The 288,358-nt window shown below is 39.8% G+C and overlaps 4 protein-coding genes across 5 annotated transcripts; 2 read left to right on the forward strand and 2 right to left on the reverse strand.

The window, feature by feature from the left end:
• Positions 1-5,840: 5,840 nt before the first annotated feature.
• Positions 5,841-145,682, reverse strand: ARSB (arylsulfatase B). The gene is made up of 8 exons (XM_090276409.1): positions 145,188-145,682; positions 126,698-126,884; positions 121,737-121,927; positions 113,284-113,491; positions 71,306-71,549; positions 56,960-57,030; positions 7,132-7,254; positions 5,841-6,345 (listed from the first exon to the last, which is right to left on the reverse strand). Exons 1-8 carry the CDS (start codon positions 145,497-145,499, stop codon positions 6,080-6,082), a joined length of 1,602 nt encoding a protein of 533 aa, XP_090132535.1. The 5' UTR covers positions 145,500-145,682; the 3' UTR covers positions 5,841-6,079.
• A 10,065-nt stretch (positions 145,683-155,747) lies between these two features.
• On the reverse strand, positions 155,748-214,365 carry DMGDH (dimethylglycine dehydrogenase). Its single transcript, XM_090276410.1, has 16 exons — positions 214,147-214,365; positions 213,187-213,361; positions 206,879-206,977; positions 205,257-205,421; positions 202,358-202,562; positions 197,254-197,502; positions 195,282-195,480; positions 191,186-191,355; positions 190,641-190,794; positions 188,836-189,001; positions 188,225-188,355; positions 186,723-186,940; positions 185,208-185,365; positions 182,892-182,951; positions 165,006-165,140; positions 155,748-158,880 (listed from the first exon to the last, which is right to left on the reverse strand). The coding sequence occupies exons 1-16, from the start codon at positions 214,359-214,361 to the stop codon at positions 158,665-158,667; spliced, it is 2,715 nt and encodes a 904-aa protein (XP_090132536.1). The 5' UTR covers positions 214,362-214,365; the 3' UTR covers positions 155,748-158,664.
• Positions 214,246-227,841, forward strand: BHMT2 (betaine--homocysteine S-methyltransferase 2). Of its 2 annotated transcripts, none has more exons than XM_090276413.1 (8): positions 214,246-214,424; positions 219,300-219,432; positions 220,304-220,395; positions 221,351-221,542; positions 223,194-223,341; positions 223,569-223,751; positions 224,013-224,037; positions 227,592-227,841. In XM_090276413.1, the coding sequence occupies exons 1-8, from the start codon at positions 214,389-214,391 to the stop codon at positions 227,671-227,673; spliced, it is 891 nt and encodes a 296-aa protein (XP_090132539.1). In that variant the 5' UTR covers positions 214,246-214,388; the 3' UTR covers positions 227,674-227,841. The 2 variants fall into 2 exon arrangements, with proteins under 2 accessions (XP_090132539.1, XP_090132538.1); XM_090276412.1 differs by having other exon boundaries at positions 214,261-214,424; positions 224,013-224,241.
• Positions 227,842-241,329: 13,488 nt separating this feature from the next.
• On the forward strand, positions 241,330-258,147 carry BHMT (betaine--homocysteine S-methyltransferase). Its single transcript, XM_090276414.1, has 8 exons — positions 241,330-241,572; positions 245,452-245,584; positions 249,689-249,807; positions 250,760-250,951; positions 251,360-251,507; positions 254,409-254,591; positions 255,611-255,839; positions 257,451-258,147. The coding sequence occupies exons 1-8, from the start codon at positions 241,540-241,542 to the stop codon at positions 257,632-257,634; spliced, it is 1,221 nt and encodes a 406-aa protein (XP_090132540.1). The 5' UTR covers positions 241,330-241,539; the 3' UTR covers positions 257,635-258,147.
• The last annotated feature ends 30,211 nt before the right edge of the window (positions 258,148-288,358 follow it).

Here is a 288,358-nt window from a genome sequence, read left to right on the forward strand (position 1 = left end):
GTTCTTTTCAAGGAGAGACTCTGACAAAGCAATATTCCTTATTTAAAAAAAAAAAAAAAGTCCACATATACAGGCTAACCTCTGCATTACCTTCTTTCATCCCAATCCCCAGAGACATATCATTACAAACAGAACTTTAAGAAGTATCCTAGGTAGCTGAAGTGTTTGTTGCTCTTCATCTCAGAGCCTTAAACACAGAAGGTAAGTGAGGTTCTGTTGACTTTGTTTAAATGAGACTAGTCAGGGTATATAGTAGGAACCACCACCTCCTCCAGAATTTAGCAAGATAGTAACTATTGTAATTAAAGATGGAAGACTTGTTGACACCAGAGGTGACATTAAATTTTGAAGCCAGCATCATTGGAAGCTGCAGCGCCCTTAAGAGCCCACCTGCAAATCTCACCCTTCCTCCTTCAGGTCAGCCTCACGCTGGCGCACTTGCCTGTGTGCTCACTGGGATGCCGCGCAGGTGGCCGCCGGCCTCCACGACAGGCGATTTTCCTATGAGGTTCATACAAAAAAAAACATTAATAAAGATCCTTTTCAGCTTGAGCAATTCCAACTACTTTCAATTGCTTTTTAAGAAATTTCTAAGCTTCCGATTAGTTCCTTATCCTATTTTCCTACCTAAACCTTTAGGTGGCATTTCTTCTTGGTTAAACTGCTGCGCTTGTCCCCTCACTGGCTTCCCTTGTCCCCTCACTGGCTTCCCTGTCCTCTCACTGGCTTCCCTGTCCCCTACTCATCCCAGGCCCTCTGCCAGGTTGATGTTCACTCAAGGGAGGCTCCACGAGTCCTAAGCTGTAAGAACAGGACTTCCTACAAATTATCCTCTGCCTTTAGAGGTGCAAGACAAAGGGAAGAGAAGGAAGCCCAGTGCTGGAGGTTGCAGGAGAGCGCAGTAGGGAGAGGGGCTTTTTAAGAGCAATCTGGGCTCCACTTCCAGCTCTCCAGGCTACACGACTTCATGCGACCTAATTTCTGAAATGTGAGAACCACTTACCTAACAATGAAATATGACTGTGACGTGTTTAGTACAGCGGGTCCTCAGTGAAGGTTCCTTGGTTTGCCCCTGTAATTAGTATTAGTAAGATACGGCACACCTGATAGGCTAATTCACAGTCTCCAAAGAGGTCGTGGTGAATTTGGGCCAGATGAGGCCCATGTGGGCACCAGGGGGAATGTGCTGGCCGATGAGGCAAAAGACTAGGAGCAATTTCTAGACACTGGTGACACTGAGTCTCCTGGGAGGGCAGCTTAATGATGTAGGGGACCACAGATGACTATCCTGGAATTTAAGGATCAGGGACCTTCGTAATCCAAGAAAGCTCCATGTTGCCTCTTTTCCTCCTCTTGGTGTTTATTTCTTCAAAACATTTCTTCTCTGTATGTTACATTGCCACCAATTTGTTTGTTGACATTCCTGGCTTCTTCCTTTGGTTGGATCCTCTGCAATTTTTCCACCATATTGCACAGGATGTGTACATTGGTTTCCTCTTGTGTTTATACATTGAACACATTTCGAATGTGTCCCTGGCCTCAAGGACGGCAGGCACGTGAGCAAAACAAACTGTTCAAGGAGAAGTGCAGCTGTGGTTCTTCTGGGAGGAAATGGCCCATGGAGGGGACAGAAGCATGTCACCAAGTCACCCGTCACCACAAGGCTCCACCCAGCGCCTACCAAGCCGGAGTGCCAGCCCTGAGGCAGTTTCCTTGTCTCCACACCAGTGTCGCCAAGACACAGCCCTGCACTGGTGATAACAAATCACTTAGTGAAAAAAGTGTATTCCTTTTTCAGTTTTTCCTTTCCTTCCAGGTCAGGAATAGTTCTTAGCTCGAATTTAAAAGCAATTTGGATTCATTGTGTGTATTTTTTATGATTACCAATGACACTCGTTTCCCCTTCACCATGGTGATAAAACAGCATCACCTAAAATTACTTATTCTGGTAAAGAATGTAAATATAAGGAAAAGTGGTCGTGGAAGGGCCTGTGTGAGCCCTGGAGGTCTGCGTGGGGCCCTGAGGAGCTGTGGGATTGCTGGAGCCTCTTCCTGGCCCTGGCTGCCTAGGGAGCTCGACCAGATTTTTTGGGGGAAGAAGGAGCTGTGGACTAACGTGACAGAACACATGCAGGTCCCTCTGAGAGGGGCCCTTCTCCTCGGCCTGGAGTCCTCCTAGATGTGGGGCCCACGTATTTCCAAACCCTGTATGTATTCATTAAATCCAGTCACTTGTGTTCAAGCATGGGCTTAAGAACCAAGAGAGCGCAGCTGCCTTACTGGGAAGCCCCAAGTAATAGTTTCATACCACACAGCTGCTTCTCTCACAGAGTCAGAGTACCGTCTAAGCAAAGGTTTTAAGAATAGTTTTTACAGAAAGAACTCACTAGTCTCATGGGGGTAAAAAATAAAAAGTAAATATTAAGGTAAATAAATCCCTTGGCAGATCTTTCGGCTGGATTTCCTCTGACTCACGAGCCCCTCCCACCTCCGCTCTGGTAGGAGCCTCCTGGGAGCAGGGCCTGTCCTATGCACCCCACCCCCCTTGCTGCCATCGTTGCCCCATCCTTGCCTCTCCTGCACAATGTGAACTGAAATGATTGACCCTGGCTACGAAACGGTGGCAGAGAGGGCCAGTCCCAGCTTTGATTTATTTAATATAAACAAAAGCACAGGAAGTCCTGTTTACCAGAGGAGGGTAGGAGTGTGTGTGTATCTACTCTGCCCTGGTCTGCAAGACTCAGGTGTGGACAGAGGCAGGTGCCTACCCTCGTTGCTTGCAGGCTGGCTCGTAGGCGCCCAGGCCCTGTCTCTGGAGGCCCCTGAAGAGGGAGGGCAGGAGGAGAGTGCAAGGGTGAGAGAATGTGTGGGCGAGAGGGTATGAGAAATCGTGGAGTAAAAATCCAGGGGACACCTATACTTCATTAACGAGATTAAAATGAAGATTTCCATAAGAGGTGACAATTTATTTATCTACCCTCTTGAGTCTAGGTTGAGGACTCAGCTGGGCAGAGGGGGATTTAAAACCAGTCTGGGAAGTGGGCCACATTATTCTTCTCACAAAGGGGTTTAAAAAGGTCTCTGGTGGCTATCTCTGGGTGGGTAGCTTATGAATTGTTTCATTTTCTTTTATAGTTTTCTGTATTTTTAAAAATTGTTACAGAGATACTATTATCTCTATTGTTAGAAGAATGACAAGGGCTATTAAACCAAATACCATAACCTCAATGATTGATTGATTACTGGGGTGAATTAGTTTGAGGAAGAAATCGCCTCTTCTGATGGGCACGAAGCTCTGAAGCCAGGCCCAGGGCAGCCTGGGTCACCTGTCTCCTCCTCTGCTTTGTGCCATCTGGTGGCTGGCTCCTACCGCAAGGGAGCAGGGGTGAAAGAGAGGTGGTGGGCACTGGCCACACTCAGCTGCTCGCAGCGATGGGTGAGGGTGGTCACTGGGTGAGCAGGCTGGTCTCTCAGAAGCCTGAAAATGAACAAGTCTACACAAGTGATGGCTATTCTCTTAGACAAAAATAGATTTTTAAAGTTTAAGAAATGACTGGGAAAGATAATAAAATGGGCCAATACGTTTTTAAAATTACGATAGAACTACATAACTTAAAATTTATCATTTTAATCATTTTAAGTGTACAATTCAGAGGCATTAAGTACATTCATGATACTGTGTAACCATCACTTCATCTCGTCCCAGAAATGCTTCATCACCCAAATGGAAACCCCTCGCTCACAGCTGACACATTCTAAAAGATTAATTTAATTTTTTTTGTTCCCCATATGTGGAACAATCGTGAAGTAACAAAGAAAAAACAAACAAATCTGTTCTTTAAAGGTAAAGAAATTCAGAAAGAAATAACATGATTACTCCTAATGACAACATATGAATCTGTTCACATGCTGCTACAGAGAAAATCTAATGAGACACATTCTATTATGGGTAAAATAAAATCTCAGATAAAAGTGTTACAGAAAATTAGTCTTTAAAATTCCGTTTAAATCCATTGAGTGCCAAAAAGCCACACTGTACCCAGCAATCAAGGAGCTAGAATGAGGGACAGCTGCTGGGAGAACCACAGGGACAGCAGAGGTACCACCTAGAAGTGGCCTCCAATCTGACAGTATTTAAAGGATTAGAAGGTTCCAGAAGGAACATCTGGGCTCAGTTAGTTCACAAATCTGCCACAGGCTTGGGCGTGAGAGGTAATAGCATTTGGCCAGCTGTTTGCCAACCCAGGAGGGGGATATAGGTTGGTAATGTGTCCTTTGTTCTAGCACCATTCCCTTCCAGTCATCATATCTTAAAACAATCCAAGTTAGTAGTGACCAGAAAATACAGATACTGAATTGAAGGATGGTTATACCATATTATTTGGTGGTTTGAGTTTCTAGTATCCTATGAAGAATAGATAGAACTGAGGATTATTGGCAAAAGAAGAGTAACTTTGGTAGGCATACTCCATCCTGCCCCCAGGGGCACTGTGACGTCACTGTGGTGTGTCCTGCACCTGCCCAGACAGGAAGGCTGTGCTCCTACTCCAGGAGGGCAGCGTGAGAAGAGAAAAGCAATGGTTGGGAGATATTTATATTATCCCTGTATTCAGCTCATGGTATGAGACTTTCTCATTTGCTCATTTGTCCATTCATTCATTTATTTTTTTAAAAGTATACTGAGTGCCTTCTACGTACCAGGCACTGAACCAGGCATTGGTGGTAAGCAGTGAGTAAAACAGTGGAGCTAAGGTAAAGAAGAGTATGGTTTTTGCATACATTTCTGTGAGTCTGATACTCTCTGGAGCTAATGTAGACCAACCCACGTTAGCAGGACATTAGCGGGACTGAGAAAGGGCTGGCAGGTCACACTGTGCATCCTCATTCCCCTACCTCAGAACCTCAAGAAAAGTACTAACACTGAGAGAATAAGAGGAACGAGGATGTGCCTTCCTGGCTTTACCAAGGCCCGGTATCCCAGATGTTGGCCATTTCCTTTCAAATTGCCCACTTCCATCATCTCAGAACAATAGTATCCCTTCCTGGGGATTTTCCTCACTGCTGGAGAATAGGCAACTCTTACTATGTTAGGAGACAAAGCCACAATCATGATAATAAACTCCATGTAACTAGAATATCCTCACCAGACAGATGGCACAGACCCAAGCCTCGCCCACCCAAGTCTCTTCGTGTCTGCCATGAGCACACTCACAGAGCCAGCCGGCCACCTTCTCCGGTCAGGGCTCTCTCTTGGATGACAGGGACCAGAGGAAGGCACGGTTCAGTGTTCCAAACACCAGTGGTACTCAGAGTGGAGAAGCAGAGCAGCTTCGTAGGCACAGAACACCCCAGTCAAAAGAAAAACAAAAACAAAAACAGGGGAGCTGCGGGTAGCAGGACGTCTAGACAAAATGAGCAATGGCTGGGGGAAAACCTGGGGACAAAAACACAGTTATTTACTGTAAAAACCAGAACCAAGGAGTAGGCATATTGCCATACTGACCATACAGTGAAATGGGCCTCACGCTCTGTGACGGGATGAGTGATGAGGCGGGTGAGCGCGGGGTGACCGAGGAGGGTTATCCGCATGGAATGCCTGAACATGATCTCGCAGACAGGGAAACCCCTGACCAACAGAACCATTAACAATTGTCTGCTCCCTTCATTTGTTACAAGAAATGTGAGTCACTCCAATAAAAGCCGGCTATTGGCAGAGGGAAATCTAACATCTGACTTGTGAGGCGAAAGGAGCCAGCTGCTCAGCCTCCAGGACTCTGTAACTTCCTACTTCAAGTCAAGTTCTCAGCTGTCCCACAGCTCTGGAAAAAGGGGAGGAATCACCTTCTCCTCTAGACACCCCCCCACTCCCCAGCCAATGGCAGGGGTCTTCCAGATTTTATCAGCTTCTTAAATGCATGAGGGGGTTGAAATGAGACATGTTATTGTGCTTTAGAAGCAAGGGAAGTGCCAGTGAACCCAGGTTGGGAGAACAAATGAGATGAGAGTCCCATGAATAAAGGTCAGAAGTCCAACTTGCCACAGAGAGGTTTCCCAGCCCCCGCCCGAAGCTGCTCCACATCTACAGCCAAGGGCCCCAGGCCCCAGTGTCCTTGGGGTCACAGCGGGGGTCCTGATCCGGGAAGTACACGGGCACTGAGTTTTTGTGGTAGAACTGGAGCCGGGAAAGGAGATGCTGGACGACATGGGGATATTCTCTTGACAGGTCATGTCTTTCTTCTGGGTCCTGGTCAATATTGAAGAGCCAGATGGTCTTGGTTGGTGGGTCCGATGAGGGTATCTCGGAAACATTGTACTGAGATGGTGGAGGGAACCAGTGATCACAGCCTGGCAAAGAGACACATAACAATTTATCGGGGAGAGATGTGGTAGGCAAGTTCTAATTCTGAGGAGTGAGTCCAGCGGACAAAGCTGAGCTGGGCTGTGGGCAGGGACCCATGAAAAAGATGGGGCCCTTGATGCTATGTCTAGATCTGTCTGAGACTCTGACTTCTGGTGCTCTGATGAGACATGCCTCACTGCTTCCCAGCCAGCAGTGTCCAGGAATGTGAATGCCTGTATGCCTGAGTGGTGGGGGCTGGATTTTTACTTACGACATGACTTGGGGGTGCTACTGGCATTGGTGCTCATGGGCGAGGGGTGCTAAAATGTCTTGTAACACGTGGCGCAGTCCCAAGCAATGAAGAATTGTCTTGCCACAATTGCCAAGACTGTCCTCATTACCAACACCGCTTAACTGCATCACAGCCCTGACCATCGCGCCACGTCTGAAAAGTATTTAGCAGATGTCACTTGTAGAGAATGTGCTCAGAGGAAGCAGCCCCTTCCCTCAGCTACACCCCTGGCTGAGGATGTAGACAGCTTTCAGAGGTTCCCTTTGCAGTGCTTGGGAGCCACACATACCTGAAATCCGTATTTTCCATGAAGCCTAAAAGTGGCCTTCCTTCCTTTCACTCCTCCCACAGCTAATTCTTAATTTTTCAGAGAAGGGGTCAGGATTAGTAGATCACACTACTCCTCTCTCTTCCTTATTCAGCTGTTTCATTCAGCAGTCCCAGAGTTATCTTTTGCAAAAGGCAGGTGTCACATTTTGGGAAGTGATGAGCATTCTACCTGGGTAGCCTGTGAGGAGTTTCCAGTTTTTGTGTCTGATTGCAGCATGGATAGATGTGTTGAAGGTTGAATATTCTGGAAGAAAAGAGTCATCCTTGGCTGGAGCCGTGTTGTTCCCAGGACCTGGGAAGAAAGAGTTTGGGAGAATCAGACCACTGTTCTTGGAATGTGACATTATAAATCAGCATTTTATTTACTTCTTGCAGAACAGTAGCTTTTATTCAACACTGGAGTGCAAATGTGTATCCTGCCACAGAAATGAATCTTCTATTAAGTATAAACAGAGCCGTAGTTATATTAAATGTCAGTCATAAACCACCACAAATATAAAAGAAATCCCGAAGAGATTAGAATACTAATTCATCCTTAAAATCCGTATGTTCTGCCAAAGCACAGCTGACCATACACAGAACAGCGCTGTGTTATGGCATGGTGGGTTGTTTTGTGCGCTTTGCTTTTGCTGTTAAATGACTGAATAAATACATTTTGTGTGTATACGTACACCTATATAGATAATATAATGCACTATAAAATGCACATTTTAATGGCGTCTATCTCAAATTATGAGAGGTCAAGCATGCCATGATAAAGAGTACATATATTCATTTTTCTAACCACAGGTATGAAATCTAAAAGTAATTGAGCAGTGCTCAGTTAACCATGCAGACAGGATAATTATGGGTATAAAAATAAATGTGGTATACAAATTATTGGCTCGTACTGTGGGTTACATTCATTTATCATCTTCAGGTCTTATAGTGATTGATCAATCGGGTTTTCTGAGGAGAGCAATTATACCTGTCCCTATTCCCCTTTTGAGTTTGGAACCAATTGAAAGGTAGAGGACAGACAGATGAAGATAAAAATATCACTTTTGTTACCAACAAACTTGATTGGAGAGAACACATTTTCAGATCTGTGACAGAGAGGTCTTGCTTAAAACTGACCTTGACTTCGAAAGACTAAGCCACCCATCACTGAACTTGCTGGACATGCACCAGGCTCCCTCAAAATGCACAGGTTATATGCTTTCATATATCCTGGGGACATGCTAGCTCCAAAATTCAAAAGACAAAAGGGTCTGAACTGAGCAAGCTTACTTCCTTCTTCTGGATAGCTCCCTCCTCGCCTGCTTGTGGGGAAGAGGAGTAAGGTTCAGAGAGACCTGAGTTCTACTCTAGTTGAACACACTGGAGGGCAAGGTATGGAAGTATCCCACCTCACTCCTACCTGTCTACATTTAAAAGGCTCAGCTTAGGGCCCAACTCTATGATACTTAGTCTGTTTTAAGTCCACATTTATCTGTTAACTTTTCAAACGTGGTCATAGCAATCACCTTGGGTGCACTTCCAAAGTCGGCCAGACTACCACCCAATGACTACCAGCCATAGCTTGTGATGTGTTTGAAAGTGCACACTTCCCCATAGTGGTGGGCCCATCCGTTCACCATCCCGTCCTAGAGGACTTTGAGAGCACTGTCCTCCCTGCATGAGCTCAGGGTTTAATGCAGGAAGCACTGCCAGTGGTGGAAAAGGCAGGGTCCCATTCTTTTGTCAAGTCTTGAGGAAATGACCCTGAAGACACACTGGAGACTGAGCCAATGGCTGTTGGGGGTTTCAGACCTTCAGTCTTAAAAATCACAAACCAACAAGTCATTAGCACCAAGAAGGAAATCTTTTTTACTTCTTGCTTCTCTGTTTGCTTATGGCTGTTCTGGCTCCAGTACAAAGGGTGCTTCTATTGAGCAAGGCGCCTGAGGATGTCTATCACAGGAAGTGCTTCTTAAGGTACAGACTGGGCTGGGACTGTGAGCCCTCATCTCACGTCTGTATGAAGGCAAGTCTGATACCAAACAATGTTAAATAAAACAAGTCTACTTTGTAAACATAAACAACAACAACAAAAAAAGCAAATTTAGCTATCTCACTACACTTATATACATTTTTTTCTTAAAACACACAGGAACATAAAATACCCAAACAATAAATAAGACTAAATGATGAAAAATGCTGTTATTCCAATAACATTTTTAGAAATTAAACAAAGGGAAAATTATAAGGAACACTAGAACTAACACCCTGTGAGCTGTCACCCAGAATGAACAGCTGTTAACATTTTGCCTTGTTTTTTTTTTTTTTAATTAAAGAAACAGGACAATGAAGATAAAGTGACAGGCTCCTTTGTCCCCCCCTCAATCCCAGTCCCTTCATCCACTCCCCAGAGGCTACTGCTTCATGATTTCGTGTATAGTGTCTCCATCAGCAACTTAAAAATACATTAACATATGGGGGGGGGGGCAAAAAACCCTGGAATTTATTGATAAAATACTTTGTATTTATTCTTACATACTTAAACTTCAGTCACCTTCAAAGTACTCTCTATTTGATGTAACATACCTATCAAGCAGTTTTTTTTTCCACTGCTCAAAACAGGTTTTGAACTCATTGATTTGGATATCTTTCAGTGCTTCTGCCATTTTTTGTTTCACCTCTTCCACACTGGTAAAATGTTTTCCTTCGAGGACTTTTTTTCATCCATGGAAACAAAATAAAATGTCACTTGGGGTGAGATCTGGTGAATAGGGAAGGTGGGGTATAGTGTCATGCCATTTTTGGTCAAAAACTGCTGAACACTCAGTGCAGTGTGGGCAGGTGCACTCATAAATCACCCATCATGAAATGGTCAAATGTGTTAAAAGTCTTCAAAAAAAGTTCACTGAAGCCCATCGCAGCCTCTCACAACACCACCAGCTGGTACCCTGATACTGATGGGTTCCTAGAACACTAACCTAACAGGGGAAGCCTGCACTGCATGGGGCACGCCCTTCAGAAGCTAATTGTTGTGTTTTTTTGGTTCCCCCTTTTATATACCAGGTCTGTCCAGAAGGTATCCAAGCCATGAAATATGAAAAATAGAGACATTTATTGAAGAAGATACAAGATACAAGAAACATTGTATATAGGACAATGAAGCGTCAGTCCCCTTCAAAGTAGGCACCTTGGTACTTCACACAATTCTCCCAATTGCCATCAGCTACCCTGTCATATTTTCTTAAATCTCATCAATGGATGTGAAATATCTTCCCTTTCAAAGGTGATTTTAGTTTTGAAAAGGTCAGAAGTCGCAGGGCACCAAATCTGCACTGTAGAGAGGTTGAGTTACTTGGGTGATTTTCTGTTTCACTAACAAACTCTGCATGAGACATGATGCATGAGTGAGGTGCATTGTCATGATGAAGCTGCCAATCACCAGTTGCCCATAGTTGCGGCCTTCTGAATCATCCAAACAGTTTCCATAGAGGAATGTTCAAGCTTAACGCAAAATTTGATGGAGATTTGTTGTTCTACTAGCTCAATCATTTTGAATGTGATGGCCACACAGTACGCATGCTCCCTCAACAGTGTCTACCACCCCACTGACTAGTACAGTGAAGTTGTCATTGTTCACACATGTGCATTCCAGTCCACTCTCCTTGGCTGATAGGTTACATTGATGTCATGCAAACTCTTCTTATGATATTAACAATGGTTTCACTTTTTCCAGACAGGCCTTATATGTGTTAAGGAATAATATATAGTACTCTTTTACACTTTCAAAATGCATGTGTATGTTATGCTTTACATATTCTGCATTTGTTTTTCATCCACAATAGTATTTTTAGAGCTCTATAATTCTAAGTGTATATGTATGTAACTATTCAATGTCACCATATAAAAAACATTTTTTATCCAGTTGATGGGCTCTTAGGTTGCTTTACTTTTACTTTTTCCCATTATGAGCTATCCTGCAATAAACATGTTGCCCACAGCTCCTGTGCACACCTTCCAGAGTTCCTCTGGGTATGTATCTGGCTATAGGACTGCCCAGTTGCAAGGTACACACATTTCCAACTTTACAACATGTACTGATCAGCCCCCCTACCAGTAATGTCCATATTTCTCCACATCCTCTACCTGATACTTTCAGGATTAAATTTTTCTGTCTAGCTAAAAATTTTAGGGAGAATCTACAGCTTTTCTAAAAAAATCATTTGATCAGCAATAATATCTTTCTTTTTCTATGTCAATCCAAAGGCTGCTTTAAAAACATTTTTAAATAACGCTCAGAGAAACCAGCACAAATCACACTCGATGAAGAGTGGATGCTCCCTTGTAAACACCAGCCCACTCGAGAAGGAGAACATTACTAGGACTTCAGAAACTGCATCGGCAGCCTCCAGTTACTCCCCTGCTCTCCCCAAGGTAACTGCTGCCCTAACTTCAATTGGTGTTTCCATTATTACATCAACAGTGTACGAGACGGATTATGGAGATGAGAGATAAGAGGCAGAGATTTTTTAGAATGTTAACAAACCTTTAGAATTTCTCTGATAGAGTTGGACTAGATCCACACATAATAAATATTTATTGATTAACAACTGTGTAATAAGAAAGCTTTGCGTTCTGAAATTCTATGGCATGAAGTAATATGCAAAGAGACATCTAAGAGAAGTTTTGAATTAAAATCTAAGATAGTTATAAATAATAAAATTTCAAAATGTCAAGTGTGGTGATTGGGAATATAGGGTTGCTGTTGGCAGAACAGAGATGTTGGGGCAGGAAACAGTGGTGATAAAATGATTCTGAAGTTAGGCATACTGACTTTAAAGAATTAATATGAGTTCAAGATAGAAATATCTATTACAGATTGGTGCTAAAACACTGGACCTGTATGGGAGACGGATGCACAGTCTGATTCAAGCAACATCTACAATGCAGTGATCACTGAACCTTGGAAATGGATTAGTTGTCTGGAAAGTGAATCAAGAAGAAATCAGTAGCCCAGAGACAGAGCACCAAATGCCAAGAGAAAAACAAAAACAAAAACACAAAACTGTTAGCAAACGAGGCAGAAAGGAAGAAAACAATATGAGGAAGAAAAGTAGTTGAACAGGAAATCACAGAAGTCAAGAGAGCAGAGAGCTTCAGACCATGTATCACAAGTAGCAGATATTCTGTCCATCAGCTTGATGAAAGAAAAAAAAGGGGATGGATTTGTTGACCTTTGGAAAAACGTAGGGAGTTCAGATAGAAACATAAACAAATCTTTCTCTTTTCCTTCTGAGCTGGAAGCCACCTTTAAGATAATAAAGCTTTCTGGCCAGACATTACTACTCAGTTAAAAGATGGCTTAGTAATGAGTATTGGTTTTGGATGTGAAAAAGGAGATCAGCAGAAAATTTTAGGGCAAATGAAAAAAACCAGGATCTTACATAACATTTAGTAAATTTATAGAGCTCTTCATCTAAACAACCTCTGGGAATCGGAAGGCGTTCCAATGTTCATAATGAGGTGGGTCAACGCTTTCAGTGGAGAGCTGTGTTTCCCAGAGCCAGAGGGGTCCTGGATGCACTGTGGGAGCTGTCTCTAGGCAGGATGGTGAGGTAGTGGGTGGGAGTCCAGGTTCCCCATCTCCACATCAATCAGCATAGTTCATCCTTAAGGAAAAACCTGTAGTATTTGCTAAATATATTGTACTTCTCTACATTATTGTTTGAAGAAAGAGTCTGTGACTAAAATATAACTTGAAAGGTACTAATTAGTGAGAGGTGATGGATGGATTCACCAAATGGGGAAGGAACTGAGACATGCCTGAGGACACATCTGATCTCCTGGTGTTCAATGCGTCTCTCAGCTGTACAATGCATCCTCCGGACTCTTTGGAAACTACTGTCTAATATAGTCTAGGACTGTGTTTTATAAAACATCAATTTTTCTGACTATGTACTTTATATGTTTTTTTTATATAAATTGGAAAACACACAAAAAGGTATGAACAGGAAAATTAAAATTATCTGTAAATTTATTAGCTGCTGTTTACATTTTGGTGTATAATCTTTGAGACTTAACTACACAAAGCTTAAATAAAATGGACATGTTAGCTGACTTACAAATAAGAAGAGGTAGCTTCATAGAGAAAATTGGGCTAGAGAAAACTGGGCAGAGTGGTGAGGAATCCCAAGCACTAGTGCAGGGGGAACAGATGGTCTGGGTTTCTTCCTCTCTGGAGTCTCGCTCAAGTAGAATGAGTTCGGCATGGCTGCAGAATGGGGCTTAGAAAATGGCAATGCTGTGGCTGTGAAGGAAGGTGCTGCTAGGGATGGTAATGAGGACACGGCTGTGGGATTGAAGCGAAGGCCCGCCTCCCCCTCTACCAGAAGGCCATGGTGCACAGCAGTACAGAGCACGCACTTTTGGAGTCACTTTGCTTGGGTTCGAATCTCAGCTCTCTCACTCACTGGCTCACTGGTTGTGTGACCTTATGCATTAGCTGCCCTCCCTAGGCCTGGGTCTCCTCAACTGTAAAATGAGGGTAATATCACCTCTTTGACAGGATTGTTGTGTGACCTAAATGTGATGATACAATAAAAATGTAATAGCACTATGCCTGGCATGTATTAAGTGTGCGATAAATGTTATTATTACCAGTTGTGTAAACTTGTGCAACTTTTCTATGCCTCAACTTACTATCTATAAAATTAGTATAACAATAGCAAGTGAGATAAGGCACACAGAGTACTTAGCATAGGATCTGGTATATCATAAGACTATGGTCAATATTAAAGAAAACAGCTAATACTTATAAGCATTTAACTATCTGCTTACAAACAAAACACTGTGTTAAATCTTCTAAGTATGTTAAGTCATTTAACCCTTGGAATAGCTCTATGAAATAGATAATAATGTCTGCCAACAACTGTCACTAACTGTTAGCTATTATCAGTATGACATAGTTTTTCTCTTTTACTCAAAACCTTACAAAAAGGAGAAAAGTAGGCAGAACAATTATTATATCAGCAAAAACCAAAACCAACCAACCAAACAAACAAACAAAAATCACTTCTTTGGCCTGGGTTTGGAGATGACCTACACTTGCTCCCCATTTGTGTTCCAGTATTTGAACAGGACCAGGGGAAAAAGCATCAATGGTGGAAGTTTCAATTTGCCACTTTTAGGGTTTAATCCCTTTTCTGTTCTGTTGAGTGGCCTGCCATTCATTTCCACTAAGTGAGCTCTCTTTGTTTTTGATCAGTTTTATAATTTACAAAGATTAGTTTAAAATTTTATTCTACCTCTGATAACCCATCTCATTCCTCCTGCTAGTAGAAGGCCATCTTTACACTTCAATGGCACATGCCTATTTACTTATAGCAAAACTTACTCACTTGGGCTAAGTGAAGAAAACCCCACAGCTTTTCCGGATATTTGGTTGTCAAGGTATTTCCTAAAATGGAATCCTGTCACACACATATATATTTTCTTTGTTTGTTATTTGTGTTTTAAGAGAGAGGGGGAAGGAGAGAGAAAGAGAGGGACAGAAACACTGATGTGAGAGAGAAACATCGATTGGTTTCCTTCTGTAGCACCTCGACCAGGACTGAACCTGCAACCCGGGCAAGTGCCCTGACTGGGAAATGAACCAGTGACCTTTCGCTTTGTGGGATGATGCCCAACCCACTGAGCCACACCGGTCAGGGCTATGTGTGTTTTTTTAATGGATAGATAAGCTTTAGGTTTAATTAGCACAACTCCCTTCAACTTCTGTGGTTAAGATAAAAGTTCTTGAAAGTAGCTTGTTTGTTAGCTTATTATGTGAGTCAATATGCTTCAGTTTATTTACACTGAACATCCTGGTGGAGCATTTCTTCATGGCTCAATCCAAGAAAAGAACTCCAAATTCAAAGAGAAGTTCAAGTCACCGGAAAAATAAAAAAAATTTTTAAGTCCTCACCCGAGGACATGTTTTTATTGATTTTAGAGAGAGAGGAAGGAAGAGAGAGAGAAACATCGATGTGAAAGAGAAACATCGATTGGCTGACTCATGTCTGTGCACTGATGGGGAATTGAGTCCATAACTTAGGAATGTGCCCTGACCAGGAACTGAACCTAAAACCCTTTGGTGTACACGACTATGCTCCAACCAACTGAGCCACCTGGCCAGGGCAAATCACTGGGATCTTTATTGTGCCAGCTAGTCTGAGCCCCACTGCCCACAGCCTGCACATCTCCCAGATCATATAGCACATTCACGCTACATCTGGCCAGATGCACCTGGGCTCATGTGGATCAAATCTCTAGCCTGCTCGTGGTTTCACATGTCCCCAGCCTGTGGACTTGGGCCACGGCTGTGTCTCACCTTGCTGTGTGGTAAGGACTTGCATATCCAGATGCAAATGTGTTCATTGCTGTCTTAATTCTTGTTTTTGAAAGTCATTCTGAATCTAAAAATAGAAGTTTTCTCTAAAAATAGTTCCCGAAAAACACTGGCTAGAACTCCCACACTCTGAGCTGATGCTTCACTGACCCTCTTTGCTTAATTTTCAAAGATGAAAAAAGCCCCCAAGAGCCATATGTAGGGCCCTCTGGCCTGGGAAGCTGGGGTTCACAGAACTGTTAGGAGCTAGCAGCAGCATCCCCACACTGGGACTCCAGTTCAGGAAAAAATCTCAGAGAAACTAGAGTGCATTTTAGTAGGTTGTAGAATGATCTCTTCATATCATCTTATTAAGTTAGTTAACCACTCTGAACTCCTGCTTCCTTGTACGTAAAGTGGGGGTAAAAATGATGCCTACCTCACAGGGTAACTGTGAGGGCAAAATGGGACCATATGGGTGGTGAGTGTGTTGTGCACTCTAAGTATAAAATACCTGGTTACAGGTCTCTTGATTCCCACAGCCATAGGTTTGGGCACACAGACAAAACTGACTGACCAACTGAAAGAAATCTTGATTGGTAGCCATCAAAATCAAGGTGTGAAGAACAGCCCAGCTCTGTAATGACTGTGAGTCTGAATCAGCTGCCAAGGGAAGACATATTACTAGAAAACTATGGGTAAGACGGGATGAGGAAACATGGAGGTATTAGAGGGTACAAAGTATCAGTCACATGAAATGGATACGTCCCAGATATCTACTGTACAGCCTGATGCCCACAGTTAACAACATTGTATCATCAATACTGTACCGTGTACTTAAAAATTGGTTGTTTTTATCACATATACATACACAAAATAATAAATAAAGCAGGCAGAAATAAAGGTTTGGAGGAGATGGATATATTTATGGCATAGATTGTCATGATAGTCTCATGGATGTATATTTATCTAAAAAATAATTAAGTTGTATACATTAAATATGTAAAGCTCTTTGTATATCAATCATATGTTAATAAAGTCATTTAAAAACAAATGAATAAGAAACAATGTGAAACAATGTAGCAGTAACACCTACATTCTCTATGCTAAACCATAGGTCTGGCCAAAATCGTGAAAACTGAGTGAAATAGAACAGGGATTCCCAATTACGGTTGTACATTGGGATCACCTGACCCCCACGGTTACCTTTGTACTTGACTCTGTCTTCCCGAGCCCAGCCCAGCTCAGCCCTGGGCTCTTCTGGCCCCATGAGGGCTGCTTGGCCTTTGGTCACCTTCAATGACCTGAAATCACCATCTTTAACAGCAGCATCTATTATGTTTGTGATGGTCTTGCCATAGTTCCTCCTTGCAAACAGACTTTATGTAGCTGCCCATATAAAACAGCTAAGTGCAGAGCACTCCAATGTCCACCTTGGTTCATTGTCAGCAGTCCCCAGAGGACTTCTCAGGCTTCATGCATGTCAGGGTGACAGACAGTGGCCAGCGCGCTCTGCTGGAGGCACCCATGCAGGCACAGGTGTGAAGCGTAAGGGGGCCTGTGGGCCTGGGGACACGTCAGCACGGAGGGACGGTGGAGCTGGCTTGTGGCTCTGGGTCACAGGGGCCCATATGCCTTCCGCCCACCCGTCAGGGCCGCTCCCAACCCTCAGGCCCTGCACAGCTCTGCTAGTATGAACTCTGTGGAAGGCGAAGGTAGGGAGGCCTGACACCATTAAAAATTCCCCCTAAATTCACCCTGCCCCTTATTTCTGGACTTGAACTGGATTGCTGCAAAGTTTCTGTTACAGCCCCACTACTTATTTAGAATCCTGTCTCCTCTTGGTGAAATCCTTACAACCCGAAACAGGAGTATCGAGCAAAATATGCCAGACATAAAGCTAATCAGAAAAAGGTGAGGAGGAATATTACAGATGGTATTTACTACCTACAAGGGAAAAATAAAAATGCTCATAATTTTTATACATACAGTCCACATGACATATTTCAAATGAACCTAAGTTTATGATTTTCAGTTTACAAAGTCAGTTTCTCTGACACCTACTCATTCAGTTCATATTTGATACTTTAAAAGTCCTAGTGAAAAAAGTGCTTTGATGTGGTTTGCTCAACCTAGATGGAGTTCAAATGTTAATCATTACTGAATTGTGCATAATAAGTATTCAGAGAATGTGCCTGTTTTACAGGGAATTTCAACAGTTGGGTAATGTCTGACATTAACCAAGGATTCAGTGAATCCTCAACTCATGACTCTCCCGGTAAATTAATCCATTTATATCTGAAATGGGCTGTTGAAGATCTTCTCATACTTTGGTTCAAATTAAATCCTGAATAAATATTCTATTTTATATTTCTCATTTATTTCCCTATTAACCAAATATTTATTTTGTTGACCATGCTAGGTGCTATATATAATCTTCAAAATGAATAAACCAGAGTCCAGCCAGCAACAGTAAAATAATTTGTGAAAACATCATAAATTCTAAAATAGTAGAAAATACTTTGTTGACGAGTGAACAAAATGCACAAAGTGCCTGGGAGGATCCAGGAAGGCAGCGCCCACTGATCTGGGTCCTAAAGGACAGGATCCATGTGGCAGGCAAAGTGTGACAGAAATGATCCAGGGAGTGTCTCCTTGAATATTTTTCCTCCCTATGGAAACTTCCTCCTTTTCGTAGTTTATGGACTCTCTCTGGCTCCACCACATTGCGACGGCCCCCATGAGCCACCCTGCCTTCTTTCAGCTCTGCGCCTGAGGGAGGGGCAGGGGCAGGGACAGGAGGCAGAGAAATCCTGTCTCCCTGACACCCATAAGACAGACAGCTTCCGCAGGAGCTCCCCTCCGATGCACCACAGGCACTGGCATGTCCTGGACCTCCCAGCTGGGAGCCTCGTTTCCACATTTTCCTATTGTGGTTCCAGCAGTAGAATCATACAGACTGAGATGAGGAGAGGGCAGAGGCTGGAACCCTGGAGAGAACCACCATTTGAAAGGCAAAGCAGAGCGGAAGGAGCCTCCCAACAATCGAAGGAGGAGGAGTTAGACTAGAAGAATGCTTCAGAAGCCATGGGAAATATTCTATGGAGAAATGGTTACTGTCAAAGAGAGGGCAAGTGCAAGAGAGCAGGGAAGGAGAGCCCTGGATATGGCTAATAGGATGTCAGTGAAGACTGGAGACAGCAACTCACTGGGCTTATTACATATAATGCCCATAATAAACAGGAACGAGGGGTCCAATGAGCTTGCAATAACAAAGACAGATAGAAGAGTGTGTGTTTTCTCTAATCATCCTCCAATTAAAGTGAAAACAGATGATCACTTCCAGTTCTGACATCATTGTCTATGTGCCAACCACCATTTCCATTCTGGTCCTGCCCCACACAGGCTAATCTAATGCAGAACTATGGCTCTCCTCTGGATTCACATTTTTAGTTTGTCTCTCTCTAAATACAAGTTTTTCAAGTAATTGGTAGAGACCGTCAGCAAATCGCTATAAATGGACACTTATGTATACAAAAAAGGGAAACTAACCAAAAATATTCATCTTCAGCCTGTGATTAAGATGATGGGCATGAACCAGGCTGAGTCGTCTGCTCTCTGGCAAGGGATGAAAGAAGAAAGTGTCCCCCACACCGCAACATGGCATTTAGCAAAATCCCAACTTACCCAAAGCCCCACGGTCCAAAATGCCTTGCTGAAGGCCACACTCCTCCTGCGTTGTACAGCTCATATTCCAGTGTGCAGGCAAGACGTGACTAGGTTCTGAGCACATTTTTGGATAAGGATGAAATAATGCTAATTTAATACCTAATTCGGAAAGGGGGCCCTGCCTATGGAACCCGCCCAGGATGGCTGTCAGGGGGGCCTGGCCTCTCCCGGCAGCTTGGTGGTCCTGTCCTTCCAGATCCCTGGAGCTCATACTGGGGCAGCAGGGGCCACAATTTCAGTGCAGTAAGCTAAAGCTGGCTGGTGCCCTTCCAAGGACAGCACTCCACAGCACTGTCATGCCATGACCCAAACACCAGCACGCTGCACAAACCCTATAATCACCGAAACGAGGGCCACTAGCTGCTGCTTGCCAAAGGTAAAAAAGCAAAAATTTGAGACAACTCTTTCTAGCCTACCCCAGTTCTTGGCAGCAGCCCAGCCCAGCTGAAACTGAGGATGTTTTCTATTTTGAGCCTCTCAGGGTCTCATATAACCTAGGATTCAGAACACAATCTCCCTTGCCAAGGAAAACTGAAAACACATCTGAGATAAAGCAAAGGTGGTGTCTTTAAAGAGGTGCCACCAATTCTCCAGATCGGCTTGAAAAGTTCGGTTGCAGAGTACGTACCTGCCTTAAATGTTCGTGAATTTATAGAGCCTGACTTGAATCTGGCGGCTTGATATGAAGTCCAACGGCTAGCCAGCCTGAGACTCCTTAAGCCTCAGTCAGTCCTCCCCATAAGAATCCTGTGTAAACTGTCACATCTGTAACCCCCAAAGTGCCTGCTGAGGAACGCTGGCCATTAGGCACCTGAGACACATTTGTGACATGACTCTCAGAAGGGGCGGCATCTGAATCTGGGCTGCCAACCCATTCTGGAGAGACACTCTCTCTCTACCAGTCACGTGGCCATCGTTCTGAAGCCCTGAGTAGGTGCGAAGAACTCAATCAATTCTATGATGACTACCTACTTCTTCTCTTTTCTGACAGAACTGTTAGCTCTTGCATTAGGGGATGATGTGTACAGATAAACCCCACTTTTGAGACCTGCATATCGAAAACCAATTAAGATGGGGTGGGGTCACAAATGTTGATCTGACTCAGTGTTGAGAATCTTTGGACAGATTAGGAAACAGAATGTAGAGCCTCCTGTCATGGCAGGGGCTCATGTTACTGGGGATCAGCGCTCTGCAGAGGTTTAGGCAGTCAGACCCCCTCAGAGCCAGGGTAAATTCTGAAAATACAGTTATATGCTCTGATGCTCTCTCCTGGCTCTAGTACAGTTTGTCATATGAAAAAATCTTGATAACATGGAAAATTAAAAAGACGGACCCCCTCCCCAGCCCCAGGGCAATACCCCTACCCCCTGCAACTTCTTTTTTGGGAAAGGAGCATTGTAAATAGGAAAATGGGAGTACTTGTAACTGAACATGCCACGACAGACCCAGAGTTGGCCCCAGATGAGAAGCAGCACAGTAGGACGTGCTCTCCAGAGGGCTAGAGAGTCACTGGCCATTTTGACTCCCCATCCACTGTTTTGCCCGAAGGTCTCTCTTTGGGGCTGGAATTCCCAGCAAAAGCATCCCCACCCACCCCTACAGAGACTAAGGCTCTGCATTTTAGAAGGAAGCATACATTAAAACAGAAATAGGAATGTTTTGAATATCTGCTTTGAAGGAACTGTGCAAGGTATCACAGGAATTATAAAAAAATCGTTAATTAATTAACTAATTAATTAATTATTTTGTAGATGTGCCAGGTTTTAGATGTGGGAAAAGTATCTCTACTCACAAAGTTTAGAATGAATTGCATGGGTAAATGTCAAAAATTTTAAAAAAAGGCAACACATGACAGATGCCAAAGGGGCGGTAAGACACAATTTAAATAATTTAAGCATTTCTTGAGCACTTAGATTTGCAAGCCATTGTGCAAAGAACCTTGGGGAGTACGCGTTACGGAACTCCAGAGACAGAAAGGTTATTGCTGGTTGGTGCTCTAAAGGCAGGCTTTCGGAGGCGAGGCTTGGGGCTGAGGGCTGGTGCTGAAGGATCTGTAGGATTCAGAGAGGTGATGAATGGGTGGGAAGATGATGACCCAGGCAGATGGGAAGAGTGTGAGATAGGAATTCATCAAGTCTGCTTTGACTCTGGAGGATAGTTGGCTACCCAGGCCGGCTAGAGGAGGACAGTATAAGGACAGTTTGGAACGGATTAGTTGAATCAGTTCCCCCCAACTAGAGAAGTTAGAACTTTTTTCAGTAGGTAATTGGAAACCAGTAACATTTTTTTGAGCACATTTCAGAAAGATTCATCTGCATGCCCACTTTGATGTAATTATTAAGCTTCCCAGATGACTTGATCCTGCAAAAATGTTGCAGCCACGAGTAACTGTCACCAGGAGAGGAAATTCCACATTGCAAATGTGTAAATTAGCATTCTGCATCAGAACAGGAAGAAACCATAGCCTTGTTGGGTGAGTACAGAGGCAGCCCGGGCCTGGGAGGTAGAAGGAAAGTCCAGATGACCAATGGAGCAGGAGAAAAAGGGCCATGGGGTCTGAAGTGACATCACTGAAAGAAGAGGAAACGCTGAGGGGAGATGTTGCTCCCCGAGGGGATGATGAATTGGGTTCAGACACATTGTGTGACATGAGTGATCGAACATGTGGGCTGAGACATGATGACGGATCTACCACAGATGCCTTCCTGCTTCACTCTCCTCAGTGCACAGGAACAGAGCCTACACTCTGCAAGATGGCCCACGGGGCCGGCACCATCTGCTCTGGGACCACAGTCCCACCACGCTTTGTGGCCTCCCTTGTAGTCAGGGACAAGCTGATGGAATGTAAATGCAGTGGGAGCACAACTCCCAGGCAGGTCTGGGCCCAGGTCTGGGCTAGTGCATATCTGTCCATGCGGACAAGCACGCCAGCCTTGGCAGCTCATCAAAAACGGCAGAGCCACAAGATGGAAGAAGCTGCAGTCCCTTACACCCAGCTTGTGTGAGAGCTGTCCAGGGCTTGGGAGTGCCCATTTTGTACTTGATGTGCATGAGCCATGTTTATATTGTTTGGATGATTCAATTTCGGTTTGTTCGGGAAGCCAGTGTTTTATCTCAATGAATCCATCCCTCTCCTATCCCATCTTATGCCACTCCCCTCACCTAGTATGCCCAACCACACTGGTTTCTCTCAGTCCTTTGGACATACTCAGCTCTGCTTGTCGGTGTGACCTTTCCCTGCAATCTTCTTTGCATTTGCTCTTCTCTCTACTCAGGGTACCTTGCTACAACTCTGCTTGGCTAATTCCTCTCCTAGGTCTCGGATCAAACAATAGTCCCTCAGAGCTGCCTTTTTTTGCCCCCCTAATGAAATTAAGTCAACTCCTGTTGATCTTTTATAACCCATTATTATAATCTGCAATAGTATATTTCTTTATTTATTTAATAGATCTCCTGTAAAAGTATAAGATCCAAAAAAGGCAGAATCATGACTATTTTGTTCCCTGGTGTACCATTCACTCATTGCCTAGTACCATGTAGGTATCTGATAAATATTACTAAATAAGGTGATGAACTGGAGCTTCAAGGTCAAGGGTAGATTTTACAGTGATCTAAATAAGGACCGATGGAGAGAAGAGAACAGCAGGCTGAGATGCAACCCAACTGTGGGAAATACACACATTTCAGTTGCACATCCCCAAACAAGAGACACTAGAAAAATTAAGAAGATAATCATTATAGAATGAAGGAAGCTAGATTTACCAAGGGGCCTTAGACGCCTTGTCACCTGATCTGCCCTTTGCAGAGATGAGGAGATAGAAATTCCCTTGACCAGCTAGTCAGTGTCCAAGCCGGGAGTGGCTGGCCAGGTATCCGGTTCTGTATTAGGCAGTGATACTGAGAAGGAATATAACTTTAAATTTGTGGCCAGGATAAACCTGTGGTCCTACTGTTAAATCTCAGGACAACTCATGATGTTCACATGGACTTAAATGAACTGATATTGTCTAAGATCTTAACTCCATTCTCCTGAGTGGTTAAAGAGAAGAGGGGCTGTTTGCAGGCATGAGGAAGGGACATTCAGGTCCTTATTTGGCTGTGTGTGCTCTCCTAAGAGTGAAACACTTATCTGCATGAGATAAAGAAACTTCCTCAGAGAAATGAACAGCATATTCCTGGGACCTGGAGAGAGGCATTTTCCTCCCCTCCCCCATCACCCCAAGATTCATCTGCTCTCACGGAGAGTGTTGTCATTCACGCATTGGAACTGGAAGTCCAGCTCCAAAATGGACAATTCACCATAATAAAGTTCCCTCTCCACTGGGGACACTTTTTGTATTAATATGATTAAATTAGCCTGCCAATCCTCTGGTATCCTTTGAACACTTGAGAGAAAGCCAACAGCTTATAGGCTTTTCCAATAGAAATATTTCCTACTAAAAAGTGATTTCCACACCCATCCCCGCCTCCCTCAATCAAGAAATAATTGCTGGGCTGTTCTAGCTGCCGAAGCTGAGGCCTGGAACACAAACTCTGCTTTTGTAAGAATGCCAAAGGGAGCAGAGAAAGCCCTGGATTTGTACCCCTCACTCCCCTACTCCTGCAAGCTTCCAAGAGGTCAGAGCATCCGAGTTCCCACAGAAAACAGTGCTGGTCTCCACAGCTGGAGGGCTTGGATCAGCCATCTGCCTCCCTGCTAATGGCTGCTTTCCTACGTTATCCAACCTGAAGGCCTTCCAGAGGTTCAAATGGTACAAGCTCTGTGAGCACTGGAATTCTTCCCCATGGAATACAGAAATTTGTGTTATTTCAATAAGTATTTATTGAGTGGTTACTCTGTATCTGGTACCATACCAGGAACTGCCTTTATTCCATTAGATGATTATTTATTGAGCACCTACTATGTACTGGGCATTGGGCTTGAGTGCCTTTCCCTATAGGCAAAAAGGCCTTGGTCTAGTGAAGGGCCTGTTCCTTATTCCAGTGCCCTTGTTCTCTCACCTGAGGACACCAGGCAGAATTAGACAGGGTGCCTGGCCATCCTGGTGAGTCAAGGGTATAATAAGCAGAATGCCCGAATGAATTCTAAGAGTCTTTTGCCATTAATGTTTTGAGAATAGAGAAAAAAAGTCATTTAGTTTCAAGGAGTTCATGTATGATACATGTAGTTAGATGCCTGCAAAAAGCAACAGAAATACCAGGGGAGATCTCGATTATCTCTCAGGGTTAGTAACTGCTCAGGCAGATGTAACCAAAATGTGGGGTGAAAAGGAAAAGAGTGTTTCTCTCCAGCTCAGAGTGATTTTTTTATATCAAAACTAGTTCATTCCTTTCCTTGTCTTGCCATTCCCTCCAAACCCACCTATCACTGAGGTTAGAGGACTTGGTGGATATAATCACAGAAGTTTCTCTTAAGGAAAAAAGTTAGAGAGGAGAGGAAGGCTGGGAACTGACTGATTTTCATGTGACACAGGAGAAATGGAAACCACGGAACTATTTCGACTGATCGAGCAGGGGTAAAACAGGGCAAAAAAAAAAAAAAAAAAAAAAAAAAGGCAAGAGCTCAGAGGGATCAGGAGGTGATATCTTGACATGGCAGATAATTAATACACTAAAACCAACAACGAAAGGCAGAAATGGAAGCTGGAATTACCCAGATGCTTTAAAAGAGGGGATGCTGGAGCAGAAACGAAAGTGGGTGGTTCCTACTTTCACAGGTGCTGATGGCCAGGTAGGGACTGGCCCTTCTCTTTCCCAGGGGGGCTGGTCAGTTGTCTGCCTGTCTCCCATCTCCCAGTTTGCTCACGAGTCTTCCGGCTCCCAGACAGCAGCCCCACAGTTGTGCACACCTCGGGAAGCGGGGCCATGCTGCCTGCTGTTGTGGGTACCCTGACAGGCCAGTGTCAAGTCTATAAAATCAACGTCGTGGGAGGGCAGGGACTACATCATTGAGTTCTTTTTAAATTACTTAGTACTTAGCTCAATAGGAGCCTCATAAATAGTTTTTGAGGGACTGATTTTTCTCTGCAACATTCCTGACTCTAAGGACCACAGGCCTTTGGTAGAGTCTCAGCAGCGACTTCCATTGTTTTGTGAGAACAACACCGTTTCTTAGGAACAGTATGTTCTTCACAGGTTTACTCAAAGGAATGCACACTGGAGAGGGAGACAGAGACCTTGGCCAAGTCATAAATCCCACTGCAAAGGGACAGTTAGAAACAGCAAAGCTGTCCTGGCCAGGTAACTCAGTTGGTGAGAGCATTGTCCCAATATGCCAAGATTGTGGATTCAGTTTCTGGTCAGGGCACATCCAAGAATCAAGCAATGAATGCATAAATAAGAGGAACAACAAATCGATGTTTCTGTCTCTATCTCCCTCCCTTCCCCTCTCTCTAAAAAATCAATCAAAAAACAAAACATCAAAGCCTAAAAATTGCTGAATTGCATAACAAGCAAAAGACTTAATCCTATTACTATACCAACTTTACCTGTATACCCAGTAACTTTCTGCATTTGCCACTGATTTGTGGCCAGAATCTGAAATATTAGTAATATGTCAGAGCAGGATTAAGTCAGCAAAGCCCACAGGCAGCTAATATTACATTATTAGAACGTACGTTTTAATCAGTGATTTTATATAGATAGGTAATAAAGACTTATTAAGATTAGGAAGAGGACAAAATGACATTATTAGGAAGAAAAGTCTTTGTTTTTATTCATTAATTTTTATTTCTAATTGGTTTCCTCCTATCACTCCCCCACTCATGTGGAAGAGGCTAACGCAAACTTTTCCGCTGCTTCCATGGCAGTGAGAACTATCTCTGAGAAACCCAAACTCACTCAGTTTAGTAGAATTTTCTGGTTCTATCTGACCTTGACTAGAAATACAAGCACAAGAGAAAGGGAATGATATATGAGGATATATATGTGGTCTGTGTCCTCGGACTGGGAATGGCTGGGTGAGCTGTAATGTCCATAGGAAGCAAATTTAAAATGTTTGGTTATATTGACAGTGCATGGGGCTCTGGTTCATGTTCAAAGCCAGACTCGATGCCTGGGTACTTGCTGCAGTGCCAAACACTGCAAGAAGCACTTTAAAGAAATACTAGCCCTTCTTTGCTGGGACCAGGGCAGCACTGGAGAGGCAGGCAGAGCCTGGATCCTGGTGATAAAGGACACTAGGATCTCAGTTCTGCCACCTTCTAGCTGTGCCGCTTTAGGCAATTTCCTTTCCTTTCCTTTCTTCTGCTTTCCTCTTTCTTCTCTTCTCTCCTCTCCTCTCTTTCTTTTTAATCCTCACCCAAGGATATGTTTATTGATTTGAGAGAGAAAAAGGGAGCGAGGAAGGGAGCAGGGGAGAGAGAGAAACATCGATGGGTTGCCTCCCTTACATGTGCCCAGACCTAGGTATGTGTCCTGACTGGGAATCGAACCCATAACCTTTTGGTATACAGGACGACTGAGCCACCGGGCCAGGGCTGTATCTTTCTTCTACAATGTGTGCAGGCCAGATCCCCTGGGATATAGGCACAGTGAAAACGGCACGTTTCTATTCTATAACCTCCATCACAGAGGCAGTGGCTCCTCACTGGGGAGCCTAAGCCAGAGTTCAGAGTGCAGACCTGTTTTTCTAGGACTTGAGGCTGTCCCCACCTTCCCTGAATCAATAAGAGGAGGAGCATCTTATTTTCAAAGCCCTTTAAACATATTTGAGAACCTGAAGGGAAGACCTTTTAAGAGGGTGTCGAGGTGTGAAGGTGCCTATAATTTGGGCGGTCTTCCCTAACTAGGAGATCCTCAGAGGTGACCTTGAGTGAGGCAAAGAGATCATAAAGCAAATCCAAGAACAGAGGGGATAAGAACAAAATAACCATATTTCCACCTTCTTTCCCACACATTTAAAATAACACCTTATTATGAAAAATTTCAAGTACGCACCAAAGTAGATTGAAGCGCATAATAAACACCGAAGTACCCAACACCCACCTCCAACAATTATCCACTTACGGCCGATTGTCCATCTTTCCTGCCTTTCCCTCCTCCCCACATTGTTTCAAAGTAAATCCCAGCCAGTGTAACATTTCACCCATAAATATTTCAGTATGTATCTCTAAAAGACAAGGATTCTTCAAAGAAAAAACATAATTATAATACTATTGTATTACCACATTAATAGAAATTTAATGAGGAAAATCAGCAATATTTCCTAGAACACTAACAGGAATTCCCTAATAGCTTCCCATATCTAAGGCTATATTCTCTGTTTACATGCCCTTGCATTCATATGTTGAAATCCTAACCCACAAAGATGATGGTGTTAGGAGTCCTTTCCGAGGTGCTCAGTCCTGACAGTAGCACCTTCGTGAATGGAATTAGTGCTTCATAAAAGAGGCTCCAGAGAAGACACTGGCTACGAACTGGGAAGTGAACCCTCACCAGGGTGTGACCACGCTGGTAATTTGAACTTGGACTTCCCAGCCTCCAGGACTGTGAAAAATAAATGTCTGTTGTTTATGAGCTATCCAGGCTGTGTATTTTGTTAAGGCAGCCTAAATGGACTAAGACATCTAGTCATTGTTCCAGTGTCTGCCTCCACATGGCTATAAGACACTTTTCTGGGTGGCTGGGAGGACACCGTGTTGGGGCACTAGCTGCCTCAGGGCAGGCTGGAAGAGCACATCCGGTACTGGGTGGAGTGAGATTCATTTCATGTTGCATTTACACCTCCCAGCACAGAGCATTCTTACTAAAGCATTTCCCTGATTTCCGGAGCCACAGGCAGCTTCAGAAAGTCAAATACTTGAGAAGGCCACAAGGGACCAATCTCACTCCAGCCTCCAGGACAGCCCAGTCCTCAGCATCAGCCAACACCTCTACCCTGTTCCCAGTGTCCCGGAAGGGGCCAAGATGGCCCCCTCAGCCCTCCTGCTCAGGCCAGCAGTGTCCTGGCCAACGTCCTGCTGGATGTGGAGTGAGGACAGCATGCAAAAAGGCATCAATAAACGTTACTATTGTCCTTGCCCTGCTTTTGACTTTCTCAACTGGTCAGAGCTAAGATGTTAATGAGTGCTAATGGCTTCTATCCAAGGCACCAGATTTGCAGTACAGACGCATAGATTATAAACCATGTCCTAGGCACTGTGCTGGGAGGGGTTATAAAGATGAGTAAGCAGATACCCAGGTCCCTGTCTTTGAGAGCTTTGGAACCTAAGCCAGAGTGCTTGTGGAGTAGGAGCGGTAAGTGTGTGCTTAGTTCTGCCCGGAAAGGCAATGGTAGTGCTTGTGGGGAAGGCCTCATCAAGGAAGGCTTCGTTTTAATTAGATTTCAAAGGAATAGCCAGATTTTTACTGGGCAGAGGAAGGCAAGAAAGACAAAAGGAACAGCATGAGGAAAAGCACGGAGGCAGGAAAGCATGTGTTACATTTGGGGGACAGGAAGAAGGGGACACTGCTGAGCCTGAGAGTGAGTGCAGGTGGAGGGGTGAGGTGGGGAAAGTGAGGAAATGGGGCCGGGCCACTTGGCCTGGGCAGAGCCTCTGCTGTGTGACTTTGAGTCCAGCTCTGTGCTGGAGCAGGCGCTGTGTGCTCACGGAGAAGGCTACGCAGGCAAGTGACTCTTACGGAGAGGACTCCAGGCCCACCTCCAGTCAGCAGAGAAGCATCTGGTGACAGACCTTTCAACACATATCACGGGTGACTCTCTCCTGTGTCTGCACCAAGGGATGGTCCCATGGAGTGGCTGGAAGAGTGAGGAACAAACTAGGAGACAGATTATTCTGGAGCATGTTCGGGGAGGAAGGTAAGGACTGTAAGGTCTGGCTCAGCTTCTAGAGTGGGCAGCACTTCTTTCCATTCTGTTGGAGCTGGGAGATCCCCAGGACCAGGCAGATGCAACTCTGCAGCTGTTTGGTATGTGGTGCCTGGCCCCACTCACTGCCTGTGGGCTTTAACCCTGTGCTCTTGCTCTGATAACCACAGCCTGGCAACCTGCCCATGAGACCTGGGCCAGGCCTGCTTGCTTTTCCCACAGCAGGCCTGCAGGCCTGGCCCTGAACCTCATCCCATTGACGTACTTCTTAAGCTACACGCCCCCTTGGCTGGCCCTGTGAATCTAGAGGTGGGTGGCGGTGTCAGAGAGGAACTGACAGCTGAATGCTGGCGAAGGTATAGATTTATAAGGAAGGCCCGTGGGCCCGCCGCACCAAACCTTGGTCTGGTGCCTCAGAATGGTGGACATTCCTCTGGACCCCTTGATTCAAAAGACAGTGGCCCATCTGCTGTCCCAGAAGAAAAGGTGACGCTCTCCAGTTTATCCTTAGCAGACTTAGCTCTCCTAATCTCTACTTACCTCTCAAACTTCCAATCACCTGAATGCCTCACTCCCCTCTCAGATCTCCCTACCAATGCAGAATATTGATCTCTCTTTTCTTTAGGTGCTCAGAGTATGACAGTCATTCTCTTTTGGGGACAGACACAAACAGAGCAGGGACGAGTATTACAGGGAGAACTCAGCTGCAAAAGGACAGGGAAAAGCAGCATGGTGAAAACTCTTCCTGCTTTGGATGGAAAAATGAAGTTGGTGCCTTTGAGTTATTTGTTTCTCATTTGCGTTGGGAAAGAGATTGTGGAGAGAATTTGGAAACCTACATTCCACTTCAGAAAGCGGACCAGATTTCTGCTGACATCAGTTTGGCAGGGGGGTAGATTTCGTCTGTTTTTGCCACGTGAGCTCGTTTTCTGGGGTACACACTATGCGGTTCTAATTCTAGACCCCAACAGAGCTCCATTTTCAATCATGAAACTAGAATGGCTTTTGAGTTTTTATTTAGGGTGCATTTTTAGATTAGAAAATACACAGCCTTCCTTCTGCAAACAGTGAGCGCCACAAGTTAAACATCTTCCATCAGGATCGGCACTCAGCTTTCCTGTGCTTTGGGAGTTTAAGGAACTTCCAACCACTGACTCCCATGTTTAGTTGCATCAGAAAATGATTGTGGTTGGATTTCTCCCAAGACTCAGAGGCTTAGAGTCTTTGACCTAGTGTCGTTAACATAAACTTCTTGCTATATAGAAGGCTTTGCACAACAAAACAACTTAGAAATACAAGAAAAGGTAGGGAAATGGCTGTGGAAAATTCTGGTCCTAAAGTATCAGATTGAACAAAATTTGAAAATACTGCCTGGAGCTGTGATAAGCGGAGGGCCCTCCCGTATGCGAGGGCAGCCAGGGCACAGTGCAGAAACGTGGTTTGACATTTACACACACTGCTATCCTGTTGCTAACTTACGTCCCATGCATCCAACTGGACTGCCCACGTTTTTGAGGTTAGCATCGAGATATTACCTTTGCCCTGGCCACATTTCCTAGCAGAGTGAAGCGGTGAGTGCTCAGAAATGTTTGTTGGTTAAATAGTTGAGGGCATACATTGATAGGCTAGAACCTTTCTGCAGGGCAGCTCTTTTGGATAGTGGGGTTCTGCTCTGGGTAGTAATACTGCTTCCCTCATTCCTTCCCTGAAAACCTCAATTCTATCTAGAGATTACAATCAAACTAGCAATATAAACTATAGGACCCAGAAATTCATCCTAGGAGCCTACTAAGGAGTTAATTCAGTTCTGATATGAGAATTATGAGTTAAAGCTATAAGGATTATACACGATGGGTTTATAACAATACAATTTTTTAAAAAAAGAACAAAAGTAGTGACTGGGGACGTTTCAGATGAAGAAATAACCGTGTTAACCTCACTGCTTTTTAAACATTTGCATCTGTGAATTGCAGAGGCTCAACATAAAGCAGATTGCCTATATCCACTGAAAGCCATTCTGGCATGAGAAATTTCTCTAAAATAAAGCAAAACAGATGTGTGAGAGGGAAAAGCAAACTCTCTTTTGGGTGTATCAACATTTGGAATTACATAGTTATCTCAGGAACTATATACTATGTGAAGCAATGAATAGAGAATCTTGACCACAATATATCCCTAAAAATTCAATATAAAAGTCAGAGACTTAATATCTGGAAAATACTAATTATTAATGCAGATGGAAAACAACAGTATATTCACATTTCATCCAGTTTTTAAGGCTATCTGCCAATTGAACTAACCCTGAACCAGAGATTAAATAGCCAGAATTTCTGACCAAGTGTCATTCTGGAAGATGTGAATTCAGATCTACTTAACAGTTTAGGTGATTAGAAATGTCACCTCCTTGTAATCAGGAAAAAGTACACCAGGGTCATATGCATATATGACTGCATATTGGGAACCACAAGCAAATCAATTTGGAAATATAAAAGTGCTCAAAGGCTCCCCACTCAAGGTGCAGGACAGTATTTACAGAGCCGTGGGCAAGTGCTCAGCTGTCTGCTAGGTCATGGGAAGCGCGCAGAGGAGCACAAACAAGAGCGCAGGTGCTGGGCCTGGAAGGGAAGCACAGTGTCTGGGAGGGCACCCACCTGGCCCAAGAGAAGCATGTTTACAGTTGGGAGGAGAGGAGAGAGAGTGATGAACTCCTCAAAGAGCGACCGATCTGAAACCAGGCTGGGAAAGTTGTTCAAGGAACCTTCAAATTTGATCTACATATAAAATATATATGTGTAATAGATTGGGAATGGCAATACAACAGTCAAGATGAATTTGGTCGAAATGAATGCTACTATTATTAAAATAACTCCAAATATTTCATACGATCCTATTACAGAAACAAAGTCACAGGGATATTCTGTTTAAATATGTACACACTCACACACACACATTCATATATACACTCACACACACACTACATGTCATTGCATGGATGCAGCTTAGAGGGCTCAGAACTGTCTGGGGAACACATGAGTGTAAATGACAATGGTGATGAAAAACTGTAAATTATGAGTGTACATGGGAAGAATAAGTAAAATATATTTTCACTGATAGTTTTTCCACTTATATACAAATTAAACTTTAGATACAGTCTCCACCTGAAGCCACAGAGCATTTATTTATCACTTAAAAAAATCAGAGCAGTGATTTGTACTCTAAATCATAGTCATGCAGGTCTATACAAATATGTACTTTTCTAAATTTTGTCTTTATTATGAGTATCAGTAAAAGAGAGTTCTCTTCATTTTCCTCTGAGTTCACTAAGTATGTTTTCCGAAACTGTATTCTGATGTTCAAAACTGCTTCAGTAAGAAAACAGAATTATAAAACACAAGTATCAAACACTCTCCAATAAAAACACTTAGATGGTAATCCACTTAAAAAGAATGAGCTCCAAATTTGGGTCTTATGAATAAACAAAGGCTCCGCATTGCAAAAGGTGGATAGAGTGTTTTCACATTTAATTCCGTGACCACTTCCTCAATTTCACTGATTGGCAGTATAGTCTGAGATGCCTGTAGGCCTCCCACTTCTGAAGGAAAATATACAGAGCAAAAAAGTATGCTGAAAATATACAGAGCCAAAATGTTCATTGTTCATGAAAGGCTCTGGCATCTGAGTTTAATAATCAGATGCCATTTGGAGTCTATATAGTTTTTCAACAGTATAGACACTTAAACAAATCAGGCTGAAATTATACATAACTCAGTGCATATATTTCAACTGTGATTAATCTCCCTTTACATGTACATGTGCAATCTCTTATGAAACATTCTTGAAAGCAGCCTAATAAGGAAGAAGAAGAAGGTTGTGGTTCAAGAGGGATCATCAATGAAGCAATGAGGAGATACAAGTCAGTGTTCCCCTCAGTGGCTTTGCACTGTCTGCCACCACATAAGACCACAGTGCCTCTATTAATATATTTTCCCCAGCTGGTGTCCTTTTCCTTCCTTTAAAGGCCCAGTGAAAATCCCATCTCTTTTCCTAAATCCACTGAGAACTGTATTTGGGCATGTTCTTCCTCTCCCCATATTCTTTATTTCCTCTCTTACTCACTTAGCTCTTCAGCATCCACTGTTGTGTATTTAGCACTTGTTTTGAAATACATCCACATTTTATTTCCCTAACTCATTTATAAGCTTTTTGAGGCCAAGGAACTCTGAGTTATACACTTTCTATCCTTATAGCAACCTTCCTCAAAGTCTAGTCCTTGAATCTTAAAAACTGCCTGGGGTGTTTGATCAAAATATATTCAGAGATCCTGAAGCTATATGGAGGAAAGGCCCAGGAAGCTGCATCTGATAGATGCTGCCCAGATCGTTTGTAAGCACTCTCAAAATTGAGGACCATTACATACAACAACTATAACCATGAACTAGGGGAGTGCTATGAACATAATTAGTGCCAAGAAGAGTTTCTTGACTATATAAAGGAACACAAAAAACCCCAAACCAAACCAAATTACCAACAACAAAGTCAAACAAAAAACCATCTGTAAAACTAAAGGTGTTAGGCTTAATCTTATGTATATAAGTTGAATCACAAGCCAATAACCTAGTCATGAAACTGAATGTACAAGAAATGCTATTTTGAAGAGAATGCTTATTATCCAGTTGCACGGTTGATGAATAGGGCAGACCACCTGCCCCAAACTCCTAATTAGGTCACACAGTCACCTCCTCTCCCTATAATCCATTGGCTTTCCCCAAGCACTCTCCCCTTGTCTTTTCTTCTTGCTCTACTGCTCCTTCCCTGTTTTTTACCTAAGAGATTGATTGCTTTTCTTTCTTAAGTGATTTTATTTATTTTTAGAGAGAGGGGAAGGGAAGGAGAAAGAGAGGGAGAGAAACATTGTTGTGAGAGAGAAACATCAATCAGTTACCTCCCAAACATGCCCCATGTGCTCTGACTGGGAATTGAACTGGCGATCTCTCACACTGTGGGACAATGCCCAACCAACTGAGCCACACTGGTCAGGGTGAGACTGATTGCTTTTGGTACATCTCACTATGACTCACAGATGCAAGGTAAGGGGAGAGCAGGCCTCAGAGAGCAGGGTCTGCTGGTGTGCAGAGTGCCACACTGGAATTGGGACAACTCCTGTGCCAGGAAGCATGACTTGGCACACAGAGGGCAGGCCGTGCCCCTTGTGAAGTCAGCAACCTGTGACACTATGCATGGCAGCCTGTGAAAAACGGTGGAGGAAAGCACATGGGCCTACCCTCCTTGTTTCCACATTTGTCTGAAGATAGCTTTTCCAGATCTCTCTTTTTTTTCTCACTTTACTCACTTTTCCCCCTCAGGTTCAGATGCTATTGAGCAATAACAAAAAGTCCAAACATTATTCATTTGAAAGCTCAGAAGAAAGCTGCATGTGAATTATTATTGTGAGACAAATGTGAATGGCTTGCTTTTTATTTCCACGAAGGGATGAACAAAGGGAAAGGATTTACATTTTGGGAAAAGGTAAAATAAAGAATTTGAGACTACAAGGGAGACTGAGGATTCTTGTCTCTGAGGAGGTTGTGAAATGCTATGAAGATTGACCCATCTTTGGTGGTTTATGGTTGATCTGAGCAAGGGGGCCTCCTGGGGGCCCCTTTGTCCCCATGAAGGCACATTTCCTATCATTCAAGGCTCCTGGCCTTGCCTTTGCTTCCAGTTCTGCTGAAGTCCCCCTGAGGCCCCGAGGGAGCCTTTCAGAACTACAAACTTGGCTCTGAAGTCCTTGTTTCTAGGGACAGAGGTATCCTCTTCAGCAGAAAAAACTGACCAGTAGCTACAACAGGAATAAGTACTCAGGACAGTCCATGAAATACATAAAAATTATTTTCCTGAAGATATATAAATTTGTCAGGGTACAAATTTGATTAATAATGGCATCACCAGTCTAGAAAATACCTTATTAGACTGTGAACTCCCAAAGGGCTGGGACCTCAGTGTTACAGAAACAGGGGTGTCCAAAAACAAACCCCAGAGTTTGTGGCTGGGGGACGGGGAAAAGGAAGCAGCATTTAAGACACCTTTGCATGCCTGGGGCTAGTTGCTACTGTCTTTGTTATGCAAAATGGCTTTGATACTTCCAAGGCCCAAGAAGATGGGAGGAGTCCTGAACTGTGGGATGGTGCGGAAGGAGCCTACAGAGTCTGAGTAGGATTCTGTGAATGGTCAGAACTGGTTGCAACACCCACTGTGTCAGAGGACACAGTCAGGGATATATAAGCAGCTGGGGACATTTTAGTGGGGTCTCACGCTCTCTCTGGGTCTCACGCTCTCTCTTGCTCTCTTGCTCTCTTGCTCTCCCTAGCTCTCTCTCTCTCTCTCTCTCTCTCTCTCTCTCTCTCTCTCTCTCTCTCTCTCTCTCGCCCCCCCCTCCATGTGGCTTAGTGAAGGGGCCTTCTCCATTCAATTAAAGAAGCCGAGTTCTCCATGCAGTTTTGAGAGGGCACTCCAGGCCGCTCTAAGAGGCTCTTGCCATGCGGTTTTGAGAAGGAGAGGAGATCCATGTGGTTTGCAGGAAGAAGGAAGTTTACAAGGAGGCTGAGAATCCACGTGGTTCTGCATTGAGAGCTGGAGGGCACCATGGTGCAGAAAGGACCTCCCCAATCAGATCTGAGTGATTGGCAACTACTGGTAAAGCTGAACTGTGCCCAGGAAGCAGGGAAATGGAGTTTCCAACTTTTCTAAGGCTGGCCTGGTTTGGTAGGGGGAGGCAGAACTATGTGTTTGTGGGTATTTTAAAGAACATTAGACTCAACAGCAGAAATCCGAAAATAATCTAAATCTATCTAACTGTTAAATAAACAGTTCTTTTTCTTTTCACTAAACTCTAGTACTGAGAGTTGTAATTCTGGTGGCGGGCAATCGGGCCCCTGTCTAAACGGCCTGTGGGTTCTGTTTCAATCAGAGCAGCCCAGAGGTTCTGTTACATCATGTTTTCCTTCATTATTCTAATGCTTATGGAGCCTACGAAGACGTTTGTCAACAAAATACTTATTGATGAAAGAAGCTTAATTTCTCAGCTCAGTCATCAGACTCTGCCTCCAGAAGTTCTTCTCTGTTTGGCTCCTGGAGTCAAAGTTTTCCTTTCCTTGTGTCCCTCTCCAACCGCTCAACCCCACCCTCTGTCAGTTTTCTGGGCACTGGGCCCTGGATCTCCAGCTGTCATTTCAAGATCAGATGGGGCTACACCCTGGACAGCTATTGTTGACCAAATTCTCAGCCCCATAACTTTTGCCCCTAGGTGTAACTTCTGTGATTATGTGACTTATGTGGCAGATCTAGTCAGTGACCTCAACATAAGGAGATTATCGGGCAGTCCAACCTAATCACAAATCTTTTAAAAACAGAGAATTTTCTTTGGCTCATAACAGAAAAGTCAGAGAGATTCTAGTCATGACAGGGATTCCACAAGAGAAGTTTCTTCTTGACTTTGAGATAAAGGGGAACATGGGGCAGGACCCAAGAACAGCCTCTAGAAGCTGGGAGCAGTCCCTGTGGGGAGAACAGGGATCTCAGTCCTACAACCACAAGCAACTGAATTCTACCAACAGCCTGGAAGACGGTGAAAGCAGATTCCTCCCCAGAGCCTCCTTGACTGCAGCCCTGTGAAGCCCTCTGTGGAGAACTCAGTTGAGCCAGCCTAGACTTTCGACCTCTAAAACTGTCAGATGATAAATGGGTATTATTTTAAGCTGTGAAGTTTGTAGTAGTTTGTTACATAGCAGAAGGAAATGAATACTGCAGCCCTCTGGGAATGTCTGTGGCAATACTTGCCTCCCAACTCAATTTCAATCAGCTCTCTACTTGGAGAGATAAAAAATGGGCATTAGTAGACCAAAAATAAACAATAGCTATGGTTATTGTTATTGTTGTCCTTGTTCAATGACCCATTCAACCCACTGCTTTCTTCTCTCCTATTTGCACTGCCCTCCCCAGTCTCACTCATCTGTTATATTTTCCTTTCTGCCCCTTGTCTGTCAGGGCTTGTAGTTGATGGTAAATGCCCTTATGCTGAGCTAGATTCTTTATGCTCCCAGGACCCCACCCAGCATCAACATAAGCAATCAGAAATAGAAATATACACCCTGCAGAGCATCTACACACAGATATGGAGCAATCACTGGGTGTGAGTTTAAGAATTGGATAACATGTCTTGTGTAAAATAAACTTGAACAGAAGTGAGCCAAATTAAGACCCTTGACAAACAACCAGAACCGCTCAGACTTGAGCATTTGGGACTGAGATAGCCACAATCCTGGATGCTTATACTGAGACCCGAGATCAATATCTGAGATAATAAGCACCCGTGTTAAGTCTGGGGCCTCACCCAAACTATATGGTGCTCAGCAGAAAGGTACTCCAGAATCCAGCTCTTTTGACACTTCATTCTTCCTTTCAGAAATCCTACTTTCCTTGTGGTTAAATCAAAAGAATCCTTCAAAGATAGCTGCTCTTAATTCTAAGAGACAGGGGCAATGATTTTCAAATGCTTTGCTTCACCTCCCCTTTTTCCTTAAGCAATGTTGCTCAGTCCTCTTTTTAGGACCGGGTTTATCTTGCTTTGCATTCTAAGTGGTTATTCATATGTGTGCTCCCCACGCCCCTGCAGCCTCACCAGCGCTTGGGAGCAGGGCCTGCCCCATTTATCTCTGTATCTCCCTGGAGCCTGCAGTGCATGTTGTGGGCCTCTAATCTGAGCTTTGAGTTGAATTTACAGTTGAGATTTCTTTTACTGTCAGGTTTCAGGTAGGGGCTTAAGATCCCTTGACCCAGGGAAACAAAGGTCAGGGAGCTGCTGCAGCTCAACCCACTCCTGGGGTCCCCCAGGGAGGTGATAGGTCCCACAAGCCCAGGGGGTTGAGAAAAAGGGGAAAGGGATGGGGATGAAAGTTCCAGATGGAGAGGAGGAAGTGTCAACCTCCCTTCCCACCTTTCAGCCAGCAGCTAGCAGGGTTGCTTCTTCTCTAATCTGATTTTTTCCCTCCCTTGGCCAAGGCTGAGTGCATTCCCTGTAGAGCAAAAGTGAAACAATGCAGTTGCTGTTTCAAAGCAGAAAAAAAAAAGGAGGGTGGTGGGAAAATGTGAGGAGAGCATTTTACTTGATTTATTTTTAAATGTATGTTGTGGGAGAAGTAGTCAAGAAGATAAAATATGCAGTAAATTCGAAACCACAGAGAAAAAACATTTTCTATTGTCCTTCAGAACCTTTTATACTATATCTAATCATTTATTCAATCACTCAGCAAACCGCATCCACCCTGCTTGGGGCATTCTTCCTTTAGCTCAGCCTGTCTGTGTGCCTGTCTCTAGACCAGAGGGTCTCCAGAGCAGGGAGCTTCCACAGTTCACCTTCACATCCCCAATGCCCAGTACGGTGCCTGGAGGACAGCCAGTGCTTAGGGCATGGCGGCTGGCCAGCCATGGAGACTAATAAGGGCCAAAAGAAGACAGGCAGTTAAGGGCAGAGCCTTGGTGCCAGCTGGCCAAGTGCTTCTAGGGGCGATGAGCAGTGACAAATGTCACAGAAAGGCCAAGCTGGCTCATCTTGAAAAACAGCCAAGGATTTGGAAATTAGGAGGCCACCGGTAACCTAGGGGGTGTTTGGGGAACAAGACAGATTGCAGAGGGGTGAAAAGTACAGGAAGACACACTCACTGATAGGCACAAATAAATAAGATTTTAAACATTTACCTAAGTATACATTGTTACGCGACTGGCAAAATTACCACAGAATACCATGCAGCAGTTAATAAAGTAGATCCACACCAGGGTTTCTCAACCTCAGCATTATTGACATTTGGATGGATGATTCTTTGTCTTTTACATGCTGAGGTGTTTAGCAGCATCCCTGGCCTCTACCTACAAGATGCCTGTAGCGCTACCACCGAACCTGTAACCACCAAAAACATCTCCAGAAATCACCAAATGTCCCCTGGCAGGGGGAGGGGTGTGTGTGTGCAAAACTGCCCCGAGTTGAGAGTTCTATATGTACTGACCTAGAAAGATAGCCAAGGCAGTTGATGAGCATTTAAAACATGTTGCAGGAAAGTACTTTTTATATAATACCATTTATGTAAAGAAAAATATTTTATATACACAAACAACTGCTTAAATCCACAGTTCATATCTAAGTACATCTACAGTGATCAAGAAGGACAAAACTATTACAGTGGTCATTTCCGGGGAGTGGACTGGGGCTGGGAGTCATAGTGAATTTTGTCTTTATTTGCACTGTCTGTGTTTTTAGAAAATTAAAATGAAAATATGCTTGGTGTGGAGAAAGCACATGAAAATTCTCCTTGACAAAGTTTAGAGATGAAGAAAGGCGGCCAGAATGAGGTAAAATTAAAGGAAAGAATTTTTAGGATGTGGGAAAGTTGAGCTACTTTCAGTTGTGACAATTTTGTATGAAGCATGGTGAGGAAAGGGGTGAATAATTTCTAGAATGCTTCCACTTATTAGCTCAAGATTTCAATAACGCTTCGCCAGCCACGACTTTCCCACTGCAGTTAAGTATGCATAAAATGATAGAATTTCTCTCTCTGTTTTTCCACTGCATGTTTCTTTAATGTATATTTCTTGGGAGTGGGTACAGCTTTCTGTATCTAACGTGCTGATGCCATTATGGAAACCGTCACTCTTCAGAGCTGGAAAGACCTGAGAATAAAAGCTGCCTCTGCCTTGTGTTTGGTCTGGCATGGCTGGGTATACTGCAGGAGTGTATTTGTTTTTCATTAATTTGTTTGTCATTTTTCTCCATGATCTATGGAACATTTATTTCCCCTGAAGCAAAAGAATCTGAAATGTCAGAGGTTTCTCTTGGTTCTGCTGGGGTAGTGAATTGTTGAGAAAAAGAAATTTTTCTTATATGCTATTTGACTGTGGAAAGACATTTTGTGACCTTTTGCTATTTTACAGTGATAATGAATTTCCTGACAAACGTGGAAACTTTGGGCTCCTTTATTAAAATAATAAGGTTTGAGGAATAACTTTGACCTGGACCTTTGCAGAATTAATCAAATACAGATTTCGGAAAAATTGATGAGTTTGGTCTTTACTGAGACACTCTAATTTATTCCTGTCGCTGAGGCAGTACACAGATCTACACCACATAAAAACATCAAACAATTAACTACAGACCCAAGTCCCTGACAGAGATTTAGACACATTTGGCAGGAGGAGGTACAGGCTCAGGGACTTTCAGCCGGATCACATATTGCTTTGTTTCCTTTTTGTTTTTGTTCTACTTTTTAAACATAAAAATAATACAAACTGGCCTATCCTGAACAGAATTAAAAAGATAATAAAAAGCATCCATATTCTCACTCTTCAAAGCTAATGGACCATCGTAACATTTTGGTTTACTCTTTTTAATCCTATTTTGATGTTTATATTTTCTATATGACTGAGATGAAACTGAATATTAAAATTTATACTGTGTTTTTTTCCATGTAAATATCACATATAATGTTTTGTTTCCAGTTTTTAAGTACTTGAAAGGAAGTCTGCACTGAGTCCTCTTACAATGTTCCAAACAAAGGCACCAATTCATGGGGAAAAAAGAAGTAATAGGTTTTCTTCTTTGCAATATAATAGGAATATAAATTATACTACCATTTCCCCTCTGGATTTAATAAGAGCTTAGATCTATTTTTCAGATTCTCTGTATTTGTAGATATGCTTATGCCTTTATTCTTTAGAGGTGAGAAAACCTTCCTTGAGTCCAGGATGCAAGGTGAGCTCACACAATGTCTCTGGGGAAGGATGCTCTGTGTCCCTAAAAGACAACTGACTCACCAAGAGGTCGCAGGTGCTGCTTTGACCAGCCACATGGATGCATGGAAGTCAAATCCACACCAGATAAACTCTCAGCCATTTCCATAACCATGAGCATGGGGAATTTTCCTCATTTCCACACAGAAGTAGTACCATTAGTCACAGAGTTCCTCTACCTTAATTCTCTCTAGAGGAATCTTTTTTTCTATACCCATTCCCAGTACTTTGCAAGATTCTAAAAAGTACTTGAAAGGAGTCAGAACCCACAACCCAACAAGGGCTCAGAGAATTTGGGTAGGAGGAGTTGGCTACCTCGTTCTTGGTTTGGGAACCACTTCCAGGGAGGGAGATGTTCAGTTCACTGCTATTTTTTGGAAGTTTGGGCTTTCTTTCTGAATGTTGAGAGAATGAAAACATCAGAAACAAAAGAAAAAAGGAACCAAGCTTTCAAGATGAGCTCTAAAATCTTTATGCCGTGCTGGCTTGAATATATTTTGAATTGTTTTCGTTAAATGCCAAATCACTTTAAGAACAGAAAACAACCTGGCATTTGGAAAATGAAAAAGATAACGTAAATTGTTATTCAACTAGCCTAAGTAGGAACCTGGGGGAGGGAGGGGGTTATAAACACATAAAACACTTGGGAAATTTAAGATCTCGCATCTGTCTTTAATTGCATATCTCATAAAAATACTTAATTAGTTTAAGTCATATATCCATGCAAATATTTTAAATTATAAATCTTGAACTTCAAATTGGGTGAAAGACCATTTTAGACTATGGGCTGGCTACTTAGAAGTGTGGCCAGAGAATCAGCAGCATTGGTACCGTATGGGAGCTTGTTAGAAACACTGAATTCAGGTGCCACCCTACGCTATTGAGTTAGGTCATCTAGATGCTCGTTTAAGTTTGAGAAGCACTGGTTCAGAGTAGGACAACACAGCACACCTTTAAAACACAAGCATTTTTTACATGGTAGTCACAGGTGAATTCCTAGGTGATGCGGGAAAATTGTTAGTACTAGTCACAGACTGCTCTCTTCTTCCTCATTAACAACCTCATTTCTAGTATCATCTTTTCAGTACAACCTTATTGATGGTCAGATTCTGCCCCTGACTGCTGAGACAGACTATATAGTTCAGATAACTACCTGTGATGTTCCGAAGTGAGAAAACAATGCCAAGGTCATTACCTCTTGACTGGGGGCCAGGTAAGGTAGAGAAAAGAAGACGGTAACTTTAGAGAATGTGTTTTCTCTCACCCGTTTACCCCCTGCTTCTAGAAATAAAGCCTCCTCTGGAAAATACAGGTTTTCAGGAGCGCAAAAGCATTCTTAAGGTCAGAAATGCGTTCGGTTTAGCAGTTAGGGGAATTTAAACTTAAACATAGTTTTCTTTTTTTTTAAAAATTCAACTTAAGCACCAAAACTTGATAAAGTGCCATCAAGTTATCTAAAAGAAAGCAGATACTGCACAATGGAAGGGTTGATGTCATTCTTGGAGCTGCCAAACCATTAACAATTTGGAAAGTGATTTTTAAAGGAGCAAATATAAAATTATGAAAAACATGCCGTTCTTAGATTTGCTTACATGCTCTTCCAAGTGGTGTGGTGATTTATGTACATCTCCTCTTTTCATTCTTTTCTAATTTGGTTTCCACTGTCAATATTTTCTTTTCAAAAGAATGTATATTCATTTGAGCTCAATGCTAGATAAATGCTGCAGAAAAAATGACCTCATATAAATCTGAAAATCTGGTGAAATTAGAAGAAGGAAAAAGTTTAGATATTCTTCGGTCTCTAACATTAAAAAATTTAAACAGTTAACAGTTAGAAGTATTATATTCTAACTTGTCCAAGAAATAATCAAAATCCAACCCTCACCTTTCTTTAAATGAAATATATATATTATAAAAAATTCTTATATCTCTGGCAAAAGACTATAAGAGAGGGTGGTACTTGAGCTGAGTTTCTCTCCTTCCTCTTTTATTCTTATTTTCTCTTTAGAGAAAGGAATGAAGTCAAATATGCTCCAGATTATTTGCTAGAAGGAGTTTTTAGAAAATGATATAATAAAGGCTCTGAAATGAATTTTTGTAAGTAGGCAAAATAATCATGACTTCCTGTTTAAGTCATATAAATTACACTAGTCCCAGACTCAAGTAAACTTAAATCTCTTAAACTTGCCATCAACCAAGCAAAAGCTAAGTTTTCTGTCTTATTTAATAAACAAATATTAGCTATCACAATTCAAACACCTCTGATACTTAATTACTTTAAAAAAAATCTGTTAAAGTCTTTCCCTGTTTAGTTTTATTTAAATAAAGAAGGACATTTATTCGGCCACTGCTTTTTGTCCTGCCACTGTTCTAGAGGGTTGGCTACAGTAACAAATATACGACACAAGAATGTCTGCTCTCATGGAGCTTATATTATAACAGGAGAGGACAACGATAAACAAATGAATATTTAAATATAATCATGGCATGCACTGTAAAGTAAATAATGTAGGTACGGGGCATGGGGCCGGGGTGGCACAGTGCCTAGACAGTACCTTGGACATAGTGCACTGCCCACATTGGTTTCTTTTCTTCAGTTCTCTCCATGTGATTTCTCTCAATTCCCTTATTTAATCTGGTCTGTACCCTCTGTGGAAACATTTAGGAAAGAGGGCAACTAGCAAACCTCACATTTTAAAGGGAAGTGCTAAAGCTGACTGAGAGCTCCTTTCCTGAGAAACATAGTATGGTACCCAGGAGATAAGTAAGACATATACTGGCAGACTTGTACAGATATTCCTAATTTGGAAATCAGGACAGGTTATAGGACTGAAAGAAAGCCTCCCTGTGAGAAACTCTTTCATTACTCCGAGTCAGGAATATTAGGAGTGACCTATGCCAGGAAGGTCGAGAGTACCTCCAGCACACTAGACTCAAAGACTGCTTGCAGGGGGTCCATCTTAATCCAGGGGGCTCAGTAGTTTCAGGAAAGGAACTGGGCCCAGTCACCTGCACACCTGGAACACAGTCCGGGCTCATGGGAGGAGCCCATAAAACTGGCTCCACATCAATGATGCCATCAAATACAAAGAGACCACCTAGAGATTATTTTCCTTTATTCGGATGTCCCACTGCACCAGACCACTTCTCCTCATCCACAGGCTATTGCGTCACTGAACTAATTCTATATATCTTATACAAGCTAGTCCTCCTGCTTTTATATTTGAGATGATTCTAACAGCCTGCAGAGGTAAAGCCCAAAGATAATCCACCTTTAGCAAAAACCAACTAATTTACACTCAATAACAAAATAATACCAGCATAGAACATAAGAAAATATATAGAAATATGAAAGTATTTCAAAACTTAGAATAGAAAGACACGAACATGTAACTATAGAGGTAGATTCACAGCATATCTGAGAACTATGTAATAAAGAAAAAGAATAAAATATCAACAGCAACTTTGTGTACTTAATACAATCAAGTGAAATATTAACTCTATGAAAGGAGAGGCAAAAGGATAACATTGATAATTTTTATTAATAAAAAGAGCTGGAAAGCCTATAGAAAGGTAGTGAAAAGAGATTTCCCATACTACATTCTGAAATGCCACTGGAAGCGTTAAGGAGAAGCAGAATGAGAGCTATAAAATAAAATAAAATCAGCAACGTGGAACTCACCCCAGAATGTAGGGAGAAAGGGCAAAGAGATAAAAATAAGAAGTGAGAGAACATGTACACGGTGGGGCAAAAGTAGGTTCACAGTTATGGGTTTATGGGTGCACAAAACAGTGTATTCTTGTATTATTATTTATTAATTATTGTATTAATTTTCATATGAACAACTGTAAACCTACTTTTTCCCCACCCTGTAATGAAGGACAAAGGACATCCAACATACATGTAAGTGGTGTTAGTGCCCAAAAGACTGGAGTACCTTTAATAGAGATAAAATCCAAGGATTAAAACTTTCCTGGGATGAAAAAAAATTAAATTGTGTGGTGCTCGCTGTGTACCAGGGAAAACTTAGGAAATAAATCCAAAACGCACTGGAGATACATACACACACATGCGTGCATGCGCGCGCGCACACACACACACACACACACACACACACACATATATATAACTATCAGTACCAAAGACAGAACAATTAGAATTATCCAGGCAGGAGGAGAAAAACTGGGTATCTCAAAAGCAAGGATAACAGGCTGTATTGAGATTACTTCGCTGTAATAATACATGCCAATGACCATGAGCAATGCCTACAGAATTTTGAAGGAAAAAGTTGTGACTTTGGGGTTATTTAGTCAATAAAGTTGTCACTATACACATAAGTAACAGAAAGACATACAGTATTCTCAAATATGCAAGGCCTCTGAAAGCACACCACCCATAAAATTTCCATGGAAAGAAGATAATTCAAAGATGTACCCAAAGCAAAAAAAAAAAAAAAAAAAAAAAAAAAGAAAATTTCTATCTCAAGATAAAATTAGTTATAAAAAAAAAAAGCACTGAAATCTATAAGTAATTTATATAAAATTAAATCTGTTCCTTATTCCTATACCCTGGGATTGCTTCTCAAGTAACTACGTGCAAGTCTTTGTTTCATGCTCTACTTTTGTGAATTAAGACTAAGGCAGTGGGCCCTGGCTGGTTTGGCTCAGTGGCTTGAGTGCCAGCCTGTGACCTGAAAGGTCGCTGGTTTGATTCCCAGCCCGGGCACGTGCCTGGGTTGCTGGCCAGGTCGCTATTGATGTTTCTCTCCCTCGCTGTCTCCCTCCCTTCCCTCTCTCTAAAAAATAAGTAAATAAAATCCTTTAAAAAAAGTGCTAAGGCAGTGAACAATAATGAATAATTCATACATGATGCTGAAAATATTAACTAAATATAACTGGTACCACATATTTAACTGAACTTATTGAACAGAGAGGATTGATAACTGCCCAGAGTGGGGTTTAAGAAAAATGGGAGATGGTGATCAAAAGGTACAAACTTCCAATTATAGGATGAAAAGTTCTGAGGACCTGCAGTGTGGTGAATAGTTAACAATATGTATTATATACTTATAGTTACTAAAAGTGTAATCATTAATGCAATATTTTATAGGAAGTCATTAGAGAAGATTATATCAAAGAAATACACAGCTTTTGTGAACAGAAAGACTTGATATTGTGAAAAATGAAAACACTATCCAAATTGACCTATAGATTCATTGCAATTTCAATCAAAATCTAAACATTTTTTCATGATGGTGGGCATTACGATATTGACTTCGCTATTTTAAAACTGTAAACCTACTTGACATTAATTTTATTATACCTAACACATTTTTTTAAAAGAGCCAAATATAAAAGATTAAACCTTTGTAGGACAAAAAGAAAATACAAGTGAATATTTGAACTCAGAATAAAGAATTAAAAAAATTTTTTAAACAAAATGGAACAATTCTATAAAAGAAAAATTTTAAATTTAAAAATTTAAAACCTACCACAAAATAACATTTAAAAATCTTGCTACAAAAATGAGTACTTTACATACAAGTCCTTATAAATTGATAAGAAAAATCTTTTTTCTTAATATGAGACAAAGTCAAATTAGTAATTGTGTTCCCCAAATATTCAATAAACATTGAAAACAAGCCTAGCCTCAGCAGTAAACAAAGAAATAAAATTAAAATATATTATTTTATTTACAAAATTGGCTTGTTTTTAAAAATGGTAATATACTCTTTGGCCAAATTCCAAGAAATAAGCACTCCTATGTAGTGATGGTAGATCTATCAACTCATACAGTATTTCAGGGAAGCAACTGGGCCACATATATATCAAAGGATCTTCAAAATGATGGCGGACTCAAATGTTGGAAAATTTTAGTTCTAGGTGACAGCTAATAAGCTTAGTAATCAGTGTATGTAAAAAGCTATTGTTTCAGGAATTGGAGGTATGACCCACCTTGACTCCAGGTAACCATAAGCAGTTCCACCTTTGTGCCTCAGCAGGACTGCAAGCAAACAAGACGGTACCTGAGCCATTATGCCCAGGGTGAGATGACCACCCCCAGGACACAAGGACCACTGCCTAGGAAACAAAGACCACCACCCAGAACACAAGGACCACCACCCAGGACACAGATGAAAGAATGCTGCAGCTTTTATGTGATTAACCTTTTCCCTGAATTCCAAACCCCTTACCTACACTTTTCTTCTCCTTATAAAAACTGCCCATTTATAATGGAATTTAAGATGGTCTGTTGGGTACAAACTCACCATCTTCTCAGATTGCTGACCATCTGAATAAAGCGCCTCTAAAGATTCAATCCCTGTCTCTGCTTATTGGGTCTGGTAGGTGACAGGCAGCATGAACACTGGCTTTTCTGGTTTCAAGAATATTTATGCCCTTTGACCCAAAGCCAGCCATGTCCTAACTCCCAGGACCTGTAAATATGTTAAGTTTCGTACAAAGGGGAACTAAGCTTGCAGATGGAATTACGGTTGTTAATTAGCTGGCCCTGACGCGTGGAGAGAATATATATATAATCACACAAGTCCTTAAATATGGAAGGGGTCTGAGAAGGCGATGTAATGATGGCAGTTGGAGTCATGTGCTACGAGGACTCAACCCTCCACTGCCAGCTTTGAATGGAGGAAGGTGGCCACAGGCAGCTTCTCGAGGCTGGAAAAAGCAAGGGAATGGATTTCCTTCTAGAGCCCCCAGAAAGGAATGCTGCCCTGCTGACACTCTGGACTTTTGTCCTGTGAGACCCATACCAGACTTTCAGCCTGGAGAATTGTACAATAAATTTATTTTGCTTTAAGTCATTAAGCTTATAGTAAATTGTAGGAGCATTGTGAGAAAATTAATGAAGTGTCAAATATTATTTTCTTTCATTCAAAACAAAATTAAGTAAAGATACAACCAAAGTTGTTGAATAGATAAATTTAAAACTATACTTTTTGAGGAAGTCTACCTAACACCCTCAAATGCCTCTCATTATTTATTTCTCATTAGTGCTTATACAGGGTGGGGCAAAAGTAGGTTTATAAATGTAGGTATGTGAAAGTTTATTCTTGTATTATTATTTACTAATTGTATTATTTTCCATATGAATAACTATAAACCTTTTTCTGCTCCACCCTGTATATTCAATTTATATTGCTTATCATTTCTTGCATTTTATCTTATAACTGTGTTATTTTAACTGTGCATTTTATAACTGTGTTAATATCATTTCCTACCCTGGCTGGTTTGGCTCAGTGGATTGAGCGTCGGCCTGCGAGCTAAGTGTCGCTGGTTCGATCTTCCAGTCAGGGCACATCAGAGAAGGAAAACTCTGATTCCAAAAAACTTCCGCTGCCTTGCGGCATACCTCTTCAGGGGAAAGGCTAAGGGAGTAAACCCCGACAGAAAATCCGGAGCCGGAGTCCCTAAGGCGGTTTGACGTTGTAGTCAACACCGGCAACTCCTGCGGCGCACCTGAAGCCAAGCTGTATTGACTCCGTCTTTCCCTTGGACTCTTCAGCTGCGAAGAGAGGGGGGGTCTGCTGCATGGGCAACAGCGTCATCGCAAGATGTCGATTCAACACGGGAGGAGACAGATACCGTGTCACTCCCGAGTCGGACTGCACAGCCATTCTCGGCGGTGCAGATAGACTCTTAAGAAGCTACACCATCGTCTCTCGAGGCTCTGTAGCTTCAGCTTCACTGGAGAGGACACTCCAGCGTCATCGCAAGATGTCGATTCAACACGGGAGGAGACAGATACCGTGTCACTCCCGAGTCGGACTGCACAACCATTCTCGGCAGTGCAGATAGACTCTTAAGAAGCTACACCATCGTCTCTCGAGACGGACGGCTGCCGACGATAATATCATTTCCTAGGTATACATTTTTTTTCCCCCTCTGATTAAAAAGACCCCTAAGAGGCAAGGGACATGTATTCATCCCTAGGTTTGCTGCCAGAGATAACAGACTTCAGTCTATAAATGCCTGTTACTAACATTGTACTTTATGGGTTACCTAAGGTAGACCACATACGCAGGTTTCTACAGCCTACTTCTCAGAAGCGTTTTTAAAAGTTTTATTTCAGCCTTATACATAAGAACCCTATAGCCCTCTAAAATACCTGACCAGATTAGTAAATATTTAGAAAGTGACATCGCTACATTTTAATTTCATTGGATATGTCCCATAAAATCTAGTGAGGTTTTATTTTTTCCAGAATCTTATGGTTTACCCTTTCAAGAAAGGTGTATGTATTTATCCTTAGAGATTGTTAAGATTAGGGACCTGAGGTAGGAAGATACCTGGTCTAGCCTGAGAGAGAAAGGAAGGAGTCTGGGCATCCCCAAACCCTGAACAGACCGGGGCATGAAGCAGGCTCCATCCAGTGTGGAGGGCGGGGGCGCGTAGCTGCTGGGTCTGACCGGGACTATTTGGGGAGGGAAGTCTGTGTTGAGTGTCAAAATCAGCATAGATCTTTTAACCAACTAGAATTACCAGGCTACTCTTGGAAACTATGTCTAAAAATTTTAGGCTCTACCAGAATTAAATAAAAGTAAGCAGATAAATAAACGGTCAGTTGGAAACAAGAACTTGGCATCACTGTAACCCTGGAGGGGAAAAAACAACTGATGTATAAATGGGGTTCTGGGCAAGTAACCACATGGTGCCGTGCAGAAGGGAACTCGGTGGGGCAGCGGGCCCAAGCCCTGCGCATCAGCCTCTGTCATCCGGCCCTGGGAAGCCTTAAAAAGCTGCGTGCCCTAATTTCTCCAAACATAAAGTTGGGGCAGTGGGATCTGCCACTTCTGTATAGCCTAGGCCTGTGGTGAGGATTAATTAGTGTTTGTAAAGTGCTGTGGGTTGGATTTGGTTTATTTATTTTCTCAGGATGAAAGCCAGTACGCCAGCACCAAGTGTTAACAGTGAAGGTTTGATGTATGTTACTTGAGATGCATTCTGTGAAGTGGGGTGGACAGGCTGTGAGGCTTGTGGGACCGCCTTTGACATTGGAAAAGCCACATTTCCAAACACACTTCAGTACTCCCCGAAGTGAAGGAGGCAGAATAGAAGCCTTTGAAAATTAAAAAGGAGCAGAGTTATCTATGTTCAGGCTCCATGATTGAGGGCAGGTACCAACCCACACCAAGGAAAACCTGATGAGTAGCTCAAGACAAATATTGGCAGGTAGAGAAGATGCAAAATTCTGCTCACTTTGTGACATGCTATAAAACGAACCCCTCCGTTTGAGGAAGAGAAGGGGCTGGAACACAGGGAGTCTGGGATCCAGGGATGACGGCTGAGGAGACCTGCTGGCACACACGTGCTTCTCTGACCCAGGACAGGTGGGCACAGGGAGCAGGAACGCCCGGATGGCCCCAACTGCCACTCACGGAGAACCCAGCAGCTTCACAGATAGTCCAGTCTCCTAAGAATCCTCTGAGCTGGATGTCCAAAATAAATCTTTATGGCTTTATTCCTGATTACAAAAGTTGCGTGTTCTCAGTACTAAAAATTAAAACTGCAGAAATACAGACAGTAAAAAGTACAGACACTGCCCCTCCCCGCCCCACCTTCCCATCCCAACAGCCAGAATATGATTGCTGTGAACTAATGTTTGGACGTAGTTACAGGAAATAGCTACAACTGCCCTCAATTTATGGGTGGTGAAACAGAGAACTCAACTTATCCACAGACTCACGGGAAAAAAGTCAAAGCTGAAATCAAACCCAGCTCTTTCTGAAACCCCAAAACTCTGCATGTTCCATGAGGCTACACTGCCCTGTCCCCACACCTTGCTCTGCTGTTCCACCACCAACCTCGAATGTAATTACTATAAGGCACCGACAGGTTTCCACAACTAGCTTTACAAACAGAAGCTGCTAAGTCATGGGGATGCAAGATCCAGTGTAGGGAACAGTCAATAACATTGTAATAACTACGAACAGTGACAGATGGTTACTAGACTTATTGTGGTGATCGTTTTGGAAAGTATACAAATGTTGAGTCACTATGTTGCACACCTGAAACTAATACTGTATCTCAATTAAAAATAAATTAACCTTTTCCAAAAAGCTTTGGGGGGGGGGGGCAGAAACTGCTATCATTTAGATATGTGAAGCTGCAAGGCTAGTGTCACTACTAGACCCATTTTCCCAGTTCATGTAAGTGAATCACGTTATTTGAGTGACAAGGCTGTAACTAAAATCTGGGTGCCCTTTCCCACCAAACTGGTTTAGAACAGAAAGCAAAGAGACCACAGAAGTGAGTAAGATGTGACTTCTGTGTGTGGCTGAAATCTAGAGAGCCCCGAGTTTCAGCTCCACCATGTCTTAGCTGTGTGTGGCGATGCTTCAGTCTCTCCTGGATTAGGAAGAGGATGGATACACTGAATGCAGGGGGCCTTCTGCCCACTGGTATCTTATGCAACGATGAGCAATCTCGTCACTGAGAGCTGGTGTGCCTCAGGCATCCCACCTGACTTTTTAAAGATAGATTCTGTTCAGTATCTATCATAATTTCAGGCTGAGGGGTAGAAAGTTGCCACTGTGTGGCTACTTCTCAAATATGCCCCCCTCCAAATGAAAGTGCTTTGAAAATAATGTATGATGCTCCTACTCTTGCTAGATTTCTTAGCATACATTCTTTCAGTCTGCATAAAATCTCTGCTACATAAGGCATCAAGAGAGCTGTACAGATGAAATCTTGCCCTCCTTGGAGCTTATGGCTCTGGGTGGGGAAGATACATGAATATAAATCATTGCAATACGAGGCAGCAAAAGCTCTGTGTCCTAGGATGCTCCAGAGAAACTCAGGGGACTCAAGTTTGGAGGGATCAAGGAGAACTGCACGGAGAAGTAGGGATGTGAACTGAGCCCCAAACAAGGATCACAGAAGCAAAGGAAGATGCTGGTGACTGAAGGAGGGCATCACAACGGTGCTGGGGCCGTTTCAGCTGAGCGACGGAGGCCGCAGGAGGCAGGCTACGGAGTCTGCGTGCAGCTGCCAGCAGTGGGCAGCCACAGCAGCCGTCGGGGCAGGGAAGTGGGAGACTGTGCCCATGCCCTCTTCCAGACCAGTTTCTACTAAAACTTAAAGCCACACTGATCCCTAGTACCTACACCAGTTCCTAGCATGTCGTGGGCAGACAGCATCCACTGAACAAATTATCTTGGAAAAGGCACCCTAACGTCAGGAAATAGATATGAATGTTTCTCTGAAGAGGAAACAGGGAGCAGCTCCAAGCATGCAAACCTGGATGACTCTTGGATCTCGAGCACAGATTTGGCAATTTGACCGCAGAAAATGAGTGTGTGAGAGAGGAGAGGGAGGGATGAGCGTTCCTTCACCCTGTAATCATGAGCAGAAATAACATCTCATTATAACCTTTAAAGAGAGGAGGCCCTTTAAATGAAATAGTAACAAAGCTGGACAGAATCACTTTGAAGACTCGGCCTTTGGTGGTATGGAAAATGCTAACATCTGTCAGTGCCCTTCATCTGTAATCAAGCCCTATCAGCTGAACAAGTGCTTTAAATGTGTGCGTGTGTGTCAGGTATGTGTGTGTACGATGCACAATCAGACGTACATGAGAGTACCAACCATGCACAGAATGAAACATCTGACTCCCAAGGTGAGTTGCATGTGTGGATGGAGTGGGGTCATTATCTCAGCTCAGCCCAGATCAAGCCTGGAGTCTAGGTTGATGGAAGGCTTTTGAAATGTTTCCTCCTGCTCTTAGGCATGCTAGCTAGAACCCAGGGGAGGCACGGAATTTGGAGCTGGAGCTCTTCAGAACCACGCAGCGCTGCACTCACACCTGCAGGATCTGGGCCCCACCACTTTGGTTGTGTTCAGGTTTCCCCATAAATCAGCTTCAGTGGTACCATCCCACTCCCTCAGGCTCTCTCCCAGGTCACCCCCAGCAGCCCACTCTGTACTGCTGGAGGAAGACACCGAGTTTAGGTCTGCCTGCTAGAAAGAAACATATTAAAGACATGGGGGAGTAAATAATCCTTAGGCTCTATTCTTAGGGAGGAGGAAAGAGAAAAAGGTACTGTCTGGACATAGCCCAAAACATGTCTGTCTAAGGTTACGTCAGAACAAAGTCACCAAAGATGAATAAGCGGTATCCTCAAAACATGGGAAAGCAGTTGCAGCTCACACGTGTGACACCAGCCATGGGGGCCAGGGGCCAGGGAGATAAAGGTGGAGCCAGATTTGGGGCTCTGAGAGGACCAGTGACCAATGAAACAATGAGAGAGAACGTGCCAGGGAGGCAGGATCCCTGAGAGAACAGCAAGAAGAGGTGATGCCCTGGACTCAGAGGGAAAGTCAGGACGGGCTGAATCCAGAGGCAGGGGGTTTATGAATATATTTGTCTCTCAAGGAGGTCTGGGGAACCCAATTATTGCCTACATTTCTTTGGGTTCATTTTGTTCATGGTTTTTACACAGTTTGTCTATGTGACCATTAAAACAAAATATAAAAAATTTGCTATAGATATATTAGAAATCAGTTATGCAAACAGTATTCTGAAAGATCAACATGTATTCTACAAAAATGGAATTTTAATGTCCCTTAAATGCCATCAAACCATATTCTTTTCTTTTTAGTGAACACGTACATTCTACTGCTTTTACCGGTGAAGAAAAAGAGGACAGATGGTACACCAGCCACAACCTACCAAGGGTATGTGGCCATGAAAACCCTGTACGAAGAGCCTCTGGGGGCGCCCTACACTCTTAGAATAAAAGGGAGGGGTAGCTGCTAAACCCAAGAGGCAGGCCTGCGAGGAGGTCTGGAACCACTTGGAAGGCAGGGCTTCCCTAGGAAACGTCTAGTGTTCAGTCCTGTGATTCATGACGGGAGGAGGCACTGGTCCCCTGTACCTAACAAGACCCACTAAAAAGAGACAGCAGATGGAAAAGCTGATTGATGCAGTGATGTTTTAGAACAGGGACGTTTATAACAAAATGATATAATACTTCAAATCGCTCTAGCACTTGCAGGGTTTCTAACACTTTCACTTGTGTTCACCAGTTACAACCATGCCTTTGGCTGCATCACTGCTTATGAACGAGCATGCCCCTTCCAGTAGGTGAAAAGGGGAGAGACTGGGGAGGTGGCTTTGCTCAGTTAAGGTCCTATTTACACAGCGGCCCATAGAATGTTGAAGCTGGAAAGGTCTGCACACATTTTTAACCAGTCTTCACAGAAGAAGAAACTGATGAAGTGGCTTTTGGGAAGGTTAGGTGGAGCATCACCTGGTCTGCTGTGAGTAGGTACACCTAATCTCAGACGTGCTGAAGTCAGAAAGCAAAGAAGTATTTCTGTGATAACAGTGACTCAATTGTCAACCCTTAATTTACACCCTGGACTGGCTGCTCTCTAATTTTATTCCACAAAAGTCTCAAGAACATATTTAAAAAACAGATTCTATGACTAGGATTTGCAGACTTGACTGTCCTATAAATACATATATTCCTATACCTGGATTTAATTTTCCCCTATAAATTAATTGCATAGAAAAGGAAATGGGCTTGTACCATCATCCTATTAAGGAGCAGGCCCCTCAGAATAGCTCTCCTTTCTCCAACTGCTGCCCAGTGGATTGAAATGAACATGAAAACTGGGAGGAAAGCCCCACAGCATCACCCATGTGTGAGTAAGAGGTGGCACTTAGCTGCCAGCAGGCACAGACAGTATGGAATGCTGCCCTGCTTTTGTGGACAAATAGTGAACATGGTTCTATTTCAATGTTAAGGCCTGAAATGGTCTCTCACTATGCACAGAGCAAGAGTCCCAGGCTGGCGGGGCAAGCCTGGAGTGGGCTGCAAGGAGTGGGAAGGTGGGGCAAAAGGTCAAAAGCCTCCCTGAATTTGTGACAGCAATAAAGGGTCCTAATAAGACCATCATTTCGTAAGTCCCAAGCAAAGTGAAGGGACTTGTTCAAGACCCCACAGTGTATGGGTGGCTGGGCAGCAAAGCTGAGCTGGCTCTGTATGCTTATCTCCATGGCTTTATGATCTTCACACGAGCCAGGGACATCGCAGGGAAGACAGAGAAAATCACAGCGAACAGTGCTGTGGCCAGGTGTCACAGGAAAAGAGCTCATAAGCTCCCACTTATGATGTCAAGACCAAAATATATCTTAGTGAGTGAAGGGAGCTTAAGACTTTCCATATACAGATGGGATTTAGTGGGTAAGAACAGTTTATAGTCATTATAATGTGGGCAGAACATTCAGCACAATGCTGGATCTTATACTGGGTTACACACTGTATTAAATTACTCAGAAGTTTTTAAAAACAATTCCTGCCTTTCCCGTTTCCTTCTGGACACCCTGAGAGATTCTGGTGTGACCAGCCCTCAGTCAAGAATCACTGCTCTGGGGATCCAGTTACAGAGTGGAACACATATCCCTCAGGTGTGCGGAGGCAGAGAAGAGTTTACCAGTCATGGATGTAGTAGCCTCACAGTAACTACCTCGGTCTGTGATTCTCTTATGCAGCTAACCAAACCGTTTCCTAGCACCTTCTAGAATAATCCTTCCAGACCACTAGAAACACATAGGCAATTAAAATTTGTCTATTAGCCATATTACAAAGGAAAAAGAAATGGGTAAAATTCACATTTAACTCAATATATCCAAAGTATGCCCTTGTAGCAAATAGTAAATATATATATTATGATATATTTTACTTTATCATACTAAGTCTTCAAAATCTGATGTGTATTTTATATTTACAGCACATTTCAATCCACGACTAGCCACATTTCAAGTGTTCAATAGCCACCCATGGCTAGCGGCTACCACAGTGAACATACCACATCCCCTGCCTCTCTCACTCACCTAAGGACACTCCAAGAGAAACAGACATCTCTCCATGATGCAGGCATTCCTACCTGTCTCAAGGCCTTTTCCTTTCCAAGTCTAATGCTTCCACTTTGGTCTTTATTCCATCCCAACTCTCCTCCACTCAGTCATCAAGTAATCATTACAGAGTGCCTACTAAGTGCTGAGTCTTTGTGTTAACTTATGAGGATGAAAAGGTAAATAAGACATAGACCTTGACTTCCAGGAGTTCTCAGCTTAGAGGGAAATGAAGGCACGTACTCGAGAACGTGATGAATGCTATGCAGAGAGACCTATGGGGCGTGCGCAGAGGAAGCAACGACTGCTTCTTCTGGGGCTTCTGCAAAACCTTCACAGGGATGAGATGGGACATTTGGGCTGGGTTTTAAGGGATGAGGAAAAGAGAAAGAGAGGTAGGGAAAGGTGTTTCAGGTATAGGGAAAAGCGAAAAGCATATTCAAGACATAAGTAGGACAATCTGCATGCTTGGAAATGGCAAGTGGCTGGTGGGGCAAGAAGAGGGCAGGGAACCTGGAGAGAGGCTGGCAAGGGGAGCTGGTTGTCGACTGCCCAGTGTGACATTCGAAATTACTGAGGGGTCATTCTCTGAGAAGGGAACCTTGTGGTGGGTCTTAGCATAGACACAAGAGGACAGAGAAGGACAGCCCGAACAAAGGGGCAGCACTGCGTGTAGAAAGAAGGGGATGTGAGCACCCAAGTGAGTGAAGGAAATGTAAGAGCACTATCTTTTGAAGATGGTCTCAAGATGGGGCGTTATGATGGAACCCGGGCAAAGGGCATGATAGGTAATGCTTTCCAGGCCCAAACCCTAAGGCCCCGAGCATGCTATTAGACAGACTACCACAGCCTGTTGGGATCTGAGAGATTCAGTGGCCTCTTCCTCTGAAGAATCAATAGAGCTACCTATGGGTTAACTTAGGCAGTAGACAGAATCATGCTAAGTTATTTCCACGATTGTTCAGTAAGCCATGCCTGTGAGATGCAGCAGGTGCTGGCAGCACCTGGCTAGCTCGATCAGGTGATAGGATGGCTTATTTGACTTTGAATTTCTGGGAGAAGGCTGGACCTCTCTGGTAAGAAAAGGGTAACAACAACATGATGTCTACAGTGAAAAGGAGCCTCTTAGATGAATGGGTTCTCTGTTTACAGATGGGAAAGCTGAGGCGTGGAGAGAGAAAAGGCTTAAAGGTCATACAGTTAGGAAGTTGCTGAGCTGAGAACAGAATTCAGCCTCTGTGGCACCAAAGCCACAGTGAGACTGGGACAACAGATGCCAAGGAGAGCTGCTTACCTTCATAGAAAATTCAGATGGAAAAAGAGAAAGCAAGGCCAGAGACATGCTAGGTAATAAAACTAGGTGAGTCACACATATTTAGTTTGGCAGGAATGAACGAGGTACTCACATGGAGTAATGTCTTCAAAGAAGGGGTCGATGTTATGCAGCAGCTCCATTCTGGGGGAGGGGCTCCCTTCACTAGAAAAAAAAAATTAGGAAACATTAATTTCCTCTCAAATGGGTATGGATGATTTTAATACTTCCCACTCTTACACTTGTAGGAAATAACGAACCTGCCAGTTAACAACTTTGTCATGAATTTAGAGATCTCCACACTCTTAAGACTGGTGCATCTATCTTCAAGTCATCATCATTTGTGTATATTATAACAATGACTGAACATTTACATGAGAGCTTCAATGTAAAGCATATTTTTTAAAAATGAGTCCTGTGACCTCTTGCAATAGACAGTGTGGCTATATTTAAACAGCAGTGAAATGAGAACTCAAGTCATCCTGTGTAGACTGCATACTGAATCCTCACCGTGAAATAAAGGAAGAGCGCCTGCCAAGCTAGTAGCGTCAGTATTACAGAGTCAACATGCCTTTTGCATATTAGCCTCTGTGAGAAAAGCAAATGTCTTCCATAACAGACTCGCAACACAAATAGAACCTATTTAATACAAGTACACGTGAAACATATATACCTCTTTAACATTAAAAAAACGGTATATGCAAATATAATCACAACCTACAAGAGTGCTGAAAAAAACTTGACCACTTAGCCCAATCCCCTCATGTTACAAATGAGGAAGGCAAATAGTAAGTTATTGGCCAAATAATGGATTGTGTGACTCTCAAAACAGTGCTCTTAAAAAACTGGGAGCATAGTCACCATCAGATGTATGTGCACAAAATACCCAGGTCATTTTGCAGCATATACTCAGCCTTATGGAGGGTGTTAGACGCAGTCCTCGTCATTGGCAGAGAACTGTGGACAACCCAATAATCCAATAGAAGGTTGTCAAGAACTGTTAACACCCTGGGATTTACACATACCTGAATAACCAGTTAAGGTTCCTGATGTAACCAGGAGGCTGTGCTTTCAGGTGGCTCAATATATCCATACACCAAACTCACAGTTAGTTGTCTAAAGAAGTGATTTGGGATTCTAAGGGACATAAAATTAAACAAACAAAAAACAAACAAAAACAACAACAACTGGATTTCGAGTGGCGACATCGTATTTGCCAAGTAAGGAAATGTTAAAACAAAATTAAATTAATTAAAAACAAAACAATAAACTTCAACTACCATCACCATCATTTTTTTTCTTCTGAGTGCAAGTCCCTTATTAGATGCATAACTTGTTGATATCTTTTCCAATTCTATGGGTTGTCTTTTTGCTTTCTTGATAGTATCATTTGCAGAACAAAAGTTTTAGCATATGATACATTTTCTTCCTCAAAGGTATGTGTAGGAAAGTGAGTTGGATTTTAAAAAAGTGTTTTGGTATGTTTATAACAGTTTTTAGCATAACAACTGTGTGATCACCACAATCTTACAAAATAAATTGTGGCCTCATTAAACTTATAAAATACTTACGGGATTGATTATTGCTATATTACAACATGTGTTAGCTTCTATCTCCTATATGTTTCTATATGTACTGATATATAATGTTACAAATATTGTAGTATTTCATTATTCTTTTGTACAATATTCCAAAGTTTCATTTCCATACAACCAAAGTACTAGAAAGTGGACAATGTCAATTGCTTCAATAGTTTATGGTCTTACTTCTGACCAATTCTGAAGGCCTCACTTTCTCATATGCACAATAGAATGCATTGGCTGATCAATTCTGAAGACCTCGTATGCAGAATATGCAGAATAACACTGTCTAAGAGCATAGCCTTTCAGAGTTTGCTTCTCATCTCCATGAATTACTGGTTATCTAAACTTCAGCCTTGTTTTTCTCACTAGAAGAATGTAGATAAAAGTATAGACTTTACAGGGTTATTACGAGAATTAAATGAGGCAACACACATGTACAGCACTTAGCACAGTCTGGGATATGTTAAGTGCTGAATAAGCGGCTCGCTTAAAAACAACAATTTTCATTGCAAAATATGGATTCTGACTCTGCAGACATGAAAAAATTATAACCACATATACAAGACTAGAACCTGAGATGCAGATAGAAGAATAATATGTAGATACAATGGACATTCGTATACCTAGCCATTCTTCTTGCTGGCAAGAGTGCTCCTTATGAAATACCTTGATGTAGCTATAACTTTAAATTTCTAAGACATGTTATGATACATGTGAGAGTCTTTTTTTAGAAAAGTATCAGTGTCAAATATAGCTAAGTCACACAGTATACTCATTATGAGCTGCACATAAAAAAGGTATATTGCAATCTGTTATCTAGGAATTTTCCTTATTTTTTTGGTTTAGGCAGATGGCACAGTTTAGCTATATAAGCACTACTGCCTTCACTAGACTGCTGATTCCATTTGTGAAATGTACATCTCTCAAAAATGACTGTGATGTTTATAGTAAGTGATTTTTCAACAATCACACAAGTTCCTTGTTTTCAGGTGAACCAAGGGGATGAGTGTTTTTATTATGGCAACTTTGGGCTCCAGGTTGATAGGAACTAATTATCTCTCATAAGGTAGGCACCTAAGGGTTTCTTCAAGGATTTTTACTGCACAGCGCTCACCTGCTGCCCAGCATACATTATTGGCTAAGGCAGTCAGTTCACAATGACCACTGAATGACAGAGACCTACCTCGAAACCAGTGAAATGGGCATGTTTCATGTATGTCCATTACAATCAAACTGGAGTTATTTGGGGGTGGGGGGTGGCCAGGAGTTGGCTAGGTTAGTTAGAATAATAGTGGCTAGCATTTATAGAGCATTTATTATGTGCCATATACCATTTTAAATGCTTTACATGTATTATCTCATTTAATTCTTGACACTATATTATAGACACAGCCTTGGCACACTGCACTTAATGAGTGACAAGATCATGTGGTTAAGCAGGTGACAGAAGTGGGTCTGGAACTCAGGCAGTTTCCCCACTCCTAACCACTATGCTAATTGTCTCCTTAGTGAAATGTAGACATGGCCTCAGTATCTCTTGAATGTAATTTATTTTCACTCATTAGTTTATTATTAAGGTCCAATTAATAAATATCTCTATTGGCTTTGAATGCCTCTATTAAGAGTTGTTTTTCTCCCTTCTCTTTTCCTAAAGATTGATACATTTCAGCATTCAATTTTAACTTTCCTCAAATTTCATATTTTATGAATTAATTAAAAAACAGAGCAAGGAGAAACTGATCAGGGACTAGTTTCCAATATGCTATAAATATTTTCTAAAAGTCTACAGTTTCAGACACTGAGATCACAGCACTGTCCATTTATAAATAGAATTTCCAGTTTTTGACTTTCATTTTCCAATTAGTTGAAGGGTGGGGCAGTAGAACACTTCCCATAAATAAATGAAATGCTATTACGTTCCATACTTCTTTTACCACTAGTTGCTGACCATCTGTCATAAAAGGACACACCCTGTAAAAAGCAGTATCAAAGTTTTCGAAACAGAAGTAGTCAGGGAAATTATTTTCTGAGATAAAATTTTGACAAAAAATGTTACTAATTTCAAAAATTCAAGAAATATCCACAGAGTAACATCCATCCAATTAACTCTTTATAAGCATCTTCATCATCGTTATCATGTTCATTCAAGCTAAGCATTTTATACATATTCTTTCCCTAAATCCCCATATAGGAGCCTATGAGGCAGGTACTACTACTAGTACATTTAACACACAAGGAAACTGATGCTTAGAGATGTTGAATAACTTCCCCCAAATCACAAAAAATAAATGGAGAAGATAGGATCTGAACCAGATCTAACCACAAAGTTCATATGCTTAACCATCATATTAGTGAAATAAACCCCTTAGTGTACTTATGTTCTTTGTTATGTGGGTGATACTGGGTTTGTGTAAATCCCATGCTTCTTGAAAAGCCATTTTAACATGCAAACTTTACCACAAATAGAGTTCAGCCATGGAAATGATAACGTTTTGATTACATTTGAAGAAGCAATTCATTTGATATTATATATGAAGAGAGAATTTTTTCATGTCATTTTAATTAAAGAATATTTTAGAGACTTCCAGTCAAGATGGAGGTGTAAGTAGACATGCTTTGCCTCCTTGTGCAACCACAGAAAGAATTACAACTATTTCTCAAAACAAAAAACAACCGGAACCGTCAGAAAATTGAGCTGTATGGAAGTCTGACAACCAAGGACTTAAAGAAGCCACATTCATCCAGACGGGTAGGAGGGGCAGAGTCATTGAGACGGGTGGAGATGCATAGAAATGTGGTGTGGCATGGAGAGATGATGGTGGTGGGACAGGCAGCCCCAATTTCACATGTGGTGGATAAAATTTGAAACAGATACCTTGGGAGCAAGTGATCGTAGCTCCAGGCCAGGCCGTACAGCCCTGGGTTCCAGTGCCAGAAAGATAATTCCCAATAACTTCTGGCTGTAAAAACCAGTGAGGGTTAGGGCCATGGAAAAAACTGCCAGGTTTTCAGAAGAGTTCACTGAAAGTGCCTGCATGGACTTAAAACTTATGCAAACCCACCCACTCTGGGATCTACCACCAGGGCAATAACTGGAAGGTCACCAGTTATATACGGGAAGTGGGTGAAGTGACTGAAAATGGGGCGAGTGCTGGGCAAACCTCTAGAAGCCAGGCAGTAGCATTGTCCTCTCTCTGATCCCTCCCCCTACAGAGAGCCACAAAGTGGTGAAGCGGATTACCTCACCCTGGAAATTACCTAAGCCTCTGCCCCACACAATTTACAGCTGCCTTTTCCAGGGAGTTGAAGTAGCTCTACCTAATACACAGAAACAAACACAAGGAGGCTGCCAAATTGAGGAGACAAAGAAATACGGCCCAAATGAAAGAACTAAATGAAACAGAGATTATCAACCTATCAGATACAGAGTTCAAAACACTAGTGATCAGGATGGTCAAAGAAATCATTGAGTATGTCAAAAACATAAGGGAAGAAACAAAGGTACAGTAAGTCAAATAAAGAAAAATCTACAGGGAACCAGCAGTGGAGAGGAGGAAGCTGAGAATCAAACCAAGAATTTGGAATGCAAGGAAGGAAAAAGCATTCAATCAGAATAGCAGGAAGAAGAAAGAATTTAAAAAAATGAGGATAGGCTTAGAAACCTCTGTGACAGCTTTAAATGTACCAACATTCAAATCATAAGGATGCCAGAAGGAAAAGAGGAAGAGCAAGAAATTGAACGCTTATTTTTAAAAACTAATGAAAGAAAACTTCCCCAATTTGGTAAAGGAAATAGACATACAGGTCCAAGAAGCAGAGTCCCAAACAAGTTGGACCCAAACAGGACCACACCAAGACACAATATAACTAAAATGTCAAAGGTTAAAGTTAAAGAATCTTAAAAGCAGCAAGAGAAAAGCAGAGAGTTACCTACAAAGGAGTTCCCACAACGTAATCAGCTGATTTCTCAAAAGAAACTGCAGGCAAGAAGGGACTGGCAAGAAGTATTCAAAGTGATGAAAAGCAAGGACCTACAACCTATATTACTCTCTCCAGTAAAGCTATCATTTAGAATGGAAGAGCAGATAGAGTGCTGCCCAGACAAGGTAAAGCTAAAGGAGTTCATCATTACCAAGCTGTTATTACATGAAATGTTAAAGGGACTTATTTAAGAAAAACAAGATCAAAACTATGAACAATTAAAGGGCAACAAATTCACAACTATCAACGACTGAATCTAAAAAAAATAAACTAAGCAAACAACCATAATAGGAACAGAATCATAGGTATGGGGATCATTTGGAGGGTTATCAGTGGGGAGGAGGAAGAGGGAGAATGGGGGGAAAGGTGCAGGGATCAAGAAGTATAATTGGTAAATATAAAATAGACAGGGGGATGTCAAGAATGGTATAGGAAGTGGAGAAGCTAAAGAACTTATATGCATAACTCATGGACATGAACTAAAGGGGGGATTGCTAGAGGGAAGGGAGGTACTGGGTGGAGGGGTCAAAGAAGGAAAAAATTGGGACAACTGTAATAGCATAAGGGAGCTTGGGTGAGGGTGGTCTGGTCATGGTTTCTTGACATAGGCACTGCTTACATGGGTCTGCTTGTTTTATGACAACTCATCCAGCTGTGTACTTATGATCTTATTATAGTCTGTCACTCATCTATGTTACACTTTAATAAAAAGTTTACTTAAAAAGCCAAAAATATTTTTTATTAAATTTCTTAAGTAGGCTACTTAAGAAATAAGTAATATTATAAAAAATAATGAAATCATGCCCTTAATATAATTTTTTCCTTTTCATTACTGTAAAATAATTGGTAGGACTTCTGGGGTAGTCTCTAGGTAAACCAGTAGGGCCTAATATGCCTTTATTCCAATTTCCATTATAAAACCCATGAGGAATTACAAAGATGAAAACTGGCAAGGGAGTGTTGGAAAATAAAGACAAGACCAGATGCCAAAGTCCCGAGGGAACTTCCACTAATGCAAGTGCTAAAGAGATTAACAACATATTCTTGGATTCTACCATAAGAATCAAAACCTGATCCCAAAGCAAATAGAAAAAAGATGGATTCATTTTGTCTACCTTTAGCTAGAGGACTCAGGGGCAGCACCACAAAAAATAGGCAATGACTTCCCATTAGCTATCTTCAAAGCGAGGCCCTCATGCCCTTCCTCTCTCTCCCCCGCAGCATCCTTCCCTGTGTCCACCCAGGCAGCAAACACCAGACTACATGGGAGTAGACGGAAGAAAGGAGCATGATATGTAGCATACTAGAATGTAGTACCTAACCACAAAAAAATCTAAAACAGACCGCAGAGCACTATATATTAGGGGCAGAGGGTAGAAGCTCTTTTGTCAAAAAGAAAAAAAAACAAAAAACAACCACACATCATTTTTTAAACACTTTGCTTTAACTTAAAAACATATATAGTGACTTGGCAGTCTTTGAAGGCAGAGCTACAGGCTGTGTTAGGTAGCAGCTAGGAATGAGCGGCCAGAGGGGAAATAAAGGCAGGGCCCTCGCCATTTACAATCTAAAAAATATTTACTACAGAAGGCTAGAAGCAAAAGGAAGACATGTCTCACCAATTAACTCAGCAGACCTGAGCTCAGTTTGATAAGGTTGCTGGGTGTCCCAAGCATCAGAAGCAAAAGAGCGCAGGAGGGGAGAGTCCTTGAGACTGTGCAGAGAAAAGGGGCTTCTACAACAATCTTACTAAGATTGCCGGGTGTTCCGGACATCACAAGCAGGAATTAATTGCACAGGAGGAAAAGGGGGTTGTCTATGACGGGAAAGGGGGGCTTCTGTAACAATTTCACTAAGACAAAAAGCCTTTATCACTGGGAGAGAAAGCCTTTGTAGCTGTACATTATTCCCAAGATTCAGAAGTGGGAGAAGGAGGGGGAACCTAAACCCCAATAGTCAGCGTACTTAGATTAGCTAAGTACCCACTTGTATCCTCAGCTCAAGCATATAGAACAAACTTACTACTTTATTTCCTCTATACGTGGGGCATTTAGACTATCTGGGAGACTGCTTGCAGTTTTGTGCTCGTGTGTTTCATAAATAATAAACTTGCTATCTCATTTCCACTAGACAGGTTTGTTTCCTGCTCGAATTTGTCTTTCAAGTGAGACAAGAACCGAGGCAGGGGAGGGAACCTCTTGACTCGGGTCTCTCTCTCTGCGCATCTCTAACAGTTGGAGTTTCCTATCATCTTTATTTCATTACTCATATGTATAATGCTCCATCTACAGTTTCTAGTGCTGTTTTTTTTAAACTGGAGCACAAGCCCCAAAATGTGAGTTTTGAGATATCCATAGAATGCTGGTGGCCATCTAAATTAGAAACTCTCCACACATTCGTTCAAGGGAAAAAAGCATATTGAAAAGGAAAGAGTAAAATAACCCAACACTCAAGCCTACAACATAAACAGGGGACAGAACATATTCAAACCCTGGAGGGAGGTGAGGAAATAACCATCTGAGACCTGAAAGGTCCGTGCTGGGGCCCACCCTAGCAGTCAGGCTGGGGTCATGCAAGTGTGAGGGGTACAAGTGGGGAAGAGACTCAGATCATGTCTGGCAAAATAACCCCCCAAAAGATGCAGATACAGGTCTGATACCTGGCGGACCAGAGCTGGCTGCCGGGGAGTCAAAAGGAAGTGGCTTGGAAAGCACAGGATCAGCGTGGCAGACTCAGGCAGGCACCAATTCTGAGAGGAGCAGCTGACTAACAGGTGTCTTTTGGAAGGTAGGTGGTAAAGGGAAAGGAGGAAGAGGCAACAGATCAGGTTCCTCCTGAAACAACGCAGTGTCATAAAATCATAAGAAAGCGGATGAAAGGAGCAGCATTTATTAAAGAAACAAACTGCACTTCACCATAGCAACAGAAGGTGCTCTTGAACTAAGACATAAAATAAACTATCCAAATTGCACCGCCCAGATCAACTGCTATTGCGGGTCCGGGGGAAGCTAACATGTAAACATAAACAACAACAGAAAGAACCAGCATCTAAGCAATGTTACTATAGGAGTTAAAAAAATAGAAAGTGATCATTTAAAACTTTTAGCAAATCAAAACATTCCCCAATTATGGGGAAAAAAGCAGAAGAAAACTTTAACATGCTATTTCAACATGAAATAAATATAACTAAATCAGAACTGCTGAAAAATACCATGAATCAAAAATTAAAAAATTCAGACACTAAACTAAGGGAAGAAACTAAAAGACAAAATCTCAGAAGGGAAGGGATATTATATACAACTGAAGGTATATGAAAGCAGATAAATAATAAAGATGAAAAGAGGATAATTCAAAATAAAAATTAAAAAGTAAAAAGAATCAGAGAGAAACTGATAGAAACAAAAGATATGTAAATAAGATTCAAGAAACACAAAACAATGGAACATAATATTTAAAACTATAATTCAAAAATTTCTGAAATAAAAGACCTCAATGTACAGATTAAAAGAATGCACTGTGTATCTGGGAATACTGACTCAGCATGGTTACCTTTGAGGTATATCTAGTAAAATCTTAGACTTTAAATAATAATAATAGTGATAATAAAAATCTCTGGGCCTTCCAACAAAAGGAACAAGTCACTTGCAAAAGAAAATCACATTGACATTAAACTAATTGACAGCAATATACAAAACAAGTAAGAGTGGGATGACATTTTCAAGAAAGTCAAGGAAAGACAGTATGAGACAAAAATTTTATATCAATTGAATTGTTTTTTTAATTCTCAAGGTTGTATGAGATGTTTTAATAGACATGCAACAATTCTAAGAATCCTGAGAAATCTATTAAAGAATGAATTCCTCCAACTAAGAGATAAGTGAAAACACGTTAGAAATGGACAAATGGTTAGCAAGTAACACACTAAAGATCTGAGACTAAAAAAAAGTTATGGATCATTATAGAAGAACAGTTTATATGCTCTGACAAAGTAGAAATAATACACCAAAAATTGGCAGAGAAGGGCAAGGGAAAGGGTAAAGTTGAATAAACCAGTTGATTTCCCTATAGGTAATAAGAGGGGGTCGAAGATGCTATTTAAAGCTATCAAACCAAATAGTAGAACCTAAGTGGCTTTTTTTTTAAGACTGAGAGAATTATATAAAGAAATCAGTATAATGGTGAACACTCAAATAAAATATAAATCATTCTAAATATTAAAAGAACTAGCAAATAAAGGGTCAGGATAAAAGTAAATATAACAAAACAATATGACAAAGCTAAGAATAAATATGCCAGTCAGAGCAATACATATAAACTCATCTACTAAAATAAAATATTTTCTGACAAAATCATAAAGAACGCTGTACCTAACAATTACAGAATACGCATTCTTTTCAAGTCCACACGGCACAGACACTGAGAAAGACCAAATGTGAGCCCAAGTCTCAAATTTAAAAAAATTGAAATAAGAAGTATATTCCCTGACCAAAATAGAGTTAAACTATAAATCAATAATATCATTAGAGAAAATCTGAAATATTTGGAAATTAAGCAACATACTTTTAAATACCTGGGTCAAAAAAAGGAAATCGCCATTTGCACCATACCTACCATTGTACTTACCAATAACTTTGATGTAAATTCTACCTTGTTAGATACCAAGACTACAATCTCAGCTTTTTTTTTAAGGTTTTAAAGAAGATTAAGAAAATTCTTTTTGTTTTACTCAGAAAGAACAGACATGCATCACTGTATAAGTTTATGGCATATAGCATTCATCTTCTCATATAGATAAAAGAAAAAGAAAAAAGAAAAGAATAAAGGAAAAATCCTTTTTGTTTGCAGATAAAACTGTTACAATTTGTTGTCATAGCACTTATCAAAAGACAATAAAGCAAAGTACAGAATGCTGAGAAGAAAAGATCTGACAAGAATTCTTTGTCAAATTATTATTATGTTTGGGGGTAACAGAAATATTTTTTCACATGCAAAGATTAAAAGAACTCACTAGTTATGTACCTTTATTAAAAATTACTTTAAAATATTAGCCAATCAATCAAAAGATTAATTAAAATTAGGAACTGAAGAATGGGAAATATATGTAGTGAAAGGAGTAATATTAAAAGTAATTAAATATACAGGCATATATGTATATATTTGTACATACAGGTATATATAATATATATAAACATACATATATATGTTTTCTATATGTGATTACGAAGTTGAATGCAGAAGAAAAAAAATATCGTTTTGAAAAGAAGAGTTAAAAGATTTGAGATATTTGCAGAGTTCTGAAATATAATGCCAGACTAAATTATCAAACACTTGAAAGTAGAAAATAAGCAGGAAAGTATTGATCAGGAAAATAAAGACACGATAAAATTTACTTTGGGTATTTCTGCTTCTAGCCAAGACCGAGTAACAGGCAGACTGGGCTTACCTTACTACTTAAAACAACCCAAAGAAAAATAGACAGAATATATAAAGCAACAATTTTCAAAACACTGGATATCAGGCAAAGGACAGTGGTTCATGAGTGACAGCAAACAAAAGAAGTGGGTCTCACCGTTGTCCTAGCTCACTGCCTTGGGAGAGTGTCCGCGCCCTGCACAGCGAAGGGAACGAGGCACAGCCTGAGCTGCAGAGACAGAAGTGAGAGTCCACGGAGACCAAGGGAGTGAAAGTTCATAGGACAGAGTAACAGAGAAGAGAAAACTGCACAGAAAGATATTTGCAAAGGGTCTCTTAATAAATATTTAGCTGAGCACTGATCAGATGTATCTGTGGCAAAATTTCGTAAAGGAGAGCAATGGGGAAAAATTGGGACAACTGTAATTGAAAAACAATAAAAAATATAGATATAATTTTTTTAAAAAAGGAAATATAATGGAGAAAGAAGGATAACTATTTCTATCAAGTATTTAAATATACTCTTAAGACACAATGATTGCCACAGTGAGGGGCTAACATGCTGTAAGACCAGCTAAGTCAGTGGACTAAAACAACGGCACCAAGACGATCCCTGCGCTAGTAAGAACTTAAAACAGAGTGGTACCACAAAATTTTCACTAAAAAGGAAATATTATTAAATAATATTAATAATATTAGTATCAATAGTAATTATCCAATAATCAGTCTGGTTGTCTTAGTAATATTTGGAATATAATCATTTTAGTTTAGAGGTTCTGAACCTTTGGCTCATTGACCATTCTGTTTCATTGGGCTTCATGGTATCTGATAAAGCAGGGTGAAAAGTGACTTATTTTTCCTTTAACTTTCTTCTTGAAGGGGACTCCATGGGAGGAAAAAGTCTTTATATTGTTATATTAAGTTTTTTATGTATTTTACATCATCAGAAAATATTTCATTGTCACCACTGTCATATTATATCACCTAGAACAGTTTCCTATTGATAAGAGGGAAAAAAACCCATTCTTACCATTATGATTAGGGGCTCTGCCTTTTTTTATAAATTTAATTAAAGATAAATAGGTTAAAAAACAAAGTATGAATCTATTAAAATGTATTGAAACAACCTACAGGCTGACTATCAAGTTGAAAAACAAAAGACCCGTACAGATTGGAAAGAGCTTGGAGAACTCATGTCCCCTGTAAATGACAAACAGGGTCTGTGGCTTGGAACAGAAGAAAAACTGAAGCAGCTGAAGGAGCTTCTACTGCAAATAATGTCACCCACTCCAGAACTGCTATTTCTCCTAACATTTTAATATTTTTGAGCAAGTTTAAGAGGAATTGATAACTAGGCAACTAGTGAAACTTCTGATACTCTTAGCACAGCCAACTCTGTTTTTCTTCCATTACTGGCATTCCTATTTCAGGAGACCTTTTTGAAATTTTCAAAAACTACCATCATCTTGAAAATGGTATTTCCGAGAAAATATCTGAATGGAAAAAGTTGCAGAACTCTGGGCACAGATCAAGTGTCTCTGGCACTTGGCTGTCTACTTGTTTTTGCTGCTTTGGAAAAGAAGCTCCAGATGCCAATCTGACTGACGGCTTTCTCTATCAGCGGGCATGGGGGCCAAATGTTCTGCCACTGATAGCAAACAAAGGCTTGCCTCATGCTGTGAGAGACACCAACTTCATCACGATAGGGGGCTAAATCACTTTTTTTCAGGAGCTTTTCATCAAGAAAGGGGAGCAGAATGAGAGCAGTTCTTCACTTATTAAGGGAAATTTGCTGGGTTTCCAGAGGAAAGTCTTAAAATGCTGGATTAAACTTTGGGCAGCAACTTTACTTTTTTTTAAAGTAGAAAAGAAACATGTACTTTCTCATGGTTGGTTTAACATACTTGGACAATGTTTCCCACTGTATCTTTTGGGTAAAGCCCCGCAGTCAACATTACGTATGTGGCTGAAGAAAGGCGAGCACCTGTTCTGTAAGAGGTTGGTCACTGTGAGTTCAGTGCTCTTCCGACACTGAGGAAAGACTTTCTGCAAATCTGAGTTAAGGGAACCAAACTTCTTCCAATTTTCCTGCAGGCAGAAGCAAACTAGTGCCAAACTCTTAAAGATTACTTCTGAGCAAGATAAATCTTAAGACTGACATGTGGACTTACAACCCCAAAATTTGGCGATATGCATGAACATCAATGACTTGGACTTTGCCAAGGATAAACTCAGTAAATTTGGGCAGAGGAAATTATTCAAATGAATTCAACTAGTTCTCAACTCAAGCGTACCCTCATTTGGCAAAGTGAGCTTTAGAGCTCTGACTCCATCTGCTATTGTGTGCTTTTGCAAGCCAGGTTGTCACCAAAATACAACCAAAAAAACAAAAAAAAAGTCAAAACTGATTGGATGTCAAGCATGACATTTACATTGTCATAGCAAATCCACTCAAAACTTTCTCTTACATTTTAGTCAAACTTCAGTAGCCTTCACATTGAAAGCTGGTGATAACCTGAACTGAAGTTCAAGCTTTGCTTTGTTTGGATTTTTTTTTTCATAAAGTAGGTATTAATTTTTGCATTAAAAATGAGTGAGAGAGGCACAGGTCTGTAAAGAATGTTTTTCATCTTTTTCTATGTGAAATCAAGAGGCAGCTGAGACTCAGAAGGACAGCAATGGAATTGTTAGGAAAGATCAAGAGCAAAGATGTGTCATTAGAGACCATGGCTAAGATTATCCACACCATGGTACTCCCAAGTACTACTAGGGGTGCAAAAGTTGGATGGGGGAGAGAGCTGACAGGAAAAAAAAATAAATTTGTCTGAAATTTGATGTTGGGGGAGAGCTCCACGAATTGCCGGACTGCCAGAAAGATAAACAAGAGGGTCCTAGAACAAATTAAAACCTGAAACATTGCTGGAGGCAAAAATGACAAAAGGGGAAGCTATTCTACTTTGGGCACATCATGAGAAGACAGAGGTTTTTGGAAAAGACAACAATGCTGGTAAAAAATACAAGGCAGCAGGAAGAGGGGACGGTTAAATATGAGATGGACTGATCCAATAAAAGAAGCATTAAGCTGTTGAAGACAAGACATTGTGGACATCACTCATTCATAGAGTTGCCAGGCATCAAAGCTGACTCACCAACAATTAACACATACAACCATATAGAAAAAAGGTACAACCAATGTCTAATACCATAAAAATAAATTCTATCTAAATTTTTGTGCATATGTTTAGGCATCTTTTTTTCGGTAAGCTCACATCTTTCAGTGTCCAAGAGATTCAGATTCAAAAGCCTGAAAAAAAAATTAAAATAACTCTAAAAGCACTTATTTTTTTAAAAAATCATTTATCTGTAAGCTGAACTATCATTTTCACGCAAAAGCTTGCTCACTCAATTGAGCCAGCTGTCCTCAGCGTTCTCTGCTGGGAGGAAGGAGGAAGATGTGCAGGTACCTGATGGTTTTCCACACATCGAAGCCATCCAGAGGCTTGGTGCCGTTTGTGCTCCCCCCAGCCAGCTTCACGAGAGTTGGCAGCCAGTCGGAAATGTGGATGAGCTCCCGGCTCTTCACGCCCCTCTGTTTCAGCAGGGGGCTTGCCACAAAGCACACCCCACGAATGCCTCCTTCCCACAGGGTCCACTTCCTTCCTCGAAGTGGCCAGTTATTGGCGCCAGCCAAGGTCTGCCCTCCATTATCTGGAATACAATTAGGTGTTGGCATTAGGACAATGTTTAAGAACAGGAGACTTCTATATATGTTCTTATTAAATGGTGCTTAAGAACTAAAAAAAGAATTCCTCCTGACCCTCCCCTGTACCAACCACCCCGTACCCTCCATCACAGACACAACCATACTGCAGCGTGGCAGATCTGACAGGAGACTCCTCAGTCCTCGTGGACAGAGCCCCTGAAAAGCAAAGATGGCACCCTGTGTTGATGGATGCACTAGGTTTCAGATGCATGTGTGCCACCTGGGGTAACCCAAGAGAATGAATCCAGGTAAGCAGGGCCCCGCTGGTACATGAAAAGAAACTTTTGAGTGAGTTTCACTTAGTGACTTAAAGCTCCTGATAGGTAGGGACAGCAGACCTTTTCATTTTCCTCTTGGAAAAATCTTCTAACATTTAAACTGGCAATTATTGAACTAACATTCTACTTCCCGGTGATTTGAACTCTTTCTTACGTGTGAAAGTTGAAGATTTCTCCAGTGGGCTAAATGTCTCTGTAAACAGAACAGTTGGGTGGAAAAATTAATTGCAAGAAAAATTCCTCCCTTCCCGACAGGATGATGGCAAGACAAAAAGCTTCATCGTGCACTGTGCCAGGGAAGAGAAGGGTTTTCTTCCAAGAATACTGAAGGAATTAGAGGACCCTGGTCCAGCCAGAAGAGAAGTTACAGCAGTGACTTAAGTGTCCTACCATCTGGTTAGGGCTCAGATGGAAATTAAGTTGGACCGTAGAGAGTAAAATGTGGTATTTCTTGTGCAGTGAGGTTGTAGAAACACATTATCTTCAAAAGTATCCACATACTTAGAAGACTTTAGAGACATATTTTAAACAACCTTTATTTGCATGTATATTACACTTCATAATTAAACAACTTTTAAAAATGACTGTTATCCAAATGAACCACAAGAGGGCAATAATACAGACCTGCTTGACAGGGCTTTACACACATAAAAAAATCTAACACAGAAATTAAGATCTGTCAAAGCCACAGGATACACCTACTATGCACCAAAGCACCACTTTAGTTTCATTTTATCTCTCACAGAGTCTGGAGTCCAATAGACCAGAAGCTGTGTGACACGAGGCAACTGGCTGCCTCAGTTCCTTTACCTTTAATGTGGGGATAACAATTGCTACCTCATGTGTTATGATGAGAATTCAATGACACCATTCATGATCACTGCTTGGTTGGGTACCTGGCACGACCTAAGCACTAAATAAATGGTAGCGAAGACTTAGGACAACCCCAATAGTCTAATGTTAAAACCATTTTGTTGCTTTAAAAAAATGAGATATGAAAAGGACAAACCAATAAGTGGCAAATGTAGGATTCAAACAAGGTCTGTGTGACTTCCCAGGCACCTTCTGCTCTCAGAGAGCTGTGCTCCTGACCTTAGGAGCATGGGTTTTATACGGCTAGGCCACAGAAAGCTTCACTTCCCTATAAAAGCCATAAGCACAGTCACCTTCAGCAGAGCATACACCCTTCCTGTGATACAGCCGATGGAGAGCTTTTACAAGGTGATAATTCCCTTTAGAGGAGAAGTGCCTTTGTTGCTGGCAGGTAAGAAATTCAAGGATCTGCTGCCAAGGAGGCTTGTAATTAAAGCCCTTAACACACCAGGTCTGGGTTCTTCCCTGCTTCGTGAAGGAGAGGGATTAGATGAAGGTGACAATTTTTCAACACACGGATGGGTGACAATCAATTTTATTTGCTGTCATAGACTTACAAGAACCTCTCCTTAAACCTCACATCTCTTCTTGACAAAAACCCAAGGCCCAAACATTCACCTAAGCCAGTGTATTAAATACACATTGTATTTCATATGCACCAACCATATATTCAAAACAAGGGGCACCATCTTTAGACAGAGGGATTACTCCATGTACTTATATTTCTCAGAGTATGTTAACCACAGCCAACATATCACAGTTTAAAAGGAGGTGCTATTCATGTGATACAAGAATACACCAGAGCCCTGGCTGGTGTGGCTTGGGGGATTGAGTGCCGGCCTGAGAACCAAAGGGTCACCGGTTTGATTCCTAGTCAGGGCACGTGCCTGGGTTGTGGGCCAGGTCCCCAGTTGGGGGTGGGCAAGAGACAACCATACATTGATGTTTCTCTCCCTCTCTCCCTCACTTCACCACTTTCTAAAAATAATACAATTTAAAAAAAAGAAAAGAAAAACACTGGAAAGAAATGCCTACCCTCTGCCTGTGTGAACAAGAATGGCTGAGACGGCACTATTATTTTGCTCTGTCGTCTGGATTGTTATAAATGATACTGGCTCAATGTTTGTAGAAGATGTCCGATGTCTCCATTTTAAATAGATACACTTCTGAGATATAATAAAATGTTTCTTTCAGCTGCACATATTTGTTAGTGCTCAATACAAAAGCAGTGGATAATGATGGTGGTGGAAATAAGAGTGGAGATGATGGGGATAAGGGTAGCTGTGTCTGGAACCTGATTCTAGGAGCAGCCCTTCAGGTTTGACTTAGGAAGGAAAATACTCTGGTCTGTAAAGAGAATTTGGCCACCTCTGCTACTGTATGAGCTGGAAGGTGTTTCCTGCTAGTACTAGGGGAGGGCACTAACACAGGGAGAATGACTGTTTTTGCCATTAGCTCAGTGGGATGTTTTTACCATTAGCAATGATAAGCCATTCTATCTTCAGTTATCAGCGTGGCTGCCTCCAGCTTTTTCTCGAGAGCCCTCCAGAGAGAAAGCCCTGCTAACTGACACACCTGCAACTCGTTCTCTTGGGCTCCCCAGTCACAGAGCCAACTGTAGACTTGGCTACATGATGAGGGCAATTCAACTTTTCAGGAAGGAGGTAGTGTGCTCTATCTCCACAGGCAGCACTGGGCTGATGGTCGCCACTCATTAGAAAAGGAGCAGAATCCACTATAGACTTAGGCCTTTGAGCAACAGGGTGCTGTTCATCAGTTTTAGTTTTAGCATAGTCTCCCCAGTATTGCAAGGAGTTGGACACAAAACTGATCAGACTAACAGCAAGAATCAAATAAGCTCCTTTGAAAAAAAGGTAGAAAAGGGGGTTTCCTACATTTCTCATTTAAGTCTGACATAAATTAAAAGGGGTCAATTGTATTGCAAAAGATAGTAACTAGACTTTCGATGGTGATTTCTTTGTAGTGCATAGAGATGCTGAATTATCATGAAATTTATATAATGTTATATACCTATTTTATATAATACATATCAACTTATATATTGTTATATTCTAATTTTACCTCAATAAAAATATTTTTAAATATAATGGAACCACCCCCATTTCAAACGTGTTTATTTTCGTTTCCTCCTAATTTTCTCTGGGAAAAAGTTAATTTTTGTTCTTGTTAAGAATTAATTTTCAAAAGAAATTTTTCTTGTTTCATTTCCTGACATAAAGAACTTTCGAATCCAAATAAGATGACTGCAATGAGTAAAGGAAACTATGAAACTTTTTTTTTCAGGGAAATGGTTTTCAGCAATGTTTCTGGCAGAGGGAAAAGCTAATTATAAAACCTTTGCTGTCCAGAAAAGAAATGTCAAAGTAAAACAAATGTCATTTACAGATGGTAAATCTCACTTTATAATTCATTACTGAACAAAAATAACTGTCAAAAAGTCATGGAAAAACATTGGTTAGCCAAAGATCTGAACAAAAGCATGAAGTATATGACAATGAAGCCTTATCCATATCCAGCTGATAAAAATGAAGACGGAACCATGACAACAACATTAGCTTTTAGGATGACTGCCCAGGCAACATAACGTCTTGGATGGTCTGTGTCAGGCTGCCCTTAACTATATCAATGTATATCTCCATCTCATTGTCCCCAGGGAGCTTTTAGCCTGGGCTTACCCAAGGCATCCTCCTCACTCTGACTTGAGGATCATGGGAGGAGAGCAAGGAACGCTCCAGCAGCCTTGCACCAGGGCCCGCCTTCCCTCTGACGGGAGAAGAGGGCACCAGTGAGAGTGTGTGTGACAGATGAGTAGACATGATCTCAAATGCCAAGAAGTCTCTTTGTCCAAAAAAAGGACCTGCTTGGTGATAGTTCTTCTTTTAGACTAATTTTTTACAATGACTAAAATGTAAATCGGAGAGTTAAAATGTGTCGTAGTAGTTCATGTAAGGGGTTAGGTTAATTCAGTCTTCTCCTACTAAAAGATTTTGGAGAAAATATCTACTCAGATACTCAATTTACAGCCTGATATTCTCTTTCCCTGTTGTTCTACATTCAACCGTTTCTGATTTAATGTGCATTTATTTCTGCCAAGTATATCTTTCCAATGGGTTTCTAATCCAGACCATTGCCATGAGTCTGCCACTCCCCTCACCTGGTCTGGAAGGTAACTTACAGACTACTGCCCACTGATGTCAGAGGTACACCCGTGTTTAAAGACTGCTGATTGCTTTCCAGTCAGGACAAAGTTCAAACCTCTGCCCAACACAGAGAATCCTTCCCATCTGACCAACCTACTTAGAGCATTAAATCCTGCCCTCCCCCACAGAAGTGCCCTGTGCTTCACATAGAGCTAACTTCTCCCTATTGTTAGAACAGGTTCATGCCAGCTTTGCCCTTGTACATCTGGGTCCTTTGCCTAAAACGTTATTCCTCTTTTTTCCTGCCAGATGTAAATTTTAAGTCCTGGGTTAAATGTCACATCTTTGGTGAACTTTTCACTAACTCCCCTAGTCTTTCTCTCTCCTCTGTACTTCCACTGCACTTTCTATATATACACTTATCTAGCCCACTTATCTTGGTATCGTATCTTATATATACTTATCACATTTATCTCTGTGTATTAATTAGTTGTTCACAAGTTGGTCTTCCCTTCTACCTCTGCCTCTCAAGGGTGAGAACGATGTCTCATTTGTCTTTGCATTCCCAAAACCTAGCATAGGTTCCCAAAGAGAGAGCTCAAAAATTTGGGAGGAACAAATAAACAAATGGAGAAAAGGTCTCCACAAATATAGATTGAAGATGCTAAAAATTAACTTTGATTCCTGCACAGTTTTTACTCAGCTTTTATCCAAAAACTTTGTGACCTTAACTTTTAGGAAGCTGGCCTGGACACAGCTGCTCCTTATTTTATAGGATACTGGCAAGGAAGGAGGTCTTGGAACCCTGTAAGTATTTAAGCAAATATCAGAATTGTTTGTCCAATCTGGCACCTGGTCAGTTGCAATGAAGTCAAAAGGGCTGTTTGAGAGCATCTGAGGAAGCACCAGGCCTGGTCTGGAAGAGAATTATCATGCACCCCTTTAACAAATCTTTTTTGAGCACCCGCTGTATATCAGGGACCTCTCTCGCTGGCAGCAAGCAAAACAGGCAGGGCTCCTTCTCTCGGGCATGAGTAGAAAAATAAGTCAGATCTCTCCATTTGTGGTTGATGGTAGCTGGGCCTCTTGGAGGATCTGCCACCAAAATGACAGGAGAGAGCCAGCTATCATCAGAGAGAAGCCCAGCACAGGGGGAGGAAGCTCAGGACCTCTTTCAATTACACATTAGTTGGTGGGACATTTGGTGTCGAGGCTGCTGCTGCTTCTTTTTTAAAAATACTTAAAAAATAAAAATACTTTTACTGATTTTATTTATTCACTTTTAGAGAGAGAAGGGAGTGAGAAAGAGAGGGAGAGAAACATGGATGTGTGTGAGAGATACATCGGTCAGTTGCCTCTCACCCCCAACCGGGGACCTGGCCTACAACCCAGGCATGTGCCGACTGGGAATCAAACCTTTTGGTTTGCAGGCTGGCAGTCAATCCACTGAACCACACCAGCCAGGGTATTGAGGCTTCTTCTTAATTACCGTAAATACTAAGTAAACTATACTTTCAAGAACACTCTGTTGTCAGAACTTAAGGAAAACTTGAGCTAAATGATGACTACATATAAAAAAAGAAAATGTTGAGCTGATTTATGACTGTCGTTATTTTTCTCTATCATATCTACTGCCACATGTATGTAATCTCACTGACATGTATGCAACGGTAGGAGTTAAATGCTGTGAGTTTGGGCCCTGACCAGTGCAGCTCAGATGGCTGAAGCCTCGTACTGTAGACCAAAGGATCATGGGTTTGATTCCCAGTCAGGGCATGTACCCACATTGTGGGTTCTGTCCCTGGTCGGGGAGCACAGGAGACAGCAACTGATCGATGTTTCTCTCTCCCTCCCTCCCTCTCTCTATAAAAACAATGAAAAACATCCTCGGATGAGGATTAAAAAATAAAGTAAAATAAGTGCTGTGAGTTTGGGAAGATTACTCTATGTCTATGATCCACATTTGAAAAACAAGGACAAAAATCATACCCACTCTGTGCCTGACACAGAAGTAGTGCTCAACAAATATTAGCCATTTTCACTCACGATAATCACCAGCAGCAGCAGCATTCAAGTGTGCAGAGACAAACAGGAGCCTATCTGGGTATTTATGAAACATATACCAAATGGGGGTATCATAGCCACACTCCAAAACAGCACGTTTCCTAAGAATAAGTATTCGAAGCATAGAGCCCTCCTAGGCAGCATTCTCTACTCTGTAGGTAATTTCTTGAGAGTCAAGAAATGAATTGTGAGGGGTTGAGTTGTTATTCTTGGGGCAGAGCCAGGGTGACTCCTCTCTGTTTCCCTGAGTTTAAATAAAATACATCAGTTATCAAAGAAAGAGGCTCAAAAGCCATAGCCTGTGATTCAAATTAAACGTCAAAAGAGGAATCTTTATTCAGACATTAATTTGAATATCTGAAGAGGTTTTAAATGGTTTGCAGCATTCAGGGCAGATAAATGCTCTGACCCCCAACTCCCATCTGACACTAATCAGACTTCACATCTTGATTAGAGGCACCAGCGTGGGGGGCATTCCCCTGCACTGGCACCAGGACTCTGGTGGAATGAAATTGGCAGCCAGGCCCCAAATAACTGATGCAACCACCAAAAGGGCCGAAGATAAAGGAAGATGAACACAGGTAAAGGGAAGATCAGGAATGAAAGGAGATTATAAAGAGGAAGATTACATAAGGTTGTAAGTAGTAAAAGACTTCCTCATTTTAATGGGGCTAATGTCATTGCTTTTAATAAGCTCTCAATGGGGTTTTCTCTCTCCTTTAACATTTATTAAGGATAAAAAGACTCAAAAATCTGTTGAACAATTGAAAACATTTGGTCTCTAAAAGTTAAAATGGTACTGGGAACTGGAAAACTGTCCTAATTTACTACATACCAGTAGGCAAACTGAACTTTTTTCTTCAACTTGAAGCACAGGTAGTCACTGATCTTGGAGATCCTTAAATGAAAGTTATAAGGTAAATACAGAATGCTGTGAATTACTCTCATGTATGAGACATGGGTCATGCTAGGTTTGATCTGATATTCTAGATCCCCTAACAAGTACTATGGAAGCCCCATGTTTGGAGTATTTAGGGCCAGCAAAAATACATGTTTGTCCTTTTCTATCATTAGAGCCCTCTTTGTTTCCTCTGCCATTTGATCTTGAAAATATATATATATTTTACTAATGAAGTTAGGAACTTCAGAGCTAACTAAAATTATTTGGTACTCTAAGAGAATATCATAGTTCACTCACAAATTATTTGGCTACCCTTCCAGGTCTGAAACCCCTATAAGGTGGCCAAGTAATTTTTAACAGACAGTTGTTTATCTGTCAGGAATATCAATCAAGAAGTAAGAGATGAAAATGGTATCACGGAGGTGCTTTAGGGTCTGGCAGGTTCAAGGATAGCAGGAGAGAAGTGAAAATAGAGTTACCATCGAGATAGAAGCAAGTAGAACTGTGCATGCAAAATAACAAGTATACTAACTATTTGTACGGAGAGAGAGATTGGAACTGAAGTCAATGATTTTTCAGAGAATTAGACTAGAGAAAGCTCACATATTCTATTTGGGCCAGCATCAATTATTTTAATTTACCTTTATGTTTCCAAATATACAATGCAAGTTAAATGTTTTGAATTTGCCCTTGAAGCAGAAACATTTTATTGGATTTCTCCTTTACGAGTAGCAAGATAACCTTTTAGGGTCACTCAGAGAAATCAATAAACCAAACTGAGTACACAGGCAGTTTTGTTTCCTAAGAGTCCTTCTCCGTTGACTGAATGCTAAAGGATCTCACCAGTGTGTGGGTGTCTAACTGCAGCGGGAGAGACAAAAAAGTCATGAAAACCCTGATCAGTACAATCCTCTTTGAAGAACAAAGCAACATTTAATGACAGAAGCTAAAATAACTGAATACACCTAAATATGAAGTTGGTTAGAAGAATTTAAACAATGAATGCAATAGTTAATAAAGGTAGAAGAAAAAGGTTCACTTTGGATCTGCAGATGACATTTTCTCCAAAGCTAAAGTAAATCACACTCTGAGTTCCTGGACTCCGGATCCTACTAACCCCATGGGATGCGCAGTGAGAGTTGAAGAAATCTGGTGACAGTGTACGTCCCCACAGGGGAAGATGGCGCCAGCTGTTGGGAGTGAAGGTGGCTGGGGAAGGAGAGAACAGGGAGAAACAGCCTGGTCTCTGTGCCTAATGAGAGGCAGAGGTTAAATGGAGGAGTTTTCACAATGTTGAGAGATGTTGAGAGAGAGAGAGAAGGAAAGAGAGAGAGAGAGAGAGAGAGAGAACGCAATATCTGGGAAACTCTGTGTCTCCTGAATAGCCATGAACCAGGATATAAAAATAACACCAAACAATCACATAAATCCCCTGGCCACAATAGGTGTGACCAAGTCTCTACAATTAGATCCTGATGTGGGGCCCATTTAGTCTCAGACAAGGTTCTAATAAAATGTATGGTGGCTGGCTTCCTAATTTCATAGCAGGCTAGAATCTGCAAATTAGAAAGGCAGGCTGCTGGAGATGGTCTCTGCAGAGACCATTCTAAGAGTAAGGGAAAAAGAACATGAATTAGAAAATATAAAACTTAAAAGTGGACCCCAAACTAAAAATGTATTTACCTGTTTTTCCAATGTTAAAGAGACCCACCCTGATGTATATTAAGGACACTACTCTATAAAGTATAATACAATAACTAAAAATTTAAATGATGACCCAGTATCATTAAGGTGGTGAGAGGCTTGTGGTATAGCTAAGGACAGCTTGCTCAGACCTAGAAAAAGGTTTATAGTCTGTGTTTATGACACAGATCCTATTTACATCAATAAAACATGACCACCTTCACCTGTCATCTTCTCGCAGAGCTCATGGCTACAAGCAAACAAAAGCTTTTACTGTCCTGGCTTAGAGTTAAGCCTATACTCTAAAGACAGAAAATTATTTACAGGTCAAACAACATGCCTCTCCTGCTTTATAGCTCCAGTGGAATGGTGTTTTGAAATGGCAAGTCAGGACTTTTCTCATTCCTAGTAATTCCAGGTCACCCTGTGACTTTAGGGCAATAGGGGTTTGGCCTCAGGGAAGGGACAGTCACCAGACCCAAGAGCTAATAGGTGAGCTTAAACAAACATTCAGAACCAGTTAGGGAAGAGGAAGGGCTGAACAGAGTAAGAAGACAGGTTGTGACCCTGAAGCCCCCAGGATGGAGGAAAGGATTGATGTGGGGACCCAAGAGTGGAAATAACCTGTACTTCATCCCCTGGGGACAGAGAGTCTCCCAGCCTGTCCTTGTGCCCTGATGTGGCAGCAGCAGATGGCAATGACTGCAGTCACACCACAGTGTGGAAAAGATGGCAGTCCTACTGATGAGTTTTGCTCAGATGTGACAAAAGATGGTTCAAGTCTCTGCAGGCTAGGAGGTTGCAGCAGGGCCTAGGTGGGTGACAGGAGTGTGAGCAGGATGACAGCTGTGGACATCACGTTCCAATGCTTCCCGATGAAACAAAGAGGCCTTGAACTGAGATGACCTGAACTGACTGAAGCCAGGTTTCCTCCACCCAGCAGAACTGGGTCCGCAGAAGTACTGAGTTCAGGTACAGGAGGAAAAAGAAGCAAGTTACACTTCTTGGACTTCTAAGTTTGTTAACTGAAGTCTGTGGTCAATATGTGTGAACATTATGGCTGGATGTTCTATGTTTGATGAGTATAATAATTATATGAGGTTTCTTTGCAGGTGAAACAGAAGGCAAATTCATTTTTATTGTTGTGATTGTTTTTATTGTTGATGTGGTAATATGTATCTCACTTGTAGACTTATCACAGATTTTTACCTTTTTATTTAATAGCAACTACAGGAATACTCACTGCAGGTTCAGATCCAAACAACTGCAACAAAGCAAATATTGCAATAGAGCAAATCATGTGAAATTTTTGGATTCCCAGTACATATAAAAATTATGTTTACACTATACTGTCTATTTATTAAGTGTGCAATAGATTATGTCTAAGAAAACAATGTCCAAATCTTAATTTAAAATACTCTTGCTAAAAAATGCTAACCATCTTCAGTGAATGATAATCTTTTTTGGTGGAGGGTCTTGCCATGATGCTGGTGGCTGCTGAGTGATCAGGGTGCTGGGTGCTGAAAGGTGGGGTGGCTGTGGCAGCTTCTTAAAATGAGACAATCAAATCTGCCTCATCAAGTGACTCTTCCTTTCAGAAATGTCTGTAGCACATGATACTGTTTGATAGCATTTTACCCACAGTAGATCTTTCAAGACTGACGTCAAGCCTCTCAAATACTGCAGTTTCTTTATCAAATAAGTTTATGTAATATTCTGCACAATTTGTTGTCATTCAATAATCTTCACAGTATCTTCACCAGAAGTAGATACTATCTCAAGAAACCCCTTTGTTTGCTCATCCATGAAAGTTTTAGCATGAGATTGTACCAATTCAGCCACACCTTTAGGCTCCACTTCTGATTCCAGATCTCTTGTTATTTTCACCATGCCTGCAGTTAGCTCCCCCACTGAAGTCTTGAACCCCCAGAGTCATCCATGAGGGTTAAACTCTCCTTCTTCCAAACTCCTGTTAATATTGATATTTTGACCTCTTCCCATCGTGGCATCTAGAATGGTGACTACTTTCCAGAAGATTTTGAATTTGCGTTACCCAGAACCATCAGAGGAATCACTATCTATGATGGGTCTAGCCTTATAAAATGTATTTCTTAAATAACAAGACTTGAAAGTCAAAATTACTCCTTGATCCATGGGCTGCAGAATGGATGTTGTGTTAGCAGGCATGAAAGCAACATTAATATCCACCGAAGCTCTTGGCAATGATGTGCATTGTCAACGAGCAATAATATTTTGAAAGAACTCTTTTCTTTTCTTTCTAAGCAATGGGTCTCAACAGTGTGCTTAAAATATTCAATAAACAGATGTGCTTTGTTGTTCCATTTATAAAGCACTAGCAAAGTAGATTTAGCATAATTCTTAAGGGCCCTAGGATTTCCAGAATGGTAAATAGCATTGGCTTCACTTAAATTCACAGCTGCATGAGCCCCTAATAAGAGAGCCAGCCTGTCCTTTGAAGCCTTGAAGCCAGGCATTGACTTCTCCTCTCTTGCTGTGAAAGTGCTGGATGGCATCTTCCAACATTGCTAATTTGTTGTTTGGTGTAGCCAGCTTCAGTAATTATCTTAGCTAGATCTTCTGGATAACTTGCTGCAGTTTCCACATCAGCACTTACTGCTCCACCTTGCACTTTTATGTTGTGGAGACAGCTTCTTTCCTCAAATCTCATGAACCAGCCTCTGCTAGCTTCAAACTTTTCTTCTGCGGTTTCCTCACTTCTCTCAGTCTTCACAGAATTGAACAGAGCTAGGGTCTTGCTCTGTATTAGGCTTTGGCTTATGGGAATGTTGTGGCTGTTGTGATCCTCTATCTAGATCATTAAACTTTCTCCATATCGGCAATAAGACTGTCTTGCTTTCTTATCATTAGTATGTTCATTGGCGTAGTACTTTTTAATTTCCTTTAAGAACTTTTCCTTTGCATTCACAACTTAGCTAACTGTTTGGTGGCAGAGCCCTAGCTTTTGGACCTATCTTAATTTTCAACATGCCTCCTTACTAAGCTCAATCACATCTAGTGTCTGATTAAAGATAAAAGATGTGTGGCTTTTCCTTTCACTTGAACCCTTAAAGACCACTTGTAGGGTAATTAATTGCCCTAATTTCAATACTGTTGTGTCTCATGGAATAGGGAGGCTGAGAAAAGGGAGAAAGAAGGGAGAAGAGTGGCTTAGTGGAGCAGTCAGAACACACGTAATACTTATAGATTAAGTTCACCATCTTATATGTGCGGTATTCCAAAACATTTACAATAGTAACATCAAAGATCACTGATCACCATAAAAAATATAATATAATATAAAACAAATATGCACAGGTTCAGGGCTTTAGGACATGAACAGCTTTGGGGGAAGACTGGGGAATGTTGTTTTGCCTACCACAATCATAATGATCAAGACTATTCTAGGATTGCAAGCAATTTTCGAACAGAATAACAAAATTCAAAGAATTACACTATACAACTTAAAGACCGGCTATAAAACTATAATATCAAGACAGCATGGTACTGGCATGGAGCCTACTTAAAGAACCATACTTAAATGATCATTCAATATTCAGCAAAGATGAAAAAAGTCTTTGCAACAAATGATTCTTGAGTGATTGGATATCTACAGGGGTGGAGAGAAGAACCCTGACCAACCCTTACTTAACAATATACACAAAAATTAATTGTAGATCATAGTATAACACAATAATAAAAGAAAGCAGTTAAAATACAGGCAAAGCATTTGAATAGATAGTTCTCCAAAGAAGATACACAAATGGCCAATAAGCACATGAAAAAATTGTCCAATATCATTAGTCATCAAGGGAATGCAAATCAAAACCACAAGGAGATACTACTTCACTCATTAGGATGGCTATAATAAAAAAGACAGACAATGGTAAGTATTAGAGAAGCTATGGAGAAATTGGAATCCTCATACACTGCTGGTGGGAATATAATATGGTGTAGCTTTCTCAGAAACACTTGGGCAGTTTCTCAAAGAGTTAACATATATAACGGTAGTTACCATATATGTAGAGTTACCACTCCTGGGTATATACTAAAGAGAAATAAAAAGATGTCTACATAAAAATGTATACATGAGTCCTGGCTGGCGTGGCTCAGTTGGTTGGATCATCATCCTGTACACCTAAAAGTCGTATGTTTGAGTCAGGGCACATACTTAGGTTGAGGGTTCAGTCCCCAGTCGAGGTGCATATGCAAGGCAGCCGATCCATGTTTCTCTCCCGAATCAATGCTCTCTCTCTCTCTCTCAAATCAATAAATATATCCTCAGGAGAGGATTTTAAAAAGTAATAAAATAAAAAAATTTAAAAGACTTAAAAAAACTTATATTTTCACAGCAGCATTATTCATAACAGTCCCAAAAGTGGAAACATCAATTGCCCATTAATTGGTGAATGGATTTTAAAAATTTAATATATTTTCAGTACTATACAGCAATACAAGAAATATTCCACAATAAAAAGGAATGAAGTACTGATACATGCTACAACATGAATAAACCTTGAAAATGTCATGCTAAATGAAAGAAGACAGTCACAAAAGGCCACATACGGTATTATTCCATTTATATTAAATGTCTAGAATAGGCAAATCTAAAGAGACTGGAAGTAGATTAGCAGTTGCCAGGGGCTGGGAGGGGTGGGGAATGCTAATGGACACAGGATTTGAGGGGGTGGCAGTAAAAATTAGATAAAGGTGATGATTGTACAACTTTGTGATTATACTAAAAACTACTGAACTGTACACTTCAAAAGGGTTAATTTTTTTGTAATGTGAATTATATCTTAACAAAACAAAACTGTACAAGAAAAAGAAAGATGGATCAAAAGAAAAACATAAGCGAATAGCTTTCTAGAAAAACATGAGAGTATCTTTATAGAAAAACATAGGACAGTATCTTTGTGACTTAGGAATAGCAAAGGTTTCTTAAAACCAACAGCTTTTTAAAAATACATTTGTGTATAAAAACTGATAAGATCCATAAGGGTATAAGAGGATGCAAAGTGAAGATAAAACTTCAAAAGCAGAATTAAGCAATGGGAGGAAGTACAGCTCTGGTTAGCTGGTGGGATCTCGCTGCATTCAACATCCATTGTGTACTTTTTGGCCTCTGGATGAGAGGTGGGTTTAGAAGAAACTCTCCTTGGTGTCACAGGAATGTACACCATCTGCTTCATGGAAACGGTCCAAGCCTGCCCACCTTATGTACATTTCAGAACACAGGCAAGGATATGCCTCAGTACAGCAGATGCGATTCTCCTAGACAGGGCACTCTAAATCCCACCCTCATTCTCAAAACCCAGAGCTTCCAGGACATGTCAGATTCTTTGTTCTTGTTTTCACCAGTCCATCAAATTCACTTGGCTTCTTTTAACAACAGTAGATCCTTTCTGGAATCAACGTGTCTCTCTTTCTTGTGCAGACCCCAACTCTTATTACCTCAATTTTTCACCAGGGCCTTTTGTTGTAAGCTGACCCTCCAAAACATCTGCCTGGCATGTGAGGCACAAAATTCTTTTCTTTTCTTTTTATTTTTTTTAAAGCTTTTTGTATGTACACAAAGAGACTGCTTCATTGTTTATTCCATTTTTGGCTTCCTGCAAGTTTAAATATGGAATCAAGTGGAAAATGACTTTAAAATAGTTAAGAGATTATATAAATCTTTTCCATACTTCATGTCATCAGTCATGAAGTTAAATTAACCCTATCATGTATCAATGGTGTGCTAGCGATTTCTTTTCTTTATCTGATTCACCTGCAGTAAAATTCACTTATCTTGGGTTGCAGTTCCATGAATTTTGACAAATAAGAGTCATATAAAGAGTCACAATCAAGCTATAAAACAATTCCATCGCCCCAGAATCACTACCTTTATAGTCCTCCAACCCACCCTTAACTCCTAGCAACCACTAATGAAGTTTTGCCTTTTCCAGAATGTCATATAAAAAGAATTGTACAGTGTGTAAGCTTTTGAGTCTGGCTTCTTTCATCCAGCATGATGCATCTGAGATTCATGCATCCTAATGTGCCTGCCGACGGTTCATCACATGGCTAAGTACTTGTCCACTGTGGTGCTGGACCAGTTTCATTTATCCATTCACTAGTTGTAGGACATTCGAGTTTTTTGTTCCCCCCCCCCCCCAGTTTTTAGCAATTACCAATAAAGTTGCTATAAACACATGGGTGTAGGTTTTTATATAAACGTGTTTTCATTCCTCTTGGGTAAATCGCCATGATTGGGATTGCTGCTTTCAGGATAGTTTTCTTCATCTTTGGTTTTTCAGCAGTTTGATTACAATGTGAGTATAGATTTCTCTGGGTTTACCCTGACTGGATTTTATGGGGCTCCTTGAATCTATACATGTATCTTTCACCAAATTTATGTTTTCAGACATTATTCCTTTATACATATTTTTTCTATACCAATATTTCTCCCCTCCTTCTGGGACACTAATGACATAAATGTTAGACCCCTTCATATTGTTCCATAGGTTCCCCCTCTAGTCAGATCAATTTTTTTTGCTTTCTTTTCCTTTCTGTCTTTCAGATTGTATAATGTCTACTGATCTATCTTGAGGTTCCCTGACCCTGTCCTCTATCATCTTTATTCTGATACTAGGACCATAGAGTAAATTTTTAATTTCACATACTATATTTTTTAGTTCTAAAAATTCAATCTTTTAAAATTTTTTATTTTATTTATTTTAACCGTTGTTCTCTTACAGTTGTCCCAATTTTCCCCTGTTGCTCTCTTTTGTTATTTTTTCTCTCACTATTTCTTTGCTGAGAGGTTCTATTTCTCCATTCATTTCAAGAGTGTTCAACTTGATCTTACGGAGAATGGTTACAATCAACCCAGTTAGATCCAGTTTACAAGTTTTGTCTCACCTGCTGTAGACAGGGTGCTAATGCCAGTTTAGTTTTTAAAGCCTTTGCTATGCGGCTTGGGTTTTCCCAGAGTGTGTACCACGTAGGGGTCAGTCTGAACCCTTGGGAGTGGTTTATATCGCAGTTGAGTTGCTCCTTTGGGTCTGCGTGGCACATGTGCACCCGGGAGGTGAGTGTGGGACTTATGTCAGTTCTTACACAGAACCCAGCTCTCTCCTCTCTGAGATTCCTCCCATACTTTCCAGTCCTTGGGGTTCCTTTTTCCTGGCTTCTGTCATTATAAAACAGGTTTCTTTCAGGTTTCAGCCTCTTATTCTATCATGCACTTCTACATAACTGAGATTGCCTTTGGGAGCAAAGCAGCAAAAGAAAAAAAATAAAACAGTGGGATTCTCCCACACTCTTTGGATAAAAGGGGCTCCTTTTTCCTGGTCCTCTAATCAGAGAGAATCTTCTTTTGGGGTTTTAGGTAGCCAAATCCCCCACCACAAAAGCAATGCAAATCCTCAATTGGGGCTGGCCTTGGGGAGAGAAAAGAGAAAAAAAGAAACAGACAAAATAGGAAGTCCCCTATATTCTCCAGTAAAGGACCCTTTCCCAATGCTCTGGTTAGAAATCAGGAGTTTCACGTGGGCGTACTTCTCTGACAACATCAGCCCTTGGGTCAAGGCTGAGAGAAAGGAGAGAAAACAAACCCCACAAAACTCTCTCCTGGTACAAGGACTGATACAGCTTTGACGTCACTCCTGTTCACCATTTGGCTGCTACTGTTTACTTTTCAGGTGCCCCAGTAGTTGTTTTCTGTATCCCCTGAGAAATACAGGATTTAGGTGGCTTCCTCCATCCCCCTCAGCAACAGAAGGGTATGCTCCTGATCTTAATGAGAATGGGCTCGTGTCTGGTCTTTGCTGCTGTTGTATTTACCTTTGCCTGAGTCGATACAGAAGCAGAATGAATGACATCTTATGTCAGTAAGAATAAAAGAAGAAAATTATTTGAAAGGCCTTAAGCACCTGCTAGGTGCCCAAGACTGTTGTCATACTGTGGGAAAAGACAACAGAAGCTCAATACATGGTCCTGCTATGAAGGGACATGTCAGCCATGGAAAGCCTGGCCCATGAAAGAAACACAAGACTGGCCACGATGAAGACTAAAAAGGATACAGAGAAAGAAGAGGGAGATGACAACTGGGGAATTAGAGAAGGTGACATAGAGGCTACTGAGCTGCATACTGGACCTCGACAGAGAGGAAAAGGCACATTCTACCTCAGGGAAAGGGGCTCAGTGGGGTAATTATTCTTCCAAAGTTGGTTTTGTGCCCCTTTAACCACATGTTGAGTTGATTTTTCCCCAAAGGAAATGAAGAGACAGTTTCTAAGGGCATTTTACTACTCCTGACCCTGTTCTTCTACCGACTCCTCTTCTGTCACTTTGATAGAAAGGGTTCCAAGGACTTGGTTCAGAGTGAGGACTGGAAGCCAGATCGGTCAGGCTAGAATGTGACCAGGGATCTTTCCTGGGAAGTCTTGAATTACCCCAGACAAAATTCTCAATAATTGTTGCAACTCAGCTGGTTGCTGGCATTATTAGTATGCTTCAGCTGAGTTAAAGCATTCGGAAGTTTATTTTTCATATTTTATTTGGATTGAGTCCTACAATCACAAAGGCAGTAACTTCATTCTAGGACAGCATCTATTCTATCTGAATGTATTTTTGCTAAGTATTCAGAGGTTTTGCCTGGAGAGCCCCTGTGAGCAGATAACCACAACGGAGGGCATAGCGACTGTGCAGATGGCCTGCATAAGCAAAGAGGGGCCAAGGCCACGGTGAATTTTCACTCATGGCTGTGCGGAAAACACCTATGCTGGGGACTCAATATCTTTGGATTTCTAGCTTTAAATGACAGCAGGGAAGAGGTCATACAGAGAGACTGGTGACCTTCAGCCAGTGTTGAGCCTATGAGCTACCACGCATTGCACTCAGTATGGAAGAACGATTTTAAACAACGTAAAAAGAGGGAAGCCTGTTGCAATCCGGGCATCAAGCATGGTACCTGGACAGCTGACACAGCAGTCAGCCTGACAGACACTGTGCCTATTCCCCATAATGGAAATTTAGCTTTCTCCTAGTGGGACTTCATGCTGGGGTCTTGCTTGACTATTTTCTGGAGTGAGGTGTGTTCAGAGGTCACATGTAAAATGCAGAACTGGTGATTGCATCACATTTGTGCTTCTTCACGGCTTTGTCTGGGAACTCTATCTTTTGTAAAAGACCTTGCTTGTGTCCCCTGATCCCCACCGCCCCCCCAGTTCTACCCTTCTCCTGGCCGGTTGCTGGGACTGTATTTTGTCGCTTATCTAACACAAAATAAACAGAACAATCTGGAGCTAATTTAAGTGGTTTACCATATCAGGATACAGCTGGGAAAGATTTTAAGAAAAAGGCTCAACAGGAACAATAGTGCTGTGAAGCTGAGCGGCGGCAGAGCACAGGAAGGCAGTTTCAGACAGCCTGGCAGACAGCTGTCAGCCAGTCCAATAACAATCCCCGCAGCCAATGAAAACGGGCAAGGTCTGTGCGGGCAGCTCAGCCGGAACCCCAACAATGAAAAATAAGGGATTAGAGGGCATTCTGCATTAGTGGCTCAAGTGTCAGGGCCACCAGTGTCCAGGGAGCCTGTCTGCAGAGCTCCCATGCAGCAAGGAATGAAGAAGAATTGCAGATGAGAGACACTTTATTTCTCCACTACCCTGGCCAAGGCTTTAAAAAAATTTTTTTTTCAATGTGCATGCATACATGCTGGCTTTATCCTGACTTACGAATCCAGCAAGGCCTGCAGAGAAACATCTGTTTTTGACATCAATTTCTTCCAGTCTGCAGGCTGGTTGTCTTTTTAACTCTTTGGGGGCCTCTGGCTAGACCTTGAATTTCCTGGTGTAACTTGACAGAAGTGAGAGGGCTTGAGAGAGTTAAATGAAGCTATTTGTTGCCCTTGAAAGAACTCTCAAATGCTGTGTGTATGTGTGTGTGTGTGTGTGTGTGTATTTTTAACCCTACTTGGATCAAGCTCTTGACAAAAATCCAACCAATTAGGTAAACTGTGTAATCCTAAAGGCAGTGATGTTTTGTGCAGAGAACACCAAATTGGAAACATGGAGCCTTGGACTCTAAGTCTACTTCTGCCATTTTCTGGTTCAAAGTTTCCTCACTTAGGACCAGATGCCCCTTATCTTCTTCTTCATCACTTAATTCATACTCACACCTTCTTTCAGAGAGCACTCAACTTAGTAAAAATCTACTTCTGACAAGAGCAATCTTTGGGTCTACTACAGAACAAATAGATTTGTTGCATAACTTTAAAAAATAATACTTGTTTATGTTCTAAAAAAAGAATGACATCTGGAAGGTTCAATAAACAAGTGAAAAAGTAGAAATTAAGTAATGTTTCATCAGTCCCTGTCCCATCTATTTTTATATCATATGCCAAAATGGATCATTTAAATAACACTGATATTAAATATTCCATGATAATAGAACTAACTTAAAACTAGAATTTCAGTGTATAAATAGGTAGAGATGTAGACAGGTTCTCTAAAAGCAGAAAAGAATATAAAAACATCTAAAGGATAAAGGTAGGAAGGCAGGAAAATATCCCTTTTAGAAATGTAATATCCTTCTTATTTCCAGAGCATATAAGTTTGGACAATGATTACTTCAAAGATACCTGAGCGCACTTAAAAAACAATCCAACTATCTGAGAACATAAAATCTCTCTAGAACAGCTCTCAAACACAGCATGCATCAGAACCCCCTACAAGGCTTGTGAGTGCACAGATTGCTGGCCGAGCCTCCAGGGTTTCCAGTCTAGAGTGGGCCCAAGAACTTGGATTTCTAACAAGTTCCCAGGTGGTGATGATGATGCTGCTGCTCCTAAGACCATACATTGGAAATCATTGCTCCAGAGACAAATTCAACAGCTGATACATTAAAGTCCACCAATTTGGTTTGGTATCATTTTTGTTGTTCTTTTGATTCACCAGTGGTCAAGTGGGGTTGAATAGTGAGATTGGAAAACAAGCAAGAACACAAGGGGGTACTGGATCAATGCAAGATAATAAAAAAGTCACACAAAGGGAAAATGGCTAGATCTTCACTTCTGTGAGCATTAAGTTATAAAAGAATTATAAAAGTCATTATTTTCTGAAGGGTAAATTGTGTGGCAAAGGAGAAATTCTTATAATAATGAGTCCCTGGGTCTAGACTCTGTATCAGCTGATCTATCCTGGTTATTTGGAAATAAACGCAGAGAAGATTGTGAATCTGCCTAGAAGGAGCTCTGCCCTATAGAAAAGAGTGTCTGAACTTCCATAACAGGACCACTGAATATTAAATGGTCTCTTAAAAGAGCAACATGAAAATAACGAGGTCAAGAAAGATTTGACTGCAATGGCAATAATAACTAAAAAGATAGGAAAAGGAGGTAATTGAGAGACTCTAAAATATACACCTCAGTACACAATAGTAAGGTCAACCATCATCCTGGATATTCCAGTAATTTCATTCAAAGTATCCATTTTAAGAAACTGAGGAGTCAATGCAGGCTTTCATCAATTCTAAAACTACACTTCTAATGAGTGATTATGTAATCAGGCCTTCTCTACTTACAACCAAAGCGGTTGCTGTGATGTTGGTTAATAGCATTGCTGTAGTACGTGAAGACCATATGAATCTGAAGGTAAGTAAAGAGAGAGAAGATGGCCTGTAGAGATGCTGTCTGGCAGCCTTAACAGCTCCCAAGCGAGTTTCCCTCAAGCAAGCTTTTTCCAATCCTCCAGCGATATCACCATATTGTACCGAGAAAGGTTTGCCAGAGGGAAAGTGAGGTCATGGGGTGATTTGGTGAGGCCCACAGCTTGCCTGGGACCCAGCCTACTTTATGGGGTTCAAAATGAATTAAAACTACATTTTAAAAGCCGTATCTCCCACCTGGTTCCCATCACTATTTTTGGCTAGCAGCAAAAGGACTTGTCAATTTTTAACTGCAGGAGGTAAAAGGGGGCAGCACATTTCAGGGGGAAAGCAAATAAACGTATTTGCCAGGCTGGTTTCAGGTTTACCAACACAGCAGGTGGGGCAAGAAGCACTGAACTGACCCAAATAATTGCAGCAGCAACATTTCACTCAATTAGACAACCTGACATCACAGGGCAAAGGAAAAGTTATGTTTTGAGCCCATAATACGGAGCAGAGTTCAGACGAGAGCTTCTCCAACTATCTGACTCAGGTACCTACATTTCAGAGGAAATTTTTTCCTCTTGGGATCAATTCACAATACCACTGTCCATTCCCGTTTCTTGATGAAAACCACACATGTAATCAGAAATTATTTTTAAAGCAGCTTTCCTGAAAAAATATTCAAGGAATTAGAAAGAAGGATCGACATATCAGCCTGATCACTTAAAAAGCATCTTTCATAGTTACTGAAAACATTCTGAGAGCCAGGGGCCAGGACTCAGGTGAGTCAGCGGGATCCTCCAAGAATATTTCCTAGTCAGCCAGAGCAGGACCTCCCTCACCAGTCCTTTCCCTGCTAGCCAAAAGCATGAAGGGAACCAGGCTTTTAAAAATAGTTTTAATTTACTTTGAGTATCATAAAGTAGCCCAAGTCACAGACAAACAGTTCAGAAGAGTGGACAGATAGATACATGCAAAAATTTTTAAAAAAGGGATTAAAGATGTAAATGTAAACACCTAGAAGAAAATATAGAGAAAAAGTTCCTTGACATGGGTCTTGGCAATGATTTTTTAAGATATGATACCAAGAGCATAACCAGCAAATACAAAAATAAACAAACGGCACCACATCAAACAAAAACACAAACCAAAAAACTACATCAAATATAATAACAAAAACCAATACAAATACTACATCAAACAAAAACAGAAAAGCTTCTGCACAGCAAAAGAAACCATCAAAAAAATGAAAACGCAACCTATAGAATGAAAAAAAGTAATTGCAAGCCATATATATCGTCGTCGTCGGGAGCCGTCCGTCTCGAGAGACGATGGTGTAGCTTCTTAAGAGTCTATCTGCACCGCCGAGAATGGTTGTGCAGTCCGACTCGGGAGTGACACGGTATCTGTCTCCTCCCGTGTTAAATCGACATCTTGCGATGACGCTGGAGTGTCCTCTCCAGTGAAGCTGAAGCTACAGAGCCTGGGCAGGGTGATATGGAGGGTCTGCTGTTGCCCATGCAGCAGACCCCCCCTCTCTTCGCAGCTGAAGGGTCCAAGGGAAAGACAGAGTCTATACAGCTTGGGTTCAGGTGCGCCGCAGGAGTTGCCGGTGTTGACTACAACGTCAAACCGCCTTAGGGACTCCGGCTCCGGATTTTCTGTCGGGGTTTACTCCCCTAGCCTTTCCCCTGAAGAGGTATGCCGCAAGGCAGCGGAGGTTTTTTGGAATCAGAGTTTTCCTTCTCTGATGTGCCCTGACTGGAAGATCGAACCAGCGACACTTAGCTCGCAGGCCAACGCTCAATCCACTGAGCCAAACCAGCCAGGGTAAGCCATATATATATATATGAGATAAACAGTTAATATTCAAAATATAGCAAAAAACAATAATTTTTTTAAATAAAGCAAATATAATCCAACTTAAAAAATGGGCAAAGGACCTGAATAGAGATTTTCTGAGACAGATATACAGATGACCAACAGGTATATGAAAAAATGCTGAACATTACTAATCACTGGGGAAACGCAAATCAAAACCACATTGAACTATCACCTCACATCTGTTTGAATGGCTATTAACAAAAGGACAACAGATAAGTGCTGTCAAGGATGTGAAAAAAGAGAACCCTTGTACACAGTTGGTGGGAATGTAAATCGGTGCAGCCACTATGGAAAACAGTATGGAAGTTCCTAAAAAAATTAAAAAGAGAACTACCATATGACCCAGGGATCCCACTTCTGGGTATATATCCAAAGGAAATTACAGTAAATCACTGTCTTGAAGTGGTGTCTGTACCACCCCAAGGTCATTGCAGCATTATTTACAATAGCCAAGACATGGCAACAACCAAAGTGTCCACTGTTGGATAAAAGGATAAAGAAGATGTAATACTGTAATACACACATGTGCATGCACACGCGCGCCCACACACGCACATACACACACAAGAATATTATTTAGCCATGAAAAATAAGGAAATCCTGTCATTTGTGAAAACATGGATAAATCTTAAGGGCATTATGCTAAGTGAAATAAGTCAGACAGAGAAAGACAAATACTGTGCAATCTCACTAAAGTATCTTAAAAAAAACTCACTGTAACAGAGAGTAGATTGGTGGCTGCCTTGGGGGATGGGCATGTGGTGCTGGGGAGAGGAAAATGGGTGATCTTGATTTAAGGGTACAAATTTCCAGTTATAAGATGTATAAGTTCTGGACTCCTAATGTATAGAACAGTGACTATAGTTAACAATACAGCATTACGTACATTAAAGTTGCTAAGAGAAGAAATCTTTTTTGTTGTTTTTACCAAAAAAAAAAAAAAAAAAAAGGTAAGTATATGAGGTAATAGATATGTTAACTAACCTTACTGAGGTAATCTTTTTTGCTATATATAGTTATACCAGATCATCATGTTCTATACCTCAAACTTATACAATGCTATATGTTCATCATAGCTCAATATAGCTGGGAAAAAAAGTAGCCAGTAGGCAAATGTGGCCACTGAGCATTTGAAATCTGAATTTGAATCTGAATTGAGATGTGCTGTAAGTAAAAAATACACAACAGGGACTTCCGGCCAAAATGGAGGCATAGGCAGACACACTGTGTCTCCCTCCACAACTAAGAAGGAACACAACTAGCTCAAAACTAGAAACAACCAGAAGTTCCAGAAAATCAAACTGCATGGAAGTCCAGCACACAAAGATATAAAGAAGAAATACTCATCCAGACAGGTAGGAGGGGCGGAGCCAGGACAGAGAGGACGCAGTGTGGTGGCAGCGGTGGCAGTGGCAGGCTGGCAGAAAGCGCAGTTTCATATTTTAAGAAGTCAGGAGGGACACCTGGGGAGCATTCTAGCTCCTCATCAGACCGCACAGCTCATGGTCCCAGCACTGGGGAAAATCAAGCCTCATTGCTTCTGACTGTGCAAACCAGTTGGGGGTTGGGGTGGAGGCAGAAACTGCCAGTCTCTCAGCAGAGTCCACTTGTTTAAAGGATCCCCATGGTCCTAGAACATGCACAGACCCACCCACTCTTGGAGCAAAGGCCAGAGCAACAGCTAGAGGGGTACCAGTCCCATATGGAAGTGGGAGAAGTGCCTGGAAAAGGGGCAAGTACTGAGCAGGCGGCATTGTTCCCTCTCGGACCCCTCCCCCACATATAGCGCCACAACGTGGTGAAAAGGGTCACCCTGTACTGATGAATACCTAAGCCTCCGCCCCTTACAACGTAACAGGAGTGACAGCTCTAACTAAGACACAGAGGCAAACAAACACAGGAGCCTGTCAAGACAAGGAAACAGAGAAGTGTGGCCCCAAAGGGGGAATGGATCAAAGTTTCAGTGGGAGAACTAAGTGATGAGGAGATAGCCAACCTCACAGATGAGGAGGCAGACAACTTAACAGATGCAGAATTCAAAACACTGGTGATAAAGATGCTCACAGGCTTGACAGATATGCTTGAGTATGGCAGACACATAAGAGAAGAAGTGAAGGCTATGCTGAGTGAAATGAAGGAAAATCCACACAAAACCAATGGTGAAGGGAAGAAAACTGGGATTCAAATCAATGATTTGGAACATAAGGAAGAAAAAAAACAATCAACCAGCACAGAATAAGGAAACAAGAATTGAAAAAAATGAGGAGAGGCTTGGGAACCTCTGGGACAACTTTAAAAGTGCCAACATCTGAATCATGGGGGTGCCAGAAGGAGAAGAGGAAGAGCAAGAAATTGAAAACTTATGTGAAAAAATAATGGAGGAAAACTTCCTAAATTTGGCAAAGAAAATAGACATACAAGTCTAGGAAGCACGGAGAGTCCTGAGCGAGCTGGAACCAGAGGGACCACACCAGGACACATCATGATTAAAATGCCAAAGGTGAAAGATAAAGAGAGAATTCTAAAAGCAGCAAGAGAGAAGTGGAGAGTTGCCTACAAAGGGATGCCTATAAGACTCTCAGCTGATTTCCCAAAAGGCACTTTGCAAGCAAGAAGGGACTGGCAAGTAGTATTCAAGGTGATGAAAAGCAACCCATAACCAGGACTACTCTATCCAGCAAAGCTATCATTTAAAATGGAAGGGCAGATAAAGTGCTTCCTAGACAAGGTGAAGCTAAAGGAGTTCATCACCACCAAGCCATTATTATATGAAATGTCAAAGGGACTTATTTAAGAAAAAGAAGATCAAAACTAGGAACACTAAAATGACAACAAACTCACAACTATCAATAACCGAATCTAAAAAATAAAAACAAAATCCAACTAAGCAAACCAGAACAGGAACACAATAATAGGTATGGGGATCATTTGGACGGTTATCAGCTGGGAGGGGGGAGGGGAAGAAATGGGGAAATGATGTTAAGATTAATATAGGAAAGGGTGAAGCCAAAGAACTTATATGCACAACCCATGACATGAACTAAGGGGGGTGGGATTGTTGGAGGGAACGGGGGTACTGGGCAGAGGGGAGCAAAAGGGAAAAAATTGGAACTACTGTAACAACGTAATCAATAAAATATACTTAAAAAATAAAATAAAATAAAAATAAAACATACAACAGGCTTATTATACATATTTTTTAAAGGTTGCAAAGTATCTCATTAACTTTTTGTATTGATTACTTGTTGAAATGATAATATTTTTAATATACTGGTTGAATAAAATTTATTACTAAAATTAATTTCACATTATTTTTAGTTTTTAAAAATGTGGCCATTTAAAATTACATACATAACTCACATTTATGGTTGATGTTATAATTCTATTGGGCAGCATTAGTCCAGAACCTCACTTTAATAATTCTCTAACCACCCTTAGGATACACAATCCTTCCATAACACCATTTTTTTAATCATATTTTAATAGCCCTCCACCAAGTCCTAATTTACCTCCTCAGCCAGCTCAAATTCCATGGCCCATATCATTATAATCTTTTCTTTAAACATACCAGCTTATTTCTTCTCTCTTTTCATTGTACTCACCTGGGCAAACTCAATCTCAGTTAATTCAACTTTCTATGGCCCCTCGGGTATCTAGAAACCAAGTATCATCAGTGCTTCCTCAGCCAAATTTTGTCACCACTAATTCTCTTCCTGTTGGAAGCCCAAGTGGCTTGAGAACCAGCACATAACTAGTGAGGAACAGAATGAGCAACAGTTTTAAAGGAAAGATCATTAGCTAAAAAAACTAAATGGGTTCCTATATCCAAATCTGTGTCAACCTAGCTGTGTGAAAGTAGAAAGTAACTTCACCTCTTTGGAGCTTGAGTTCCTTGTATAATATGAGGCTGTTAGTTTTTCTAGCTCTAACAGGCTATGATTTGGTGAAGACACTAGAAATCAGTAAGAACACGGGGCTACGAGTAAATGCTTTTGACACTGTCTTTGCCTGGGCCAAAAGCAGCAGTTCGCATGCAGGTAGTTTATTTTGGAAGTGATCCCAGCAAGGATAGGCTGGGGTTACTGAATAGGGAAGGAGAAAAAAGCTACAAATGGATGTGTTATCAAGCTGCTCAATCTCACCGGCAGCCTTTGAGAATCCTGATGAAATTTATCTCAGAACTGTCACTCTAGGGGACATATAGGGGACACATTTATCCAACCGCTCCCAATAACCCACAGGCCACAACTGCCAACACATCTGGGTTATACATGTGTGTGTCCCTTGGTGTCAGAGAGCATGTGGGCTCAGGGCAACAACACTCTGGTCACCCTGGAAGAAGCTGACCAAAGCTTACTCTGAACTTGTCACCAGAACAGAAACTGGAGCAAGATGTGGGTCTATGAAGATCTGCTGTGATGTACAGAAGTGTCAATGGCAGACACTTTTTTTTTTTTTTTTTAATTTATCTCCCTGCTTTGAATATTCTTTCTAGCTTTTTCTACCTGGGGAAATCCTTGGTATAGACACTGCCTTAATAAGTGTGGTTTCTAAATGAAAGCCTAGAGCCAAAGGTTGCAATTGTGGCTTTATTTTTAACTATGGATCACTCACTGTCCCTTAATTCCATGTCTTCATATGAAAAATGGAGAACAGCATACCCACCTCACATTCTGGGAAAGGCTGAAAGCCAGACTATTGTCATTCCATGGTTTTAAGAACTTCAGTAATATTTAAAGATAGAAACTGACTGTTGGGTCAAGAGCTCCTGCCTGCCCCAACCTGCCCATTTGTAGATTCTGAGGCCTTCATCTTATAGTTCAGCTATGCTCAAGCCCTGGATATTGAGAGCTTTTCTTATAACCCCACTCCCAGCCACCCTCAACTGCAGTGTTATGTGTGGGACTGCCCCTGGTTTCCAAATGTGCATTCCAGGTCCCCAACAGCAAGGTCTCAAGGGCTTTCCCAGCCCTTGTGAACTTCTCCTCTAGGGAGCGCTGGGCTCTGTCAGTGTAGCATGGCTGAACGGGGTCCTGCTTCAACCTTGGCCTTTGGAGCATGAATGCGGATTCCATGTTTGTTCAGTACACTGCCCAGAGATGACTGCTGCAGTGTCCTCACCAGCCACTGCAAAATGGCAAAAGCCCAAATAGTGATAATAATATTGGTACCTGAAATTATTAAATTCCTACCTTATACCAAGCCTGGAAACAGGTGCTTTATGTGAATTATCTTATTTAATTCTCATGATAGTCCTGTGAGTAAGCTTTATCCCCATTTTGCAGATAAGAATACTAATGCTCAGAAAAGTAACTGACCCAAAGTCACCCAGTTAGTAAGTGGTAAAATGAGGATCTTAATTCAGATTTGTCTGATTACATAGTCTCTGCTCTGTATTAAGTGTCTGCTATCCTATTTCTCCAAGATGGGTCTCAAACTTGCCATGTCTTCTGGGCCACTATAAACCATTCTCTTTGTCAGTCTTCTGGAACCAGCTCAGACCCCTATTCCTGGCCTTGCCCAGACCTGGCTTCCTACCCTGTCCCCTTTCCCAGCATGTCAAGTAGTTGATTGTCCATGAAATTCTATATTGACTGAAGCTGGACTCTTCTGTGGAATATTATATTGCTGTCCTATCAGGCATTTGATTTGGGCAGCCTTTTGAAGATAAAATGTAAAATTAACTTCTGGAGTGTTCTTTGAGTGAGGATGGAATCTAGGTCCAATACTAAGTTGCTAGGATGAGTGGTGTATGCTGGATGCCAAGAAGAGCAAAGGAGGGCATGAGGCAGAGTAGAACATGCCCAGGGAATGCACTAAATCGGAATTGAGCTGAAGCATGCAACTTTAAAAGCAAAGCACTCACTGTCTTGAAATACCAACATTTAAAACCATTTTTTTCAAAGTGTGTTTCTTCCTTCTCACTCTTCACACACTGTATACATATGTGTTGGGAGAAAGGTCCCGTGCCGTTATTTTTGCATTGACATACTCTCCGGGTTCTACATATTCTTCAAGTCCTGAATGCTGAACTTAGGAACCAAGTGCTGGCTGACCACTGGGTGTCTATAAGGAAGAGGCCATCTATGTCTGCTTCCTTCTGAACCCTCAGACTTGGAGCACCTCACTATCACTTCCTTCATTTACAGTTCTCAGTAGGTCACACTGACCACACACTAACCCACAGGACCACGGTTTCTGCATTCAGTGTAACAGGTGATCTTCTGAAGCTCCAAACTCAATTAGTGCTTCAGGACTTGAGAAAATATAAGCAACAAAGGGATAGCCCTCTAAGAAAAAAAGTAAATAAACCCCTGCTGAGAAAATACATGTTTGGTTTTTAGTCATACACAGCAATAAGACTGATTAAATTCTACAGGAATATAAGCTGACAAATAAAGCAGCAGGAATGTGATTATGAAGGTCTCATAATGTCACAGCAACTTAGCCTCCAAGAAGCAAACAGGAATGCCGAAACCCTTTGCATTACTATCAGGAGGAAAGGAAAAGTGCCAAGATCAAGAATTCAAGTGACCACTCTTCACTTCCTAAGCATCTTATAAATAACCACATTATTAAACAGAGCATGGAGTAGAAGTAAATTTTTAAAAGAGCACTAAAAATGAGACACACCTCTTTACTTTTCAGAAGAGCATGTTCTGTGGTGAACAGAAGACACTTTAGTACTCACATAGCTATGTGATACTGTGAGTGTAGTAGCTGGAAGGGAAATAAAAGCTAAAATTTCTGACCATTTCTGTTATTGGTCACCCGTGCTTTCCAACAAATAACCTCTCTGTGATTATTTTCTGATTAACAAAAAGGTGATAGTTATTTCTCATTTACCCCAGAGAATTAGAAAACAATGAGGTTCTACAACAAAGGCTGTTTGTTTCAAGACCTTAAAAAACAGCAGCCTTCTGGTGAGGGATGTTGATGGGGGCAGGTATGCAAGTGTGGGACAGGAAGGACATGGGACATCCTCTCCATTCCGCTGTGAACCTCAAGTTACTCTTAATTTGAAATTTAAAAAAAAATAGCTTTCTTTTTGGAAAAGAGCATGTTTATTTCATGGATTAAATACTTCACTAGTAGTGAGCTTGTCCAAAAAAGAAAAAGATTTTATAATCTTAAAAAACAAAAAGATGGCTGAAAATGAATATAGTAGCCTCAAAAGTATCTTCGACCTATATAAGTACTAATGATATAAATTCCAAAGAAAATATGTTATACAATATAGGCATTTAATAAGTTGATCCAGGACCCCATAATCTTGTGTTTTATGTTGTAACAGCGTTTCTTCTGGTATGAGAAGGAAGGGTTATCCCATCATAGCAAATAAGTTGAATATTTCGGGTTTTCTTTAGAAAAGAAAAGGCTTCCTTTCCTCCTGTGTCTTCATCATGTTGCATTCTGCATTTATAAAGTATGGCTCTTGCCCAAGAGCCTTTGTGCATGCTAGAGGTATGGACTTCAAGCAATGAGACCCCCTCCTTTCTTTTCTTTTCTTTTTTTCTTTTTTATTTATTTTTTATTTTTTTGCTGTCAGTTGTAGTTCTTTTTTTGTTGTTGTTTTTTGTTTTTGTTTTTTGTTGTTGCCTTTTTACTTATTTATTGTTTTTATATTACAGTTGTCCCACTTTTTTCCCTATTGCTTTCCCCTCACCCCTTCTCCCACGGTCAATTCCCCCCCCCCCCCCATTGTCCATGTCCATGGGTCATTTATACTAGTTCCTTGAGTAAACTCTTCTCCTTCTTACCCTCCTTCTCTCCCTTCCCCCTCCCCCTCACTCATTGTTAGTCTGCTCCTTGTTTACATGCCTCTGGTTCAATTTTGCTTGTTTGTTTGTGTTGTACATTAGTTTCCTGCTTCTTTTCTTTTTTTAAAACATCCAAATTTTTAGACTTATGCAACCAAATGAATTATATTTTTCAATGAAGTCACTGGGAGGGAATATCCTCATTTCAATGATGGTATTAATGCTTGAAACTGTTCTTGGAATTATCTTACAAGCCAGTTAATGAGCCTGCTAAGTAAAATGACCTCACCACTCATGCCTCCAGAGAAGTACAAGAAACACACAGTCCTTGCCTTTTAGAACCTTACAGTCCACTATATGTTATTCCCACCTTTCCCTGTTCATTAAGAGGTAAAATCTTCAGTCGACAATCCCTGGGCACCTTGCAAGAGGTATGGATTATTGCATTATGAAGCCACAATCCAGAGCAGCACCATCCAAGAGAAATACAATCTGAGCCACAAACATAATGCAAAATATTCTGATGGCTACATTAAAAAAATAATAATTAAAATTAATCTCAATATATTGTATTCAACCCAATGTAACAAAAAGTTGTCATTTCAACCTGTAATCAATATAAAATTATTGATATTATTTTATAATCTTTTTCATACCAAGTCTTTGAAATTCAGTATTTCACACTTACAGCACATCTCAATGCAAATTAGCCATATTTCAACTGCTCAGTAGTCACCCGTGGATAACAAAGATCTAGATCCATTTCTCCCTGGAATAATGAAGGCCAGCGCACTATTTAGTACTGGATTATCTGAGTTTTTCTTAGCATTTTCTTAATTCCTTTAACTTGTGAGTAGATGGCCATGGTATAAGAAAACTATTGATACCACTGGGCAGATCTTGGTCTCATAAGAAACTTTATAACAAAGTCAATCTGACACTTGCCAAAAAATAAGGAAATTAAAACAGAAGTGGTAAAGAAAGGCAAAGGGGCTCTTTCATGCACCGACAACCCAGCCTCTTGTTGGCTCCGGATGCCACTCTAGCTTGGAGAGGCTGCATGTGGTCTTTTCCCAAAGCTGGGAAAAGCCATAAACAGCTTTGAAGAAGAGGGTTTTAACTTTGCCTAGAAACTGTGATCTAAATTACCTAATAATTCACAACCCAAGCTTGCTAAAGCTAAAGGAACAGCGTGGGGCAAGGACCTGGGGAGGACGGGGAGCAAGAGGAGCTGGAGAAGCTGAGATAGAAATTCAGGGCTTAGGACCAGCGGGATAGAAAGGAAATGAAATTGAAGACTCGGGAAGTGCCTCTGAAGACCCTTCATCCCATTACCCTGGGAGACCAAGGCAGGCCAAGGCCGCCAGGCAGGAGTGCAGACCCCACAGTCCAGGCCTGAGCACAGGAGTCCTTCACATCTGTTGTGTGAGACGGAGGCACATTGTGTAAGGGGAGTCACACTAACCACCAGCAGGATTTGCCATCCAGGATAAGCACAGTGTCAAAGAGCCTGCACCTCCAGCCGGGGCTGGGTTCTCTAACGCCTAAGTGAAGTCCTTAGCCATGTGGCCAGGCGCTGGATTCCTTGTCCCACCTCCCACAGGCACTCAGGGGGAACCAGAGCTCTGCCCTAAGCTCTGAATCAGTAGTGGGCAATTTATTATTTGGTGAATGAATAGAGTCGATCTCCTTTAAAGAATTTTAAATTCTTCCATCAAAGGATCAAAAAAGAGTGAAAACCTGAGTTTGAACTTCAAAAAAATCCATAAAATCAATTGTATTCTGTTCCATAATTTGCTCTTGTCTGTTCTACCCAGGCAAAGTTGATTATCATTCCAGGAGGATGTGTCCTATCACGCTGTGGAGTGTGTCCCTTTGAACACTAATGGGAAGGCTGGACTCCCCTTGTCTCCATGCCCAGAATATACCTTTGCCTCTCTCTTCCTGCACACCTGCTCATGCTGCTCTCCATACCCAAAATATCCTGCCATGTCTTTCCAGTAACGTACTAATAACTTACCAATCATTCAAGCACAGTTTATTTCTATCCCATCTCCTCAGTGAAGCCTCCCCTGACAGCCCCTATCAAGAGGTTCTCTCCTCCAAACTTCATCTTTCTGTTCCACTCCCTTGTCCTCCAGTCATGATCTGTGTAGGCGTGTTGTTATATCTAGAATGCATGCACATTCCCCCACCTGCAAACTTATCCTGAGTTCTATGCTAGACACTGTGCTGGACCAGGTGCTCTCCATCTTTTTGGTCCTTTTGACCGCTCCCACTGCCGTCAGTAGCATTTCTCCTTACACAAAGTGATTTTCAGTCTGGAGGTCAGAAAATGAACCCAAGTCCTGCTAGGGGATGTGTGAGAGCCCTAGGCATGGGAAAGGATGTCTCCAAACCATACACTAGCCTGGCCCCCCTCCCCACTCCCCGGGGAATCTGAGACTTACGCCTTGCATGGATTAAAGACCAGGAACACCGCACTAGGTGTTCTTTAAGACCCTATCTTATTTAGCTTTGGGTCTCCTCAGAACCAGTGCATTGTCTTAAATAAAATACAGAGTCACCATGCTTATTAACTAATTCCTGTTACCAAGAAGAAAAATGATGACCTCACCTGGGGACAGCCTGATGACCAAAACCCACCACAAACACCAACCATGCCATTCCCCGGGACTGACAGATGTGAGCTGTATGTCCTGTGCACAGGGCACTCTGGGGGCACTGGCTTACCAATGGACCCCGCAATCCAGCCTGCTCTATCACCTTTGGATTTGAGAAGGATCTTCTAACATCAAACCTAACATCAAAGTGGAATTTTACGTGGCACCATAAAGCCAGCATTCTGGTCCAAACACAACCCTCCCTTCTCCCCTTTCCCTCACTACTTTTATACTTTTAACTAATTTGTGTATGTCTGTGCATATCAGAATATATCACTAGACCACAGGCTGTTTTGAGGACAGAGAAAGATTTCTTTTTTGGTAGTCTCCACAGTGGTAGATGCCATTTTTAATGTTTATTAGATTTTTAAAAATAATTCTTATTTTTAAAAAATCCACACAAATAAGAAAGCGCTCTGGGATAGGACTTTTTTTTTTTTTTTTTTTTTTTTTTTAATCTCTGTACTTAGAACAGTCATCCTAGGAGGAACTGATTAGATGTGGCTCATACTGTCAAAGAAAAATAGAAAAGAGATCATAGAGATTACAGTTGGTTAAGAGTGAACACCCCTGGAAAGGAAGAAACATGTGGTGCCAATGACATCTGAAATATTTTCTCATTAAGAAAACATGAGAAAAGAGCCCCCACAAGGTTAAGGATCATTCTGTAAGAAGGAGACAAGCCTGGAAGGCAGAATTTCGGCACACAACATTTTGCTGATGCTTTTTACCTAACTGCCAAAGTCAGCAAGAGAAGTGATGGGGATTTTTTCAAATATCTTCTCATGATTGTTTTTAGGCCCGGTCAGGGCAGAGGGCTGGGGGGTGGGGGGACTCTTATGCTTCTGAAAGCAAAGGAGAAGCAGCCCTTCTAAGGCCAAACCCAGCAGGCCAGTCTCCCACAAAGCGCCTGGGCACTCTTTCCCAGGCCCTCCATAAAGAGCAAGTCTCCCCCAGCTCCTGGGAAGGAAGGAGCAGCAGTCTTTCCTCGGCTGACGAAGCAAGGGCCTCAGATCAAGTCACAAAACCACAGCAATCGTTGTAGAAACCCAAAGTAGAGAGGAATTCGGGACAGAAAGCCAGCAAAAGCTAGCCCTGGAACTCTCCAGTTTTTGAGCAAATGCCTTGCTTCAAATATATTCCACACATTGCACAGCAGTTACCACTGCCCCAAGGACAGGCCCTCAAGTGAAGTGTAAAATGGGGGAGAATCAGGCTGTGTGGGTTCTTTTGTAGCTACAATTTAGCCATTCTTTTTTGTTTGTTTCCTTGAAAAAACTACTACAGAATAAATCCCTCCTTTTACATTCTTGGAGATATGAATATAAATAATGCACAGCTTTTGTTTCAATGGATAACCAATGCCTCCTTTGAAACTTAAATTTGTATCATCCCTCTATTATTAATGACATTGATTTAAAAAATTCAGGACTCAAACCCCTGAAATACAACCTATTTTTTGCTGATCCTTAAACTAATAATTCCTAGGCCATTAAGTTCTTTTCCATCCTCCAGCTGCCTACCATGCATTTGCATCTACAGCTTGTGGCAGCCCAGCATTAACTCAGCCCCTTCCCCGGAATCTACTTTTCACCTTCCTTCATTCTCCAGAGCAGCCTATCCAACATTCCTCTCACCTTCACAGGAAATTTTGGCTCCAATGAGTTCTGAGAGGAATGTACAATGTAAGAAATGGATCTGTCTTAAATGTGACCTTTAAAATGGAATGCAAAACAAGAGAAGAAAGTAAACTCCTTCCCAAACTGGAAAGCGTCTTGCAATTTAGTCAATAAGTATGCTCAGTTCAATATGTATCTTCCATTAATTATAAACTCAGGGACAGGCCATGTCTTATAGACATGTGAAAATAAAGATTATTTCATGCTTCTCATTCTTAAAATGTCATAATATCAAAAATACATTATAGCACACAAGCTACAGGCAATACAATAAAACATTGAGGGACTGAGAAGGATCTTTGCCTTAAGACTCTGGGATTGTGGATTCAATGGTTAGTTGCATAGAATACAAATGCAAGACTGTTCTGGGGACCTTTAAAATGTATTGGTTATTATTATTTTTTCAATAAAAGAATCAACAAAGCTGTATGTACTACTATCTATTACTAATAAAATTTTAAAGTTATCCAATATGCTCTCAGCATGGATAGTAACATCGAAAAATTAAAGAGGTGACCTGGATTGACTTGCGGCTAGGAAAAATAATCTCATAGTTTTGAGCTATGTGTTGTTATTTCCCTCAAGTTGATGTGTTCAATAAAAAGATAATTGCAAAGAGAAAGACAGCGTGGACACATATATGAGTTATTGCTTTAACAGGTCTTCCTTGTCTCTGCAGAAATTCATGTAAGCGTTCGAAGAACCTAGTGAGACTGGTTTGCCAGCAGTCAGGTTACTTTGTTTTGGGTACAGAATTTCTATAATATTTTAATGAGTCTGCCAATTGCATGAGTACATTTAAAACCAAGAAGTTCTCCAGTACCAGTTTTTAAGGGAATCCTATATATATGGGAGAATGGGACAAAAGATTTAGAGGAATTAGTTAAGATTCTTTATTGCTCTGTTTAAAATGTTAATCTACATATAATTTTGTGAAAGCTCAGATAATCAATGTTAAAAGTTTAGGCTCTCTAAAAAATGCCTCTATGGGTTTCAGTAAAAATGTGCTATTGAACAGGGTCCAGTGTTCCTTAATGGTAGTCTACTGACTTTCTGGGGCAAGACATGTCTCCATTGTGAAGGGCTGGACCGAGCCGTGCAGGTGCCTGTTCCTTAAAGTGACTTTACCCTTAAGACACTGTGACAACCAAAACCATTTGTGCACATTTCCCAGTACTGTGGTGGACCCCGCCCCTGTCTCAAATGGACTATGACTCTATGGGCGCTCTGGCCATGGGCTGCACGCCTTCCAGCTCTTTGCAAACGCACCCACCCCACTGCCAACAGAGGGGATGCTTCTGTCAAAGGTTATGTATTACCAGCACTGATGAAAGTTCTGAAAGCACAGAATTACACCACCGTCAACTTTCCTACTCACAAAAACTCCTACTGGAGATCAACTGGTCCATGCTCTCCTATGTATTTCTTAAATCTGTCCTCTGGTCTCCATCAACTTTCTCTCTGCCTTTATTTAGCTAGCTGCCTCCTAGCCCTCTTTACTGCCATCACCTCCTAGAACGTCAGCCTGCCTCCCATCACCCTCCACATCCATCCTAAAATGAAAATCTGATCCTATGTAAAACATTTCAGTGCCCCCGACTGCCTTCAGAGGACACCCTGATTCCTCCCCTCTGAGCCAGCTCTCAGCTTACATGCTCCAGCATCACAACTCGCCATTCCCCACCTTGCACTCTGGGGTCCAGCCCCACTGAACCTCCTACATGACTGCTCTCTCTGCTCTGCCCCTGTTCACGTTAGTCTCTCACAGCAGAGTGCTGCCCAGCGTCCTCCCCACCTGCATATCATTTATCTGACCATCTCATTCCCAGCCTTTAACTCTCAGAAAGGCTCCCCAAACCCCTTGGCTTTGGTAGGTGCTCCTACTATGTGCACAGAGTACCCAGGGCTGCATCCAAACACTCTTCCACTACATCATAATAATTAATGCATTCGCTTCTCTGCCTCACTAGACTACAAATTTTCTAAGGGTTGGCACTATGTCCTGTTTAGCTTTCTCTCTGCAATGAAAGATTGTGTGAATGAATGAAAGACTGGCCAACCTGTATCTAACAGATAATGAAACTGAGGCTAGAGTCTACATAACCTAATTGGCAGGGAGGCTGGGATTTGAACTCTGATCATATCCTATTAGAGAGGAAATTAGAAGGACCACTTTTGTATTAGAAGAACAGAATATTATGTTTGCAATGAGACAAGCAATATTTGTTAACAGCAGTAATAATCACATAGGTCATCAGATTCAGTAGCATATAGGAGACTCAATGCCAACAGGCTACTGGGAGCTGAGCGAGTGGTGTGCATCGACCTGACCTCAAGCTATCGATCTGAGAAGGTATTAACCAGGAAACAGGGACCACGGATGACCAGGCACACTCTGTGTGGGCAGGTCCTTCACTGTCATATTCAGAATAAGAGTATATAGCTGGTAATGATTTACTATAGAAAGAGATTTCAGAAAAGTTCTATTTCGGAGAAGCATTAGTTCTATGAACAGAAGTGTATAGAGCCAAAAGCATAGAGAGAAAGGACAATGGGATGAGGTCAAAGGAAAAGAAGATGAAAAGCAAAAGCACAACTGATGAGGGTTAATATGTATTGACCTCAAGATCTGCATTTGAATTCCAGCTCTTCCATTTGTTTAATGAGTGGCGCTCTTAGCCCATTTGGGCTGCTATAACAAAATAGCACAGACTGGATAGCTTACAAGCAACAGAATGTAGTTCTCACATTCTAGAGGGTGGGAAGTCCAAGATCAAGACCAGCACGGTTGCCATTCGGTGAGGACCTCTTCCTGGTTCATAGCCAATGCTTCTTGCTGTTTCCTCACATGGAAGGAGGTGTAGAGGGTATGTGGGTGGGGGCAGCTAAGCATCTTTCTGGGGTCTCTTTTATAAAAACACTAATCTCACCCATGAGGGCTCTACCTTCATGACATTGCACATCCCAAAGGCCCCATCTTCTAACACCCCCCTATTGGATGTTTGTGGAATTGGGATGAACACAAATATTCCATAGCAGTGGCCTTAGGAAAATCACTTACCCTCTTTAATTTTTATTTATTCATTTATAAAATGGAGATAAAGAAACCTATTTCACAAGGTTACGTTGAGCTTTAATACTTATGTACCTGGGCATGGAGTAAATATTTACTAAACAGTAGCCATTATTATTACTCACAACCTCAGAAGAAAAGTGAACTGACTGAGCCAAAGGATTGCAAAGAAACTAAAACCAAGATAAATAATAACCTACAAGGCAGATGTTAAAGAACAGGTTAAAACTGTAAAAAAATGTCTAACTGGTAATGTAGAGGAGCTCCAGAAGACTGAGAAAAAAGAAAAAAAAAAAATGAAAACGATGCAAGAAATGCTGAGTCAGTGATTCAACCTACTAATTAAAATATTTCTGAGAAATAAATCAAGCAGAACAAAAGCAATAAACCAAAATATGAACAAGAAAACTTCCTGGAGTGAAAAATAATCTGAGCAGGCAGATCAAAGGGCTCACTATATTTCAGGCAAAATTAATTTTAAAATATTTTAAAGACCCACACCTAGATATAATTCAGCAAAACATCTAAACTATGGAGATAATTAAAAGGAATAAAGCCTCCAAAAAAGGTTTCAGGGACCAGCTTAACCAGAAAGATCTTTTAAACAATCTGTAAACTATTCCAGAGCATAGAAAAAAATGGGAAAACCATCCAAACTTTTTTTTTTTTTAATCCTCACCCAAGGACATGCTCATTGACTTCAAAGAGAGGGGAAGGAAAAAAGAGAAACAGGGAGAGAAACATTGATTGGCTGCCTCTTATACACGCCCCAACTGACCAAATCCTCAACCTAGGTGTGGAGTTTGACCAGGAATCGAACCTGCAAACTTTCAATTTATGGGATGATGCCCCAGCCACCTGAGCCACACTGGCCAGGGGCCAAATAATTTTATTATGTGAGCATAACCAAGATGACAAAACCTGACAGAGAGAAAAAAGCCACCAATCCTACTTTTCACTTCTGAATTGATACAAAAATCCTAAATAAATCTCTAGCATGATCAAGTTGAATTTAGCCCAACAAAGATGGTCAGAATATGAGACAACCTTATTATAAGGTAATACCCACTTTTTTTAGTAAAAAACTCCAAAAACTATTTTTGCTGACTTGAATAAATATAATACAGATGTTTGTGAAATAGTGAAACAGGGAAGTATCTACTTAAAAGTTGTATATCGTCGGCAGCCGTCCGTCTCGAGAGACGATGGTGTAGCTTCTCAAGAGTCTATCTGCACCGCCGAGAATGGCTGCGCAGTCCGACTCGGGAGTGACATGGTATCTGTCTCCTCCCGTGTTGAATCGACATCTTGTGATGACGCTGAAGCTACAGAGCCTGGGCAGGGTAATATGGAGGGTCTGCTGTTGCCCATGCAGCAGACCCCCCCCTCTCTTCGCAGCTGAAGGATCCAAGGGAAAGACGGAGTCAATACAGCTTGGCTTCAGGTGCGCCGCAGGAGTTGCCGGTGTTGACTACAACGTCAAACCGCCTTAGGGACTCCGGCTCCGGATTTTCTGTCGGGGTTTACTCCCTTAGCCTTTCCCCTGAAGAGGTATGCCGCAAGGCAGCGGAGGTTTTTTGGAGTCAGAGTTTTCCTTCTCTAAAAAAGTTGTATATACACATTTGAAATCATATAATAAAAGACCTTAAAATATATCTTTTTCCCCCACTTTCACACATCATGCAAAAATTTTATTCCGCCTCTTCCCATTCCTACTTGATATCAATATCTGTTGCCACAGGAGCCACTGTGAGATATTTCAGTTTCCCAGAGCTACCATCTTCACCTCTGTCTGAGCACTTTTCAGCCTGAATATAATACATTCATACATGTATACTTTTGTTTCAGGAAATCATTTATCTTTAAATTCTATCATTGTTGTCTCTACGATATAAATTTGTTTTATAAACTTATCACTTTCAATTCTTATAATCGTGAGGTCATTTCCCAGGAATAATTACTAAATCAGTATTAAATTTCTTGGCCTCTTTTTTTATTAATTTTTTAGTGAGTGATCTCCATAAGCATTCAATACTAACACTGATCAATGTGCTTTACCAGGCTGTTCAAAATAAAGCCAATTGAGAAAGACTCTCAGAATATGAGAGATCTTGTAAGGACTTGTGTATAAGATGTCTCCCTCTTTTCTGAAGAGTAAGTTTGGGCGAAAAAAACAAATATTTCCTTACAGCAACACTTTTCACAACAGGGCACACTTAGAAAATTACAGTGTATGGCCAGCACTAAAGCAGCCGAACAAGGCTGCTCAGGGTGGCCCCTGGCCCTGCCCAGGCTCCTTGATAGGTCGGTACTGCAGCACACCATGGGGAAAGCCCTGCTATTTCACCAGGTCTACTAAGAACATCCAGATCGTCATTTGCATCACCTCAGAGGCAGGAGACTGCAGTGGAGCCAGAACGGTTGAAACCTGGTTCTGCCTGGTTGTGTGACCTTGGGCAAGTTATTCAGCCTCTTTGTGATTCAGTTCTCACATCTGCAAGAGAACTATTGTGAGGATTAACTGAACTAATTCATGCAAAGCACTTAGAACTATGTCCTGCACATAGTAAGCACACAGTAAATGCTAGATTCAATAACCATGCCTGATTAAAAGCAAAACAAAACAACCCTTAAAGAGAACCAAAAACAAACTATGAGCAGAATAACTAGATTAATTCTCAATAGGCCGCTTCACACCCCTTACACACTTTACAGTAAAACTCACCACATTATAAACCTTGACCTCAGTGTGGAGTTTCCAGATAAATTTTCAGGTTTTAGCTGTGGAACACTAGAGATTTGAGAAAGCCTCCTTCATGAAAGGCAGACCAAAACAAAGATACAAACAACCTTAGAAGAAAGAAAGACAATGTTGGGAGCATAAGCAAACTTAAAAGTATGTGTATACACACACACATACATACATATAAAATGATTAAGAGCACAGGCTTTGGAGAAATAAATTGTTACAACCATAAAGTGAAAACAAAACTTCACAAAAAACGGATTACCTGAAAACAAGAATTTTTGATAATTAAAAACTATTGTAGTCACAATGAATTCAATAGAACAGTTTACAAAATAATGATAAGAAAACTTCGCAAATAGAAGAAAATTTTTTAAAAATAGAGAGTAAAACAATGAGAAAATTAGAGGATTAATCCAATACCCAAATAACAGGACTTTTGTAAAGGCAGGCTAGGAGAAAGGTGGGATGGGGGGGCCAAACAATTCTGAAATAAATAATACAAGAAAACTTCCCATGAACAGGGATCTGCATTTTCAGATAGAAACTACTCTCTGAGTACTCAGCATAATGAACAAACCAAGAACTACACCCAAAGTACATCATAGGACAATTATAGGAAACTATGTCTAATGAGTGGAGTGGGGTGGGAATCACATATAAAACAGATTGGAAGTCAGAATGACATCACCATAATAAAAACAATTTTCATAAAATTTCTTCTTCCTTCCTCTTTTCTGTTTTTTTCTACAATCAATATGGATAGCTTTGATTGTCACAAAATTTAGTATTAAAAAATCCATACTTGGAGATGCCAGCCTAGATTTACATGGCTCAATTTCTTTCTTATCTGTCTTCACAATGTTACAATCTGTCTTTGCACTGATACAGAGACGTCTTGTAGTCAGCAAAAGTCCTATTGCTAGAGCCCGGCTATAGAGATTGCTGAGAACAAGCCACTCCAAGGATTCACTGACCAGCTGCCCTGCATATGAGTGATGTTCACTCATACTTTCTCAGAAAGCACTTCTTTTCAAGCATACTCCTAGAATATTTTGATATTTGAAGAAAGGTGCGGAAGTCCATAATTCTTTTTTCTTAGACACATCTTTCTCTGCATTATGATCATGTCTCCACTCCTGTAATTAGCATCTATTTTAAAAAGGAACTGCTAAGTGCTCCAATTTGTCTTCATTCCATTTATCGAATACCATGTCCTAAGCTTTGCCAAGAGATGATTTTCCTATTGCCAGGCTTACCTGTGGAGAAGATGAGCACTGTGTTGTTCCAGAGCCCACGGCTTTTCAAGGCTGCAGTGACATTTCTCACTGCTTCATCCATAGCAGATGCCATTCCCGCATAGTGCTGCCTGTTCTTATCTTGGATAAAGGAATAAGGTTTCAGGTATTCCTCAGGGACCTGAAGAGGCTCGTGGACAGACTGGAGAGCTAGGTAGAGAAAGAGAGGCTGCAAAGAGAGTTCATGCAAATTAGTCAAGAGGGCATGGAAGCATTAAATATATAGAGGTCCAAATATATCAGTTAACGAAGGTAATATGAAGATAGCCCACAAAATGGGTTAAAATATTTGTAAATCATATACCTGATAAGGGAGTTGTATCAAGAACATACATATATATAAGAACTCTTACAACTCAATGATAAAGAACAATTAACTCAATCACAAAGTAGTCAAAGAATTTGAAAGACATTTTTCCAAAGGAGATATACAAATGGCCGAAGCACATGAAAAGATGCTCAACATCATTTGTCATTAAGGAAATGCAAATCAAAACCACTCTGAGATACCACTTCACACCTTCTAGGTGGTTAGAATACAAGCATGGGAAAATAACAAGTGTGGGCAAGGACGAATGTAAAACGGTGCAGCCCGTTTAAAAAACAATTTGTCAGTTCCTGTAATTGTTAAACAGAGTTACTGTATGACCCAGCATTTCAGTTCCTAGAACATGAAAACTTATGTCCACACAAACACTTGTACATGAATGTTCACGGCAGCATTATTCATTATAGCCAAAAAGTGGAAACAACTCAAATGTCCACCAGTTAATGAACAGGTAAACAAAATGTGGTGCATTTTCAGCACTATATGGCAATAGAAGGGATATTATCAACCATAAAAAAAGGAATGAAGTACTAACGTATGCTGCAATATAGCAGAACCTTGAAACCACATGCTAAGTGAAAGAAGCCAGTCACAAAAGACCACATATAGTATGACTCCATTTATATAAAATGCCCAGAGAGGCACATAACTCTATGGATAGAGAACATAGATTAGTGGTTGCCTGGAGCTGTAGGGAGTTGGGGGGGGGAAGTAGTAACTGCTAATAGATACAAAGTTTCTTTCTTTTTTTAAAAAATAATTTGTTTGTTTGTTTATTTATTTATTTTTAGAGAGAGGAGAAAGAGAGGGAGAGAAACATCACTGTGTGGTTGCCTCTCACTCACGCCCCCAACTGGGGGATTGACGTGCAACCTAGTCAAGTGCCCTGACTAGGAATTGAACCAGCGACACTTGGTTCGCAGGCCGACGCTCAATCCACTGAGTCACAGCAGCCAGGGCCAAAGTTTCTTTTTGTGGTGATGAAAATGTTTTAAACTTCGGTTGTGATGGTTGCATAACTCTGAATTTACTATTGAATTGTATACTTTAAATGGCTGAATTTTATGGTATGTAAATTATGTCTCAATAAAGATGTTAACAATGTAACAAAAGACACAAGATAAAAGATTAAAAATAAAAGCTGAAATTCTCAAATGGCCTAAAAGCCTCTGATCCAAACAAATAATTATAATAATAATATCAATCATAACAACTATATATTAAATATCTATGTGCTAGATACTATAAAGATTTATATACTCCATTTCACTTAACACTCAAAACCACTCTGTTAACATTCATTTTACAGATAAATTAACTGAGGCTTAGAAAGGTTACGTGACTTGCCCAACTTCGTATTAATTGCAGAGCAATTTCCTATTGGAAACCCTGCTATTACAGTGTGGACATGTACCAACAGATGCTTTAACTTTTTTTCTTTAGCTGGAAAATAATTTCACACCTTTTAGGAGAGAGTTAGAGATTTTTGCTATTTTTATGAGAAAACAAGTGAATACCATGCTTTGTTAGTTTTGATCTAGGACCAAACATAAGGCCAATTTCATTTCTGGAAACTAAGGAGTGTGACACATTGATTCTTTTTTACCTCCACCAATTTACAGCATTTAACATGAGTGGTATTCCAGGTCAGCTTCTCCCTTTAATGAACCTTCTGAAGGTACTCTCTTCATGCTTCTACAGAATTCTTTAATGAGTTGAAAATGCTCAAAAAGACAACTAGTTCAACCCAAGAATAAATATATAATTCTGTTAAAGTATTTGAGGCATTTAAATTTCATAAGTGAATGAGAAAAAGTTAGAAAGCAGATTGGGGATGGTGTCTCATATTTCATTCTTCACTACTGATAAATTGTTTTGAATTATCTATTCTATAACCCTGTGATAGAGTACGGGGTATGCATGTATATAACTCAAAAAGACACCCCAAAGGTTATTTGTTGTTCATATCTTTGGCAGTTAGAAACACTTTCCCAAAATCAAAATGTTAAATAAAAAAGCTGTTGAATATCAAAGTCATATGATCTCACCTATAAGTGGAACCTAATGAACAAAACAAACAAACCAGCAAAACAGAACCAGAGACATAGAAATAAGGAACAGACTGACAGTGACCAGAGGGGAGGGGGATAATGAGGGAAAGAAGGGGAAGGGTCTAGTCAAGGAATAAGTATAAAGGACCCATGGACATGAACAACAGGGTGGGGATTGACTGTGGCAGGGAGTGGGGTGGTGGTGGCAGAGGACAGCAATGGGGGTAAAATTGGGACTACTGTCATTGAACAACAATAAAATAATATTAAAAATTAAAAACTATTTAAGTAAAGAAGTAGGTGATGGGATGAAGACCATGATAATATAGAACCTATGCTTCATTTATACATTACTTCAATGGAAAAACATTCCAAATTCCAACTCCAAAGGTCAACATTAAAAGCCTTGACACCACGTTAGTTCTGCCTCCACTCCCCCTCCACACGCACCCCTGCTCCAGCCACACAAGTCACACAAAACTCCTGTTCCTGCAGGCCCTGGTGAAGGACGTCCCCATGGAGGCCGCATATGGATACTGAGGAAGGACCCTGGGCTGAGATGTTTGGAGAGAAAGGATGTGGAGTGCATCAATAACCTGAGAGCAATGAGGGTCTGCACTGGGAGCAGCCGTCAGGTCTTCAGCCCTAGACTAAGCCAATCATAGCCACCAGCCAAGGTCTAGATAGGATTAAAAATTGGCAATTTGTAGCCTTCATGAAGTTTTAAAAATCAGAAAATATCACATAAAAATGTTTTGTTTTGTCTTGTTTTAATTTTTTTGAAAAATCAGGACTTCTGACAACTCCATACCCACACCACATCTGGAAACAAACAGCTGGAGTATGAGAAAGAGAGACCTCACTCTCTAGAGTTCTCCATTTTTCTAGTCTCCCTGCCGTCCATATGAGCGGCTTTACTTATTTAGGTAAGCAGCCTGACCCTCATAAACATGAGGGTCTGTGACTCCAGTCTGGGTTTTCTCCAGTGGGCAGAGGTGGCAGAATGAGAAAGGAATCTCATTGCTTAAAAAAGATGTGCTCATCTGGGTCATTACCAGCAACATGGCAACCCACGTGACTGGTGAAGGAGAGAACGGGGAAAGAGGGCAGGTTGGTCCCAGCCAGCAAGTGATTCCTAGAGGCGATGGACAGGGAGAGTCGTGGGGAGTTCTTACAGCCATGCCAGCGAAATAATGATTCTGGGACCATCATTAAAGGACTTTATACATATTCAGTATAGAAATTATTCAACTCTGTTAAATATAGAAAAAAATTACCTGTAAAATCTTTCTAATAATTATTCCTCAGTGGCTAAGGGCATGACTGCCACTTTTGAGGGGTTAAAAGGATAAAACTATAGCAATTGCTCATCTTTCCAGTGGTCAGGCTTCTGGGAAGGAGCATAACTGAGAAGAGGAAGTGAAAACAGCCTCTGAGGATGAAGCCCTGCCTGTCTTGTGACTGTCCCAGGCCATGCAAAGGCTTTGCACTACTTGCTGACCAGATCCCAATAACTTACAGGTATAGCTAAAAGGTATTCCTTGAACAAAACATGTTATCTTTCTTCCCACTTCATCAGCAGTAACCTAGGGTCATTTAGTGTATGGGCAAATGGCCTTACCTGGCCCGATATGGCTTTGGGTCACCAGGAGGAGGCTGAATGATGTATAATGTAGCTCATTTAATGAGGTGAGGACCCATGTAATATTTTAGAGTATTTCCATTCAATATTGTAAAATAAAGTTTCAGCACTCACAAGGTGAATTTTATTCATGAAACAATTCATTCCCCAGCAGTGCTAGATGTGAGGCATTTCTACACTGTTTTTACATTTTAAAAAATTTAATAGAGTACTGTTCTTAGTACTACATGGTGGCCCAGTGGAAAAACAATTAACCAGGGCTCAAAGGTTCTCCCACCACAACCAGGAGCCCCCTACAGCCACTAGTCCTAAGGCCCTCACCTGCCAGCCAGGGCCTCTGTTGGCCTAAATCAAGCAGCCGCCCTCCTGGGAATGAGCTAGTTCATTATTTCTACCCTATCTATTGACTTGAGTTCTAAACCAATCATGCCTTGGCCTTTGGACACCTGAGGGCACATTCTGACCTTACTGACATTCTGACTCCAAACCCTGGTGTCCTGGACCCAACCTGATCTTCACTGATCTCTGGGTTTATGCTGCACCCTGATCTCTCCTTTGTTCTTGGGCCCAGATCCCTGCTCCGACCAACCCAGCTACAACTGTCCCCCTTTATACCAACCCTAACTGTACCCTTTCAGGTTTCTAGGACTAGATCATTGAATCCTAAATGTGAATCATGACCAAATGTTTAAATATTACATTAAAAGTATGACATTATTACTTAAAAGTTATTAGCATATTAATAAGATGCTAGGGGTTCATTTCCTTCTCTTATGTCTATTATTGTACTCCAAACATCCTCACCATGCTAAGAAACTAATCCCAGTAAAGGGGAAAATCCTGTTTTCATTTCTTTAGTATATTTTCCTAATTTAAAGGATGAATTTAAAAAGCATATGCTATGTTTTTAAATTGTTATTCTATCTTTGACTTCCAAACTGTGTCAGGGAAGTAAGGCTCTACCACTAGAAATTTGCATTTGCTTTTAGAAGCTTTTAGTAGATTAGATGAGTGAGAAAAACACTTATTTTTATTCTGCAAAGTGTTGAGGGGGGCTATTTTTAACCAAAAGATATTTCATGAATATGTTACTTTCACACTGTAGTGTTAGTACCAAGGGAATTATCTTGTAGAAAAAGGGAAAAAGAGAAATGACATTGCTTCCCAACACATGTGTGATAGTTATTAGCAGAGTCTCCCTGAGTCCAGCACCAACTGCATTTTTCTTGCAAAGCAGCTCCATTTGCTTTTATCCCCTCAAGTGCTCTTTAAAATAGGGACACTTTTAACTTAGCTTGTGGATTCGTGTGAATTTCTTTAATGATTTCCATCCTAGAACAAGTTGCCTATGTTACAGTCTATATCTAGCACTTCAGAAATTAGCAGAGTAAGATTCAGGTTGGGGGGAGGTAGAAGAGGTTAAAAGGGGGATAAATGGTGATGGATGGAGACTTGACCTGGGGTGATACACACACAATACAATGTACAGATGATGTATTGTAGAGTTGTACACCTGAAACCGATGTAATTTTATTAATCAATGTCACCCCAATAAATTCAATCTAAAAAAAGACCAAAAAAATAAAATAAAAGGAGAAGAAGAAGAAAGAAGATTCAACATGGGGATAAAATGGTAAGTGCAGCTCCTGGAACTGGGGAGATACATCATTTTACTAAGAACTAAAAACATAAACATCTGCATTTGCTATTTTAAATAAACTTTCTGGGGTATTACTTGGTTATATTGACTATTTCATTCATTTATGTCTATGCTTGAAACTTCACTTTGAGGATGCTGGGAATGCTGGACACTGCTTCATAATATTTCAGATGCTGTAGGAACATGACCGCCCTCTCATCTGGCAATTTCCATAATGTTATCTCAGCAGCACCAAACTAGCAACAGGACTCTGGATGGCTTGTGAGCTCCAGGGCCTACAATGTTTCTCAGTCCCTGGGCCTGCCACACCACAGCAGGGAAGGCAGCCCACCCACAGAGAACTTTTCCACCCCAGCTGCCTCCTCTTATCCACTTAATGTTAGGCCACTGTGAGGGAATACTCTATTGTTCCTTAATGGGAACTAAGTTTTACTGTAGGCTTGTTATAGTTACAGGATTATACTGTGAACCTGTAAAAAGAAAAGGCAATTGGCTTCTGCTTCCAATCTGTGTAGGAGGGGAGTCAATAGTGGCTGCACATCAAAATCACTGGCGGGAGGTGGGGGTGGAGGGGTAATTAAAGACCAATGACAGGGTCCCACCCCAGACCCATAAATCACATATTTGGAATTGGCATTTCTTACGAGCTTTCCAGATGATCCCAGTATACTGTCAGGATGAATCACATATGGGGGCTAACAATCTCTGGTCTTGGATATAACTGTGAATAGGGAGTGCATGGAGCTCTGGAATCAAACAGTATGGGTTTAAAATCTGATTCTGACTCTCAGTAGTTCTGTGACCTTACTACTTAACTTCACTAAGTCAGTTTGCTTATCTGTAACATGGTAACTACCTCAAAGGACAGGACAAGGACCAGAGTTCCATTAAGACCTTATCTTGCTGTATCACAAAATGCCAAGCTTACAGAAGATACTGAAAATTTAAATCAATTACCTAGCAGTTATCTTTCCTAAATATTGATATAGCTCTAGGTTTAAAATCTGTATATTGACATATTTGAGAGAATGTTTCAATTTCTTCCATGTTCCATAGCAACAAGCACGGCTGAGCCAAGACGTCAGTATGTAAAAGTGATAAAAAGCTAAAAGTGGGGTAAAGCTGAGGACAGACACCAGGGAAGATTCCTAGTACTGAGTCAGAAGTAGCAGAGACAGTCACAAAGGAAGCATGTCAAAAAGGCAGCCAGCAGCCAGGTGCCATGTCCAACTGGAACATAAACTGGAATCCAAACTGAGAGCTGCATTGAGGACCTTTGGCAACTGTCAAGGAGGTGAAGTGCAGGAAATGAGAAGAACCAGCACATGGTGGGATCTGCTATGTCAGGGTCCTACTGAAGGACAAATTTCGTGGGTGTGCTAACGCAGTTCTTAATGAAGCCATATTTTGAGCCTGATATCTGACAACACAAATATCTGGTCCAGTTTTAAGGGCATTTATTAGCTAACTCCAGAGAATTCAGCTTAGACTTTAGCTCATGAGATTAACTCTAGGTTAACAAAAAAATGTTGAAGGCTATTCAAACTCTTCTATTTTTACCTATAGATGAGTCAAGAGATTTCAGCATATGACATACATAATGACTCCCGGACAGTAAATGGGAAAAAGAGTCTCATCAGTATGCCTGTGGATTAGAAGACTCAATATTCTTTGTGTGTGTGTGTGTGTGTGTGTGTGTGTGTGTGTGTGTGTGTGTGTGTATCTGTCTTCAACACTTATGTCCATTATAAGGACATGAGTCATAATATTGGTGATAAGACCTCCACTTGATTACATCTGCAAAAACCCTCTTTTTTAAAAAAAATTTATTGTTTTTCTATTACAGTTGTCCCAATTTTTCCCCCATTGCTCTCCATTGCCCTGCCCCGCCCCCACTCCCACAGTCAATTCCTACCCTGTTGAACATGTCCATGGGTCATTTATACATGTTCCTTGACTGGTCCCTTCCCCTTCTTTCCCCTCTCAATATTCTTAAGACATCTATTTTTCCCAAAACATTCATTCTTCCCAAGGTCTATAGAAACCTAAACCCAAGCTTTTCTTTTTTTTTTTTTTTTGTAGAAATTGACCAGCTGATTTTAAAATTAAGGGATGCAAAATATCTAGAATAGCTAAGATTATCTTAAAGGTGAGGGAGAAATACAAAGTTACAGCACTTGCCCTGAACCTAAAGTTTATTGATCTCTTAATAGGAAGCTTGCCATAATAAAACCTCAATTTGTACATAAGTCTATCATTTAAAAAAAATGCAAACTTACTAATTGCTTATAGCACATGCACATAATACACCAAATAATAAAACTACAACTCTACTTCAACACTACAGACACACTATTTCTCAAAGTGTAATCTAGGGACCACTTTAATCAGAATCACCCTTGAGGAGTTTCTTTAAAATGCTGACCTCTGGATTTCCCTCAGACATAAGAGATCAGAAGTGGGCTCCAGGGATTTTTATTTTTAACAAGCTTCCCAGGCTGACACTGGTGTACTTTAAATTTTTAAAAATTTAATCTTTATTGTATTTTTTTTCCATTACCATTTAGTCCCTTTATACCCCCTTGGCCCCCAGCAATCGCCACACTGTTGTTCATGTCCAAAAGTTATCCCCCTAGAATGTATTAGATTTTCCCCTAGATGACAGTGGCCTCTTCCTACATTCATCAGAAGAGATGCTCTATTAACACAATCTTGGTATCAGTAAAGACTTACCTTCTCTGGCGGATGGTTTGTTATAAGGTCTGTAGCTCTTTGGGTAAATATGTTTGTTGAATATATATTTTCATATCCTGTTGCAATTTCTTCACCATCTCGAAAATCAAGAGCACACCGTGTGACATTCAGAGCGTTGATAAATATACAGCGTGAATGGGAATAGTAATCTTCACTACCTAGGAGATATCCTATAACAAGAATGGGAGATGAAAGTAGTCAGCACGGCATAAAACTTGTTAAACAAACTCATGTTTCAGCATTTAACTGCCTAATGCAATTGATTATCCATGACAAGGCTAATCAGATGACAAGGCTAATCAGAAAACCATTCCTTAATGTCTCTATATTTGCTAGCAGATGACATTGAAGAGTTATTGTAAAAAAAAAAAAAAAAAAAAAAAAATTCAAATCTACTCCTCACTCAAATCTCTAGCACACAAACTCTGGCATGTAACTCTCAAAGTGGGTGATTCCAAGTAAATACATTTTTAAAAAATCAGGGTTCAAATTCAGTAAAGGTGATAACATCTTCATCTTTTAAAGCTAAAACAGTATATGGTTAATGTGATTTGTTACAAGTTTTTATTCTGAGGTGATCACATAAATGAATGCAGGAATCAAATCATGTTTATATTGACCTTGGGAGACTAGCTTCAAGGTTATTTACAGAAGTGGCTCTAGGAGGAATCATCTTAAGTCAGATGCTGACACCCACTGGTGAAAGCTGCAAGCCTTTCCAGACAGACGATTTCTAGGCATATGTACAGAGCCTAATGATCAAACTAACATGCGGTGCTAAGATTAGATTTTTTTACCTACGGTGATCTCCATTTCACCTCAAATTTAAATGGCATTAACTGCCTATCCCACAATTTAGACTTCACCACAGAAGGAAATAAAATGGGTTTTCTTAACAAATAGTTGTTTCTGAAAATGTTTCATATTTTCCTAAAATATTAAAATAAGCTGTGCTGCATACTGCATGATTCCATGTATATGAAATGTCCAGAATAGGCAAATATATTTGAGACAAAAAATAGGTTAGTGGTTGCCTCGGGCTGGTGAGGTTGGGGGAAAATACGGAGTGATGACTGCAAATGGGGATGGGTTTCTTTTGGGAGATGATGGAAAGTTCTACAATTGTGATGACAGTGGCACAACACTGTGAATATATTAAAAATCATTGACTTGTACGCTTTAATTGGGTGAATTGTATGGAATGTGAATTACACCTGGATAAAGCTATTAAAAAGAAGTAAACTGTGCTGGACTCTGAGTCATCTCCTGACGACTACTACATATTAACCTTAAAACGAGGATGATAAATTGGCCTAGCCCTTTCCCCAGTTTGCATGTATCCTCTAACCACAATTAAAAGCCTTACACATCTTACACAACAAATTGATTCATTTTTAATTAATTTCCTCCTTTTCCATGATTCGCTAAACTCAAGGTTCTGAATACAATGAACACCTTGGTCTTAAGATAACATTTTAAATGGTTATTTTTCACCTAATATATAACAGAAAGGGAAATCCAATGTGTTTGCTAACTGATACATACTAGAGAAAGAAATGTATCCACAAAAATAATTTCAGCCCTGAAATGGGTGCTTCGAGGGGTCACAACACAGGGGTTCTATTGGGGTATTTTAATAACTACTGGGTATCAGAGCTTGAGGAAATCACTTCAGGTTAGTTATCTGTAAATGTAAACTGCTTTTCATCATTTGGAAGAAAATATGCATAGGATATATTTTATCAAAAGACTTATGAACTACAAATATTAAAAAGAAATTACATAAAGGAGGATTCCAGAAACATAACTATTTATTCATAAACTTGACCAAAACGACACAAAATATCCATGTGACAATCACATAGAGCTTTTCTGATAACAATGATTCACAAATTGGAACTTACATGCTGAGCCTAAATAAAACGGCAGCCTATGCTTTTGGAGAAAAAATGAGAAAATACTTTTGGAAGAGCTAAATCTCTGACTGCTCTATTTAACAGCATGATTGAGATATAATTCACATATCACACAAATCTCCCGTTTAAAGTGTAAAAGTTAATAGTTTGTAGTGTATTCACAGAATTTTGCAACCAGCCCCACAATCATCTGCCTGCTTTTTAACAGGATATCAAAGTCATAACCGTAACAGCAGCTGCATGTCATTATGCCTTCCTTACCTGCAAGGCTCCAATCTGGATGAATGTGAGGTATCTGCTCATCTAAGCCCTGGTTAGGCTTCTTAACGCTCAAGAAAGGACAGCATTTCTATTCTGTGCTCAACTGAATCTTTAAATATATGAGATCTGCCCAGAAGGTATCCAGCCATGTAATATGAAAATTAGAGACATTTATTGAAGAAGATACAAGATACAAGAAACACTGTACATAGGACAAGGACACTTCAGTCCCCTTGAAAGCAGGCACCTTGGTACCTGACACAGTTCTCCCAGTCACCATCAGCTGCCCCATAGTATTTTCCTGAATCTCATCAATGGGTCTGAAATCTCTTCCCTTTTAAAGGTGAATTTAGTTTTGGGAAAAGCCAGAAATTTCAGGGCACCAAATCTGGGCTGTAGGGGGACTGAATCATTTGGGTGATTTGATGTTTCACCAAAAAACTCTGGATGAGACATGATGCATGAGCAGGTGCACCATCATGATGAAGCTGCCACTAGCTGTGGCCTTCTGAATCATCTGAATAGTTTCCAGGGAGGAATGTTCAAGCTTAATGCAACATTTAATGCAGATTTGTTGCTTTACTTGCTCAGTCATTTTGAATGCGATGGCCACATAGTACACGTGCTCACTCAACAGCATCTACTGCCCCCACTGACTAGTACAGTGAAGTTGTCATTGTTCGCACATGTGCATTCCAGTCCACTCTGCTTGGCTGCCAGGTTACATTGATGTCACACAAACTGTTCTTGTTATATTAACACTGGCTGGACTTTTCCTGGACAGACCTCATATAACGTGGCTCTTAATAAAAATTCTTTAGTGTTTCCTCTTCCACAGTATAAGTACTGACTTGACCTATATTTTAGCAAAGACCTGATTGAAATTTTTCAAAGGATGTATAGGCTGTTTTTTCTTTTAAAATTTCCAAAGTAACAGAGATCTTCCATCCAAACCTGATATTTAACAGCTATTTAAAGATACTCCGGATAATCCAGGTTCGTCAAGAGAGAATGCCATGAGTCCCTGGTCAGGTAGTTCAGTTGGTTAGAATGTCATCCCAATAGGCTAAGATTGCTGGTTCAATCCTCAGTCAGAGCACATACAGGAAATAACCAATGAATGAATAAATAAGTGGAACAACAAATCAGTGCTTCTCCCTCTCTTCCTCTCTCACTAAAATCAATCAATAATTTTTTTTTTAAAAGAGAGAGAGAGAGAAAGCCATAATTAATGACTGATATCTGCCAGAGAATCTGGGTGGGCGTGGGACACACAAGGTCTCATGTCTGATGTCCTTGAATCTCAACTTTAACATTGGATCGAACAAGTGCTATAGAGCTATGTGCTTCAACTGCATTGTTTGGGCTCCAAACAAACTTTTACTGAAACGTACTTTGGTGCTCTGGCCCTAGCTTGAATAAAAGAAAATGCCTCAAGATATATCTGTAAGAAAACCACCATTTTATTACTAAAATGATGTCTTTGAGGAAGCTCTTCACCCTACCTTCTCCCGAAAGAGGAATTTCTCTCAGGTCTAAGAGCCAGAGAATGCTTTCCTCTTCCTGAACATCTGGTTTCTATTTATCTTATAAATAACGTGACTCCTATAGACTTACCCTTTTCTTCCTTTGTTTTGGACATAAAAAAAATCTCAAGTTTCAGAGTTGAATGTGAAGCCCACCTACAGCCATGCAGTGATTTTTTTAAACTTTTTTATTTGGTGTCAAGCAACTATTCCATTTTTTTCTAGTCATCCTCATTTTTTATTCTATTTATTTGTAAATGTTTTATGTGGAATATGTATTCCTTTTTGGATATGGCAAGTTGAAAATAAATGAAGATATAAAAAGGGAGAAGATAGTGAAATAGCTAGACAGAAAGTACAATACGAAAAAGAAACTGACAAAGATATATAGCCACTGTCAAAATAAATAGGCTGCTAATTAAGACATAGCTCATAACAGGTTTAAAGAAGGCACATTTTAAAACAAACGTTAGGGCTATCAAGTCCATAAAATACTTATAATTTTTTATTATCCTATTACTTTTGTACTTTCCCTCCCATTTTATTTTATTTTATTTTTAAATTTATTTATTTACTTGTTTGTTTGTTCATTTATTTATTTATTTTTAGAGAGAGGGGAAAGGAGAAAGAGAGGGAGAGAAACATCACTGTGTGGTTGCCTCTCACTTGCACCCCCAACTGGGGACCTGACGTGCAACCTAGGGACCAGGGACACTTGGCCCATTTTATTTTTTAGATCTATCTTTTCCGATCTAGTGATTCTCCGGATCTCAGAGAAGGGGAGAAGAAGAATGCCAGTGGAAAAGCGTCATCTCTACCATCCTCACAAAAAAAAAAAAAAACAACTTTTGAACACAGCTCACGGGGAAAAAAATATATTACACACCTTTGTGAAGGAAATATTCTTGTATTGAGTTTTGCCTGAAAAAAAAATTTTTTTTAAATCATTTTCTATCCCCTTTTGGTAATAAGGCTCTTTAAGAGTACAACAGTGTCAGATGTGAAGGCGCTAATGCGGCATTGAGTATCCTGGTAAAGCCAATTGCTTCCTGCAAGGTAATGCCCACCATAAACCATGCTTATGGAGGTGGCATTAGACAGTGGCCCCACAGTGCTGCTGATTCACTCTGTGTTCAAGTTTTCAGTTACAGTACTTCATTTGATTACACTTGGGTGTGTTTTATAAGATGGCGGCAGTCAGTCTGAGTTGTTAAAGAAACATGTACATTTCCATTACCAAAGTAGGTATCAAATCCTCGACGGGTTGGAAGGCATTCTTTCCGGTACATTCCCAGGTGCCATTTTCCAATCATATGGGTAGTGTAGCCTGCTTCTTTAAGGAGCTGGGGCAGGAGTTTTTCATCCAGAGGAACACAGCTGGGCTGACAGGTCCAGATTATTTGATGCTGTAAACCTGTGTGAATCTTAAAAAGATAAACATAAAATTATGAAATATGATGTTGAAATATTCTGAACAAGCAGATAAAGTGGCTGCCTAATTTATTGAACATATTGGTAGTGCAGGAATATTGAACTCTATTCCTGTACTGGCTTAAGGCTATTTTTGAAAGGTACAGTACTTTACTTACTTAAGTATGTTAATGGATATAAACAGGATTTGAAAAAAATGAATAAAAGTACTCTAACAAACATTAGATAGTGTCAATAAATATTTAGTAAGATGCTATGTTAGAAATCATTAACTTAAGTTTCCACTTCCTACTTCAAAAAAGTACCCATAATGAATGGTGTGGATCTACCATGTCGCCCTGGCTGGTTTAGCTCAGTGGATGGAGCGTCGGCCTGCGAGCTAAGTGTCGCTGATTCGATCTTCCAGTCAGGGTACATCAGAGAAGGAAAACTCTGACACCAAAAAACCTCCGCTGCCTTGCGGCATACCTCTTCAGGGGAAAGGCTAAGGGAGTAAACCCCGACAGAAAATCCGGAGCCGGAGTCCCTAAGGTGGTTTGATGTTGTAGTCAACACCGGCAACTCCTGCGGCGCACCTGAACCCAAGCTGTATCGACTCCGTCTTTCCCTTGGACCCTTCAGCTGCGAAGAGAGGGGGGGTCTGCTGCATGGGCAACAGCAGACCCTCCGTATTACCCTGCCCAGGCTCTGTAGCTTCAGCTTCACTGGAGAGGACACTCCAGCGTCATTGCAAGATGTCGATTCAACACGGGAGGAGACAGATACCGTGTCACTCCCGAGTCGGACTGCACAGCCATTCTCGGAGGTGCAGATAGACTCTTAAGAAGCTACACCATCGTCTCTCGAGACGAACGGCTGCCGACGGATCTACCATGAAAAAAGTATTCCAATTTCGGTACATATGAGATGTTAGTGTTTGATTAAAAGTACCTTTTATAGAAGCATATAATCTTCCAAAGCTGAATCAAAAAGAAACAGAAAATCTGAACAGACTGATTACAACCAATGAAATCAAAGCAATAATAAAAAACTCCCAACAAATAAAAGTCAGGGACCAGATAGTTTCACAGGTGAATTTTACTAATCATTCAAAGAACAATTAACACCTATCTCAAACTATTCCAAACTATTTAAGAGGAGAAAAGACTTCTAAGTTCATTTGATGAAGCCAACATTATCCTAATTCTAAAAAGAGGTAAAGACACTACAAAGAAAGAATCATAGGCCAATATCCCTGATGAACATAGATGCAAAAATCCTCAACAAAATATTAGCAAATCAAATTAAGCAATACATTAAAAAGATCATACATCATGATCAAGTGGGATTTATTCTTGGGATGCAACGTTGGTACAATATCTTCAAATCAATTAACGTGATACATCACATAAACAAAATGAAGGATAAAAATCCTATATGAACAGATGCAGAAAAAGCAGTTGACAAAATCTAGCACCTGTTTACAATATCTCTCAGCAAAATGGGAACAGAGGGAACATACCTCAACCTGATAAAGGCCCATACATGACAAACCTACCGCTAACATCATACTCAACAGGGAAAAACTGTTTCCATTAAAATCAAGAACTAGACAGAAATGTCCACTTTTACCACTTATTCAATATAGTACTGGAAGTCCTAGCCACAGCAATAAAAAAAGTAGAAGACAAAAAGGCATGCAAATTGGAAAGGAAGAAATATGACTGTCATTACTTGCAGATGACATGATACTGTCTACAGAGAACTACCAGAACTGATAAAAGAATCTAGTAAAGTAGCAGGATACAAAATAAATATTCAGAAATTGGCTGCACTTTAATAAACCAATAACAAACTATCAGAAAGGGAAATTAACAAAATAGTTCCATTTATAATTGTATAAAAATAATTAAATACCTAGGAATAAATTTAGCCAAGAAGATAAAAAATCTGTACTCAAAAAATTATTAGACACTGAAGAAAGAAACTGAAGAAGATACAAATAAATCAAAGTATATACTGTGTTCATGGATAGGAAAAATTTACATTATTGAACTGTCCATATTACCCAAAGCAATCTATAGGTTCAACTCAATTCCTACCAAAATACAACAGCATATTTCACAGAAATAGAATAAATAATCCAAAAATTTATATGGAACCACAAAAGACCCCATAGAGCTAATAGCAATCTTGAGAGAGAAAAACAAAGTTGGAGGTATCCCACTACCTGACTTCAAACTACACTACAAGGCTATACTAATCAAAACAGCATAGTACTGGCATATAAACAAATATAAATCAATGGAACAGAATAGACAGCTTAGAAATAAACCAACACCTATATGGGCAATTAATATTTGACAATGAGGCAAGAATATATATATTGAGATAAAGACAGTCTATTTGATAAATGGTGTTGGTAAAATTGGACAGATACATACAAAAAATGACACTAAATAGACCACCTTCTTACATTATATACAAAAATAAACTCAAAATGGTTTAAAGACTATCATAAGACTAGAAACCATAAAACTAGAAAAAACATAGGCAGTAAAATCTCTGACATCTCACTTAGGAATATTTTTTCTAACATATGTGAGCAAGGGAAACAAAAGAGGAAATAAACAAATGGAACTATATCATATTAAAAAGTCTTTGCACAGCAAAGGAAACCATCAACAAAACGAAAAGGCAACCTATTGAATGGAAGATCTTTACCAATGACACATCTGATAAAGGGTTAATTAGCCAGAATTTATAAAGAAGTCCTACAACTCAACACCAAAAAACAAACAATCCAATCAAAAAATGGGCTGAGGACCTGAATGGACACTTCTCCAAAGAGGAAATACGGGTGACCAATAGACATATGAAAAGACGCTCAATGTCACTAATCATCAAAGAAACACAAATTGAAACCACAATGAGATATCACCCTCACACCTGTCAGAAATGCTGTCATTAATAAATCAACAAACAACAAGTGTTGAGGATGCAGAGAAAAGGGAACCCTAGGGCGCTTAAATGGAAATGCAAACTGGTGCAGCCACTATGGAAAACAGTATGGAGAGTCCTCAAAAACCTTAAAAACAGAACTGCCTTATAACCCAGCAATTTCACTTTTGGGTATCCTCTATATCCAAAGAAACCAGAAACACTAATTTGAAAAAACACTATATTCATTGCAGCACTATTTACAACAGCCAAGATAGAAAAGCGACCCAAATGCCTATCAATGAATGAGTGGATAAAAAAGTGGTGGCACATACACTGCATGGATAGACCTAAAGGATATTGGGCTAAGTGAAATAAGTCAGTCAGAGAAAGACAAATACCATGTGATTTCACTCATATGTCGAGTCTAAAGAACAAAATAAACAAACAAATAGAATTGAAACGGACTCACAGATACTGAGAACAGAATGATGGTTACCAGATTGAAGGGAGTTTAGGGGACTGGGTAAAAAAGGTGAAGGGATTAGAAAGTACAAATTGGCAGTTACAGAATAATCCTGGGGATGTAAAGTACAGTATAAGGAATACAGTCAATAATATTGTAATAACTATGTATGGTGCCAGGTGGGTACTGGAAATATTGGGGGGAACACTTTGTAAAGTATAGTATTATCTAACCACTATGCTGTACACCTAAAACTAATACAAAATAATACTGAATTGAAAAAAAAAAAAGAGATAAAGCCAAATACGATGTGAAAAAAAAGAGCATCTATAATCTTTCAAGACTTTATGATTTTTAAGGGTTATTCAATAGTATAATGAAAATGATTATTTGCATTTCTTATTCCACTTTATGTAAGTCAATAATTCCAAAAGACAGTGACCAACTTCTCCTTAAAAAAGAAAGCGGCCATCCAACCCACCAGGTGGGAATAGCTCACACAAGAATGTCCAGAGTGCAAGGACTACACAACAACTAGCCTTTAAGAAATGACCACCTGTTGAATCCTGGTATAATATTAAAATAGAATATCTAAAATTATATTAAAAAGCTACTAAAATAACCATCCTTTTTCCAAAAATGTATCTGTGTGAGGCCAAATATTCTTCATCAACTTTTAACCCAACAATATATCATAAAAGATTGAATGCAGAAGCAGATGTAATTGTCTAGCTATCTTCTACGAATAGAAGATATGTACAAAAATATGAATGATGTCACTTTTCTCATTTAATTATTTTGCTTTGGAGAAAAAAGTTATCTTTCATAAATTACTTATGTTAACATGCAAATTTCTGATACAGTAAATTTTGAATATATAACCCTCATAAATATAAGCTCTTTGGGGTCCTCAATAATTTTTAAGCATATACATTGATCCTAAAACCTCAAACTAAAAAGTTTAAGAACTGATGCTATAATGTCTGATAGTGATCACTGCTATGAGGATAATAAAGTGGGAGAGGAAGATAGTGACAGGCGATTCTGTAGATTGGGTGGCGAAAGAAAGCTCTCTGAAGAGGAGATACTTGAGCAGTATTCTGAATAGTGTGAGAGAGAGCCTTCCAAAAATCTCAGGCAAGGGCAATATAGGCATAAGGAATAAGATATGCAAAGGACCCGAGGCCTGAACTTGCTAGGCAAGTTTGAAGGCCAGCTTGGAAGTTAGCGTGGCCCTTATCACAGCTCCCTTGCGGATGGCTGCCACGGAACCTCCTGCTGGGGCAAAGGGGAGGGTGTCCCCAGGCGCTTCCCTCCTTGCCTGCCCAGCCTCTCCCTTCCCAAAACTTCACAGCTCCTTCCCTTGCCCTGGCTTAGTCAGGGAGGTCTCACATTCAGCTCTGCACTGGTGCCAGCTTTCCCTAGCACTGATGCTCCTGATTTCCCTAGAATAGGGTCACTCTGGGGACACTGAAGGTTGACAGAGCCAGTTTTCAACCTGGGCTGTGACTCTCTGGCATCTCCATCAGCTGTCAGGTGGGTAGCAAGCAATTACTAACAAAAGTTTTTTTTTAATGTGTTCGCAAAAGATTTACTTATTTTTATTAAAGCAGAAATAGCATAAAGCTCTCCCTGGTTCTATCTCCAAGCACATACTAAACATACAGCAATTGCCATGGTAATAACTGTAAGCAGTGTCATCAATAACATAGCACTCCCTCTCATCTATATCTCAACATGCTTCCCTGAGGAGCTGGGGTGGCATTACAGAGATCATGCACGTGAGACCAGGCCTGCCCGAGGAGTGTGTCATGGTGCACATGAACTTCAGATTTGTATACTGGAACTGCCAATCTCTAGTTCTGCTGGTACTACTACATGCTGGCATCTCTGCTTTTCTCAGGTTCAAATACTGACTAGTCCCACCAGACAGATGCACAGATCTTTGTTTTGTTTTAAGTACATGGAAATAAACAGATACAACATAGAGACAAGCAACAACAACAACAACAAAAAACACTTTCAAACTCAGTCTTTTTTCTTTTTATTATAAGCTACTTACTATTAAATAGCATCCTCATAAGCTCTGACACTGTCTTAAACTTCATTTTTGGTGTGTCTTTCCAGAGCTAGAAGTGCACGTGCTATTGTTTGATCTTGTAATATCTTTCCACACCCTCCTAAAAGAATCTGTGGAATATCTTAAATGTTAAGGTAAAGTGGGTTTGTTTTGACAGTGATGGATATGTTTGTTATTTTGGTTGTGGTGATAGTTTCACAGGTATATACATACCAGAACTTATCATATTGTACGCTTTAAATACGTGCACCTTATTGTATATTAAACAAAAAGCAGTTTAAAAATAAAAATAAAAGTGAGTTTAAGTGTTCTAGTGAGACTTTTATGCCTTCCCTAGAAGTCACCGGACACTTACTTCGGGTATGTGCCAGAGGCCTCCCATTTGCCCTCCAAATCCACCCTCTGCTTCCTTCCTGCTATTCACCCTGGGAAACTGACCTGTGGGGACCAAATCAAAGGACTCCCTTGCCTCCTGGCCTGGGATTGGGTCTATCCACTGGGGATGACAGGAGCTTGGAGTGAGGAAAGATGTGTGGCCTCAAGCTGCCAGGCTGTGTCTAGTGCAGGCCACTGTGAAGGTAGCCGTCTCTGCCTGACTCTCTCTGTAGGTCCTGGTCTGCTCCCTTTCCTTTCCTTCCTTCTGGTCTAGGGGTAGTTATAGCTCCAGTATCCCTTGCGTACCCTAATACATTCATACCTTTTAAATAGTCCCTTTGTAAATAAAACCCCCCTAAATTAATTAATTTGAATGTGCCATCTCCTTCCAGTTGAAACTGCAAATGTGACATGTGACAATGTTACAACAACAAGGCTGGGAAAGGAAAACATTTCTCTACACACACACACACACACACACCACAAATCATGGAAGGATTCTGTCTGTCTAGGGTTAACACCAAAGTTTATCAACAGAAAAATAATCCTGGGTTCAAAAACTTCATGATATATACCAATTGGCAACACAGCAGGATAAGGAAAGATATTTCATTGAATCCAAAAGCCCCGGTGAAGATAAATGCTGTGTGCAAACTTCTCCAATGGAAAGCTCATCCATCATATGCAGAGAATTGACTCTGACCGCTCTGTAGCACCACCAAGGGATGCTGTGTGCTTCAGTTTTCCAAGGCCGTGGGCACCAAGCCAGGTGGTCAGCTGAAGCCTGCTTCTATTATCTGCAATCGTATGGAGCAGGGAATTTGTTCTTCCTAGTTCCTGAGAATTTATTTGACAGAGCATTTTTATGGCATTACTGGGGAGCAGAAGCCAAACTCTGGATGACATCCAAAAAACATGTTTTTTGGTCTGTTCAAACACTATTTGAAGTAAGGAAGCTGTAAAGTGCAGAGAAGCAGTAAACAGGCAAATGCTGAGCTGGTTCCAACCCAGCACTTCAGTTCAGCATGGAATTATAGGGCCACCCGATGCTTCATTGGGCAGGATGATAACAGGGTACCAGTAGGAATCAAAAGAAAAAAAATGAACATCCCCTTGTAAATGCAACAGCATCTAAAACAATTCCATTCTAACACCCGTCTTCAGTGAGAGTGTGTGTAAATGTAAAAGGTCCCAGAGATAATACACGGAAGTCCAGAGCGGTTCCTCTCTCTCCCACACAGGTAGCTGTCTCTCCTTCATTAAACAAAATTCTCTCTCAAAGAACAGCTTCTCCTAAAATTTCCCTTGACTATTAAGGATTCCCTCTGCAAAGGCAAGGGGTTTGCAAATTCAGTGAAGGACCAGGCTTGTCTCTGGGTTCTTTCTGTGGGATAAATGATGAGAAATCCTTGTTTACATGTTCTGTAGCATGTAAAAATTTATTTGCTCCCAGGAGTTATCCTGTCTTCTGCAGATCTAGAAAATACGAGCAGTGTAATCTCATGAGCTTAAAAGAGAAAAACCAGTCTCCAGGACCCAATCTCTTGGATGGAGAGGATAAGGGACAGGGCAGTTTCCACATCAGAAGCTCTTACAATCCCTTTTTCAGAAGTCCAGGCAGTCTATTGATTAATTACCTATTTGGAAGCTCAGAGCACAATATTCCAGCTACACGTACAATAAACTCTCCCACGGACTAGGGGAACACTACTACACATGCGGCAATGACTGCTATTTCTCTCCTCACTTCAACACTGTTGTAAAGGAACACCCAGTTGAACAGAACAAAAGGTCTGTCCCGTCAGTCTGACCTGTGCTAGATGAACTCATACCCTCATTGCACCTGTGTTTTTGCAACACCTCCTGTTCGAAAATCAGAAAAATAGGCAGCTCTGTCCCTCCACTTGACACACCAGAGAGCTTAGAGGGAAGCTTCATGCCCGGAACACAATCACAGAACATGCTGGGAGCCAGCCAGGAGTCAGCATGTCCAGCCTGTGCCTTGGCCAGGACGCTATAGGTTTTAACCACGGTGCCACTCATGCCACCTTAGGTTTATTCCTGAAGATGCCCTACAGAACAAACGGAGGGTGGAGAATCTGCTCCCTCCCTCCTAAGCCTCCTAAAAAGCAGTCAGCTGGCCATCCTGCGGGAGCCAAGAGCTACAGAACACACATTATGTGTGCTAGGGGCCTGGCTTTGCCATCTGGCCTGGTCTCTCAGAACTGGCTGGTGTCACTGACAGCTTTAAGGGTCTATTTATTTTGGTGTTGATTAGCAAAGAGCGTAAATCTCTGACTAAACTCACAAAGGGATGTTGTTTGTAAAAAGAGTAAACAAGGCAAAAACTGTGGCAGTGCCTTCCTCTGTTTAAATTATGAATTCAGCCAAAAGCCCAAAATGAAAAGGGAGGAAAATATGGAGGGAAAATAATTTTTACTAAAGTGTTATGATTAAGGAAACAAAAACAAAGAGTTACCAAACAGTGACAGCTGATGCTCAAAGTGGTTCTTGAAATAACAAACCTCTTAAATCAACCAACAAAAAACACCATAAGTCCAATGGGTCATAACCCACTTAGCTTCAAACATTTCTTTATTTCCTCATTTTCAATTACTTGGGAAGACAAAATATGTAAAATATGGACTTGTTTCTTTAAAAGATCTCCAATACTTAATAGAATAAGGCCTCCTGCCCCTTCCCTTCTGAGAATGATTCTTGGCTCCGGCCAGGCTTAGGACAGACACCTGGCTTCAGGAAAAACAGATGACCCATCAGAGCAAGTCATTCACAGAGGCCCCTGGTTGGGAACCCTGATGTGCTTCAGTTAAGTGGACCTCTTGCTTGTTACTATGGACCTAATGCATCCTTTGTTCCTCCCCTTAAAGAGTCAGGGATATAGACTAGGAATAAAGACTGACAAGTGCTTTCTCTTCAGAGGCACCTATGGCCTCTGGACTATATGCTCCTTTGATCTCTCACCCCTTCGATGTCTTTGCTGGGAGTCCCAGGAACACTCCCAGCTTGTTACAGGTCCCCTTCCCCAAGCACTTGGCCCATTTCTTCCAGCAATTCACTCCTCTTTTTACTCTTTTCTAATCTTAAGAGTCCAGGAGAGAGGGGACCAGGGGCAGGAGTCCACTGGTAGGCAAGCATGTGGATGGGTGATAAAGAATGGGCAGAAGGACACCATGGACAAAGGGGAAAAAAAGCAGAAGCAGGGAGAGGAGGGCATCCTCAGGCAGAACTCCTTTCCAAGACACAGGATGCAATGCCTTATTCTGCCTGCAGCCGTGGGTCTTACCTGCTCACATTCTTAAAGCAAACTTGAAGTAAAAGTAAAAAATCACCCACGATGCTTATGCACAGCCTCCCTCCGATATTTTCTGTCCAAGGTTCTGCTTCAGGGGTGAGTGAAAAGCTGTGAAAGTGTCTTATCTGTTTATCAATGAGATTAAGAGAAATGTGGCATGGGTCCCTTAAGAATGAAACCTTGGAGTTATCTTTCATTGCTTCTATTCTCTGCCAAGGTCTGGTAGAGTGGTCCCCTCAGCTCCCAAGGTAAGAATGTTCCCAGGTGAGGACCCGAGTTATTTTACTTTTTTCCCAGAAGGAAGTGTTTCCACTAAGGCTTATCACTTTTGTTACTTTTTAATCTAATTTCTCAAAAAGGAAGCAAGGGCATTAGAAATGACTTGTCAACCCTAAGCTATTAAGATAGTGCACTCCTTCAGGAAACACTCAGGTGTTAAAGCACTTGGCACATTCATTCATTCATTTAGTTGTTCAACACTGAGTGCTTCTCTAGGCCAGAGATAAGCAAGGCAATCTAGTGGAGAAGTCAGGCCTGAGAACAACCAACCACATTTAAAATGTGTACCAGGAGTGAGGAGATATAATGGATATTTTGTATTGAATAAAGTCAACTTGTGAGAAAATGGAAATTTAGTATTTTCAAGTCTCCTACTTGCACTAAAAGCAGTACATATACAAATTCTATTAGAAAAGCTGAAGAATTTTTATTTATTTATGTAACCACTTTTATAAACATCTTCATTGCATGTTATTTTATTGAAATATATTTGACATATAACATTGTATAAATTCAAGATGTATCACTTGTTAATTTGATACATTTAAACATTATTATATGATTACCACGGCAGTGATAATTAACATCTCTATCATATTCAGAACAATCCTTTCTTTTTAGAAGTTGGAATCAAGTTCTAGGCTCTCAACAAGTTTGATGATTATAATACAACAGTGTTGACTATATTCACTATACTTTGCATTAGATTTCTAGCTTTTATTTAGTACTTGTGGTAAGTTTGTACCCTTAAACATCTGTCCTATTCCTCTACGCCCTTCAGGAGTTTCAATTAATATTTTAATCTTGAGATTTTAAACAGAGGAAAGTAAATATAAAATCTTATTCATTATATACATAACATGCATCCAAAGGATACCAAGAAGCTAAGATTGGGGTACCTATGGGAAGGTAGGAGAAGGGCAAGGGGACAGGATGAAAAGTTTTTTTAACATGTATCTTTTAAAATCTTTTATATTTGAAACTTTAGAATATATTTTATTATTTTAAAAATAAGCATACTCTTTTTCAAAAAAGGAAAAAATATAAAATTTAATTCTAACTAGAATTACAGGTACACAAAGAATGCCAAATGGCACTTTATTGTGGTTCTCCTTAAAATATATTTCTTTGGAATACTGTAAGATTAGAAACACTCTTAAGTAAATAGTAGCCTTCAATGTAACGTCACTATGAAAAATGAAGCCAGTTTTAATGTTTTATCATGAGCAGGCAACATTAGGTACAGGGCCTCCCTCTCTGAGCTCTTAGCATGCTTTTCATACCTGCCTTCACTCAACCACAGTGGCCTTTCCCCTGTATTTAGAAGCTCTCTCCAGCCTCACAGCCTTTACTTTGGACGTTCCTCCCACTGTGTCAAACTCTTGTTTCCCAGGATCTTTCCATGGTTGACTCTTCATCCAGGCCTCTGCCCATATTACCTTCTTGGAGATATCTTCCTGAGTCACTGTTACTTAACCTGTTTTATTTTCTTCCCAATATTTGCTGCCATGTCATTTAAATTCACCTTACTCATTTGTCTGTGTTTATTTCACCTCCCTGTTGATAACTTTTTCCCCTAGCCTCACCCCGACCAGACTATCAGCACCAGGAAATCAGAGTATATAGCACAACAACACCTGGCACAAATAGTTGCTCAATAAAACTTTGTTGAATGAAAGAATGTGTTACTGGAGGCAAACAAACCCAGGAGCCTGTCAGAATGAGGAGACAGAGAAGTATAGCCCAAAAGGGGGGACCGATCAAGGTTCCAGTGGCAGAACTAAGTGATGAAGAGATAGCCAACCTAACAGATGAGGAGATAGACAACCTAACAGATGCAGAATTCAAAACACTGGTGATAAAGATGCTCACAGGCTTGACAGTTATGCTTGAGTACAGCAAACGCATAAGAGAAGTGAAGGCTGTGCTAAGTGAAACAAAGGAAAATCCACACAAAACCAATGGTGAAGGGAAGGAAACCGGGCTTCAAATCAATGATTTGGAATATAAGGAAGAAAAAAACAGTCAACCACTGCAGAATGAGGAGCAAGAATTGAAAAAAATGAGGAAAACTTCCCAAATTTTGCAAAGGAGATAGAAATACAGGTCCAGGAAGCATAGAAGGTCCCGGGCGAGCTGGCTGGACCCAGAGGGGACCACACCAGGACACATCATGACTGAGATGCCAAAGGTGAAGAAAGATAAAGACAGAGTCCTGGGGGCAGCAAGAGAGAGGCGGAGAGTTGCTTACAAAGGTGTACCATAGGACTATCAGCTGACTTCTCAGAGGACACTTTGCAGGCAGGAAGGGACTGGCAAGCAGTATTCAATGTGATGAAAAGCAACCCACGACCAAGATTATTCCAATCAACAAAGCTATCATTTGGAATGGAAGAGCAGATGAAGTGCTTCCCAGACAAGGTGAAGATAAAGGAGTTCATCATCACCAAGCTATTATTATATGAAATGTCAAAGGGACTTATTTAAGAAAAAGAAGATCAAAACTATGAACACTAAAATGACAAAAAACTCACAACTATCAACAAGTGAATCTAAAAAATAAAAACAAAATCCAATTAAGCAAACCAGAACAGGAACAGAATCACAGGTATGGGGATCATTTGGAGGGTTATCAGCTGGGAGAGGGGAAGGGGAGAAATGGGGAAATGGTGCAGGGACTAAGAAACATAATCGGTTGGTACAAAATAGACAGGGGGATGTTAAGAATAATATAGGAAAGGGTGAAGCCAAAGAACTTATATGCATGACCCATGGACATGAACTAAGGGGGATGGGACTGCTGGAGGGAATGGGGGTACTGGGCAGAAGGGAGCAAAGGGGGCAAAAATTGGAACTACTGTAACAACATAATCAATACAATATACTTAATAAAAAAGAATGAGTTATGCAATGCATACATTATACTTAATAGCAATAGATTGAAAGCTTTCCCTCTAAAATAAGGAAAAAGAAAAGGATGTCCACTCTTGCCACTTCTATTCAAGAATGTACTGAAGGTTCTACTCAAAGCAATTAGGCAAGAAAATGAAATAAAAGGTGTCCAGATTGGTAAGGAAGAAGTAAAACTATTTCTATTTGTAGATGACAGGATGTTTTATAGAGAAAATCATGAAGAACGTATGTACACACACAGACACACACACACTATTAGAACTAATAAGTTCCGTGAGGTTGCACACAGGATATAGACCAATATATAATGTCAGTCAGCAATGAAAAATCAAGAAAATTAGGAACACATTTCCATTTACAACAGATCAAAAAGAACAAAAACTTAGAAATAAGTGTAACTAAAGAAGTGCAATACTTGTAGGCTGAAAACTACAAGACATTTTTGAAAGAAATTTTAAAAGGCCTAAATAGAAAGACATCTTATTTTGTAGATAGGAAGGCTTATAATGTTAAGGTAGTAATATTCCTTAAATGAATTTATAGGTCAATCAATCCCTATCAAAATTAGAAATGAACAAGTTTGATCCTGAAATTCATAATGAAATACAAGAGGCCCAGAATAACTAAAACAATCTTGAAAAAGAAAATTGGAGAATTCACACTTTTTGATTCTAAAACCTAACACAAAGCTACAGCAATCAAGACAGCACAGTATTGACATAAGGATAAACACAGAGATCAATAGAGTAGAGGTGTGAATATAGAAATAAACCCACATATATATGGTCAATTGATTTTTGACAAGAGTACAGAGAGCATTAAATGGGGAAAGAAGTCTTTTCAACAAATAGTATTGGAACAACTGGACGTCTATATGCATCTACATACTTCAAAAAATATACAAAAATTTAAAAATGAATCGAAGACCTAAATGCAAGAGCTGAAACTACAATACTCTTAGGAGAAAACATAGAAGTCTTTGCAATCTTGAATTACATAGTGGTTTTTTAGATATGACACCAAGAAAAGCACAACCAAAGAAAAGTAAATAAATCGAAATACGTCAAAATTTAAAACTTTTATATATAAAAGAACACCATCAAGATAATAAAAAGACAATCCACAGAAGAAAATAATTTCAAATTATGTATCTGGGAAAGGTTAAATATCCAGAACATATAGAGAACTCTTACAACTCAACAATAAAAATACAAACAATCCAATTAAAAAGTGGGTAGAGGATATGAGTAGAGATTTCTTCAAAGAAATATACAAATGACCAATAAGACATAAAAAAGATAATCAATATCATTAGTCCTTATAGAAATGTAAATCAAAAGCACAATGAAATATCACTTCATACCCACTAGGCTGACTGGAAGGCTATAATAAAAAATGCAGATAATAAGTGTTGACAAGGATGCAGAGAAATGGGAATCCACATACATTGTGGGAATGTGAAACGGTGTAACTGCTGTGGAAACAGTTTGGAAGCTCCCCAAAAAGTTAAACATAGAGTTTCCATATAATCTAGCATTCCACTGCCAGATATATACCCAAGAAAATTGAAAAAAATATATGTTTATACAAAACTTATCCATGGATGGTCTGAGTCACCAAAAAAATAGAACAATCCAATGCTCATCAACTGATGAGTAGAAAAATAACATGTTTGTATATCCACACAATGGAACATTTGGCCATAAAAAGAAATGATACATGCCACAAAATGGATGAAAGAACATCTACTGTATGATTCCATATATGTCCAGAAGAGGCAAATCCATAAAGATGAAAAGTAGATTAGTGGTTGCCAGGGGCTAGGGGAAGAAGGGAATGGGGACTGACTGCTAATGGTTATGGGGTTTCTTTTTGGGGTGCTAAAAAGGTTCTAGAAGTAGATAGTGGTGATGGTTGCACAACTTTGTGGATATACAAAAAACAATGAATGATACACTTAAAATGGTTAATTTTATGGTATGTAAAATATAATTTTTTAAAAAGTATAGAACAATAAGCAATATCAGATATTGCTGGTGGGAATGTAGACTGATACAATCTACTAAATTGCAAATTTGAAATATTTTTCAAAATTACAAATGCATGAAACAGAAAAATCTTTTAAAGAACTTTCAAGTGCCTGCAAAGCGACATACTTACAAGGTATTGACTTCAGTTCTTTGATATATCAAAAAGCTGGAAACAACCTATATGTCCATCACTATGACTAGATAAATAAATTATGACATATCCATTTAACAAAATACCACACAGCCATAAAAACTAAGAATGCTCTTTAAATAACAATATGGAATTATTTCAAACGTTAAAGTTAAAAAAGAACACAAAATTTAAAGCACTGTGATGCATATGCTATTATTCATATAAAAGAGGGGATATTTAAATATGTATTGTCTTGTATTTAATAAAATACTGTATACATAATTCAGATGGCATTGTTTGCCTGCAAAAGACGGGCAATTGGATATCTAAGGAAGAGGATGTTTGCGTGGGTATGTAGAAAGAGATTTTCACAGTAAGCCCTTTTGTAACTTTTGAGTTTTTAAAACAAGTGAATGTATTTTCTATTCCAAAGATAAATAAAATATATATTTTTAAAATATTTTAAAAATAATGAATGGAGGAGTCATATAAGGCTGTGGGAAGAACACTAGCCCAAGTGTAGAGACCTCAATTTTCTAGTTCTGAAATTGTGGGTAACTTCTTACCTCATCTTCCAATCAGTCTTCTTTTCCCCCTTTCCCAAACTCTATGCATTTCTTTTAGCAAAGCATGCCTATTTTAAAAAGTTCCTATGTGAGGACTCTGAACAATTAAATATCCCAATAGAAAATGCTGAATTCACGTTTTTGTTTGAAGAAGTTTTAGTAGCAGAACAAGCAGCCTGTGCACACTGTAAGGCAGTGCAGAGCAAGATTAATCTCTCTTCCTACCAGTAGATGGGGCTAGTGAGTATAATAATGTTTATTTACCAAGCCAGACATTTGCTCTAACGGACACGGGAGCCTTCGAGTCAAAGAAATCTAGAGCTATAGGACCTTACAGTTCAGCACAATTCCCTTATTTTCCGTAAATGGAAAATAATGTCTACCAAAGTCAGACTCTGAAGACTGACAGGGCAAAGAATGAAACCCACATCTCATAACTGTTAACTGGTCCGCTAAAATACTTGAATAAGTTAAAAAATTAAAACTCAGTACTTCTTGGAAATATCAGGTTCCATCAGTCTAGGCTTGCTTATCACTTTATGCTGTTCTCCTCTAATCCGCAGTTAAATGATTATGAGAAGGGGGTTCTGTAAATATTAAATAAAGCATGATTGCTAAATTCACAGATAGGCTATTAAGTAGTTCTTTCAAGCACCTGATTTTAAAATAAACACATTTCCTCATTTTATTGTCTAAAATTATGCACAACACACGACTTGTTTCAGAAATAAAACCTTTCTCCCTGTTTTCATTTTACATTTTTTAAAAAATAATTTATTTATTTGTTTGTTTGTTCACTTATTTTATTTTTAGAGAGAGGGGAAAGGAGAAAGAGAGGGAGAGAAACATCACTGTGTGGTTGCCTCTCACTTGCGCCCCCAGCTGGGGACCTGACGTGCAACCTGGTAATGTGCCCTAGCTGGGAATCGAACCAGCGACACTGGGCTCGCAGGCCGACACTCAATCCACTGAGCCACAGCAGCCAGGGCTTCATTTTACATTTAACACAAACAATTCCTAACCTGAAATGTGATTGGATAGATATTTTAATTGAGATGTTGAGGAACAACCTAAATATCTAAAAAATAATAGAGAGATCATTCAGTAAAGATTTTTAATAATTCTGAGTAAGCAATATAGTATAGTGGTTATACAGCCACACTGCCCAGTTCAAATCCTGGCCTACCACTTACTTGCCCTGTGATTTTGGTCAAGTTTCTTAACCTCTTCCAGCCTCAGTTTCCCTGTTATCGAACAGTACTGATAATAGTAATTCCTACTTCATCCGGTTGCTGTGAAAAATGTATCCAAGTGCTTAGAACAGTTGGTATGTAGTATCTGAGAGCAATAAGGCTTCTTAACCCTTTTAAAAGAGGATACTTTATAACCCAAACTAATTTCTAGCTGGGCCTCATGAACTCTATCAGAAAAAAAAAAACAGAAGAAAAGTCAAACAAAATGCTTGGGGAGGCTGGCTTGCTATCATGGGTGGTCTCTAAACTGTTCTGGAATGCGTAGCTTCTAACCTGCTTTCATTCTTAACCACAGGGTACTCTAAATTCTCGAGGTTTTTCTTTGTTTTGGTGTTTGAGAGTTTTTTGTTGTTATTTTGTTGTTGTTTTTTCCAAGATTAAATGTCGGTGACAGACAGGGGAGGGTGCTAAGAGACAAAAGCAGCCAATTACATGAACAAGTTTTTGAAGTGTGGCCCTTGCTTTCCTGTTCAAGTCTGTTGGCGGGGAGGAAGTTACACAAATGAATGGCCCTCCCATTCTTCTGCAATTTGAGTTCAGTCCTTTTGCTTCAGAGCAAATGCAGAACTACTTTGGATAGACTTTGCCTTTCCTCCTTTCCCTTCTTCTTTACTGGAATGTCCCTTGAGTTCTACAAAGTGTTCAGGGTAAGATTTCCATCAGGGTAGATATTCCTGTTTATACCTGGCAGCCAAAGTTAGAACTGACAAGTGCTTAGGGCTGGTGGTGAAGGGAACCATCCTTTCTCTCCACTGCAAACCTTGGCTACAGCTATTTCTCAGACTGTTGTACATCTCTCTTTTCTGTTTTCTAAAAGTCTTCAGACCACTGTGGAACTCTTTATTACAACTGAATTCTCCCTTCTCTTGATCTCGGGACAACATGGGGTAGGGTTGATCCGAAAGGCTACAGGAACACAGATTTGGGAGGGCAAGGTTCAAGCATGCCCTCTGTGACTTGCACAGCCAGGGCACGAAATATGCTTGTTGAATAGACTTCACACATACATATATGAAGGTATGCATGTAATCTCAAACAGTTTCCATTTATTGGTCATAATCACATCAAGATCTTATGAAAATGTCAATCCTATTCAGATTGGGGGGAGGGGGGAGTCCAATTTTAGAGTGGGTGCAGAAAAGGCATAAACCCAGCTTGACCGCTTTCTAGCTGTGTGATTCTTAACACATCATTCAACCTCCGTAAATTTGTTTCCACATTTGTAAAAGGGGGTTAAAAATAAAAGCTAGCTCATGGGCTGTTTCAAGAATTGCCCTTAAAAACAGTACAGCACTATGGAAAAGTTGCCCGTATTTTCAGTTATCTACAAGTATACTTTCTATTAACTACATAGAAGTTTTAAAGAGAAGCTTTCAGAGATACTGAAGATGCTAAGACGGGTGGAACACAGGTTCTATCTGAAAGGAATGTCAGCAGCCCAAGAAAAACCAACCTGAGTAAGTTTCACTGCAGAGATGCCTAAACTTGGAAAAAATATTTTAATCTTTGGTCGGAATGTCCTAACCATCACCGCTGGGTTCACAGGGGATAATCCCCACCCCCACCCCAGCCCCGGCTTCGGGGCTCCCTGCCTTCCACTGCCGCCCTGGGCGCCCCGCCAGCTCCCTCTCCATCCTCCCACTTCAGGAACGTGCCGCAGAGTCCATTCCCACCCTTCTGCCCACCCGCTCGCAGGGCCCAGCCCCCAGCATTCCACAGAAACCCCTCCACCCCCGACCTTCCGAAAACGAAAGACAGAGAAACCACCCGGAGAGGCCAGGCGCCGAGGGCAAGCTGATAGCCTAGGAGCTGGGCATGCGCAGAGGCCACCGCGCAGACGGCGCTGCCGGGGCGAGAAGCCGGCTCGCTCGGACCGGCTCCGGGAACTGAGTTCGGCTTGCCCCGGCTTTCCGACCCACTCCTCGAGGCTCGCGGGGCGTGGGGCGGACCGCCGGGGGGCGCTGCGTACCTGGTAGCGGCCAGTGAGCAGCTGGCTGCGCGACGGTGTGCACAGAGGCTGCGTGTAGTAGTTGTCCAGCAGCACCCCGCCGGCCGCCAGCGCGTCCAGGTGCGGCGTGCGGATGTAGGAGCCGTGGAAGCCCACGTCGTTCCAGCCCAGGTCGTCCACCAGCACGAAGACGATGTGGGGCGGCTGGCCGGCTCCAGCGTCCGAGCCCGGCAGCGACGGCAGCAGCAGCAGCAGCAGCGGGAGGATGGCAGGGAGAAGCGGCTGCCGCGGGCCAGGGCCTCGGGGCAGGCTTGCCGCGCAGCCCAGGCCCATCCTTCGCCGTCCACAGCCCCGACGCTTGTGGCGCCACCAGCCTACGGCACCACTTATAGAATCAGGAACTTGGTGGCCGGGGCCTGCCCCGCCCCGGGACTTCACCCGAGGCGGGCGGCGGGCGGCGGGGTGGAGAGGCCCGCGTCCGAGCCCCCGCCGGCTCTTACCCAGCCCGAACCCGGTGAGACGGGGGAGGAGCCAGCCGACAGAGCTCTTGAGGCCGCTGCAGCCCGGCCTTGTAGAAACAACATTCGTTCTTCATAGGGGAAGGGTCTCTTCCCTTCCAGCTATGAACTTTGCATCGTGGCATCCTAACAGAGGAGATTTGTTCTCAGGTTTCCAAAGCATTTTCTTAGCCCTCATCTCTATAAATTTCGCAACAATACTGGCAGCTAGGAGTTATAATTAATGCCCCCCCTTCTTTTCTGACTAAACAAGCATGTAGTTGGTTGAGCCTAATCCAAACTCAGTTCTGTCTCAGGATGTTTTAAAGGTAGTGGGAGAATCATTTCTAGCCTGAGTCCAGCCTCGTGCAGGTGGGAGGGCGGAGAGGCAGAAGTCTAAAGGATGTTTCAGATCCCATTTATGAATAGTGTACACCTGTGAAGCCACTGCCCACTAGCAAAAAGAGGGCCCAATACACTCTCCGACTGCACGGCGCCCTTTTGAAGGTGCAATGTTACTTAGGCGTCCCTGGAGTTGTTTGGGGTGCTGTGTGGGTACTGAGTAGCTCATTAGCTTGTCCAGATAAGAGCCAAATAGTGAACCACAGAAGTATAGTATCTAATTTGCTTGAAATAATCTGTAAATGGAAGGAAAAATTCCCTTAACCACATGCTCATTGAATTGGGAAGTTAGCCTTATGACCACTATATTCCCATTCCCGTCCATGACTTTCTGTCTACTTGCTCCATGTTTGGAGATAGATAATAACAGTTGTAGGGTTAAAAAAAAAAAAAAGCAGTGCATCCTTTTTCCTTCCAGGTTTAATGAATCTGATTCCATATGAGTTATCTTACAACTAATTTTTGTTTTATACCTATGCGAATGAATTCTATCCAGTGGAATGCTACCCACCCCCATCCTCGCCCCCACCAACATGGAAAATAGCTTTTGCCTCCACTTGCACATTTAATATTCCTAGTCTGTTCTTTAGATTGTCCTTTGAACTGGTTTAACACTGTACCAGTTTCCTCATTAATGAGTTAAATATAACATATATTCATTTTTATATCTGTATAAGGGTCATGATTTTTTAAAAATTATCCTTTAACACATGGAATGTTTTCCTCTTACATACGTATATATTCTATTCTTTGCATGAAGTAGATTATATTACATCCACTTTTCATCTCTGGTGAAATCAATGAAATTTAGGAGAAATTTTATATATAGCTTTAAATGAAAAAGAATAAAGAGCCACTTGACTTTCATTATATTAGGACTTGAAAATTTCTTGTGAAGACCATTTAACAGACAACAAAGGTCTGAGAATTTTAAACTATGGCCTTTGCATGTCCTTCTCTCTCATAAGTTCCTCTCTACTCTTCCTGATAAAAATTAAATTGTCCAAACTATGGCTGCTAATCGGCAGGAACAATTGCAACTTGACCAACTGCTTCTGAAACTAGCTAAGTTTGCAGTGAGCTTTCTCATATCCTTCATTGTCAAATAAAAGTTTATGCCAACAGTGCTCTGGAAGTGTGCAAATGAATTAATAGAAAAGAGTGAATTCTATTTTTCATCTATGTGTGGAACACTCTAATGTGCGTGACAAACTAGTTATTGCAAAATCCCTCAGGTGCAGTTTGATGTTTCCTAATGATTAGACTCAGGTCATGGGTTTGTGCAGAAATATCACATGAGCGGTATTGTATCTTCTGGATGCTACGTATTAAGAGGCACATGATGTTGATGTGCTCTATTTGAACACCTGTCTCAGGTGGTCATTTCTTAACTGTGAAGTTCTATTTTTCCCTTGTCATTAATAAGTATTTTATGGGGAGATATTTTTAGACTGTATATTCTATTATTTCTAAAACTTTTGCCTATGGGTTTTAGCATCCACTGATGCTTCTTGCTTCACTAAATTATTAGGATGGTTGCCAAATGGTGATTTTCTAATTCAATCATTCCTAATATATTTTAGTTGCCTTTCTATAATATTATGAAGAAGAACTTTCCCTTCTCCATTTATTCATTAATATCACTATGAACTCATGGATTCTTGTTTTATTCAATGTTATAATACTTTGCTATAATTATTTCAAACTTCCTCTGATTTGGGCAGTGTGAGCCTCTTTAGTCTCTCTCTTCTATCCTTTTGGCTTGTCCTTTTTAATCTTGGAGCACTTCCTTACTTTTTAGTATAACAAAATATTCTAGGTTCATCTTGGAGAAATCATACATTTCTCCAAGTATCCCTGATTCCTTTTAGTGGAGTGTGGCATCTAGAAACAAAGATTTGTGCTATAGGTGTGCTCATTGCTACTGGGCTGTCATTACTTCTAGGCTCTCTCACCAGACAGATAGGACGTAGATGTACGTATACAGATACACACACACATCCACATATATATTGACACATATCTATAGAAAGAAAAAAGTCCATAGTGAATACATTTAGTTCTATTACCCCATTTCCATATGTGTATGATTTGTACAAATTTTCATTATCTCCAGCTATTTTAAAAATGCTATATTTTTACATTTTTGCCAACCTGGTATGAGAAATGGTATATCTGGATAGTTTATTTTTGTTATTAAATTTCTCTTATTATGAGTAAAGTTAAACATCTTTTCATATGCCAGTGGGCCATTTTTACATCATTTTTGTAAACTGTCATTTTTTATTGAGTTTTTAGTATTTCCCCCTCTCAATTTTTAAGAGTTCTTTATATATTAGAGATATTACCTAACTGTAATATATTTCACAAATACTTCCTCCCAGTTTGTCAATTGTCAAACATTTTGTTATGGTGTTTTTTGATATGCCAAAGTTATGTTTTTATTAGTCAAATTTATCAGTATTTTCTTGTGTTGCATCTGGACTTGAGTCATAGACTTTCCTTACACCAAAGTTAAAGTAAAATTCAACCATGTTTTCTTCTAGCACTTGTATGGTTTCAGTTTTCACACTTAGATCCCTGATCCATTGGCACTTATTTTTGTGCATGATGTGAGATATGGATCTAATTTTCTCTCTTTCCTAATGATTATCCAGTTGTCTCAGCACCATTCATAAAGATAATAAAGAAGTCCATGTTTGCTATAGTGATATGAGGTGTCACCTTAATCATATGCTTAGGTTCCATATATACTTGGGTCTATTTCTTGGCTTTCTGTTCTTTTCCTCTGCCCTATCTGTTGATTCATGCACCAGTACACACTGTTTCAGTTACAGGCTTAACAATATGTTTGAAGGTATGTAATGATAGTAATTCCTTATAGCTTTTAATTTTTAATCTTTTCCTATTTCTGTATATTTATTTTTCATATGAAATTTAATATCAACATGTCCCATCCCATAAAAAAGTTTGTTGGCATTTTTTTTTTGGATTACAAATTAAATTAGGGACAACTGAAATCTTTATGATACTAAGTTGTCCTATCTAAAACCAAATGTTAACTTTCATTTATTAAGGTCTACTTTTGTATCTTTTACAAATGTTTTAAAATTGTACTCACATCAGTTTTGTGGCTTTCTTTTTTTTTTTTAATATGTGTTATTGATTATACTGTTACAGTTGTCCCAATTTCTTTTCCCTCTGCTCCTTCCACCCAGTGACCCCCCTCCCTCCAGTCGTCCCCCCCCCTTTTAGTCCATGTCCATTTGTTGTGCATATAGTTCTTCTCAACCTCTTCCTGTCTACTCCATTCCCTCCTACTATGCTTCTTAATTCCTGTACCATCTCCCTCCCTTTCCCCCTTCCTCCTCCCTGCTGACCTCCCCCCCGTATGCTCCCCATACCTATAGTTCTTTTCCCACTCTCTTTGCCTACTTAGTTTGCCTTTGTTTCGATTCCCTAGCTTCTGTTGTTGGTTCTTGTGATGCAGTTTTCATTTTAATGTTCATAGTTTTGATCCTCCTTCTTCTAAACCAGTCCCTTTAACATCTCATATAATAGTGGTTTGGATCTGATGAACTCTTTCAGTTTTACTTTGTTCTGGAAGCACTTTCTCTGCCCTTCTATTCTGAATGACAGCTTTGCTGGATAGAGTATTTGTGACTGTAGGTTTTTGATTTTCATTACTTTGACTATTTCTTGCCAATTCCTTCTTGCTTGCAGGGTCTCCTTTGAGAAATCAGCTGATAGTCTAATTGGGACCCCTTTGTACATAATTCTTTTCTTCTCTCTTGCTGCTTTTAAGATTCTCTCTTTATCTTTAATTTTTGACAACTTGATTATAATGTGTCTTGGAATGTTTCTCCCTGGGTCCAGTTTTTCTGGAACTCTCTGTGCTTCCTGGACTTGTAAGTCTATTTCCTTCCCCAAGTTCGGGAAGTTCTGCTTCATTATTTTTTCACATAATTTTTCAATTTCTAGTTCTTCTTCTTTGCCCTCTGGCAATCCTATAATTCGAATGTTTGTTCACTTATAGCTGTCCCAGAGGTTTCTGAGCCTCTGCTCAGATTCCTCATTTTTTGTTTCCTCTTTCTGCACTGGTTGACTGTTTGTTCCTTCCCTACATTCCGATTTGTTGATTTGATCTCTGGTTTTCATTTCCTCACCACTTGTCTCGTATGTGTTTTTGTTCATTTCAGTATGAATGGCTTTCATTCCTTCCCTGACTTGTTCCAAATCTTTTAATTCTATAAGCCACCTTATGACTATAGCTCTGAACTGAGTCTCAGAAAGATTTCCTATTTGCTCATCGGTTAGGTCCCTCATCTGTTGCCTGGTGAGCTGCGTCACCGGGATTTCAATCATGGTCTGCTTCATCCTGACAGTTTTCTGTTTACCTGTGCTTCCTGGGAGGGCTGTAGGGGGCGGAGCCCTGTGCACTCATCACTACCCCGCAACCAGCGATATTTTTCACCACTCTGTGGGGCTTTGTGTGGGGGCAGGGGTCCAAGATGAATTCCTGCCATTACTCTTCACTGAGAAACTGGGAGCCTCCTTCCCATGCCCTCTGGGCCTCACCGTCCAAGGCAATGGGGGGCGTTGGAATTGCGAGCTGCCAGGTCTCGACTGCAGCCGGGATTGCTCCCCTGGTGTTTCTCGCAGTCCCGCTGCTACCCGCGGACAGCACAGCCGGATCTTTCCATCCTGATTCCAATTTCGCCCCTCCTACCCGTCCAGATGAGCACCGCTGGTTTATAACTTCATATGTTGGAATTCCATGTAGTTTTATTTTCTGGAATTTCTGGTTATCTTTGGTTTTGAGGTAGTTGTATTCCTACTTAGTTGTGGAGGGAGACAAGGTGTGTCAGTCTAAGCCTCCATCTTGACTGGAAGTACCAGTTTTGTGGCTTTCTTATTAAATTTATTCCTAAGTATTTTATCTTTTTGGTTGCTGTTGAAATGGGGTTTTCTCTATCATTCTATCTTTTAACAGGTCATTATTTGTGGAAACGAAGGCTACTGATTTCTGCATGGTAATTTATATTTCTCCAACTACTGAATTATTTTACTGTTTGAGTTAGTTTAATCACTTATTTTATTTTAGGGTTTTCTCAGTACATAATCATACCAGTAAAAACCACTGTAATCAGTTCAAAGATGCAAAAAATAGGACTGAGATCAAAGCAGTTTCCAATTCACAATTAGGTATAAAAGTTAATTGTTTAGTAGGAGTGGTGTTTGGGACTTGGGATATATTTTTTACATGGAAAGGAGCTTATACGTAATCAGTTTGTATTATAGCCCACACAAACCCTGTTTAACCCATAGTTAAAATCTCTGAACTTCTAAAGTCAGTAAGAAAAAGACCAACAATCCAATGTTCAAATGGGCAAAATAAAGGGACATAATAGTTTGCAGAAAAGGAAATATAAGTGCTTATTAAGTACATGACTAGATATGCAATCTCACTCAAAGGGAGAAATACAAATTGATATTTCAATAGTAAACCATGGATACTAGTGATAACTCACTGCTTTGGGTATGGTGTAAAGAAACAAGCCCTCTCATATATTAATCACAGAAGTGAAATTTGACACTACCTCTAAGGAGAACAATTTTGCATATGTGTCAAAATGTACATACAATTTAAGCCGGCAATTCCAGTTGTAGGAATTTATTCTTCAGATATACTCAGTGTAAGAAATATCACACACATCATGATATTCATTTTAGCCTTATTTTTTTTAGAAAAAGGCACATAATAGGTCCTGGTCAAATTAATTATGGGATACTAAGCAATCAACTAAAAGGATGACATGGAATAACTTCCAAGATATATTATTAAATTTTAAAAGTTGGGAAAAGAACATTATTCTTAGTATGCTTTCATTTACTTAAAAATATATGTACAGCCCTGACTGGTGTGGCTCAGTGGATTGAGCATCAGTCTGTGAACCAAAAGGTCCTTGGTTCAAATCCCAGTCAGGGCACATGTGCGGGTTGTGGGCCAGGTCTCCATTTGGGGGCATGCAAGAAGCAACAAGTTGATGTGTCTCTCACACATTGATTTTTCTCTCCCTTTCTTTTTCCCTCCCTCCCCCTCTCTAAAAATAAATAAATAAAATCTTAAATACACACACACACACACACACACACACACACACACACACACACAAAGGTCTGTCCAGAAAGTATCCAGCCATGTACCATGAAAAATAGATGCATTTATTGATGAAGATACAAGAACGTTGTACATAGGACAATGATATCTCAGTCCCCTTCAAAGTAGGAACCTTGGGACCTCACACAGCTCTCCCAGCATCTCTTCCACTATTTAAAATATTCTGCAAAATCCTTTTTGGAAACCCCATCAGCTGCCCCCATTGTATTTTCCTGAATTTCATCAATCATCAGAAATCTCTTTTTTTTCAAGGGTGATTTTAGTTTTGGGAAAAGTGAGAAGTCCCAGGGCACCATATCTGGGCTGTAGGGGCACTGAGTCATCTGGGTGGTTTGATGTTTTGCAAAAAACTCTGCAAGAGATAAGATGTATGAGCAGGCACACTGTCACGATGAAGCTGCCAATCACCAGTTGCCCATAGCTACGGCTTTCTGAATCATCTGAATAATTTTCAAAGAAGAATGTTCAGTTAACACAAAACTTGATGCAGATACCTTGCTCTACTTGCTCAATAATTTTGAATGTGACAGCCACACAGTACACATGCTTACTCAATGGTGTCTACCACCCCCAATGACTAGCACAGTTAAGTCATTATTGTTCATGCATGTACATTCCAGCCCATGCTCCTTGTCTGCCAAGTTACATTGAAGTTGCGCAAACCGTTCTCATTATTTTAAGAATGGCTGAATTTTTTCCAGACGGACTTCGTATACCAAAACAGTAGCCCCTCTCTATATCGTGGTTAACTTATTGCAGCCTCACTATATCACGGGATTTTAAAAAATATTATATTTAATTGTTTATCGCAGATTTTTCACTATATCGCAGGATTTTGTGGTACTGTATACATATGTTGTTAAAGTTACGTAGGCTTAAGAGTGTAGAATATGTTTAAGAACATAAGTAGTGTTTATAAAAGTGTGGAAAAGGTTAATAAGGGACTGGGAACAGTTTATAAGTGTGTGGGAAGGGTTTATAAAGCCTTAAAATATATATAAATACTAAGATAAATGTAAGGTTCCTAATTCGCAGATTTTCACCTATCATTGGGGGGGGGTCTAGAATGCAATACCCGTGATAAATGAGGGACTACTGTATTCGTATATTGAGAGAGATACTCACATATTTATAGAGTATCTTAAAAATATAGAAGAAAGGATAATATTGGTTGTCTCTATGTAGACTGGTTAACTGAGGACAGGTATAAAAGGGAGACTAACTTTTAACCATCAATACTTTATGCCTTCTAAATTTTAAAGTATGCATATATCATCTATTTAATAGTATTTTATTAATATTAATAACAATTTATATTTAAACAAAAAGTAAAATGCATCATGAGAACAGAGTGCCAAGAATAAATACCCTTCAATGAACATGTTTGTAAAGCCCAAAGGCAATGTGCTCAGAAAATCCCATAGACGTTTTGTCTTTTGGTTTCTCCAGTTTGCAGAGCTTGGTTCTCGGCATGGTGCTAATTGGCTGTAAGCTATGCTCAGAAGTCAGGATACCTGTATTTCAAGGCTTCTGTCTGTTTTTGTTTCAGTGCCATTGAATATGATAAATATTGCACACAAAGGCTAAGCAATTTTAAACACTTTATTTCTAAATGTTTAACTGTTGGGGTAGAGATAAGAACAGCAAGAGGTCTTTCTTAGAGAGAAAGCTTGAAGTTCACTAACTAAATGTGGTAAATTGTGGTTAGGGTTACTCATTACCCCATTTACCACCCTGAATAGTCCAGAAGGAGAGACTTGAACATCAGAAAGAATATCTGAACTTTGTTACTTTAGATGTCAGCTATTAAACTACTTACATAATACGTTTACTTTTTGGTAACTGATGTGGAATGGATTTGTTTCCACCATATCTAAGTGAGGCAGCAGGAGAGGACCTTCTTAAAGGCCTGTAAGGTCATATACTGGACCTACAGATGAGTGCTCTTAAGGTTCTTTCACCCTTCTTCTAGTTGCCAGTAGTCACACACTTAAGTCATACGCATTAACCACCATCAGTGCTAACTACTGTCACTGCATTAATAAGCATCTAGGTTCCAAGCATAGAGGAAGGTAATTTCTTATAAGAAGCACCTTCAGTTTAGTGTTGGTTTTGTTTTGTTTTGTATGTTGGTGTATGTGTGCATATTAGGAGGAAAAGGTCAGATTTAAAAAAGAAGAGGAAACATTTCTTTTAACCCTAATATTCTCCAACTTTCTGAAATTGATAATCTTCATAAAAAAGAGCTTTGGCTAACTCAAATTGAAACTCCTTTGACCCCCACATCCTGTCCATTGCTTATCACCTCCTTCCTCCTTAAAACCAACAAGGTTAGAGAGTGCAAAATAGTACCGTTCACATAAAAAGATTTTAGCATAGCATTTTTGTGCATAAGACTGCACAAAAGCATACATCAGTCAATAGATTCTTAGGAAGTGAATACAACCATGTACCCAGCAAGTCAACTGGTCAAGAAACAAGATGTTGGTATTGCATTTTCTCTCACTTTTTTTCTTTTCCTTACCTTTAACACAGCCTAAGGCTTAGTGTTCACACTATATTTATTATATCAACTGAATTTTTCATGTTTTCTGTACTGAATTTTTTACATTGTATACCAATTTTTTGAGCAGTTCTAAGCCAACTCTTCAATCATGCTTAAATATCTCAAACCAATGTGAATACTGTATCAAAAATGAGTCATACTGTATGAAGAAGAAGGTATGAATGTACTCTTACTAGATAAGATACATATATATATTATTTATAATTTTATTTTATTTACCAGAGGACAGTTCCATGTAGAATATGTACAATGTAATGAAGGTAAGTAATATAAATGCGTTGATTTGAAATAGGTAGTTAGATGACAAAACATCAACAATTGCAAAAACAAAAGATGTATACTAAAAAAGCATTTTGGGGAGAGGAGGATTTCACAGAGTGGGTAAAAAAGGAACTGAGATACTTAATGTCATTGAGTCTATCTCTAGATTTCTTGCTATGTGATTTAATAAAAGAAATATTTGCATAAACTGCTATTAATGAGGTATTTTCTTACTTGCAGCTGGATGCTTTCTGATAACCTTTATAACTGATCATAATTAGGAAACTGTTCCTGGATGGTGACATTCTATGTGCCTTATCTCTAACCCCTCACCTCTTTCCTAGTCAATTTTCAATGCAATCTGGCTTTGCCCTCACTAGCACCTGAAACAGTTCATGCCAATGATGCAATGATGCTTTGCTGCTTAACCCAAGGAGCATTTCTCAGCCTTTAATCTTACGTGATATTGTTTATCTTTTGAAACTGCCATCCTCTCTTTCTCAAAATGTTCTCTCCCCTTAGCTTTTATGACACCTCTCTAACTAAATATACTGTCTGTTGTTGTTTTAGTTAAGTGTTTGACCTCTCTACTTCATAAGCTCCATAAAGGCAGGGACCATGTCTATTTTTTGCTTTCCCAATGCCTGGCCTGTAATAAGTACTCAACAAACATGTATAGATTAATGAATACTTTACTTAGGAAAGTAATTACTCATAGAACTTGAAATACAGAAAAGGCTTTAGTACATGGTTAACAATTTGTGCTTGGATGGTGGTAGAGCTGGAAAAACAAGTCATCTGGCTTTCAGTCCAGCAGCCTTTACATCACTTTGTCACCTCTATGCTTCATAACATGCTAATAGTTGCAAATTCATACTTGGATGAAATATAGTTAAGTAATGTGTTTCCTCTTTATAATCCATAATGTAGCATCTATAAACTACTGGCCTATTCTAAAGATTCATTAATGGCAGAGAGATAAGCAAAGGCAGGATGATCATTTTAATTTTTGTGTGAAGATTCATCATAAGAAAGTATAATTAACTTTTGGTTCTCTGCTTCTTTAAGACCTTGGCTAAAGGATGCTATTTGTGTAACTGAAACTTTCTTGCTTTCGTAGCTGTTGTGTTTCCCAACAATGTCAACCTTCCTTTTTGTTCAATTCAAATATGCACAAAATCCTTGTACTAAAATTGTGGAAGCTAATCTGTCTGCTATTTAATGTCCCACACAGCTTACTTTAAAATATTTTTTTCTGTCACCTTTCCTATTTGTAGAAAAGGATAAAGACAGATTAGTTAGGATGTGACCATTAGTAATATAACATGCATAAACATTTGATAATGTTGACCGGAAAGTGCTTTTACAGTTCCAAGAAGCTTTCCAAACTCAAGAACAAAGTGTCTATCATTCACCATCATGTTCTTGAGAACATTTTCTCTAAGCTGTAGACATACCTCCTGCATATAACTAGGACATTTTCAAGCATGCTGGTTGTTTGCTCTTCACAGTTGACCCTAATCCTGGGCCCATTCCTTTGAGGCCTCTCTAAGTGTATGGTTCACTTTCCAGAAGCTACTGGTTTTAGTAGGCTCTTCTGAGTAAACGTTCTCACCTAAGAACTGGCTGATAGGCCATCAGGAGCTGAGGGCTTCAAAATATGGTCTTTGGCTCTCCCTCTCTCTCTCAGGGTTTCTCTCCTTACCCGGAGCACTCCTTGCCCCATGGCTTCAAGGCTTCTCTTTCTATGTATCTTTTCATCTCTGGCTTTTAGGACTGATCAGTTTACTCTCTGGTGGTTCTTACTTCAAACCCATAGGAGAAGGTCTGGTGAACTTTGCTCATCTTTCCATAGCCAAATTGTTTGTAAGTCATTGGTCAGCCTCTGGATTGGCTGATGCCAAAGCTGGTACCTAGGCCAGGACCACTGGCTGGGTAGAAGTGGGGTGCTGGGGTGACCAAGAAGACCTAATAGCACCTAACATACAACAAAAGAAGGAATGAGGGCAACTTCTAAAGGAAGGCAGGACACCAACTTATTTATATGCTGTGAGTAAGATTTCTTTAAATGTTTAATATTCATCTAAACATTCTATTCTTTTATTGATCTGTTTTAGTGCTACATTAACTGTATGGCATAAATTCAATGCTGTACATTGCTTCTTGTTATTATAGCATTAAAAAAAAAAAAGAATCTGGAAGAGTCTATTTTGCAGGAGAGGAATCCAGAGATAGTAAATAGACATTCTAAGCTTATAGTGCTACAGAAAGGCAAAAAATGTGAATCAGGACCACCTGTTTCCCAACCAAAGTTATTAACTAGCACCTACTACCAGAACTAAAATATAGGGTCTGGATAATTCTTGCTAATTATGAAATGTTACCAGAAGTATTTCCTCCTTTTCTTATTTAAGAGGACATACCAAAGAGAAATGAATGTCATGTTGAAGTGTTCTAATATATAATTATCTTTATGAAACATTTAAAATGCACTCTAGACACCTTTTCAAAACTTGCAAGAAATTAATTGAAAATCTATTTTAATTACAGAATCTTACCATGCTTCACATTCAGCTTTATTTAATACCTAAGAAAAGTTCAACAATTGTTTAACAAGTGTATAACAAATTATAAATGATAAACTATCTTTTACCAAAGTGTGATTTATACAGTCAACTAAGCCCAAATAATATCAAGAAGTATATCAAAGAATTATTACTAAATGGATTTTTTTTTCTTGCTGTCTCACAGCACTATGGGCAATCCTGTCAGCTCATAAGCTCTTGTTCGAACTGTTTTGTCAAATGCTTTATGAAATGATATTCAGAACGGCACAATGTGATGTCAACTTGCATTAATTCTCCCCAGAGTTGTTCAGTATTCAAACTGTGTTTGTACTGGCACAATCTATTTATATTTCAGCTTCATTTCAGAAGATTTACAAGTATTGCTTCATTTGAAAGACTGTTCTTTTTTCACTTTTTTGCAATTTCTCTTCTAAAACAACCTTTCAAAAGACAATAATAATGTCCCATAAAGCTGCATTCAGGGAGGTCATCAAGAAAATTAATATTTCAGGGAACTGAATAAAATGTTATATATCAACATCAAATTTTACTATTTTTATCAAAGGTAAATTATAAAAAATTAAAACTATTCTTTGTCAACTAAGAAGGTATTTCTTAATGCAGAGAATCAATTAATGTATTATATTTGTTTTTATGTAAAATATGATTTATTAACTTGTTTTCAGCTAATAAGAACCATATGCATGTTTCTAAAATTATATAACGCCCTATAATTCTATTGTAATAATGATTATATATTAGCAAACACCTAAATATTTTACTGATTTAATTTCATAAGCAACAACACAGGATAATATAAGCATTTACTTCTAATTTCTTCATTTGAAATAACAATGTAAAGCACTAATCCTTTACTCTATCCTCCTAACAAAACAGGAGAAAGGTTTTAAGATTCTAAATCTAGACTTTGATGATTTTGAAATAAATCCTTGGTTTTCCCTGTTTCCCTGCAAATCAATTATAATTTTGAATACATAGTTCAGTTGACTGCTGAAGGTCTTTTTCAATTTTTTTCCTTTCCACTTTTTTTTTGAAGCCGGTTTCTGGTTGGTTCCGTCAATACCAAGGGTTCTTGTATGATGACCGCTGGGTAATTTTTGCCTAATAGTTCAACTTCCACTTGTTGTCCTACCTTACTTAGCTCGACAGGGACATATGCAAAAGCCAGACTCTTCTGGATGCTGTAACTGTAGCTTCCAGAGGTCGTGTTGCCAACCACCTGAAAAACAAGACCCAGCCTTCAGTGTGTAGGTCACAGCTTTGTGCTTCTCTCCTCCAGATGAAAACACTTAAACTATAGGTTCAACTCACAATCTGGGAGTTTTATGATATGCTATCTATGGGTATAACACCAGGAGGAAAACCTTACATTTTTGAGAAAATGAATGAAAATTTACAAATGATGAAAAGTAATTCTCAAATTACATATCTATATTACTTTGAAATTTTTCATTTTTAAATAACGACACCTAGTTTCTTAATACTTGGCAGTATTTTGCTCATTTTCATGCCAAGAGAGCTAATAGGAGGAAGAATGGAATACTTTCATTTTCAACTTACAACTATTATCAAACTAATATGGCAATAGTAAATACATGGGAGAAAAATCTAAAAACCCAAATGCAAACTTAGTTAACTGTCCCTGGTGGGGTTCTGAACATGGCCTGTCACTATAGTACTCAATTAAACTATTTATTTATTTTTAAAACATTTTTTTGAATTTTTATTTATTGGTTTGAGGGAAAGAGAAAGGAAGGGGACAGAGAGAGGGAGGAAAGCAGGGAGGAAAGAAGGGGAAGAGGGAGGGAGGGAGGGAGGGAGGAGGAGAGAAAGAGAGAGACATCAATTTGATCAATTTTTGTTCCATTTATTTATGCATTCATTGGTTGATGCTTATATGTGTCCTGACCAGAGATCAAACCTGCAATCTTGGTATATTAGGACGATGCTCTAACCAACTGAACTACCTGGCCAGGGCTAAACTATTTATTAATATACAGTCAATGTGAAGTGAACATTCTATATATGACTATAAATAGCATTTAACAATTCCTGGCAATTGCTAGGCAATTAAATATATGTTAACTTTAACCCTTCTAGCCCTACTCTGTATATTCTAGAGAATTAGTAGAGGCCTGGTTCCCAACCTCATGAGCTTTCAGCCTCATTGAGGAACTAATATAGAGATACAAGAACATGTAACACAAAGTCAAGAACATCAACATCATTAAGCCAGGATTTGTTCTACGCTTTGAAGGTGGTTGAAATTAGGTGGGTGGAGATGGGGCATGAAACTTTCCACAATGAGTGGAGACATGGTATTAAGTATGAGCAATCCCAATTCATTAACAAAGAATCAAACTTAGGAGAGGAAGACAAATACTGTATGCTAAAAAAATCTATATAACAAGCCTGATGAGAAGATAAGAGGATTAGTGGAAATCAGATCTAAAGGTCTAAAGGGAAGTTTGAAATAGAAGGAAAAACAGATTAAAATTCATATATATATATATATATATATATATATATGCATTTGAAATGTGGTATCTTAACCTGTTACATATATATATATATGTCAGGTTAAGATATCATATTTAAAAATGTAAAAGGAAGACAACAAAAGCAAAATATGATTTATGGCCCTCCTCAAAATTGCTTCTCCTGGCTACACAACATTGCACTAATCCTTAGAGCCTCACTGTCTAGCACACTGGGCTGTTCATAGCTGGTGTCCCAAAACATTCATGGACATGCATCAGCCTGGTGACCTTTCAGCTGCCTCAGCAAAGAATCCAGTAGAGTCAACAATCTTATTATATAGTGTGAAAAACACTCATAATAAAAACTGGGACACAGGACTTGAGCAGCAAAGTAAGGTGTTTATTCATGAGTCTGCAGAGTTGGGTGCACCACCAGCCAGGAGGATGTGCACACAAAGTAGACAAAGAAAACTGGTTTTATAGTAATGCGATTAGCTCCCCTTCCCCCTCCTTCTCCCCCATTTCTCCATTACTGGTTAATCCGGGTTCACAATCTAACGCAATTAATTACTTAACTCAGAGTGTGATTAAGTAAGGGTAATGTAGTTATAGGTCTATCTCCAATTTATTTGCAAAGTTATCTAGCTACATCTTCTCATTTCTCTGTGTTTGGTGACAACAATCTTCCACCTTTTGATCCCAGAGATATGTGTGAGGACCTGCGGAATGTCATTTCCTCACCCCTTTTCCATGATTCACCTGTTAATTATCTCCTGCTGGCTTGAGAGTCACTGGATTGCTTCTTTATCCCTAACATATAGTACATCTAGTCTTTTAGATGCTATACTTTTTTGACATTAAATATAGACTCCTATCTCTGTAGCCCCAGTTATTAATTATCACATTAAAATCCCAAATCAGATGCTCTCCATATCATTTCTGAACTTGTTTGGTGAAAACTGGTTGATTAAAAAAAAAAATGCTTAGTAAAGGCTTACTTCTTACAGATTATTACAGTAATTGCCAAAGTATTGCTGAGATGATGCACATGTTTTAAAATTGCTTACTCCTTTAGATCATAGTTAAGTGATATGAGTTAGCAATCTGCTCAGGAGGTTGGAATTTTAATTGTTGCCTTTTGAAAGACTTGCTTGGTAACTTTGGTTTCACTTCCCAGACTCTAAAACTGAGATCTGTATTTGAAGTCCTGGAAAAGTTAACATCACTTGCTTGGGCATCTTAAGAAACAGGCAGAAGCCTGAGCAAGTCTCTTGGCCAAATCCACTAACTCACTGGGTCAAAACTCCACAATCACTCTTTGGAGACTGTGTACACCATTTCCTCAGGACTTTCTCTCTCTTAAAATCCCAGCAGTGATTGTCTCACAGTTCTTTCTGCATTAGTAAGTTAAAGAAATAGCATATTTGTTTTGTGGATGCTATTTCAAAAATATTTATTGAATGCTTTGATTTCTGCTAGATTGCTTTTATTTCTTCTTTAATTTCCCACTAATCTAGGAGTTAGTTGCCCAGAGTATTCTAGAAGTCTGTCCTTTTATCTTGTTACTAAATATCCAGGGGAACCTTTTTTCTAGCATAAATGTTACATTGTTTCTACCTTAAAATCTTTCAGATTCGATTAAATTGCTTCTTTTTGTGCAGTGAATAACAAGAACAACCTGCCTAGTAGATACTCATTCTCATATTCATTGTGAAATCAAACATTGGTCTTCTTTCCAGTAAACAAGCCTCATTTATTTTAGCCTTTTCTCCTTCTTTTATGGACTTGAACGTACCTCTGACTTGGAGAAGAAAACATGGTAAATGGCTTTTGAAGATGATCACATAATTTAAATCAGCTGATATATTGTTTATTTGGTTGTCCATGTGTGCTTTAGTTTATGAATAATGAAAAAGAACTCTTTCTAAATTCTCCAAACTTTCTTTATTCATACACTTATTCAAAACCTACTTATCAGCAAAGCTACTTTCAAAACTAATGAAACCCCTTCCCATTCCCACCTTTGTGCCTTGATATTAAAAAAAAAAAAAATTAAACCTTATTTAAAATTATAATCCCTCTCTCCAGCACTACCCATCTCCCAGTTGGACTTTACTTTTCCTTGGGGTGCTACTCACTCTCTGACATGCCATTTATTTTATTTATTATGTTCATTGTCTACCTCTCCTTTCTCTGGAATCTAAACTCCACGGGGACAGAGATTCTTGATTATTTTGTTCATTGCAGCATCTCTAGTGCCTAGAATATTGCTGACACATAGTAAACACTTGATTAAAACTCAGTGATTACATGAGTATCTTTGTACCCTATCTCTAGCACTGGAAATATTGGCAGAAATGGAATGCCCAATACTAAAGGTAGTACAAGTCCAAACAAAATCAAAAAATAAAAAGCAAAAACTATATCATATTATTCTATAGTATGAAGAGGATCAAAGAGAGCTGTCCACATGATAAAATGGTGATCCTAATAAGCACCAAACAGCTGACAAGCTGATATCAGGAAATTTAAGGGAGATATTATTAGTAAATGATCCTATAAATAGATTAACTGCTCTGTAAGCAGAAGGCATACAGTAGGAAAGAGGAACATAGAGCATGTAAACTCAGTGCACAGATATGGCAAAGGAAAATTCAAAGATGGAACTTGGGTTTCCAGGGTTTCCCCTCCCAGCTTTGAAACTTAATTAACATATAACATTGTATAAATGTAAGATTCAGGTGTCCAGGTTTTTTAACTTTAATGTGGGTATCATCGTATTTAAGGTGCTAAGAGTCTGTCAGTTCATCCTGATTGATGCGGGGTTGCATACAGAATATTAGAGCATAATCTATCATTTCATGGCCCAGTAAAGGAGAAAGCTGGTGGAAGGATGGGCATGGATTATGTTATTAAGACTGAGAAAGCTGGATGACAGAGTGAAAATGTAAAACAAAAGAAAGATGAGGTGGGAGAAATATAATCACTGGGGAAAAAATTAATTAGAGGTGGAAAGAATCTCAGACATAATCTTTTCCAATGGCTTCATTTTATAGATGAGAAAAGTGAGGTCCAGAGAGGCTAAGATCAGGTTACACTGTTAGTTTGTGGCAGAGGTGATTATCAGAAGAAATTGTGGGCAAATTTAAAATTGGAGGAAGAGCCTATTAAGAAAAAGAGGGCTGAACCAGACATTTAGAATAGAAAGAGGAAGGGGAAACAGTGAGTTAAGAGTAGCAATGGTTCAAACAGAAGAACAAAGGCAGCACAATTATAGGTAATGTGCTAAAGAAAGAGTTTGAGATCTGAGAAAAGTATGTTGGCTTCATAGTGTCTAATGACATCCATCTGCTACTCAGATGTACAAGAGCTGTGGGTATATAGTGTTAAAGCCAACACAGTGGGACATCAGCAGAGACAGAGAAGAGAGTAAATTGTGGTATTCAGCATGGCTTAGAAGAAAGAATAAGCAATTCGAAGTCCAACTATACCTGGGTCAGAAATCAGCTCCATCAGTCACGCACTGTGTAACCTCAAGCAACTTACATCACCTCTTTGAGCCTCAAAGCCTGATCAAAATGATCAGCCTTGCCTTAGCTGATGTGACTCAGCAGATTGAGTGCTGGCCTGTGAACCAAAGGCTCATCAATTCAATTCCCAGTCAGGGCACAGGCCTGGGTTGCGGACATGCAAGAAGCAACCACACGTTGATGTTTCTCTCCCTCTCTTTCTCTCTCCCTTCCCTTCTCTCTAAAAATAAGTAAATAAAATATACATTTTTAAATGATCAGCCTCATTAAAATGAAGATGATGATACATATCTGGGAGGGTTGTGGTAAAATTAGATTAGAGAGTACATAAAAAACATCCAGCACACAGTAGGATCTCTGTAGATGTTAGTTCTATGTCCAGCTGAGCCATATGCCTCAGCCCAAATGGCCACTTTGGATTACTTCTTTAGTAATCCAAAGGCTCGTATTTGATCCCACTGGCCTTACCCACCTCCAGTGCTCTTTTTGCCACTGAAGAGATGGGGGAAATGGAAACAAATATTAAGTAGACTGCAGTGCATGAGTAAAAACCCAGGCAAGGAGTGTGTGAGTCACTGGGTATTGACCAAGCAGACACTGTTCCCTACAAACCAACTGCTCAGGTGAAGGCACTGTGCCCATCCCATGGTCTAGCTGGGTGCCCTACAACTGCCTGATAACACCAGCCCAAATGAAGCAAAATCCTGAACCGCAAATTGGGTTTTACACGTAGTCATGAAAAGTGGTGGAAATGAAGACTTCCAGTGAGTTACCTGGTTTTACTGAACACTAATAGAGAAAACAAAATGTATCATTCCAAAGTGAGAAGAAGGTAATTTTACTCTTTCTGAAGAACCAAGTGGTTTCTACTTTTCACTTTACTTTCTAAGGTTCTACCCTTTTGTTGCCATAGATGTTTTCATTTGGAAATTTTTTCCTGCCAATGTAACAAGGTTAGAATCGCCGTCTTCTGAAAGAAGCTAAGTCAGAATGCCGAATTCTTTATAAAATCCATCTCTTGCATTCACAGGTAAGGGTGTGGTGAGCAAATAGATAATTTTACTCTCTAAATCATACCTTCCTCATTGTCGAATGTATTTCAAGTTCTTTAATCAAAGCATATGAATTTTATGGTTTCAAAACTGCTTGTCATCTTGCTTTCCTTTTAGCTAATTGATTTGTTTCTTGAATGTCAGCTCAGAAATCAAAAGTCTGTCATCCCACAAAGAGATAAATAAAGAGAAAAACCACTAAAAGGAAACAGAGAGAGACAAGGAGGGTTCCTGCGCAGAGAAGCCACAGTGGCCCCCAGCCACAAAGTCCTCAGCGCTCACCTTGCCGTTGTACCAGATGCTTTCATTTCCCTCTGGATCCACATCGTCTGTCGCCAAGGTGAGGCAGACCAGTCTCCGTTTCAGCCCCTTGGCTTTAATCTGTTTCAGTGCTTGCTTTCCTATGAAGTCCGCTGGCTGCGGGAACCCAAGATAATGATGATGAATGAATGCTCAAATGCTGTGACAAGGTTAGAGATGCAAGCATTTAAATTTGTCTTTGCTATTTTCTCACCAATTACACATTCAATAAAAATACAGATTGGATCAAACATCTAGACAAATATTTCTTAGTCCTCCAATGACAGTATCAGCCACCTACTTCTGAGTAGGTTAGACTTAAGAGTAATAACTTGTGATAACAATTCTACCAAAACTACCTAGGCAGAAAAACATAACGTATTCTATTGCGATGGTGGATTATGAAAGTGACCCTTACATCTAATAATTCTGGGCAGTGGCCTGACTGGTGGGGAGCAAAGCACTACTAAGTTTCTACCTATAGTAAGCCTTTTACAAGAAGGAAATTCACTTTTTGAAAAATGATGCCAAAAACAACCCAGAAATGCCTCATGTCTTTTTCATTCTTCAGAATAATGGTCTGGGGAATGTATTAACCTATTGAGTGGCACTCATTAGTTCATTCAGAGAATAAATGTATTGAGCCCCTGTGTGAGGCACCATGCTAAGCCCTGTGTGGGTTACAAAATTAGTCAGACATAGACATTTTGATCAAAAAGCTTATTCTCTAACATTGCACATTTCAACCTTTATCCCTTCCTTCCCCGCAACACATGACAGATGACATTCCTATTCCTGATACATCCCTCTGGGCAAACTCAGGGCTATTCCCAATGCAAGGCAACTGAGTGAGAGTGACATTGCGACAGGGATAACCTTGAATCCATTCTCATGGGTGGAAAAAAGGAGGAATCCTGCAAACTTCAGGACTTTCACATTTATTAATAATACCTTACAATGAACAGGTGAGCAATAACGCATCAGTGGAGACACTTAGTAAATCAAAGAGATAAAATTCTACCCAACCAGAATGCTAGGGAAGTGTGAGACTCTAGTCAGAGTCAAAGAGCAGGAAGAGTTCAAAGGACGGATCGCTGGGGGAAGGAGGCTACATTAAGTGTGCTCAAACCAGCATCTCCTATCTGACAGGGAAAAGTGGGAATTCGTGATATACAAATCACATCTCTGTGAATCAGATTTAATTAGGGTTACAGTGTGGAAAATTAAATTCTCAAAACAGTTCTCATATGAAGACTAACTACCCTCCAAAAGAAATGAAAGGGAACATCTTTAATTTCTTTATTGGCAAAAAAGAAAAAAAGAGGAAAAAATATTTTGTGTCAAAAATGTCCTCTGTCACCAACATTTAGGATTTATACAGCTCTTCCTCCACACAAAATGTTTTGGATTGAAGCAATGAGTCCCCTTAGCCTCTTGGTTAAGCAGCAAGAGGGGTCCTCACACACTCTCTGCCTGAGAACCCCAGTTCACTCCTTTATTAACTCAGAACTTTTAGCATAGGCCCAGAATGAAATATGATTTCTGTGGCTATTGCAACTTTAAATTGCTGACCTGCACTGGAAGCTAAAGAAAGTTTCCACTGGCCTAGATTAAAATAATTGCAAAATGAAAGTCCAATTCTTTTCCTTTCCCCCATGTGATCCAGATGGTAAGACCCAACTATAAAGTTTTATTATGAAGCCAGATAAAAATTCAAAGACAGCTAGACCCCATATTACTTAAGACAGGAATATTAGGGAAAATCAAAATAAACCCAAAGGAAGAGCTTGATTCATTTGAATTCATATGTGAGAAAAATTTATGATAACAAAAGTCATAAACCAAAGTTCATTATAGTTAAAAGATAAATACGTAAATATAGAAAGAACTCTATAACAATAGCACTTTATTTTTTTTGCTCTCTTTTTAAAAGAAGACTTACATTACAGATAAATAGTGACAAGGGGTTCATTTTAGAGTTCCTGTCTGGTCTCACACTTTATTGTGTGAAAAAGTGCTTACAACAATATTGAGAGGCCAATACACATTGTATATAGTGTGATCTGTGGAAGGCCAGGAGATTGTAAATAGTTTATCTCCTGTTATGCAATCTGAATCTATACTGTTAGAGATTCATTTAGATCTTGAAGGTTCTGGGTCTCCCTGAGTCCCTATTAAAGCATTTTCTTTCAATTGTTTACTCAAATGTTATTATCCCCCTGCTGTGTCATATACTGTTAGGCACCAGGTATTCAGAGCTAAATAGAACATGGTGTCATAGCTTCTGGGAGGCTGCTGAGGAGATGTGACCTCTTCCCTCCACATCACACAACATGCCCACTCTTGATATTCTTAGACATAAGACTTGGGTTCTGGGAATTCTGGTAGAGTTTTAGCAAGCCCATTAAATCTGCTCCCCCATCAGTAACTGCCGATGGTAGCAACTGCCGGTGTCCTTCAAAGATATCTCAGCCTGCTGGCAAGGCTTGTGTCCTTCTAAGATGTCTTAGCCTGCTGACAAGAATTTTGCAACTTTTCTGTTTTAGTAGGCCCCTCTGTTCTCAGAGCCAGTTCCCCCCAAGCCATCTACGGAGAGTCCCTTCAAATCCTTCCCCTCTAATCCCCATTAAAACCCTCTGCCTTTCTTTAGTTCACTGCTCGTACCTTAGGGTCTCAGTCCACCTATTCCAGGTGGCCAACTAAATCTTTTTAGACTCGGGGGCTGTTCTCCTGTCATTTCTCCTCCTACTCTCACCAGACTTAACAGAAATTATTATATCACCTTGATGTTCTAACATGTCAGAGGAAAGGAGAATAATTTGAGATTACTGAAACATGGTAGAACAGGACACATGATAGCATATAAGTCAGCAATACCAATCTGAAACATGATTCAGTGTTGGTTCTGTTGGTTCAGTGAGAGTCACAACATTTTGTAAGTTCCAAGTAAGAATGTCTAACGTGTGGAGGCAGAAATGCAAACAAACAGATGCTATGATAGGGGTCTGCACAGTGGGGGCTCAAGAAGGAGTATAATTAATTCCCTTTGGGGTGGGAGAGTGGGACTGTGGTAGCATTTTGTTAGCAACAATTGTGTGGAGGAAGTAGTTTGAACTGAATCATTGAAGATGAGGTTTCATAATAACTATTGTCTGTGTAGCCTTTTCCAAAAGTTCTTACACTTACATTATAATTTGATCTTTGCAAGAACCCATAGATGGTGGATTTGGGGTCTAAAAGAAGAGAGTGAACTCGGCCAAAGAAATCAACAAACTGGTTAAGAAAGAAGCTCTCAGGAGTCCCAGCTACTATTTTCATCTTCTATGAGGGGCTTCCACTGAGCTGCTTAAGCTGACATCTGCTACCCCTTTGGAGGGGCTGTGGTGAAAGGTGACCACAACAGAGCCTTCAGAAATGGGTCCTTTGGGGGTGCTGGATGAGAGCTGTTGCGGCAGGTGCCAGGGGGTTGAGGAAATAAGATATGCTGGAAGAGGAGCCTAATTCAACCTTTGCCAAATTCATAGTCTCACCAAAGTCCAAGGGGAGACATAAGGTACCAGCTTATCACAAGAAAGAGGAAACGATCCCAGAATATTTCCTTTAGAAGAGAAAAATTAAAGTAATGAATTCAATAAAAAAGAAATAATGTTAATAAATATTTACAATGTATTGAGCACTTGCTTTGTGCTATACACAATGCTGAGGGTTGTACATTCATGAACTCATTTAGTCCTTATGGCATTCTTATGAGATAGATAATTTTACCCTGGTTTATGAAAGAGAAATGCCCAGCAAAGTTAAGGCTCAGTTACACGGCAACATAACTCAGCACCTTTAGATTTGATCCATATGTATATTTTAATGACTGTACCTGGAGACAGACCATCATTGGTAGACACAGCTGGTATAAATACTTTAAAAACATTTCTTTTAAATTGTTTCTAGGTAGCCTAAACCTATTTGAAATACATTCACTATACAATAATATTTTTGTATTACATAAAAGGATTTTAAAATACCCTGAAGGCTAATGTTAATGAAGTTTGACATCTTTAGTTATATATCCCTGAATTAGGAAGTGATCTTGTTAGAAATATTATTCTCAGACATGAATGAAAACAATACTCTAACAAACAACAAAAACCTAAGTAAATGTAAGGAACACAGACTTAAAACACAGAGAAGAGATGACACCTGCTCCTCGAGACAATTCCCCTTCCCAGCCACCCTTGTGCCTGACTTGGGAAGATTTAAAGTGGTGCAGTGGCACTTCATTCTCGTTTTCCTTGGTTTTCCTCCCAAGATGGTAGATTTTACTCTATTGTACAGTTATTCATTATAAATGAGAGAGGGAAATATGGCTAAAAGTACGTGCTGTGATTAAAATTGGTGCTTTCAAGATTACTTGAGAACAGAAGTACATTTCTTTAAGAGTCACTGTCAAATTAACTATATAAATAGCTATTCATGTCTTTGAGAAACATAAATATCTGGGACACTGAGACTATAGCTTAAAAATAGTCTTGGCTTACATATTTTTAATTTATTAATTTTAAAGAGCAATAAGAACGATTAAAACAGGCACCTGTGATACATACTAAATATAACATCCACATAGATGAAAACATTAAGTAGATTTTAAGTGAAATATAATTACTCATCTTTTATTAGCTCTTTTAAAACCACACATGTTAACTAAAAGTATATGGAAATGAAATAAATTAGTATATTTTGGTCACAATTCTCAGGGCAATGGAGAGTTCTCAGATGTAGCTAAAATCAAATTCAATAGTGGAACTTCAGTTCTCAAACTTAATTCGTTTGAGAAAACCGTTCAAGACGCAATTCAGTTGAAAACTGAATCTCCTTTGTTTGTGGCCTGAGAAACAAGTGACTGATCATACAGGTATTAGCATGAAAGGGTTGTTGGGTAGAGAATCAAGACTTGAGGTTTTATTAGACAACCAAGACATAGTTTCCTTAAACAACTTAATTGAGAACCAAGACATTCTAGAACCAAGGTCTGACGGTAGTAGCAGAAGGAAGGTTCTCATATAGAGTCAGGGTAGTAGGCTTTCACAGGTCAGGAGAGGAATTTTAAAAATCTAAGTTTTGGGCCTTTTTTGTTTCATATACTTGGAGTGTGTACCCATCATGAAATTCAAGGAAGTCACCAGTTTGATAAAAAATTTTTGGCCCAAACCCCTTTAACCTAAATATTAAAAGGTTCCAAAGGCATAAGACAATCCTGTAACATCCTGGCTCCCAAGAAAGCCCTCCTTAGAAACCAGGCACAGCACTGGTGGTGGAATTTTGTTCCTACTTTTACAGATGGAAGCGAGCCCCCATTGTATGGGTTTTATGACTTTTGCTAGATTCAATGTTAAAGAGAATATTTACTTTTCAGTTTCTGAATCTAATGACTCAAACAAAAATGGGGCAATGGACTTGTGGCTTTGTCTAATGTACATCCATGTTTAGCAATGCATTACATCCATGCATTAGCAATGATTACAAGATAGAGTTTTCCTAATAGTTTTCAGCTCTCTAAAGTGAGGAACACTTACCCACTTGGTGTTTTATGTATAGTGCTCAAGTCTAAATGCAAAGTAAGTAACTATTTTAAAAATGAGAAAAACATGAAGAAATGAAGTCTCACCAGTGAGCCAAGATCTTTCTTGCTGAGGTCTTCAAAAAACTGAAAGGATTTTATCTATAGCTCTTTCTTTCATGTCTAAAAGATTTTAGAGTCAATTAAATAAGATGAAAGGGAGCTAACATTTATAAAGGTACCAAATGTTCTTTATCTCACCTAATACTTATAACAAACTTAGGAAGTAGATAGTTTTTTCATTTTAGAGATGAGAAAACTGAACTGCTTGCAGGTTAAGCAACTAGTTTAGCTTTAGAACCAGTGCGTGGCAGAACCATGATTCAAACCCTTCAACAAATACTTACTAGGCCCCTGCTAATTATCACACAGTTCTAGCCCTAAGGATCCTTGGCACCTGTTCTCTAGGGGCTCACAGTCTAGTTGAGGAAGCAGTCAGTGTTATGAGGTGTGATAAGTATCTCATTGGTAAGTAAAGGGTGGTACAGGAGAGGGATTCCCAATACACCCCTGGCTTTAATTATCACCTATTATATGAATCATCCAAATCCATACTTTTCAGACCAGAGGTATCCAAACCCATATGCTCAGCTGCTGCCTGTGACTCTCCACTTGGCTGTCCCGGAGCTCTGCAACTGCACAAGTCCTTCCAAACTCCTCCTCTGCACTCTGCATATATAGTCCCTCATGTGGTCTCCACCCTACCTTCCTAACGTCATCCACACCTCTTTCTTCTCCAATCTATGGCCATTGCCTTTGTTAAAGCCCCTGACATCTCTCCACTGGATTTCTTCAATAATTAGGAAGGTGATCCCCCAGTACCAGGCTAATTCCCCTTTATTTGTTTTCATCAACTAGAGTGTCACTCCTTACTCAGAATCCTTCAATGGCTTTCCAATGTCTCCAAGATATACTCAAAATTCTTTTTTTGTTTTTTTGAGAGAGGGGTGGGGAAGGGAGGGAGAAAAAGAGGGAGAAGAACATTGATGTGAGAGAGAAACACTGATCAGTTCCCTCTAGTATGGTCTTGACCAGGGACTGAACCCACAACCTAGGCATGTGCCCCAACAGGGAATTGAACCAGCAACCTTTCCCTTTGTGAGATTATGCTCAATCAACTGAGCCACACCAGTCATGGTGCACTCCAAATTCTTTAACCTGGTAAGTGAGACCTTTCATCAGGAGGCCCAGCATTTCTCCAGCATCCTCTCTCGACACTGCTTTCAACAACACAATGCTTGCTGGGCATCTGTCATCTGCCAGCCTTGAACCAAGTGTTGGGCATAAAATGGTAAACAAAACACATTTTGTATTTCCAGAACTGGAACCTACAGAGTTTACATTCCATTCAAAAAAAAAAAAAAAAAAAAAAATGGAAGGAAGAAGATAATTACAAGCTGTAACATCCTATAAGGAGAATGTAGCTGCCAATTTTCTTTTCAAAATTATCAAATAAAATCCAACAATATAGAACAACATAATGCAAAACTAAGTGGGTTTTATTCCAAAAATGAAAATTGGATTAACATTTGAAAATCAATAAATGTCATCCACCACATAACAAAATACAAACATATGATTATCTCAATAGATGCAGAAAAAACATTTGCCAAAATCTAATGTTCCTGATATTAAAAAAATCTTTTAGCACTGGAAATAGAAATAAATGCCCTCAACTGATAAAAAGCATCTCTGAAAAACCTGTAGCTAACATCATACTTAAATGAAAGACTGAATGCTTTTCACTTAAGATCAGGAACACGTAGCCATGTCTGCTCTCACCACGTCTATTTAACTTTGTTGAAGGAGGTTCTAGACAGCTCAATAATGCAAGAAAAAGAAATAAAAAGCATCCAGATTAGAAAAGATAAAGCAAAACTTATTTATACATACATTTATTTGCATACTTACTTGTATATTTATTTAAAAACTTATTTTATAAAACATTATTCACGTAGAAATCCAATGAAATCTACAAAAATGTACAATACTAGAACTACTAAGTGAGTTTAGCAAAGTTGTAGAACACAAGATGAATATACAAAAACCAATTGTTTTCTACTTACTAGCAATACAAAACTTAAAATTGAAATTAAAAATACCATTTACAATGGCATCAAAATGAAAAATACAAAAAGATTGCCTAAATAAATTGAGAGGTATACCTTGTTCATGAGTTAGAAGACAAATTGACCTATAGAATGCAAAACCAATCAAAATCCCAGCAGGTCTTTTTAAAAAAAAATAAATTGACAGGCTGATTCTGAAGTTTATGGAGATTCAGAGGACATAAAACAGCTAAAACAACTTTGAAAAAGAACAAAGTTACAGGGCTATCACAGCGTGGTTTGAGCTACAGTAATCAAGACAGTAGGGTAGTGATATCTAGAAAGACAAATATGGACGCTCTTCAACTTACCATTCATTGTAAGTTGAAATATATCAAAATGTATTCAATACACCTAACCTATTGAAGATCATAGCTTAGCCTAGCCTACCTTAAACATGCTCAGAACACTTACATTAGCCTACAGTTGGGCAAAACTATCTTGCTGCCACTGACCAGCACCACAGAGAGTATTATATAGCACATCATTAGCCTGGGAAAAGATAAAAATTCAAAGTACATTTTTTACTGAATGCATATTGCTTTTGTAGCATCAAAAAGATGAAAAATCATTAAGTTGAATATTTGTAAACTGGTGATCATCTGTAGATCAGTAGAACATAATAGAGTCCAGAAACAGACCTAAACATATATGGACAACTGATTTTTGACAAAGGTACAAAGATAATGCAGTTCAGAACTCATAGTCTTTTTAACAAATGGTGCTGAAAAACAATTGGATGTTTATATACTAAAAAATAAACCATATCTTGCACCAGATACGAAACTTAAGTAAAAACGAGTTATAGGCTTAAATGTAAAAAGATGATAAACCCCTAGGAGAAACAACAGAAAATCTTTGTGATTTCAGTTTAGCCAAAAGTTTCTTAGGTATATACAAAAAGCATGATCCATTAAAGAACAAATTGATAAGGACTCTCAAAATTCAAAAAATTAGCCCTGGCTCAGTAGCTAAGTTGGTTAGAGCATCATCCAGATACTCCGAAGTTGTGGGTTTGATCCAGGTCAGGGGAGATACAAGAATCAACCAATGAATACATAAATAAGGGGAACAACAAATCAATCTCTCTCTCTCTCTCTCTCGCTCTAAGATAAATAAATAAAAACTTTTTTAAAAATTAAAAATGTTTGTTCTTTGAAAGATACTATTAGACAAATGAAAAGACAAGACACAGGCTAGGAAAAAATATTTGCAAAGCATGTATCCAGAACTTGTTCCTGGAATACATAAAGAACTATAAAAACTAAAAACTAAAAATAAAATAAATAAATAAAAGGGAATAAAACAACTAAAAGTGAGTAAAAGAGTTGACCAGACACTTCACATAAAAAGAGATAGGGATGGTAGACAAGTACATAAAAATATGTTCAATGTCAAGTCATTAAGAAAATAAATTAAAACTTTGATGAGATACCACTACATACCTCTCAGAAAAACTAAAGTTAAAAAGACTGACCATGACAAGTGATTGGCAAAGATGTGGAGGAATGGAACTCTTGTACACTGCTGGGGGAAATGTAAAATATAAAATGGTACATTAGTTTATAAAACAATGTCTTAAAAAGTTAACACATACCTGACATTTTATCCAGTCACTTCACTCCTAGGTATTTACCCAAGAAAAAAGAAAGCATTTGTCCATACAAAGACTTGTACACAAAGGTTCATAGCCATTTTATCTGTAATAGCCTTAAGCTGGAAACAATTCAGGAGTTAATCAGTATATAAACAAATTGTGGTATATATAGTCTAGTATGAAAAGGGATCTATTGATACACATAATACCACAGATGAGTCTCAAGTTAATTATGTTGAGTGAATACAAAGGGTATATAGTGCATAACATCTATATAAAACTCTAGAAACTGTTAAGTAGTCTATAGTGACAAAAAGTTTCTAATGCCTGATGGAACCAATGGGGGCTGTCCCTGAGCCCCTGAGGATGGACAATCCAGGTGAGTTGCTGGGAAGCACGTGTGTCAGGATCTGTCCAGGTGAAAGTGAATATGTTCTGAGAGTCGGGGTGCAGGGGGATGGTAAAAAAGTCATCTTTGGGGGCATGTGGGGGGTGTAGGGAGGGTTGGGAGGTAGGGATTGCAAAGGGACATGAACAAATCTCTAGGGATGAGGAACATGTTCACCATCTTTTTTATTTATTTATTTATTTTCATTTTATTTTTTGGTTATTCAATTACAGTTGTCCCATTTTTCCCCCATTGCTCCCCCGTCCCAGCCCATCCCTTCTCCCTCAATTATATCCCTCCCCATTATCCATGTCCATGAGTCATTCATATACGTTCCTTGACTAGACCCTTCTCTTACTTATCCCCCTTCTCTCCCTCCCCACTCCCCCCTACTGACTACTATTATAGTCTTTGCCTATCTTCATCCTGGTGATGGTTTTATGAGTGCATACGTCCATTAAAACTTAGCAAATGGTATATTTCTAATATCTCAGTTTATTGCATCTTTAGTTAAGCTGTTAAAATAAAAATAATAATAATAAATAAAAGCAATCTAGATAATTATTTCAATTCATTCCTAGACCAGGGTACATGGACTTCCAAATTACAAAGCAGTCAACTAACCAAACACTTAAGCTTATAGGGTGGAATTCTTGACTCATCCTGGAAATTGGGTATATGTTAGGATGATGATTCAATGGCTGTTAGTTTAATCCACTCTGAAAGATGTTTCAGGAATTTGAAGCTTTGTCTCAGCCTAAGTTTTATATCCTCTTTCTTTCCTTTCTATTTCTTTGTTATCATTCAGCAATGGAAATGGGGTAAGAGAATAAGGATGGCTTAATTAAAATGACTCATCTATGTGGCTCATATAGATACCATAGAACTGATATCATCAACAATTCTGCTAGCTGGTATTTCGTAGAATTTTAGACATGGCAAGGGAGCTCTTATTTTACAGATTAGCAATCTCAGGTACAAAATGAAATTAAATAGTTTTCCAAAGGCTGCATAGCTAGAATCTGGTGCTTTAAAAACAAAAAAACCCATACTGCCAGTTCCAAAAGGGGTAAGTAGAAAGCATGTATTAACCAGCAAACTAGCCAAAATGGGTCATACATTTACTGACTTACTGCCAATCCACTCAGATTCTGTAGCACCAGCCTCTGATGAGTCTACCTGTTTTTCTGCTTTCCTGTTTATTCCTAGGACCACAGCAGGCATGAAGTTGAAAAAAAAAAAAAAAAAAAAAGCTAAGACAGTGGTTCTCAATCTTCATTGCATAATAAAACCAAGAATCCTAGACCCTATTATCCCCTACCTCCACCCATTTGGTTTGGGTAAGTAATTGTTCTCAAACTTGAGTGTGAATCAGAATCTCCTGTCATAGATACAGAGAACAGACTGGCGGTTGCCACAGAGGGCAGGGTGGGGTACTGTGTAAAAAAGGTGAAAGGTTTGAGAAGTACAGATTGGTAGTTATAAAACAATCATGGGATGTAAAGTACAGCATTGGAAATACAGTCAATAATATTGTAATAACTATGCATGGTATTAGAACATAGAAACACTTTGTAAAGTACATTATTGTTTAACCACTATGCTGTATACCTAAAACTAATAAAAAATAATATTGAATGTAAAGGGTAATTGAAAAAATTCTTTAAAAAAAAAGAATCTCCTGGAGGACTTGTGAAAACAGACTGTTGGGCCCCCAGTTTATGATTTTGGGGGTCTGGGATGGTTGCCCAATACCAGATCCCACGGTAGCATTGATGGGACTAGTCTGTGAACCACACTTTGAGAACAACTGGGGGCACAGCATCAGTAATTTTTTTAAAGTTCTCCAAGACAGAAAAGTTCAGCCAGTTGAAAAATCATTGATTTAAAACAATCATTCTCAATCTTTTCTGGAATCATTTGGGGAATTAAAAAAAAAATAACTGATGTCTGAGTTCTTGCCCAAGATTCCTTTTAAATTGATCTGGTATGTGGCCTGAACCTCAGGATTTTTTAAAGCATCATAGGAAGAAGTTGAAGAAGATACAAATACATGAAAACATACTGTGTTTATGGATAAAAAGAATTAACATCATTAAAATGTTCATACTGCCCTGACCAGTGTGGTTCAGTTGGTTGGATGTCCTCCTGCAAAGGGAAAGGTCGCCAGTTTGATTATCAGTCAAGGCACATGCCTAGGTTGTGGGTTCAGTCCCCAGACAGGGCATATACTAGAGGCAACCAATTGATGTTTCTCTTTAACATTGATGTTTCTCTCCTTCTGTTTCTCCCTCACTTCCCCTCTCTCTAAAAGTAAATAAATAAAAATTCAAAAAAATGTTCATACTACCTAAAGCAATCTACAGATTCAACACAATTCCTATTATTAAGACACTGATGGCGTATTTCACAGAACTGGAACAAATATTCCAAAAATTTATACAGAACCACAAAGACCCCAAATAGCCACAGCAATCTTGAGAAAGAAGAACAAAGTTGGAAGAATCATGCTACCTGATATCAACTATACTAAAAGGCCACAGTAATTAAAAGATCATGATACTGGCATAAAAACAAACATATAGATCAATGGAACAGAATAGATAGCCGAGAAATAAAGCAATGTCTTTATGGTCAAATAATATTTGACAAAAGATGCAAGAACATATAATAGAGTAAAGATAACCTATTCATTAAAAGGTGTTGGGAAAATTGGATAGATACATGCAAAAGAAAAATGAAGCTAGACCATCTACTTACACCATACACAAGAATAAACTCAAAATGTATTAAAGACTTAGAAGTAAAACTCAAAACCATAAAACTAGAAAACACATAGGCAGTAAAACCTCAGACATTTCTCATAGCAGTATTTTTTCTGATATATTGCCTCAGACAAGGGAAAGAAAAGGAAAAAAATGGGGCTACATTTAAATAAAAAGTTTTGCACAGCAAAGGAAATCATCAACAAAGTGAAAAGACAGCCCACTGAATGGGGGAAGATATTCATCAATGAGACAACTGATAAGGGGTTAATATCCAAAATTTATAAAGAACTTACACAACTCAAAAAAAAAAAAAAAAAAAGAAACACTCCAATTAAAAAATGAGCAAATGACCTAAATAGACACTTCTCCAGAGAGGACATACAGATGGCCAATAGACATATGAAAAGATGCTCAATGTCACTAATCATCAGAGAAATGCAAGTTAAAACCACAAGGAGATGTCACTTCACACCTGTCAGAATGGCTACCATCAATAAATCAACAAACAAGTGCTGGCAAGAATGTGGAGAAAAGGGAACCCTAGTGCACTTTTGTTGGGAATGCAGATTGGTGCAGCCACTGTAAAAAGTAGTATGGGGTTTCGTCAAAAAACTAAAAAATGGAAGTGCCTTAAAACCTAGCAATTCCACTTCTGGAAATGTATCTGAAGAAACCTGAAATACTGATTTGAAAGAACATATACATCCCCATGTTCATTGCAGTGTTATTCACAAGAGCCAAGATTTGGAAGCAGCCTAAGTGCCCGTCAGTAGATGAGTGGATAAAAAAGCTGTGGTACATTTACACAATGAAATACTATTTGGCCATAAAAAAGAATGAAACCTTACCCTTTACAACAGCACAGATGGACCTGGAGAGTACTTTGCTAAGTGAAATAAGCCAGTCAGAAAAAGACAAGTACTATATAATTTCATTCATATGTGGAATCTAATGAACAAAATAAACTAACAAACAAAATAGAATAAGACTCATAGATGCAGAGAACAGACTGACCACTCTCAGAGGGGAGGGCTGTTGGGGGCTAGATGCAAAGAGTGAAAGGATTAAGCAAATTAAATAAATTAAAAATATATAAATAAATAGAAGAATACACTGCTGAACATAGTGTGTGGAACGCTGGTAGCTTCTTCGAAATATTACTATAATATAATGTCATTTCCTGGGGGAGCATGGTAAAAAATATTGTTTGCAAATAGAAAAAATAAAAAAAAGCACTATATGACTTAAAAGAATCACACTCCGGATGGTTCTAACATGCAGCCAAGACTGAGAGTCACTGAAAATTTTCTGCTTTTTCAATTCCTACTACTGCTTACCTAAAATCTTCCCGACAGAGTTGGGAAGCATATTAGAAATTCCTTTCTAACTTGTTGTCTATCAACAATGACCTATTCTACTTTGATGTTCTAAAACTGCTAATATTATTTATTGAATACTTAGGATGTTGTAGGTTTGCTAATAAGCTCTTTGCTGCTGTCCTGTTTTTTTCTCCCTGAATAGCTATGCTTGAAATAATTTTTCCTTAGAGAGCGAGCCTATATTTTCTAGAATCAATGTTGATTTCTAATTTGTGATTACTATATATTACATTTTATTTCATTTCTACCGGTTAGAAGCCCAAGTCAATAAAAGAGAGGGAGAGAAAGAAAGTGATGGGGAACCTTACAGAAAAAAATTATTCTGATCTGCTTAAACACATTACACTTAGTACTTGATTCTCTGAATCTTGGCCAAGATTCTCTGGAAATGCACAGATATTCAGTAATTCCAAGAGAAAAATTCCAAGAATACACATGATTCCATTTTAAGGCAGCTAATTTTTCTTCTGCCCTTGATTAGTACATTTCTTTCATTTCCAACTTCTAAAAAATGCCACTTTTTTCCCCAAAAGTAACTTCCTTTAGAAGAATTCTAATACGAGTAAGAATAGTGATATCAGTTGTTTCAGATAAAGGGGTTCTGGCTGAGGAAATGTAAAAATATACACAAGATTCAACTATTTTTACCTGCGTCGCAGTTGTGGGTAACGCTTCCTCTCCAGGCCCTGCGCTCACTCTCCACAAGATGGCACTGTTCTGTTCTACTAAACAGCCCTTCTCGTATGGACGGTATTTTCATAATTAATGTTAAGAATGTTTCCTACAGTTTTAGTTCCTGAAATACCATCTGTTTCAAGTTCCATGGGATCTGAGAGCCACCAGGAGTTCTATCTTTATCTTTTAGACCTGTGGTGTAGCAAGGTGTTTAGTAAACGAAACTTAATAAATGTTGACTAGATGGATGAATTGTAATGCCACCAGGGAACCGAAGCTCAAACAACTCTAAGTATTAAGCAAGGCAAGTGCCATCACACCATCTTCCTCTGCCATCCAAAATTCCTCCAATATTCCATTTTTCTTTTCCCTGCTTTTGTACCAGTTTCACAAGAACTCAGTTCATCCTAATAGAGCATAATGGTCCATCTCCTCACTCACCTATTATAATTTTCTTTATTAAATGGGCAAAGCAGCTATTCTGATCCTACCATAAAACACAGAATTTGTTATAACAAAAACATGACCATGGGAGGTATCGATGCATTAAGTTGAGTTCATGTAAATTCTGTATCCAGAAAAAGGAATTCCTGGACAGTTATTCAAGACGGATAAGCTTGTTATGGGAAAGAGCCTCATTGGGGAAAGGGATGGGTCAGAAAGCACCACAGTGAGGCCAGAGCTCAGCCTGGGCTGACCCTACTGACTGCACCCAGGTCTCTGCTTCTCTGTCTCTCTCTCTGTGCTTTGGTTTCCTCGCACTCATATGAGGAGGCGGTACTGAGTGGTCTCCAGGGACCCTCCTAGCTATGACACCATTGCATCCCCATGTTATTTTTTTTCATTTATGGCTTATACAATCATGTGTAAATGCTTAAGGGCCAAGTAGGGAATTCTACATAGAGGCATACCTGGTTTTATTGCTGTTCACTTTATTGCACTTCACAGGTGTCATGTTTTTTTACCAATTGAAGGCAAAGCTCTCTATCAGCAGAGAGGTTACAGCTCGCTTTATTGCAATACTCAGGTATTGAGGCCTTGCCTTCAATTGGTCTAAATAAATAAATAAGTAAATAAACCACTATCAACAGCACAATATCTGTGAAGAGCAACAAAGCAGAGTAATAAAACCTGGTATGACTGTAGGATCCAACCTATTCACCTGCTTTGGAAATGAGCAAACATCACTATGGCCAGGTTGGCACCCACTAACCACGTGGGTCAATATAATTGGAAAACACTGGCTCAGGCTGGTCCAGATGCTTGTGCTACATGGACTTTCACCCAATGAAAACATTAGAAATTAACTTTGTGACACCAGAATGAGAAGCAACAATTTGGAAATCATGAAAACACACCACAAATCAAAATCATTATCTGTTAAACAACCAACTTAATTCTGAGCTGAGTTTTGGTTATTGAAATAATTTAGAGGAACTACTAAATACACACTCCACACCTGCTGATAACCATAAAGGGAATTTTAAAATCAATTTCCAATACAAAGAGATAATTTATTTGTGCTTTATTCCCAAACAATAATACACAAACACTGAAGCAAAAGAGACAGTTATCTATTTACCTATTGGTGACCAACCACAGAACTTTAGTGCTTTCAAGAGCCAGGCCATCTTTGTCCTTATTTTAAACAGCTAAACTAAGACTTCTGTTATCAGAAGGAGCAGGCTGCTGCTACGGGCTGCTTGAATTGCAAGCACCTGCTTCCTCTGGTCTGGAGGCAGATGGTACATCATAAAAATAAAAGTCACGGGGAATATGCACAGAAAGATACTCCCTTTAAAACCCTTAAGGAGAAGGCTCTTTTTCCTAATATCTACTACTGTAAATACCCATGTTTATGTTACTATCTTAGCTCAGAATTAGGGAACTGATGCAAAGGCATTAAAAAAGTTTCCTCAGCCTGACTCATATGCATGTGCTCACATGTTTCCATAGGATGGGAAAACGGCCTTCACTTTAGCTTATTAGCACCTACAGCAAGACAGTTTGTTTTTGGAACTCTCACAGTGTCCTAAACAGCAACAGATGCTGTTCTAACCTACAGCCTAGCCTCGACTCTACCCAGTTCTTTCATAGTAGCCAAGACACTGCTCGATGGGTGTCTGAGTCAGCGGGAGCTGCTCTAACAAAGTACCACAGGCTGGGTGGCTTAAACAACAGGAACTTATTTCTCACAGTTCTGGAGTCTAGCAAGTCCAAGAGCAAGGTGCCGGCCCATTCAGTGCCCTGTGAGTGTCCTCTTCCTGGCTTGCAGATGACCACCTTCTCGCTGTGTCCTTACATGTACAGAGAGCAAGCTTCTGGTCTCTCTTCCTCTTCTCATAAGAACATGAATTCCAACATGGAGGTCCCTCCTCATGATCTCATCTGAACCTAATTACCTCACAATGGCCCCACCTCCAAATAGCATCATGTTATGGGTTTAACGGCCTCAACACATTAATTTTGGATGGATATAACATTCAGTCTCTAGCAATGAGATAAGCTCATATATATATTTATTTATTTATGGGCTTGTATAGATAAGCTAAGCTGTGAGAAATTGGCCCCATAATATGCTTTTCCACAGTAATTATGTAGTGTGGTGCGTCTCACACTTTAGGTGCATCAGAATCCCCTGCAAGCTTGGTAAAGCAGATTTCTTGGCCTGGCCCCCAGAGATTCTGATTTAATAGCTCTGGGGTAGAACCTGAGAAATTGCATTTCTAACAAGGTCCCAGATGATGCTGTTGTGTTTGGCTGAGAATGCACTTTGAAAACCACTGATGTAGGAGTTCCCTTCAGAAAGTTAGTATCAGTTATGATTGTCTGGGTCTGTACTGGCTTCTCAGTAAATACCTATTTTATGCTGAGCACATTTGAAAAGTGTCATTTGCTTATACTCAGATATTGCACTTACATACAGAGATTCTTAATAAGCAGATGGATGATCTGCTGAGGCCAGGCTGCTCTGTGCTGTGAGCACCCAGGGAGAGTCAATTAATGCCGTATGTCTGACTAGCTGATATGCAGCTTCACAAGTCACCAGGTTTTACAAGAGTGTCTGGCGACATCTTATCCTTACTCATTTTTATCTCAGAATGTAGATTTTGTCTTTAAAGCTGCTGGATTCAGCTATATTACTGCTACAGGCACACTGCAAAAGGTTGAACTGTTAGCATATTTTGGCAAAGCTTAACATGAAGCACTTGAGCAATGATTAGAATTTCTGTTCAACTCATTTGTCCTATAATCACACAGTTGAATTTTAAAGCAAGGCTCTGTCATGAAACAGAATAATTTTAAGATTTACTTCAAGTACACTTTGGAATGTAAACATACCTTATTTATCTTTACAAAATATTCCAGTCCAGCTTCCAAGGGATTTGTATCACAGTTCATCTAAAAGGGAAGCACAGATTTTAAATCTTAGATGAGTGCAAATCGTTTCAGTAACTTTCATGTTTTGTTTTGTTTTTAAGGAAAGATAATATTTTTTTTTATTTTGAATACAGACTGAAAAGAGAAAATTGTGCATTGGTCTTTAAAGTGATTTTTTAAATCTAAAATTCAAATGTACCCTTTTAGTTATTATTTCAATAGCAAACTAGAAACTAAAATTCACAGTTTGTTTCCATGACTTTTACTATAATAAATATCTGGGGGATACCACAATATGATGTTCCTTCCAGAAACCAGACTTTCATATGTTTTTACATAATAATTTTGTGCAATTAGGTTTTGAAATGTTATGAAGTAATGTATTTATCTTACAATTAGCCAGGAATCAGCAGAAGTAGAGGAGGAAACAAATGGTAAGAAAATGACTTCTACAGAGTTCAGAAAAAGAGAAAATGAAAAAATAGAGGCTGAATCTCAATCTTTTCAAATACAGGTGAGTTATTAAAATATACTTCAGGTCAGAACTAAAGCCACTACTTGAGATTAGACCTGAAGTCAATGGCTTTTGTTTGTTTTGTTGTTATTGGTGTCTTTTGCTCCAAGAGAACTTGTCTAAACCCAATAGTGTAGCCAAACTCTTTTTAAAAAGACAACACAGCACTAACCAGAAGAGTGATATAAACTTATTCCACATAATGTAAAATTTAGCCTTATATTTTCTAATTAATTTGAGCAACTCTAACATTAATTTGTATCTGCTCAAGGTTTCAGAATTTATCTGGGAAAAAAAATTACACAAAGCCCAGAAGATTAATTGCTCTACTAACACTAGGGGGCGTGCTGGCACTGTTGGGAAACCCAGGGACCTGGGATGGGAAAAGCTCTTAAAGAGGATGGCTCCCAGAGGATGGCTCCCTGCGAGGAGGCACGAGAGAAATAAAAAAGCAGAAGGATGGAGAAATGCCTAACACCAAAGGCTGCTTCTGCTGCTTCATTCCTTGGGGAGCAGTGTGGGGATAGAGCTGTCCTCTGTTTCTCTCCCTGCTGCAACCTCATCTAAGGCCCACGTTGAAGGCTGGGAATTCCTTAACAGAGCATCTCTCCTGCAAAATGACAACCTGCCCCAGGGCCCTTGCTCTTACAGTAGTGCCAGGAGGCTGCCCCCTCTATTTCAAAGCCCACTTGCTTCTGCCTATAGTTTAAATGCTCAAGGAGCCCTGCCTGTGCTTTCAAACCTCCTTTATTCTCCACTAAATTCATCCTATTATTTACTAGGCATTTTGTAGACTAATATCTATAGCTCTGCAGGAAAAAGATTGTCTCTATTTTATAGGAAAGTAAGCAGAGGCTTTAGAGAGTGAAAGTCACATATGTGGTGGAGGATAAATTCAAACCTGAGACCCCACTCTGAATCCATCCTTTACCACTATTACTCATTTCACCTCTCAAGCCTAAAACCTCAATGTCCTCTTAAAAAACAAACAAACAAGGAATCTGAACAAATGAAGGGGCCCAGAGATAGCCTGCTATATTGGAGATAAAATAGGAGAACAGAGTTTGAACTATTGTTTGGCCTCTTCATATAACCTGGACCAAATTGTTTACTGTTCCTTACTGTGACTGTGTGCAAAATGGGGTTAATGTAGGTACTGTGATTCCCAACCCCTTGCCCAAGAATCACCAATAATCGGAAGAGTTGAAAAGGTAAGTGAAATCATGTATATGAAAATAGTATGTAACTATACAAATAGGAATCCTTGGTTCCCATTACTAATGGTAGAAGTAGGCTAGAAAACACAACCTAGACCATCAACTGTGCGCCTTGGAAAGACGCCTTCTGTTGTTATTTTCCCCAAACGAACACAATAAGAAGAAAATGAGAATGGGCAAAATGAGGGAGGAAGAAGATTTGAAAGGAGGTCCTCCAGCTTTGTGGGGGAGGCAAGCTCCCTCAGAGCAGCCCCAGCTCCACACATAGCCAGAGGTGGATGTCCAGGGCTCTGTCAAGAGGAGGAATTAGGCAGAATAAACATTATGTCATAACTCCACTGAACATTCCACTGAGAAGTTGAAAAGAAAAACCTCTTCTCTTAATTAAAGAAAGTTATCTAATAATACATAATTTTCAGAACCAATGCTAAAGCAGTTAAAACTAGCCTTTATTAAAAATAAAGAATGGAAGAAAAAATAACTAGCCATTATCTAAAAATGAAATGCAATAAACAAAATGTTAATGAAGATGCTAGCATTTCAAACCTCTGACCCCCAGGCTCTGAATGCTTTCTCCAGTCTTAAGGCATTCATGGCATATGTTCCAAAATTGCCAATTCCCTCTGCCTGGCCTGCATCCATGATGAGGTCATACAGAGCCGCAGAATCTTCTCGTCTGTGGTACAGCTCCCAGCCCAGCTCACCTAAAATAAACCCACAAGTGCGGCATCAGATAAGAACAGTGGTCACTAGTTTTAACATGCATTAGTTAAAACACATAAATGAATGGAGACATTTCACTTGGGCAACATAGACACTGCTGAGTTTTTAAAAAGACTGGTTCATTTAAAAACAAACAAACAAAAATCCCACTGCAAAGAAACCTGACATATCACAGATGCATTTGTGCCCAGTCCTGTCTCTCACACAGAGGGCAATATCTAGGACACCTCTTTAAATGATACAGGAAGACTGTAATGCAGGAGTTAATGTCCACCCTTGACCTCAGCTTCATAATGTTGAGTAATTAGCATGGCATAGTTTATCCAGTTGCCCCTTAATGACAAGGTTTAAGAAAATAGGCAACTAATGTTTATTCAAATGATCTGCACTGTGGTCTTCATAGTCTCTAATTTCTCTGCTCCCCTCTTTTTCCCCACTTGGTCATGTCTTTAACACTAGAGCTGTAGGCAAAAAAGAGAGGAAATGAAACCCAGTCCAGTCTGCTTATTTTTTATTCTGTGTGTGTTTTGTTCTGGTCACCATTTTGCCAAGGGGAAGGGGGTAGGGAAGAGGTACATGGACACCAGGGAAAGGCTATGGCCTTTATACTGCGTGTTCTCCTTGTTCTCCAATGTCGAGGGCTTGTGGTGATGTATTTTTCCAAGACACCACCAGAACATGAGCAACATATAACTGAACAAATGCTTGAGCACCAAGTACTCCTTCTGTGAAGGGACAAGGAGGTCTAGAGGAAGTTAGAAGTGAACCCAGAGCACTAATGGGGAGCTAAAGAGCATTGATTCAACTCTGTTTTGAATACCTACTATGTGCAAGGTTAGGGGTTCTATGAAGACTTCCCTAATGCACTTAGAGTCTAGAAAGAAAGCTTGATAGCAGGAATGTTGTAAGAGAGGTGCTTGATACATTCAGTATGGTCTCTATAGGAGATGGTCTATGGGAGACGATCCTGAATGTTCACAGAGTCAGATGGCCTAAATATTGCATCACACCTACCAACTATTCCAGCAGCTGTCATCTTCCCATTCTACCATCTACCCTTACAAATGGTAGGCAAATAGCAAAATTGAAAGTCTGTGGAATGACTTTCTCAGACTAAAAAGTGAATAGGCAGAATTGTCATAAAAGTTGAGCAGGAGAAATCTTCCTCTAAAATTATATGAGGAGAGAAAGAGAGAGAGAGAGAGAGAGAGAGAGAGAGAGAGAGAGAGAGAGAGAGAGAGAGAGAGAGAGAGAGAGAGAGAGAGAGAGCGCTTGATCATTTTTGGTAGCTTCTTTTAAATATGAGAGACTTACTCTAGGTTACTTTCTGCTTCTTACCAGTATAGGATATCCTAATAGCAGTGACAGGAATGTTGGAAACCTTTAAAGACTTGGTTTGAAGAAACTTGAAAACATCATCACTAAGATCTTCAGAGGTCAGTTTCTGAAGGACCTTTCTTGCATGTGGCCCTGCAACTCCAAGAACTCCAAGCTCATCAGTTATGTTTTTAATTTCAACATTGTATCCACCTTTGACTGCTTTTTCTTCAATCCATCTGCAATTGAGTCATAAACACTGTGTTAAATTTTGCTTGAATAATGCATGTTGGTAACATCTTATTTCTCTGAAGACATATTTGTTGTTTAGAATTACCAGAAAGTCCCCAGTGTTGTTTCATATACTCACCTAATTTTCAAATTTGAAGAAACCGAGTCTCAGAGATGTTAACTGATTCTCTATAAACTACCCCCTTATATAAGTTGGGGGTAATTTTTCACAGTACCGAAGGATCCTTCAGTTCAAATGAGCTCTGCCACACAATTATTTTAAATAGTGACAGCCTTATTGCCTTTAAACTAATGACTCAATCTTCAAAAATTAGTTTAAACCCAAATTTTCTCTAATACCTGTAAACAGAAGGCACATTCATGCTACCAAAAGTTAATAATGTGCCTGCCATCAGACAGAATTACTTCGACAATCACAAGGAAAATATAAAAACTCTAAAGACTAGTTTCAATTTCTGTCTTGATGAGTTATCGGAACCCAGTTATAGAGTTTGTTTATAATTTATTGAGCTGTCCCTAGAACTACACAAGTCTACCATAAAATAATCATCTGGATTTTCACAAAGCTAAGCTACTAAAATGGCTCCCAATACATCTTGGATTGGAGGATATAATTCGCAACATTTTATAATTATAATGAGAATCTGTCAGAGTCAAGGTTTCTCCTGCCCAACTTTTATGGCAATTCTATTTACTCTTCGTCTGACATTTATTAAACAAAAATATTCCAAGTGTTTCCGGAACACTATATTGAAGACTACAGATTTTACAGTAGACTAAATAGTAGACTAAAGGTTTATGTGAAGGATAGACTTGGCAGGTCAACAACTTGGATCCAGCTGTTGGCCAGAGAGCACAGAGGATGAAAAGGAGAAGTTTACTGAATGTGAGCATCAGAATAAAAAAGACAGGCTTCAGCAAGTTCCTTTAACCCACACTTCAGTTTCCTCATCTGAAAATGGGAATACTATATCTATTAAGAGAATTAATTAAGGTAATATGTAAAAAAGAGTTCTGACACATTGATGATGCCTAATAATTGGGAGCTGATATTAGAATCAATGCACCTTGTAGAAGGATTACCTGTTGGAGGGGGGCAGGGACAGGATCCCTCACTTTAAATAATTTCCCATAAAGACATGAAGTTTATTTGAAACAATAAGGTTTAAGAATTAAAGCTATACTTTCAACTAATGGTAAAAGAAAAACTCAGTTTAAGATTGAGTCAATGTTTAATCCATACAAAATTTTCTCACTACATGTACACTTACCTAAGATCATGAAGTTCTGACCCAGAACCAGTTATTAATAGAAATTCCCCAGGAGATTGGTGAGAAACAGTCAACTCAGCATAGACTCGACCTTTTGGTGTTAACATGTGACTTATATTTGTAAAACCCACCTACACAAAAGAATGTAAAATTATCTCAGGATGAAACAAAAATCTTATGTATCCTTTTGAAACAACCTGGAAATAAAAATGTGGGTGTCAACAATAAAAAATAGCTGAATCTTATCACTTATATCAATTGTATGAATTATTTGTAAACCTAAGCCCAAGATTAATTTTGAAGTTCTTAGTTTACATTCCAATTATTTGTCATAAAAATTATACTTCAGTCAATTTTAATTCCATTGACGCAATTAAGCAAAGTCATAGGGTCCTTGGATAATACCTCATTCAACAAAATTTAAATTAAAAAATTAGCTAGAATACTCTTGATCAATTGAAGAGTTCTAGTGTTCATATAGAAATCATTAGGTGAGCTAAAATAACATATAGGGTTTTTCGTTTTGTTTTGTTTTGTTTTGTTTTCAATGAGAGGATAGAAAGTTAAGCAGGCTGCAATCCTGGACCTTGTACCATTTTAAGGTTATTTACCTTTGGAATGACATTTGCAAAGAGAAGGTCCAACAATCTGATAGAATCTTGGCCTTTGATGTTAAACTTGCCAAATGGTGACAGGTCAATCACCCCTACTCTTTGCATAACCTGTTGATACTCAGAGCCCACAGGCTCAAACCAGTTTGTGCGGCGAAAACTTGGCCTGAAACACAGTTTATGATAAAACAACTGTCATTTTAAGAAAATTACAGAATAAGGATATTTTAATATACCCCATTCATCTTGTAAATCCCATTTGGAAAAAAAATACAATCTAAAACTCTGGTCTGCAAATCAGATGTATATACTGGAATCTGATTTTTTAAAGTTACTCATATATCCCTTTGACCTACTTCATAGTGAATAAAGTATTTGTTAACTAGAAAATAAGAGGAGATTTGGACTCCTAAATCTGGAAGATAGCTTAGAAGTCAACCAGCTCTGTGGTTTTCAACCTGGTTGATTATTAGTCACCTAAGGAGCATTTAAAATTTTTTCAATTTTTTTGGATCTAATTAAATCAGAATAAGTGGAGATGGAGCTGTCTTGACCAGGACTTCTCAAACATTAATGCAAATAAAAATCACTTGCACGTGTTAAAATACAGATTCTGACTCAGGTCTGGGGTGGGGCTCATATTCTATATTTTAACAGGCTCTACACCTAGACTAAGCAAGGATCTGATCTAACATCTTTGTTTTTTTAGAAAAAGACACAAAGTGACTCCCAAGGACTTTGCATTATTTAATGACAGAGCTGGACCTGGCACAAAGGTCTCCTGATACATTATGCAGGATCCTTTCTGTTTTACAATGTTGACTTCTAATGTGGCATTTTAACTTCAGAGTAGGCTGCTAAGTCTGCAAAATGAGTTTTCAGTAGTTTAATTATTAAAATAGTAGAAGAAACAGGCCAGACCCAAGCAGCACACGACAAATAATAGATCTGGCATTTATATGAGTCATTTAGGAAAAACAAAACCAGTATTTTGCCCCCAGATAATTGAGAGTGGCCGCCTGGGGAGCCTGAATTCATTAACCAATAGCTGGCCCTTTGTTATATTTTGTCCATTTAGATATGGTCTTAAAGTAGATGTCAAAACCTGTTTAAATAATTAAGATGACAAGGTAAAAAATAACCTAATTTCTAGATGTGCTATGTGTTTTCTCTTGGCTCATAAACCCCTGTGAGAAAAAATGTCTAATCACTATTAATTACAAGTACAACCAGGGCCTGCAATCCAAGGAAGACAATGGCAACAACTTCAGAAGAAATCATAGAATTGTTTTAGAGATGACATTCTTCATTTTTTAGCGTAACCTCAGATGCTAAGTAAATGATACTTTCCCCTAATTTATCAACAGTGCATATAATTTACCTGACTCAGTGTGCACACACGAGGAAGTAGTTGCTTTGAGCTATTCCTTAATAGAACACCTATATATCCATACTATTTCCATACTATGTGATTCAACCAGGCATCCTAGGCCAGAACACACCTTTAGGAGCCGACTGAAGGCATGTAGGGATTTGGAAGGAATGAGAAGGCTCCTCTGACCTGTTGGAAAATGTCAGGCAGAGGCTTCCCAGGGCTGGCTGTAGAGCCCCTGAGGTCAAATGGGTCCTAGATGTAAGCCAATGTCATGAGGGATAGGCTGTTTCCATTGCCAGAAAATAAATTTTGTAGGAATGGGGTGGAGTGATAGGGTCAGTAGGGGAAAACGGCACGGATGTCCCTCCAATCCACTTCTGAAGCTGCGGCCTGCAGTCAGGGCCACAGGCAGGTTTAGTCATTTACTTACCTGTACCCAGTATCCTGGCCAGGTTTGTAGAACCAGTGTGGCTGTTCCCAGCCTGCATGGAACCCCATGGAACACTTAGACTCCAGGGTTTTATAAAGCCCACTGACCCGCTGAGTTGGCCTCCCGGCAAACCGTTCTTCTTTAGGATACCCAACTGGAAAAGGAAAACCAGTACACTAAATAGCATGTAACCAAAGCTATACAATACTTTGAAGGGATTCACAAAATGAGAAACAGTACTTAAAATCCAGAAGCATATATATGTAGTCAATTTATGTTTAAAAAAAAAAAACCCTCCATGTCGTCATTTTTATTTTGATCATCAAAGGCTAGAGTAAAATAAATTTAAAACTGAAAATCACTGATGCACTTCACACATTAAATATATACATTAATATATTCTTTGTTGCATCTTAGAGGCATAAGACTTTTAGAATCCCTAACCATCCCCATCAAAATTCACAGAATAGAAAGCATCTGAAGTCAGAGGTTCTGTAAGTCAATTTTGTATACACTCTGTAGACAACAGTAAATTTGCACTTTACCAATATTGTTGAATCCATATGACTCTCTTGCTTTGGCCTCAGTGTACTGAGTGGTTGTCCATTTGCCATAGCGATTGGGATCCAATTCTATCAGATCATAAGGAGGCTCCCCGTGCAGGATCCAGTCACTGAGATATTTCCCTACCCCGCCAGCATGAATTATGCCATATCTTTCAAATACAGAGATAAATACACTGTTAGTAACACATGTTATTTTCAAACAACAAAACATGTCCAAATATTTTACAGGGCCTTAAAATTGGGGTGTTCTGTGTTATTCAGAACATGTAATCTACATAATCTATCATTTTTTCCTCAAAAACAAAAACATACTTAGGCATCCAAATTAAATGTGCCTGACTTTACACCTAGTTTGTTCCCACAGTTTCAAGAGATACAACCCTGCAAAATAGTCTGCCACTATTGTTTAGCTGGTAATTATGCTCACTTTAGGAAAATGCAGTGAAGGAAGCAACAGGCAGATGTAGTAAACACCTTATCAGCGCTGTTGATCTGTGATTATCCTGAAAGGAAAATTGCAGGAGAAAGATGTACACTGTGGCGTGGTATGCTCATTTCTTCTCTGACTTAATTTAGTTCAGTGCAAGGATCTTGGGCCATCATCTTAGAGCATTCAGACAAGAGGCACTTACTCCGGGACTATGGGGAGGAGGTGAAAGGGAACCCTGGCCCCTGTATTTTGTAACTAATGGGTCACTTAGTGTAGAGGGCAACTTGTTTTCTATTTCTATATGAAGAAGCTTTAATACCAAGAGCATGATTCTGGCAACTAATGCGATCTAGAGGGAGGGATCATAACTTAATGTTAGCTATGTCCTGTTCTATCCACTCACTCTTGTCTAATGAAGGCCTTTGTTGTGGGTTTATCTGTGGTTTAAGAGAGGCTTCTGAGGAATTGGATGAGCAGGAAGTTATGGGGGGATGACCAAGAAAAAGAGCGACATAAGCAGACCTCTAAATGCAAGAAATCCCAGGACCCTACTAAACAGCAGCTTAATAGCCAGAAGCACAGGTTCTAAGTGCTTGGGAGGACCTTAGCAAAGGCTGGAAATGTTAACTAACTTTTGCCACACAAGATACCAGTTTTGCTATTTTATGAAAACAAATGTCTAAATTTGTTATAAGGTTATTTCTCATGCAGAATAGAAAGGTAGCAATTGATACTTCCTTTGATGTTTAAAAGAGAAACACAGGTCATCCAAATTATCCACAAACAATCTGAGTTTCAAGAAAGCAAGAAAAATTATTATACATATGCTTAAAATAATTATGAAATATACACTTTAAATGTTTACCCACTTACCCAGGCCCAATGTATGAGATACAATGGTTGCCATTTTTGAGAACTAACGATACTGTTTACAAACCTAGAAATTGTATACAGTTTTACTTGCTTATTGAAAGTGTTTACCATTTTCCAGGAATTATTTCCATCTAATATGTACCAGCTGATTAATTCTTTAGCAACTCTATTTTACCAGTGAGAAAACCAATCCTCATGCAGGGGTTAAATGAGCTCACACAGCAATGAACAGATTCAGTATACAAATTCAATCATCTGACCCAAATGTGTATACTCCCTGCTATTAGACTTCATTTCTTCAATGGCTCCAAATTTTTTTGTCAGACAAGGCACACATGACAGAATTCACATCCTTGGCAGACTCCTTGAGCATAGCCAGGGTTATACTTTGGTTTCCCCGGTCTCATTGCTAGACCATCATATTCTTTCCCTTTCAACAATGTCCGTGTGCAAACAAATGAGACAGAGTACTATTATTTGGGGATACTCTTGAATCAAATATAATTTCTTTTTAAAAAGTAAATTTTTTACAAACTTCTACTCTCTAACCACTAACAATTTATATGTAAAATGCCATACAACTGAGTGTTATGAAATGTCTATTGAGAGCCCTTGATTTAGTAACTAAAAGTAGGAAAGCATAGAATAAGGAGATCTGGGTATGATTTTTGTTCTGCCACTACTAGCCATGTGACCTTGGGCAAGTTGTATAACCACCCTGAGCTTTAGTCTTCTCATTTTCTTTAGGAGCTCATTTTCTTTATGGTGTTGATGAAGACTTAATTCACATGGCATTTAGAAGCAGAGTAGGCAAGCAATACATGGTGGCTGTTGGGCCCTTGTGTAACTAACAACAGAGGATGGCTATGCCCAGTTGATAAGATTTTCTTTCATAAGGAAGTAATGCGGAAAGTGGAAGTGGAAGGGAACTTGATGAGGAGAGTTAAGTTCTTCTTCTATCTCCAGCATTAATCTGCAGAACTTGTTTTTTCTCAAAGGCCCAGCTGTTATGTTTTTAAGTGTTTGTGCCTGCTTTTCATGATAACTCTGTTCAACTATCAGATGTGCCATCTTAAAGCACCTTCCCCTCTTTAATTTTGCCACCTGTAGTCTGTTCTAAGTTAAGAAAACTAGATTTAATTCAATACAATTTGTTCAACATTTTTGGAGGCATGGCGTTAGTCACCCAGAAGCAGAAACAGTTATTAGACTGTGACAAGACAAAAGTAAAACAGCTTTGTTTGAGGGTAACCTGTGAGTAAGGTAAATGAGCACTGGCATATACTCATATGTAGACAGTTTACAAATACTTATTCTGTGGACTGGTTGCACCAGAATAACAGACAACATAAAAATAAATATTCCTGGGCTGTTCTCCAGACTGGTGAATCAAAATCTATAGGAGTGCTGTCCAGGAATCTGTTTGCTTGTTAGTTTTCCAATTCAGCACATCTTTCATGGATTCTAGGGACAAATAGAAATTTCATAGATAACATATAAAGGAGAGTGAAACACATGCAAGTGAGTAACCATAAGTTGAGATTCTGTTTTGAATCATCCTCCAGAGGTATTCCTGGTGCTCAGCCCGATATGGGAACCATTGGCCTTTAGAACTGTGGAATGAGTCACTGAAGTGCGCTGGGGGGTGGGGTGGGGGCGGCCAACGTGAGCCTTCCATCATATTGCATAAGAAGTAGCTACTGTGAACAGTGCTGCAGTGAACATAGGGGTATACATGTCTTCACAAAGGAGTGCCTTCAAAATGCTCAGGTAGATACCCAGAAGGAGGGTTGCTGGGTCATATGGTGTTCTATTCTTAATTTTTTGAGGAAATTACAGATAAGAACCACATGACTTCACTAATATACGGGGTATAAAACAAAAGGCAACAGACAGCAGACAAACAAACAAAAACCTCACAGATACAGGTAACAATATAGAGGTTAGCAGACGGGAAGGGGATGAGGAGGATTAAGAGGGTAACGGGGCACAAACATATGGTGAGGGGAAAAGACTAGACTTCAGATGATAAGCACACACTAGATTGTATGATGTCATACTATAGAGCCATACATCTGGAATTTATATAATGTTATTAACCAATGTTACTCCAATAAATTTAAATACATATTCTGGACTTCATCAAAATTAAAAACATTGTGCCGTAGCCCGGGACCCAGCACTAGCTGGCAATCATTAAATGTTAGTTGAATAGATGGACAAATAAAATGGGGAAGAAAAATAGAATATTAAAAGTTGTGATATGATAGTAAATGGGGTTTGACATTAATATTCACCAAATTAATGGCATACATATTAGAGATGAAACATCAACTGGGTGATGGATATAAATAGTAAGCAACCTGAGAAATCATAAACAAAAACAAATGATATTAGACATTAGATTTTTTAAATTATCTTTGTCCCATTGTGTTATGAAAACGTCCCGGTAATGTTGGAGACAAGTGATCAATCTGAACATACACCACATGAAAACAGACACAAATAATGGAAATGGCAGGAAAGATGCAAAGAGAAATTTCCAGAAACCATTGCCCTTCTGTGTGCAAATTTTTAAAACCTATACAAGCGATTAAACAATTATATAGTTAGGGTTTTAAGACTAAATTTTTTAATTACTCCCATTTCATTGGTCATGAAAGGGGAAACTCTGCTCCTTTCCCATTACCCATTTTTGGCCTGAGGTTACAGGATAAGACTTATCTAAAAAACATGACTCTAATAAATGTTGAATTCCATGGAGATACTTACCCAAAGCCTATAGCCACCCAGTAGTTTCTGATGCCCTGATGGGGACCCACCATAGGCAGAATGTCAGGAGAGTAGGTGATAGGACCATTGACAATATTGATGATGTCAGCCTTTTTCAAGACTGGAACCATTTCCATGGCAGCCTCAATGTGTTCCATGATTCGGTCCAGATCAGACTCAAAGAGCTCCTTTCCAAACCCTGAAGGGACATGCCAATTTGATTGATCAGGATGCCACAGCTGCACTGACCAGTACTCTAAAGTGATTTAAATCTCTGAATCAGCTTACACTTACAGATGGCCTGTTAGGAGGGTACTTCCTCTTTTCTATTTTAAGCCTAAAATATATTATTGAGAACAATCATGTTATTTCTTGAAAAAATAAAATCAGGAAAGTTAATTTTTTTAATTAATAAAAAAATTAAATTTATACATGCTAACAGTTTTCAGTATTTAATCCAATCGCAATTTTAAAAGCAATCAATAATTATTTGGTTTGTTAAGAGATATCTTTTATCCTTCAAATAACCATAAAATCTGCTTCAGCCTCCCAGGTGAAGGCAAATGAAAGTTTACCAAGTCATGTCAGGACACTGGGGATCCGAGATGGTGAATCAATAGACCCCTTTTAACTCTCAGCAGGGAAGGAAAGGCATGGAGGCCTTTCCCCTGAGCCTGCTTGCAGACATAGTCAAGGGCTAGAATTCAGAGAAAAGAGGCAGATCCTGGGAGTATAGTCATCTTCACAGTCCTGAAAGGCACTGTGATTGAAGGCAGGGCAACAGATGACCTTCTGAAAAGACATGCCCGCCGATACTGATGACTTTCCCAGACAGCAGCCAGCAGCTTCCTACTGTTCCTCCTGTGGACTGCATGGTGGGTCGGGGGCATGGAGACCTGCAGATCACCAGGATTGGACCCAGACACATGGGCAATAAGGCCCTGCAAACAACCTGGCTTTCCCTCCAGCTGCAATTATTTAAATAGTTGTCCAACATTTACTTGGAGGAGAGGCTGCCAGCATGGGGCAGAGCAAGGAGGGAGATTCCCAGGTGGTGGATCCGGAGCTATTCAGCTCAGGTCCAAATGTGCTCAGCCCACTCAGCCAAATTATAACTGGCCTGGGTTCTGTTGAAGACAGTTTAGGGATCCGTTGTGGTGACATGGGCCTAGGTGTTCTTTGAGGAATAGGAGGGAGGGATTCAGTCCCTGTCTCAAGCAGCTTGTCAAAGTATAATTCTAGAAAGTATAAATTCCTCCATTTCTTTATATCCCTTATAATTATTCAGTGTCCCAATGACATTTTAGCTCCTTTTCTAGATTTAAACTTGAGTTACCTCATTCGTTGACCCAATCTTTACTTTGGCTCAGTTACATGTTTCATGAAAAAGAAAAACAGGTCCTTTTCCCTCACAGAACTTGAAAGAGAAATGGTAGTGCCTCCTGCTTTAGCATAGAGGTCTGAGCCTTTTCCACATCCACTTATGTAGAAGGTAGGATGTCAGCATGTAGTCCTAACCTATCCTGCTCTGTGAAAGACCCCAAGGCTTTCGTTCTTAGCAGGGGGGACATCCTGTCTCTGATACCTGTTATGTTTCCAACTGTCAAAGCACAGTGCAGCTACATCCGAATCTGGAAACTAGACCCAGCAGGAGGGGAGTAGCAAAGAGTGGGGATGCAGGATGTAGGTGTGGCAGGTAAAGATTACCTAGCACCTTCCAAAGCAGTGGGGAGCATGTTTCTTCAGCTTCTCCACCACCAGCTGCCTCTTCTCTCTTTCCTTACTCACTGCTGTGATTATTCAAAGGGATAAGAGAACAGAACAGTGATTACCTCCAATCCCTCACCTCTAATATACCAGGTATCCTATAGTCTAGTATTATGGCATCATTTTATTCTATAGCCAGCCCGCAGCCATGGGGAGGATAAACGTACATGTCTGATGTGCACACACTTCCATTTGCTAAACTTACCTGGAGGGACTCCGTTGGTGACCCACGAATCCTGAATTTTCATTTTCTCCTGACTTTCATATGGACCAAACAAGAGCCCATCCCTTTCCTGTCGGAGGTAGTAAGACCCTTCCAGGTCACGGAGCACAGGGAGTTCTCGTTTCAAAGCTTTTACTTCAGGAATAGTTGAAGTGACAACATATTGATGCTGAACCGGAATGAGAGGATGTTCCAGTCCAACCATCTTACCTACTTCACGAGCCCAAAATCCTTAAATAAAAAATCATATTTAAATGTCACAACATATATAAACATACCACATCTGACACTGATAACAGCAAGTTATATTAGCCTAAAATAGAACATGTCAGTACTCATAGAAAAGTCTAAAGAATGTCATAACAACCTTTTTTTTTTTTTTGCCATTGCAAAATCAAATAAGGGAAGAGAAGACAAGACAATATTATACATTGCCCAGAGTTTTGAAGATAATTCTGTTATCTAAAAGAAACTCTATTCCTAAAAAAGTATTTTGCCCATAAGCAAAGGTGAGCAGGGAAAAAAACAAACAACAAAAAAATATATTTGAGGGAAAAAATAATTCAAATATATAAAATGTACCAATGTTGATAAGAAATATAGTAATGGACTGACCCTACTTGTAGAACAGGGATGATCAGGTACATCACAGCGCCATCCCCCATTGGTGTGATCAACATAACACATCATCATCATGAATAAAATCCTGAAAGTTGGTCCCCTCTGTTCCCCAGGCCCTTCTTGATGACTTAAATTCCATAAATACAGAGTTGTCCTGTTAACTTAAAATTAGGATATATATATATATACTTGGGGAGAGATAGCACATTAACTTTTCTCTGTTATTTTAAAAGTTTAATTTGAATATTTTCATAAGATCCTTTCTTGCAAAGGACAGGAAGGCATCCAAAGACCAGGGCAGGAGGGAAGAGGTACTAGAGAGAGGGCTTATAAAAGGTGGGGGTTCCCACTCCCAATATTTCTCACTTCTCAGCGCACATGGGGCTGTCTTATTGGTGGGAATGAATGTGACCCTCTTCCTTTGCAAAAGATGGAACCAGATGATTTGTAGATGAAAGAACCCTTGATTCTCCCCTGGTTACTCTTCAGAATACAGTCCAGAGAGAGAAGCAGACCTGCCCAAGGTCACAGGGGGACACCCTGGAATCATCAAATCTTATTGTTTTTCTTGTTGCAGGAAGACTTATTTTTAAAATCCAAGACATCTTTACTTGTATAAAGGTATTTTAAAATCTAAAATGATAAAAATAATTATCTGTCAGGGAGGTGGTGTTGCCTCACTTACCAATGGATTATTTGGGAAAGGAGATTCTATGTGCTTCTTTGTCTCATAATTTTGAGTAATTATTCAGATGATTAGGGAATCTTATTTAAGTTATTTCCTTAGGGGGTTTATTCTCTAAATTTTTAATTTCTGTCTCTGCCTTTTTCTCCCCAGAATCTCATATGGAGTTCTGAAGTCTGTCATTATGAAGTTCAGAACCAGACACAGAATCTTCAGTTATGAGTCAGTCTGGGAAACCAAATTATGTATTCTTAAGTGCCAAAGTTTATTTCTGTTTAACCATCCAAACATCACTCTGGTCTGTTGTCATGTTTTGGCCTAACAGCTAAGTTGGTCACACTTGTATGATACCCCAGAAACTGGTGTCCATTTGCAAACCATAAATCTTACCTGTGGACATTAGAGCTGTTTGTTGGTTTTTTAGTAATTTAAAAATGTAATTTATGAGTGCTGGTAGGAAGATGTGAATTACTAATGTCAGGATTTTGTAGGAAAAATATAGTAAAGCCACATATTCTAGTTATATGTACTAGAGAAATTTTAAAATACAAAAAGCCAAAATATTTTGCCTAGTAATTCAAAGCACTGTAATATTCTCAATATATTTGTTTTAATTAAAAACATACAATAAATAAAATAATTTCTGTCCTATTCTAACATACTTATAAATTTCTGAGTCTAATTACTTGCTTATTAATGTACTTCATCATTAAAATAAAGTGGAAACATATGCTTAAGTATCATATAACTATATTACTTGAAACCCCATGGAATACTCTATGCTTCTTTACTCTATATGGTGATGTTTGCTGGTGTTCTCTCCTCTATGTGTCAATCAAGTTAGCTAAGACCAAACCAGGATTACATTTTAACCCCAGCTAGATCACCCATCCACCAAGTGCGAAGAGAATAGAGACAAATGTGGAGGAATCATCCTAAAAATGTATATATCATTATCACCTGAAAAATGCTGAAGAGAAGAATCAGTAAAAATGATGATTGGAAATGGCATCAATTTACAAGAAAATCAGTGATTATTAGAAATGGAGTTACAATGAAGGGTACAGGATTGTGGACAATTTACTCGTACTAGGGTTTACACAGTGGCAATGATGGTTATACAGTGACATTCACTGACGCAGAGTATCAGGCAAAATTGAGCAATTCTTTTGGCTGAACACTGGGCTTCACATTGGCATGATCCAATCACATTTCTGATTTACCATATGAGGAAAATTCTCAAGTAAAGTTTACAAAATTATCTCAGGTGTAATGAGTCGATTGGAAATGATGTCAAGAGAAATATTCATCACTATGCAAAGAAAAAACTTGCATCATTGTTAATAGCTCCTGCCGTGTGCCCCTGAGCTGCATCTCGCAGGAGGGATAAAATGAAGGTAGAATGAAGCAATTTTTAAAGCAAATACTAAAGGCAAGTTAGTCTATTGCATACCAAGAGCTCAGGGGGTCAGAAACTGTTCTTCAGCTCTGCCTTCTTAGGAATGAGGTTACTTCATTCTGTTTCCTGTGGGAACACCTGTATAGTAGTGCCCCTCAAAACATATTTTGCAGACCATCTAGTACAGACAATACAGTACCTGGAATACTTGTTTTGAATTACAGGTTTCCACCAAGACCACCTGAATTAGAATATTTTTGAAATCTCGGAAACTTGAGAACCAAGCTTTTGGAGAAGTCCATTTACCAGCAGAATGGGTGCCAGTTGAGTATAGAGTAAGCAAAAGGATTTGGGTAATCTTAACCAAGCAGCTATGGTATACTGATGCTAGTGTCTCCCAGGCCAGGCAGGGCACAGACTTTCAAGGCATAGGCCTGTGTTCGCCACTCCACAGGGTCACATTGTCAACCTAATTCCTGGGATTTGTTTCCCCAGGCCAGCACCAAAATGGCTGTTCTCCAAGACCCCTTACCATTGCCCGGCCCTGCCCGATCAACCCACAAGATTTCACAGCTGCACAGAATATGAACTTCATCTGGTAACCAATGTCTTGGGTTTAGGTCTGATCTCTTGGGAAAGTATTCTTTCTCCAGTGATTCTTTATCCCTCACAGTTTGTGGTTTAGGGGGAAAAAAATTATTACAATGGGAATGAATTATATAAACAAAATTTTATCCATTTTAGGAAAACAATTGAGAAATGTGTTAAATTAAGGTCTTCTATGTTATTTCTCAAAATATCAGTAGGGAGTATGTGACTGCCTGAAACACTGTGTTGAGAAAAAAGGTGGGGTTTGTCCCGGCCCATCTGAAATGAGTACAGCGATCAATTAGCAATGTCTGCCGTGGGTGCTGGCCTGGAAGCCAAGTGTGTTTGCTTAGCATTTGCTCTCACTATGAAAACAGTAGAAGGTTTTAGGGGCTGAATTCATGAGTCCATAAAAACGTTACAAGATTACAAAGAATCCTTGCTACCTGGAAAAAATGATGAAGGATTTCATTGCCCTAGATATTTTAGCAGAATTTAAACCAGTGGTGCCCAAGGATGGTGAGGGGTAGGGGATATCACATGGGGATTGTGGGGGTGGGGGTGGAGGCAAAGGAAGTTAAAAAAGAAAGTAATATTGTATACCTTTGCTTTTAATTTTTTAGGCAAGTCATTTTACATAGCCGTGGTTTGAACTTCAAATGACATCAAAGAAGGCATGAGATTTTTATGCTTTTCAAATGAGGGACATGGGGTAGAAAGATTCAGAAATACTAATTTTAATTCTTAAATATTAAATACATAATTTTTTCTAGAACTACTAAAAATGTTTTGTTAAAAAATAACGTCAATCAAAGTTACAATCTGGAGGAAAGAATTTTAAGGGTCCATGTTTCTAGCAAGTCCACATGTCATATCATTTGAGTTAATATGTAATAAAGATAGTTTTCATTATATAATTTAAACACTAACTCAAAGAGAAGACCACAAGAAAATCAGTTATTGCCTTCTGCTTATTTTAAGTTTTAAGTTAACTTTTATGAACTATAGGCAAAAATAAAGTATTAGCCCAATTTGGACTGTATAAACATTTTCATTTGCACAAGAATTTATCTTTGTATGTGTGATAGTTGAAATGACCTGTTAGAAAGAATATTAACTCAAGAATCAAAGACTCAGGTCCAAATCCTGGTGCTGACACACAATGTCACTTTGCCAAGTGGTATGACCTTTTATTACCTTAGTCTCCATAAATGGAAAATGAGTGGGTTGTTAGATTATCTCAGACATTCCTTTTGGCTTCACTCTATTCTGACTGTAAATTGTAACAGAGAAACCTAAGAAAACATTATGAAGTATGTTTGATGATGCTCTGAAAAGAAAACAATTAAAAGCTTTTTGACTAGAGTCAAGTAATCAGAAATGGATGAAAGGGAACACAAATATCAAAAGTGACTCCCAAAAGCAACTTGAGAACTAAGAAAATGCTCATGAATTTAAACACTAGCACTTGGTTATTAATAAAGAGTGCATGTAAGGTAGGAAAAAGAAGCATAATTTGGCAAAACATGATCTGAACCAAAATAAAATGCAGCATGGAGAAGAATACCAAGTTTCAATAGATAACCAAGACCAAGGACAGTGGGATCTCCACCAAGAGTACAGTGGTGAAGGGAGAGCTTCGTAGCTTAGAAACAGACAAAATACTCACCTTGGAAGCATCATAGTGTTTTATAACAGTATTCATAGTATAAAATATTACTTTATGTCATAATATCTTATTTCTTTGACACTTGAAAAAAACCCTAATAATAAGAATAAGATATGACATTCACCTGCAGCATTCACAATTCTGTTCGCTCTCACAGATCCCTGTGGTGTTTCAACATCCCATGTTCCATCTGACCTGGCTTTCAGAGAAGTCACTGGTGCAGGGAATTTTAAAAGGGCGCCATATTTCCTAGCCCCAGCAGCCAGGGCCATAGTTAGAGAGTAAGGATCAATATGACCATCACCAGGATTGTACAGGCCAGCTAAAACCTAAATCAATCATAAAAAAATAAATCAATATTCAAATGAGTATGTACTCATTATTCATTGTAACTATATCCTGCCAGAAAATGTGGAATAAAACTGGACTTGAAAAATGCATAGGGACATCATACTGATCAGTCTGCACGTCTTTTCCCTGTATTAAAATGCAGATGTGAGCAGGACTCACAGAGAGTTAAGTAGACAGGCTCTCTGAGAGACCCTTGAATTGTCTCCAATAACCATTTTCCCATCCCCCTCTTATAGCATAGAAATGGAATGTTTAGACACATGGCCATTAAAAACAAAGAGTTTTCAACAGTTGCCAGCTATTCATTCCAGCTGACAGATAAAACTATTACTAAGTTCTGGTCAATGAAATTGCAAATCAAAGTGTCATGTGGCAGCTTCCACAAACCATTATAAGAAGACAAATGGCATATGCCCTTGTCTCTCTCCTTCTTTGTCCCTTCTTTCTCCATCTTGGTGTCTGGAATGTAGGCGTGATGGCTGGAGCTCTAGTTGCTATCTTAGAATAGAAACATAAGAGTCACACCCTAGGAGTGATAGAACAATGATAATGGAAGATGCCTGGGTTCCTGAAGTCTTCATGGAAAAGAGGCACCATTCAAGTCTGGACTGTCTAAGTAAAAGAGAAATAAGCTTCTATCTTGTTTAAGCATTATTTTGGTTTCTGACATTTGTAGTTAAATTTAACACTAACTGATCAATTATTTATATTTAATTATTTAATACTGTTAGTAAATTCACATGTTAAATATAGGAGGAATACGTATACTTGGTGTCTGGAAAATATAAACTTAACTCAGCCATTTAACAACTAATTCTTGAATAGCTACTTTCTGGTCAGGCTTGATGCTAGGTATTGTCAGGGAAACAAAGAACAAAACTCAGATGAAGCAGGAGTGAACTGTGAAGTGGTATCTCCAGGTCTTAGCCATGTTACAAAAATCTGTTGGGCACCAAATATGAGCAAGAAGTTTTTGTCAACATTTTTGCCTGTATCTATTGAGATGAAAAACTGTTTTTGTCTTTTATTCTTTTAATGTAGTACTACACAGATTGATTTTTAGATGTTAAACTAACCCTGCATTCTTGGAATAAATTCCACTTGGTCATGATGCATAATCCTTCTTAAATGTTGCTGAATTCAGTCTGCTAGTATTTTGTTGAGAATTTTTGCATCGATATTCATAAGGGATACCAATCTTTCTTTTCTTGTGATGTCTTTGTCTGATTTTGGTATTACAGCAATACTGGCCTCATAGATGGGTTGGGAAAGATTCGTTTCTCTTCTGTTTTTGGAAGAGTTTGTGAAGAATTGGCATTAACTCTTCTTCAAATGTCTGATAGAATTCATCAGTGAAGCCATCTAGGTGTGGGCTTTTCTTTGTGGGAAGTTTTTGATTATTAATCCAATCTCTTGTTATAGGTATAGGGCAAGAGGTTTTTTATTTTATTCATATTACTGTAGCCTTCCAAATGTCACATTGGTGTTTTATAATGGATATATCATTACAGTGATCTTATACCTATTCAATTTGGCACCCTACCCTAAAGCCAGAGAATACTCTTCCCACATGTCTCCATTGCCTAATGCCCTTGAGAAAAATCTGATAGTGAGAACTTCCAGCAAAGTATTCCAAGATTGACATATAAACAGATATAAGCATCTCCTCACTAGTAGCAGTGATGAAATTTCAATGCTGATAATGCAGTGCCACACCAGTCTGCCATCATACTGGCATCACACAAAGCAATAGACAAGGGAGTGCCAGCAGCCTGTAAAGACTCACAGGGGCAAAACCCCCAGGACCCAGATCAAGGATACAAACCTTCGGGTATCAGAAATGCTGCAGTAGTCACCAAGTAGAAACGTAAGTTTCTTTTCCCAGAACAGCTCCACCCTACTGGGTTCAAATTTCTGCTCAGTTCTTTTTAGCTGGATAAGCTTAGACCCACTATGTAAACCATCTAAGTTGCAGTTTTCTGTTTATAGAATATATATCTTATATCATTATTGTGAAGATTGAATAAGATTATGCATGTTAAGGGCTTGGCATAGTACCTGGTACATAAATATGTGATGTAGTGCTATGTAATATAGTCATTGTTATTATTGTGCAAATAAGGTTATCACCCAGCAAAATGAGAAATGATTCTCAAGTGGATTCTTTCAGTCAAGTTTGGTTAAAACAAGATAAATACCTGGTGTAGGGAAGTATAGCTATGAACTAGGTGATATTTGTGTAGCAAAATAGTAAGGTATTTCTACATTTGATTTTGTAAAAATCGTAATCTTTTAATACATGTATTGAATAACATAGTCTTTCTATGAACATATTTATCATACCAGGTTACTGTTTTCTTTGTAGTTCTCTAACATAAGGTTTATATATGGAAATCCTTAGATCTGGGAGACATAGTAATAGAAAGGTATTGGAAATGTTTCCTCAGTTTTCATAGGTGGAAAACTAATAAGATTTTTTCATTATCTTTTCATATTTCATTTAGTGTACATAATAGCCCACCTTGTAATTCTGCCTAATTACAGCATTAATCATCTGATTTTGGCATTTAAAATGTGTACACACATTTTTCTATTTTAATTAATATTTAAAACTAACTTTCCTAATCTTAAGTCAAGTCAATAGATAGTGAAAATGCCATTAATATAAGTACCTTATTCATGTTAAGTAAAGGAAACATCTCTTGAATTTTTTCAGGTTCAATAATATATTGTTCTGTTGCATGCCAGCCAGTCCGAGTCATCTGATATTTAAATTCATCCACCCTTACAGGAGTTGTAGCAAGTCTGATACTGCCTGGCTGATGGAATCCCACCACCTGTTATAATAATGCCAACAAAAACACATAAATAAATCATTATTTGGCACACAAACAGGATTTTCCCCCAGCACAGTGAAAATGCAGGTGTACAAGAAAAGAGATTTACTATGTAGTGAAAGAGATAAGTATATAAACATATTTCATCTTACAAAAAGACATTCATTTATCAATTCTTTACTAAGTGCCAGCTCTGTGCCAGGCACTGTGTTAAGTTCCAGACATGCTGTTATGAATGAGAGGCAAACACCCTACTTGGATGGAACTTACAGTCTATAGCTAAAGGCAGGCAGCTAATTACATAACAGAATAACATGAGATAGTGTTAATGTACAGAGTGAAAGAAAATTATGTGAAAAGAGAGAGACAAAGGATCTGAGGAGGAAATATGAAGACTCAGAAAGTTGCAGTGATGAGACTATGTGTGGATTGGAATAAACATTCATTTGACATTTATCAAAGTCCTTCAGATGACCAAGCACTCAGCTGAGTCCTGGGCTACAGAGATAAAAGATGTACTCTTTGCCCTCAGGTTGCTCATGGTCTGTAGGGAAGACCAATTGGTAAAGCAACAACCACCATAGAGAGATGCACGTTATAAGAGGAGTATGCACAAATATTCTTGTAACCAAGTGATATGTTCTCAGCCCAGCCTGACTGGGGGGTGAGCAAAGTCAAAGCCAGCTTCTCAAAGGGGACGACCACTGGAAAAGGTGGAGGGTGAAGGCTGAAATGGGGGGCAGAAGGAATGTTGTCTCAAGCAGAGGGCCCAGAACATTCCAGAACTATAATTAATTAAGAAGAGCTGAAGCATCTGAGCATAGCAAAGAGTTGCAAGAGAAAATGTTGGGAAGGCAGGCAGGGCTCAGCTGAGGAAGGTCCTCTTCCTTGGTCCTTTGTCCTGTTGGGTGGGAGGGGAACATTTGATGGTTTTAGACAAAGGAAATTGCATGAAAAATTTAAATAGATTTCAGTCTTAGCCTATATTCTATGCCTGCTACTTTATTTTGAGAATACTAATATCTATAAGAAGAGATAAAAATAAAAGTGAGGAGCTTTTAGTGAAGTACTTTTCAAGCCATGTGACAATATGCCACACAATGTCACATCCTTTGCAATCCAGTTGCTGAAAGGCCTTAATTTCTTAGTTTCTAGATATAGTAACTGACTAAAAATATTTTTTAAAGTTGCTGCTTTTTATTCTTCTGTCATTTAAAAAATCAAGAGGAGTGGGTAATCATATGGGTAATACACTTCAAGAAATTAAACTGATTATAGAGCAAGCTTCAGAGGTTCTTACCTTAAACTCTCATCAGATTTCTCTGCCACATTAAACATTTCATAGGCCTTTGATGTCATTACACACAGCTATACACAATGATATCAAAATCCCTTGGAGATCTTACTTATTCCTAAAACACTGAACTAAAAGATAATTTCAAATTAAGCGCATTTACCTGTCCAGTTTCTTCTTCCAGTTTCTCATAAAGTTTGATGCTATCATAGTGTATCTTCTTCAAGTTTATCCCAGGGTGAAAGTAAGTTGTCAAACCTGCCTTAAAAGTGGGAGGAAAAGGAAATATTTAAAACAAAATTAACATTCTGAAAATGTTGATAGTTTAGCTGTTAAGCAGGACTTTGTTGCTGGCAAGAAATAGAGCAGCACCAGCCAGGGCCCTGGGACGGGAACATGTGAGCACTAGGTTGGACATGCCAGAGCCTAAGCCTTGTAACGCAGTTGTAAGAACAGTTTGAACCATATAAGTAATGTCAGAGCCAGCAAATGAATGTATATATTAAGTCCTTAAAAGTTATTAAGAAAAGTTTGTTTGAAGACTCAGAAATGGGATGATTTGGTAGGAAGTTTAGGAACACATGCTACAAGGAAGAATATGGGTGGATGGCATACAGTGTGGACTCAAGCCAGCAAATCATGTGTGTTCCCTTAAGGAGAAGGACTATAGACTAGCAAAGAGTTTTCCCTGACCCAGTGCCCACCATTCCCTTGAACAGAACAGCTCTCTGGTGCCCTGTGAGATATCCAAAATTCAAGAATTAGAAAATTCCTGGAAATTATAGCCTGGTGAATTGGTGAACAGACTTTTGTCATAGCTTTACCTGTTTGATGAGCACATAGATTGTACATGCAAAATATTTGCTGAATATATACTGTATAATTACTCTCAGGAAGAAATATCTAAGTATTAGCATGCCCAAACCCCTTTTATCAACTCAGCTGTGATGTAGTATCCAGACAAAGAATGTTAAGCAATTATATGAAGAAGGTTGTGTCGGCTAAGTGTCTGGGCCTCAAATTGCAGCTAATGTATCCTAGAAACTTCATCAAAACACAATCTGTTTAAAATAAAATCTGTTTAGGAGTATTTATAAGGTTCTTCCATGGTAGTGGTGGGCATTTGGTTCTCCTGAACTCAAAAACACCCCACTTAAAAATTCATCAAACATTCTTTATGGACTAGATCCTCAGGCTTCTATAAAGTACTTGTTCAAGCATTTAAACATATGCACAACAGAGAACAATTCTGGCCCAACTTGTAAGTCCTCTCATAGCACAGCCCCATTTCAATGGAACTAAACGTCAGGTTTCTTAACATTCAGTCAAATACTCTACTCTCCTGTAAATGCTTGGTATCTATTGTGCATATGAACTTTTCCAGTTCAATAAAGAGAATCCCTGACCTTCAGGTATCTATTAGACAAATCAATTTTGTCTCCCATATAGCTCCCATCATTTGAGAAAACTGATATTCGTGAGCACTGACCTAGAATTCTGGTCACCATTCACTCCTCAAGATACTCTAATTTTAACCTAGGTTAAGTCAGACCTCCAGAAAGTTATATATTATCTACAGTACATCAACCCTCTTCTTCCCCATCCCAGAAAGCTATTTTCGTAGGAGTTAATGATCTTTCATCTGAAAGAGTCACATGGGTTAGTTTTTATTAAAGTGCTACTTTAAAAAAATTTAGCCCAATACGCTTCTAGGAATTTCTGGTCAAGGAAAAGTTAGCTGCACCTTAGTGAAATATTGTACTTATTTCCACTGAAACACTCATACTACTCTAGTTTCCTTGCTGGTGGGAAGGTTAGAACTAAGTCCTGAGCTTCTTTTTCTTTTTTGGCCAGGCATGAAATTATATTATTTACTCTTTTGTATTGTATATATTTTTATTAACTGGTTTTTGTCTTTTAATCTGTGTTTAAAATTTGGGGAGAACCATATCTATGCCTTTATTGTAAGTTACCTGAGTGCAGTATCTTGCATGGTATTTTATTCTTAATTTATGTGCCATTCTTATGGCATGGGATATAAGAAGGGTGAAATGTTTTTGTGTTCTGACTTCAGCAAGGTTATATTAAGTGGGAAGTTTGAAGAAGGATAAAAAATTGTTCTTATCCTTCAAGATTTTATGTTCTGATTGAGGTAATGAAACTTTAATATATGAAAAAATAAAATCAAAAGTATATGATTAAGTGCTGGAACATAAAAAGACATAAGAACTATGGGAAGAGAAGATGCTGGAAGAGTCACAGAAGTCTTTAAGGCAGACAGGAAAGAGGCTTACCTTTGACTTGAAGAAAGAAAATAATTATAGTTGGTAGAGAAGATATAAGAGGGAAGATGAATCAGAGACATGAATAATCATTAGAAACTATAGCCCTTCAAATAAAACAAAAATTTATAAATCCTTATTGATGTAAATAAATAAATAGGAAAGCTCTTCCTTGTGGTAGACTGACAATTAATAATGAATTAATGAAAAGAATGATGGAGTTAGAAGAATTATCAAATGAGCTAGTGATGCTCTCCTTATCTATCTCTTTAGTAATCTTTTCCCCACTTTTATGAGCCTCTATAGCCTCAAAAAGCCCATTGACTGACCTCAAGTCATATCCCAGTGGCTCCAGATCTTTCATCCATGCACTCACATCCAATTTAAAAAGTTTGAGCATACTCTCTAAAATATGTGTGTTTCCTGATCTCCACATGATATGTAAATATTTATCACTAAATTAACCAAGATCATAAAACACACAAAACAGCTTGAACTGAATTAAATATTTTAAATAACTTCTTTGTTATTGTCTAGAAAAGCTTTGGAATATTAACTTTATATATTGGCAGGGGCTATGTGATTAATACACTTTATTACTAAAATACATATCTTGGATCAACCTTGGTAAAAAGGCAATATGAAGGGCTAAATCTAGGTTTGTTTTATTTGGGGGCTGGTTTGAATGGCTGTGATAGCTGGAGAAACCAGCTGTCATACATACTGAGGTCTCGGTGGGAGGAGTGCACTCCCTTGGCAGACTCTGCATTTTGACACCACTTCCTCCATCCCAGTCACCACTTACATGAAGGTTTCCATTGTGCTTCCTATTCTCCTGTTCATCAGTTGTGGTTACAAGTTAATTGGAAGATAATGCATTTTTATATTTTAAATAAGTGGGTACAAGTCCCTCTGAAACTCCTCATTTGAAAAAATTTTAGGTGTGTTAAAAAACTTAACTTTTGCATATATGAAAGTTTTTCTACGTGATACATATAATTATGGCCAGAAAATCTAATAATTCTTTCTTCCCAAGAGGACTGTTTTTAAAACAAAACAAAACAAAACAAAAAACAGTTATTTCTCACTTATTGTAACATCACCTTTAGCATATATATTTTAAATATGTATCTGCTGTGTAGAAATGACTGGCAGCCATTTGCACCACTACAAAGGTCACCAAATTTAGGACACTGTCATTTTGTAAAAGAAAAACTTCAAGTTTCACAAGTCTTTTAATCATTATGATGAGATAACCAACAGATCCCCATGTCGTACAACACTCTCAAAGTCGTACCCCCTCCTGTTCTTCACCAATTATATCACCTAAAGCCCGGTTCTAGAATATGAATCACATGGTGAGTTCCTACAGCACGTGTTCTGCAATACAGACTGAAGACAAAAGAAGAGGTGAGGACACCCCCACTGCAGAGTTCCAACCTCTCCCTTACTCAATCCCTTGGAATCATACCCAACACATCACCCGCATCAAGGGGAGGATTATTTGTAAAGACTCATAAAGCTCAATCTCTTTCTTACAGTTTTAGATAAAAATAGATAGAAAGTTCTAATAGTCCTCATACACCCCAAGTGGATCATCCTGCATCTTTAGTCCTTAGCTCTCCAAAGAAGCCACTTTTTCTGACCATCCCCCAGGGCACCCCCTCCTGAGGATCCCATGCTTCAAAACTGCTTCTCACTCAATCCTACCCGCCGTCCCAGAAGAAATGCTCCATATCAGTGGTGGTGTCAGGTGCTCACAAAGCAGTCTCATTAAAATACAGCAAACCCTCTGGATTTTTGGATTTGTGACTCCATTTTGAATACTCACACTGGAAGCTGTGCCTTCCTTCCTAAGCCCCAACCCCCACACTCCTAGATATGTTGAACCTGAGCACATATCATACTCAGTGAGACGGCCCTTATTTTTTGTATTCTACCCCTTTAGCTGGCTCCCCAACCTTCCACATTCTCTTATCTGCTGCCAGTATTTCTCTGTGTTAAAAATTCCTAATGCATGGGATTTTTTTCATGTTACTTCTCAGACTTAGGCCCCATTGACTTGCAAAAATTCACAGAATCAGCTGCCTAGGGGAACCCTCTTCCTTTTTCTTCATTCCTCAGGGGCAAATAACCTGGCTTCTGATGCCTGACTCCATCTTGAGTTCACACTGCATGAATCTCAGTTTGCAAACCATTAGATAATTCTTTGCTCACTAAACAGGAGAACGCCTTTCCCACTCACTCTGATATCTCTTTGCTTATGGGAAATTGTTTTTGCATAGTTAACATTTAACAAGAAACTGACATATTAAAAACTTTGCCTACTTTTCTTAAAAGAACTTAGGTTAAGGGTGTTACACTTTAAAAGAAAAATCTTGGGATTTGGGTAATCTATTCTAAAATTCAGACCACATCAAATCAATCAAATATAAATGAGCAAGTAAATAATTAAAATCTTAAAGAGCACATCTTCTTTAACAACCCCCCACAAAGGGTGTAAGCCCTCCCTCTCAGGATATTTCCACTTGCCTAAATTTCCACCTGCCCATGCCCTTACCTGGACCACCTCACAGCCCCTTACTCACTCACTCAATTCTGCCTTGTCCCTGCTCTTTGGAGTAGCCTCCTAATGCTTCTGTCACTGTCATTCTTTATCCCTTTACCCAGATTTCCTCTTCTTCGTGGCACTGATTACTCTCAAACACTGTCTGTGTATTTTCTGTCTGTCCTACCAGAATGTGCTTCACAAGGGCAGGGACTTGGTTTTGTTCACTGCTGTGTCCTTACCTAAAACAGTGCTGGTTTGACAAAATATAAGCTCTTAGTATACATCTGTTGAAAGAGTGACTCTATGTCCAGCAAGGAGAAGTTACAGGAGAGCTATTGGAGAAATATAGGCTTTCTTTTCCATGATAGCAAAACGCCTGCCTACACAGAAGGTCCCGTTCAGGGAGGGGAGAAAAGCCAGGGGTGTTGGTGGCTTCCTGGACCCCTCCCTCCAGATAGGAGGAAGCAGGCTGAGGGGGAACTGATGACATAAAAGGCAGGAGTGCATGTGAAGGTTCTGAAATGACTCTCAGGAGGACTAGGTTCCTGGGCTTGTCACCCAGGCTGAGGGATCGGGGGGCTGGAGGATGAGGAAAGAGGGAAGAGGAGATGGACTTGCTATGATTTTCCTAGGGACCTGCATTCAGCCATGTGGTCTGGCTCTGTGGCAAGTAGGACTCAGGGCCAATGGGGTTTAAATCTGAGCAACCCTCTCCTCCGTACTCAGCTAGAGGCAGGCAGCCCTTTCAGGGCTCAACCTCCACCCCATACCTTGAGCAGATTCTGGATGTCAAAAGAGCCCTAAAAGCAGGGTTTTCTTGTCTCAGCAGGAGAAAGTAATGACAAAAAAGAAAGTTAATGACAGAAAGTCAAACTGACATTGCCTAACTCTTCCTCCAAAAGACCTATGTACCAGTAGTCATAATACTCTCTCCCATCCTTAGCTGCCTTCAGAAGCAACTGATTGGCAGCATGAAATCAGTGTGGGTCACTTCATTTACCTGAGCAGCTTTCCATTTTGGCCCCATTATTGTATAGCACTGGAACAATTATGCTTATACCATTAAATATGTGAGACTGACTTGGTTGCGTGTTCTAACACAAAAGTGTGTCACGTGTTCTCGGTCTTCATAGTTAAGGACCTTCATGTAGCCAAGCTGTTGTCTTACAACACAAAATTGAAATCATAAAAAAATATAGGTGAAGGTCCTGGCCATATTCATGATCATTCAACTGCTGTTCTTTGATACAAAGGGTACCATTTACTAAACACTTACTATGTGTTTAATAACTTCACACATAGTAACTCAGTCTTCATCACAACCCTAGCAGGTAGGTACTATTAATAGTTTCATTTTATACTCCAAGAAATGGAAACTTAAGTAACTTGCCGTAAGTCACACGGGTAGAAAATGGCAGAGCCAGGATGTGAATCCAGAAGCCATATGTTCAAGATAAAGACATTATCAATGCTGATCACCACCTGGAAGTTTGCTAACCAAAATGGAACTTCACTCTCAAACACAGTTGAAAGGGAACTCGCTCTCAAGAGCTAGCAGTGGGGTGCTGTGAATGGAAAGGAAACGGACCGCACTGGTGCACAATTCAGCATATATGACAGTTTGAAGTGCTGTCTTACTGCATGCCAGGTAGATCCGGCGGTGAGCTCCGATTTCTCCAGGAGGACCACATCTTTCATCCCCGCTTTAGCCAGGTGGTAAGCCAGACTCACACCGATGCAGCCACCTCCAATGACCACTGTCTCTGCCCTGTCTTTCCATCTTGTCTCTGCAGATAAGGTTGGGTTGTCCTTTCTGGAAGATAATTTTTTTTAATGGTAGCTCTACTAGGTTATAGTAGCTATAGTTTTTTTAAAGGCATCTACTGGTTGAGGGAGGAAGGAATAAGCATTTGAGCCCCTTTCCATATAATTCTGGTCCATTGTAGATAACTAATATAGCTAAAGAATTGAACAGGTGACTTCTTTTTAATTTTTTCAGAGAATCAAGAGAATAATTTTTCTCAGTCTATTCTTACAATCATTTCATTCCACTAAAAACCATAATCATCAGGAGGTTTAGTTTCAAAAATCTTGGATCACTTCCCTCCACTGTTTTCCAGGTGAAAGAGAGCCAGATGGAGTAAAACATCCTTCCTTACTTAACCTACTCTCACTGTGTACATGCTTCTCTACATGCTTCTCTAATGTAATTACTGCCCAGTGGTTTAACATATTTATCTGCATGACTGTCTTCCTAGCTGGATTGTGAGCTTCTCCAAGACATAGTGTAAAAAGTAAGCCAAAGAAGAACATATATACACCTGTGTTTGCAGACACATAGACCATCTCTGGGTCTATACAAAAGTCACTACAACAGGTGACCGGGAAAGGGGATTGGAGTTGGAGAGACCTCGCACTGGGAACCCTTTGATACTGTATTACTTTGTGTGATTGTGCTGGGGAAAAAAATCAAGAAGAAATCTGCACGTCCATTTTCCAGAAGACAACGCACCCCTAACGCCCCAGTCTGCTTGAGCCCCTGTCTCCCACCTTGCAGCCGCTGGCCTTCGGCCTCTGCGCGGGCCGGTTCCCACTCACCCTTTGAGGCTGCTGGCAGAGCGCTGATGGCCGTGATGGCCAGGCAGTGGTGAGCCCCGCAGCGCGAGGCCACGAAGCCGCTGAGCACCCAGGCGGAGCATGGCGAAGCCCAGGGCACGGACACCTACACCTGCTCCGAAGCGGGCCTGCAGCCCGGGTCCGCGGGAGATCCTCCCCCCGGGCGAGGGGCGGACTCCTGGACAGGCGCGTTCCATGCCACCAGGCGCCCGCAAAATTGCAGCATGATGGCACCCGCCGGAAGACCCGGAGCCAAGAAGGTGAGTTTCCCAAAGTCCGCAACTCCTCAGTCAGCCTTCCCGGCTGCGGGGCTCCCAGCGTAGGAGTTCAGATCCCACCAGAGTCCCCAGCCCTGCTCTGCGGGGGTGGCAGGGCCCTTGGACGGCTCTGGGCCTCGGTTGACCCGATCGCGAGGCCGGGGTGGGGACATGCCTTGGCGTAGGATAACAAACCCAGGTACCGTTTACTGAGCCCTGACTCGGATCGGCACAGTGCAGAGGGCTTTACGCAAAAAAATCTCTTCATCTTCATAATTGTCCTCATTTTACTGTTGAAGAAATTGAGTCCCTGAGAGTCAAACGACTAGCTCAGAGTGGGGCGGGGATTTGGGTCTTCAGATCAGAGGCCACACATTTTGTCCCCTTGGCCGGTCAGCATCCACGGCCTTCCGGCGCTCCTGCCCCACATGTAGCTCCTGCCCAGCATGTAGCTCCCTTCGCTCTGGCTGTGGGAAGGGCCACAGTCTGGCTGTTCCAGTCGCCGGCTGGCCTGAAATCAGTCCTGGCGCAGACAGTGCCAGGCGCGCGGTGGAGGGTGAGAGGAGGGGACTTGGAGACCCCTCCGCCTCATCCCACCGGCAGCCCGTCTCCAGGCTTTTTCTCTTAGATCTTTCTCCGTCTGGTCGCCAGCTGTTGGCTTTGTTCACCCATTTCTACATCCTGGGTGTGTGTGGTGGAAAGAAGGGGTGAGAAAGTAAAATTAGGAAGGGCATGAATTTGGACGCGGGACATGTCCAGGGCCCCTCAAAGCAACCCACCTGCACCCCGAAATTCACGAGACAGTGGGGAAGAGAGGGGCGATATGGACACGAAAATGTGCGCTACTGACTTATTTATACCAAAAAGTTAGGGACAATCAAGATGCCCTACAGTAGTGAGCTCCCTAAATAAAAGTGAAGTTCATCCACGTAACAGGCTGTCAGGCAGTCCATTAAGTAACTAATATGAAAGTAGGCGAAGCGCTTTGGTGATGTGAATTTACAAAAGGAGATATATCATAGCCTACACATACGAAAATATTATATACACACCATGAAGAAGGACATAATAATGGTACCGGTTACATAAGATGAGGAATATGAGTTTTAATAACTTAAAAACATTTTAAGCATGTTTTTCTGATTATAAATATGGGCATTGAAGAAAATGGGCATAATAAAAGCATTAAAAAGCAAAGAACATTGTGCTGATTTCTTTCTTTAAATTTTCCCTAATACTATGTTCTTTTACAGTTCTTTTTTTTTTTTTTTTTTTTTTTTTAAGGTAGTGAAAATATGCTTTCTCTGTTCAATTTCTTCCTAGCCTCTACTCTGGCAGCACCAAGTTTATGATATGCTAATCCATGTTAATGTGTACCTGGGAATTAAAATTAAAATGTTGGAGGGAAGGAGCTGATTTCACCTCTCTTCTCAGCTAACAGGTGCATTTTAAGAGTTCATTTAGTGACCACAAAAGTCACCTCCAATTGTGTCTTTAATCCAAAAGAGCAGTCCCAGTGGCAATCTTCAGGCAGATTGGATCTCTGGCTGCCTCCTGCCACACATGAATTTGGTGGACTCTTTTGTGTGCAAATAGAGGTGCCCTGAAGCCAGATCTTAAATCCAGAAGTCCAGATACTGACATCTGCATAAAGGGGTTATAACTATGTCTCAGAGCTCACTATCAGATCCCAGCCAGGTTAACTGCCAAACTAAGGGAGGATGGAATGAAAATATGAATGGACTGCAAATTAGTCTCCAGTGTTCTTTATTTTACACAGTCCTGTCATTCTAGAGCTGTCTTTAGATCATACTGATATAGTAATCAATTGAGGTAGTGAGTATAGCAGTGAAGGAGGAGCTAAACGATGCTCTGAACTCAAATCTTAATGTAGTTATTTTGCTAATGGCTGTTTAGATAACTGGCAAATTTAAAATGTTGGACAAATATCTAGATAACAGATAAAGATGTCTTACCTTTATTTGGTATCATGAAGACACAGTCAAAATGTGTACGATACTTTTCTTGAAAAAAATAAATAAATAAATAAAACCCTAGCTAATTTTCTATTAAACAGTATTTTTTTCCTCCAAACTTGCAGCATATGTGAGACATGTGACATTTTCAAAAACAGCCTTGTCCATCTTCAACCTCTGTATAGTTTATTAAGGGCTTATTCTTTGTTAGGTGGTAAAGGAAGTGGTAGGGATAGAGACAAGCTGTGTTACCTGAGCCTCAAACATCTTACAGTCAAATAGAGGAGACAGTTAAGTAAGCAGATACTGCAGTACCGGTGATGGAAGCAGAAATGGAGGGTGTTTGGACTTAAGCAGGACACAAAGGAGAGGTAATTGCAAATAAAAATAGGTCAGTCAAGGCTTTGCACTGGCAGCAATGGAAGAAGACACAATAGGGGATGGAGGGAATTGGAGATTGTTTCAATAATCCAGGGGCAATGAGGATGGGAGACTTATATTAGAAGTGCTAGAGAGACATACCTGATTTTGATGTGGGGCATGAGATATTAACTTGTAACACCTAAATTGTATACCAATGTTTTTTCTCTCTAAAATTGTTTGATGTATACTATTAAATTTGATTCTTAACACAGTTAATTGAAGTGTTAGATTTTCGAGATGTGATTTTATACAGGTGACTATACCTCTAGTTCTTTCTTCTATATCCCTCTGCAGCATCCATTTATTACATTGTCTTGGGATGATTTGTTGACCCCCTGGCCTGCCCCAAGATAGCCAGACTTTGAGCTTCTTAAGGGCACAGACCTTGTCTTATTCCAATGTTTATCCTTCTTGCCTAGAACTGTACCTGGCATGTGGGACATTCTCACCGAAAGTTTAAAGCTTAAGTCCTTATTTATGTTTCAAAAGTACAAAACAAAAAGAGCAAATTGTATATTATGGAGGGAGTAGAGAGATAGATGAGAATCATGGTAAATATTAACATTTCTTCCATGTACAGCTAAAATTCACCTTTAGATATGAAATGTGGGGAAATAACCAGTCAGGAGCTCTCTGTCAAACAGGATTTATGGTTAACACAGCAGGGCTCCATTCTACCTCCCTCCACAGGAAAATGGAGATAGTGTAGCTATGACAGCCTGGACCTTAGCCTCCAGTGTAACCCCTTGCAATGTCCCTTTCTGGGCTGCATGTATGACTGATTAGACAGGGCAGCTCGAGGCTTTTCTCCCCCATTGTGCATTGCTTTATGTCTAGGTGTAGGCAAGACTGACATGAACTGGCCTTGCACTTTTACTAAAACATTGTATCTTCAACTAACTCAGTCTATACAAGAGGGATGGATAGATACCATGGGGGTGTCTGCAGTCTGTCACAGGGTGGTCAGGGAAGACTTCTCTGAAAAGACGACACTTGACCAGAGACCTGAAGGAGGTGAGAGGGTGAGCCACACAGGTATATGAGGGAGGCATGTTTCAGACCATGGGAACCATAGCCCTTAGAAAACTGCTCTGGATACAAACTTTTATTCAAGTTATGAGTGGTCTGAATAGAAAGGTGGTAAAATAGAAAAAGACATGGAATTTAGAAGAGCTGAAGTCTGCTTTGTTACTTACTTAGCTCTGTGATCTTGGGCAAGTCATGTAGCCTCCCTGAACCTCAGTTTCTTCGATTGTAAAATACCCTGCCTAGCTCACAGAGTTGTTGGGAGTACCAAACGATAACGTGTGTATGAACATGCTGAAAAATGTAGGGCGTAATTATCCATTGTTGCATTCATTAGGATTATGTTCAGTGATTTACACAAAAAGAGGTCTGGCAGTCCATGGCTGCTGCAGCTACTCATATATGCCATGAAGACGCCAGGCTGCTGCTGCCACTCTTCTTCCACTAGCTTTAGCATGTGGGTTTCAATGGCATGGCTGCAAAATGGCTGCTATGTCTCCAGGGTTTATGGTGACATTCCAGTCAGGAAAAGAGCAAGTGTCAAGATGGAAGAGAGTGGGCCTCTAGGAAAGCAAAACTTTTCCAGAAATCTTCAGTGGACTTCGACCCATGTCCCATTGGTCAGCACTGTGTCAAATGGCCACCCCCAGCAGCAAGGGACGCTGAGACATTTTTTTTTAAGTTGGAAACATTGTCTCCACCAAACAAAATACATTAGCAAGGAAGAGGAGCGAACATGCAAATTAGTTAGGCAACTTGCAATGTCTGCCACAAATGTGTTGAAAGACCGAAATAACTATTATGGAATCACCATTATCACTATATTTTGACTCAGATTAAATGTTTTGAGAAAAAATAGTCATAGCATTCTGCCCAGAACTGTCAGAACATGGAGGCAGCTAGAATGCACACCTGGACTTTGGATATGTTAATGGACTTAGCCTGGACCAACAGGATAGTTAACTAACCTGGTGGTGGTGGAGGGGAAGCAATGAGATGCAAACAACCTATTAAATATGTTAATAAGCAAACTCACCCTCATTGAAAAGTGCACCTGCAGAAGTGCAGGTAGGTGTCCCACAGGCCTACGAGGAGGACTGTGAGTCCTTACTCCCTTGTTCCCCAATCCCTTGCTCCCTATTCCCCTTGCTCCTAGGGGCCCTTGAGTTGGTCCAAAAGTTGCCTCTCCCCTGCCCCCTTTGTTCCCTTAATAAACCTGTTTCCTGCTCCTACAATAGTCTCCAAGTGTTTTGTCAGAGCAAGGCTGCCCTGATAAAAAGTAACTGGATTGTCCAAGAAATAATAGTGTACCCAATCTTTCTAAAATACTATTAGACACATGATTTTAAGAGAACAGGAGCTATAAGAACAACATACTACTTTTCCAAAAATTAGAAACTGCTTTTCAGAGGGAAAAGAGGGGCCTTCGGTGACTTTTCTTTCTTTTCTGCAGGGTATTTTAGAACGTCTGGACAGTGGAGAGGTTGTGGTTGGAGATGGCAGTTTTCTCATAACTCTGGAGAAGAGGGGCTATGTGAAGGCTGGGCTCTGGACTCCAGAAGCCGTGGTAGAACATCCAAATGCAGGTCAGTGCCAGCATCCCTGGGAGTGTTTATCTGGGAGATGTTTTTACTGCACCTGACTGAGAGAAGATAAAGAAAAAAATAGCACATGTTTTCTAAGGACTGTTTCACTTGTCAAAATTGCCAAGATGTGGAGACAGTGATAGTACGTGGGCTGAACAAATAGAAGAAAATGATTCCTCTCTCTCTTTCTTCTTTCCACCATGTACACATTTGCATCTTCATATAGAGGGAATGCTAAAATATACAGCTTAATATTTGTTTCATGAATATTTACCCTATGGATATTCAAGAGTTTCCTTAGCATAGTAAAACTGTTACTGCCTCAGATTCACCCCTCTAGCTAATTTGCATATTCTGTTATAACAGTGTGTTTGATAAAGCTGATTAATGGTATTCACCAGCTAACAAAGCATAGACAGTAGACAGCCAGGCTCTGTTACCAAAGGGGGAGGGGCGAAGAAATAAACACAGTTCTCCTCATTCTACTTTGAGGGCTCTCCAGTGCCAACTATAATGTAGACCAGCTAGATTCTTCGTGGCACGGGAAACTGAATAAGCCCGCCTAGACTAAGAAACCAAGAGCAATTGGCCAACCAACCTTTAATCTCTGCATCAGACTTCACCAAGCTGTGAGGCCCATCAGCAGGATAATATGAGGCTACTATAAACAGCCCTGATTTGGTACTGACCCTGCCATGTCCTGTCCTTCAATTTTACTAACCTTAATTCACAATTTTTTAATAAACACTAGGTTTGAAATTGTGTATGACTGAGAGAGATGTGTGTGAGTGAGCTGCTGCTGCTGAAAATTGTAGCTTCTGTCATTTTTAATATTTTAATTTCAATTAAAAAAAAAAAACCTACTCTGTAGTTCGTCAGCTTCACATGGAATTCTTGAGAGCAGGATCCAATGTCATGCAGACCTTCACCTTTTCTGCCAGTGAAGAAAACATGGAAAGCAAGGTAAGTGGTGATGCCAGTTGGTTGGGGGACAGAGTTGGGGGTAGGTGGGCAGGGATCATGTAATATAATAAAAATAACCACTCAATGCAAAGCTATGAAATTGACCTGAGTGTTACTACCCTTTATTACAAACTCCACATAAAGTATCTAAGTGATTAATTATTATGTGGATTATACATACTAAGTAAATGAGTTTTTGGTCACTTTATCTAGGGGAAGGGAGCACATAGGACTGGGAAATAATAAGCCATTGAAAGGGCATGGCCATTTATCTGTGCTATATTTGTATAGAGAAAGAACAGTTTATAGATGCTCTTTTTACCTTCTCATTTCACATTCATCTTTTCTGACTTGTCCATCTGGAGACAGGGTGGTCCTAGGTAACACAGCACTGACCTAGGAATGAGAAGAACTGGGTAGGATACCCAGCTTTGCCACCTATTGACTGTGTGACTTTGTGCAAGACACATAACTGCATGAAGCACTGGTTTTCTCTGCAAAATGGAGATAACTTCTGCTTAACTACCAAGGGTTGTTGAGAAACATGACTATGGTGAAGAATGTGGAAGTATTGTGAGATATTCTGCAAATGTGAACTGTTAATACTTATACATGTTAATGCCCAATTAACCAACAATTATTGAGTGTGTTACAGTACATTCCCTAATGCTAGACACGAAGATCATACAAAAGCAGATACTATTTTGAAGTGGCTCAAGGTCAGGTGTGGGAGGTAAACAAATACGCTAAAATCCAATGTGATAAGTACAATAATGGAAACACAAACTCATTGGTAGTAGAAGAGATGGTAGCCCGCTTTGCTGGTCTTCTTGAATTGCAGTTAAAACCAGAGACTTTTACTTATCTTACTTGCTCATTTCCCCCTTTGTTATTGATTATATTTTACTTCTACAATGCTAAGCTCACCATCTTAATTCTTGCTCTCTAACCTCAGTGGGAAGATGTAAATGCTGCTGCCTGTGACCTCGCCAGAGAAGTGGCTGACAAAGGTGATGCTTTGGTAGCAGGGGGGATCTGCCAGACATCAATATATAAACACCACAAGGATGAAACTAGGGTTAAAAAACTTTTTCAACTACAGCTAAAGGTTTTTGCCAGGAAAAATGTGGACTTCTTGATTGCAGAGGTAAGCTTAGTGTTATAGGGAAAGTGTTAAACCTAGTGACCTCATGAGGGCATTGGGTTGCCTTATGACCTCATTTCCTCCACGTAGACAGTCAAAGGTTTATTTAAATGCACTATATTCAACATTCTCCCACTTGTATGTTAGGTTCTCTTCGATGCCAAAGGACAGACCCAGGAGAGGCCCAACTATATAGCCTTTGGTTTTCTAAGGTCAGGGTGGTTGTTGTAGCTATCTCTCAGGGGCACTACAACATGGGGTCAAGAAAGGGGACAGTGATTCAGGGAGTATCCTCCCCCAAAGGAGGGGCAGGGTTAGAAGGAGCTGTGTGTACAGGCTAGAGGCCATGGGGAAGCAAAGCCTCGGGGGCAAGTGTCTGCTCAGGCTCCTCCAGGCCCCACCAATAATCTTCAGTACCAAGGAGTTCCCTTGCCCTCTTCTACCTTTGCTCCCTCTTGGATCCCTGTTTGGACTCAAACTATAACATGTGAGCAATATTTTGAAGAAAGAAATGGTAAGAATTGGTCATTGACTGAACATGAAGGCCCAAAACATTCTCTTCCTCTGCCTCCAAAAATTAAACGCCCTCATTCACCATTTGCCATTACAATTACTAGAGTTGAGTCCTCATCCCAAGTCTTCACCTCAGTGAGGACGATAGCCCACCAACTGCTACTTTCCCAATTACTCTGTTGAACCTATTGAAAGCCTTGCTTCTTCAACCTTCCCAAGGCTCAGGGCCACCTACAGCTGACGCACATGGGAACAGTTATTAGCAGGGCAGAGCACAGACTCCACTCCACATGTTCTCCAAATGGTGGGACCACGGGTCTGTTTTTTAAGAACCTCTTTTTTGACTCTCCCTGTCATTCCTCACACACTGCCTCTGTAGAATCTGTTTCTAAGTCAGGAAGGAGGAAGCAGGGATATTTCTGCCAGATTCTCTTTATGTTAAATCAGCTTTTCAATTGTGGCCCTTAGGGCATTACTGACAAGCACCCCTGCAGATGTCATAAATTTACCATACAAGGCGTCCTGTTCCCCACTTGCAAAGAAACCCAGTAGCTATCCCTCCCCACTCTCCGCTTCAATGTTCTCATCTGAGGAAATAATCATATTTCCATTCCTACTTTACAGAACACTTATGAATATCTAACTAGAAGTGAATATAAAAGCACTTGGAAGCAGTATAAAGCATAACAAACTATTCATTATCCCAGTTCCATAAAAGATGAGTCCCAAATTTATTAACTTTTGCTCCTTTAAAATTATGATTTTAAATACTCAATTATTTAAAAACACTTTGTTTTTTAGATGATATATGAATGAAAATCTGTATACAGGGTGTGGCAAAAGTAGGTTTACAGTTGTAAGTATGCGAAACAGAGTTTATTATTGTATTATTATTTAATTATTGCATTATTTTCCATAGGAACAACTGTAAGCCTATTTTTCTCACCCTGGATTTAAAGGAATTAAAATGTCTATACAACAAGGTATTCTTTAGTCAGTTTGATAGAGACACATTCCCTGGCAAGTTTTATTACATATTATGTACTCGATTATTTTTATAACTGTCTTACCACACTGGCATGCTACCACTCAAAATCTGCTTTATATTTGGACCAATGGAAAAAAATGAAATTTCTCTTAGTATTTTGAATATGCTGAAGAAGCTGTGTGGGCTGTGGAAGTCTTAAAAGGATCTGGTAAACCTGTGGCAGCTACTATGTGCATAGGCCCAGAGGGAGACAAGCATGATGTAACACCCGGAGAATGTGCTGTGAAGCTGGTGAAAGCAGGTAATCTGGACTCATAGTTTGGTAAGCAGCTCAGTGTTGTTTATGAAATTTAGCAAAGCTTGCTTAATATTGTCAGAGCAGTTCAGAAATGAAAGAATGAACTGGAATTCGTTCCCTCATCGATAAAACTTGGGAGGTAGACGAGGATGGCTGACCTCTAAGGCACCTTTTAACTATTAACAAATAAAATAAACAAGTAAAAAAATAAAGTGTATGTCTTTGCATAGGGGCATCAATTGTTGGTGTGAACTGCCGGTTTGGGCCCGAGATCGGCTTGAAGACCGTGAGGCTCATGAAGGAAGGCCTGCAGGCTGCAGGGCTGAAAGCACACCTGATGTTGCAGCCCCTGGGGTTCCACACACCTGACTGTGGCAAAGGAGGCTTTGTGGATCTCCCAGAATATCCCTTTGGTAAGCTCAGGCACATGTTAGAGGTCCTTGTTATTTCCGGTTGTAACAAAATAGAAACAGCTATAACAAACAACTATGGTACAGTCTTACAACTTGAGACTGCATAAGGCAAACACATTACATGTTAACCAAAAATGAGCTATCTGAAGATTGTACAATCTAAAATTTAAAGTTTTTTTATTGTAGAAAAAAAGCTTATCAGAGCATCTATTATCTGAAAATGGAGATGGTAACAGAAATGCCCTAACTATTGTATTGCAGGACTGGAGCCCAGAGTTGCAACCAGGTGGGATATTCAAAAATACGCCAGAGAGGCCTACAACCTGGGGGTCCGGTACATAGGTGGGTGCTGTGGCTTCGAGCCCTACCACATCAGGGCAATCGCTGAGGAGCTGGCCCCAGAAAGGGGCTTTTGGCCTCCAGCTTCCAATAAGCATGGTAGTTGGGGAAGTGGTCTCAATATGCACACCAAACCTTGGATTAGAGCCAGGTAGGAATTTTTAAATTAGTAACACTATTTTTCTCAAATCTCGTTTTATTTATTATTATAAATACTATGCATGTGTATGATAATAAAAAATTCAGAAGATATAGAATTGTATAAAATGAAAAGTTATTCCCCTCCTGACACCATTCCCAAAAATAACTTGTTTGCCATTTTGTATTTTGAAGTCTTGTATATTTTCTATCAATTTTAAGTGGTAAATACCCTTTATGAAAGCTGAGGAATTTAAATTACATCATCATCTCCCCCTTTTCCTGTTCTCCTTTCCCCAATTTGACTTATTACGTTTTTATTTCTTCTGTTGGTTGTCTTTATAAGTTTGAATTTCCTATTTAACCATTTATTTCTTAATCCATATTGATTCCACTCTTTGTAGAATAAGAATCTATTCTGTCTGCTTCCCTCTACTTTTTCTCCCTCACCTACTTCTTGGCTTCTTTAAGTTATACCTTTACTTTTATGTCATCAAAGTTTATAACCATTGTCTTCTGCTTTGTAATTATAGTTAAGCTTTCCAAGATTAGCCTGTAAGTTTATTATAAGAATGTAAAGCTAGTGAACATTTACAATATCATTATAATTGTCATATTAAAAAGCAAGACTCATAAAATACAAATCAGAGAACAAGTTTATTTTTTGTCTCCTTCTGTCTCTTTAAACTTGCTCAAAGGGTGGCTTCTTTCCTCTGTCCTGTTTGAAAATACTGACATGCCCCAGGACTTCTTCTGGTAGTAGTCTCAGGTAATAGAGAGGCCCACAATCACTTCATTTAGCCAACACAGTGCCAATTCAGTAATTAAGTGTTCAGGTCCTTGTGAAATCAAAAGTTGGAGCACTTTTCAAACGTAAAGTCCCTTTTTTTCCAGAAGAGTTCAATAGGCTAGAAACCAGGGAAGGTCAGTGTGATTCTTCTCTTTCTCTGTCTCATGCTTCCAACCCTCCCTTCCCAACTTGCTAACCGTGGCTTCTGGCTGCTTCAGATTCAAAGTGAGAGGAGAAAGGATGAAAAGAGGGGTACACTGGTATTACTGACTGGTACCTCAATAGGAAGACCACATTTTCTGGGTCTGGCAGATATTCCTGAGCTCAGTCACAGTTTTTCAGAGACTTCCTCTGGGAACCTTTCCCTGTCATTCTCATGCCAAAGACACTGCATTTTTCTCTGACTGCCACTTCCCTCAGATCCTGGCTTTTTCAGCAGATCACTCCAGATATGCCTTACTTGGGGGGTCCCATTGTCCTTCTTGGTGATTCTCCTGGCCCTAATTTTAAATCCCTCCAGCCCTGGCTGGTGTGGCTCAGTGGAATGAGTGCTGGCCTGTGAACCAAAAGGTTGCTTATTCAATTGCCAGTCAGGGCACATGCCTGGGTTGTAGGCCAGGTCCCCAGTTGAGGGCATGCGAGGGACCATCAGTCAATGTATCTCTTGCACATTGATGTTTCTCTCCCTCTCTTTCTCTCTCCCTTCCCTTCTCTCTAAAAATAAATAAATAAAATCTTCAAGAAACAAAAAATTCTTCCAGGCTGGCTCACTCTGTCTCTTATTAGACTCAAAACTGGCTAGAGGCCCTTTTACCATTCCTTTACACGAACAAACTCTAAGAGGGTGATCTGATCCAATTTAACCACACCCTTTTTGCTCACAAGCAAAGTAGCTGGCCCATGGATCTCTGTGATCCAGCTTTTCCAGTATAGAGTCAGGTGAGTCATCTAACTGTCTCTTGGTCACTACTTTGAAACTTCTTCAGAGTATCTGTCTTGCTTTAATACCTGATATCTATCTTATCTTGGTACCGCCAATAAAATTTCCAGTTTAATATCCTGATACCTTGGTAATGATTTTCTAAACATTATCACTGCAGAACTAAGTGGTAAGCATGGAACTATGGAGAAAGAGATATAATCCTATTTTATAAAACTTGATCCACTTGTAGGAGAATGCTCCAAGCATTAAGGTCAAATTGATTTTCTCCTCTTGTATTTAATCCATAGTTCAAATCTGTATCATATTTTAATTTACTTTATAGTTGTACTGTGACTTTCTTTGTACATTTGGTTTTTCTAGAAATTTCTAATTAACTTTCTTTTTATTGTTGAAAGAAGAATAATAGGTCTTCACCTTCTCTAATGTCTTACTTCTTAATTATACTATTTGTTATAATCAGTCTACTTCATCACTAAAATCACTTGGCAGGGGGGCTAGAATCACTATTCTGTTCACATCTCTGACTCCCTCTTTGTCTTCAATACAATGTCATCCCTTTTCCATCTTCCAAAAACTAGACAATCTCTGCAGTTTCCTCTTTCCTATTCCATGTTAGTGTATATTTAATCCATTTTGTACTTCTTTAGTCATTTCATTGGGATTTAGAACAATCTTCATTTTAAACTGGAACAACTTCCGTGATGTAAATTTACTTAGATTGTAAAAGTAGACAAGACATCATTTAGTCAAATGTTTCTTCTGGGAGATATGGGTTCTTATTAGAGAAGATAGTTTTTATAGATATCACACTTAGAAAAAAGTACTAAATGTAAGTATAATCAAAAGGGGAGGAAAGCATACATCAGTGATGATTAAAATACTCAAATAAGTGAGAAAGAACTTGTTTTAATTATTGCTGTCCAGGGAACCTTAAAATGCATTAGCCACTAAAGATAAAACATTACTCTCTAGAGCAAAGTCAGACATTCTTTGAACCCTGAACTCCCAAACATACTGGTGTTTTTGCACACATTTGTGATTACACAGAAACCTGTATGCACCCAGATCTCTGACATTTTTATCATCCCAACATATTGATTTATTCATTGTTTCACAAGTAAAAAGGGGGAAACTGTAAAAAATATATTTAACACAAAGGTCTGTGACCAGAACCCTTTGCACTCTTCTTTCTTTGCCTAAAAACTAGGAATAAATATTGGCAAAGCTATTTGTATTCTGTTTTTTGGTTACTTTTTGAAGAATTGTACTTTATCTCATTACATTAAAAAACCATCTTCATATACTTGTCATTACATTAAAATATTGAGTGGAACAAAAAGAACCCTGCTAGAAATTTCAGAATGAATTTAAGTCTATAAAACTAAAACCTATCGTGTTTTTCTGACAGGTGGTATGAAAACTAATGGTTGTTACTGAAGATAGAAATTTGAGAAAAAAACCTGGCATAAATGAATATGAACATAGTTATTTTGTCTGTGTTTAAAACTGAAATTCTACTTTAGTTTGATCATCCACCTAACTTATGTGTATTTGGTATATATTAGATACAAATCTTTAAATTAATTAACTGTATGTTTTTTATCATTAATGGTATATTTTTAAAATACAGGGCTAGAAGAGAGTATTGGGAGAATCTGCTGCCGGCTTCAGGCAGACCTTTCTATCCTTCGTTGTCAAAACCAGACATCTAAGGAATAAGAGAACAGAAAGAAATCCCTCTCAAGACTCAGCTGGACCCCTTGCTCGCCTTTAGCCTGAGCTCACCCTGAGATTTCCTGCTGCTAATGTGCTGCAGCCCTTCAGTTAAATACAGCCTATGACCCTTGCACTCCTGCTGTGGTTAAGCACCGAAGTGGATGCTGGGGGGGAGGGGGGGGTTGTTCTCAGTATTTACTGTCCTGTAATACTGCAGTACATGGTTTTCAAGTTTATCAAGAATATCAAACCTTGTCTTGGGATGAATTAAAGATTTTAAAAAATCCAGAAGTCACTAAGCACCAACCTAGTGATTAATTCAGGTAACTAAGCTAAGAGCTTGGGAAAGATGGCAAGGAATTCTGAACTAACGCACTGAGTTTGCTTTTCTGAAATGATTTGTGTAATGACTCCAAAGGCATTTTCAAAGGAAAAGAAGAAAAACTGTTTGAACTATGGAAGGATTTTGAAATAAGTGTATAACCTTCCAAAGTGATTATTTTCAAAGATGATTTTACTTAAAGGTGTTAGGCTCTAGAACTTTTTAATATGTCTTTATAATCACAAATAACTAGATTATAAACTATTTAGGGACACGGACAATGAGATAACACCTTATATTTTTCCTTATAGTATTTACCATTGTGCTAGGCATAATAAATGGATGCTCAATGAAATACTATTGTTTAAAATAAGTAAAAACAGTTTGGGAAGACCTTTTTAAAAACAATGTTCAAATCTATCCTGGTCTAATATTTTCTTTGTTTTATTTAATTTCTATGTACTGATTTCTCTCTGTTTCTCAAAATAATGTACTAATTTGTGACAATTAATAAAGGTAAAAATAATTTACTTTTTATAGTGTTTGACTATTTAAAATTTTATGGATATTCTTAGAAATAATAATAACAAACACTTATTACTTATGGTCCAGGCTCTTGCTTTTCTTCTCTCTCTCTCTCTCTCTCTCACTGTGAGAGTGGATGCTCACACAATAACAGCTTGCTTAGTAGATAATGATTATGTGAAAGGGCAAAGAGTGAGAGCTAAGAAGCTATACATCAGGAAAGGGTGCCCTCCTTCACTCTGAATCCCTTCCTTGGGTCTGCAGTGGTACACACTAAAACCTTCATCCAGTGTCATACCATACAGTTTAGAAGAGGTGTAACAAATAAACACGAATTGTAGGTGATAAGGAAATATTTGAAAATCTAGGTGTCTTGGCTCACAAAAAATGAAAATCATTTGAGGTCCATGTTAGCTAAGAGCAATTCATTTAGATTTTTAGAAAGAGTCAAGTCATTCATCAGCTTTTCAGATTGACCATTGTGATATATACAAAAAAATAACTAAAATATATTCTCTAGAATTTGTTAGCCATAGGAGTGACATGAATTGAAAGATGTCAATAAGGAAATTAATAAGGAAAAATGAATTTGAAGAAGATATGCAGACTGAGAGTAACAAGAGAAAATGAGAAATGACATGAAGATCAACCTGAATAATCATGTAATGTGTAGCAAACAAAACTTGTATTCAGGAAGAGAATATAATAACTTCATTGTACACTGTTTTACTTTGAGACCTTGTTGCCTGAGCATTATATCCTAGACCTGTTAAACATGCTTGTTTCATTTTGGGTACAATGAGTGTAATGCCTGGAATAGAATGTTGATGAGATGGAAGTTGATAAAACTTCCAAGAGTCAAGCAGGTATCCCATAAAGGAAAGTCTTTAAGGGAAAGATTTCCTACATTGAAAGACCTCACAATCATATTGTTATTGAATCAAATTTCAGATAATAATAAAAACATATTGGGGAAATGCATTTCACACCATGTAGTTCTAAACTTTTTAAATGCATACTAAAATGTTAAATTCTTATTTATAATTCGCTCTAAATATATTAGTCTCTTAAAATGAGCGTTACTTTTTAAAAGATTTTACTTATTTATTTTAGAGAAAGGGGAAGGGAGGGAGAAAGAGGGAGAGAAATATCAATGTGTGGTTGCCTCTCACACACCCCCAACTGGGGACCTGGCCTGCAACCCAGACATGTGCCCTGACGGGGAATTGAACTGGCGACCCTTTGGTTCACAGGACAGTGCTCAATCCACTGAGCCACACCATCCAGGGAAGAATGAGGGTTATTTTTTAAAACAAAATTTCCACAGGCTTTGATTTGGTAGGAAGAAATTAAGAAAAAGGTAATTGTTTATAAAAAGGTACGAATGATCTGTGAAACTAAAAACCGTTCTGGACTAGCTTGTTCCAGTTCGCCAGCAGATGTTTACTGAACTAGAGAGTTATCAAGAAGGGTAAATGTCCCTCTGATAAACCGTGCTGTGCTCTGTGTAGAATCAGCAGTGCTGACTAGCAAATAGCTGGCATAGAAACCATGTAAAAGGTGGAAGAGATGTACTGAAACTAAGGTGTGAAGTTCAGCTGGAAAAACAATCCTGCTTTGCCATGTTCATAGCCATGACTTGATACCCTTATGCAAAACCATGAGCAAAGTTAAGCAACTCCTTCTGTCTGTACAGTCAGCTGACTTAAAGACAAGCACCTATTTTGTTTAATCAATAATGAAAATGCTGAAAAGAGTTTCAGAAGGGTGCAATTTTGCCTGTCAGGGTTCTTTTATTCAAGTTTGAGCCAAGCAGATGGGACATGCTGACCGTGGCATTGCTGGCACTCTGGCAGTCACATTTCATTTCATTCAAAATAGTGAAATTGGAGAAGCATCTTTCCATTCGATGATGACTACCCTCCTTGAGAGATCTGGACTCTCATACCAGTTATAGTCACTCGTTCATTCATTTGTTCACTCATACATCCATTCATTATTCAAATAACATTTAGTTAGTGATTAGCTTATGATAGTCACTGTACCCTTCTTATGTGCTTCCACAGTACCCTAGGTTTATCATGAACAAATACTATGTAGTTTTAATACTCGCTTGATCATTCCTACTTATTTACATGCCCCCTAATTTGAGGGGGCAGAGAAAATATCTTGTTAATTGCTATATTACCGGTACCTGGCATAATATAGAACTCCAAAAAGGTGTTTTGGGTGAGGATATGGAGAAAAGGAACACTAATATGCTGTTGGTGTGAATGTATTTTGGGGCAGCCATTGTGGAGAGTCCTCAAAAAATTAAGAATAGAACTACCATACGATCTAGCTATACTGTACACACTTCTGGATACATGCACCACTATATTCATTGCAATATTATCCATAATAGACAAGATCTGGAAACAGTCAAGTGTCCACAGACATATATATATATATATCGTCGTCGCCGTCGGCAGCCGTCCGTCTCGAGAGACGATGGTGTAGCTTCTTAAGAGTCTATCTGCACCGCCGAGAATGGCTGTGCAGTCCGACTCGGGAGTGACATGGTATCCGTCTCCTCCCGTGTTGAATCGACATCTTGTGATGACGCTGAAGCTACAGAGCCTGGGCAGGGTGATATGGAGGGTCTGCTGTTGCCCATGCAGCAGACCCCCCCTCTCTTCGCAGCTGAAGGGTCCAAGGGAAAGACGGAGTCAATACAGCTTGGGTTCAGGTGCACACATATATACACATACACATATGTCTATGTATATATTCAGTAGTCATAAAAAAGAACAAAATCTTGCTGTTTGTGGCAACATAGATGGATCTTGAGGGTGTTATGCTAAATGGAATAACTCAGACAGAGAAAGAACAAATACCATATGATTTCATTCATATGTGGACTCTAAATAAACAACTAAACCAGCAAAACAAAAAATCATAGTTTCAGAGAATAGATTGGTGGTTACCAGGGGGAAAAGAGCTGGTGTATGACCTGGGTCAAGAGGGTCAATTATATGGTAAAGAGGGTAACTAGAGTTCTGGTGGTGATCACTTTGTAGTGATTATGGATGTCAAATCACAATGTTGTACACCTGAAACTAATGTTATACCAATTTTACATCAATTTTAAAAATGTATTAAGTGAATAAATGAGTGAGTGAATTAATGTACAGATGAATAAGCCTTTCTTACCCTGCCTTGTTGAATACTCTTGCCAAAAATAGTTTGAAGAATAAGTGTGTGATGTATGACAGACCAGCACCAGATTGTACTGGTTCAAAGAAGCTGAAGTTGGAGAGGCTGGCTGGAGAGGATAGGAGGGCATCAAGATATAGAATAGCAGGCTGTACAAGCAGAGGTGATGCAGGAGGGTCCAGGCTGAGGTAGATGGAGGAAGGATTAGGATAGAGGAGAAATTAGGCACTCAGGATCATTAGCAAAGGGAAAAAAGACAAATACCATGTGATTTCATTCATATGTAGAATCTAAACAAACAAAATCTCTTAAAATATTTAACAAAATTTCAAAATGTATTGTTGCTATTTAAAATATGCCATTTTAAAGTCCAAGAAAAAGTAAAGCCAACTCAGCTATTTCAACCATTTTTCTAAAAGATGAGTACAGGACACACTATTACAAACCACTTTCAGTAATGGCAAAATTGATTAATCATACTTTTCCAGTCAGGATATTAGGAAACATTAGTTCCCACCATTCATGGAAGTTGGACTTCTTTCCATGCTGGGGAAGCCTTAAAAGTTGCTATAACAATCAGATATATCTATACATTCTTTTTATTTATTTATTGTTAGAGAGAGGGGAAGGGAGGGAGGAGAGAAATATTGATTGGTTGCCTCTTGCTCACATTTTATAAAAAGTGGGAAGAAGTTTCAAAGATGAAGGATATAAATGGTGTCACCTTAGCGCAAATGCTCACAGTGACATTAGCATGCTGCCATAGAGGGGCGTTAAGAATGTCGGTCTGGGGCCAGACCACCTGGCTTTGAATCTCAGCTCTGCTGCTTACTAAGTATATGGACTTGAGCAAGGGAAGCTCTTTGCTTTCCTCATCTGTGTGAATAATAGCTGCACCTACTCTTCCAATTGTTGGGACAGTTCAATGAGTTAACACATATGCCTGGAGCACTGTATGTACTCATTAATATTAAGCATCATTATAATTAGAAAAGTCATCCAAGAATAGATACTCAGCTTTAAAACACATGTGAGTTTTCAGAGACAGGGCTTGTGCCTTACAAATGACCATATCCTTTCAACTTTGGGCATAAAATTGAACTTAAGAACAGATAACCCAAAGGTTATTTTTTAGCCTTGGAAAGTAAATACTTTGATTACTTGGGAAATAAATGTTCTTGTTTTCCAGCAACAGGATCCTCTCTATTAAATTTAAGCAGGAAAATGATTCAGTAAAAATAATTTGGAAGTTCACAGAACCCACAGGAGTGCCAGTCAGGTTGATGTCAATGAACAGCCCTCAGATTAGTTCATGTGTAAACTTATTATAGACAGTAGATATGAGGACCCTCACCCATGCCTTGGCCACACTTATGCCAGAAAAGGGATTCCTACTTCTTCACACTGCTTGCTTCTCAGTCAAACTCTCAAGTTCATGTCTCTGATTAATAGGGCCTAAATCACAGGCCTGCTACATCCTGTCTGTCAAGAAAGTGAGTTTTGGGGCTTCTACCTTGGGAAGGCAGGAATCCTAAAACAGGAAATCACACCAAAACATAGAAATATATTCAGAGTTTGGTAGGTAACCAGACAACATGGTCACATTAGCGAACAGAAATCAAATTATCAGTTGACTACAATTCCCCCTATAATGCTATCACATTAGAAGTTAATTATATGTGTGAAATATATCATATTTATTATGTAACTAAGGTCATAAGCTGAGATATAAGTTAGAGATAATAATTGAAATAAAAATTAAAGAGGGGGAAAATAATTTAAGTTTTCCAGAATCTTTAATGACCATGAAGATCTAATTTAAAATAGAGCATTTATTTATATTTAACTCTTAGAACTGCTCAATTTATTTTTCTACATTTTGTTCCAACTGGAATACTAAAATAGCAATATAGCATTTTAGAGCCCTAGAAGAATCTCTCTTCTGGTTCAATTTTATTATTGTTTATGAAAGGAAACAGAGGCCCAAGAAGGTTCAGTGATTTACTCAAGGGGTCATTGGTGAAAAGAAATCATGTTGAAAGGCCCAAAAGTTTCTTTTTTTTTCTTTCAAGAATCCTTTTTTAGAGCCCCCCACAATACAGTGGGGAAACAGGACACTTTGATCAAAAGGGTCCAAGCCTTGGCTCCCTCCAACATCCAGCCAGAAAATCTACTTAGGCTTGCTATATTCTTCTGGAGAGATTTATTCCTGCCTCCTCCCCAGTATGCAGTAGCCTGAGACAAATAAAACCAATTTCCACAGAGGCCATAATGTAGAAAATACTGCTCCTTTTTCCTGGTAAATCACACAGTTGAGTCCCCTTTCCCTACAAATTCTCTCCCTCTGTTGTGGCATCTCAGCATCCACTTGACAAATATTTACTGGAAGCCTGCTTTGGGTCAGGCGCTAATCTAGGCAATGGCTGCCATTACTAACACCAGTACTTTAGGATTAATTTGTAGGGCATGGAAGTTTGCTCCATTTAATAAAAGTCTCTTCTTTAAAATGTGGCAGAAAAACCTATCAGTGGGTGTCACCTTAAAATAGCAAGCAGTTATTAGCGTAAATAAGTAACCTTGGAAAACGTGTTCTGATTCTTAAAAATATACCTTAAGGAAAAGAATAGAACATTTTAAGGAGGATATAGTGGATAAAATACATATAATTAATTAATTAGCTAATTAATGTGACTAAGGTTAGCCAGGTGCATTCTGTGTCTGTAAAAGAATTACCCCTGGAAGACAGGAGAGGAGGCCTAAGAGAGGACAACAGCAAGAGCCTGGGTCATCCAAAGACCAAGTCAAAATTTTTTGTTACTTGGTACTTTCTTTATATGGTAACAGTTGCCATAGGTCAAACTATGTTTTATGTTGATGTGACCAAATGTTAGGGATTGGGGTAAAATTATAAAAAAGGAAATTAGGTAAAGAGTTGGAGACCCATGTTCAAGTCCCAGTGTCTCCAATAAAGATATTTGTGATCTTGACAAGTCACTAAATCACTCTAACCCCATTATCTTAAAATTAGAAAGAAAGAAAAAAACAATAAGAAAAAATGGCAAACCATGAAAGGGGAAAAAATATTTGCAAATCTTGTATGCGATTAGTATTAATATTCAGGACATATAAAGAACTCCTATAACTCAACAACAACAAAAAACAAACAATCTGATTAAAACATGATCAAAGCACTTGAATAGACATTTCTCCAAAGAAGATATGCAAATTGCCAGCAAGCATATGAAAAGATGTTCAGCATCACTAATTACTAGGGAAATGCAAATCAAGATTACAATGAGATATCAACTAACACCAATTAGAAGTAACAAGTGTTGGTGAAAACATGGTGAAATTGGAACCCTTATGCATTTTTTGTGAAAATGTAAAATACAATAGACACTATGAAAAATATTATGGTGGTTCCTTATAAAATTAAAATAGAAATATCATATGACATAGACATATGAAAGGATGCTCAACATCCTTAGCCATTAGAGAGATGCAAATTAAAACCACAATGAGATACCACCTCACACCAGTCAGATTGGCCATCATAGACAAATCAACAAACAAGTGCTGGTGAGGATTCGGAGAAAAGGGAACCCTAGTGCACTGCTTGTGCGAATGCAGGCTGGTGCAGCCACTGTGAAAAATAATTTGGAATTTCCTCAAAAAACTAAAAATGGAACTGCCTTTGACCCAGTGATCCCACTGCTGGGATAATACCCCAAGCATCCTGAAACACCAGTTCAAAAGAACATATGCACCCCAATGTTCATAGCAGCATTATTTACAACAGCCAAGTGCTGGAAACAGCCTAAGTGCCCATCAGTAAATAAGTAGATCAAAAAACTGTGGTATATTTACACAATGGAATGCGATGCAGCAGAAAGAAAGAAGGAATTCCTACCCTTTGAGATAGCGTGGATGGGACTGGAGACTATTATGCTTAGTGAAATAAGTCAAGCAACGAAAGACAAATACCATATGATCTCACCTATAAGTGGAAACTAATGAACAAAATAAACAAAAGAGCAAAATAGAACCAGAGACATGAAAACAAGGAACAAACTGACAGTGACCAGAGGGGAGGGGGGAGGGGGATAAGGGGGAAAAAGAAGGGGAAGGGTCTAGTCAAGGAACAAGTATAAAGGACCCATGGACATGGATAACAGGGTGGGGATTGACTGTGGGAGTGGGGGTGGGAGGACAGGGCAGGGGGGAACAATAGAGGAAAAAACTGGGACAACTATGATCAAAAAACAACAAAATTTACAAAAAAAGAATTATATAATTGTACTCTTGGTATATACCAAAAAAAAATTGAAAGCAGGGACTCAAACAGATATTTTTTAACCTATGGTTATAGCAGAATTATTTTTTAAAGATTTAAAAAAAATTTTAGTGAGAGAGGAAGGGAGGGAGAAAGAGGGAGAAAAACAAACCAAGGCATTGCCCTGACCAGGAATCAAACCGGTAACCTTTTGCTCTGCAGAATGATGCCTAACCAATGGAACCACATCAGTCAGGGCTATAGCAGCATTATTCATGGTAGCCAAAAAGTAGAATTAGCCCAAGTGTAAATCGACAGATGGATGGCTAACCAAAAAAAAGAAAAAAAAGTGCTATATGCATACAATGGAATATTATTCAGCCTTTAGAAGGAAGGAAATTTTGACACACGCTATGAACCTTGAAGACTTTATGGTAAGTAAAATGATCCACTCATAAAAGAACAAATACTGCATGATTCCAGTTATATTGGGTACCCAGAGTAGTCAAATTCATAACGACAGAAAAGGCAATGTTGGTTGTCAAGAAATAGGGGAAGGACACATGGCAAGTTATTGTTTAATGGGTACCGAGTGTCAGTTTGGGAAGATAAAAAAAGTTCTAGAAATGAATGGTGATGATGGCTACACAGCAATGTGAATGTATTTAATGCCACTGAATTATACACTTGACCCTGGTTAAAATGCAAATTTTGTGTCATGTATATCTTACCACAATAAAAAAGTCAGGAGGATAATACCCCACAGAATTGTAATGCAATCTAATTTGGGGCCTTGTACAAATAAGTTAATAGTACTAAGTACCCAGAATGAGTTCCCCTGTTTTACATTGTAGGGAGCTCCAGGCCAGAATTTCGAGCCACCGCGGTGCCTGCCTTTTGTACACTCAATTCATCACATAACTAAAGCAGATAGCCCCAATGTCTCCTGTCCCATTCCCTCCACATTTTTCTATTTTGAAGGGTGATTGGGCTCCCTAGCCCACACAAAGTTCCTATTCTAGGGTGAAATTGGGGAACGATGGTCAGGGAGAGATTTACCAAGGGAAACTTTGACCTGAATCTTATAGAATAATCAAGAGCATAAGTGGAGAAAGCAAATGAATGCCTGATAATACAAAGTCAACTAGTCTTCCAGATTTGCCACACATTTATTCAAATGTATGAAATAATGTATGTGGAAAGCTGTTCATTTCAGTTTTATCTGAAGTGGCAAAGCAGGGATATAATGCTCAGTAGAGGCAGGCTAAATAAGTCCTGATATAGTACACAGTAAAATACTACTAAGCTTTTAAAAAGAGGAAGCTTCTTGTCTATTAATATGAAACAAATGCAAAGATATATTATTAAGTGAAAAGAGCAAAATGGAGACAGTGTCTATGGTGCACTACTCCTTGGTTAAGTGGGCGACAAAAAATGTTCAAACATATTTGTTGTATGTGCACAAAATATTTCAGAATGGACACAAAATAACTGGAACAGTGGTTGACAGCACAGGGCAAATTGGGTACCCCAGGGACAGAATACCCTTTTAAAATTTTGAACCAAGTGAATGTCTTACCTATTTTAAATAATTTATTAAAATAAAATTAATTAACTTAAAAAAATAGATCTTCAATAAATTAAGTAAGACTACACATTATGCAATGCTAATCTAAAAGTCATTTAAGAAAGAAATAAAACCACCACCCTGAAATAGTGTTTTAATTTTTCCTTTTTATTGTTTATTCTAGATTATGATTGTATAGTTAATCTCATTAACAGCTAATGACCTTTTGAATTTTGGGTAGCTTATGCATATAGTAAGCACTAAATTCATTTTTTAATCATTACTTTTAGAATAAGAAAACTATTAGCGTTAATACCGTCTACCTAAATCATTCCCTACCACCAGTGAAATAATTGTTTTCAAAATCTAGACTGGCTTATTTTAGTTTTTTAGTTTATTTAGTTTATTAGGCCTTTTGTGGGATCTATAAAAGGGCAAGTAGCTGTTTTATGTCATTTTAATTTTTGTTTTTAATTTTTTTTGGAGTATAAGATACATACAAAGACACATATGTTGTAAATGTATAGCTTGGTGAATGTTCGTAAACATTGTATGAATGGTACTTAAATGTTTGTTGAGTGAATAAATGGGATTATAAGTAAAGCAAAGCACTAGAGAAAGACCTTGTTTTTGAGATTATAAAACTGAGCGGGTGATCTATAGCTCTAAGTCTTCTCTTTTCATTCAGGATTTATCTCCCACCCCAAACATTTTTGTAGGAGGCCAAAGACTTCAGTGTTATGACCTTCCTTTTCTTGTTGCTCCAGACGAGAACAAAGAACATGGGCAGCCTCCCAAGAACAGTTATGACAGAACTCACTCCCCAGGTGGTATCCAAGTGGACTTGGTCCTTTGGGAATGGGGCAGAAGAACTTCAGTGCTTATGCTGATAACTATTCTAACTCTCTGAATACAAAGAGGGGGTACCTACCTCGCAGAGATGTTAGGAGTAAATAATACTGTATGTAAAAGGCTTAATGCAGTGCTAAGCACATAGTAAGTGAACTGTGAACTCAGTGCTGTGGATATTATTATTTATTATGGAAATAGTAGGTGAATTTTTTTTTTAAGTGACCTTCACTGGGGTGGGTATGGGGAAGTAGGATGAACTGAGAGGCTGAGGAAAAACAAAAATATTTCAACAGCTGCCTATAAAATCGTTTTGGAAAATGTGGAAGTAGATAAATGTTTAAATAACTAAAATTCCCTAAATTTAAATACAAATCCTTAAATATGCATGTACACACTTAGATATACATAGGTACTCTGGAAGAATAGTTCATAGGTGTGGGGGATAGGTATGGGAAAATGTGGGAAGCAGACAAGCTTGGTTTAAAAGACTCTGACCGCTGTGCGGAGCCGCCCCCAGCTGGGCCCTTAGCCAGCAGGTTGTCTTCCAGGCCTGCTCTGAATCCCACCCTCCGGGGGATTTTAAAGATAGAATAGAAATACAAAGTGGCTTTTAAGGAAGAGGGAACCTGCTCTGTTTTTCTCTGTAAAGCCTCAAATCCTTGTCAGTAAAATGTGAAGAACAGAAAGATTAAGTAAGAGGAAATGCTTTTGACCTTGTGTAGAATACCTGGATGTTTCAACCCTGTATTGAGCTGCATTTCCCTTTCACTCCCTACCATTTGGGGAAGTGCTGCATATTTTCCTTAAGTACTTCCACATGTGGAAAGTGGGTAAAAACCCTGGCTAATAAAGAAACGGGGGCGATTTTCCACTAGAGAAAACCCCCTCCCTTCCTTCCTCAGATGGAGAGTGTCTGAGTAGTTTCTTCATCCACTCCAAGGGGCCCAGAGTCTCTCTCACATAGGTAATAGTGGTTACCTTCGAGGAGGACTTATACTGGTGTGAGAAACGCTCACAATAAAAACTGGGACACAGGACTTGAGCAGTAAAGCGAGGCCTTTATTCATGAGTCTGCAGAGCCGGGCGCACCCTCACAGCCAGGAGAATGTGTGCGCCAAGTAGACAAAGGAAACTGGTTTTATGGCCTTAGCTTCCCCACCCTGAAATTGCCACCCTAAAGTGATTATCTTCTCTACCCTAAAATTGCCACCCTAAAGTGATTATCTTCCTTGCCCTAAAGTGAGAGCGATTAGCTTCCCCGCCCTAACACAATTAGCTCCCCCTCCCCTCTCCTTCTTCCCCGTTTCTCCTTACTGGTTACTCCGGAGTTACAATCTAACACGGTTATCTAAATGCCCCTTCTGTGGTTTGTAGATATGCCAGTGCTGTCAACTTCCTTCTCAGAGATTCTCTAATTACATTTGCCCTTAAGACCCTTTAATTACATTTGCCCTTTGTTACTAATGACTTTTTACTGATTTGGGAGTCACTATGTCCTTGCTTCTAACACTGGGAACAGCAGCTGGGGAAAGACTTTAAAATTTTATTTTGTGTGTCTACATTATCTATTAAAAATTCACAATTTATTTTTAAATTAAATGCTGCTTGTTCAAATCTCTTCTAAATTTGCTGAGTTTGGATAAACTGTGAAATCGAGAAAGTGTGCTTTCAGCTTTTACTATTAGAGCCCTGTTACTGCCCCCTAGCGCCTGGCACCTACCACTGCAGCTGCTCCCTGCAGCCACAGCTGGACTCTTACCTACTTGGACTCCAATGCTTTACTGGTGGAAAATCTAGTTACTGTGAGGGATGGCATTACTGCATTCATCATTCTTGCTGCGCAGGTGAAATATTAATTATTTGAATTACATATATTCATCCAACATCCTTCCTTTTATTTTCATTTTAAACTTGACAATTATCAGAAGCAAAAGGACTTTTTTCAGTTATATATCAAGTGCACATCATTTAAAAAATTAAATGTGTATTAATTCATCATTTGCTGTAGTAATGTTATTCTTTGCATATGTTGAAATGAAGACTGTTGTTCCACATACAAAATTTCCTCCTGTGTTTTTATTTTGCGTAAAAGAGCCTGAACTTTGTTTCAGGCTCTTTAGCTGTTCTCTAGGCTATTTACTGTCCTGTTGTACATTTCAAAAAGTAATGTTTTAATTATTTTAAAACCAAAATGTTCTCATTGTAAAGATATTTTGGAAAGTACAGTAAAATAATGAATAAGTTAAAAGCAAGCCTCAATTCCACCATCAGCAAATAACTACTGTTAACCTTTCTATTTCCTTCCAATCTACACATTTTTATACATAGTATTTTCTGTGAATTTTGAAGTCTCTAAAGTACATTTCTACTATCATATAAAAAAGTTAAAAGTCTGCCTTGATTAAATATTAAAAAGATATTTTTATTAAAAACACCTGTATTAGAAACTGCAAGGCTTGTTTGGCTATAAGGGGAGAAGGTCATTTTAAACATACCCACTAATGCAGGGTTAGTATGGGTCCCTTCTGTAAATGCCACTATTTGTGTTCCGTTATATAACTGTAGATGTTTACCACACAGATGGCACTTCAAGCTGACTTTCAGGCCATCGTCTCCTCACCCAATAATCTTGTACCACGGCCTTTGACAAATATTTGGTCATGAACGGAATTCGCGGGGGCCTTGACGGGCGACTTATGTAGGTAATGGTGCATGATCCCAGGCAAGGGAGAAGTAAATCAAAATCAGGGGCATAGAGGGGCAAAGAAGGACTGTGAACAGGTAGCTTTCCAGATTTGAAACCTGAGTGAGTGGCGAACTCACAGTTACTTTATTTTACTCCTTGCTGTTTTCACCCATTTGGGAGAACAGTCTCATTTATCGCTTTAACATTTCTTCCGCAGGGCATGTTCCCAAGGACAGGCAGGCCTCAATAAAAGGCTGGTGGGCGTGTTCCCCGCCCAAGGCCGGCAGTTGGACCGCAGGGAGGCTGGGAAAACCACCCCACATTGGAGCAGCGAGTATAAAGAGCACGGCTGCGGCCCCGGGACAGCTCTGGGCTTCGCAGGGGGTCCCGTTGGCCTCGTTGGTCCACATCGGTGCCGAGTTCCAGTGCGGACACCACGAGGATGGCACCCATTGGGGGCAAAAAGGCAAAGAAGGTGAGTCTTGGGGGATCCGAGGGCGCTCTCCATCCCGGCCAAGGCTCTGGCTGTGGACCCCATCAATCCTAAAGCCCACAAGCTCGGGGAGTACAGAGGCATCCTCGGAGCCTGGCTGTGACAAGAAGGTGGTCCCATGACTTCTCCTCTGGGACCCCAAGGCAACTCTGAGCCCACATTCCTGCCCATGGCCAAAGCACTCCTGAGGTCTCTGTGGCTCCCGACTGGAGGGCGCTTCCAGAGCTCCGAGACTGCTAACATTTTCCGAGTCCCGCAGCCAACACCCAACATCGGAGCACTCCTCCAGGGGCGCAGCTCGTAGTCGCACAGGCGGGACGCCCCTCCCCCACGCGGCGGGACGAGGGCGCGCCTCCTGCCTCGTGGCGTGGGTTCCTGAGTGTCTGCGCTCGCTGCAGCCTCTCTGGGCCCCGGACCAGCGCCGCAGGGGACCCGGGCGCGGGCTCTGACCGTTTCAATCACGCACCTCCCCGTCTCCGCCGAGGGGTCTCCCGGCGCCTCCCGCTGCAGGATTACTGTATACTTGTGCACTGCCTGGCACCGCAGCTTGCTTGGGTGGGCAATGGTATGTTTTCTCCCACAGTTTGGTTTCAACGATGGCTACAAAATGCGCCAAGCGAGCCTCAAAAATGGGCACAGAGGCCCTAAGATATTGAGGAAGGGCCGTTAATAAGATTTTTAAAACGCTAACTCCAGCACCCGTTTAACAAGCATGTATCTTCCCTTGTTGGGATGAGCGGTACAGTCCAGACTGTGGGCATTCGTCTAGTTTGCGGGATGGATGGATGGGATGGAGACTGACCGTGACTACCGTTGGGTGGATGGGAAGAGACAGACGCGGGGAGCAGGGAATACGCTTGACCCTTAGGTGTCAAAGGCCCAGCCGGAGACCCCCAGGGATGGTAGGGAGGCAGACGGACCAGGCCTACTATACCCCATGGGCTGTAGGGCTGTGAGGGCAGGTCCATCTCTCATTCTCATTGCCAGCCATTCGCCTCAAATCAAAAGTACCTCCACACAAAGAAAAAAGTTAATTCAGTTACAATGTGAAAATGCCATGCAGCATTAATAGATGCATGTCGATGGTCTGAGGAAGATGTTGAGGTGGCAAATGACTATAAGCTGTCTAACAGTTCAATTTGGTTGAGAATCTTTGTCAATACATAAATCTACTAACTGAACAGCTGATGTAAATTGGAAAGGATAATTCCTACAGAGATTAAAAAATGTTTTTGTTTTTGTTTCTTTGGTTTGACCCCATCCTCATAGCCATGGATTCTAACCTACTTCGTCAAACTCAAACTCAGAAAATGAAACATTTTAAAGAATTATCTTTAAAGGATTATATAAACAAAAGATGGACATAAAATGGGAAAAAATATTTCTTCAGTAACCTTGTTTCCATCCATGTCAGTGTTAAAACATGAACAATAATATGCCTATACTTTTGAGTTTAAAATTACATGTTACAAAGCTAACACATGTTCATTGTAAACAGCTTGGAAAAGATTTATGAACACCATCTGCTACATTTTAGTGTATATTCTGCTAGTTTGTTGTCTAGGCAAATATGTACCTTTTATACAAAAATGGTTTGTAATACTTTTTTACAAAACAATAGCTTGAGCACTTTTTTTCTTAGCACATTCCACTTGAAAAAAAAAAACTGTTTAGCTTAGTAACAGAAAAGTTTGAAGTCCAGGTAATTTAAAAATGCATGAGAATCTAAGAGATTGTTTTTCCTGATGTAATTGTTCAACCAATTTATGAACAACATGGTAATGGAATCACTACTAAGCACTCCACCAGCAAATATCAGATTTGTAGCTATGCTGTGTATTTAAATATTTGTGGTATTAGAGTTTGAAAATGCACACATGTTCAATGACAGTTGCTAAGTAACTGAACAAAAATATCATGAGCTATTTCAGACAAATGAAAGTTAGTAGCAAGTCATATCTCATTTATTTGATTCTTGTTTGTATTTTTGATATAACGGCACTGACTAGCCAAATATATATATATATATATATGATTTCTTGCTAATTAGGTCATAATCTAAGTTGTGATGTTAAGATGTGGCACTTAGGCACATTAAATCATGACGTATTTGTATTTCAAAATTAATTACAGAATTAATTCTGTATTCTTTTTAATTTTTTATTTTTTTATTCTTTTTAAATTCTGTATTCTTGTAGTTGTTATCTCATGGACTTTTATGCTTGAAATTTTTTTCTGTCTGGAAAGGAGATTTGGGAACATATACCATGATCATTCTAATTTATTGCTTTAAAGTGAAAATGTTAGTTGTGTCTTCTCTCTGAGCACTAGCTGACCAAAGGCATAGGAAGTGGCTGTGAAGGGGAAGAGGATTAAAATGAGGGAGACTTTTAAGAGGGTGATGAGGACTTAGGATGCAAAATCCTATAAATGGCTCTCACAGATTGATGTAACCCTTGATATTAATACATCAGCATTTGTTTTATCAACTGTTATTGGTAATAAATGGAGCACACAAGTTAAGTACATTCCAAGTTATTTCTTTACAAAGTCTTTTCAGGTCTGTCCCACTCCCGTTTATAATCAAATCTGGATACCACTTACAAAGAGAAGAATCAGGAGGCCCCATACTTCCCACCAGGCAGACTTTTGTAAATTTTTAGATTCTGAGCCTTAATGCTTCATTTGTAAAATCAGAGAGAATAACCTAAACTGAATATATGGCATCTTTTATTCTTAAATTCTATGATTCTTTTAAATTAAAAAGAAATAGTTGCATTAGAAAATTACTTTCTAGTTCACAAAACCCTTCAAAATATTAAGTTCAAACTTTATCTGTTGAACATTAACACCAGCGTAACTATTATATTGTACTGTAAATGATACAGATACTATAGAGATTGGGCTGGAAATTGGTTTACAAGTACTTTATTTGGTTATCTCTTTCCTATTCCTATCATCTCACATTTGTGTAGTGTAAATATGCATACTCATAATCTCTTGGACAGCATAACATCGCTGCTGTCATAAAAACTGAATTTTAACACAAAAGGTAGAAGACTTTAAGGGATTTGACCACCTTTGTGATAGTATCTTCTTTCTTCTGTCTGTATCAAGTATCTTCTGACATTTCATTCCCCAAAATGCCTAAATAACATTATATGCCACTTCAACTTCTTTATCAATTTTGATCATCTCTTTGAACTTGTACCTAAGTATTCATTTGAGAATTTACAACAAAGCCTTTTCATTTAATTCTTCTGCAGGTAAATCTTCACACACAACATTGTCCCACCACATTCTTCAAAACCCTTTAGTGCAGTGGTTCTCAACCTGTGGGTCGTGACCCCTTTGGGGGTCGAATGACCCTTTCACAGGGGCTGCCTAAGACCAACAGAAAACACATATATAATTACATATTGTTTTTGTGATTAATCACTATGCTTTAATTATGTTCAATTTGTAACAATGAAAATACATCCTGCATATCAGATATTTACATTACGATTCATAACAGTAGCAAAATTACAGTTATGAAGTAGCAATGAAAATAATTTTATGGTTGGGGGTTACCACAACATGAGGAACTGTATTAAAGGGTCACGGCATTAGGAAGTCATTGAGAACCACTGCTTTAATGTGTCCTGATAGACCAGCACATGTATATACAAATTTTCATTAAATGAGCATGCAGGCTGTTTGCCTTATAGATAGTACCATTAATTATAAAATACACATGTAATTTCTGAGAATTCTAAAGAAGTCATACTTCTCAAGGAGATAATAGCAAAAGTACTAAAGATAGGAAATTCTCAAAAAAATTCAAGTAACTCCTTTCTTCTGCCTCATCTGTAATTTCAGGGCATCCTAGAACGTTTAAACTCTGGAGAGGTTGTGATTGGAGATGGAGGGTTTGTCTTTGCCCTGGAGAAGAGGGGCTATGTGAAGGCAGGCCCCTGGACCCCAGAAGCTGCTGTGGAGCATCCAGAAGCAGGTTAGTGCCTTGCTCTATTCGCAGTTTTCATAAAAGAGAACCATCAAACAGATGTGCATACCATCAAACAGATACATTCATGCTACATTTTCCAAACATTTATTAATGTCTGCTGGGTGCTGTACTAGATATGTAAATATGGATTCATATGTTGGATACACACAGCAGCTCTCCTTGTTGTCACCTGTGTTTACCTCTTGATCCCTGACCCTCACTCTAGATGAGTCTAGTGCCTGGCTCACTGCCTTCCTCTCTGTCCCTCCCTCCCTCCCCTTTCTAGGTATAGATGCACCACCCAGCACTCTTCCTGTTAATGGCTTGGTCTCCTCCTCATCTCCAACTCCACTCCTCCTCCACAGCCCCCCTCAGCAGCCCACGCCTAGACGTGGCCATCATCACTAGCTGTCCACCTCTGAAATCTCAATCACCAGTACTCACTCTCTGACCACCACCTCCCATCTTTCCTGCTCACTCTCTAACACTGCCACTCCTCAACCTCATCAAGACTCAGTTCTTCCTCCATTCCATTTTGATGTTTATTACCCATTCTTCTGCATATGTCCACCTTCCCTCCTTACCTACTTTAAGTAAATGGTACAGTTACTAATCACAGTCTTACAAATAAGCCCTCCTCCATCGTATATGTGCCAACTAGTTAAATGCATTGCATACTAGCCCACTCTAAATTCAGCTATCTACCTGTCCTGCACCTGTACCCACAGAGCTTATTCTCACTTTACTTTTTTAACCACAAATCTTTTATGACCAGGAGGGGAGTTGGGATGGAACCTGAGGGAGATTATACATATATAGATAATATCTCCCAGTTACACATGTACAGTTAGATATTACCCTTGTAATTTTACTTGATAAATGCAAGTCTTTGGAATTCCACAGCAAACTCTAAAAGGTCAATAAAATTTTGCAGTATTTCTTCAGTGGGATAATAAATTTGCAGCAGATTCATTTGGGGGCAAAATGTGACCTGAACTATTATGAGGATATTTATAATTGTATCCCATTTAGTGTGGTTAGCCATATATTTTGAAGCAAAGTATTAATGTGTTTAATTTGTGGAGGGAAGCTACTGCTTCAGGCCCTAATGAGAGTATTAGATAATATATAGCATATATACTGCATTCACTTTCTAAAATTCCCCAAATTCTGGATTCCAAGACACATTTGCTCCCAAAATGGCTTGGATAAGGGATTATAGATCGGTAGCATAACCTTCCCTTTCGCACCATTTCCAGCACTAGAAAGTCAAGCCCGTGCACCAGTCCTACAAAACTATTTCAGGTGTAGTCCAGCTGCCAGGAAATGTTTCAGAGTTTACCCAGCTATCGCCCAGCGTAAATTAGAAAATCATGTGCAGCTACACACATTCATTTGCATAAACTAGCATAAAAACTGATCACCACTTTCTTTCAGAACATGAATTCTTTAAACACCTTTCATTTCCCCAAAATGTTAACTACACCTGCTGTCATATGAGGCACTTAGAAGACTACCTAGAAATAGTGGCAATAATAATGGTGATTTGCCTTTATTAAAGATTAATAAGAATAAAACTCAACTAAAATGAATACAAAATTCATGTCTTTCTGTATTTTCTCAATTAACAGATAAATGTACCACAATTAAGTTTTTTTTTCTAATAATTTAGACATTAAAAATAGATGGTTGCACCTGGTTAAATCAGGTGATGATATATTTTGGTCAGTTTGCAATTAGTGGATCTTTTAAAATAGCATACAAATGCAGTTCCATCTATGAATCACTAGATACTATTTTTATTAACAGAAAAACCATTCATTTACCATTTTAGGAATACTGATATAATTGAGTCCTATAAAGGAAAGTGTCTAGTGCTGTAGGTCACACAGACTCATGGGATTTGAAACTCCCTTTTCATTGTAGAGATGAAGAAATTGCTGCCTTGTTGGGGTAGGTAAACGGCTTGTCCAACATCACACCGTTGATTCTAGCTGAGTCAGGAAGATTCCAGGTTCACTGACCTTTTGTGCCTATAAACTTTCCCCTACATGGTGCACATTTAAAAACAGTGAGAATGTAAGAATTTGTAAGGAAACCCACTCAACACCTTGGTCAAGAGACTGGGTAACATTTAGCTTCTGTGATGCTAAAATAAGTCTAATATAATAAGGAATTTAAAGCCAGAACATGAATGTAATTAATTAGTATAGGTTTTGTCCTTGTCACAGAGACCAGTCACACCCTATTATTGGTCAGAGCATGAAGACTCAGGAGTCTTAAGATGAGAGAAAATAGAAAATGGAAATTGAAAGAATACTCAGGAATTACCAGATTAATTCTTCTACTGAAGTTTATGCTAAAAGTTGTGGTTCTTGCACCCAGTGGAATCAGCATTGAATTCAGCAAGGAATTCAGGTTTGCTGGGTCTGGATGGGTTTGAGGCGTCTGAATTCATAACAATTGCCCCTAGGTGAGTCTAAGTTCGGTCACGTTTTGAGAAGCATTGCAGTTTTAAGAAGCATGGTGAAATAATCAAATCAATTAAGAACAAGGGATGTACATATACACAAACAATTTGCATACCATTTCAGGATATTTTTAGACTCTCTGAAAATACACCCAAGGATAACCTGGGTAGATTTGCTGTTTATAACCCATGTCACTCTGGTGTACAGGTACCTCGTCCACAGGCCCCACACCCCTGCTCCAACCACAGCACTTCATCTGATTGGCATATGGGGACTCCGTAGAAGATGTTTTTAATCAATTCTGTTGCTAACTAAAACAAGTCTGAAGCCGCCTAATTTAGGCATCATTTTAAATTCCCACTGAGAACTAAAGTTTCCATGATTTTAAAAACAAAGATTTGGCTTCAAGCATAGAAACCCATTTTCTGAAATTCAAAAGCTTTTTCTTTTGCCTCATTTACTCATTCATTTGAAAACAAAAACTGAGCTCCCTATGTTCTTTGTGGTCTACTGGGCACCTGGGATGCAAAGAGGCCAGACTCATCTCATTTCAGCCCTGAGGGCTAAGAACTCTTGTGTCCTACTAATGTCCTGGCTTCTGGTGTAGTTGCTTCCAGACCTTTGGATTTTATAGGCCTCTGAAATTTTAAAATAAATATCAGGGGCTGGTACTGGATTGATGATTTCTTACTTTGCCCAGTTAATTCCCCTGACAAAATAAACACCAGCTAAGTCTCATTACCATTTTACAAAATGAGCATTTTTCCAATCTCTTAGAATTGTGAGTCTCAACAAGGCAGACAATAAGAATCAGTGAGGGCCCTTAAAAAAAAAGTATGTGTCCTGCCCCAAACCAATCAAACTGGAATATCTGTGGGATTACCCTAGCATCGATAATATTTTTAAAGTTTGCATAGTATCTAGTGGGCAGTCAGGGGTTAGCATCACTATTTTAGAGCAAAGGATAGATAATCCTTTAATAAATTTGATTGTATGGAAAAAGTTTCTATTATATTTCCTCTAACTGGGAAAGCTTTGCTATTTGGCATTCATCCACAGACATGTTTGGAAACCTTGCTCCAATCCTTATTCTATTCATTTTTCAGAAACCCTGAGCTAATCACATCACTCAATTGCTTAGAAACAGTTGGTTTTGCCCCAACATGTATGGTCTGGAGCCTACACTCCTTGGGATGATGTGCTATGCCATTTGTACTCTGTCTGCCAGGCTACTTTTCCAGCAGCATCTTCCATCACTTCTCCAACACATCCTCAACTCCAGCTGCTCAGACTAACTGGCATTCCCCCCAAATGCCACGCCTGTTCCTGCCTCCTTGTCTTTGCTCAGCCTGTTCACTCTGTAGGAAATGTCCATTCCTACCTCCTCTACCTGCCAAAAATGCTGAAGGAACTCCCCCTATCCAGAACCTCCCTTTTTCCTTTACCCTACTACATGGTAGAAATCTCTTCTTCCTGGCAAGAAACCCCAGATCCACCTCTCATTAGCCCCCAGGATGCATGAATGCCAGACAACCAGGAATTTATGCAGATGTTTTCATATTTATTTACATTAGAGCCTTTTGAAAACATGGGTTAATACACTGATAAAAATTAATGCCTTCCTTATTCAATCTCCCAGTTCGCCAGCTTCACCGCGAGTTCCTCAGATCTGGCTCAAATGTCATGCAGACCTTCACCTTTTATGCGAGTGAAGACAAGCTGGAGAACAGAGGGAACTATGTTGCAGAGAAAATATCTGTGAGTAAAACCATACATGGCACTCTTAGAAGGGTGTAGGAGACACACATGTCATCAGCAAAATTCTCTTCAGAGTTTGTCTTATTTTAAATAATACAGCAATGAAATGTATGTGAATAGTACTTAGGTTTTATCTGGAGTCCCCGAAATTGACAGAAAGGTATTTAATAAAGCAGATCAAAGAAGAGGTATTTAATGAATAATGATTCTCCCAGTCTCCTAAGCTGCTGAGTGGGTATCCTTTCAAATCCTTACATCCTCACAGTTTTTAATGTGGCACAATATAGGGTAAAGGTCACAGGCACAAAGAGTCAGTGAACCTGGAATCTTCCTGACTCAGCTACAGTCAATTGTGTGATGTTGTTGGGCAAGGCATTTATCTACCCCAACATGGTGGCAATTTCTTCATCTCTACAATGAAAAGGGAGTTTTAAAATCCCATGAGTCTGTGTGACCTACAGCACAGGGGTTTTTTGAGGATGTGTCCATTTTTAATGCCTAAATAGAGAGGACCTTACTTGTGATACATTTATCTGTTAATTGAGAAAATACAGAAAGACAAAGAGTCATGAATTCTGTTGTCATTTTAATTGAATTTTATTTTTATTTGTCATAAAGACAAATTATCATCATTATCACCACAATTCTTCTAAGTGCAGCATAGGTATTGGAAGATACGAGATCTTTTTAGGTAGACTTTTACCCTCTCACAGATCTTTAGTATAATGGAATATCCTAGATACCATCATTAGATTTATTTTTTCATCCCTATTATTGGTGTTATTGTTACTGCAAATTGCTCAACTTGGGAAAGCATTGAACTATTCCATCACTGTCATTTTCTGGAATCAAATCACTGTTGTAACATACAACTGGGATGTGGACATTTAAATAATAATTCTGTTTCAATGTCACATGAAAATATAGATGTACTATATACTCATGATTTTAGGGGCAGAAAGTCAACGAAGCTGCTTGTGACATTGCCCGGCAAGTGGCTGATGAGGGAGATGCTTTGGTGGCAGGAGGCGTGAGTCAGACACCTTCATATCTCAGCTGCAAGAGTGAAACTGAAGTTAAAAAAGTATTTCAGCAACAGTTAGAGGTCTTCATGAAGAAGAATGTGGACTTCTTGATTGCAGAGGTAAAGAAAGATATAATCAAAGATGAGAGAAATACACCTAGTACATTTTCTCTGCCTGTTGCTTTCATGAGGACCATGTGAGATTAGGTGCCAATCATGACTAGTAATAGTGATATTTAGTTTTGAAATCTTTTTCCAATTTTGGGCTTCTACTAAATTTGATTTGATTCATCTAAGATAGTGTTCTTCAAAGATTTTGACTGCAATTCACAGGAAGAAATCACCATTCTATTTCTTTTACAAAATGCTAATGGTGTTTTATTTCTAATTCTCAATATTCAAAATATTGCAAACTCAGTTTGAAAATCACCTCACCTAGTGATAATTAAATTATTAAGCAATAGAATAAGTTTTCAAATTGTTCTAGGGAAACCAGATTCAAAGTGCCTTAACCTTATCTCATTTCAGTATTTTGAACATGTTGAAGAGGCTGTGTGGGCGGTCGAAGCCTTGAAAGCATCTGGAAAGCCAGTGGCAGCGACCATGTGCATTGGCCCCGAGGGAGATCTGCACGGCGTGAGCCCTGGCCAGTGTGCCGTGCGCCTGGTTAAAGCAGGTGATGACACATTTTGGTCAGCTTGCAATTAGTGGGTCTTTTAAAATGACACACAAATGCAGTTCCATTTATGAATCACTAGATAGTACTTTTATAACAGGAAAACCATTCATTTACTTCTTTAGGAATATTGATATTATTGAGAATTATAAAGGAAAATTTCTTTCTTAAAAAGAAAGAAAAAATCCAGACTCACACATACCAGCCTTTTGAAAAGAGCAATTAGGCCTATGCTGAAGGTTTAACAACTAGAGATGGGAAGAACTTTGGTAACTCAGAAGGAGCGTTTGGAAAAATTGTGTTTTATTTTAAATTTGTCTCAAGTTGAGGTCTTTAAACATTAATAACTTTTAAGTCAGTTGCCCTCCTTGCCAAAGTTTTCCCATTCTCAAAAATTACAGGTATACTTTGCTTTTTATAACTGACATGATAAATTTAAAAATCCTTTGGTATGAAATACTGATCACTGAATTTATCTGTTTATATAATTTTCATTCCTAATGCTGGGTTTCATTTCAATTAGGGAAAACACAGATTGTTTTCAACGTTGCCTCATTTTAAATCCAAAGAATAGTTCAGTGTCAGTTCTAGAAGAGTTCAGCTTGCACTGTGGGATAGATTTTAACTGTTTGTTTAAGTCCTGATTTTTATCCAATTCCTGATATTTCATGAAAGTCACTATATGCTTGTCATTGACAACAATTACTTAGATTTAGGAATGAAGTTGTATAATTCTAATTTTTGATTGGTAACATAAAAAAGGGAGGAGAAACAACTTAACTTGTTTCAGAAAGATCAGAGGAGGCCTTTATCATCACCATTGCTAATTGGCAAGGGTTCTTGGCCTGTATCTCGTCCTTCCTTCGCCATTCTGTTCAGAGTAGGTGGCAGCACACTGTTTGAAATCACTGTACTTTATTTATATCCTTTGTAGCATTTCCTGCTTATCTCATTTGTTTATCTCTTTAATGCCAGACACTTACTAGATTTTAAAATCTAAGAGGGCAGAGACTCTGTCTCAGCATTGAGTAGTACCCTGTGCCTAGCACAGTGCCTACCACATAATAGGTCCATAATAAATACCTGTCTAATAAATCTATCTAAAAGCCATATAATAAGTCTATCTTCTAATGTTAGTTCAAATTCTACCTGCATGTACCCTTACATAATCATCCTTATCCTAAGTTATCACTGCCACCTCTTAGGAAATATAACTCTTTCTTTCTTTCTTTCTTTCTTTCTTTCTTTCTTTCTTTCTTTCTTTCTTTCTTTCTTTCTTCTCTCTCTCTCTCTCTCTCTCTCTCTCTCTCTCTCTCTCTCTCTCTCTCTCTCTCTCTCTCTTTCTTTCTTTTTATTGTTTTTTTATAATATTGGTCCCACTTTTCCCCCCATAGCTTCCCCCAACCCTGCCTAACACTTTCTGTTTATATATACCCCTCATTTGGAATATCCTCAGTCAGCATTTTTAACCTATGACAATGTTAACAGGGTTCTATAGTCAAACACATTTAGAAAAATGCTGTGTTAAACCAGGTTAAGCAGGTCTCTTTACTACAGAACTTCTCAGAGCATTTGATATGTTCAGGTATATTGGCAGTGTCCAGGAAGGGGAGAGAGTAAATAGCTATTGCCTAACTTAATTGATCATAGAGTATTATTTTCATGGAGCAAACCTTGGGAAGCCCTGTGCTAAATTATAGAATTCTTGGTGTAAGGGACTATATATTTATATTTCTCTAGAACCCCTTACAAGGACCCCTATACCTAATAGACATCCAATAAATAGCCAGCATAGGATTAATTCATTGGCATAAGCGAGTCAAGCAAGGAAAGAAAAACTGTGGTAGAGAATATCCAAAGGAAAAAGAAAGAAAACAACAAAAAAAGAGGAAGGTATTCAAGATCCACACTGTTGAATATACAAGTCTGGAACCCAGTGGAAGGGTCAGGAGAGAGAGAATTTAGGAGAGTTCTGGATACAGGTGGTATTGAAAGCCCTGGGACTGAAAAGGGGGTATAATCAAAGAGAAGGAGATGGCTCAGTGGGATCCTGGGATACTGCAGGATTGAAAGGTTCAGGCTTGAGGAGAAGTGGGCATGTAACACCCCCAAAACACACCCAGAGAGTTAGCAGCAACACTCAGGGAGTATGGGACGTTCTCAGAAGCCAAGAGAAAGGGAATGTTGATGGGGGGTGGAGGGGCATCCAATAGAGCAAATGCTGCTGAGAGGTAGACTAAAGTGAGAACAGGGAAGCAATTACTGGACTTGGCAAGACCGAGGTCATGGGTGCCCTGACAAAAGCTAGTTCAGAGAAATAACCAGGAGCTCCCTCATTAGAAGAATGGAAAGCAAACTGTAGACCCAGCCCAGTGAGGACCACTGAGACGCCTGCCACTGAACACTGGATACCAGAGCATGTGGCATCGGCAGTGCTGCTCCTGGAATCTGGATTAGTGATATTATTAAATTGGCCTGATGAAAGGGAACATTGATTTATTCCTTGAATGAGTGGTATAGCAACCAGGGGTGCAATCTCACAGCTGGGAGTGCTGAAAAATTATTGTGCTTGCAATATAATGTCAAAGATTGAAAAATTGACTACTAAAATTTGCAGTTAAAAAAAACTAATAATGATTTCTTTGAAAAAAGATAGCCAAGTGTGCATAAATGACACTTCAATTATACTAGGCTCTTCAAAGCACTTTTCACAGAAAGTACTTGCTGCCTGTTAGCCATCATTCTTGCCCAAAGGTAAGATAGATTTGCAGGGAGCAAGGATCAAATGTTATACTTCCAAATTTACTGTTCCAAATAAAAGCTCCCTGATTAAGAGAGGAGAGTTGGGCCTCCTCGTATTCTGGTAAACCCCAAAAGCTAAAATGTTCTTCTCACTTGCAGGAGCTTCCATTGTTGGTGTGAACTGCCATTTTGACCCCACAATTAGTCTGCAGACAGTGAAGCTCATGAAAGAAGGCCTGCAGGCTGCAGGATTGAAAGCCCACCTGATGAGCCAGCCCTTGGCCTACCACACTCCCGACTGCAACAAACAGGGATTTATTGATCTGCCAGAATTCCCCTTTGGTAAGACAGACATTCTATAGTATATACTGTTTCAATGTCTTTTATGTTTGACAAATTCCAAGTAAATCTATAGCCATAGAGCTTTATCACAGTAAAAAAAAAAAAAAAAAAAAAAAAGCTTGCCTATCTCCTCTCTAGCCCCCAGTTTTTTCTTCCTGCAGCCATAAATCCCTTGATATTAGACAGTCGTAGAAAGAAAAGAAGGGACCAGCAAGCAAAAAAGACCTCTGAGCTTAAATGTAAAATCAAAGTTGAATCAACACCTAGACAGACAACCAGTGAGCTGAACTTGCAGAGTGATGAAAAGAAAGCTCTCATTGGTGGGATCAGCAAAGATTTTTGTTCTGGTTCCAGCTGTTGCTGAGTTGTGCAACCTTAGCAAAATCCCTTAGTCCCTTCAGATCTTAATTTTCTCACCAGAAAAATAAGGAGGTTAGAACGAGATTACCTCCAAGATCCTTTGCTCCTATTTTTAATGTTACTCAGATACTCCAGGGTTGGAGGGTAGAGGGAAGAGATGATCACTGGATTACTATATGACAAATTTGAATGAAGATACCAAGCAGATGAAGTGAGGGCACATTGCTCTCTAGGCAGAGGGGAAAAAGTCCTTTAGCATGGTTTGGAAATGGGGGTGAGCCTACCTTGAAAATCAAGCCCAGAGATATCAGCAGGGCCAGAGCATGGCCAGCCTCCTATTCCATTCTAAGGTCTTTATACCTTATTCTCTATCCTTGAGGGACCATCCCTTCTGCCATATTATATTGGTCTTATGGTCTAACCTGATATAATATAGGAGAGGGCTCCATGAGGATGAGAATATCAGAGGGCAGGGTTCATTTTAAAGACTGGCTACCACAGCATTTAAAACTGAATATACAGACACAAAGTAGCTAACAGTTAATAATTAAATATTGACAAATTATTTAACTCACTCATTCAAGATTACATACTTACTATAATTGTCCGTTTTAAATATTTTTAAAAAAAGAATTTGAGCATAATGCCATTTATTGCAGGACTGGAGCCCAGAGTTGCAACCAGGTGGGATATTCAGAAATATGCCAGGGAGGCCTACAACCTGGGGGTCCGGTACATAGGTGGGTGCTGTGGCTTCGAGCCCTACCACATCAGGGCAATCGCTGAGGAGCTGGCCCCAGAAAGGGGCTTTTTGCCACCGGCTTCAGAAAAACACGGCAGCTGGGGAAGTGGATTGGACATGCATACCAAACCATGGATTAGAGCCAGGTAAACACCTTTAAACTATATTTGTCAAACCAAATTCATGACAATTATCATTATGTCCAAGCAAGTTCATTACAAAGAGTACAACTAACTTGCTGTGTGATGATAGTCTTTTATCCTCCTTAAATCCTCTCACAAAGATGTGTTTGTAAAACAACCTTATAGAGTGATTTCTAGAGAAGGCTTTAGGAATATAGAATGTAAATAACATAAGTTGCAATGAGATGTTATTACATGCTCTAAGGTGAGAGAGACTCTTAAGTCCCTCGGAGTGGATGAAGAAACTACTCAAGAAACTCTCCATCTGAGGAAGGAAGGGAGGGGGTTTTCTCTAGTGGAAAATCGCCCTCATTTCTTTATTAGCCAGGGTTTTTATCCACTTTCCACATGTGGAAGTACTTAAGGAAAATATGCAGCACTTCCCCAAATGGTAGGGAGTGAAAGGGAAATGCAGATCAATACAGGGTTGAAACATCCAGGTATTTTACACAAGGTCAAAAAGCACTTCCTCTTACTTAATCTTTCTGTTCTTCACATTTTACTGACAAGGATTTGAGGCTTTACAGAGAAAAACAGAGCAGGTTCCCTCTTCCTTAAAAGCCACTTTGTATTTCTATTCTATCTTTAAAATCCCCCGGAGGGTGGGATTCAGAGCAGGCCTGGAAGACAACCTGCTGGCTAAGGGCCCAGCTGGGGGCGGCTCCGCACAGTGGTCAGAGTCTTTTAAACCAAGCTTGTCTGCTTCCCACATCTCCCCATGTCTGTCTGTCCCCCACACTATGGAAGCACCATCCATGTGGTGGAGATTAACATTGAATCAATTGATTGTTTTAGATTTACATATAACTTAAGTATAACAAATATTAATTAGGTGCCTGTTCTGTGCCAAGCACAATTTTTGGAGCTGGGGATAGAGTGGTGAATAAAGACAGAAAAGATCTTTGCCCTCAAAGCTTACATTCCAGTGGGGAATGGCATATTGAGAAACTAGAAGTTTAAGGCTCTCAAGAGACAGAATTTGATAGAAGACACAAGTCAGGAAGAGGAGGTGGCCTTTTATCCATGCTCAGTGGCTGAGTGTGACCTCATCTCAAAGGCAGTGAGGAGCGTGGAGGGTCACAGGTGGTCCAGGAAAAGATTTGCAAGTTAGCAAGTTTTAACAGCCTTGAGACAGGGAAACCTGTGAGAAAGCATTTGCTAGAATATCAGATGTGATGAGGCCTGGACTAGAGGAGACAATGGAGAAAGAAAGGACAAGGGGGCAGGATCCATGGAGTGAGAGGTGCAGAAGTGATATGGTTTTGAGGAGAAGAGTAAATGTGGGCTCAGCTGGCTCATGCGCAGAGTGCCAGAGGGTGAAGATGGTTCAATCAGATAGAAAGTGTCCCTATTCTAATTCTTAACTATTGATCTCTATGCATATGTTAAAAAGAAGAAATTCAAAGTAATTTTAGACCTATAGATTCTGAGGGGAAAAGTTTTAGTACGGAATAATAAATGTGTTTTAATGGACATAGTCTCAAGAGCGCAAAGACGGCGTCATGGAAGTATTCTAGTTCAGTGACACAAGACTGACATTCAGAGAGGAGTCTAATGTGTGTTTTGTTTACCCAGGGCCAGGAAGGAATACTGGGAGAATCTTCGGATAGCATCAGGCAGGCCATACAACCCTTCAATGTCGAAGCCCGATGCCTGGGGAGTGACCAAAGGAACAGTTGAGCTGATGCAGCAGAAAGAAGCCACAACTGAGCAGCAGCTGAGAGCGCTCTTTGAAAAACAGAAATTCAAATCTGCCTAGTAGCCTCAGCGGAACCCAATTTTGTGAATTCCTCCATGCTTGGGCCTCAGTCCTTAGAAATAAGGAAAATATGGTTAAAATACAATGCTCATATAAATGCCAGCCTACACATAAAATTGGTAGGAGCTGAACAAAATAGAATTACAAATAGCATCTAAAAGTTTTAAAAGTATGTTTTAGAAGTTGCCTTAGAAGCAAAATAAGTACAAAGTAAATCTTAAGCAGGCTTACTAAGCACCCACCACGTATAAGGTATTAAGGAAATTGCTGTGGCCAGGGAAAAGTATTTGGATGTTAATCCAACTTCAAGAAGTTTACAGGCTAGTAAGGAGATTTAGATATAAACTGTTAAAAATGGCTCAACAACCAGACAGAGACAGATAAAGTGATATAGGGAAGTGATTTCCAAGCTCCTTTGAACATGACCCTTAGTAAGAAACACAATTTATATAATGACCCAGTAAAGCACATACTATGCAACCATTGAAATAAAATGTGTGATCTATTCTGGTATTTTGTATTCCATTTCTTTTCATCCTGTTTTAGTAATAAAACATGCTGGCTGAGATCCTTCAGATTGATTTAATGATCCATTAATGGGTTTTGGCTCACAGTTTGAAAAACTGCTATGGGACACTTTAGCTGTGGGGAATTTCCTATGTCTTTAAGCTTATTCTTAGAAGATTAGTAATATGGGACCCGATTAATAAGTATCCAAAGCCCAGAGTTCTGCTCTCAGAGTTCCCGAGCTGTTCTCTGTTTGCTGATCCATTTCTACCACTAAGAAACATACCAACCCTTAGGGAGCAGGGATTCATATCTAGGTCCTCTCCATTCTACTCAAAAATGAATTCATCTGAATGCCTCCAGTAAGTAGTCTGAGGAGCAATAAGTGTATATTACTTTGGTAGCTTAAAAAAGGTATAATTTAAAGAAAAAAAATTATCCAAACTATCCAACTAGATTAAAAATATATATTTTTACCTGATAATATGAAAGCTGAAGCCTGAAGATGCAAGACCATTAGAATGAACATAGTTACTCTTCATGCATTAGGAAAGAGTTCACGTTGCTTTCTAAACATTCTTGGATTGGTTAGCTTTTTTGAAATTATTATTTCTTCACCTATCAAAAACAAAAGCAATGAGACTATCTTGGTTGCATTAGATTCTTATTTTCATTCTATAATTTGTTAAGTCCTATATAAAATCTCTATACCTCAGTTTATCCATCAATTTAAAAAAATACCTTTCTTCTTCACAAGTATGCTAGAATTTTAAGGGAGAAGGCAGTATTTAAATGGAAAAGAAGTTTCCAGAATTTTCTTACAAAGATAATTAGCAATCCATTCCTCATCCCCCAGTGCACAGGAATGGAACCAAAGCAGTGCAACTCTGAAGATGCATATGACTGAGGTGAAATTAAAAGACAATAAATGCCACTTTTTTTTACAAAGTTGCTATCTACCATTTCTAACCCTCAAATCAGATTCAATACTGAGTGCTTTCATTCATAGATAATAGAAACTTTTATTCAATTTACTGTTGGATTACTGTGAAAGATGCTTGCCCCTTTGATATTCTTTTCAGAACTTTATTGCCACACAAAACATTGTAACATCTAATCATTCTTACATCTTTTGATTTTATTTAAAAATTTTTATTGTCAACGCAACTGCAGATGACCCCCATTCCCTCTAAAGGAATATCGAAGATGTGCTTGAATGAACTACATGTCAACACTGCCTCCTAGTGGCATATATCATATTTCGAGAAAATTTTTTGAAATTCAGCATAGAGTGGCAAGATGGCAGCAAGAGTAGGAGAATTTCTCTCACACCACCTCACAGAACCAAGCTGAAAATAAAAATAAAGAGGGGAACATTCACCCGAAATAAACAACTGAAGACTACCTGAAGAGAAGATACTTAACCAGGGACCGGCAGAAACCACCCCAAGACTGGCAGGAAAAGCAGGAACTCGAAAGGGTCCCTCACCTCTCTCACGGCGCGAGGGGAGCTTCCCCCGGAGAGGAGCGAAGCCTGGACCTCAGACGGGCTCCCAAACACAGAGCACCTGTGTTGGGATCACCCGCCCACGCAGCACCCAGCGGTGAAAAGCCACCAGATTTTTTGCCCTCCAGAGAAAGACGGAGCCCGTTGGAAACAAAGCCACTTTTTCTCTCCCCCGCCCCCCCCACCCCTTCCTTTTGTGCTAAGGGGCCAGCGCACGTGTTTCACCTTCCCAGCCTCTCACCCTGGCCTCGGCAGAAGGGAGGAGAGCATGGCCTGGAGTCACACGGGGGGAGTCTGGAGTGGGAGGCCTTGGGGAGAGGTGGGATGGCTGCTGGGTTCCTGGTGCTAGGATACAACCCCTTACCCCAGCAGCCACTTTTCTCGAGAAGAACGATCTCCTCCCAGGGGAAAACAATGACCCTGCCTTGTGGGAAACTGCTTTCCCCAGCCTCTAGAAGCCTCCCAGCTCCATCCTCGGGAATCCACTTGCCACACGCTCTGGAATTCTGCCTGGCCCACCAAGCATCCATCTTTCTTTCTCTCTTTCTCTCTTTCTGTCTCTCTGTCTCTCTCTCTCTCTCTTTCTCTATTTTTAATTTTTCTTAGCTTCTTACTTTCCCTTAACCTGCATCTTATCCCCTGCTGCGGAGAGAGCAACATAGGTGGACTCAGGGGTGTTAGAGACTGGCTTTAGGGCACAGCTTTTCCATACACGTTCCTGGGTACCAGGCTTGTGCTTCACCCTCTCCAGAGCGCCTAGGAACATCCTCCTGGTTTCCAGCAGACCCATACTCTGGGCTCTGGAGGCCCCACACTCTATCCTACTAGGGGCTTTGCCCTGAAGAGTTCAAAGAAATAATCTGGGACAGACTCAGATGTGTGAACACACTCACAATCTACCCTGAAGTGTGAATGGCACCTCCCACAGGGGCTCTAAGGGTCTCGTCCTGATTCCACCAGCAACCCTCTCAGAAACAGACGGCTCAGTGGCTAGACTAAGACTAACAGCAAGACCGCAGGCAGAGGCTGGTGGAGGTGATTCCGGCAGTGCCTTCAGTTATTAGTTGACCCACACTCGGGCCCTGTGTTGATAAAAAACCAGACTTACAGAGCAGCGGGGCCCATCCCAGATGCAGCCAAGCCTGAAGGAGACAGCCACAAACTGTGGATCGCTTGTAACTTCAAACAGGCTTCCTAGAGCTACACTGGACAGCATCTGACATTGGCTTGAGACAACATCACAGCTGTACCCAGAAGGAGAACCCAGAGGCAAGCACTAAACTATGCTGAGATGCATTCCACTTTGTTCTTTTTCATTATTTTTTCTTTCTCATAGCTTTATATCATTTTTTACTTTTCTTCAATTATATTCTTATTTTTTCTCTACCTTTTTCTTTCAAATCTTGTACTTTACTCTTCCCTTTTCTTACTCCATTTTGTCTTCCTCCTTATCTTTTTTTTTTTTTAATTTTCTATTTTCTCCTTCTTTGTTCTTTTGTGGTGATTCCTTGTTTCTATTCCTTACTCTTATTGTTTCTCCTCCCTCTATCCTCTCACAATCATTTTTCTTTCCTTTGGTCTTATCAGTCTTGTTTTCCTTATAATCTATTTCTCTTTCCACTTTTATTATTCTTTTCTCTTTTATCATTGATTTTGCTGTTTTTGTTGGGGGCATTTTTGCTTGTGTGGGTTTTGTTTTCTGTGTAGTTTTGCTTCTCTCAGCACCAGTACAACTGTGTAAAAGATGTGGTGGCAACTGAACCTCTTGGTCAGCCAACAAGAGGAGAGAACCACCAATGAATGGGCCAACAATCAATATTCAAATACAACAGGAGAGCCTATATAAACCTGTAAATGACACAAGGGGCATTCCTAGAGCATACAGCCCAGGAGATCAAGGAGGCTGCACCAATGAGCCCCACAGGACTCCTACCACATAAGGCACCCCATATAGGCTCCACCAAAAAACTATTAGAACTAACAAATGAATTTGGCAAAGTAGTAGGATACAAAATCAATAGTCAGAAATTGATGACATTTTTATACACCAATAATGAACTATCAAAAAGAGAAACTAAGAAAACAATCCCATTTACTATTGCAACAAAAGAAATTAAGTACCTAGGAATAAGTTTAACCAAGGAGGTAAAAGAAAACTATAGGACACTGAAGAAAGAAATTGAGGAAGATACAAATAAGTGGGAGCATGTACCATATTCATGGATTGGAAGAATTAACATAATTAAAATGTCTATACTATCCAAGGCAACCTATAAATTCTATGCAATTCCTATTAAAATACTAATGGCATATTTCACCAATATAGAACAAATATTCCCAAAATTTATATTGAATGAAATAAAAAGACCCTGAATAGCCTCAGTAATCTTGAGAAAGAAGGACAAAGTTGGAGAGATCACAGTACCCATACCAACCTATACTATAAGGCCACTGTAATCAAAACAGTCTGGTACTGACATAAGAACAGACACATAGATCAATGGAACAGAACAGAGAGCCTAGAAACAAATCTATGTCTTTATAATCAATTAATATCTGACAAAGGAAGCAAGAGCATACAGTGGAGTAAAGGCAGTCTCTTCAATAAATGGTGTTTGTAGAACTGGACTAGTACTTACAAAAAGATGAAATTAGACCATCAACTTACACCGTGCACTAGACTAAACTCAAAATGGATAAAAGACTTAATTAAGTCATGATACCATAAAAAGTCTAGAGGAAAACATAGGCAATAAAATTTCAGATATCTTGCATAGCAATATTTTTGCTGATGTGTCTCTCCCAGGGTAAGGGAAATAAAGGGAAAAAATAAATAGGACTACATAAAATTTAAAAAGATTCTGCACAACTAAAGAAAACATCCGTAAAATGAAAAGGGAATCCACTGTATGGAAGAACATATTTGGCAATGATACATTGGTTGAGGGCTTAATCCCCCAAATATATAAAGAACTCATGCAACTCAATACCAGGAGGACAAACAATCCAATTAAAAAATGGGCAAAGGACCTGAATAGACACTGCTCCAAGGCTGACATACAGATAACCCATAGACATATGAAAAAATGCTCAACATCACTAGTCATCAGAAAAATATAAGTTAAAACCACAATGAGATACCACCTCACACCTCCCGAAATGGATATCATTAATAAATCAGCAAGTAACAAGTGCTGGTGAGGATATGGAAAAAGGGAACCCTAGTGCACTGTTGGTGGAAATGCAGACTAGTGCAGCCACTATGGAAAACAGTATGGAGTTCCCTCACAAAATTAAAAACTGGAACTACCTTTTGACCCAGTGATTCCACTTCTGGAAATATATCCAAAGAGTTCTAAAACATCAATTCAAAAGAATATGTGTACCCCTATGTTCATAGCAGCATTATTTATAATAGCTAAGATCTGGAAGCAACCTAAGTGCTCATCAATAGATAAGTAGATAAAAAAGCTGTGGTACAGTCACACAATGGAATACTATATGACAGTGAAAAAGAAAGAATTCTTACCTTTTGCGACACCATGGATGGAACTGGAGACTACTATGCTAAGTGACATAAGCCAGGCAATGAAAGACAAATACCACATGATCTCACTTATAACTGGAATCTAAGGAATAAAATTAACTAATGAGCAAAAGAGAATCAGAAGCATAGAAACAAGGATCAGACTGACAGTTGTAAGAGGGGAGGGGGAGGTTGGGACTGGTTGAAAAAAGGCAAAGAAATTAGACAGAGAACATATATGCATGACCAATGGATATGAACAACAGTGTGGACAAGGGGTGAAAAATTGGTACAATTGTAATAGTACAAACAACAACAAAAATTTTTAAAGAAATTCAGCCTATCCACCAAGTGCATTCATTTTGTTTCCAGAAATCTTGTTCATTAAAAGGGAAGGCTTGTTCAATACCTAAGAATTTATGTTAAATAGACATTTCTCACTGGTAAATATATTTTAAAGGAATCAAAGCCAGAGGGACCTTAGAGATCAAGAGTCCAAACTCTCCCTTTTAAGGATAAGATTACTAAGTAAGGCAGGGTGCCAAGCAAGGAAAGACTTCTTGCTAGTCCACAGCTGCTTTAGCTTGGATTTTAGGCACAAGAGTGGAAACGGAACAGATGAATCAAAAAACTGAGTTTATCCTCCACCCAGAAAATAAAGATCCTTGCATTACTCTGAGTCAGTGTAAACTCACTGAATAAACCATTTGCAATTTATGGCCTGACACTTCTTTACATTGCAGCAAAGTACCTTCTGGTAAAGGAATCATGCCAATGCAGACCCACAATGAGACACAGCTAGACAGAAAGAGATCAAAGTTTCAGTTCCCAACTTCTCCAGAGGGGGGCAGCAAGTCACCAGTAGGGAATGCCTGAGTAGCCCTACTTTGCTTGGAAGCTAAGGTATTTCGTCAGAATGAACTGGAACACTGAACGGCAGAAATATCCGGAGCCCTCTTTTTTGTTCTGGTCAGTTTTTTTCTTAAAATATGTGGATCTTTGAATCATGTTTACGACAACTCACCCATCAAGGAAAACTTTCTACGTCTCCAACCATATCCCCATTTCCCCCAGTTCTCTTCCTTTTTCCCCAGCTTTGAACACATTGGTTGGCTGTGAGCATTATACAGACTGTTTTCCTAAACAGTTTCTCTGTTAGTCAATAATATGCCTTTGGCCAGTCTGGAACCCTCCATGTGTTGTCTGCCAGGTAGAAAATCCTGATTCTTGAAATGAGGGAGATCCAAGATGGCAGAGGAGTAAATGGAAGCTACACTAACCTCCTCCCAGGACCAGTCTGGATTTACAACTTAATTTTGGAGAAATCATCTGGAATAACCAACGGAACACTAGCTGGAAAGAAGTCTTATAACCACGGAGAGACAGAAAAGGCCGCTACATCACAACTTGACCGGTAGGGAGTGCGGAGACGCAGAAGGGCTGGCTGGGCTCACATGGGTGGCAGCTGAAGGGACTGAGAAACAGCTCAGCAGCCGGGGATTCCCCCTGAGAAGGGCAGGGTCTAAACCCCAAGCTGGGCTTCCCAGCCTACAGCAACAGAGTGGAAAGTAAAATAGTATCAGCTGTGAAAAGCGAAAAGCCACAGGGTTTCTTGCTAGCCAGAGAGAAACAGCAGGAGAAAAAGAGCTCTTAAGTGGATCACATACGAAAATATTTTGGCCACCACTTACCCTGGGCTCAAGCAGAGGGAAGGCAGAGAGGACTGGAGACACTTGGGGAGAGTTTGGCACGGTGGCTTTGAGGGGAGAACTGGAGGAGCAGCCGACTGGGTCCCAGTGCTGACTCATCCCCAGTACTGCGGGTAGACCATTCCCCTCCAAGTGGCGGCAGCCTGAGGGGAAGCAAAAGCCCTGCCTACAGGAATTAAGCTGCCACACCCATAGTCCTTAAGCCTGACAGCTAATCACAGATTGAGTAGATTAACAATCAAAGAAGACAGACAACAGCAGTAGATCCCTGGAAGTCTCCAACAGGCTGCCTAGGGCCAGACTGGTACAGGATCTGACGCCACCAGGGGCAGATCCAGGAAGTGCAGATCATTCTAAGAAGCACCAACAAACAATAGGAGTCAAAAAAAATGGGGAGACAGAGAAACAACCTCCCATCAAAAGGAAAGGTAGAATCCCCAGAAAGAGTGCTAAATGAAATAGAGGGGAGCCAACTATCAGATATGGAATTCAAAACATGGATTATGGAGAAGCTGAATGAGCTCAGCGGAAACTACAAAGAACTCCAGAAAAACTACAAGGAACTCACAGGAAATTACATGAGCATGAAAAAGGACATAGAAGCTATCAATAAGAGCCAGGAGGAAATGAAGAATACGATCTCTGAATTGAAGAACACAGTAGAAGGAATTAAAAGCAGGCTAGAGGAAGCAGAAGATCGGATCAGCGAGCTGGAGGACAACCTACACAAAAACTCCCAGATAATGCAACAAAATGAAAAAAGACTGAACAAGACTGAAGAGGTTCTAAGACAGCTGCAGGACAACATGAAACGTAATAATATCCGTATCATAGGAATTCCAGAAGGAGAAGAAGAAGAGCAAGGGATAGAAAACCTCTTTGAAAAACTAATGACAGAAAACTTCCCTAACATGACGAGAGAAAGAGTCACTCAAGTCCAGGAGGCACAGAGGGTCCCAATGAAGATGAACCCCAACAGGCCCACCTCAAGACACATCATAATTAAAATGGCAACATTCAAAGACAAAGAGAGAATCCTAAAAGCAGCAAGAGAAAAACAACTAATAACATACAAGGGTACTCCAATAAGGCTATCATCAGATTTCTCAGCAGAAACACTACAAGCCAGAAGGGAATGGCAAAAAATATTCCAAGCAATGAAAAACAAAGGCCTACAACCTAGAATACTATACCCAGCAAAGCTCTCATTCAAAATGGAGGGTGAAATAAGGAGCTTCCAAGACAAAAGAAGGCTAAAGGAATACATCTCCACCAAACCAGCAATGCAAGAGATGCTAAAGGGTCTGCTCTAAGAAGATAAAGAAACAGAGAGAGACAGAGAAGAACACGAGTACAAAGGGGAAAAATGACAATGAATAAGTACTTATCGGTAATAACCTTAAATGTAAATGGATTAAACGTTCCAATTAAAAGACATAGGGTAGCTGAATGGATTAGAAAGAATGACCTACATATATGCTGTCTACAAGAGACCCACCTTAGAACAAAAGATCTATACAGACTAAAAGTAAAGGGATGGAAAAAAGTATTTCAAGCAAATGGGCATGAAAAAAAAGCCGGGGTAGCAATACTTATATCAGACAAAACAGATTTCACAGCAAAGGCCATAAAAAGAGACAAAGAAGGGCATTTCATAATACTTAAGGGAAAAATCCATCAAGAAGATATAACCCTTATAAATATATATGCACCCAACTTAGGAGCACCCAAATATATAAGGAAACTTTTGAAAGACTCCAAGAAAGATATAGACAACAACACACTCATAGTAGGGGACTTTAACACCCCATTGTCAACAATGGACAGATCTTCAAAGCAAAGAAACACCAAAGATATTGAGGCACTGAACAACACTCTAGATCAAATGGACTTAGTCGATATATATAGAAGTTTTCACCCCAAAGAAGCAAAATATACATACTTCTCAAGTGCACATGGAACATTTTCAAAGATAGACCACATGGTAGGACACAAAACAAGCCTCAACAAATTCAAGAAAATTGAAATTATATCAAGCATCTTCTCAGATCACAATGGCTTAAAATTGGAAATCAACCTCAAGGAAAAAACTCAAAAACAGTCAAACTCATGGAGAATGAATAACATGCTATTAAATAATGAATGGGTTAACAATGACATCAAGGAAGAAATAAAAAAGTTTCTGGAAACTAATGATAATGAACACACAACAACCCAAAACCTATGGGATACAGCGAAAGCAGTCCTAAGAGGAAAGTTCATAGCAATACAGGCCTACCTAAAAAAGCTAGAGGAATATCTAATAAAAAATTTAACCCTACAGCTACAAGAACTAGAGGAAGAACAACAAGCAAAGCCCAGATCAAGTAGAAGGAAGGAAATCATCAAGATCAGAGCAGAATTAAATGACATAGAGTCTAAACTAACAATTCAAAAGATCAACAAAAGTAGGAGCTGGTTCTTTGAAAAAATAAACAAAATTGACAAGCCTTTAACCAGGCTCATCAAGAAAAAAAGAGAGAGGACCCAAATAAATAAAATCAGAAACGAAAGAGGAGAAATCACAACTGATACCACAGAAATACAAAGGATTATAAGAAATTATTACGAACAACTGTATGGCAAGAAATTTGACAACCTAGAGGAAATGGACAAATTCCTGGAAACCTATAGTCTTCCCAAACTGAATCAAGAAGAAGCAGAAAGTCTGAATAGACCAATAACAGCTAGTGAAATTGAAGCAGTAATCAAAAAACTCCCAGCACACAAAAGCCCTGGACCAGATGGCTTCACAAGTGAATTCTACAAAACATTTAGGAAAGAACTAACTCCTATCCTTCTCAGACTATTCCAAAAGATACAAGAAGAGGGAAGACTGCCAAACTCATTCTATGAAGCCAGTATAACCCTAATTCCAAAACCAGGTCAAGACACAACAAAGAAAGAAAACTACAGGCCAATATCGCTGATGAACATAGATGCTAAAATCCTCAACAAAATATTGGCAAACCGGATCCAGCAACACATTAGGAAGATCATACACCACGATCAAGTAGGATTCATCCCAGGGATGCAAGGATGGTTTAACATTCACAAATCAATAAACGTAATACACCACATAAACAAAATGAAAGACAAAAACCACATGATAATATCAATAGATGCAGAAAAAGCATTTGATAAAGTACAACACCCATTTATGATAAAAACTCTCAGCAAAATGGGAATAGAGGGAGCATACCTCAACATAATAAAGGCCATATATGAGAAACCTGAAACCAACATCATACTCAATGGGCAAAAACTGAGAGCATTCCCCCTGAGATCAGGAACAAGACAAGGATGTCCGCTCTCCCCACTCCCATTCAACATAGTCTTGGAAGTTCTAGCCACCGCAATCAGACAAGAAAGAGAAATAAAAGGCATCCAAATTGGAAAAGAGGAAGTAAAACTGTCATAATTTGCAGATGACATGATAGTGTACATAGAAAACCCTATAGACTCCACAAAAAAACTACTCAACCTAATAAGTGAATTTGGCAAAATAGCAGGATACAAAGTCAATATTAAGAAATCAAAGGCATTTTTATACACCAACAATAAAACCTCAGAGATAGAAACTGAAAGAAAAATTCAATTTACCATAGCAACAAGAAAAATAAAATACCTAGGAATAAACTTAACCAAGGAGGTAAAAGACCTGTACTCAGAAAACTACATAACACTGAAGAAAGAAATTAAAGAAGATACAAATAAATGGAAGCATATACCATGCTCATGGATGGGAAGAATCAACATCATTAAAATGTCCATACTACCCAAAGCAATTTATAGATTCAATGCAATCCCTATTAAAATACCAGCAACATATTTCACAGACCTAGAACAAATACTTCAAAAATTTATATGGAACCAAAAAAGAGCCCGAATAGCCACAGCAATTTTGAGGAAGAACACAGTAGGAGGAATCACAATACCTGATATCAAACTATACTACAAGGCCACGGTAATCAAAACAGTCTGGTACTGGCATAAAAACAGACATATAGATCAATGGAACAGAATAGAGAGCCCAGAAATAAACCCAGGTTCATATGGTCAACTAATATTTGACAAAGGGGGAAAGAACATCAAATGGAGTGAAAAGAGCCTCTTTAACAAATGGTGTTGGGAGAACTGGACAGGGACATGCAAAAAAATGAAACTAGACCACCAACTTACACCATACACCAGAATAAACTCAAAATGGATCAAAGACTTAAATGTAAGCCGTGATACCATAAAAGTCCTAGAGGAAAAAATAGGCAGGAAAATTTCAGATATCCCACATAGCAACATTTTCACTGATATATCTCCTAAGGCAAGGGAAATAAAGGAAAGAATAAACAAATGGAACTACATCAAACTAAAAATTTCTGCTCAGCTAAAGAAAACATCAGCAAGATGAAAAGGAAACCAACCATATGGGAAAATATATTCGCCAATGACATCTCAGACAAGGGATTGATCTCCAAAATATATAAAGAACTCATACGACTCAACACGAAGAAGACAGACAACCCAATTAAAAAATGGGCAAAGGACCTGAACAAACACTTCTCCAAAGAAGACATACAGAGGGCCCATAGACATATGAAAGTATGCTCAACATCACTAGCCATCAGAGAGATGCAAATAAAAACCACAATGAGATACCACCTCACACCAGTCAGAATGGCCATCATCAACAAATCAACAAACAACTTGTGCTGGAGAGGATGTGGAGAAACGGGAACCCTGGTGCATTGCTGGCGGGAATGCAGACTGGTGCAGCCACTATGGAAAACAGTTTGGAATTTCCTCAAAAAACTAAAAATGGAACTGCCTTTTGAACCAGCAATTCCATTACTGGGATTATATCCGAAAAATCCTGAAACACCAATTCAAAAGAATCTATGCACTCCAATGTTCATAGCAGCACTGTTTACAATAGCCAAGTGCTGGAAACAACCTAAATGCCCATCTGTAGATGAGTGGATCAAAAAACTGTGGTACATTTACACAATGGAGTTCTATGTAGCAGAAAGAAAGAAGGAACTTCTACCATTTGCAACAACATGGATGGAACTAGAGAGAATTATGCTTAGCGAAATAAGCCAGGCAACGAAAGAAAAATACGTTATGCTGTCACCTATTACAGGAAACTAATGAACAACACAAACAAATGAGCAAAATTGAACCAGAGGGCATAAGCCTATGGCCGCATTACCTGAGTGATTGTCTGTACGCATAAGCCTCACTTAATCCTCTCTGCAGCGCTGCCTCCTGAGACTCAACAGTTTGGCTGAACTAAATGGCTGGGTTGGTGAAGAATGGGGTGGTCTGTGGGCTTCACTTTAAAACTGAATTCTCTTTTCTATCCTAATGGCTTGGACAGAAAGGGCCCAGAGGTCTGAGAGGGGGGAAACATAAACTATTTCCCTCAGCCCAAACTAAATATAATGGGCAAAAGGGTTTTGGACAGGCGAGATGTGCCTAGCACACCTTCCTCCAAAGAAACCCTTTTTTTTTTCTTCTAATGTGGAACATTGAAAAATTAATCCCTGCCTTTTGTCACCTAGTAGTTATGGATTGAATGATGCTTTTTAACCCTTTTTGCCAAATCTGTTGCCCCCAGAACACAACAAGGATGCCAGCCTGCTAAACCAAGCACGCCGTTGTCCGGAGACAGCCAACTGACCTGGAGTCTGCACGATCCTTCCCCATGTGGGAAGGCCACCCTCCCCTCCACACCCCCACTATTATTAGGGATTTCTGGACCCAAGGGTAGGTAGGACGACAACCATGTCCAGCTTGAAGCAGCTAGAGGAGCTTGAGACCTTCGCCCATTGTCCTTTACAAGATTACAAAGGGTCTTAATATCTGAGAGGGAGGGATAGTTATTTTTTACGAACCATGGGTATAGACTTGGGGGGGGATGCTGGGGGAGGGAGATACTGGGTGGAGGGGAGTAAAGGGGAAAAAATTGGAACTACTGTAACAACATAATCAATAAAATATACTTTAAAAAAAAAAAAAAAGAAAATCCTGATTCTTACACAATAAAGGATGAAGAAGTTAATTTGAAGAGAGAAAAATAGAGGAGTACTATGAACTGCTTCAGGAGTAGTATATCTGATAGTAAGTGTGTTAAATAAAGAGCATGATTCAGAGATAACAAGACCCAGTATTTCTGAACATCTCCAGGAACAAACGAATGTTCAGTATCTGAACAGAGAATGACTGAAAGGTAGCCAAATACAAAGACTTCTCACAGATGGTGGCAGAAGGGCAAGGTCATTTGGCACAAGTTGGTGGGAATGTAATGAGGGGAAGGAAGAGCTAGAAAATGTTTCCAGTTCTCAAGCAGCGGGAGGCATTCTGTTACCCTTGGATAGATGAAAAATTAAAGGGTAAAAAGTGAGAGAGACAGATGTCATCGTTTGTGCTTCTGTGAGCTACAGAAATGATGCCAGACAACTTGAGTACAGCAACGACAAAACAGGTTAATTTATATGCCAGTAAATCAAATACACAATAATTTTAACTTATGGTTTAATTGACATATTTTTTAAGTTCCCTATGTAAATTTCTGTATAAAGTGAATTTTCAAGAGGAACATTTAATTTAATAAAATGTTTTTAGCATAAAGAAACAATTTATTTCCCCAAATGCCTAAAATATTTTTTACAGTCATGACTTATATGCAAATTGTTAATGTACCATTTATAAATTATTCCTGTTTGTTCCTTCAAGCAGGTTCAGTGAGACCTCTGCTTGGCCCCATTATGTGGTTATTTGTTCCAATTTCCTACATGACCTTGAAAGAAGAAAGCTGAATATCTTTGAAAATATTTTAAACTTTTTCCCCAATTCAGTCTGGCCATTCTTCCAATTATTTTGACTTAATGAGATCTTACTGTTCTTTGGAAAGGTTAGTGTCTTACCATATGATTTGGCTTAGTGGAATTCAGCCATCTCCCCCAAACACTAGTGCAATGTAATAGAAAAGGCAATGAATAAATTTATTATTTTTTGCAATGAATAAACTTAGAAACAGGAATTTGGGGTGCAAATTCTAGCTTTACCCCTCCCTCACTGTGCAACATTGGATAAATCACTTCACTTCTCTGACCTTTACTTTTCTCATTTGTGAGATGACAAATCTCTAACACCTTGCTAAAAAATGCCCTGTTTATGTTTCTAGTTTGATGGAATAATGAGCAATAGCCTCATCATTGTCAACAAATATTTACTGAGTGACACTTGGTGGTATGTTTCCAGCAGACTTAATTGTTAATTAATTATTCCCCTGGTTAAACAGACAGCAGAGAAAAACAAATAACACTGTTTATAGGGCAGGGAAAATGTTATTAGCCTACACTCAACCTGGCACTGGTAAATGAAAATGTCATTCTCTGCACAGGTGCTGCTTCTTAGGGATATTTGGGTCTGTGGTTTTTCATATTATGAACTGTACTCAGAGTTCTTTGTAGGTTTGCACAAGCTATAGAATTTGTAGAAACCATACATGGGTAATTCTTGTTTAGAGTTCGTCATCTACTTAGGAAGGGAGAGGGCTGTCTTCTCACATTTGATGATAAGGTGGTGGAGTTTGGAAGCTAGAAACCTGAGAAACTTTTCCTTCTGGAAAGCTATTCTCAGAAGCTTCATGGCTCTCAGATTCACATCTCCAGTCTAGACCATTGCCAAATATGTGCACTTGATAGCAGTGTGACCTTTAGACTCAAGCCTGTCCCTGCCCTGGGCCCTGAGCCCCTTCCCGTGGTTATCCAGGCAGAGTGCCCGAAATCTGGACCTGGTCCTGCGTGGGTTCTCGTCACCAAAGTAGCCCGCCTTAAAATGTTTAAGTCCCTCTCTAGTGGCTGGAGCTGGTCAGTGCCAGCAGTGCCTTCTGGGAGGGGTTCCTCAAGCCTGGACAAGTCAGTATGGGATCCGGTCCTGGTTTCTTTCCTTCTGGGTGCTCAGTGACCCTCTACCTCCCCTTCACATGTCCCCCACTTCCACCTCACTCCAGGATATAACCAAGTGCTGCAAAATGCCCCAGGAGGGCCACCTGGTGACAAGATGGCTCCCACTGGCAGGTGCAGTGTTTCTGTCTCAGAATCAGGTGAGATTGGGCTGCCCAGTAGTGCCGACACTCCAATTTTGTATGACTCATGTCAGACACAGGACAAGTTCATAGCTCTGAGCCACTGAAGGTCCACTGCCAGCCCTTCCCTTAAACAGCCAATGGGGGCCCTGCATTGGCTCTCACCTGTGGGGGCTCCAACCTCAGTGCTGCCCACAGTCCACAGCACTCAAGGACAGCAGGGTGGCAACAGGTGTTCTTTGCCCTGTGCATCCCTCTCCAGACACCGACACTCCCTAAGTCCCCACTACCACACTGCCACCTAATGGTCACCCCACCTCTCCACAGGCTCTGTCACACATCAGGCCTCCTCTAGGGAGGCCGTGCCTCATAATCAGAGGGTTTTCCAGACATTGCTCCACAATATCAACAGGCTATTTCCATCAATTCCCTCTGGCCACTCATTAACATGGTGCTTCCCTGGTCTCCCAGGTTGGTATTAAGTTATGCCAGACAGGGGATGGGCATTCCTTGAGTGAACGGAGCCTCTCTTCCACCACTGCCTTCTGGTGGAGATACATGGAAGGTAGGAGCACAATCAACCCTGAAAGAGGTCACACTCGAGGAAAGCACTGTGGTTGGCCTACCAGTGTGGTTGGAAGATGTACTCCTCTACATTTACACTATAAAACTCCCCACAACAAACTTACCAGAAACTCGTCATAAAGGGAATTATCAGTCACCTGTTCCCGCCCATTCTGGGTAAGATGTGCACTTGTGGTCATCAACCACAAAGCACAGTGGTCACCTCTGAGAGTTGTGGAAACCACTATTTATTCATAGGCCACACTATGAATGATGTAGTGTCAGGAGTACTGCTGTCACCATCATTAAATGAATGCTATTAGGGAGCCGCAGTAACAAAATCTATATTGTTTCAATACAAACAGTTTCCGAAGAAGCATGGCGTTGAGACTCGTAATAGCAATGCTCTCTTGTTCTCTCAGTGGAAGATCCAAAATTTGCACATTTGGCAATAAAGAACAAGAAGAGATGGTAATCTTCACATGCACTAACTGGACAAGGAGCAAATACAGAAGTACCTCTTTCCAACGTCATTTGGACCTATACATTTTTAATTTAATACATTTTATGAATCAAATTGCTTATATAGACAGGCATCCCATATAAGCCCTTCTTCCCACCTACTGGCAGCCCAGCTTGACTCTAAAGGCAAGGTCTTGACCTTCCTTTGTCTACCTCAACTTGTGCCTCCCACAGCATCTCCTATTTTACAATATGGCAGCTCCAAGCTTCCAGGTGCTCAAGTCAAAATCTTGAAGTCAACTTGGACTCTTCTCATTCTCTCACACCCACTTTCAATCCATCAACAAAACCTGTCAGGTCTACCTTCAAAATACATCCAAAAACCTAGCCACTTTTCACTTCCTTTCTACCATTATCTCCCTGGACCAACCCACCATTATCTCTCTCCTAGATTATGGCACAGTAAGATTCTCTACCAGTCTCCATGCTTCCCCCTTATCTTTTCTCAGATCTATTCTCTGTAAAGTATCCTCAGCAATTCTTTTAAAAACTAAGTAGATCATGAGTTATGCCGCCCAAATGCCCCTTCAAGGAAAGACAGACTACCCAGCTTTGGGTTATAAGATCAGTGTCCAGCTTCCTCAGTGCCAAAGCTGCAGAGGACCTCTTTGTTCAAGGTCATACTCTTCCTTGTCTAGCCTTCATCTGGTGCCTGAGCAAAGCAAGGGTACAAAATCCTGGTATTTTGACCTGACAAAGGACAACTTTTACAGCAGTAATCTCTCCAGAGCTCACCACTGGGTTGGCCAAGGTATTTTTGCATCTTCATTGCAATTCAGTTTCAACCTTTGCCCAATCCTATCTCCTCCTCCTCTCCTTTCACAGGTGTCAGGCCTGCATTTCAGTCTGAGGCTCTGCCTGGCTGCTCCTGCTTCCTCTGCCCTTTAACTTCCACAGGCAATTCATATACCCTCACATATTGTGCTTTTGTGTCTTTCCGGACATTGGATTCCCAGAGGACCCCAAAATGACTCATTTTCCCTTACCACCCCATGTGAAATAGCAGTGCACTCTTCCTTGACACTCTATTCCCATTATTCAGATTATTTTTCTCCACAGTGTCACCACTTGTTATACATTTCATAAAATTTTTGTTTTTTCATCATCTCCCCACAAACTAGAATATAAGCTCCCCAAGGTGAAGGACTTGGCTTTATTCACTTCCATATCCAAGTGCCTAGAATGATGCCTTGGATGCAGTAAGAACACAACAAATATTTAATGAACGAAAAAATAATTGCGTGTTTGGGAGACCTGTGCTAGACAGAAGGAAACTTGAATAGCTTCCAAAAATGCATCATTGTCTTCTTCTCTTGCACATGTAAAGAAAATTTTAGGAGCTTAAGTTTTTTGTGATTTGCTTGTTACTTTCAAATTTGAGTCTAAAACCCAAGTTCCCAGATTCCCATCTCCTTTTTTTCTATATGCATACATTTATGCCTCAAATATTTATTGAGCATCTTCTATGAGCCAGACACTAGGCTAAGGGGTGGGAGATAAAAATGAGAATGCCTTACCTTTGGTCAGCTCATGGATCATGACGGAGAGACAAGTCTGCAGGAGTTAAGTGCCACAAGAGATGTTACGGATGGTGCTGTGAAGACACAGAGAAAAGTCATGTTAAGGAGGGCAAAGGTGCCCTAAGGATTCCCTGAGAAATAGCTCCACCCTGATCACCTCTTTCTGTTCTTCAAATAGCCCCTAAGCTCATTCCCACCTCAGGATCTCTGCCTGGAACACGGTACCCTATAGACTTTCACAGGGTGGTATCTTCTTGTCATTCATATCTCAGATCAAATGTCACTCTTTCAGGGAGGTCCTTCTGATACCTAAAGTGCCCCACCCACCCAACCTTCCCATTCCCTGCACCCTGACTAGACACTCAGTCAGACAGCTCTGCTTTGTGTGTCATAGCACTTCACATGGCCTGTTTACTGATCTATGTATTGTCTCCTGTCTGTCTCCTCTATCTTGTGTTATAAGTCTTCTGAGGATAAGGACCTTGTTTGCTTTGTCTCTGCTCTAACTCCAGTGCCTACCAGGGGGCCTGGCACACTTAAGGGGCTCAACAAGCATGCATTGAATGCTTGTTGAAGGAAAGTGTATGAAAAGATGATGTTTCCATAGAGACACGAAGAACAACTAGGAAGGCAGGGTGGGAGTGAGAGTAGACCACGCCACACCAGGGAAGCACTTGTGCAAAGAAATGGATTGTGCTGCTCCTTTTTATCTCCCCAGGGATGCCAACATCAGAAGTCTTTAGATCTGGGCGATAGTATATGGGGATATGAACATTTATTATACCATTCTCTTCACTTTTGTATCCTGGAATTCTTCATAATAAAAAAATTAAGGAAACAAGTCTTGGGCCAAGTAGGTAATATAAATGTATGAAGCATTGTGGATGGACCTGAGGGTATTATGCTAAGTGAAATAAATCAGCCAGAGGAAGACAAATGCCATATGATTTCACTTACATGTGGAATCTAAAGAGCAAAATAAATGAACAAACAAAATAGAATCAGACTCGTAGATACAGAGAACAAACTGCTACTTTCCTGATAGGTCAAGGAGGTGGGAGCATGGTGAAAAAGGTGAAGGGTTAAGAAGTACAAATTGGTAGTTACAGAATAGCCATGGGGATGTAATATACAGCTCAGGGAATATAGGCAATAATATTGCTATAACTATGTATGGTGCCAGGTGGGGACTAGACTTATGGGGGGATCACTTTGTAACTATATAAATGTCTAACCATTGTGCTCTACATCTGAAACTAATATAAAATAGTAGTGAATGTCAAATGTAATTGAAAGTTTTTTAAATAAATAAATAATTTCAAAACGTGTAAAGCATCTCTGTTTTAGCCTAAAGGTGGGACCTGGGGTAAACTGGAGACAGCAGTCTCTGCACAAAAACACTCAAATTCAACTATTCCCCCCAAACTCTGGTGTCATCTAAACAAACTCAGCTTGAGTCTATCCAATTTGTGAACCCTGCTCCTCAGAGGCTAAGCCATGGATCCTAAACAGCCTATTCACTCGATTCTGGAAGAATTTCCTCAACCACCTAGAGGCCAAAGCTCAATAATGAAGTATCAAGCTCTTTTCCAGTCCCTCATGTCCACTTCAGCTCTGTCTTATGGCAGACTGCTTATTTACCTACTGTGAGATAATAGGAAATATGTATTGGTCTCTCCCCCTGGTGCCTGGCACAGAGCTCCCAAAACCCTTATAAATTCCGAGGAGATAAGAGCACCAGAAGCATCTCTTGTTGAAGCTACTCTGGGTGGGCTCCTGGGTGGCTGTCGGATGGGGGCTGGTCACCAGAAAGACCACGGAATGGTTAGAAGCTTGGAATTTTCATTCCCATTCATCATCCTCCAGAGAGGGGAAGGGGCTAGAAAAGGAGTTAGTAATTGATTGTGTACCTCAGGAAGCCTCCATAAAATCCTAGTATTCCAAGGTTCAGAGAACTTCCAGGTTGGCGAACACAGCCACATTGGGAGGGTGACACACCCCAACTCCATGGACACAGGGGACCTGCCCAGACCGTGATCTATATATGTCTTTGTCTGGATATTTGTTCATCAGTATCCTTTGTCATATTCTTTACTAAACTGGTAAACATAAGTAGGTGTTTCACTCATTTCTGTGAGCTGCTCTAGAAAATTAATTGACCCCAAGGAGGGAGTCATGGGAACCTCTGACTTGTAGCTGATCAATGGGTCAGAAGCACAGGTGACAAATTAAATTGGCGTCTGAAAGGGGGGAGGGGCACTATGGTAGGATGGAGTGCTTAACCTGTGGGATCAGACACTACCTCCCATGTGAGTATTAAAGGAGACACAGAAGAAAGACTTACAGGTGGGAAACTGAGTTTACTTACATGCCTGCCTTCTCCAGAACTCTCTGCAGGGGAAGGGGGCAGTTACAGCTCCTCTAAGCTTCCCACTGCAACTTCTGACCATCACTCTCCCGTCCACCCCCACCCCCATGAAAAGCCTCTCCTCCTTTGAGGCTTGTGTCACCCAACCATCCACTCTCTTCCTGTGTTCTTCTACCTTTCTATCCCATGTCCCTCCCACCTCAGTCAGCAGGGCTCGAACACCTCCTTATAGGCTTGCTCTCTCTCTCTCTCTCTCTCTCTCTCTCTCTCTCTCTCTCTCTCTCTCTCTCTCTCCTGTCTCTCTCTTTTTCTCTCTCTCGCTCTGCAACCTCAGCCTCCAGTCAGTATCCCAGAAAATTACAACCATCCCTAAAGGTAACCCAGCCTACGGCCTTGTCTTATGAGCCGTTTTGTCTCCCTCAAAGTTCAAAGCCATTTTGCCTCCCTCGCAGTTCAATTCAGCAAGCCCCTTCTAAGCCACGCTTGGATCTCATTATTACCTTCAATCCTGACATCCCGCTCTTGGAGCAGCCTCCATTCTGAATCGAGGTCTCACTAGGTCCTACTACATCCAGGATCTCCAGTACCTTGAGTTTTCATTCCCTTTCCACTCTGTCAGTGCCTGTTCAACTTCATTTCTTTTCCTTACGCACAGTTATGCTTTACAACCTTAGCTAAATATTAGAATAACCTGAGGAGCTTTTGAGGCTCAGAATGACTGAACGGTGTTAATCAATGACATCAGATTCTCTGGGGGAGGGGCCCAAGCAACAATACTTTGAAAGGCTCCCCTGATTCCAATGAGCAGCCAAGGTGGAGAACCATTCAGTGCTCTTCGGCGTGGACCTCGGGGTTCATCCCTTGAACCACTTTCCCACTGGCACCTTCACTTCCTCATTCTCTTCTCTCCCACATGGTCTCTGAAAAGCCCAGCCTTGGAGTAAGCCCACTGTACGCTTTCTCTATTCCTACGCAAAAGCTGCTGAGCTCTGCTGGAGAAAATCACAGAAGGGTCAGCTTTCTCGCATAAGGCATTAGTGGGGTGGGATTTGAAGACTACCAAGAAGACTCACGCCTTTGCAATTCAAATTGACTTCTTCAAGCAACAATCTTATCAAATGCATATTACTGGGAAAAGTTATAAAATATGTAAATGAGTATTAATTTATGTAATGGCATAATATCTGGGACTCTTGTTGCAAGAAACAGAAACCTCCTTGAGCAAGATGGTGTGAGTTCTGACTAGTCCTGCCCTTCATATGAGAAGGATAATGCAGGGACCACAGCATGGTTAATGGTATATTGAGAAAAGTTATTAAATTCTCAGAGCTGACATACAGAGGGATCAGTTGCTAACTGGAAATACCTGTATTTCCAGGGACTGGAGAGACTAGACTGGTTCGCCAAGCTGTATCATGAAAATGTCTAAGAGAAGGACTTCTTCGGGGGGGTGGGTGCGGGGAAGACAAGATTTGATAAGAAACTCTGGTCTCTGGATTGGCCTCCTCCCCAAAGCTGAGGGAGGGGAACGGAACTGAACCACTCCAACTTGGCGGGTATCTGGGAGCAAGAAGCCTTACATCTCAGTCTCTGGTTGCATGACTGGCAAGCACTGGCCTTGTCAATCTTCCTCGAGCCAGGAGCCGGGGAATAAACACTGAGGTCAAGTGGTGCCATCAGAAAAGAGAAGCCAATGAACACCCTCTCAAATTCCCAGTTCCTCAGAGATAAAGAGCATGAGCCTGCTCATCTACTCTAGATCCCAGAGGTGGGGCTGTGGATGGTGTATAAGTTTGGAAGCTGCAGGCTTGTCAAGGACCATAGCAGCATGAAGCAAATAAAAATGTGGTGGGAGCCTTCAGGTCTAGAGTCACTGGATCCCAAAAAGGCCTCTCTTTGGTGTCGTTTGGGCTCCAATCCCTTAAGAACCTCCACCCATGTCTTTCAGTGACAATAAGCTCCATGAGGAGTGAGGACTCCAACTGTACCTCAAGAGATATCTTTTCCCTTCCTCTCCTCCCTCAACTGATGCTAGAGGAGTACACTGTGGAAGAAGGTGGGCTTTTGTGAGAGAAAAGCACATCTTTCTCCATCACTCCCATCCACAAAAAAAAAAAAAAAAAAAAAAAAAAAAAAAATCACACACAAGTCACTGGGGCCATGAGCTTCATGTGCTGACAGGAATTGGGGGAGATTTGGATCAAAATTGAACTTGAAGTTTTAAAATGAATCAGGATGTGTGGAGAAAGAATTTGATTAGCAATTTGGATTAGATGTTCTCTTCTGAGCCAATGAGCCATGACTGGGGGGTGAGTCATCTAATATTGTGTAATGACAGCTACCAGGTAGCCACCCTGTGAATGAGGGAGTCGGTTAGATTTAAAAGACAGGCAGAAATATGGTGATTATTTCAGAAACCCTAAAGATTATCTTCCATGGATTGCTTTCTTCCTGACTAGAAACTGGGAGACATGAAAATACTGAGCTTCTGAGAAGCCAAGGGATGCAGCATGTAGGGAGGAAAGAGTGAAGAAGCAACGGAGAAAGAGAATTTAAAAGACACGCTCTACCTATTTAAGTATAGCCAGTCCTATAGCCAACTTCTTCTTTCTTAGTTAAAGTTTTGTTCCTGTAACTTTCACATTTTTCACTGCAGGTTTCATGGTTCATTATTCACTTTATTTATGTGGCCCAACAGAAAATTACCTTCGACTAATATATTACAAGGACAACATATTATTGTATTACAAACTAGAAGAAAAAATACCATAGGGACAATAAAATACCTGGAGAAACATTGAGAAGGTTAGAAAAACTAAACACATTTTTAAAAAAATTACAAATATCTTAAGGATATAGAACAAGAAACCATAATTTTATCTGACACATCTTATGCCTGGAAAATGAGGGTGATACATAGCACCATCATAAAACATATGTATTATTACAGAAAAGTGTCTCCAGGTGACTGCCCAGAGGTATTCACCTGTCGGAAACATATGACTGTCAAGATGAATCAGAGCTGTGTAAATTAACCAGTGGGTGCATTGCAGGAGAAATATGTTTTAGAGAGGAAGACTGTAGCCTTGGATTTGTGGGCAGGAGTAGGCATGCAGAGAATGAAAAACAGAGCTAGGAAAGAGAACAAAACAAATTACTAAATATTCTCATTATTATCTTCAACTGTTTATACAATTCAGCACCTGGGCTGAAGTTTTCAAACAGGACAAGAGATGGGAAGTACTACCATAGTCTAAAGTACTAACATAAATTTTTTGCATGTGAAAGGAAGTATAATTAGAAATAATGACATTTATTTTAAAGAAAGCTTTAAAATTTATTTCCTCAAGCACACTCAGGACTGGATTAATGGAACCAGGTAGAGTAATTCAGAAGTCTATCTCCAGTTTCTGGGCTTTATTTATGTTTCCAAATTTTAATAACCCAACATCCTATTTAATGATTAAGAGCAAGGAATAGAGTCCAAGTCAATGTGAAGAGTATGTTAGAAGCTAAAGCAATAAATACATGTACACAGATTGTGGGACTTTTACTCCTAGCACTCCCACCAACACAGTGTTGTCTCTGGAGGGAGTAATCAGCAGTAAAAGTAGAGGCAGGGCAAATGGAGCAGACAGAAAGGAATCCTAGGAAAAGCACTGAAGGTCAGGAACTTGGATGATTCACATCAGGAAGGGAAGAATTGCGCCCTTAGTACCACCATACCAGTCCCCAAACTGGCACAAAAAGAATGCTCTGAAAATACAATTATGTATCACTTAATGACTCAGATATATTCTGAGAAATGTGTCATTAGGTGACCTTGTCAAGTGCAAACATCATAGATGACACATATACAAACCTAGATGGCATAGCCTAGGCTATCTGATGCGGCCTATTGCTCCTAGGCTACAAGCCTGTACAATGCGTTACTGTACAAAACAACACAAGATTAAATCAAGCAAAAGAGAAAACAATGCAATCAAGAGACACAGTAGACAGATGTTTGAGGCTGTCGCCAGCATAACACAACATATTGTATCACAGCCAACTTTTTTAAAAGGAGAAAAAGTACACTCTAAAATAATGATTAAAAGTATGGTATAGTAGATACATAAACGAGTACCATAGTTGTTTATTATCAAGTAGTAGGTACTGTACATAATTCTATGTGCTATACTTTTATATGACTGGCATCACAGTAGGTTTGTTTACACCAGCATCACCACAATCACATGAGTAATATGTTGCTCGATGTCCTTATGACAGCTATGACATCACTAAGGGATAGAAAATTTTCAGATCCATTATAACCTTATGGGACCAATGACATATATGTTGTCCATCATTGACTGAAAGAAAGGTCATTATGCAGAATGTGACTATAATATATCCTCCATGGGCCTTCAAACTCTCATCTTAACAAGACACTATGCATTGGTTTCTCATTTCCACCTGGAAATTCTCAAAGATGTGAAATGGTTTTCCCACTGGATTTATATATTTCTAGAAAAATTTTGGATTTTCTGGAGCTACTTTGCATAATTTAAAAAGAGCCAACCCTGCTAAAAAAAAAGTTGATAGAAAATGTTTGAATACACAGAAATCTTTTTGAAAGTGAGATCTACATCATTGAATAGTAAAAGGGAGAAAGAAACATTTTTAATGGTACTTAGCATTAGAATCAACTAAATATTGTAAATAAACCATACTTCTGAGGATAACCTGCCCACAATGTAATTATTTTGTTTACAGGTGGAGTGGTGTATTAAAATATTTGTGTTTGTTGACTCAGTAGCATTTATTGAGAGTCTACCTTTATGTGCAAACACCTTACCAGACGCTGGGGTGGAGGGAGGAATAAAGATAGTGATAATAATATCTACAATTTCCTAAGTGTTTGTTATAAAACTATCTCCTTGATCCTCACCGTAACACTAGGAGCTCCATATTATTATTATTATTTACATTTTCCAGAAGAGGAAATTGAGGTTTATGTAAACCCACCTAAACTAAACGGATGGAGCAAAAGTTAAACTGGAGGTGGCCCAGCATCTGCTGCTGTGACTCAGCATGTACATGCCTTCCTGTAGTAAGCTAATTAGTTTAGAATTAATTTCAAAATCTCTAGTAGTTAGTATCTTCTTGGCACATGGTAGACTCTTAGTAAATATTTGCTAAATGAATTGAAACTGAATCACCAAATTTGTGTTTTAATTTCTCTTTGTCCTTCGAAAACAGTGTGTTCAGTTTGGTGGATATGATTGTAAATAATCATAATCTTACCAATTGCTTGTGAATATTGTATTGGTCGCTCTTGATACTCTTACTCTAGTCATCAAGTGTGCAGCTTCTAAATAAATAGGTCTCAAGAAAAAATTGCAGATTCTAGAAGTTTATGTGGTGTAATTCAGAAACTAACTCTTCTTTCCCTCTACAGATAATTCATATTTTGATCTTGACTGAAGTTGCTGGGGCTTTAGAAGCTAAATTGAGCATCATTATTATTTTTTTAAAACCTCACCTGAGGTTATGTTTTTATTGATTTTAAAAAGAGGAAGTAGGGGAGAGAGAGACAGAAAGAGACAAAGAAAGAGACAGAGAGAGAAACATCCATGTGAGAAACATCAATCAGTTGCAACCTGACCACATGCCTCTCATATGCAACCTGACTGACCAAGGATTCAACCCGCAACCTAGGAACATGCCCTAACTGGGGATTAAACCAGTGACCTTTCACTTTGCAAGACAATGTCCAACCAGCTGAGCCATACTGGTCAGGGCATAAACAGAGCATTGTTTAAAAAAACAACAAAAGACCTCTAATTCCTGTAAGAAGAAAAACTAGGAAAGGTGTATGATACGGAGAGGCCTGGGTCCCATCCAGATCTGTTATGGGCTAGTGGTATGACCACTGAAAAAGGACACCTCTGAACCTGATTCTGAAATAGGTTCAGAATGAATGGTCTTCCAACTGAGATGTGATTCCAAGACCTTCCTCTTTGGTGCTCAGACAGAGGTCATTTACCAGAAATCAATTTGATAACCTCGACTTGCATTTGAAAGGACTGTTTCCCACAATTAATCTGTCAAAAAACACACCTATGGTCCAGATGTTTGCGATTCTCTTTCCTATCTTCCCTTTAATAATCACTCCCCTGACCACATTTCACTTATCCCAAATATTTCTGCACTGCATGGTAAAATCTAAGAGGTAGAAACAGGAGATTCCTAAATATCAATGTTGAGAAAGTGAATGACTTTAACCACTGATTAATCTTTTTGCAAGTCAGATAGTTCATAATTCTTTGTTATCAATACAATTGAAATAGAACATGTTAGCTAATAGAGCATTAATAATAATTTGATTACATATCATTATATAATTTTTGATGTAAAACTTGGAAGGCGTTCAGAGAATTCAGTATTAGTGCTATAACAAAATATTCTTCTTTTCCACCTGCACCCTTATTTATGTGAATAAGGTTTATCAGAACTTGTATCTATAAAAGAGGCATAGAATTGATGACAAACTCTTTAATTCTAGCAACAAATATTCAAACATAGATACATAAACTAATTGAAAAATAGTTTCACTCATCTAATTAAGAAATGTATTTTTAGTAAAATTTTACTATTCATAATTACATATCAAAATTTGTCATTTATTTATATTTTTATAACCTCTTTTAATAATTGTAATTCAATGCAGAAGAAACCTTGAGAGATTGTAATCACAAAAAACTTAAAAATTTTAAATTTAAATGTATACATATATTTTTGTTATAGAAAAGTCTGAAGGGTCTATCTATGGAAGACTTGCAGGCATATAGATATATGACATTGAGAAAGGAAAAGAAATGGAATGAGAGTACAGATTTAAAGGAGAAAAATAAACACTATAATATTTCCCACTGTTAAAGAAGAGCTCATTAATGTATTTTAATATGTTTTATTGATTATGCTATTGCAGTTGCCCCAACTTTTCCCGCTCTGCCTCCCTCTACTCCATACCCCCCTTCCCTCCAGCAATTACCTCCCTTAGTTCATGTCCATGGGCCATGCATATAAGTTCTTTGGCTGCTCCATTTACTATACTGTTCTTAACATATCCCTGTCTGTTTTGCATTACCAATTTGTGCTTCTTAATCTCTGCACCTTTTCCCCCATTCTTCCCATTCCCCCTCCCAACTGATAATCCTCCAAATGATCTCCATATCTGTGATTCTGTTGCTGTTCTGTTTGTTTGCTTAGTCTGCTATTTATATTCAATTATTGAATTTACTGTCATTTTAATGTTCATTATTTTTATCTTCTTTTTCTTATATAATTCCCTTTAGGACTTCATATAATAATGTAATGTCTTTAGTTATACCTTGTCTGGGGAGCTCTTTACTTGTCCTTCCATTCTAAACAATGGCTTTTCTGGATACAGTAATCTAGGTTGTAGGTCCTTGCTTTTCATCACTTTGAATACTTCTTGCCAGTCCTTTCTAGCTGCAAATTTTCTTTTGAGAAATCAGCTGACAGTCTTATGGGAACTCCTTTGTAGGTAACTCTCTGCTTTTCTCTTGCTGCTTTTAAGATTCTCTCTTTATCTTTAATCTTTGGCATTTTAATTATGATGTGTCTTGGTGTGGTCCTCTTTGCATCCATCTTGTTTGGGACTCTCTGTGCTTCCTGGGCTTATATGTCTATTTCCTTCACCGAATTAGGGAGTTTTCTTTAATTATTTTTTCAAATAAGTTTTCAATTACTTGCTCTTCCTCTTCTCCTTCTGGCACCCCTATGATTCAGATGTTGGTATATTTAGAGATGTCCCAGAGGCTCCTTAGCTTACCCTCATTTTTTTTAAATTGTTTTTTCTTTTTGCTGTTCTGATTGCTTTTTTCTTCCTTGTGTTCCAAATCATTGATTTGATTCTCAGTTTCAACCTCTCCACCGTTGGTTCCCTACAGATTTTTCTTTATTTCATTTAATGTAACCTTTATTTCTGCCTGGGTCTTTCTTATGCTGTTGAAGTACCCAGTGAGTTCTTGGAGCATCCTGATAACCAGTATTTTGAACCCTACATCTAATAGGTTGCTTATCTCCATTTCATTTAGTTCTTTTTCTGGATTTTTGTTCTGTTCTTTCATTTGGGGCAATTTGTTTGTCTCTTCATTTTGGCAGCCTCTCTGTGTTTGTTTCTGTGTATTAGGTGGAGCTGCTTTGACTCCCTGTCTTAGTAGCATGGGCCATTGTAGAAAAGTGCATCTGTTAGTTGTATGAGGTGTAGCCTTATGTAACTGCTTGGGCAGGGCAACTTGTGTCACCACTCTGTGACTCTGTGTGGGAGAAATTTCAGAGAGGAGACAATGCTGCTGCTTGATTTCTGGAGTTTTGCACAGGAGTAAGCTGTCTCCTGGCACTTGCTGTGTTGCCAGTCACCTTACTTTCTCCTCATATGGCACTGGTGCCCTTCCAGTCATTGTCCTGGTGCTGAACCCCAGAGGGGATGGGTCTGCAGGAGTCCTAAGTCTGTTGATGGCCCTTTAAGAGAAGTTCCGTGAGAATCCTGCAGTTTCTTCCACCGCTCCAACACCCACTGTTGTTACAGCTAGAAGTTATGGGGACTTATCTTCCTGGTACTAAAACCCTTGACTGTGTGGTCTGATCTGGGGCTGGGATCCCTTGCTCCTGATGTATCCCTCCTGATTTTTACCCATCACATGTGTGTTTGGGACTGTCCATTTCATGTCTCCATGCCTCCCTGTGACTCTCCATGTCTTCCCACCTCTCTGTGTCTTTCCACCTCTCTGCACTTCTCCGCATTTTCACCCCTCCTACCCATTTGGATGAATGTGGCTTCTTTAAATCCTTGGTTGTCAGACTTTCATACAGCTTAATTTTTTGACAATTCTAGATGATATTTGTTTTGTAGTCTAGTTGTAATTTTTGCTGTAGTTGTACGAGGAGGCGAGATGTGTTTACCTACACCTCCATCTTGACTGAAAGTCTTCATTAATGATTTTTTTAAAGATAAAGGCAGGAATCAAAGTGACTGGGTATTTTGCTTCCAATTAATACAGTTGGCTTTTTAAAGTGTCAATTTACATTAAATTAGAAATGACATTCTTTGCAAGTATTTAAAATTATGACTTAAAAATTAATAACTTGAAAATGTGTGAGGGTATCAATTGTTTTGTTCTGCTTTTTAATTATCTTGGAAGCTAATATGCAAGAAAATTTGAAAGCTGCTGTGTGAAAGAGCTGAGATCCCTACAAATGCTAAGGAATCTGTGGCTTTACTGTTCAAAAATTTCTAGCCAAAGAAATGAAAATATTGTGATATCAGGTGAAAACTGCCATTTCAGAAAATTATCCTATTAGCACAATTAGTGCTCATAACACTTTATATGCAATCCAGTTTAATTAAACTAACTCATAAAAAATCAGCATTCATATATTTCAAGGACAAATTTTAGAGATTGATATTAAATCCAATTTAACATTTGTTTAGTTATTCATTCAACAAATTTGAGCAGCTCTCCTAGGCAGGCCTGTGTGAGGTCCTGGGAGCACAACCTAAACACAACCACATGAGTGAGCACCTGCCCACACTGGATTGAGTACCCAGCAGTTTTTGACCAAAAACAGGATGATCCCCCTGCCCCACTCTCCCTATTCACCCAATCTTGCTGAAGTGACTTTTTTCACTTCCCCAGATGAAAAATGTTCTCAAAGGGAAACATTTTGCCAGTGTGGAAGGGGTGAAACAAAAAGCAGCAGAAACACTAAAAGGCATCAAAATCAATGAGTTCAAAAACTGTTTTGAGCAGTGGAAAAAAGTCTCAATAGGTGTAGTGCATCAAATGGAGAGGACTTTGAAGGTGACTGAAGTTTAAACATGTAAGAATAAATACACAATTTCCTATAAATAAAGTCCAGGCTCTTTTGGATCTCCCCTCGTATGTACATACTGTCTTGAATCTTCTTTGTTTGTTTTTTAACTTATCAATATATTGTAGTAATTATGTCAGTATATATAGAGCTGCTTCATTTCTTTTTCCTCTGGACTAGGTTGTCTATTGCATGAGTGTACCATTGTTTACTTAACTAGTCCCCTGTTTGTGAACATTTAGGTCATTTCCAGGCTTCTGCTACTGCAAACAATGCCGCAGTGAATGGTCTTACATGAATCATTGCCACCTGTGAGAGAATGTCTGTCTGCCAGAAAAATTCCTAGAAGTGGAATTCCTGGATCTAAGAGTATTTTCATTTGGAACTTTGATATATATTACCAAAATACCTTTCTGTAAGTAATATTAGTGTATTAAACTAACAGTGTTGATATGGTATATACAACACATGCAAGAATTTGACTAATG

The sequence above is a fragment of the Furipterus horrens genome, unplaced genomic scaffold, assembly GCF_987537825.1.
Source record: "Furipterus horrens unplaced genomic scaffold, mFurHor1.1.pri manual_scaffold_5, whole genome shotgun sequence".
Taxonomy (NCBI): domain Eukaryota; kingdom Metazoa; phylum Chordata; class Mammalia; order Chiroptera; family Furipteridae; genus Furipterus; species Furipterus horrens.

Bases quoted from the DNA above. Each gene is read 5' to 3' on its own strand.
- ARSB (XM_090276409.1), bottom strand. From the start codon at position 145,499: ATGGGCCTGGGCTGCGCGGCAAGCCTGCCCCGAGGCCCTGGCCCGCGG. The intron at 121,928-126,697 runs GTAATGGAAATG...TTCTTGTTATAG, and splicing joins AGGATTTGATACCTACTTTG to GATATCTCCTAGGTAGTGAA. The intron at 113,492-121,736 runs GTAAGTCTTTAC...CTCTCTTTGCAG, and splicing joins CAAACCATCCGCCAGAGAAG to CCTCTCTTTCTCTACCTAGC.
- DMGDH (XM_090276410.1), bottom strand. From the start codon at position 214,361: ATGGAACGCGCCTGTCCAGGAGTCCGCCCCTCGCCCGGGGGGAGGATC. The intron at 190,795-191,185 runs GTAAAGTGCAAA...TTCCTTTTCCAG, and splicing joins ATATGGATTCAACAATATTG to TTGGGTATCCTAAAGAAGAA. The intron at 165,141-182,891 runs GTATGTTTACAT...GGGTTCCCGCAG, and splicing joins ATTTTGTAAAGATAAATAAG to CCAGCGGACTTCATAGGAAA.
- BHMT2 (XM_090276412.1), top strand. From the start codon at position 214,389: ATGATGGCACCCGCCGGAAGACCCGGAGCCAAGAAG. The intron at 220,396-221,350 runs GTAAGTGGTGAT...CTCTAACCTCAG, and splicing joins AAGAAAACATGGAAAGCAAG to TGGGAAGATGTAAATGCTGC. The intron at 221,543-223,193 runs GTAAGCTTAGTG...AATTTCTCTTAG, and splicing joins TGGACTTCTTGATTGCAGAG to TATTTTGAATATGCTGAAGA.
- BHMT (XM_090276414.1), top strand. From the start codon at position 241,540: ATGGCACCCATTGGGGGCAAAAAGGCAAAGAAG. The intron at 245,585-249,688 runs GTTAGTGCCTTG...TCAATCTCCCAG, and splicing joins TGTGGAGCATCCAGAAGCAG to TTCGCCAGCTTCACCGCGAG. The intron at 254,592-255,610 runs GTAAGACAGACA...CATTTATTGCAG, and splicing joins TCTGCCAGAATTCCCCTTTG to GACTGGAGCCCAGAGTTGCA.